The following is a 281,887-nucleotide window of genomic DNA, read 5'->3' as shown; positions in this document are numbered from 1 at the left end:
TGCATCTCGAGCCGGCCTGCACGGGTGGGTGTCCCCACGCTCTGGCACCCACAGGGGAGCAGCGTGGGGCTGGGACGGGCTTGGGGCCGAGCACATCGTCACCCGCAGCTCCATAAACCCCATCCGCCTCTGTTTACACAACAGCAAATATTTCGGTTGTTTTATGGAGGCGGATAAGAGCGGCTTGGGGGACGGCGAGGCTGGGGCCGGGCTGCGAGACGCCTGCTCAACACCTGCTCTCCCTTCGCAGCCCATAAAGGCATTTTATTTTAAACGTGACACAGATTTTATAGCGCAATAGCTCAGCAGCACCTTCGCCCAGGTACAAACAGTGCGGGGAAATCTGCTCCTCCGGGATGTCTCCCCACGTGTCGCTAATCCCGCGGGTGGGAGTTACTGCACTGACTTTACACGCTGAGAAATGATGGCCAGAAGCAATGCTGCAATTAAAACTAGTTTCAGCAGCCCACGAGGAGGAAAACCCTGTGGGTGCCAAGCCCAGGTGCGGCACCGTGCCGGGGCAGGGACACGCATGGCACTGCCCTCTGCCCACAGCAGCGAGGGCTGGCTGTCCTCTGTCCCATCCCCGACACCCTGGGGGGACCAATCCCCTCGAGCACAGCCAGGAGGAAAATCATCCTCCACGCTGTCACCGCCACGCTGGCGGGATGGTGCGATCGGTGCGGTTTATCCTGTGTCCGTCCGTTCGCAATCTTCCACTCAGTTATTTAAGGAAAAAAAAAAAAAAAAAAAAAAATTAAAAAAAAATCAGGATTTAGACCATTCTTGCAAATCCAGCCTCATTTCTCTGGTGCCCTGGGGAATCGCAGCTTAATCCCATTATGGGGCAGCTTTGGCTGGGATAATTTTACATCGCAGACTCCACGACCAGCTGTATTTTTATCTGCTCAGACTTTCCAGGACTCTCTACCCACTTTGATTTCTGCTTAATTACTAAAAATTGCTTTTTTTGAGAGTGTGAGCAAGGGTGTGGGTGCGTGTACCAGCGTGAGGAGGGCTAACCCTGTGTGTTGTTCAAAAAAACAGCCGGCAGAGGAAATCCAAGCCAAGCACGGTGGGGAAAGCAGGAGAGATCCAGTTTGATGTCTGCCTTATCGGTCCTATTTTTATTGCACTGAATGTATAAGAGCAAAATATTGACTGTGATGATAAAGAGATGAAAGTGTCAAGAAGGAATAGGCACACTAGTTACTCAGGCGATTGGAAGCCGCGTTGGTTGTATTTAACAGGCATTTGCCATTAAAAAAACGCCTGTTTTTATTTAAATAGCCTAGGGCAAATTTCTCACTAAACCAACTTTCCCACGCCAGCCCAGTGCTCTAACTCTGGTTTTTGGCAAATTTTTTCCTGAGCTGTCAAGGCAAAATATATATAAGAATGCTGGTCTCACTTAGGTTTTTTTCCAGCCCCTCGAGACATGAAAATAATTTACAGATGTGCATTACCTGTTTATATTTGTATTAAGTTTTGCTTAACGGACATAATTTTCTTAGCTTGCAGTAACAAAAAAATATTCCCAGAGTTTCACTCATTTAATTTTAACTTATTAAAACTTTTAAACATGTGTGGAGGTTTTATGTTTTTAAATCACTAATCACATGGACAGTTGCCAAGGTTTCTATTAAAGCCTTTTATGAACGCTATTTTTAAGAGTACCTAAAATCCCATTATTTTTAACCCCTGAAGACCACTCAAAGTAAAAACTTTCTTTGGATTCATGTCATATTCACCTCTTATTGCAAAAAGATTTATGCTGAATGCTGACTTTTCCCTTCCTGCTCTTTTTCTTTAACTGGTAGGAGTCTCTGGGGGAGGCGTGTGGGAGAAGGGAACTCGAGGAGGTTCCCTGGGAGGATCTTGCACCAGACCCCCCCCTGTACCAGGGGAAGGATGACACCAGATTAAAGCAGGGCATCTCGCAGCAGCACCTGGCTGGAGGAGTCATCCTCACGCCGAGATGCTCGTGCCCCCGTCCTGCCCGTGAGAAACCACAGAGGAACTTTTTACCCTCCCCACGGCAAAGCCTTCCCCGGTGCAGAGCTGCCCCACTGCCGCGGGGTCACGGCAGCCCCCCCCCACACACACTTCCCGGGGGCTGGCAATAAATAGATGTATTTGACCTTTTGTGTTCGGGGGGTGAGGCGGCACGGCTGCGCGGCCGCACGCATGGGTGTGTTTGCGTTTACCCGCAGCCTTGCCCCCGGCCGCCGCGGGCAGACCCTCCCCACCGCAGAGGGGGGCCGGGGGCCAGGGCTGGCACACGGCTCCCCACGTGCTCTTTCGGTCTCCCAGCACCCCGAGAGCAGCCGGTGCCAGGGACACCCCAGTTATCCGGCGGCACCCGATGTCTCCACCACCTGCATCCCGCCATCTGCACAGCAGCCGGCATCGCCGCCCCTCCGTCCCCCGGCGGCACGGCCACGGCGGGGACCCCGATGGCCTCGTGTACCCAGGCATGTCCACGATGGTCCGACGAGGCTTTAGAGATGGGGGGGGGGTGTTTTTTCTCTGGTTTCAGGGAGCAAGCCCCCCCCCAAACAACACAGCTAAACTGAGCGCGCGGTGCTTTCTGCACGTGGAGAACAAGCCCGGGCAAAGCTACGGCTGGTATTTCCAGGCAGGTAGAGCCGAGATGCGCCCTGCTCACTGGGGTCTGGGGGGGGGGGGGGGGGGATGAAGGGAAAAGATGGAGAAAGAGAGCAGAAGTCTCCGTCTCCAAGGAAGCCCAAGTGGTGGCAACCTCAGGCTGCCCTCGCAGCTGCCTCGCCTCCGGCCGAGGCTGAAGGTGGTGGTACAGTCGTGGTGGCCCAGGGACGCTGCTCAGCCAGGGCCACATCCTGCTGCCCAGCTGCTGCCATCCTACCCCTGTCTGCAGGGGGGATAAAACAGGGGTGCACCCACCTCCCTGCCGAGTGTAGAAAGTGAGGGTGGAAGGAGGCATTACAGCCTCGCGTCCTCTGGCATCTGTTACGAGCTCCTAGAACGCGCCATTGACCCGGCTTTGCCCCTGCTCTGCCGTGACGGAGCCGAGTGGCATCTCCCTGGGATGCTTTAAGGTTTCAGAGGGGGTTTGAGCTCCCAGTGGCACCCAAACCCCAAGCGGTACCGAACCCCGAGCAGCACCGTGCTCCACTCAGGGCCCCGACCCCCCCCCCCCCGACCCGGATCAGGGCACCGTTTGAGAGCCCGAAGCGGCAAATGCAGGAGGAGCAGGGAAGGAGGGGAGAGCGCGGGAGCGAGGTACTGCTGCAGGGCTCGCTCCTTTGATCTGAGGAGCAGACTCTGCCCTTCGGTTTGTTTAATTGTTTCACACTTGCTCTGGAAATAATTTACAACAGGAAGCAGTGGGATAACACCGGGCCTGGCATGGGACGGGATGAGCCGGGGGGGGGGGGGGGGGGGGGGGAGGTCTGGCGGAGAGGTGCCTGTGATGAGAGACACAGATGACAACGGTGTCACCTCCTTCCCATTAACCCATTGCCGACCCTCGCTCCTCTTCCTCTTTCCCAAGCTTTCAGCCACAGGCCAGCAGTCAGCCCCATTTGAGCGCTGTAAAAGAGCTCCATGGCTTTGAACAGCCACAGCTCAGAGGGGCTTGGGAGGAGATCCAGGAGCCCGGTGGGATCTAGGTGCCCCCATCCCCTCCGGCATTTAGTACCCCAAATTCTCTGTGCCCTGAGCTTTTGACTCCACAAGCCCACTGTGACCCCGACAACCTCATGAGGAAGCATCACTCCTCAGCACCCTCACACGGGCTGTTTCTGGCGGCGGTGCTCTGTGGGTACAGCAGCTGAGCATCCCCCCGCAGGCACAGCTCTTGGGTGACGCCAGTAAACACGAGTTTAAGTGCTTAAACCCATCCTCGGGCTCATTTTGGGTGGGACATCTCCACGCTCCCATCCCACAGGCTCTGGAGCAGCTTGGTGTGCCGGGCCCCACCTCGGCACAGCGAGGGCTGGGGGCTGGAACGGGGTTCTGGGGACACGGGGATGAGGGTGTGGGGACCCACAGGCAGCTCCACGCACACCGGGAAGCCTGAGCACGTCTGGGGGTTGTCGGGCTGCCTCCTGGGTTTGGCTTCCCTGCTTCTCCTAATTTATTTGTTTATTTGTTGATGCGGTGCATGGGGCTGGCCTGGGCTCTGCCTGCAAGTTCATTAGTTCACAGCGCAAAACAAACAACATCCGACCCCAGCTCCACGGGTAGCTGCCTGCGTGGAGGGTGAGGGCGGGTAGGAAATTGGTCGGCATACCTGCACCCACCTGTGGCGTGGGGCAGGCCAGAGGGTGAATCCCACCCCGTGCCCCCGAGGGCACCCTGCGCCCGGCTCTCCCGTGCCCCCCCGTGGGATGCTCAGCCCCGGTCCCCCGCTGCAACTGGCCATTTCCAGCTGCCCCATTTCTGTGCGTCTTCAGGGTTTTTGCAGCCAGGGCCCCTGCACAGACATGTTGGGGGTCAGGCGAGGGGCCTGGGTGCTCCCTGAGCAGGTGCTGGGGGGCTGCACTGGGGGGGCTGCGCAGGGGCGGCACTGAGGCTGGTTAAGGGGGCTGCAGCAAGGCTGGGAGTGGGTTGTAATGGGGCTGCACTGGAGCTATAGGGGGAACTACACTGGGAACACGGAGGGTGTGAATTGGGGGGGGGTGGAGGTTGAACTGGAGGTGTCTGGGGCTGCACTGGGAGTCCGTGGGGGCTGCTTGAGGCGGGGGCTGCACTGGAGGGTTGTGAAGACTGCATGGGAGGGCTGCACCGGGGGCGCCCGATGACTGCAGCATGGGGAGAGGGGGGGGCTTCAGTGGGGCTTCCCGTGGGGGGCTGTTTGAGGGGGGTCTGCGCTGGAGCTGCACTGGGGGGGGGGGGGGGGGGGGGCTGCGCTGCGGGGTTGTGGGGGCTGCACCGGGGGTGTCCGGTGGCTGCAGCATGGAAGAAGGGCGGGGGGGGGCTACACTGTGGCTTCCCGTGGCGGCTGCGCGGACCCCACAACCCCACTCCCGTCCCACTGCAGGGACCCTCCGTGGCGGGAAGGGGGAGCGGGGGGGGGGGGTTCCCAGCACCGGCCCCCCCGGGCTGGGTAGGGAGGAGCGTCCCGTCCCGTCCCGTCCCATCCCGTGCCGTGGCGTCCCGCCCCACGCCGTCCCGCCCCCCCCCCCCCCCCCCCCCCCCCCCCCCGCCCGGCCCGGCCCGGCCCGCCGGGGCTGAGCAGCCGCGGGAGGCGCCGGCGCTCGGAGTCGCGCTGCGTTCGGCGCTGGGGCGCGGTGTGTCTGGGGCTCCCGGCGGGGCTAACGCGGACCGGCACCGGTTCGGCCGAGCCCCCCCCCGCGGATCTATGCGGCTGTGAGCGGCGGGAGCAGAGCGGGATGGAGCGGCTCCTGGCGCCCGGGCTCCTGGTGCTCTTGCTGCCCGCCCTGACGCGAGGTGAGGGCCGCCGCGACGGGCCCCCGGACCGAGCGCCCGGCAGGGAGTTTGCCGAGAGCGGGGCCGGGCGCGGTGGGTGTCCCCGGTACCCCCCCCCCCCCCCCCCTCCTTTTTCCGTGGGGCATCGCGGGTACCGGAGCGCGGCGCCGTCCGGGGGGTGAGGAAGGGGGTGTCCGGGACGCGGGGTCCCCGTGGGAACCGGGACTCGGTGTCGCGGGGTGTCTGGGCACCGGGCTTAGCTCCTGCGGGGGAGACCAGAGCTCGGCGCCGTCGGGAGAACCGGGGCCGGAACCTGGGGGGGGGGAGCGGAGCGGGGCTCAGCACCGCGGGGGGCTCGGTGTCCTGGAGGAGGTGGCGGCGAAACGGCGCTCGGGGCCACCGGGAACCGGAGCTCGGTACCGTGGGGCGGGGGGGGGGGGGGGTTCGGGGGGTTGCCGCGGGGAACTTCGCTCGCTGCCGTCGGGGGGCCGGAGCTCGGTACCGCCGGCGGGCGGGGGGGGTCGGAGCTGGCTGCGGTGGGGGGGGGGGGGGGGCCGGGGGAACCGGAGCTCGGGACGGGCTTGGCCCGGCGGAGCTTGCGCGCGGGGCAGCCGCGCTCCTGCCTGTTGTTCCGCGAGAGCTTTTGACCGTTTTGCAAATTTTTTCTCGGTTTCCTGTTTCTTGAAAGTCAGCCGGGTCGGCCTCCCCCACACAGCCCCCCCCCCCCCCATAATCCCCGGGTCCCCGTTCCCCACCCCACCACCCCCCACCCCCCCCCCCCGCTTCCCCAGCGCCGGCCCCGGGGCGGGTCCGGGTGCTTCTCTGCAAAGCGCTTGGGCGACCGTCGGGGGCGGCCGGGGCGGGGGGGGGGGTGTGGGAAAAAAGCCCTAAAAGTGGTCGGAGGTGCGGGGCGGAGCGGGGAACAGCCCGCCCCACGGTTGAGGGGGTAGGGGCCCTGCATACCCCCGCACCCCCCCCCCCATACCCACCCACCCCCCGCGCTCCGGGGCTGAGCGAGCAGCCTCCGGAGCAGGAGCGTCCCTGGGAAGATTTGGGGAAGGGAAGGCAGGGGGGGCTGCCTTCCCTCTGCTTCTCCCGGGCTGAGAGCCATGCCTGACACCCAGCTCCTCCGAGCCAAAGTTTGCAAAAAGTTGTGCCCGGCTGGAGTGGTTCCCCAGCACCCCCACCCCATCCCCCGTGGGACGTCGTGAGGGGTTGGGGACAACGGGGTGTCCCCCCCGGGGTGCGTGGGCCTCGACAGCCATCTGGGGGCGGGGGGGGGGGGGGGGAAAAGTTTGGTTCTGGTGGTGCGAAGCTGTAGTGGCTCAATGTGAAACTGCTCCGGCTGCACACGCGTGTGGCAGAACCGGTTACCGTGAAGAGCGAGCGGGGCAGAGAAGGGGAAGAGCGAGCCGGGGTGGAAATCGGAAGCGATTCTGGTACTTTCAGCGAGTTGCTGTGGTAACTGTGCAGAATTTGGCTCTGAGGGCCAGACAATGAAACCTTTACTCATAGCAAGTTGTGACGGGCGACTCATTTCGTTCCCGAGTTAATGGTAACTAATGGGCCCTCGGGCGGATGGCTTTTCCCAAGTGGCATTTCTCACTCAAGGGCCTGATCTGGGGTTTTCTCTGTTCTCCCGCTGGAGGAGAAGGCAGAGCCTACCCTCAAGCCCACCCCCAGTTTATTTTTAGGTGAGCCTCTCGACGCTGGGGCCACGCGGTCCCTGCCCGCCTCCGTCACCCTGCGGGTGGGGGACACTGGGCGCTGCAGCCCCCATCTCACCGGGGCAGCAGGGACAGGGCACTCCGGGGGTCTGGGCAAGCCTGTCCTCAGCCTGGGTGACATTAGGGGATGCAGCCCCCCCCCCCCCCCCCCCCCCCCCCCCCCGTTGTCCCCTGGGACCCGCACTGTGCTTAACGCTTTGCTTCTCTTTGCAGGTTTACGGTGCACGCAGCTTGCCGAATCCTGCCTCAACGGGGGCAAGTGTGAAACTTTTCTCAACGGGACAGAGGTGTGCCAGTAAGTATGGAGGAGCCAGAGGATTTTCATCTCTCCCGACCAAAGTATTGACATGCATGTTGACTTTGCTTTGAAGGCTCTGGATTTAATAGGGCAAGATGCGTTTTCTTTCCTTGAGTGGCAAGAATAACCTGCTTGTGTAGGAGTCGCCGCGAGTTTGGCAGGATCGGGCTTTGTTCCTAGCTGGGTGGAAAAACATGGGCAAAGGGCCATGTTTTTCTGGTGTTAACCTATGCAGACTGCCCTGCTGATGGAGCAGGAGGTAGGGCCAGCCCGCGGCGTTTGTTGGACCGTCGGGCGGGGAGGGAGGCTGTTTGTCTGTCTGTCTTCCAGCTACACCCTCCTGGCCCCGAAGCGTTGCCTTTCAGTCCTCTGCACCCTGGCAGTTCGTGGCGTGGTGTCCAGTACATCTCCAATAAACGTGCGGAAGAGGTTCCGTGGCGTGGCTCCGGCTGCTGGGGGTCTGTGGGGCATCGGCAGGGGAGCAGGACCACCTCCTCCCACAGCCCTGACGCGCTGGTGCCAAGCTGTGGTCCAGCCCGGTGTTCCTGGCAGGACCTGGCACCCGGCGAGGAGCTTTCTCCAAGCTGATTGTGGGGGAACGGATGTGTAAAGTGTTGGGACTCTTTGAAGGACCAACCGACCCACCGCAGCGATGGCCGATTCACTCCAGGCTCCCAGGGAACAATAACCAAGAGAAATGAATAAGACTCCAGCTCCCTTTTTAAAACTATTCCATAAAAGAAATGTGAATGGGCAAGGCTCTGTTTTCCGGCCAGATTTCCCCTCTGCCTGTTGAACGTGGCCTGAGCTTAGAGAGCAGGCGGGGAGATGTTCCCACCCGCCCCAAATTTCCAAATAGGAAGTCCTCGGCGGAGGAAGCTGAAGGCATTTCCAATCCCAACCTGTTGAATGGCAGTTTCCCTTGACAATGTGTGTTGCTTTTTTGCAAATCTGCCTGGGTGCCGTTACTCTGCCCGGTAGCTGGGCACCTCCCACCCCCCTTCTCCAAGCTGAGCCCCCCAACCCTTTGGTGCAAATAAATCAGCAAATCAATCAGGCACATGAGCAATTTAATGGACAAAGGCTGGGTCCCTTTGTGAGCCACTAATGAATGCACGCCACTTTTTTTTGCACAGAAGCCCTTACCAACGCTTGACGCTCTAAATCTTGTTTTCTTTCATTCAAAGAGCGACAGCTGGGATTCGGTCGAAATTCGGCAGCTATTGTTAAGGGAGGCAGATTAATGCTGTGTGACTAATCATGTATGGCTTCCCAGAATGCCCAACCCTCCACCCCCTCCCCAACCTTACACCCCTCCTTTTCCTTGTGGTCATTCTTCCCTTTTTTTCTTAAGTCTCTGCAACTCCTGATTTACATTTCATGTGCAGATGGTGATGGAATCTAATTAGATCTGATGTGTGCGAGCTCTATTTGGAGGAGAAGCCTCCAAAGTAGGCTTGGGATGGATTTTTTTTTTTTTTTTTTTTTTAAGAGAAAAAGTTAACTTTAATGAACTTCGCTGTTGCTAGCTGTGAATAACCACCTCTCCTGGCTGCGGACGCCGGGATGGCTTTGCGAGTGTGCGCGGGTAATTTTTTCAGGAAACCAAGGTGTGTGCTCTCCGTGTGTTAAAGCACTTGTCCCGTGCAGGGTACGCTCCGCGGACGATGGGGGCAGATATTAGAGGTCCTGCCAGACTGGAGGAGGTGCAACTTCCTAAGGTATCTGATAGCAGCCCGCAAAATCCTGGTTTTTCACTTGTTTGAATATCTCTTTACGAGGAGTTTTGCTTCCAAGCTTCTTAAACAAAGCAGAGCCAAGAACACAGATACCAGACGCAGAAAAGCTTGGCACTGCCCTTTGGCGCCTGCGTGAAATGCACCATTTTGGCTGCTGGCCACATCTCCGCTCGGCCTGGCACTTAACAAAGTTTGGCCATAAAGCCCCATTGTGCTGCCCCCACAAATCCAATTAGAAAGTGGAGTGAAATAAATAGCGTACGAGGGAGACGCTACTCCAGCGGACAAGCGTCCTGGCGTTTGTGGCGGGAGAGAGCCAGTTGGGTTACGTGAAGACGACTCTGATAACACCAAAACTGAGTTATCAGCCCTGTTGCGGAAAGGGAATCGCCGGTGTGAGACGAGGAGCTTTCTCTGCCTTTATTATTTTACAGCGATAGTTTGTAAAACTCCAGGTGCCTTATCTTGCTTGTCCCTTTGCCAGGCAGTCCGGGGCATGCGGAGCTTTAATTGAATGGAGGGGACTGAGCATTTGATCGGCGGGAGGACTCGTGACAGAAGCGGCCTAATTAAGCCGCCTTTGGAGCCGCTTTCCATCTTGGCAGGGGTAGCCAGGTCTTTCAGTGCTGGAAGAGCAGCGGCAGAGTTTCGTGCGTCTTGCACGGACCCCAGCTGAAGGAGTGGGGTGTTTCTGTCCCACCCGTGGCACTTGCACCAGAGCTGGAGCTTTGAGAGGTCCGGGCTGCAGACGGTGGCTGCTGCCGTGTTCGACGTGTGGCTTCATGGCGCTGGGGAGCTGTGGCTTTCCAGAAAAGACACTCGCCTTTGACTAAGGCATTTTCCCAGACAAAATGAGAAGGTTTTCCAAAAGGTCGTTTTGACTTCTAGTGATAGCTCCTAATTAGACTGTTGGATAACTGTAGTTTTGACTGGCATCCCTGCAAATGAGTAGGGCTGATTTTAGATTGCTGTGCCATGTGACATTTATTCCCAGGACCTCCCTTGCTCCGCTAGTTAAAAGCAGATGGTATGAAAGAGGGCTGAGTTTCAAACCCCGCTCCGCCAGCCTTTCACCATTAAAGTCAGAGGAGCTGCGTCTGGGTTGCCGTACTCTTGCCCAGAGAAGCAAAAGAGACGGCAAAGGAAAAGAATAAGTTAAATTAATCACTAGACTTGCACTGAAAAGGAGGAAAAGTTGGTTTGCTAAAGTACTTCCTCTGTTTATGAATCAGCACGGTGTTGTAGTTCGGCCGGGGCAATGGCTCTTGAGCTGGTGCCTGTTGCCACCACCAGCTTCCACGGGCAGTGGGCCAGAAACATTGGGAGAAACATTCAGAGGGGGACTGCAGTGGGAAGACATAATTATTTTAGCTCAAAACTCTTTCAGGAGACAACCAGGAAAGCAGAGGAGTGATCTGAGCCCTGCAGTTTTCTGTGCCCTTCAAGTTATTCAACTGCTCAGTCATTGTTATCTCATTGTAAAGGGCGGAAGTTTCCTTCTGGTTTGGTTTTTCTCATGTGCTTTAACCCAACGTTATTTCCATGAAATAATAACAAAGAAAAAAATGCAGTCTCCGTGCTGGAGAGGAAGAGGGTGGAGTGTTGAACAATCAACAAGAGGAAGCTCTTAAAGAAGTAGACGAGCGGTGATTCAGCCATGTTGAGAACTCTTGATGGCTTTTTTGAGTCTGATCTCATTCTCGGAAAGAACAAGGTGGAAATGGGTAAGAGGGTAGATTAAAAATACAAAAGCATCACCTGTCGCAGATTCCAGTGGAAGAGAAACTTAGCTCAGAAGCCCAGCTGGTGAGGTCACTGGGACAGGATCTTTTAGCTCTTTTCTAGAATCATCTGTTTACATCTCTCCTCTCTGCAAGGCGTCTTGATGGTTATCAGTTGTCTCAGGTGGTCCCACTGACTCCTGCTAACTTACCTTGGGATTTTAGTGGTTGGGCTGAGGTTTTTTGCTTGATTTTTCTCATGGCTTGGATACTTGTGATGGCCAGAGGGTTGTACTGTGTTTGGGCAGGGGCCAGCATGGGTCACATTCAAGAGGAGATATCTCAGTACCTGCGGCACGGAGATGAGCAGGAGAGATGGGGTGATGCCTGCTGAGATGAATTTGCTCAGGGGCTCCCCAGGATGCAGAAGAGTCGAGGTGTTTGCAGTGGCCATGGTCACCTGAGATCAGAGGGGCTATTCCCCTCCAGGTACTTGCAGCTGTTAAGTATGCGATGAAGTGCACGGCGCTCCGCTCCACACAGAGCATCTACAGAAACTCACTTTGTCATATGGAGTGCGTTTTATTCCGCCAAAATCTCTTCCATCTCAACCACCTGACTTGCTGTCTTCCTGCCTGCTGGAAACCACCATAAGTCCGATTGTTCCAGCTGATACTACACGCCCTGGTCTCACCTCCAAGGCTGTTACAGTTTATTGTATGTAGCACGAGGGAGACACGTATAAGCCATTGCAAGACCAAGCTATTCCCCAATTAAGGGCTTGGATAACATAATCAGGAGGCAGTTAGCAAGTTTTAAAATAACATTGTTTGGAAATTAACCTGCTCTTTCCAGGCCTGGAGGTGTAGTGACCCTCGTTTTGCTCATGTTGGTAGGTGTCCCAAATGGTAACGGCGTGTGTACATGAGTGGAATGTGAAATTTATAGAGCATCGGTGTGTTTAACGAGGGAGTAGCCTCGGGGTGCAGTTACGGAGAGCTGGTAAGCTCTGGATCTGGATGGAGACTTCTCTGTGCTTAACGTGTCATCAAACTCCAGGTGAAAATTTTAGACCATGTATTGGGGCTGTGGAGTGGAAGAGCCTCTGGGGTACAACTTAAACCCCCACGGGAAGGCAGGCCGGCAGTGGGGGCTTGGTTGAACCCTGACTCCATCCCAGGGGCCAAAAAGGTGGTCGGGGTCCATCTGCTGTCCTGCAGGTGCCTGGCTTTGTGTCCCACCAGCTCCTGCTGCTGCCCGGGATGGGGCAGCACCACGGGGTACTTGGGCTGCTCGCTTACCATTTTGTTCTTGGGCTGACCACCTGCAGCTCTTCACTTTGGGGGCCAGCGTTAGAAGGGCCAGCAGGCCGGAGAGGTGAAGGTTTGGGGTGATTCCAGTTGCTTTCAGAATGTTTTTTTTTCATCTCATTCCATGCTTTTGGCACGCGGTGCTGAGCCCCGGCGCCTGGAAGTGGCTGCGCCAAAATCCCGCAGGTCCCTGGAGTTGCCCTGCTGCACGGTGCCCTCATGAGCCTGGATTTGCTGTGGGGAAGAAGCAAACCAGCTTCCCCAGTCCATCTGCCCGTGGAAGGGCTCCACCCTGGGCTGCCGGGCTCCTCGGGGTTGGCCTCGACCGATACTGGTGACAGCGGGTCGGTATTGCTGCCATCCAAGGACTGCTGGCCGTGGGCGTTGTGTTGGGTGCTCCCCAGCCTGGCAGAGTGGTCCTGCTTTGGTTTGGGGTAAAACTGCAGTTACTCGCATGGGCCAAAGACCTGGAACGAGCAGTAGAAATGCTACTCTGGTGTCGAGGGGGGTGTTGCAGTTTTGCTTCTTGGGTATCGGTACGTGGAGGCATCCAGGAGCAGGAGCAGAGATGTTTGAGGGTCAGGGCCCTGCTTTGGCATCGCTGGCGTCAGCAGGGTCTGATCAGGGTCACAGAGCAGGGGCTCTGAAGGGCTGAGGAAGCTCCAGTTGGCCGTAATACCACAACTCTCTTTGCACATCTGTCGCCTGTGACGTTGGGAAGTCTTTGCAGCACCCTGCTAGGTCTTAGTGACACCAGACCACGGCAGCTCCCATCTGCCTGCTCGGAGAGCCCCAGGACAGTTAGAGATGGGAACATCCCAGTCTTTACTTCGTCATCTGAGTCTTGTTGGTAGAGCAGCTCAGCGCTGCTTCCAGCTGGCTGGCTGGCCAAGGTGTGACGGTGCCCGTTCAGCCTTGCACACCCTTGTCTGGACTCTGCCTTCCTCGGTGCGCGGCAGCACCAAGACCCATCACAGAGACTTCGTTTACAGCTCTAGCGTGTGTCCAGCAGGTCAGGTCCCCTCCTTCACCTCCCCGTGTTGGCAGGTACCCAGTATGGGACTGTTGGGGTTCCCACATACATCAAGCGAGGTCTGCTTAGTGCCTCAGTTTTCCTCCGTTTGCTGTTGCTTATGTCTCGGTGTGAGATGGGGCAGCACGACCTGCCAGGGACATCGTGGCTCGTGGAGGTGAATTAGGTGACGGAGGTGCCCGTTGGTAAATGCGGTGCTTGGTGTGAGAGGTGCAGGATCAGGACAGCAACTAAAGCCCAGGTGAGAGGATGGAGACAGAGGGAAGATGTGTGGCTGAGCCATACGGGGATCTCTGCCCCAAAATGGAATAGAATATTTTCAGTTGGAAGGGATCATCTAGCCCAACTGATGGGGCAGCATCCTGCCCGCCGCCCCACGCACAGTGGGGTCCGTGCTGGGCTCGTGGGAGGTGATGTCCCACATCTGTGTCTGCAAAGGGCTGTTGGCAGCATGATGCTGGTGAGATGTGAACGGTACTTCCCTCGCACAGCAGTAATTAATGTCTGCTTTAAGCTTTCACCTGTCACGTCCTCCCCTTCCCCCACAGCAGCCCGGAGTTAATATTGGAAAAGTCAGTTAAACAGTTAATGTTTAGGCCCTGGTTATTAGGCTTTTGCACATTTCCAGCAAAAGGAGCGGAGTTGCATTTTAATGGGAAACTTTCACGCTCAGTCAAGTTGCAAAAATTTATTTGCGCAGAAGTCATTTTCTTTTAACAAGTTTTCACCCTAATTCCCTTCCCCAAAATCTGAATTTAATGGTATTTATATGGGAAATGGATTTATTAAGTTTTAATGATGCTATAACGTTGCCCTTACTTAATAGAAGGGGCACGCTGCCGGCAAGCGGCCGTGGGGGCGGTGGGCTGGGTGCCGGGAGGAGCACCTGTGGCTTTGGGCTTGATCTAAAAGCGGTTTTTAGCTGAGAGCTACCTGTGTCCACCCCGAGCAGCAGCCAAAGGAGGGTCTTCGCTTGCTCAACTGCTTTGCCCCACGTCCCCACGCTGAGAGAGGTGGCATCAGCAGGGCGATGGGGACCAGAGAACCTTGTGCTGCCCACCAGCCTCGCCGCCGGAGGGGCTGTGTGTTCCTGAGCCGTGCAGTGGTTTCTTTTAAGATGGAAATTACCCGCTGTCGATGAGCAGCCGTGGAGGAGATCACGTCCCCAGCTCTCCTGCCCCACCGGTGCATCCTTGTGTGTGTGTGTGTGGGGGCAATCAGAAAAACACCCTCCCAAAGGCATTCATGGGCGGTTAGCCCCTGGAATAGCTCCTCTCGGGGCAGGTGGAGGAATGTGGCTGTCGACAAACACCGGCAGCTCCCACCCTGGCACCCGCTGCCCGTCGGTGGCCACAGCCCCTCATGCCGGCTTCGGGGCGGGCTGGGAGAGTGACCCCATGGGGGAGCGGCCCGGGAGCAAGGCGGGGGGGGGGGGCCCTCTCCGTGGCCCCTATTAAAATGTTAGACACAGACCTCCAAGTCAAAAGGCAGGGCGACAGACGGCCCTTTCACAGGGCCTGCTGCTCCCCACAAAAGGGGGGTTTCCAGGGGAGGGGGGCAGGAATGCGGGCTGCGGCCGGAGGGCAGAGCCGCCACCATTGTCCCCGCTCCCTCGGCGAGGGCGTCATGTTGACACAGGGATTTCTGCCGGCGAAAGGCGTCGAAGGCAGAGTCTTCCCTCCCTCCCTCCCTCGCCGTTTCCTTGGTTAAACTCGGCAGCAACAGACATCCCGGGATACAGATCCCAGGAGCAGATACCCATCTTCTCAGAGGTGCTTTACGTCCCTCAGGTCGTGGTTTCCAAGGGGGGGCGAGGTTTTTGTTGCTAATAACTATTTTGGGGAGCTTCGCTTTGCTTGCAGAGAGAACCCAGCAGCTTCGTGGCTGGGAGGTTGGGGGGGGCTGGATCCATCGCTGTCTGGCTGTTGCCGTCTTTACCCGCTCTCCGTCTCACCGAAACAGCCCTAAGAGTGAATTGCTTGGGCTTTCCATAGGGTTTGTGTTGCAGGGGCACCCGTGTGCTCTGCAAAACCCCCCTCTCCCCTTGTTTATAAATATCTAGAGCTAAATATAGCTTGTTTAAACTCTTGGTGGCTGTTCAGATCCTAATCTTGAGTTTTATGTTCAGGATTGGAAGAGTAGGATGGTGGGGTCACGCGTGTCCCGGGTGGGAGTTTTCCATATTTGGCTCTCAGGCAGCGTGGTGTTTAGCCAAAACTTGGTTTGAGGAGGGAAAGGGAAAAAAAAATGAGAGAGTTCATCATTGGTTAGTGAGATGGTGACACCAGCTCTGTGTGCGTGCCCAAGCTCCTGGGAGCAAGGCAGAGTGAATTCATGCTGCGTGGGCAGCGAGTGTGTCCAGAGCAGGTGAAAATGGGCATTTGCCCCAAAAGGGCTGGGGAAGGGAGAGTGGCCTTGGGCACCAGCAGTGCTGGGCTGGCAGGTGGCCTGAGGAGGTGGAAATTCCTCATCTCCCCCAAATTCCAACTTTGCCTTCTGCTGGCTTCAAGAATAAAACTTTTTTTTTTTTTTTTTTTAAGGGGAAAATGTTTACAAACGAAAAAAACAAACCAGGGAGCAGTTGCAGCGGGTGCTTTCGAATGCCACTGCTGCTGGGCAGCACCGTGGGGGAGAAGAGCCGGGCGACTTCATGGTCCAGGGACACTGGTCACCAGCGTGGGCAACTCGCTCGAGGAGCTGGCCCGGGACACTCGCCCCTGCCCTGCGGGAGGGTGCTGGGACCATTTGCCGGGCTCAGCCCAGGTTGTGTTCCCTGGGGATCCCCTGCTGGAAGCGCATCCTTCAAAGTCTCCCCGTAAATGGGCTCCTCCAAGAGACGGAGCAGGGAGAGCAGAGCTCAGCGCGGGGCAGCCCGCTTCCACAGACAATGGGGCTGTGCAGATTTACACCAGAAGAGGATATAAAAAACATCAACTGGGGAAAAAAAAAAATATTTCATAGCAGCCATTGTTGAGGGTGGGAATGAGGCGAGTTTTGTCTTGGTATCTTCCTTCGTCATCTTTCATGTTTATTATGAATGAAGTTCCATTGAAAGGCAGCTCCTTCCCAGGTAGCCACTTTGCTTAGTAATGGGATTATATTGTTTTTCATTACAATGGAACTTTGATTCCCAAACTGTCCTGACTAATGTCTGCTTAAGAAACAAAGCCTTTTTTTTTTTTTTTTTTTTTTTTGCCTCTCCCCTGCATGCTGGTAGGAGGAACAGGGCTCTAGCACGTTTTCCCCCACTCCTGTCCATGAGTATATCCAGCTTTGGGAATTCCTTTAGTTTCTCTCCAGATGAAAGTCTGGGTCTTAAAATCTCAATTAGATGGCTTGGGCTAGGTCAAAAATGAAATGGAACAAAAAAAAACACATCAAAGACTTCGGATTGCAGTTTGCTTTTTTTAATTAAACAAGGCTGGAGATCTGCTCTTGCTTTATTAACCTGATGTCACTTGAAGTAACCTGCTGCTTTGCCAACCACCCTCCCTGTGTGAAACTCTGTTTTTTTCCCAGGCTGGTGTCCCAGAGTATTTAATAAAGCAGGGCTTGGATGGGACTTTATAAAAAAAAAGGCAGGTTTGATCTAGCACTGGTTTTGGTGCTGGGAGCTGCGTCACAGCTGACGGAGGTGTTTGTGGGGCCATGCTGCTGCCGGGGGAGTGCAGCAGGGCCGGTGGGAGCTTTGGGGTGCATCGCCTGGGTGGGGTGCCCCGTGTGGGTGAGGGGGGAGCTGGGCACCTCTGCCTTAGCTCTCCTGGGAGCTGTGGCAAAGCCTTTGGTTTCTTAACGCACGCGTGTGCCAGAAACCACAGAGGGAAGCTGCAGGTGAGGCACCTCCGTGCCCGCTGCTGGGAAGGGGCTCAAGCGGCCCCCCGGCTGCCAGGGCAGGGCAGTGTCCCGAAGTGTTCTTCATCTCCCTGCACCCATCTTCCTTCTGCCAGCCCCAGGGGTGCTGCGCCACCCCGAGCAGGGTGGCGATGCCAGGGCAGGAGCTGAGCGGGAGATGAGATTGGAGCACGGGGTGTTGAGCTCAGCTTTCCCAGCGGGACCTTTTTCCAGGCCTGGCTGCCTTCCCCGGCTCCAGAGGGTGCTCCCACGCTCGGTGGGGTGTTTCCAGGGTGGGCTGACACCCCTGGGAAGCCATCCCCTAGACAGTCGTACCTGTGGTCCCCGATGATGTTCTGTGCAGGAACACAGGAGGGGCTCGTGGGGAGGCGATGGAATGGAATAAGATGGAATGGGAAGATGGAGTAAGAAGCAGATCTCTCGGTGACACGGAGTCCTATCCCCAAGCGCTGCTCCTTTCTCTGATTGGGTTGGAGCTGGGGGAGATCAGGGTCTCCCGGGCTGGCACTGAGCAAATGTGTCTTCGGGGGAAGGGTGTAACTTCAGGAGAAAGTTGGGGTGTTGCTTCCAGGCTGTGCCAGGCACGAAGCCACTGGCACAACTGGAAAAGTGACTTTTGTGCGGGGATGCCTGATGGAAAGCAAGCATACCGCCCAGGGTCTGCAGGTGCTGGGGCTGCGCAGGGGAAGGGGTGGAAGGAGACCCTTGTGGTTCCTGTTCCTAAGCCTGAGGATGACGGTTACCCCGAGAGGTGTGGGGACGATGGGGTTGGGTCGTGTCACCGCTCTGCAGCTGGGAGCAGTGTGCGGTGGCTGTGGTCCTGCATGTAGCTAAGGGAGATTTTCCTCCTGTTTTTTTTTTTTTTTTTTTTCTCCTTCCTTCAGCTGTTGCCAGCAAACACGTGAAATCCGAGTGTCCTGCTCAACGTTTGGCCACTTGTTTTGCTCCGTGGGGTCCAGGCTGCGCTGGCACAGGCATCCACTCGGTCACGCAGCGTGTTTGCTGATGCAGAGGGCTCTGCGGGTGTGAGGGTCCCTCGGTGGGGACCCTCTGCACCACGCAAGGTCACGGTCATGGTTTCTGAACCGCCTTTGTGCTGGGGTGGCTGCTCCGGGCCACAAGAACCGCAGAGCAGAGTTCGACATCCCCCACAGCCCAGCCTGCGCCTGGGGATGGGTGTTGGGGTGTGGGGGGGTGCTCCCCTCATTCGGGGGAGACCCCGCACCCAGTGCCTGGGTTCACTGCAGCCAAGAGGCTGTGGGGACTCTTCCAGCCTCATTAGTCTTAAGTACCCCCAAAATGAGGCTTGAGTAAAGACCTGAGCCTCCCCTCCTTGGCTTTCCCACAGTGCTTGTACCTTGGGGAAAACAACCACAGCCATTTATGCTTCTAGCAGATGAGGGTGAGGAAGAGGTTATGTGATAGCAGTGCAGATAAGAAGCAGCCTGGACGTGGGGCCAGCAGACAGCATGGGGCTCCCCACCAGCCCCTCATCCCCTCCCACAGCGTGGGGCTGCTCCCTGGACTTGCCCCCTCTTATGGGATGGGGATGGGGGACAGCCCCACAGCCCCTGCGTGGCCGGTGGCCGTGCTCCAGCTTACACTTGGTTTTCATTTTCCTCGTTGGTTGATTTTGTGCATTTGAAGCCCGAGGGGGGTTTTACCTCCAGCCCTGCCACGATCCCCCAACCGCCGGGAGGACGCGCTGGGGCCGGGCAGGAGAGCGGTGGGTGGCATGAGCGCAGCCGTTCTCAGCTGCGGGGTGGTGCAGGCTGAGCTTCCAGAGCATCCCCCCCTCATGCACCCAGCACCTCTGAAACAACCCCCCGGCCCCCGGGCTGCACTTGTGCAGGGCTGACGCGTCCCAAATTTGAAGAAAGCCCCCCGTGCCACCATGCGGGAGCCGTGCCGGGGCGGGCTGGGCTGCGGGAGCGCCTGGGTGTCATCTGTGCCGGCCGTGGCAGATGGCAGCTTAGCGCAGAAAGGAAAACATTAGTCTTGGGTCAGAGGTCGCCGAAACATCTGCCTTGGGATGCTTTCAGTGTCCGCATTGCTGCGGAGGGACAAAACCTGTTGCTGGTGGGTTGGAGGAAAAGCGTCGCGTGCTGCAAGAGGGGAGGGGGCAAACAAAAGGCCGGTGGAGCCGCGCGCACGGAGCACCCGGTGCAGGGACCGTGGGCTGGTGGGGCCCGGGGTGGGCACCCCAACTCTGCCGGTGCTGCTTGTGGGGTGAGAGGGTGCTGGAAGCCACGGTGCCCGGGCAATGGAAGCCTGGGCAGCAGCGTGGCGGCTGATATTTGTGCAGCTCATTCGTGCTTTTGATTATCTGATCTGCCGAGCTTTTCTGGAGCCTTGCTGAAACAACTGCAGCGTTGGGCCGTCGTTTCTAACTTCTTGAGGATGTGCAGCAGACACAACAAATGCACGTGCCCACGCTGAGCCAGATCCAGATTTGGCCTGGGCTCGGCGCTGGGAGCGGGGTGGGAATTTGGGGCCGCTGTTCCCATTCCCAGGCCATCCCCTGGGACTCGCTGTCTGACCTTGGACAAGGCCTTCTCCGTCACCCTTCCCATCACCCATGAATCGTGCCAGAGATTTATGGGTCGGGAGCGCGGCGCATTATTAATTGCGCCTCCCCCCTCGCAGCGGTTTGTGCCCCCGGCGCGGGTGCTCGCTCGGGGCCGGCGTGGAGGGGGAAGATGCGTCGCAGCTCGTTGTCATGGGAATCCAACCCCCAGTCTCTTCTTGACCACCACCCCCCCCTCCCCAAACCAGAAAGCCACCAGGATGAACGCAGTCCCAGATGCTCGGGAGGGGTCTAAATCCGTGTGTTCACACCTGCAGGGAGCACATGCAGCATCTCCATCCGCAGGGACGGGACCCGGCTGCTGCATTGCTGTCCCCTGTCGTGCCTGGTGCTGCGGTGACAGCCCCGGTCCCTTGGTTAGGTCGTGTAGAAAATATCTGAGAAGTGAAGAACTGTGAGACCGTCCACACTGACTTGCTCCTTGTGCTGGGAGAGGGAGCATCATGCATTGGAGCAGGGCTCGGCCACCACCGAGGTCGGGATGCTGTCACCCTCCGTCACCGTCTAAAAAGGCGGGGTGGGTCACGGCTGGAGTGTTTGATGCCTCTTCAGCAAGTTAATGAATCAACGGAAACATTTCTCAGCTGTGTGCTCAGGGGAGGGAGAGACGCTGGTATTTTTAGCTGTTCCTGCCTGGGTCGGGAACGGGGTGTGTGTCACGAGTGGGGCTGGGAGCGTGGCTGTGCTGGCCTCTCCGGGGATTTCACGGAGGCTCCTCAGGACCCCGGGGAGCTCAGCCACCTCTCACCACCTCGAAGCTGGCTTCTGATGGCCCTTCTGAGCTGTTTTGATCCTGGAGCACCCGCCCTGTCCTCTGCCAACACATAAATCTATAATTAAAGCATAGCTTTAATGTCTCTTATGCTAATTTCCATAAGCTGCTTGGGGTTTGATTTGGGTAGCCCTCGCTTGGGAAATGCCAAAGGAAAAACCACAGGGTGTTCTTCACCTGGCTGAGCCCGCGGGGACGTCGCATCCTCCACGTCTGCTCATCTGGGAGCCCTGACGCCACCACCCGCCGGTGTGTTTTTTTACAGAAAATAAAGCTTAGCTCCTTGGGCTGAGCTTTAGGAAAGGTGTTTAGCCCCTGGAAAACTAGGTAGACGCATGCTGAGGTTGCAGCACAGCTCGGAGCTGAACCCGGCTCTGCCGAATCTAGCCTTTCCAGACCTGAGAGAGCTGAAAAATAACTATGTCTTGGGCTGGCCTTATTCTTCACCTGGTTTTTGATCTCTTGCTTTGCATGCAAGGCTTGTCTCCAGGCTTTCCTCTGCAGTTGGGACTCTCTAAAGCCGTTGCGGTCGTTGGGCTTTTAAATGCAGCTTCAGAGTCTCCGGCTGTGAGTGATCTCTGGGACTCGCGTGGGGAGGAAACAGCGAAATTCACCCGGCGGCTTTGGTCAGCAGCCATGCTCTTCCCTGCCTCGTCTCAGACTTGCTGTTGCAAACGTGGGCAGGAATAGCATCGTTTCGGCGCAGGAGCGTCTGCAGACGATGCAGGAGCGGTGCCGAAGCTGCCGGGTGCAAGGCTGCTCGGGGGCATGTCCCCGGCACTGCTGGGTGCGAGCAGAGGAGCGTCCGCTGTCCTTGTTCCGTGCTCTTGCTGAGCAGCAATATCACTGTCGTGATAGTGATATCCCTGCCGCCAGGGACCTTTTGTTCTGAAACCTGAAAAAAAAAAAAAAAAAGAAACTGAGATGACTTAGAAACCATGGAAGGAGTTGGAGAGGGCTCCTCGAGCTGGGAGCTGGTGGGGTGCGTGCGGTGGGTATGCGAGGGCTGTCCCCTTCCCTGCCACGGCTGTGGTTGGGATTTGGGAATCGCCAGGCACCCACCGGGGGTCTGTGCTGCACAGCCCTGCTCTGTACCATGCAAACTCTTCCATGGGTTGTAACAGTGACTGCTGGATTTTAAAGGTGCTTGGGTTGTATTGCCTTTTTTTTTTTTTTTTTTTTTTTCCTGAAGAGTTGCTTCACTAGCACTTCTCAGGAGCTGGAAATACCCTCTTTGCAGGGAGGAGAGATGCGATGCGTGAGCGTACCCCTGTCCCACCTGCTCACATGTGCCCATTGCTCAGCTCAGACCCTTCTGACCGGGGCAGACCTGTGCCAAGCCCATCCCTAGCGTCTGCCGCACCCTCCTCACTTCTTGAGCTGATTGCCTCCATAAACCAGCTCTTAAACAAACAAGTAGAAAGCCATTTCAAAAAAAAAAAAAAAAAAAAAAAAAAAATCTGCAAACTCCATGAAACTTGAGGGGTTTCCGGAAGGGAAAGCCTGGAAAGCACCCAGGCAGCCCAGCCGGGTGTGGGGCAGCCCCCAGCGCAGGCACTGCCTGTGATCCCAACCCCCCTGTGCCTTCAGGCAGGGGCTCCCCTGCCCCCAGGCAAGTTCCTCCAATCACTAATTAACCTCCTGGCTAATAACCATGCCTGGGCTTGGGGCTGGGCTCTGCTCCTGCTTCCCATCGGTGAGCTCCAACCACCCCTTCCCCGCGCCAAAATTTGAAACGGTCCGAAAACTAATTGGGTGGGAGGGCTTTCGGCTTCACACCCCTGGCCCCAGCCTCATTTAAGCCCCAGGGCTCAGGAGCCCCAATCCCAGTGACAGCTCCGCCGGCCGCCCGCTTCAGCCTGGGATGCAGAGCATCACCTCCCAGGCCCAGCTGCCCACGGTGGCACCGCCGTGAGCCAAAGCCCACGCCATGGTGGTTGCTGCACGCTCGGCAGTTCCCGCGCTGCCCCTGGGTCTCTTTGTTCACCATCAATTTTTTTTTTTTTTTTTCTTATTCCTAATTTTTTTTTTTTTTTTTTTTTTTTTTTTTTCCCTCTCCCATTGGAGAATCTCATGACGCATCCCCGCCCGCCAGCCGCCGCGAGAGCCCGGAGGATTGTTTTAAGAAAAAAAGCGTGTGTGGCGGCGGGGAGGCAGGGCCGGAGGGAAGAGCGGTGCTTTTTTAAACAGACGACTGCACACTTGAGCGGTTCGCCGGCGGCGTGCCTGTGCCGCCCGCCCGGCCCCGCACAATGGCCCCACTCAGGCAGCCGTGGCCCCAGCCCTCGCCTTCCCCAACGCGGGGCCGTGGCGCAGCCACCCAGAAGTGCCGTCGCCCCGCGGCCGTGGCACCCCGGGCTCGGAGCCGCCGGCGAGCCGGGCATCGGCCGCGGGCGCCGGCAGCTGCTCTGGCTCATTAGGATGCACACCTGCTCCCCGCCGCCCTTTGTGTGCCGAGCAGATGCCCTGATTTATTATTATACACATTTTCTTTTTCATTTGGCCTGGATAATGCCGTCTCATTAACTCAAAATGTCTCCGAATCCTGACAAATTCTCACACAATCCCCGACAATGAAATCAGAATTGGGTTAAAAAAAAAAAAAAAAAAAAAAAGTAGGGGAAGAGGAGAAGGGGAGCGGGGCCGAAACGCGGTCGTGCCGCCGGCGCGGCGAAGCGCGGCCGCGCTGGGTTGAGGCGGGCTCAGGGTGGGGGATTGCTGACTGCGCTTCGCAGGGGGAGCCCCACGTTCTTGTTTTGGGGGGGGGGAGGGGGTGTTGCAGGTGAGCGTTCCCTGGGACCCTCCCTGCTCGCCCCGGGGCGGGGGCTGCCTGCTGCGGGAGCCTTGGGGACCGTGCACGAGGTTTGGGGACACAAGGTCCCACCAGCTCGGGTGGCAACGGGTGCGAGGACGTGGTGGGTGTCCTGACCCCGACCTGCAGCCCCCCGGTGCTGTTGTCTTCCCAACCACCATCTCCAGCGGTGCTTGCCTTACCCTGAGCTTGCAGCAATGCATGCAATACCCTCCCCCAGATTTATTTCTGCTCTCAAGGTCTCTGATAGCAGCCGGCGGCCCAGCCCTGCTCTGCTGCGGTGGCACTGCCATCGCGGTGTGGGACAGCAGCCTGCCGGCATCGGCTCGCTCCTCCCATGCCCTACTTGTGACGGCCGCTCGGCGCGGCTCAGCCGGGGCAAAAAAATCCCCCTTTGGAAGCGGTGTAACGTGAGCAGAGCTGGCTGGGGACAAAACGTGTGGCATCTCATGTTGCAGACATGATACAGGAGATGCCGTGCGGGAGGGTTTGCGCTGGGGAGGTGCCGAAGGGCCTCATCCCCGAGATCTTTTGATGTCAGGTGCCCTCGGTCTCTCTGTGCATAGCTTTGCTCCATCCTCCCTTTCCTGGGGGGCAGCTCCCCTCTCTGCGGGGTCCTTTGCTGGCCCCGCGTCCTGCCCAGCCTCTCTGGGATGGTCACTGGGATTTGCCCTTGGGACGTGTCCCCATCGCCCGCCCCAGTCCCGCAGCAGGCAGTTGCTCCAGCCCTGTTGGCTAATGGTGACAGATGGTTGAGCCGGTGGCCGCGTCGGGGGGGCCTTTTCTCAGGGACACCCCCCCACACACAGGGACGCGGGGCCCCTCGTCCCCTCCTTGCGCAGGGTTTGTCTTTGGGGAAGAGCTCAGCTGGCTGCGAGGAGCAGGAACGTGTCCCGCCTGCGGCCAGCCAACGCCGAGCCCGGGTTTGATTGTGTGTGCTTGATTTCTTAGGATGGAGGGGGGATAAAATTCGCCTTGGTGGAGCAGGGACCCCGGTGCAGGCAGGGGGACAGGGCTGTCCCCGTGCTGCTTGGCCCCACGGGTCACTCTGGGGTTTCCTCTCCCATGGGGTCTGTAGGTGCCCTGGGTTGGATGCAGTTATGGGGGGTCCCCCTTCTGAATCCACCACATCCCCCCGCTTGTGCCTTGGTTTCTTTTTCAGTGGCTGGGGGAGGGGGGGCAGCCCAAAAAAAGCACATCGCGACGAGAAGCAGGACGCCAGCGCTGGAGGCTGCGGTTTTGCAAGTCGGTGCAGGCCCCTGGATGGGGGGGACGCCTTTGTTGCCGGCGCCTCTTTCATCTTCCTCTCCTCAACCCGGAGCGGCCAGGGCAGAGCCTTGCAAACGCCAAACCCGCCGGGCCGGGACGCGGTGCGGGCTGGGGGAGGCGTTCCCGTAGCCGGTCCCTGGGGCATCGGGGTACCCCCCCCCCCCACCTCTCCGAGCACCTCGGGGCTGATCTCACTGACAGTGTCTCTCCCCCCCCTTCTAGGTGTAGCGGTGCCTACGTGGGCGAGCGGTGCCAGCTCCCCAACCCCTGCCTGAGCTCCCCCTGCAAGAACGCCGGTACCTGCACCCCGGTTGTGCGCGGCGGCACCGCGGACTACACCTGCGCCTGCCGCCTGGGCTTCACCGACGAGCTCTGCCTGACGCCCCGCGACAACGTCTGCCTCAGCAACCCCTGCCGCAACGGGGGTACCTGCGACCTGCTGACGCTCAGCGAGTACAAGTGCCGCTGCCCGCCGGGGTGGTCAGGTGAGGCGGTGTCACCGCATGGCGTGGGGACGTGGTGACCCGGCTGTGGTGGGGGGAGAGGGACAGCCTGGGGCACAGGGGTTGCTCCTGAAAAACCCCCGTGGGCGGAGAAAGGCGCTGAGTCTGGTTTCGGCTTCCTCCGGTGCTGGGGGGAAAGGTTGTGGGGGGGGGGTGGTCTGTAAACCTGAGTTGGGGCTTGGGAGGGTTCCTGGCTGGGTGAGCTGCAAGCCTGGTGCACGGGTGAGGGTTTCAGGGCGTGGGGGGGGGGGGGAATTAGCTGCAACCCCCCATCGACACAGTCCCAGAGCCGGGTGTGCACCCCAGCGCAGAGATCGCCCCCCCCGCCAAGAGCCTGCGCTGCAGTTGGCGTCCTCGGCCTCATCCTCCCTCCCTGCCTTTCCCAGGGAAAACCTGCCAGCAGGCCGACCCCTGCGCCTCCAACCCCTGCGCCAACGGGGGCCAGTGCGTCCCCTTCGAAGCCCACTACATCTGCCGGTGCACCGCCGGCTTCCACGGGGCCAACTGCAAGCAGGACGTGAACGAGTGCAACGTCTTGCCGCCCGTCTGCAAGAACGGCGGGAGCTGCACCAACGAGGTGGGCACCTACCAGTGCTCCTGCAAGCCGGCGTACACGGGGCAGAACTGCGAGCACCTCTACGTGCCCTGCAACCCCTCGCCCTGCCAGAACGGGGGGACGTGCCGCCAGATCGGAGACACCACCTACGACTGCACGTGCCTGCCAGGTAGGGGCTGCCTCCCAGGGGAGGGACGGGGGTAAGGGGGACCCTCTTGCCCACACCTTTCCCCCCGCCCCTAAACAAGTAGTGCCTGATCTTCCCCCCCCCCGCCAAGTTATCTGGGAGGGATAAAAATGAGGGGCTGTGGGCTCGCTGTGCCACGTGCGTTTGGGAAGATGTTGGACAGCGATGCCCGAAGAGGAGAGGTCATCTGGGGGCTTTTCATACTTGGTGATTCACTGAAATAGCTCTTCCAAAACAACTGTTTTAGCAGGGGCCCCTGTGCGGATGCTCATATTCCAGAATAAGAGTGCCTTTTTCCGCTTTAGCTTAATCCATTTCCAGAATGGAATAATTAGCCCGGAATAGCTATTTTGGAAAGTTTCCGAGTGCAAACGGAGCTGGGGAAGGGAGACCCTCTCTGTGCTCGCTGCTGCTCCCTCCGGCAAGCGCCGGAGCAGCCCAGCTGAATTACAGCCTCTGAAATGAAGGGCTCTTGCAGGAGGGGGCCTGGCAGGGGCCGCACTGAGAGCTCAGCAGCCTGTACAGGAGCTCAGCACCCTGCAAGAGAGCTTGGCACCCTGCAAGCAGGAGGAAAGACAAGTGGCTGTGAAAGGACTCCCTGACCCTGAGGAGCCCTTTGGCTTCTGCCCTCAGGCAGCGGTCTGGGCAGCGTGGTCGGGACAAGGAGTGGAAGGGGCTGGAGAAATGAAAGAGGGGAATTTTCTGCCGGAGGGCGACCGGGGCAGCCCAGAGCCCTGGTGCAGCCCCACGCTCAGACCAGGCTGTGTTTGCTGGGGAGGGGAATGCCGTCTCTCACCCGAGGCAGCCACGCCGGCCGGCTGCGGCAGACACGGAGGGGACACGTCCACCCTCTCCCTTGGAAGGAAGCTGTGGTCAGTGCTAAGCTGCCTGAGAAGTCTCTCGTGGGATTGCTTTGATCTCCTCTGCTCGGCCGTAACCCCACAGGGGCTGGGGCAGGACGAGGGGTAGGCGGCTTCTCCTGGGCATCGCTGCGGGGAGCTCCAGCTTCCCTGTGCTGTAGCTCCAGCCCCATCGGGGTGGGGATGGGGTCTCCCAGCCAGCACAGACGTACCCGCACCCCGCTGGCAGCCCAGCCCGGTTGCTGGGGGAAGATGCGCGATCCCCGCGGGGCAGCGTGGGGGGGATCTTGTCTTGATTTCTACCACGGGCTCAGAGGTTCGATCTCCTTCCCAAAGCTTTTGGCTGCAAGAACTCAGGCGACTCATTAGCCGTCCAAAATACACGGCGTTCTGCAGGATCTGCTTCCCCTGCATGCCTGCTCACCCTGGCTGGAGCAAAGCTCCTGTCCTCGGGGCCAGCGAGGCGTTGGGGCTGACGGGATGAGCAGTACAAGGGAAGGAAGCTTTTCCTTCTGGGATGAGCCAGTGTGGCCAGGAGCTCCCGGGGGCGATGCTCTACGGGAAAAGCTCCGAGCCCTGGCCCCACGGAGCAGCATTGCCGCAGGGACGGGCAGGAGGAGCAGGGCTGGCCCTGCCCTGCCGTTCTGCTGACAAAGCACTTTCCTGAGAGCAGCCCAAGCGTCAGGCACTGCGGGGTGAGGTACGGCCCTGGGGGAGCATCCCTGCTGCGGGGGGGGGGGGTGGGGGGGTGGGGTATCGGCGCTTTCATGCCCAACTGTGGCTTCGTGGGCCGCTTCCAGGAGATTTGCATGCTGCACGAGCTGGTTTGCCTCCCGTGGGGTGGCACGGCATGGCCCCTGTTTCGGGGGGGGGGATGGAAAGGGGGGGGGGTCCCTCGGCACCTCTACCATCCAGCATGGCTTGCTGCTGCAGCATCGGCTGCGGGCAGAGGCAGGAGGGACAGGGGGGCTGTTTTTCATGATAAGAGGGTGATTGATACGCTGGTATGCAGCACAGCAGACCTGAAACAATGTCCCCTTTTCATTCCCGGAGAGGCCTGGCCATACCGGGTTTCTTCAAGTTAAACTAATCTCGGCTGTTTTATCATGCCATCTCTGTAGAATGTAACCCTGAGTTTAAAGTAATTGCAGTACTAATTAGTCATTCGGATGGTTCAAAATGAGTTAATCCTGGTATCTAGGACATTGCCAGTTATTGCTGTTCAGTCTCAGCCCAGCTGCTTAAAAATGAGGTGCAAATCAACGTTATCTGCTTTGGAGTCCTACCAGAAATCATAAATAGCTGTTTCTGCTCCTCGTGTGATGGGGGGAGAGGAAAACACGGCCCTTGGGAGCGAGCGAGGGGAAAAACCCCAGCTGGGCCAGGGTCTGGGGTCCGACAGAGGATGAGCCTGGGCCACCTCATCCCTTCCCTGTGGAGGTGGAGGTGACGTAGTGAGCTGCCTGCGTGGGGGAGCAGCCTGGTCTGGACCTGCAGAACGCCTCGGGGTGTTTGGGGGAGCTGCGGGTGCACGTCGGCACCGTGGGGAGCTGCCACGGGCTGGCATCACCGGCCTGACCCCGAGTGGGCTGGGAAAGAGGATGCCTGACAGCGACGAGGTCAGGGGCTTTGGGGGGGTCTTACAGCAAATGCAGCTCTTAACCCAAGCAGCAGCTGGAGGGGGATGGGGGTGGCTTGCCGGGCGCCCTGAGAAGGGCCTGGCTGCTTCATTTCTGCTGTGGGGAGAGGCGCGGTTTCCGTGCGTGCCGCGCTATCAGGTGGAGGCAATCGGAGAAACGCGAGCAGCCGGGCTCACCGGGCGAGAGACGGGCTGGGATTAGCCCAGCGCTGCGTGGCGGGGTGGTGGTGGGGGGTTCACCCTGCCAGGGACTTGGATCCCCCGCCGGGGGGAAGCGCTGCTGCTGCTGCGGCTCTTTACACGTGAAATTAAAAGTGGGTGATTCAGCACCGGGTGCTGCAAGCCTTTGTGGGAGCAGCCCCGGTTCATCCCGGCTCGCCGTGGAGCTGGATCCTCTGCTACTCAGGGCGAGCATCTCCAGGGCTTAGGGGCTTTGGCAGGCGAGCCCCGTGCCAGGGATGCCCTGCGTGGAGGAAGCCACCGCCGTTTACCAGGCTCTGGTGATGGTGCCCTGGCAGGGAAATGTGTGTGGCAGAACCAAGCGCTGGCAAAGCCAGGACAGGGCTGGGGATGAAAGCAGGCGGCTGGCCTCAAATCTGGGCTGGCAGCTCCTGGTGTGTGCTCAGCACCCGATAAGGGGCAACCTGCCATCGACGGAGGGGTGGCGGGGGGGGGGGGTTGAGACAGTGGCAAGGCTGGTTGCTCGGTTGGCATCACAGCAGATGTTTCCTCTGCGCAGGGTTCACGGGCCAGAACTGTGAGGAGAACATCAATGACTGTCCGGGCAACAACTGCAAGAACGGGGGCACCTGCGTGGATGGTGTCAACACCTACAACTGCCAGTGCCCGCCTGAGTGGACAGGTAACACCACTGCCAGCAGCGAGGGTGACATGGGGATGGGCTGGGAGGACGGATCCTTGCCTGGGGGGATGCCGGGGACCGGGTGGGGAGAGACATCCTGCTTCTCAGCGATGCTGACGGAGCCGCCGGGAGCCGGGCAGCACCAGCCTCATGCAGGTGCCCTGTCCCCTGGCAGGTCAGTACTGCACCGAGGACGTGGACGAGTGCCAGCTGATGCCCAACGCCTGCCAAAACGGGGGCACCTGCCACAACAACCATGGTGGCTACAACTGCGTCTGCGTCAACGGCTGGACGGGCGAGGACTGCAGCGAGAACATCGACGACTGCGCCATGGCCGCCTGCTTCCACGGGGCCACTTGCCACGACCGGGTAGCCTCCTTCTACTGCGAGTGCCCCCATGGCCGTACAGGTGAGGCCCCGTCCCATCTTGCCCCCTGCTCGCAGCGCAGGGTGACAACTCCCCCGCGTGTCCCCGGGGGCTCCTAGCTGAGGTCTTGGTGCAGGATGGCTTGTGTGCCATTCACCACCCGCCGTTTGCTGCCCAGGTTTGCTGTGCCACCTCGATGACGCCTGCATCAGCAACCCCTGCAATGAGGGCTCCAACTGCGACACCAACCCCGTCAACGGCAAAGCCATCTGCACGTGTCCTTCGGGGTACATGGGGCCGGCCTGCAACCAGGATGTAGACGAGTGCTCGCTGGGTGAGCATCGGGGCTGAGCTCACACGGGCGGCAGAGGAGCAGCCGGGGAAAGCGCCGGTGCAGCCGGGAGCGTGTCCTGTGAGCTGCAATTTGTGTGTTGCAGGAGCCAACCCTTGCGAGCACGCAGGGAAGTGCATCAACACCCAGGGGTCCTTCCAGTGCCAGTGCTTGCAGGGCTACTCGGGCCCTCGCTGTGAGATCGACGTCAACGAGTGCCTCTCTAACCCCTGCCAGAATGACGCCACCTGCCTGGACCAGATCGGGGAGTTCCAGTGCATCTGCATGCCTGGTGGGTGGGCAGCCCCACAGACCCCTGCACTGGCGCCGGGTGTGGGTGACGGAAGGGCTCCGGGTGCCCCTGAGCTTCAGCTTGGTGTTGGTTTGGGTGAGGAGCCACGGGAGGTGTGTGTGGCTGGGGACAGCACTGAAAAGAAAGAGCCTGATGAAGATTGCGCCGTCTCCCGCAGCGGTGCGGGGACGGGAGGTGAGAGCTGGGCCCCATCAGCCCTGCTCTGGGCTCCTCCTCTTGCCGACCTTGCTGGTTTGGATCAAGCCGAGGGCAGGGAGATCCCGGGTGGACAACCATGGAGCAGCTTACGCATCAGGTCCCACCACCTGTAGCACAGCTCCTGAGCTGCTTCTGTAAAGACGGCGAGACCACTTCTGCCCTGGTGTAACCTGCCCGTCCTGGGCGTTGGGCCGGCCCCGTGCCGCAGCGCTGATGGTGCTGGGTCTCTCCGCAGGTTACGAGGGGGTTTACTGCGAGATCAACACGGACGAGTGTGCCAGCAGCCCCTGCCTGCACAATGGCAACTGCCTCGATAAGATCAACGAGTTCCACTGCGAGTGCCCCACCGGTACGCGGCATCCGTCCTGCTGCCATCGCGGCGGAAGCAAAGCCAAGATGCATCCCCGTCTCGAGCCGGGAAGGAGCCGAAAACAGGCTCCTTAAAATTCAGAGCCCCCCCCTCCCCGAAACGGGGAGAGGGAGCTGAGCACCTCTCGGTGCTTGTGGTGAGGGGGTTCCCCCCGTTGCAGCGGGGGGCTGAGCCCTGTGCTGGCGATGCTGCTCTGGGTCGGGCCCATGGGAGAGGGGAAGGAGGATTAAACCCCACGGCTTTGCACTTGAAAAGGCCCCTCTTTGGGAAGGAGGGCTGGGGCCCGAGGGGGGGGGTTGGGGGGGGGCCCGCACCAGCGGCTTTGAATGTGGTGTCAAAGTCACGGGGTGGAGCGGAGAATGGGGAGACGGTTAATCTGTGAAAGGAGGTTTTGAAGTTCAGAGACTTTGCTCCTCTAGAGATGTAAATAAGATGCTCTCAATGGCGGGTCGCAGCCCCACATTCAGGGCCCCCAGCAGCCGTCCCCATGGAAACCCGGCGCCCCGGCCGGGACGCGGGGGGCCCGGCGGGATCTGCTCGGCGGCGGGGTGGGGGGGGGGGGTGTGTGTGGGGGGGAGGCTGGCGGGTTCGGCCGCTGCGTGGGGACGTGACTTCTCTCCCTCCGTTCCAGGCTTCAACGGGCACTTGTGCCAGTTCGACATCGACGAGTGTGCCAGCACCCCCTGCAAGAACGGCGCCAAGTGCGTGGATGGCCCCAACACCTACAGCTGCGAGTGCACCGAAGGTGAGGGGGCCCCGTGTCTCGGGGGGTCCCACCCCACCGGGCAGGAGCAAGCCACCTTCTGCCCCATGATGTGCCATAAAATCACGTTGCCGAATGGCTAGCAAGAGCCCACCTCCCCAAGCACCTGCCGTAGGGGTCGTCCCCCAAACCTTCCAGTGCAGGGTTGGTCCCTGCCTGGTGTGACTCCCGTGGGGCAGGACTGTCCCTCTCCCAGGCGTCGGCGGAGCGAGTCGAGCCCTCCTTGCCCACTGGCCCCCCGGAGCTGGGCGTAAGGAGCCCAGCGCTTGTTAGGTGTGGCCCTGCAGCCGTCCTGCCGTGCTCCCCGCCTCGGCGGCGGGCGGCAGCGAGAGGGAAGGCAGGAAGGAAGGAATAAAGCTGCCTCTATGGGGATGCAAGGTGCAGGGCTGCGGGGGCTCGCCGACCGAAACCCAAGGAGCGGTTGCACAAAATGATGACTTGAGCCCTGGTGGCAAACAGTGGCTCTTTTGTGGAGCAGCTCCCGCCAGAAATCTTCCAGCTGAATGGCCTCTAATTAGTGTCTTGCTAATGCCAAGCCCCGATGAAAAGCTGCTATGTGGGCTTGGCGGGGTCTAGTCAAAGCTGTACTTTGTCCTCAGCTCTCCACCCCCAAACCCGGCGGGGAGGGAGCCGGCCAGGAGAATAGGATCTGCTGGGGGTGGGGGGGGCGGTTATTATTCGGGGGTGCCTGCGGCCAGCCCCCCCCGTGCGCTCCGGGATGAGCTGCGGGTGAGCGCAGGGCCCCGCTCCTGAGCCGAGGCGGTTTAATGCAGGTCATTGTGCACCCCGGGACAAAGCCCGTGAGCCGGGGTCTGACCAACCCCACCGCCAGCCTGCCAGGGTGCTCCCCTACCTGCACCCCGCTCCTGGGGGGTCCCAGGGCTCGCAGCGGGGCGGGTGGGCAGGTCAAGGCACCCCGGTGCCCTGCCTCACGCCTGGCTGGGGTGGGAAGGAGTGTCCCCCTGCCTCCTCACCCCACGTCCCCCATCCCATCCTTGCGTCCCTCGCCGCCGGTGGCAGGTTTCTCGGGCGCTCACTGCGAGATGGACATCAACGAGTGTGACCCCGACCCGTGCCACTACGGGACCTGCAAGGACAGCATCGCCTCCTTCACCTGCCTCTGCCAGCCCGGCTACACAGGCCACCGCTGCGACATCAACATCAACGAGTGCCAGAGCCAGCCCTGCAAAAACGGGGGGACCTGCCAGGACAGGAACAACGCCTACAACTGCCTCTGCCTCAAAGGGACCACGGGTGAGCGGGAAGGACCCCCCCCACCCCCTGGGGACTCCACATGGGTCGGCTGTGCTGCGGGCACCCCAATCCCAGCCCTGTCCCCAGGCACACTGGCCCTGGGCTGCTGCCAGCCGCCACCCTGGTGCCGGGGCTGGCCCCGGGGCGTCCTTGGTGAGGACAAGTTCTCCCGGTTTGGTACCCGGCTCTCGCAGGAGCCGCACCCCAGCGGGGAGCTGGTGAGCTGTTTGTGGCAGAGGCTCTTTGTTGTGGAGCGGTGGTGGCGGTCGGTGCCAGTGGGCTTCGTTTTCCCTCACCAGTGGGGGTTGGGGACCCCCTAAGAGCACCCCTCTCTTCCCCCAGGCCCCAACTGCGAGATCAACCTGGACGACTGCGCCAGCAGCCCCTGTGACTATGGCAAGTGCATCGACAAGATCAATGGCTACGAGTGCACCTGCGAGCCGGGGTACACAGGTAAGAGCAGGGCACGGTGGCCACCGCAGCGCCCTGGGGACGTGGTCCAGATCCAGCCTTGCATCGGGGAGCTCTGGGATGTTCCCTGTGCCCGCGGTGGTGCAGGGACGCCTGCAGCTGGTGGTGCCCCACGCAGCCAGGACAAGGGTGCAGCAGGGAGGGGAGATGCTGCCATCCCACTTGCCGGAGGTTTTGCACACTCCAGCACTCCTGCTTGCTTGGGAGGGTGACCCTGGCTCAGGCTGAAATCAAAGGGGTGTCTGGTGCCGTGAATTTGACTCCGGCTGCGCCCACTCCCATGGGTATCAGGTTGCCGCCTTGTCCGACTGGTTTGTTTGATCCCTGCTGGAAATGGCAGAGGGCTTTGATGGGAGTAGCCCCCGCCTCTCCCCACTTGCACGGCTCCTTGTCCTCCTGCCCACCGAGAGCTGCAATAAAGCCTGGCTTTGTTGGCTGTGGCAGGTAGGGTTACAGGCTGAAACCGGCTCCCTTCCTTATTCCCTCCTGGACCAAACGAGCCCAGGGCACGGCCTCTTCCCAGTCATGTTTAATTAAGCCAGGCAGGCGATGCAGGGGTGTGAAGTCACCCTACCTGGAGGGCAGCCCGCTCCTATGCAGCCGGCACACGTGTGCCCGGAGATTCGAGCCTCCGGCAGCCGTTCCCGGGGTGGCTGGAGGGGGGACCCTGCCCAGTGGGTGCCCCCCGGGAGGCGGCGTGCACCCACCGTGCCGTGCGTCCCGTGGCGTAACATTTCCGCACCCACCCGCCCCGCTTTTTCCCAGGACGCATGTGCAACATCAACATCGACGAGTGCTCCAGCAACCCCTGCCACAACGGGGGCACGTGCAAGGACGGCATCAACGGCTTCACTTGCCTCTGCCCTGAGGGCTTCCACGACCCCAAGTGCCTGTCCGAAGTGAACGAGTGCAACAGCAACCCTTGCATCCACGGGAAATGCCACGACGGGCTGAACGGGTAGGCTGGAGGGTACAGGAGCTGCTGGGGGGGGGGCTGCTGGGACCAAAGGGCCACCCAGCAAAGTCGGGGTTAGCGGCACAGTGAGCAGCCACCCCTGTGCTGGTGCTCGGCCGTGCTCTGTGCTAGTGCTGGGGGATGTTTCTCTGCAGGGGCACAATTAAAAGCTGGGTGGGTTGCTGGGTAGATGATAGCTGGTGTAGCCAGGAGGGCCAGGTTGGACCAGATCCTGGGCTTTATGCCCCAATTTTTCCCCAAAGCTACAGGTGTGACTGTGACCCAGGCTGGAGTGGGACAAACTGCGACATTAACAATAACGAGTGTGAATCCAATCCCTGCATGAACGGGGGCACCTGCAAGGACATGACCAGCGGCTACATCTGCACCTGCAGGGAGGGCTTCAGTGGTAAGGGACGCTGCCTCGTGTCCCCCCGCCACGCTGGGGCCTGGGTGGGAGCTGTGGGTGGGCGTCCCTGTGATTCTAGATGGGCTGGAGGCTTCGCTGTGGGGATGGTGGAGACCCCAAGTCTGGCTGGGAGATGTGGCAGTGCAGCTAGCCTGGGGACCTCCAGCAGAATTTGGGGGTCCGTGGCTGGAGCTGAGAGTGGGAGGCTGTTCCGGGGCAATGGGTGGGTCATTGCCACTGTCACCACATCCCCACCATACCCCCAGCCCACTCCCACCAGCACACCTCCATCACAGCTGCTTTTATCTATTTTTCTGAACACAGGACCCAACTGCCAGACCAATATCAACGAGTGCGCTTCCAACCCCTGCCTGAACCAGGGCACATGCATCGACGATGTCGCTGGCTACACCTGCAACTGCCTCCTGCCTTACACAGGTGAGGGGGAGCACCCTGTGCCCCCCCCCCCCCCAGGTCCTCACTAGGGCTCTTCAGGGCTGCTGCTGCGGGTGTGAGAGCAAATCAGTCCCTTTGCCCATCAGTCCCGTTCCCTTGCGCTATCCTGCCATGGGGCTGCCCACAGCTGCGGCTCCTCCCCGTGCCGCGGCGCAGCCGGAGGAAATCTGGAGGAGCTTTGGGAAGCGGCCAACCAAAGCTTCCTCCCTCCTCCTCCTCATCCTCCTGGAAGGCACCGAGGCGGTGGCTCAGCCGCAGCCTGCACCCCGGGGCAGCAGCACGGGGCGGCCGCCCCGCTCGCACCCCACTGCCCTGGGCGGGGGTTGGCGCTGCCGGTGGCCCCATCCTCCTGCCATGGTTGCTCGCGCTGGAAAAAGCGAGCTGAGGCTGAGGGGCTGGGGGATTCTGCTGAGCCAATTCCTGTTTGCCGGCCTCCCGCTTCCGCTCGCCCAGAGCGGCAGCCGGTGCACAATTGCAGGAAGCTGTGAGCCGTTTCCTGCCCTCGGCAGTGGCCATAGAAACCCCTGGGGGGACGGGGACGGGGCAGGCGGGGAGGGGAAGGCTCTGGAAAATAGCAAAGGCCAGTTTGGGAGATACTGGCTGACAGGGAAGATAAGGGTTCCGAGGGAATGTGTCCCTTGGCTGGATGTAAACAGGAAAAGCGGCTGAGAGGGATGGGGGGGGTTCAAGGGGGAAAGGACACCCTGAGCAGCACTTCCCCACCAAAGGAAGTGTGCAGCGCTTTAATGCAGCCCAGATTGCTGTGGCTTAAAGGATTCGTGGGGGGCCTGGGGTCACAGGGGACCAGGGGTGGAGGAGGTGGCCCCATCTGGGCTGCAGTGGGGAAGCCTGGAGTCTGCCCCAGGGCTGACAGCAGCCCAGGGCAGGGGGCCGGAGTAGTGGGGTCTTGGAGGACCCGTCATTTCGGAGGGGGTGTCAGGAGGTGCTTGTGCCTGTGCAGGAGCCACCTGCGAGGACGTGCTGGCCCCCTGCGCTGGCGGCCCCTGCAAGAACGGCGGCGAGTGCCGGGAGTCAGAAGACTACGAGAGCTTCTCCTGCAGTTGCCCCTCTGGCTGGCAAGGTAGGGGCATGGCCCGTCTCGGGGTTCGGCGCACCCCGCTCTCCTCAGCTGCTTGGGGAGTGAAGGATGGAGGGGAGGGAGCGCAGCCAGGGAGCAGTGGGCAGGTGACCCTCAGGGAGCTGGGTGGATGGGACGCGGCCATCGCCCACCCCTCTTGGTGAGGGCAGTTTGCTGCGAGGGCTCCCACCCTGGTGCGAGCGGTGTCCCAAGACATCATCGTCATCATCATCGTCCCCGGGGTTTTTGCCAGCGCCTCCAGCCTACGTGGTCCCTGTCCCGCTCTGTCCCACAGGTCAGACCTGCGAGATCGACATCAATGAGTGCGTGAAGAGCCCCTGCCGTAACGGAGCCACGTGCCAGAACACCAACGGGAGCTACCGCTGCGCCTGCAGAACCGGCTTCACCGGCCGCAACTGCGACACCGACATCGACGACTGCAAGCCCAGTAAGAGCAGGGGCCGCTCTGCAGACCACGCTCGGCCCGGCCCTGGGCCATCAGCTTCATTGCCCTTCCCAGGGCTGGGATCCTCCTCCCCGTGTGATCTCCGGACGCTGCTTTGGCCTGGGCCGTGCTGCAAGCCCTGCTCGGGCTTTCGGGCCACCTCAAGCACGTCCTGGTTGAGCTGCACCGGTCCAAGAGCAGATGGGAACTGGAAGGAGGCTGGGGAAGGGGGGGGAGAGTGATGTGAGAGCAGCAAGCGAGTGTGTCCCACGTGCCCTCCTTGCTCCCAGTCTGCTGGTGGGACTGGCCTGGCCTCTGCCTGGTCCATGAGTTCCGCCCCATCCCTCTGCGTGAGCCAGGGGACATGTGGGGACAGTGCTGTGGGGCAGCCCCCGGGCAGGGTTGCTGCACCAGGGCCGGACCCATTGCGTCTTCCCATGCGTGTCCCTCCTCTCCAGATCCGTGCCACAACGGTGGCTCCTGCTCCGATGGCATCGGCACGTTCTTCTGCGAGTGCCTGGCCGGTTTCCGTGGGCCCAAGTGCGAGGAGGACATCAATGAGTGTGCCAGCAACCCCTGCAAGAACGGTGCCAACTGCACCGACTGCGTCAACAGCTACACCTGCACTTGTCCCTCCGGCTTCAGCGGCATCCACTGCGAGAACAACACGCCCGACTGCACGGAGAGGTACAGCCCAACGCAGGTCCTGCCGCGCACGGGCACGGCCTTTGTCGGGGCTGAGGTCCCTGGGCTGGTTTGTGGGGGCTTTGGCGTGGAGCACGACCAGCGGTGCCTCACTGGGGTGTGATGTCTCTGTTCCCAGCTCCTGCTTCAACGGTGGGACCTGCGTGGATGGCATCAACACCTTCACCTGCATCTGTCCTCCTGGTTTCACGGGCAGCTACTGTGAGCATGACATTAATGAGTGTGACTCCAAGCCGTGCCTGAACCGGGGCACGTGTCAGGACAGCTACGGGACGTACAAGTGCACTTGTCCCCAGGGATACACCGGGCTCAACTGCCAGGTAGAGAAACACTGTGCTGTCGGCCGCTGACCCCGTGCGTGCTGGCTGTGGGGATTTCGGGGGACACTGCAGTCCCTACTCCTGCAGAAGCCCTTCTGGGTCCTGACCCCCATCTCTCGCTCTGCTCCCCCCAGAACCTGGTGCGTTGGTGCGACTCCTCTCCTTGCAAAAACGGAGGCAAGTGCTGGCAGACCAACAACCTGTACCGCTGCGAGTGCAACAGCGGTTGGACAGGGCTGTACTGCGACGTCCCCAGTGTATCCTGCGAGGTGGCTGCTAAACAGCAAGGTCAGTCCCTGCCATGAGTACAGCCTCACAGGGCCAGGGAGGGGTCCCCAGTTGTCCCCGTGGTGGGCTCTGAGCGGGGGACATGCTCAGCTCTCTTGGTGGGGATCTTTGGCACAACCAGAGCGGTCTCAAGGATTGCTGTAACATGCACCCCCCAAGGCTGCAGTCCTGGCTGCGATCCCGGGTGGGGCGTGCGGTGGCCGGGACGTGGCCCTGCGGTGCCTGGGTGTCACCGAGGTCCCCGCATCTCACTCTGCTCTCCCCGGCAGGTATCGACGTAGTGCATCTCTGCAGAAATTCGGGGCTCTGTGTAGACACCGGCAACACTCACTTCTGCCGCTGCCAGGCCGGCTACACCGGCAGCTACTGTGAGGAGCAGGTGGACGAGTGCTCCCCCAACCCCTGCCAGAACGGGGCCACCTGCACAGACTACCTGGGAGGCTACTCCTGCGAGGTGGGTGCCATGGGGGGCAGAGATGCACAGGGAGAAAGCACCCGTTACTGCCTTCCTGCTGCCCGAGGAGCTTCGGGCTGGCTCGGTGGCCCTTTACAGAGTTGAAGGCTGGGGTGCTGGCTGTGCTCCTGCAACCATGTGGGAATTGAGTGAGCCACGCTGATAGCTCTCCTCTTCCCTCCTTGTAGTGTGTGGCTGGTTATCATGGAGTTAACTGCTCAGAGGAGATCAATGAGTGCTTGTCCCACCCATGCCAGAATGGAGGAACCTGCATCGATCTCATCAATACCTACAAATGCTCCTGCCCCAGAGGAACTCAAGGTAAATTAATTCCCCAGGCTGGGGCATTAGTGGGCTGAGTGCAGATATCCTTGGTATCTGCTCATTAGCTGCTTGGGCTAGCAGAAGCAAATGCAACGGCAGAGGTTTGTGTTTGCTTGCGAGCTTAGCCATCAAGGCCACTCAACCGTGGACGCGAGCCGCACGGTGCTGCGTGCCTCCTGCCAGAGCGGTGGCTCAGACTGCCATTGAATTGGGCAGGCTCAGCCCCTCCGCAGGGAAGGTTGACACAAGGGACCACCAGGCACCCCGATACTGTTTGATGAGCTGTGTGGGTTGTTCCCCCATTTCTCTAGGGGTGCACTGTGAGATCAATGTGGATGACTGCAGCCCTTTCTTTGATCCTGTCACCCTGGGGCCCAAGTGCTTTAACAATGGCAAGTGCACGGATCGGGTAGGTGGCTACAGCTGCATCTGCCCCCCTGGCTTTGTAGGGGAGCGCTGCGAGGGAGACGTCAACGAGTGCCTGTCCAACCCCTGCGACGCCCGCGGCACCCAGAACTGCGTGCAGCGGGTCAACGACTACAAATGCGAGTGCCGACCTGGCTATGCAGGTGAGCACCACGTGTCGTCATCATCCCCCCCCACCCCCCCGCCGCCATCCCAGTGCTCGACCCTGCAGCCCCCAGCCACCCCACGCAGTCTCTCACGCCTTCCTCCGCTCCTCACGCGCTCCTCTCCCTCGGCAGGCCGTCGCTGCGACACGGTGGTGGATGGCTGTAAAGGCAAACCCTGCAGGAACGGCGGAACGTGCGCGGTTGCCAGCAACACCGGCCGCGGCTTCATCTGCAAATGCCCCCCGGTAGGTATCTGCTCCTCTCCAGCTCTGAGCATGGGATGTTGCACAGGCCCTGCAAGTCTCAGCCCCTTGCACAGAGGGGCAGTCAAGGGGCCAGTTTAACCCCTGAGGCTTCCCCAGCTGGGATAGCCAGGGGTAAGCGTGGAGGGGAAGATGCTTTGCTGTGGGTGCTTGCTGGGGGGAGGTGTATCTGTGTATGCATACCCTTCTCACCTACAAGGAGACCGGGTTAGGGTCAGGGAGAAGGAGATGGCTTAGCCCTGCAGGTACGACGCACAGCTCTGGAGGACAGACTCTGGCCTGGTTGACCCTTATTTGCACCACGTAAAGGGGGAGCAGGCAGCTATGGAGAAGAGCTCCCTTCATTTTGAGAGGGCTGCTCTAATGGCGTTTACATTCTAGATTATTCTTGCCCATCGCTAGTTTCAGAGTATGCTCCAGAGCCATGCCCTGATTCACTGGTTTTGTGCCGAGTTTCCCGGAACACACGTGTGCTCGGCTGCTTGTTAGGTCAGTGATTCTGACTCCCTCCTTGCTGTCACCTCCCCAGGGATTCGTGGGTGCCACCTGCGAGAACGACTCCCGCACCTGTGGGAACCTGCACTGCCAGAATGGTGGCACCTGCATCTCCATCCACAAGAGCTCCAAATGCATGTGCACGCCGGCCTTCACGGGTCCCGAGTGCCAGTACCCGGCCAGCAGCCCCTGCACATCCAATCCCTGCTACAACGGGGGCACCTGCGAGTTCTTCAGCGATGCCTCCCCCTACTACCGGTGCAACTGCCCTGCCAACTTCAACGGCCTCAACTGCCACATCCTCGACTTCGATTTCCAAGGTGGGATTGGGCAGGATATCATCCCCCCCAAAATCGAGGAGAAGTGCGAGATTGGGGTTTGCGCGGGGTACGCCGGCAACAAGATCTGCGACGGGAAATGCAACAACCACGCCTGCGGCTGGGACGGGGGCGACTGCTCCCTCAATTTCAACGACCCCTGGAAGAACTGCTCCCAGTCTCTGCAGTGCTGGAAGTACTTCAACGACGGCAAGTGCGACTCTCAGTGCAATAACGCTGGCTGCCTGTACGATGGATTTGACTGCCAGAAATACGAAGGGCAGTGCAAGTAAGTGACTTGCTCGCTGACCCTCTTGTTTTAAAGCCGTGACCTCCGGGTGGATCGCCTTGGAGTATTTTCTGGTTGCATCTGCTAAAGCTCCTAAGTGCAGACCTCTTCATTCTCTACATTCTGTTCTGCTGCCTCTGGGGTGCAACTCATGCAACCCCATTTCCCTGTGGTCTTAGTTTATATGCACTTGGAGGCTCTCTGGGTTTGGCTCATTCCGGGTAGCTTCTCTGTCCTTGCCTGTATCACACCATAGAATTGAATTCTCCAACTCACAGTAGTAACACAGTGAGTTTCAGTGTAGGGAGACCCCCGGTGAAAGAGCAGCCAGAAAACATGATGATGTTAACATCCAGGCACTTACCAAACATTGTCTTTGGCAATAGCAGGAACTTAATCCCAGATTCCTCGACAAACTTTGGTCTGAGTAACTATTCTGTGTCCCCATGTCTTCTCTGAGTCACAGTAATTTGTCCCTTTTTCTGGCATCTAAATTGCAATTTAGAATTTAACAGCGGCTGTCTTTCACCTGCAGAGGTGAATGCTTCACAGTGCCACATGAGCCACTCGCCTTCTGTATAAACTGGTTTAGTGTCTATCAGGATGAAGAATATGTATAGAAAAGAGAGGTCCTTGTGGACCACCACTTATTTTCTCAGCATGTAGGTTATATGCACAGTACTCGGTCCAACTCATTTTTCTGCCTTTCTTTTTCTTCCGCCCAGCCCTCTGTATGATCAGTACTGCAAAGATCACTTCTCAGATGGCCACTGTGACCAGGGCTGCAATAATTTTGAGTGCGAATGGGATGGTCTGGACTGTGCAAACAACATGCCCGAGAAGCTTGCCGATGGCACGCTGGTGGTGGTGGTCCTGATCACACCTGAGAACCTGAAGAACAACTCGTTCAACTTCCTGCGGGAGCTGAGCCGCGTGCTGCACACCAACGTGGTCTTCAAGAAGAACCCCAAGGGAGAGTATATGATCTTTCCGTACTATGGCAATGAGGAGGAGCTGAAAAAACATTACATCAAGAGATCAACAGAGGACTGGTCAGATATGTCTAGCGCTGTCATCAACAAAGTAAAGAGCAGCCTCTACTCCAGGGCTGGCAGAAGGCAGAAGCGAGAGCTCGATCAGATGGACATCAGAGGGTAAGGGGGACCAGTGGGTTCCTTTTTTCACTGAGCAGCATTTGTTTTCTGTGTTGATAATAGTAACACACTATAAAGGGAAGGATGTAGGCCAGATAATTGTATTTAGGCATTGCTTTCTGTGTGAATAGAAACCGGATTTTGCTCTCATGTGGGAAAAGCGAGTGATCGCTCAGGAATCCCTGATACAATGCTGCGCCGACTCTCACGATTGAAGGAGTCCTGTGTATTGTTGGGTGCCGGGGCTGGGCTGGGTGGGACCTGGAAGCAGAGGTTGGCCTGACCGACTGTCTGACTTCAGGAAGTCGTTAAGTTAAGCCTCAGTTTCTCCCTGGGAAATGCTTTCTAGAGCTTTGTTGTAAAACTCAATTACTGCAAACTGTGTTTGGAGATCTTTGGTATAAACATAGAGATCTAACCTTCTCCCTCTCGGTGGGCTCAATCAAAAGCCACCGAAAGCAAAGGAGTTAGAACAGCGAAACTAATGTGAAAAGATCTGAAGGCTCCCAAACAGCATTATTCAAGATACTGTAGTGTCTGCGTAATTTTAAAACATTGTGAAGCAGAGACTCCTTTCCATTCCTGTAGATGAGTTAGAACTCACACTATGCATTGAGGCAAATCCAGTAGACCGTGAGTGTGAGCTGCAGGGCTGGGGCCCCAGGGAAGCGGGGAGATGGGTTCCCACCTTCTAATTCCCACTGGTGGGGGGTTAAGGCGGGGAGACAGGGCTCGTCTGTCTTCTCGGTGTGGTCATTGCTTGCTCCATGTTTCTCATTGACTTGTCTCACACAGATCCATCGTCTACTTGGAAATTGATAACCGCCAGTGCATCCAGTCATCCTCCCAGTGCTTCCAGAGTGCAACCGATGTGGCGGCGTTCCTGGGTGCCTTGGCCTCCCTTGGCAACCTGAACATACCCTACAAAATAGAAGCTGTTAAAAGTAAGTACGGCTGTTTGGCTGGTGAGGAGAGACAGCCAAAACTTTCCAGCCTTATCCATGTTTAGGTATCTGTCAGCTGGCTGCATTTGAGCACAGTCTGGTTTTAATAACCTTGAATCCTTTTTTTCTTTTTTTGAACTTTAAATCTGTTCTTTAAGAAATTGCAAAACCAGTTTATTATTTTTGCTTATTCCGGGTTTATTTCAAAATCATTATCACTATAAAAGTTATTAAAAAAAAAAGAAAAATAAAACCCAACCAGCTCCAATCAATCAGTGACATGCAAGGAGTTGAAGTTTGTATCTTGAAAATCCCCCCTAAATCCTTTTGTCTTAACAGCTCAATGCAAGCGCAATGATTTGAAGTTTGCTAATCCTTTTCCTTAAAGGAGAAAAAAGTGAAGCTGTCTCCTGATGCAGGCTGGCTTGTGCAGCCGAGAATTTGCCGATAGTTTGCAATTCTGATTAATAGCGTATAAAATGACCTTATTTTGGGGGGGCTGATTTAGATCAGACTTAGGTACCTCTATTAACTAATTTTCCTTCATTTCCACCCTGTCACTGGTTTGCTATGCAGCTTAATGTCTCAGCATCTCTTTGTGCCCCACTGTTTTGTAGGTGAAACAGCTGAGCCCACGAAGAACTCCCAGCTGTATCCTATGTACGTGGTGGTGGCTGTGCTGCTCTTGCTTGCTTTCATTGGAGTGGGAGTACTGGTGTCTCGTAAGCGGCGCAGGGAGCATGGGCAGCTTTGGTTCCCAGAAGGCTTCAAAGTGACAGAGTCGAGCAAGAAGAAGCGACGAGAACCACTTGGGGAGGATTCTGTTGGACTCAAGTGAGTAATTTCCTTGCTAACCCGTTAAACACAGTGCAGCAGGGCTGCTCGGGGCTCTTCTGAAAGAGCCCAGTGGAGTTTTGTTCTCTAGTGCATCATATTGGTGTAGCGGGGAGGAGAAAAATCAGGTTTTTTATTTTTGCATGGGAAAAACAGTGTTCTCATCTGGAGGCGGTTTTCAAATGCTTCGTGGTCCGTTTGCACTTGGTAAAAAATGAAAGGCAGCCTGAGCCTGAGGGGAACCTCCTGCAAATTTCCTTGTTGATTCTTCTCGTAGCTTGTGCATGTAGATGAACGCTGTCCATCACAGACTGGTTCCAGCAGAGGAGGTAATTTTTTGTGTGGTTTTATTTTTAAAGACCCCTCAAAAATGCGTCAGATGGCACGCTAATGGATGACAACCAAAATGAGTGGGGTGATGAGGAGACCTTGGACACCAAGAAGTTCAGGGTAAGCTTGCTGCCACATCCCCTTTCTGCGCTGGAAGTAGCCACGCGCTGGGTTTTGTCACGGAAGGAGCGGGGCGCTGCGGGAAGGACCCTCGGGGAGCCCCGCCGGCGCAATGCCCCGCTGCTGCCGGCCCCTTTGCAAACCTGCGCGTGACAAACGCGCCTCTGAGACCTGCAGAGCTTCTCACGCTGGAGCTCGGCCCCCCCCCCCCCTCCTCCCCAGCCCGACTCGTGCGCTCTGCCCCGCGCGCTCACTTCCCGCTGTCGTTCCGCAGTTCGAGGAGCAGGCGATGCTGCCGGACACGGACGATCAGACGGACCACAGGCAGTGGACCCAGCAGCACTTGGATGCCGCTGACCTGCGCATATCCTCCATGGCACCCACTCCCCCGCAGGGAGAAATCGATGCCGACTGCATGGATGTCAACGTCCGAGGTCCCGGTAAGGAGGACTCCTTTCACTTCTGTGCTGCTTGTCAGCTCATCCAAAACCCTCCCCTACCCCCTGCAGACGAGGAGTCCCAGACAGCCCTTACCTGTCTCCATGCCTAGTACCGAGTCCCTGCTAGCCGTTCTGCATCGCGTGGCTGCTGTTGGGCGTGATTTAGGGATAGACCCTGTCACACTTGGCTTTCCCTGAGGTCTCTTTCGTTTAATCACCGAGATGGAAATTAGACAATACAGCAGAAGCGCCCATTGAATCATCCAGCCCTTTTCTCTGCCACTCTTAGATTCCTTTCCTCCCACCAAACTGCACGTTTCACAGTCTTCTTTTCAGGTTTTTAACTATGTTAATAGTTAATATGCTTTTAAATTATTACACACACTTGGTCTTCCTCACATCTGTGAAATTGTCCTCTGAAATAATAAAAATATTTAAGGCTGCGCTGTACCGTACTCAAGTTTGCTTTGAGCAACCTTCCTTATAGATTACACCTCACATGCTAGTGTGCAAGCTAGCAGATGAAATAGGAAAAGCAGCGAGTGGTGAGATACCACTAAGGAATTTCAGATCCATATCAGAGGAAGGATATTCGTGTTTGATGTTTAGAACTAGTCAGGAACTCAGTCTTGATGCACCCACGAGAATAAACCTCTACCACAGAAAGAGCATCTTGCTGAGCCGCCTGCATTACAGCAGGGTAAAAAACCTTTTTTCACCAAGTTCCCCTGTGCTTTTCAGATGGCTTCACCCCGCTCATGATCGCCTCGTGCAGCGGAGGAGGGCTGGAGACCGGCAACAGCGAAGAGGAAGACGATGCTCCCGCTGTCATCTCGGATTTCATTTACCAAGGTGCCAGCTTACACAACCAGACTGACCGCACTGGCGAGACGGCGCTCCACCTGGCTGCCAGGTATTCCCGCTCGGACGCTGCCAAGCGCCTGCTGGAAGCCAGTGCCGATGCAAACATCCAAGATAACATGGGCAGGACACCCCTCCACGCCGCCGTCTCTGCCGATGCCCAAGGAGTCTTCCAGGTAATTGATCCTTTCGCCACCGATCCCTGGGTTTTTCAGGGGGAAGTGCTGGCGCTACGTGTTGAGTCAGTGCCACGACTGAGCTTGCCGCGGGGTCTCCGGCTTGACCTGGCGAGCTGCGGGGTGAAAGTCTTGAGAACTGAAGCGCCTGTTGTCTCAGGGCAAGACAGGGCGAAGCAGCAACCCCGTAGCTGCTCTCGGATGTGCCTCCCTGGACTGGGAGCGGGGACTGGAAGGGACCAGCCTCTGGAAAGGGGGTTGTAGGTCCTGAGACCTGGGGACTTGGGGTGTCTGCGGTCTGTCCCTCCTAACCTTTGTGTTTCCTGCGCTTTGGCCCTCGTTGTGGCAGATCCTGATTAGGAACAGGGCAACCGACCTCGATGCCCGAATGCATGACGGGACCACTCCCCTGATCTTGGCCGCTCGCTTGGCTGTGGAGGGCATGCTGGATGATCTCATCAACTGCCACGCAGACGTCAATGCCGTGGATGATCTAGGTACCGCAGGCAACTAAAACACAGGCTCCCTCAAAGGTGGAGGGAAAGGGCTGCTTGCCGTTCCTTTTACCACTCATTAATGCGTGTTGTAATTTCGTGATCTTCCCCTGTAGGCAAGTCGGCACTGCACTGGGCAGCTGCTGTGAATAATGTTGAAGCTGCAGTAGTCCTCCTGAAGAATGGTGCCAATAAGGATATGCAAAACAATAAGGTAGGGGTCTCCTGGGCTGGCAAGAAAAGAACCGTTTGGGGAATCTGTTAAAGGATAATTTTTACCTAAAATACGACACTGTCGGGCACTGAGACTCATTTGATTGTTTTGCTGTGACTGAAGCTGCTGGATTTAGCTCAAAGAAGCGTTGCGGGATTTGGTCATATGGGTGATGTTGAGGGGCTTGGTGAGCAGTGTGACACAGCGTTCGTGTAACCATCTCCTCGCATGTTCTGGGACATTTGTAGGGTTCCTGGTTTGATATCAGTATAAGGACATGGCTCAGCAGGGTGGGAAAAAGCAGCAGCAAAACATCACCAGAGGAGAGAGAGATGATTACCATCTCTGCCACCCAACTGCATGGTGGTGGGTGTGGAGCTCAGGATAGTGTTAGCCAGGAGAATCTATGAACTTAAACCTTAACCATCTTTGCTGGGTTTCCAGGAGGAGACCCCACTGTTCCTGGCAGCCAGAGAAGGGAGCTACGAAACCGCCAAGGTCCTGCTGGACCATCTGGCCAACCGCGACATCACGGACCACATGGACCGGCTCCCACGGGACATCGCCCAGGAGCGCATGCACCACGACATCGTGAGGCTGCTGGACGAGTACAACCTTGTGCGGAGCCCACCGCTGCACAACGGCCCCCTGGGAGCACCCACGCTGTCCCCACCGCTCTGCTCGCCCAACAGCTACATCGGCAACCTGAAACCTGCCGTCCAGGGCAAGAAGGCCAGGAAGCCCAGTACCAAGGGGCTGAGCTGCAACGGCAAGGATGCCAAAGACCTCAAAGCCCGGAGGAAAAAATCACAAGATGGAAAAGGATGTCTGCTTGACAACTCCAGTGTGTTGTCGCCCGTCGACTCCTTGGAGTCGCCCCATGGGTACCTGTCGGATGTCGCCTCTCCTCCGCTAATGACCTCTCCGTTTCAGCAGTCCCCTTCCATGCCTCTGAATCATCTGCCAGGCATGCCTGATGCCCACATGAGCATCAATCACCTCAACATGGCGGGGAAGCAGGATATGGCCATGGGAAACTCCAGCAGGATGCCCTTCGATTCGGTGCCCCCGCGCCTCTCCCACCTCCCCGCCTCCAGCCCCAGCACGGCGATGAGCAATGCCCCGATGAATTTCTCCGTCGGCGGAGCGGCTGCTCTGAACGGGCAGTGTGACTGGCTCACCAGGCTGCAGAACGGCATGGTGCAGAATCAGTACAACCCGATGAGAGGCAACATGCAACCAGGGGCGCATCAGCAGCCGCAGAACCTTCAGCACGGCATGATGACCTCCCTGCACAACGGCTTGCCCACCACGAGCTTGTCGCAGATGATGAGCTACCAGGCCATGCCCAACACCCGGCTGGCTTCCCAGCCTCACCTGATGCAGAGCCAGCAGCTCCAGCAGATGCAGCAGCAGCAGCTCCAGCAGCAAAACATGCAGCCGCAGCAGCCGCCGCAGCAACCCCAGCAGCAGCCGCAGCCGCAGCAGCCGCAGCAGCATCACAACCCCAGCTCCAATGCGAGCGGCCACATCGGCCAAAATTTCCTTGGTACCGAGCTGAGCCAGCCCGACATGCAGCCGGTGAGCGGCAGTACCATGGCGGTCCACACCATCCTGCCTCAAGATTCCCAGATGCTGCCCACGTCTCTGCCGTCCTCCCTCGCCCAGCCCATGACCACCACGCAGTTTCTAACTCCACCTTCCCAGCACAGTTATTCCTCCCCCTTGGACAACACCCCCAGCCACCAGCTCCAGGTGCCCGACCACCCTTTCCTAACGCCGTCTCCGGAGTCGCCGGACCAGTGGTCCAGCTCGTCTCCTCACTCCAACGTGTCCGACTGGTCCGAGGGCATCTCCAGCCCTCCCACGAGTATGCAGTCACAGATGGGACACATCCCCGAAGCCTTCAAGTAAAAGACGGTGTTTCAGAGACGCTGGCGCTCAGTGGGAGTTAGAAGCTTGAGGGAGATCTTTTTTTAAAGGACATCGGATGCTTTTATTAAAGGATCCTTTTTAAATATGTTTTTATAAAAAAAAAAAAAAGAGACAAATTAATTCCTTTTTTTTTTTTTTTTTAGTATTTATTTATGTACTTTTTATTTTACATGAAAACACTGCCTTTTTATTTATATGTTCTATTGTTAAGAACTCAATGTGGGACACCAGCTGTGTTTCAAGAAATCAAAAAACTAGGTTTTTATAAGACATTCTCTTTTGTTTGGGGGGGTTCACTGTGATTTGGGAGGAAATGTTTATGTAAAGCTATAAGCAGCGATTTGTGATTCTGAAATGCCATTAATTTATTTTTTTCTCTTTCAACTCAGAGAGGTGAGAAAGAAAAGAGGAAGGAAAAATTGACTAAAAATACTACTCCTGAGGGGGGGGAAAAAATTAAATATGGACAGATTTTTGAAATGTACTTTAAAATGTTTCCTTTGCTATTATATCGGAGAGGACATTTTATGGTACCAGTCATGAATCTTTGTTTAAATTTCAGTATTATATAGTTGTACATTTGCCTTGATAATAGAAATTTTTGTTCTCTCTTGTTTTTATATATATAAAAATATATATATTTAAATGATTTTTATGATCTAAAAAAATAAAATCAGGATTATAGACCTGTAAGAACAGGTTCTAAGCTTAAAAAAAATCCCTACAAAACATGAATACTGTCCCCCACCAAAAACGTGTATTTGCCAAACTTTTAAGAGAGCAAGCCCATAACTGTGGAGTATATACCAAACCCATAACTGTGGCGTTTATACACAAAGGAGACTTAATTTTACTTCGAATATCTTTACTGTTTTTTGTTTTCGTGTTTGCATTTGAGTAACTGTTTAAGAAATAAATGCCAATATAAACTTGTGAACCACATCCTTATTTTAAGGATGGCCTGCCTATTTTAAAGAAGGCGTGTCTATTAATGCAGACAACCTGAGTGAGATTACAAAGCATTAGAACACTGCCACCACCGAGTGCTCGCCCTTATCCAGCTCCTCTGGCAGCACAATCGCTGGGTGCTCAGTGGAAAGTGCTGCTGGTTTTGGTGGGATGCTGGACTGGCTAAACAGGAGGGCGAAGGACAGCACAGCCGAGTCTGTGCTGTGAAACGTTGACATTTTGTTCTTGTTAGTCTGGAGTGATGCATCTTTTTTTATATTGATGTACACTCTTTCTGTGTATCATGTAAAATATAGTATAAGCCTGTGGCAGATTTAATGTTTGTAAATATGTTTTTTTTTTTTTTAAAGAAAAGGTGGATTTTGTTTCAAAAATCTAAATGAGCAAGTCTTAAATATATCATAAATATATCACCTTATAGAGGTGTTGGAATATCACTCACTCGGGTGAAAAAGCAAGCAGACACCCTAAGACTAGATACGTGTATGGGACAGGCAAATAGAGCAGTTAATCAAGAAAACCTAAGAAAAGGGTTCCTTTTCCTTGATCCTTTTTATTAGAACACCAAATAAAATGGATATTTCTCAAGGCACAGCGCCTTGCTGAGCACTCATCTTAGTTAACATTTCAGACCATTGTTATTGTGTCATGCCTAATATGAGTGATAAAAACATCACGTGGTGTTGAATCTTCCTATGTTTTATAAACTAGAGTGTAGTTTAAGAAAAGATATCTTCTGTAATAAAGTTATGTACATGCAAAGTTGTAGTTTGCAAAAATGATGTATTTTTTTTGGTTAACTGATTTGCAATAAATGATGCTTCTGGGCATCTAGATTTTACTAAAACTGGAACTTAGGTTTTTTTGTTACAGCTTGGTTGAAATCTGGGCTTGATACCCGCCGTCATTCAATACCGCAGGGCTGCCCCCCGGGCACAAAGTATCGGCACTTTCCTAATGTCTTGTTCTCTGTGTTAAAGCTCAGAGCAGGGCTTTGGACAATGAAACTTTCTCCTTGACTTGTGCAAAACTCTCAGGGACTTGAGAGGTCTGGTTTGAGCAAGGCAGGAGGGGCTCTGCCCAGGTAGCCCTTTACCTGTGCTGTGGATGTTCTGATGTCCCCTCAGGCCCCTGCCTTTATTTCAGGATTTAAAAGGGAAAACATTGGAAAATTGATTTAAAGAACGTCACTCGCGCATGTTCAAAGTACTGTATTCTTTCACTTAAAAACTTTGCTTTCCGATCAGTTTTTTAGGAGCATTCTCTGGCTGATGGGACAGCCGAGGGTGAAAAATGGCCACGTGCTTTTAATTATGTAGCGCCTATGGAATCAGAGCCCTCTACAAGTGGTGTTAAGAGTACATATAGTGCTTCCTACTTCACACACAGCGCTGAGCATATGGCTGGGCTCTCAGATGCGGTGGCTTGCGCAGATAGGAACTGGGAAGCCATCCGATGGCACTGCTGAAGGGCAGCACCACCCGAGGGAAAGTTTTCACTCCTGCCACTCCGGGCACAAACACCACGCAGAAACATTTGCTTTCCTCGCTGCACTCAAGATTTTTAAGGTAATTTAATTTAAATCTTTCTCTTCCCCACAGGGACTCTGTAGTCCAAATGCAGCTGCAAAGTCCTCAAATAACTGGATATAAATAGCGGAGCCATGGACCTCCTCCCAAATCAGATAAGCCTGGTAACTCCTGGAATGCTGGTATTTTCCACTCCGCAGCCGGGGAGGGAAGGGGCATGTGTGTACATGTACCCGGTATCCAGCCCCAGACGGATTCGGGGCCACCGGACATTTGCTGTACAACCAGTCAGAAGCTGGTGCTGCAGCAGCGGCATTTTATGTGCCACCCAGCAGCAGTGAACCGCGGCACCTTCAGAGGTCAGGGAGATGCTGTGCCAGTGTGCACTCCTGCGGAAAAGGGGTATTTTATCCGAGGGCAAACCCCTCCTCCCCCTGCGAAATGTGGTTCACCACTGAGAATCTCGTTACCCCAAGGGACACCCTGGAGTTGGGCTTCCCGAGACGTGCTCTTCCCCCTGGTTGTGTCTCGCTGCATCCCATCTGGGATACACTAGATGAAGTATGTCTGCCTTCACCGCGATTCGCACATGTGCCGTCCATGAATCGCATCTGGGAACATCCAGCTGCGTTCCCACGCAGCCCGTCCTTCCAGGCTTTTCCCACACGTACACGTCCCAGCTCTGGGGTCCGTGGCTGGCTGCGAGCACCGCCAGTGAGACTGGGAGATGCTCATGCCAAGATGGGGCATTAATAAGACTCCCTCCTGTCTGGTCTAGTGTGCAACACTCCGGTCACTCCTGGTCAATGTGGGAATTTGGCCTGGAATGGATTAAAAAAAGAGGGGTTATGAGGATGTGCAAAACAACGTGACATTGCAAGAGGCAACTAAACACACGTGGCTCATTTAAGAAGTGACGTGCTGCGAAGCAAGTGATTTTTCCATGAGGATGGGACAGAAGGAGGAAAGGGAGGACTAAATACCAGGGAAAGAAGCAGAACAAAAAAGTCTGCATTGGCACCTGAATAGATACTAATAAATCAGGCATGAGGTAATTCAAGCTAGAAGTCAGAAAAGGTTTTCTATGCAGTAGAGGAGTAAGGACACGCAGTTTTGGGTTTAAGCATTTAGCCCCCAATGACTCTTAGATCTATGAGAAAGCATTTGGTGACCCACAAACTCCTGCCAGTCCCTTGTTCCTGCTTTCCTGAGTGGGTACGTGAGATGACCACGGGGTCACAGATCCCCAGCTGGGATTGAGGCAAAGTTAAGTGAGAAACAAGAGAAATGGCCCCAGTTTCAAACCTTCCATCCACACTTAAGGCTCTCCCACCAACTCTATCCAGAAGTATTTTCCTTGCCACAAGCTCATCTTTACCTCACGTTGATAAAGATACTGGGAGCTGAATTTCAAGCTCTCACGTCAACAGAAGATGGCATGGAATGAATGGGTCATGGCAAACACAGTTGTTTTAGCGTTTCAGGTAGAAAAGGCTGAGAAACACTCAAATTATATCCCATGCTAAGGGAAGGGTTCAGAAGTGTTTGTGTAAGACAAGGTGAGCACAGAGCTATTTTGATGGCAAGTATGTTGATGCTATGAGGAATCAGTGCACCTGAACTATTTGTTTACATGCTGGAGGGCTTGAGTTTTTTATTCTTCATTTTCATTATTCCTGCTCAATTAGATGGGACATTTAGAAATTGCTACTCTGTATTGCTTTTACCTCCAGGCTACTGGTGTTTGCTCAGAAAGTTGCTAGCAGCTGCTTGAACCCTGATTGCCAAATTGTTACTGCAGCTCAACTCACCCCCTTAAGAATGCACAAAAGGAGCCAAATTCATATAAGGTGTAGCCTCTCTCGAATTACACATGGGTTAATGTGGCTGGGGTGGTTTGAATAATCGCAGCAACAAATAAATAAAGCTCAGCTTGTCTGAATTAGCTAACCTGATACAGAATACAGATACTCTGAAGAGAAGATCTCCTTTAGCTATTTCCCCCTGTTTCTAAACTCGGAGGAAGATCCTTTTAATAGCTGGCTCCTGGAGCAGGGCTGTGCTCATGGTTGCCTGCAACCTGAAGGCTGAATAAAGTATCAGAACTTAATGGGAAAAGGTCAGTATCATTTGTATTATACTCCAAGTAAGCTGATGAAGCAGGAGGGAAGGACACATTCTGTCCTCATCCTGCCAGCAAGACTTTTTATTTGTCATGGGTCACTCTCAAGTCCAGAACTGACTGCATTTGTTGAGTACAGCAAATCGGTTAGAAAGCTTCAGGGTAAAAAGGGATTGTATGTCTTAATGTGACAATTCTTTATAATCACATGTTTATCAGGAGAACAGCAAAGGTGAGATCCCATTATTAATGTTTGCATTGTGTATGTATGTGTATAGGTGTATAAGAGGAGGCTTAGATATCTAGCTTAAATACATAGCTATAGATACAGATGTAAGCTGTTGATGGTATTTACAGACTACAGATGTATTTTTAAAAAGCCAATCAGGCTAATTAAAATCATGTTTCCTCAGATTACACCTGTTGGGGGAAATATCAAGGGAGGACTAGGACTTTATCTGCAATTCATGCCTGTGTAGGGAAATTGTATTTGGCAAGCTGGTTTATAAGAATGTTCCTACAAAAGAGGGAGATGAAAGGCATTTTAAAAATCACAGCGCTGCCCCTGGTTCCCACACCAGCATCAAAGTGCTGCTTCCCCTGCTTGGACTGGGCTTTGAGGATATTACCCTGCTTTAATGATCAAGCGTGCAGAAACAGCTCTTGGGCTGATAATGACCCTTGATTAAGATGTTTGTTTAGGTCGTTCGTATCTTCCCTGTCACGGCTCGTTGTTGGGTGCAGTGTGACAGCATGGGCACAGTGGCCGTTGCCTGTAAATGAGACACAACCTTATGTTATAACAGGGGACGGGGGCTCCCCCCCCCCAAAAAAAAAAAGCTTTGTGTTTGCGTGAAGCAGACCCTCACCGCAGTGCGGAGTAAAAGTGCACATAACTGTCTGATATCACGCTACAATCTCGTCTTAAAAGAAAACAAACAAACAAACCAACCCACGCAAACATATAGCTTCTCTGGAGAAATGCTTTTATTTTAGCTAATGCTTCCCAGGGATAGCTGTATGCAGCAGGGCTGAACCGAGGCATCTGCCACGCTGCAGCTTTTGGACGCTGGCACAATTAACATTCCTTCGCACGATTAAGAAGACCCTGAAGGGCAGGGACCTCGCTTTGCCTCTTCCTCCATGAAACCATTATTTCTCGTCCCCAGCTTCAGCGGCCCGGGGCAGCCCCCCGAACCGCCCTCCTCCGCCTCCCGCTCCCGTCCCGCCAGACCCGGGGCCGGGCCGGCGGTCCTCGGTCCCGCTCTGGCGGCCGCCTCCGCCACTGCACCCGCCCCGGGAAACCCCGGGGGGGGGGGGGGTGGTGTTCGGCCGGGCTGTACCCGGCGGCTGCCTGAAGGAACCGCGACCCCCTCAGCGCCACGCTCCGCCAAACCCCAACCGGTGGCGGCGAGGGCTCGGCAGCGCGGCTCCCGCCCGCGGACAGGGCCCCCGCGGCACTTCCGCGCCCCAGCGCACAGACGCGGAGGCGCAGAGACCGACCGCGCCCGCAGCCGCCCCAGCCGGGGCTCGAACCGGCGACTCGCGGGGCCGCAGCCGCACTGCGCCTGCGCCAGGCTGTGGCCCTGCAAGGGGAACGCCGTTGAGACCGCTTCCGCCCTTACTGCCTTTCTTTTCCTTTTTTTTTTTTTTTTTGTATTTTTTCCCCTTTATCCACCCTTTTTTTCTTTTTTCGCCCTTTTTTTTTCCATTTTTCACCCCTCTTTTCTCCCCTTTTCATCCCTCTTAATTCCCCTATTTTTTTATTTCTTCCCCCTTTTTTTTTCTTTTCCTTCCCCCTCCCGCCCACTTTTTTTTTTTTTCTTTTTTTATTCCCTCCCTTTTTTTTTTTTTCTTAAAAAAACCCCGACAGTTCTGCCGTCCCCCTTTTCCCTTTAAAGGAACGCGGAAGGGGCGGGGAGAGCCGGCGAGCATCACACACCAGCGGCGGCGGAGCCCCTCCCGCGCGCGCGCGCGCCTTGTGACGTCACCGCGCGACGCGGCGTGACACGTCGGCGGCGGCGGCGGCGGAACTCCGCGAGCCGGATGTTCCAAGATGGCGGCCGAGGGGGCCGGTGCTGCGGCCGTGAGGGGGGGCGGCGCCCGCTGCTGAGGGGCCGCGACTCGGCGCGGGGGAGCCGCGCAGGTACCGCGGGGCGGGACGGGGCGCTGCCACGGCGGAGGAGGGAAAGGGGCAGCGTGGGGGGGGGGGGGAGGATCCCCGGGTGGGCTCGGGATCCGCGGGTGGGCTCAGCGCGGGGCCTGCGGTGCGGGCCCTGCAGCCGGCGGCAGCCGGTGGCCCCCCCGGCGCGCTTGGGGCTGCCCGCCGGGGCTCGGCGCGGGGGGCGGCGCCCGGGGCCGCCTGTCGCAGCGCCGGGAGGCTGCGGCGGGTCGCTGACGGTCCCGGGGCTCGGCCCCCGGTGCCGGTCGGGGGACAGGTGTGCGGTGCCGCCAGGAGGGGCGAAGCGCTGCCGCGGCGGCTTTTCCGTGCGGGATTGGGGGTGGGTTTGGGTCCCTTCGAGTGCCGCGGTGGGACAGGCGCACGCACTGCAGGCGGTACGAGTAATATTTCATGGGCTGGGGGAGAGGAGAAGAGAGATCCTGCCGTCAAAAGTGTCGCCTGACGTTAGCTATCACGCATTTCCTTTCACAAGACATAATACTTCTTACAACTCAGGGTTGTTTTGTCGACTTGTCAAGTGTCAGAGGTCTGTGCTTTATTGGAGTAGCAACTGGTGCTGACTCAGTAGTACAGTTGCCTGAGAGTGTTCAGGACCTGCTGTTGTGATGGACTGGTAGTCAGTCTCCCTTAGAAAATAAATGGGAATGTTTTATGCGGCTGCTCTCTGTCAATAACATTAAACTCCATGCTTTGGATTCCCAAAGAGCTCTTTTTGCTTAATAACGCTTGTAACTATGGTGGCCATTTAGGAGAAAGCTGGTAGGAAGCTCTCAGCAGTACTGAAAATGTAGAATGTGTTCAGTCTGAGTGTGATCCACATGTGTGCAGATGTGAAGCTGTCTGTATGGAAAAAAAAATCTGAAAAGCTGGTATCCCAAAGCCTTATTTAAAGATGCGAATCTTATTTTTCATCTATTTTTGTCTTCAGGATTGCAGTGGGGTTTTTTTATTCACTTTGTTCTAATTGTTAAGAATTTGTGTATGTGAACATGTTATTTGTTATTACATGCATGTGTGTGTGCAAATGTGTATGTATATATGTATCCAGGTACACATGAGAATTAATATTAGTATTCGGTAACTTGCTTTGTGGGCATACTTATATTCTTGTTTAAGAGTAATTTATTTAGCTTATATCCCTTGGAGATAGGATTAAACTAATTCCACCCAAATTCTTTCACGAAGATAAATTTTCACAGAGGAGTTTAATCATGGCTGTAGAGCTCATCAGGTGAAATTTATTGATGGCCTTGTCTAGAGGGTAGTTTTAATCTGTTGTTTTTTTTTTTTTTTTCTCCTCTTTGGTAACATTTTCTTGGCGTGCCTGGAAATACCTTCTTCAGTTGTTATCTCTGGTGACTAATGTTTAGCAGGCTGCTCTGCATTATGTATTAATAAAGCCGCTGAAAGTTAAGAATTTCCAAACTAGATAAAGCAGAGATGGATTTCTCTTAACTTAGTTATTTGTCATTTATAAATTTCTTAAAATCAGCATTTCTGTTAATACTGTATTGGGGGCAGGGAGGATCCGTATCACAGAGTTGTTATCTTCTGTTTAAATTACTTGACATGGGCACGTTCATTGTATTTGGACTTAATTCTTCAAATCTTACATGCTGTGGGCAGTCTGTTAATATTAACTTCACTTCTGTAAGAAATCTGATATCCTCGTATTGAACTTCTCTAATGCAACATTAGAGATCTTGGTACAGGAATGGCAAGCCAGCACTTTAAAGTAGAACTCCACACTTATTTTAATTAGCTAATTACTGTTACTGTTTGTTAGAAAAATGTGGTAAAGTATTAGGTTTTTTTTTTTCTTTGTGTACATCTGATAAGCCACTGTAAGGAATGAAGTCCACACTAGAAATTTGGAAGTGGGTAGTTAGGTTGTAAAAACAGTTGGCTTTTGTGCTCAACTGTATTTCAGAAACAACTTCTCTAATAACAACAGAACTATTAGGTAGATACCAGTATGTTGTTTAGTTAAGTTAGTGCTTTCCAAGTGGTAACTGTCTTGGCAGAAATTTTAATTAGCTTTTTTTTTTCTTCCCGCTTTGCAGCATCTTGCACAAAAACACTAGTTTATTTGGAGGGGAGGGAGGAGTTTTTGCAGTTAGGTTAATACAGTAAAGAACTTGATGAAAAATAAATGGGGATGTCCAGAACAGCCTGGGGTTTCTTAAGCCTGTGGAAACCGAGGTGGGTGTTTAGGCAGGGTTTCCTGGTAACATGTTTGGCAGTAAGCACGACCAGCTGGAAAACCTTCACCTCTGTATCGTAATAGGAGAAAAGATTGCAAAGCACTAAAACTTCTTTGTAAGTATTCCTTGATAGGAATTCAACAGGCAGCTGTGTTTTAAAAAGAATGTTGAAGACAAATGCGAGTAATACGTGAAACTTTCTGTTGAAGTCAGTTTCTGGTGGTCTTTCCCATTTTAACATAACACAAATTTTAACAAATTTACAAAGACTTAAGATATGGTTGTGAAATATATGGATACAGAGGGAGAAATTGAGGGACACTGTTGGCTGAGGCCTTCTGAATGAGGGACCTGGATTACACATAGGACTGTTGGATTCTGCAGTGATGGGTAGAAGAGATTTTTCCCTAGGGTAAGTTGTACTGATGTCTGATAAAGTCTGTATAGATCATGCTGTGGTACCAGTCAGTATGCTTTTTACTGGATTTTTTTAGTTATAAATCTTTATGAAATATATGTAGTTATGTAGTGCTCACTCGGTATGTATTTTTTGTTAATCAGAAACCAGAAGTATTTTGCATTTGAACTTTGTTATAGCTATTAAAATTTTGGCTTGATTACAAACATCTGACTTTTCTGGCTTCCCATTTTATTACTCTTACAGACAAGATGCTGAATCTTAAAAAAAAACAAACAAACAAACAAAAAAAACAACACTAAAACCAACTGACAATTGCACAGCTTTTTTCTGTCTTCTATAAACAGAAGTACATCTGATACGAAACAATTTCCATGGGTACTTCACTCTACATGATATAAACCACATTTGTTGTGTACTATTAGAAAACAAGACTATCATGTGTTGCTAAAGCTTCACTGAACTGAACTGGACAAGTACTGAACAACTCCTCTAGTTTTGTCAAGTTCCCTCCTCCCCAGATTGTTAAGGGGTGATAAAACTGAAAAATACGTGTTCCTGATTAATATACTAATCTTACAGTGTACCAAATTCCTTACTGATACTGTTTGGAGTTCTTGCTGACAGAGTTGGAATGCTTCTCTGCCTGTCCTTTCCGTCCTGAAATATAGCTGTAACTCTGATACTGTGCCAGAGTCCCACTAGTGTTAAAGCAAGTACATGGATTAGTTAATAGGTGGGGGGAGTTCATTGTCTTTTAAATTCTTAAATACTGTTTTACTACTATACAACATTCATCTAGAAGAGAGAATATTTATGACAAAAACCCAGTTGCCTTTCTCAAAATAAGTAACCTTGTTACTGTCCTACACACTGTTTTCTTTATTAAAACAAAAATAGATTGTGTTCTGTTGAGGGGAATAACAATTGATGAAATCTTCCTTGAGATGCATGCTTTTCATCTTACCTGTGAAAAGATCTATTCACACAGAACAACAGAGCTGAAGATTGTCTCTGACAGAATTAGTTAGATAATAATTTCTTAAACTCTTTATAATTAAATTGAGCTTGCCAGCTTGCAGGTTCTGTTGTAGGATGACTGCTGCTGTGTCTTGTCTATGATGCATACTTCTGCTTAAAACAAATTTTGGGAAATATAATAGTATAATACCATTGGTGCTTTAACAGTCTGAGATTTTAACATTTATACAGGACTGAATTGTATTTAATTACTCTTACTTGGAGCTATTTGTTAATACAGTTGTTAAATAATGTGCATTGTTACCACACAGCATTAAACTTCATTAACATTGGACTTGGATTTAGAAATACAGTGTTGTGTGTAAATTTCTTACGCATCCTGGAGAAGAGAGGTATTTTCTACTTCGAGTTCTTGGAGTAATTTTGTTTCTAAAATAAAAATTGCCTAAGTGTTGCATGTACTGTGAGCTAGGAAACTGACTTGTCATCTGTTTTACCTCAACAGGGCAGAAGAAGGAATCTATCTACGGCAACCACTACCAGTTTGTCATCTAGCATCTGACCCTGCTAGAAGGCCATCATGCAGCAGCCTCCACAGACTGTTCCAGCAGGAGCCGCAGCTCCACCTCCTGCAGGCATTGCTCGGAACATGTACTGGAGAAACAGCTCGCTCAGTAAACGAGCAAATGCAACAGCTGCCCCGGTGCAGCCTGTGACAGACCCTTTTGCATTTGGCAGACAAACTCCACAGGGTTCCCCTTTTGATAATCCATCCAAGGGCAATGCGTTGGTTATGCAAAGTTCTTCCCCAGCAGTGTTTCCACAGCCAGCTGTTGTGCATCCTTCACAGTCACGTGCAGGGGACAATCCTCATGGACCGCATACGTCTTTATCAGCTCCTGTGTCTCAACCAGGAATAAATACCAGTACGTTTTCTAATGTTCCGATTTCTTCACCGTCCCCAGGATATGGTATAAATAGTACTGCAGAAGTGCATCCAAATGCAGATCTTGGACTCCGTGGGCCTGCAGTACCATTGCATTATAATACAGGAGCAGCAGTTGAAAATTCTTTCAGTGTGCACCCTGGAATGGTGTCTGCGTCAAACAAACCTGGAAGCAGACAGGATGTTAGCAGAGATCCAAATGATGTTCCGTCAGGGCCCAGTCCAACAGCACTCTTCCCTCCCCCACCTCAGCAGCCTATGTCTCAGTGGAGGCCTGTTCAGGGTAACCTGCAGTCTCTGGTTCGAAATTTTGTGCCCTATCCTGAGCTGTCTTCTCAGATTGACGTTCATAACGTTTCTCAGTCTTCTGTTGGCGCTTCTCATCCTTCTCCACAGACAAATTTACAGCAGGGTTCTGTACACCAAGGTATTCCACAAAATAGCATGCAACCGCCTTTATCCATTGGTTGTGAAAAGAATGGGAAAAATGGCTCTGCAAATAGCAATCATCACATGAACAGCATCCAGCCTGGAAATGCATTTAGGCAGAACGCAGAAATGACTAATGCTTGGTTAAGTCAACCGTACCAGGAACAGTTCTACCCACAGCCACCATCGCAGGACCCCAGTTTTATCATTCCCACAGCTCAGGAAAATAACCCCAAAACCCAGTCTCCAGATATGTCTGAAACATCAAATAGACTTATTCCCACAGATCGAGATCCGGGAACTCTCTCCATGTTTTTCAAAGGAGATGAAGCAGAAAATGAAGAAATACTTTCATCTGAAAAAAATTACATAGGTGAGAAAACGGAGTTTGATGCTTGTCAGCCAAATTCGACGTCCTTATGTCACCAGCCAGTGCATCCTCAGCGGGTTGCAACTAATGTTCTCTCTCAGGCGCAGATTGGTACAGGTTCAGCCAATGAGATGGTACAAAAAGGAATGGATGTCCAGTACTTTCCAAAAATTGTAAGTCGTCAGGACGCACAGGCCGCTAAGCACTCTATGTTTGTTTGTGATGACAAGGCACGTATAGGTGATACATCTGGGAATGGTGGGTCACAGTATGAAAATGTTGAGAACCTGGAGTGCATTCAGAATCAAGAAGTGCTGCCAAGTGAACCACAAAATATCAGCGCTTCATCCCCGGCTGCTGGTCCTGATCTGTACAGATACGGTTCGTTTCCAGGTCAGATGCTTCCAAAGAATGCAGTTGTGAGCCATGCTGAAGGAGGACCAAATTTGGAGGCACCTGACTCATTACCTCATCCTGTCCGACCAGATAGTGTATCTTCAAACTATAGCAACATTAGCCATAGGAGCGCCTCTAGCTCAGCAAGACCTCAAGAGCAAGTCGGTACGTTTATTCAGCAAGAAAGCGGGAAGCCTGATGAAGAATCTTCTGCTAGCTTCTTTAAACAGATTGACTCCTCTCCTTTGGGAGGTGATTCAAGTGAGTTAAACCTGGGCAAGAACTACCATGGTAATCTATCCCAGCCTCCAACTCCAAGTCCTCCTAAGCCTACAGGAGTATTTCAGACAAGTGCAAATAGTTCCTTTGAACCTGTGAGGTCCCATGGAGTTGGTATAAAACCCGCGGAGATTGACCAAGCAAAGATGGTGGTTGAATTAAGAGAGAACCACTCAAACCAAAAGAATATCAAGAAGAATACAGCTGTGCCAGCTGCGTCCCCTGGCAATCTTGAACAGCCACCAGATAATCTGGAAACTATTTTCATGCCTCAGGTACACCCACAGCCTCTTGCAGTCACTGGCGAAGCTGGAAATATGTTGCACTCTGGACCTGTTATGGAGAACATACAATCAGTATCTGAGAGAAGGTCCTCGACAAGAGCTCAGGGAGCAGTTAAGAAGTGTGATAGCCCAGCAACAACTTTGTGGGCTCATAATGAGTTACCTAATTTTGGGGGAAATGTTCTTCTAGCTCCTGCTGCTCCTGCAGTGTACGTCCCTGCCAAACAAACCGTAGAAGTCATTCAGCCACCAGAAGAAGGCCTGTCTCATCAGCAGCCGAGTAAACCAGGGACTATTGCTGTGCCACTTTCCCAAGATGGAAATATATCTTCTGAAAATCTTGAGAATCCTCCCAAAATGGGAGAAGAGGAGGCACTTCAGTCTCAGGCAAGTTCTGGTTATGCAAGTTTGTTGTCTTCTCCACCTACGGAGTCTTTGCAAAATCAACCTATCCTGATTGCTCAGCCTAATCAAAGCTATAACTTGGCTCAGCCAATTAATTTTTCTATTTCTTTATCTAATCAGCTAAGCAGCAATGAAAACAATCAGCCAATGAAGGACTCTGGGGTTGGGGACAAGCCTGCAGTGGGTCCCCAAACTTCACACGCTGGTGGGATCATTTCTGGGGAAAATGTGCCATTACCTGTGATGCAAGTTGGATCTCTGTTAGTTAATGCACTTCCAAATACTAATCTGTTAAAACATAATTTATTACAAAGCCCTGTTAATTCCTCTGATACTGCTTCTAATCAGCCTGCAAACTTGCTTATGAAAACTCCACTTAATTTGGCTCCAGAAGGGCAAAAGAATGTTAATATGGAAGGTTTTGTTCCTGAATTTGCTAGCAAGCCAGGGTCTAACTCATCCGTTTCTCCTGGGACGATTCTCCCTAGTGGAAGTGCACTAGTCCTCCCTGTTAATTCTGTAGTACAGGCTAATAATTCTGCAAATCATTCAAATAGCAAAGAAGAAGCTGCTGGAGTGCTCGACTTCACAGTATCACGGATGTTGGAGAAAAGCAGTGCAAGTAATTCTGTACAGGTGCATAATCAGTCACTTTCTGGTGATCCAGTATATCCTCAACAGTCAGCTGGTAGTGCTGGTCAGGTGGGTCCTGAGATGCATGACAAACAACATTTCTATCAACAGGTGACAAAAGATGTACAGCATCAGGCTGTATCAGACAGAGCTATACAGGGAGCATTGCCACCTCAACCACAAATGCAGGCAGCTCAGATGCAGCAACCACCATCTTCTGGGCAGTCCTCAGTTCCTTCAAACTACCAGTTTGCCACAGGGACCAAAGCCATGCAGGCGTCACAGCAGCATGAGAACCAGGTGCTGAGTAACCATCCTCAGCCTGTGGGTCCCCAAGAGGCGAGTCCACCGCAGCTGACAAGGTATGATCAGATGAGTCCTGATAAGCAACCAACATCTGGACAGCCATCGGGTGCTCCAGCTTCTGCAGCCCCTTCTACCAGCACCAGTCAGTCAGTCATACCAAATGTGCAACAAGACCTGCAGCGTCCACCCCTGCCTCAGACTCCTCAGGATGCCTTTGGTCCACCCCAGAACCCTTACTACTACTACAGACATCCTTACGATGCTTACCAGTCTCCATATCCACCACCTTATCCTCCTGCAGACCCCAGAACAGCGGCTCATCTTTATTACATGGTAAATTTTTATTTTTCCCTTCCTCCCCCCTCAGTATATATTAGTAATTTTCATCTTTGAATTACGAGTTGTGTCATGATCAACATTCAGTATAGCATTCATGTTAAGTATTTAATTGTACGGAAAATCCAGATAGCAGTAACAAAACTTAAATTACAAAGATTATAAAAACTTAAAGTAGTTGCTAATAACAATTCCATTTGGCACAGATGTCAGCCGATAGCAATTTATTTGGTTCTTTGGAAAAAATTGGCAGTTTTAACTGTCTTTGCTGCCCAGGTGTTCAGATTTGGTTCCCATCCTCTGCCTGAATCATTGACAGTTTAGCAGAGTGGTCAACATAGTGGTTGAACTGCCTTTAGTCCAGGCATAATATTTTTTTCTGAAGTTTAGGAAATTAATAGACTTGAACATAACTTGCCTCAACAGATACTGAAAACTGTACTGTAGTCTGTTGGTCTGCATTTCTTCAGATATCACAGTTGTGGTGTGTATGGTGATTTGTTTGTTTTTAAAGGTTTATTCTTGGAGGTGGGAAGCCTTTTACCTTACATGTCAATCTCTTCTAGGAGGATAGCTATGGACAGTACGACCCACGGTACAGACACTATGATAGCACCAGCACTGCTTATATGGAGCCTGGGAATTATCGGTATTCTGAACCTGAACGTCCTAGTTCCAGAGCTAGTCACTGCTCTGACAGGCCTTCTTCTAGGTATGCAGTTCCTAAATTGAGTAAAGATCTGGTATACCCTGAAGCAGTGAGTGTAATGATGCCTGTTGAAGTTTTATAGCATAAGCCACAGTGAGGAAGTTCAAAAACTCATTGTGTGCTGCCATAGGAACGGATGGTATCAAATGCCACATCTGAAAAGGATACAATTCCACAGTCTTTTCTGTTGCTAAAGGCATATTACTCCTTCCATTCAGTTCTCTGGGTGGTTGCTGGCTTTTCTGCCATGCACTGCGGTGGACTCGGTGTTGAGGTTAGCGGTTTTTCACGTGTGCTATGAAAGAGCAGTGTAGGCCTTGGGTCTGTTAATCTCTACTAGTTTAGTTTCTGGCTGGCACCTCAGCAGTGGCCCCTAGTTCTGTTAATAAGTGGCAGTTTTAAACATTGGTCTGGGATTTGCCTTGCAAGCATAGATGTAGTCTACTGATATGCGGTGTTTCAGGTGTTCAGGAAAGATGGTGAATCAAGTGAAAATATCCTGGTGCTGTGTCAGGCTAATTTGTCTGATGATTATTTCAACTGTATGGATAAGCCTTCTCAAAACTCCCAAACTGTGGTCCATGTAACAAAGGTGGTATGTGGGCATGTTTCACCTGCTGACTTCACTACAGGTTTTGATGCAGTTAACATATGAATTAGGAAAACTTAAAAGCCTTGGTCTGTCTGATTATATGAAACAAAGTATTTGAGAGAGAGAAGCAATGTGTTCAGATGCTACTTGCAAATGTTAAAGAAAAGGCAGAAATTAAATCTAGTATTTCTCAAGCAAGAGGCAGCAAATTACCTTCCAGGGATTACTGCTTTCTGATGATTATTGCACAAGCGGTTTATATGACCTTCAAATTAATGACAGAATATTACTGTTGTATTAACTGGTGGGTGGGTTTGCAGGTTTCCGAGAGAGAACCCCAGTTATCTGTCTGGAAATTATGAAACCATTGTAGTATTTGTCTGTTGTTGGTGGTAGTTCACTCATGGGGCAGTCTTCAAATTAAAACCATAACATTTTGCCTACCACCTCCAGAGGATTACAGGAGGCGTATCTTGGCCTTGAGTACAAAAAAAAAAATGGCTGTAGCAACATATGATGGATTCACTTAGGATGATGATAAAAGCTAAGTGCCCTGTAAGATCTTGTACTGAGATGATAACCTCTAGTAGCGCTTCCTGGTGTGTACTCTTCTTACATACTATTTTTATAAGAGGTTGAAATTCCTACAGGTGTCATTGGGCAGATCAAAGCTCATTACTAGTAGCTCTGTCAGTGTCGATGTGTGATGTGACAGTGCAGTCGGATGTGGACTGTGGTATGGTACTGCAGGGCAGCAGAGCCTACGAGTGGCAAAGTCAGTGAGATAGCATGTCTGAAACTTGTCCTTAATGTACCAGTATTAGTGATGTAGCTTTGTAATCTTTCTTTGGGGAGGGGAGTGGAGTAACATCTTTCTGAAGGAGAATGAGAAGATTGGTTGGGTGGATAAACCTGATCTGATAAGATCAAAACTCCTCCTCTGCAGAGGTAGGTGCTATGTTAGCAAACTTCCCACAGTTCCGAGGAGGAGCATCACTTGACTTGCCTGGCCACTTTGGAGTTTGCACTATCAGTTGTGTGATCAGTTGTAGAGGAGCATGAAAGTTCCCAGCATTCCACATGGGCATCAAATATCTTTACCTCCTATGAGTGTGTGTATACATAATGTGTGATCGTGAATGTCTACGCATGTGTAGATACAAGGATACGTGTATATACATACTCATATATGTACATGTATGTACATATATGTAGACACACTACATTTTTCAACTAACATTCATCTTCTGGCTTTTTTCAGAAATTGTGGGATGATGTCCTAAAAATGGCATATAATAAAGGCTCATGGTTTTTCATGTAATGGCCACATCTTTAATTTTCCATCAAAAGTGTTCTAATTATCTTTTGTATATACACTGAGTTACTTTGATGTGTTGGTGTTGGACAGATTCTTGTGCTTGTTCTATTCATTTGGACAATCAGTATTCTAACATGGGCTCTGTAAATGAGTATTTTTTTCTATTCAGTTCTCTGTATTCGCTCAAATGAAAAACAAGCCTTTCGTACACGCTACTGGCCATCCAAGCCTTCCGAGAAGGGTAATAACCTAGAAGATGCCTGGAGTTAGTTGTGTAGTGATGTGTTGTGTTACAATTGAATCTCAGTGCTATCTCATTTATTCACTCAAGTATTAAGTGTACAGATGTGCTAACATTCAAAACATTACTGCATCTACTGAAAGGCTGAAATTGAGAAACAAACTGAGTGCAGAATTAAAAGAAAGCATTGGGATTGTGGTAGTGCTATCCTTACGATGTTAGTGTTCTGTGTGCTTGACAGCCACAGATAGGCATCAGCTCCGAGTCAAACAAGGTGATTCAGCATCAAGTTCTTTGGCCTGGTACCCAAAGAAGGGTGTAGTATGTTTTGTTTTGGTTCTTTTCTGACTGTATTTTAATGGTGGTGACAGATGCCACAATAGCAGACCCGGAGGCTGAAACCCTCTGTTCAGAATTATCTATGAGAGTGCTAGTTCATGTCCTGACCCATTTTCGTAACCTCTTCTCCAAACTGTAGTCCTCTTTTCATCACCATAAGATGTATAACAAAACATTGTTAAAGCTGAGGGAGCAATTATTTCATTACATGTTAAGTAACTGAATTCTCTATTGAGATGGTTCGAAGGGTGCTAATTATAGCAGTAGTTCTTGTGAATAATTGTCTGTAAGTGATTAAAGTTATCACCACATCAGTTTATAAAAATCACCAAATTATTGTATAGTAAGGGCTGTCAACTTTTTATGTCACACAACAATTTAGTGGTATATTGGTTTGTAAAGTCTTAATTTTACAATTCCTTGATTTCCTGTAAATGAATTATTTTAAATATGAAACTGGAGAGATTGAAGGAGGAGTAAGTTTTTATACATCTGTGCTTTCTTTCAGACAAGGGTACAGTGAAGATTATTATGCAAAAAGTGGATGGAGTGATTATTATCCAGGCTATTACCCAAACTCATATGATTATGGAGGTAAGGTGTCAAAATGAACTCTAAATTTTTCTATAGAAAATTGCAGGCTTAAGTTTATGAGGAAGAGGAACTTTAAGATCAGAGAATTACAATATTTTTTCCATATTGATAAAACTAATATCCTTTCTACAACCAGCAAAAATAAAGTTATACTTACTGAAGGTTGATCTTTGGGCCTAGTTCAGTTATTAATGCCATGCCATCCTTCGTGTATGTTTTTTATTCAGTAGAAGTGTTGAACAGAAAATAAGCTAAGTTTTTTCTTCACTACCAGCCTTCAATTTGCCTTTCCATTGGGAAAGCACACCATTGTGTCTGCAGAGTAGTTTTCTTCAGTGTGTTGCAAGCCTGTCATTCACTGAGGTGTATCCTTGGTGTGTAACCTGCAGGCAAACTTCTAAAGTAAATATTAGGTGGGTGTAAACAAAAATTGTCTCATGACTAGAATTTTGTTTTGTCCCTAATTACGTGAATGCTCACGGAGAGATACTGGCGTTGGTAATCTGAAGATGATTGTTTGTATAGTGCCTGGGAGGGTTTTAAGCAACATCTGTCCACATCCTGAGACATTTAGCGTGACACTCTGAAGACTGATCATAAAGATTCTGTTAATATTTGTTGAGTTACTATCATGTTATGATTGAGTTTTAAAGATGTTAGAAAAGATCTGTCTGATGGTAAACACTGTCCCCTGAACAGTATGTAGCTAACTAGAGTAACCATGTTTCTCTGACAGGTGTGAAATGGATTTTTTAATTTTGGTTTGGTTTGGTTTTTTTTTTTTGAGTGCGTTCTTTTTTTTCAACTAAAAATTAGTGGATGTATTTATGTAGCTTTAAGTACATTATTGTGGTTTTGCTGTGTGCTTCAGGACCAAATCAGTATATAATTAAAGGACTAGAAAAAGGTTATAGACAACGGCTTCCAGTACCTAAACCATTTATTTTCATTTTCCAAAGATCCAAGTCGCTGGGATCGTTACTCATCAGCATATGACCCCAGATACAGAGATCCTAGAGGTTATGATCAGAGGTATTGGTATGACGCTGAACACAACCCTTACCAGAAGAGAGAAGCGTATCCATATGGCAACAGGTTTGTCCATTCGATCCATGTTCTCTCAATGCTCTTTCCAGATCTAGGGCAGCATGGGGCCTAGGTGCTGATGGTGATCAGAGATCTAGTGTGTGTCTCTGAGCAAAGGCAGAGAATCTGGTATTATTTTCTTCACGGCTGAGTCCCTCATAGTCAAATGTGTCACCAGAAAATTAAGTTATGACAGTAATTGTTAAGGCAAAGTCTGAGGCTTTGCTTGTGTACTAACAGGAATACAATTTTATTTGCTGAAGTTCTGCCCCAAAGCCTTAAAAATTTATGAACTGTTGTGATACTTGTATCAGGCATCAGAATTTCCGGGTATCATGCAACTTTGTAAGTAAAATCCTCTTGGTATTTTCTAGGAGTGCAGATGCATCCTGTAACAGACTATTTAAAATGCAATATTACACATTTCATAGATCCATGCTGCTAGTCCTTTCTGTAGCTTTAACATAGGTCACAGAAAAAAACAGATGAACTGTGACATCACTCTTAAAAGGATTTAAGACAGTAGGACTTGTTTTCAGATTGGGTGATGAACATTTTGTGGGTTTTCCTAGAACAGACTTTGGTATGATGTTGGTCTCAATCTTGAATATTCCGGATGAACTTCTTTAAAAAAGTTCAGTTTGTTTACTGAAATAAAAACCTCAATCTAGGAAATAATCTAAAAGCTCTTATGAAGTTAGGTGCAGTTTTCTTCTTGCCAGGTATGCAGTGAAGTCACTTCTCTCAGGAATATGGGTGGCTGTGTTCATTTTTGCTTTGTATGTTTCTTTGTTCTTCAGACAGGACCGATATGAAGATAACTGGAGATACGATCCTCGTTTTACTGGAAGTTTTGATGATGAGTCTGAACCCCATAGAGATCCTTATGGTGATGAATTTGACAGACGCAGTGTCCACAGCGAGCATTCTGGTCACAGTCTCCGTAGCTCCCGCAGTGTTCACAGTCACCAGAGTAGTTTCAGCTCTCGCTCTCAACAAGTGAGTTTCAAATAGTCACATCAAGTATTCTTTCAGCCGAGTTGGGTCTTTCTCTGTTAGGTGTGGGTGAAACATTAGAAATATGGAAATGTATTGCTAGGTTTAACTTGGGGAATATGTATTTGAAGACTTTTATTCTGTAAGTTAAGGCTGTTTTGTAATACAGTTTTGAACTTAATATTTATCACAGTTGTCAAGAGAACTTTAACCAAAATCAGCACTCAGCTGTGCAAGTTGCCACACACACAGAAATGGAAAATTACCTCTACTGAATCCATTTGCTGTTTGTGAGAACTCTGCCCTTACTGTGCTTGGCTGTAGTTGATAATGTGTCTGGCTTTCAGTGTTATGTCATTTTTCTCATTACAAGCATGAATGCTATTACTGAATATTATGGAATTACTAACTCCATATTTGTATGATGCTATTTTGACTTTAAAAGCAAACCCCAAATCTAACTGATTACTCATCTACTTATGCCCTAAGTACAAATACCTGAAAAACACACAATATTTGGGTAATTTTTGAGGTACAGTCTTTGCTAGTGGAATGTGCCATTTTAGCTATAGTGATGATTCATCATGTTTCTTGGAAGTTTAGGTGGTTTTCTAGTCTGAACTTCAATTTATTTAGTAATATTGGAAGTAGTATTGGAGATCATTTAGGCATTAATCTTTAGGCACCTGAAGTCACTTAGGCATTCATCAGGTTTATTCGGTTGAGATTTTTCTGTCAAAGTGTTGCAGCAGAGGTGGACATTGATTCTCATCCATAGTTGCTGATACAGCAACACTTGAACCTGTAACTCATTTTATAAAGTTATTAGTCACACAAGCACATAGATACTCTGTCGTGAGAGAACTGAACATACTTGAATATGAACAGATCAAGTGGTAGTAAAAACCCTGAGAGAGAACACTAGGATATATTAATTATATTCTATATCCTGTTGCTGCAGCTGTCTTGCAGGGTAGTTTCCTCAAATACAGTGGTGTAGTAAGCCTGGTTTATGAACAGTATAAAAAATTGAAGCTGGGGGAGAATGCTTACTGTCCTGAGTCATGCTTGCAGTATTGCTTGCTTTGTGTAACTTCACCCTCTCTGCTAACAATTACTAATATGATCTATTTAGAGCCAGCTGTATAGGAGTAATCATGATCTAACGGCTAATACGTATGAAACTACTGCGCAGGCAGTGTCGCTCCACACAGATTATCCATATGGCGGATATGCTGCTAACTTTGATGGACAACAGCCCTTTGCAGATTATGGCTACCCAACTGAAACTGGATGGTCAGCTGTAGAACAAGGTATTGACACCATGGGGGAAGGAGGAGGGAAGGGACTGTGCTTGTGAGGTTGTCTACCAGTAGTAGTTTGCACTTCTGTTAGTATTTGTAGTGTATGAGATGTATCTCATGTATCTTTCATGTTTTCATTGAGCCCATTAACAGGAAAACAAATACTGTTTTACAGTGTATGTGCACATGAATAAGTTTTTGTTTCAGTGTAAAGATAAATTGCTTGCTGAATCCTAGGTACATCACAGAACAATAGTAGCTAGAGAGTGTTTGCTATTAAATACTGCATACTTCCATTTGTAAATTTGCAAAAATTTTTCCAGAGTATGTTGAAGTATATCCTTAGCTCTTTGAAGATGCATCATATATTTGTACAGAGATCACAGAAATGTGTCTGATACAGTCAAAGCCCCTGCATTGAAAAAATAAGTGGATTTTGGAGTTCTATAGTCTAGTTTTGTTCTTGTTGTTGCAAATCTTCAGAAGATCTTTGGTACTATAATGGTACTGATTAATTGTTGCTTATAAAGTTCAGATGAATTGATTAGCAGGGTTTTTTCCGCTTAATACTGCAGGATTACTGAATTGGATAAATACATCAGCAAGTTTACTTAGTTACAAGACATGTTACTTGTTCTTATTTTGTCTTTTCTTCCTATTTCAGCACCTTTAAGGCCCTCAACGCCTGAGAAATTTTCAGTGCCTCATATCTGTGCTAGGTTTGGTCCTGGGGGCTTCTTAATAAAAGTGCTGCCAAACCTGCCTTCAGAAGGACAGCCAGCTCTGGTTGAAATACACAGTATGGAGGTAAAGTTTAAAAGAAAAAAAGGAGGTGGTGGAATACAGGTCTTTCTTTTGAAAGGGGAGTAGGGAACTTGGATCTGTTACTTCCTGACTTTTTTTTATATGTCAACACATGTATCTATCTGTTTGGGCTGTAATCACAAATAAACCAGTAACTTTAAAATTCTTTTCCTCTGAGAGGTGATGTAGTCATAAGATGATAATCCAGCTACTTATAATTTTGTTCAGGTAAAATCCTTACATCCTAGAGGGTCTGGACTTGCATTGGTTTGTTTCTAATGTATTGCTGTTCATAGATACAACATTGTCCTTGTACATTCTCTGCAGTGCTAAGGACTGCTTGTTAGCTAGATGGACTGGGGATTAAATATCATGAGCATATTTTCATTCTTCTTGTGCCTTTACAAAGAAGTGCAATACTCAAGTCATGTGAAATATATGGAGGATCGGGCTTACATGATGAGGGTAGAATTCACTGGTGAAATACCAATAGAAGGGAGTGAAATTGTACACAAGTACTAGAACAGCATCAGGAAGATTAGTGGACTTGGCAGTGTTAGGTTTACAGTTGGACTCAATGATCTTAAAGCTCTTTTCCAACCTAAATGCTTCTGTGATTCTATTCTGTGATTAAGGAGGTGAGGAAGATTGTTACATTTTGCTACAAAATGACTTCTATGTAAAGTAGATTTCATCATTTATTATCCTTGTGCAGGTTGTAAGTCGCCATATATATTTTGTTTAAGAGCAATAGGCTTGATTACACTATAGGTTATGTTCAGGTCTGGATTTCTTATTGTTAAAAAGCAAAATTCGTAGTTTTAAGAATTTCTTATGGTTTATGCTTGTGTTTTAGACTATGTTACAACATTCTCCAGAGCAAGAAGAGATGAGAGCATTTCCTGGTCCTCTTGCTAAGTATGTTCTTACAGATTTCAGAAGTAACTTTCATGCATTCACAATTAATTTCTTCATCAAACCTTTAATTGTCTGCAAATTACAGGATTTAAACTGACTTAAAATATTTGTGGCATTTCACCTGCTTAAATAATACATGAGCTTTAAATTTGTTCCTCATACTAGGCACAATAAGGGTCTGAATGTTTATGTTTGTCCCATTAAAAACTTTTTTCTTTTTTTTTTTTTCAGGGATGACACCCATAAAGTGGATGTTATTAATTTTGCACAAAATAAAGCTACGCAGTGCTTTAAGAATGAAAATTTAATTGACAAAGAATCTGCAAGTCTGCTTTGGGACTTTATTGTACTATTGTGCAGGCAAAATGGGGTATGTGCCACGGCTGGAATTTTTACCTATCCTAAAATATTTTATACACAAAATGGTATTTATGTAGAAGACAGTAATATGTGTTATCTTGGAATAGTTCATAGATTGTTGGAACAGGTAAAATGGTCACTTGTCCTGAGGTGCTGATTTTCACACATTGTTGTTGAAGTGACAAATAAAATGAAGTCAATGTTGAAATAATGGATTTTTAAATTATTTTTTGTTCTCTACCTGTACAGACTGTTGTGGGAACAGACCTGGCTGAACTTTTGCTCCGAGATCATAAAACAGTGTGGCTTCCTGGGAAGTCCCCTAATGAGGCAAATTTGATTGATTTCAATAATGAGGCTTTGGAACAAGTGGAAGAGGAATCTGGTGAAGCCCAGCTCTCATTTCTCACTGATAGTCTTATAACAACCATTGACAGTCTTGAGAAGGAGACAGAGAGATTCAGAGAGTTGCTGCTTTATGGCCGCAAGAAGGTGATTTGCTTATCCTGATGTTCCAAATACTGCATTTATTTTGTTTACTTATTTTTCATACATCTTAAAGTTCTAGGCATCAGTTAAAATAATTTTTGCAGCTTGCAGTGCATGTACTATTTCATGGCACTGGACTACACTGATACGGGAAAATGTTATGCCCTACAATTCATGTGTTAGCATTTGATCTAAACAAGCATTCTTTTAATTCAGTCAGTGCTACTGTAAAACAATTGTATTTTATCTGAGTAGCATGTGAAGTTATTCCCAGGAAACTAATTTTTTTATTAATTAGGATGCTTTGGAGTCTGCCATGAAGCATGGTTTATGGGGTCATGCTCTGCTACTTGCCAGCAAAATGGACAGCAGAACACATGCAAGAGTTATGACCAGGTACTGGTTTGCTTGTTGAGTAGTGCAATATGACTACCTATTCTGCTAATGAGGTAGAGACTTGGTGCTCAGAAAGCTTAATGTCACAATCATGAGTTATCCTTAATAGCTTATGCATGAACTCTGCTTTAATTTTACCTGTCTATTCAGTTGTCATCTGTCACTTTTTATTCTGGGGCCTTCTGGCCAAAACTTAAACCTGAAGAGTTATTCTCTGACCCTTGTTCCATTTTGACGGTATTTGCACCGTGTCATCTATGAGCTCGCTTGATAGATGCTGTTAGGCTTTGAAAAAACTGCAAAAACCCAGCTGTCAACTTTGTTAAAGCCAAGTAACTGTCGTACCCTTCATTGTCCTTGCCTGAAAGAGGCAGATGTGTTGATGCATGCTTTGTCTGTAGACAGAAAAGCTATCAGCTTCCTGAACTTGTGAAATCATGTACTAAGTCTAGTCAGCTGGCATGGGGAGAATCCTGAGTTTTTTTCTAGCTTGGACTAACCTATGTTAGAGTTGCAGATCCAGTTACCTAGTAATGTTTTGCTTTTGAACGTTAGCCACTGGGCAATTGCTTATTCAGTGTAGTATTTTCCAACAGCATTTTCTTCTCTTAAACTAAGCTAGATTAACTGCCACTGAGTGTTCAAGTACATTTTAACTGCTTATCCCATGTTTGTGTTTTGTTTTTCTGTATGATGTCTCTGTAGATTTGCCAACAGTCTCCCAATTAATGACCCTCTGCAGACTGTTTACCAGCTCATGTCTGGAAGGATGCCAGCTGCATCCACGGTAAGATTCAAGTGTGAGCTGCAGTTGAGACTGAAGAGGTACTGCAGTGAGTAGAGTAGTTCACAGCACTAATGTCTCCATATGCTTTTCCTGGAATTGTCAGATAAATTGTTTTAGTCCTTTTTAGGTTGAAACACCCTTGCAGAACTTCTGTCACTGATTTGACTAAATAATTCTTCTCATTTTAGTGCTGTGGAGATGAGAAATGGGGAGACTGGAGGCCTCATCTAGCAATGGTGTTATCCAACTTGACCAATAATGTGGACTTGGAATCTAGGACTATTGCTACCATGGGAGACACTCTTGGTAACTCTTGGGGAATGAACAGGGTGATGACTGAAGAAAAAGCTTTCTCAAAGCTTTAATTCCTTTCTTATTTTTTTGAAAACAAGCAATTGCTTGTGTAAAATGTAAAGTGGAACAGTTCTGTATGGGTGTGTCTCTATTGTAAAGGTCTTTGAATGCAAAGTCAAAACAATATGGGACACTGAATTACAATGTGCCACCGAGAGGAAACATCCTGAGTTCTGTTATTTATTTCCCTATAGCTTCAAAAGGCCTGCTGGATGCTGCTCATTTTTGTTACCTTATGGCCCAAGTTGGTTTTGGAGTTTACACAAGGAAGACAACAAAGCTTGTCCTAATTGGATCAAATCATAGGTTTGGATTTGCCTTTTTTTTTTCTTTTTTTCTTGTTTTTAAAACACAACTTTTTAGATGCAAAAACGAAAGCATAATGGCTTGAGAGACTGAGTTGCACTGCTCCCCTTATCACTAGCCACAGCTGGTTTTGAGATAACTATTTGATGCCCTGCCTTTTTTTGAGGAGTAGAAGTTTATTGGTATTGTATGTCTAATGGAGCTATGTTTCTGATTTTCTTTATTTATTGTCAGCATATATAATCTCAGTGTTAAATAATATTTTTTCTTCTCCCATTCTCGAATAGCTTGCCCTTTTTTAAGTTTGCCACCAATGAAGCCATTCAAAGAACAGAAGCCTATGAATATGCACAGTCACTAGGAACTCAGCCTGGCTGCTTGCCCAATTTCCAGGTGAAGAGCTGTTTGTTTTGGGGTTTTTTTTGGAAGATTTTATGCAAGGTCTTAATCTCTCATGTGCTGTATTCAGCACAGCAAATATTTTATCTATTGTAACATGAAATATTCCTAAATACTGTAGTGCAAGGTAGCCTTTTTTTTTTTCAGTTGTCACTTAAATCTCCTTTTTGCATTTTTATCTGTACTTTCTGAACTTCTGAATTTTAAATTTTGTTGTTCTCGTAACTATATTACAAGGGAAAAGCCCAGCAGAATGTGTTGGCACTAGCTGTAGACAAATAGAGAACTTCCATTGGATAAATTGGGTGGAAGAGGAGAATTGAATGCTTTTTCCCCTTTTTTTTTTTTTTTTTTTTTTTCTGCCTCGTGTAGATGTGATGATGGGATATCTGAGCTTTCAACTGAAATGACAGACTGCCTTTCATTTGATACTTCTAAGAATGTTCTGATCACTTGATTTATTTCACCTGCTTGCATTCCATAGGTTTTCAAATTCATCTATGCTTGCCGGCTAGCTGAAATGGGACTTGCTGCTCAGGCTTTCCATTATTGTGAAGTGATTTCCAGAACTGTCCTTAAAGATCCACGTTACTATTCACCTGTACTTATTGGCCAGCTAATCCAGGTAACATAAGGAAGAATTAAGAATTTGTGGCTTCATATTGTAGGTGGTAAGCTGTGGCTAAAGTTGCCTTTTGTTGGCTGTTTAACTTAAATTTACAATGATTCATTTCTCTAGATGTCATCGCAGCTACGCCTGTTTGACCCACAGATAAAAGAAAAACCAGAACAGGAATCTTTTATTGAACCTTCCTGGTTAGTAAGGCTTCGACATGTGGATGGACAGATCAAGGTACAGAATGTACTTTTCAACACGAAAAATATTCTCTTTGAAGGATTAGTATAAATCTAGTTTTTTTAAAACGTTTTGTTTATACTGCTAATTACAGAAACATATGAAGTGACCTTATGATATATTCATGTCATGAAGTACAGATGTTATGATTTAAACCAAGCGGATTTACCACACTTCAGTGCCCTAAGATTCAATACAGAACAGTCAGTGGTGTACATTATATGAGACAGGCTTTTCTTAGTACTTTAATGCAAGGAGAATTGCAAGGCTCATTAGGTTGCAGTAATTCCTGCTGTAAGCAGAGAACCTGCTTGCTAGGAAATAAAATTGTGTCTGAAATAGTGTAGCTAAATTGTAACAGTGGAAATAACTACCATTTATTTAGAGATCTGTTAGAAATTTAAACTTTGACCTAATTAATTAAGCTTCGATTTAAAAAAACAAAAGCCAAACACCCCCTGAATCTCCCCCAAACAAACAAAAACTTTAAATGTTTTGATTGAACTTGGCCTGAAAATGGCTGTCAACTCATTTTTTGACTAAAAACTAAAAAAACCTGTGTGCTATTTTTCCTCTTAAGATTTCCTTTGCTATATGTTCCCTTGGTTATGAATTTAATGTCTGGTACAGTTAATAAGATCTTGCTTTCTTGTGCAGGAGGGTGCAATAGCTTATAACACAGACAGATCCACCCCACCAACGTATGAATGTAGTACACCAAGCTCTGAATTAGACCATGCTAGTCAATGTGATGGAGCAGGAGTTGGCCGTGACATGGGTCCAGGTGCTGAAAATGCATTGTTAGCATCCTTATTACCCAATATGGCTCAACAGATGCAAAGTGTGCAGCTGATGCCTTCAGGTTAGTGTTTCATATCCTTCTTGATGACAGAGAGAAAATAAACATTTCATGTTTCTGGTACAAGAAGCCACTTAAGAGGGTGGTAGAAACAGTGAGATTTCACTTCTGCATTGTATCGTTTTATTCATAGGGTAAAAGGTTCACACAGCAGAATTTCTGTTTAGTTATAACTAAGCTTTTTTTTTCTGTGCTGCAGTACCTCAGGCTGTCCTTGATGGGTCAGCTGCTGTCATTCCTCCTGGTGACAAGGAAGCTGCCCGAAGTGTCCCTTTCTATTCAGTGGCTTCTCAGCCTATTGGTCCAGGACCTGGATTTGCACCTCCAGGATTTTCAAATCCGTATGGAACTGAACCATCACCACTGTATTTGGGGTCAGCACTACCACCAGGAGGGCCACCACAAGAAATTGAACCACGGCCAGAAGAGCAGACAAACCTGGAAGCAGGTCTGGAATCTTAGTCAACAGCTTTCCTTCCTTATAAGGAGAAATAAGTATTTTGGATAATAATGCAGATTATCCCAGTATTTAGAAAATAGTACGTCAAGCCTTGGGTAATGCAATGTAAAAATGCCAGATAATGATACAGAAACATCTGTGGAAAGTTATAGTATTCATCCTGCTTATTTGGCTTAGTTTAGAAGAGAGGTCAGATTCAGCAGATTATGATTTATACCTTCACAGGTAATCACTGAGTGCACTAGGATTGGCTGTTCCATTTGCAAAGTCTGTGATTGGAACCTCAGGAATTTCTGCTGCTGGACATCAGTTTTTAGGACCCTGATAAGTTTGAATTCGGTGACAGCAGAACCTGATACGTGTGAAGGCAGACATACACAAGTTTGGCAGAGCTGCGTTAGAAATGTGAAGAACCTTAAACTGCCCCGTAGTGATGGTTGCATCCCTCAGCCTGTTCTGACCTGTGTTTTGGAACAAACATAATACCCTTGCAGGAGAGGGAAAATAATAAAAATGACAGCAACCTACAGTTCACATTCTTTAAAAGACATGGTCCTTTCTAGCACAAAATTCATAACTAGTGAAAACTTTTGCCTGAAAAGTGTTGCTGTGGAGTTTGGGGACTTCTTGGTTTTATTGTTGTGTGTCCCTCCGCTAACATAATCTAATTTGTTTTTTAAGGAATGCAGAGAATTGCCCCGGAGTCTCCTTCACAAAACTCTTTCCCTGAACAGAGGGAGGAGGATTTCTATGGCAGAATGGCAAGCATGGTATCTTTATTTCATACATCTCTTGAGCAAGTGTCAGCTGCATCGCAGGTCTTTGCAAACACAAGAGTGTATTGGGGCTCTGTCTTGCTCTTCAGCAAGACTTGAAGCTTAGTTTTTCTTTCCCACTGTCCTTCCCCTTCAGTAAAATAAATAACAAAAAACTAGTAGAAAAATTTTAGCCATAATTTTCTTCTCTAAAAATACTTTTTTTTTAATAAAAAAAGGGTGGTGGAGGGGGGAGAGTTATCAGGCTATTTTCTGAAGAGTTTAGTTTGTCTTTCTCTGCACTGCCTTCCTCTCCAACTTGCCAGAATGATTCTTCATAGCCAGAAGAACTTGTAGCATATATCAGTGAGGCAAGCAGGCCCTAAAGAACAGTTCTGTGACTGAATTTTAAAAGCACAGCATTAACTACCAGCTAGTCATGACTGGAAATGGAGAAGTTGTTTATCAAAATCCCAACCCCCTTTTAAAAATACATAGTATTTTCACTGTTTAAATATCACTGAAGTTGGTATCTCCTTTGAAGTTAGTCTCCTGAAGTGACAATTGCTTGAAAGAATTAATATAAATATTTTTAATAGGGATACATTTGGCAACTGATAAAGGATGAGGAGACTTTAATTAGAAATTAACCATAGTTATAGAAGAAACAGTGATTTTTTTTTTTTTTTTTTAATGCTTGAGTTGCTTTACAAATGTTAGAAGAAAAACCTAATGTTAAAGTGGAAAAAAAAATGCAGCAACCATTCCCTAGAGCAGCATATTTATATCTTTCCCCTTGTGGGCTGGTTAGCCTGCATATCAGTGCCCTAATTTAACTCTTTTTAATGGACCAGTTATAGTACAATTATTTGGCCAGCCTTCAGCTTTTTTTCTGTACGTCCTATATGTCAGAGGAGATAGAAGTACCCAAATAACCAGCTTGAATATCTTTTAATTGTGTGGGTATTCTTGATAAAAAGTGAATGTTGTGCCAGATATTTAGCTGCTTGCTTATTATGCATGTCCTGGCTTTATATCTAACCAGGCACCAGGACGAAGATCCAGATCTGCATCTCAGTCTTCAGCACATATGGTATGCCATGAGCAGGCTGTTTCTTTCACTAAATTTTCATTCTTTATGTTTATTTTTTATGTGCTTTTGTATCTCTTTCTATTACTAAATTTTCAAAGAAGGAATTTGTTTGGCAAGATGAAATGTAATACCAGTGACAACTTTATACCTCCCTGTATGTAACACAGGGCTATGGGCGAAGATCCCGAACAACTTCAGAGTCCTCTGCTCATTCTGTGGGACGAGAGAGATCCAACTCTGCAGCAAAACAGCCCTCTCCTCCTCCCTCTGTTCCTGCAGGGAAAGAGACTAAAAAAGAAATAAAAAATGAGCCAGCACCTAGAAAGGTAAGCTTTCCAAGAAAGGTAGCTATAGCTGGTGATTTATTAGTATATGTGGTAACTTCTGGTCCAGGGTACTGAATTGAGATGTCCTGACTAAACTGTTTCTATTTAATCTGCCTGTAAAGACAGTGTTGAAAGAATTAACTGAATAGGTGAATCTATTTTTAGACTGGTGCAAATTGGTTTCGCTGGCTGATGGGAAAAGGAAAGAATGAAGCTCACCTTCCAGATGACAAGAACAAATCAGTAAGGCCCCTAAAGCACAAAAACCCTTACACATTTTAATTTGTTCAAAATGTTTTCCTGGATGACAGATGAACATTGTTTTGTCAAGTAAACAAATGTGTGTAAAACTTACAAGCTTATGCTTATTCCAAGACTGTTTTTTTAAATAAAATTGTTACAATTTTTTTTTTTGGCTTAACAGCTTTGAACTCCTAATATTTGTGATTTTCTTGTAGATTGTTTGGGATGAGCAGAAACAACGCTGGGTTAATCTGGATGAACCAGAAGAGGAGGTAAAAATCTGAGTACTCATTATTTCTCAAAGTGGAAAACTGTACCAGCACACAAATTTCTTTAATTGCCATTGGTTATTAAGATCTGCCTTTTACTGAATTTGGATTAAAATGTGCAACATCTTGAAACTAACGAACAGGTTACATGTTTTTATAGTCTTTGTCCTTATGGAACCATTTGTATCTTTAGTTTCTGGTGTGAATCCAGTAATTGCGATTTGAATTTACAAGGGAATTTGCTTTAAAATTAGTCCAGTGTATCTTTTCATGGAAATTGGCATCACCTAGACAATTGCTTGTTAATTGATTTGCTGCAAAGAGAGTATGGGGAAAATAGGTAGGAAAAGTCTGTCGTTTTGAAAAAATGTAATGCATTGTATAGCAAAGAAAATTACACATCCTGTCCATCCTTGTCTTTCAAGGATCTGTCTCAAAACACAAACAAATTAGAAGAACCCTGTTGTAAATGTTTCCTTTTAGAGTTGGGTGTAGATGGGTTGTAGAAATGCCTTGATATTACATGGCAGATGAGGAATATTGGTCTGCACTACAAGATGTATGTGTGTATGCCCAATTTTACATGTTCTGGAATAGGTAAGGAGAAAGAGTAGTCAGACGAATATTTGGTTTAAAAATCTCAGTCAGTGATGTGGTTGGATTATTATTGGGTTTTTGTTCTCCCTGCAGAGTAAGCCTCCACCGCCACCTCCAACAGGATTTCCTAAAGTCCCTCAGACTGCTCCCCCTGGGCCTGGAAGCCCACCTAGTGCCCCTGTCAACATGTTCTCCAGGAGAGCAGGTAACAGACATCATTGATGCCTGAAGTATGGAAAACTTTATATTTTTCTCTTGCATAAAATGTGAAGGCAGAAGTCCTGGCTTTTCTAGAGTTTGGGAACAGTTGGCAACTTGGTGATATCATGGAGCTGTGGCTGTTGCTGGCTTTGCTTGTGCCTAGCTTCTGCACTGTGCTGTCACGACTGTATTGTGACTTGGGTATCATTGTTTGTATCCCTGGAGCATTATTTTCTGATTGTGAAAGATGCCTTAACCAGCAGACTGTTCAAAATATATGGGGATGACTAACACAAGGCTTATTTCTGTTGTTTCTGGGTTTTTCTGTTTTAGCTGGAAGCAGAGCCCGTTATGTTGATGTCCTGAATCCGGGTGGAACCAAGTCAAGTGGTGCTCTTCCTGCACCATCAGACCTATTTGCCCCCTTGGCACCAATGCCAATTCCTGCAAATGTATTTGTTCCAAACTCAGGTGTGTCATGAGTGGATAAAACTGTAAGGAGATTGTATGGTTATTTATGGTTGCCTTAAGTCACTTTTGATAGTGCGTATTATGAATATGTAGCCTTTAACGAATATTTAAGAATGTTCAAATCTCATTAACTCCAGTTTTTGGTTTAGAAGTAGAATCAATCTGGGAACTAAACAACTGGGTTAGTAAAGCCCAGTGCTGCATGCTGCAAACAAAGGGGTTTTCTTTTTTTCCTTTTTTCCTCCTGCCCTGTTGCAGAGTGGCTAGGCAATCCAAGCATCAAAATTTGAACCGTGTAGTATTCCTGTGTTGATGAGTATCTTGTGCTCACTTCTGACACATGTTCCTAGTTCCAGAATTGTTACTTGGAAAAAGAAAGGGCAAAGTCTTACTGCATGCTTGCTTACCATCTTTTTTTTTTCTGCTTTCACTACACACTGTGTTCTGTATAAACTGTATCCATCTCCTGCCTGCAGACTTGTAACAAGACTGGGGCATCTAGAGAAATTAACACTGCACTCTCTTAATTACCTTTTTTCCTGGGAGAAGATTGGTATTGTAGAAATTCAGTCACTGGTATGGTGTGTCTGGCTGAATCCTATTTCCGTTGTAGTTCCAGGAGAACCCCAGCCAATGGAAGGGAGTGGTGCAGCAGAGCACACACCAGCTGCAAATCAAACCAACACAGATCCTGCTGCAGCTGCTGAACCAGAGGTGGGTTAGAAAGAATGTCTTGTGTATATATAATTCAAACTTCTGATTAAAAAACCCTCATGATTCTGAATAGTAGTTTCATAGCCACAGTACGTACAAAGCATGTTGCTGCAGTGATTACATGTATGTAACATTTTAGTTAACGAACTGGATAAAGGAAGTGGAAGTGGGAAGCCCATGAAAAGTTGCATTTCCTAATTTGTCAAGGCTGCAGGTTCTGTGTGTGCAGTATGTGTTAGGGAAGGGACCAAGAACACAGGAAGAGCCAAACAGTTCATGTTTCACCTGGCTTGATGTAACCTTGTTTTGCTTCAGTGGGATAAATATAGCAAAAATGTGAAACAGCATCATAGTAAAAAAGATAAACAAAAGTGCATTGTTTTCCTTTAGTATTTAAACCCTGCAATCCTTCCTCCTGGATCTGGACTTTCTGTTTCTAACCCTGATGGCTCCCAATCAGGCGAGGTAAGGCTTGGTTCAAAGTAGTTAGCTAATGACTTTTGCAGCATATTTTAACCATTAATTTGTAGTGGACTTAACATGGGCCATCTAAAACAACAAGTAACTGATTCAGTTGCTGATGAGTAGCCAAGATGGAATCATATGACTGCCTCAGATTGTACAGAAAAGACCTCTAAGCCCATATGAGTTCAGCTTCTGTGTCCTACATTCTGTGGTGTGATCTCCTTTTTCTATATAAGTAAACTTTTACAAGCCTTTTTCAGAGTAAAATGTCAATATCAGTTTGAGGATCTCTTCTTGCCTCCATGCATGCGTATAATTTCACTAATATTAAGTGCAAGACACAACAAGGAAAACAGATTGCTATGTGCTAGGCAGAGTAACATTATCTTTGTTCCTACTAAATGTTTTCTATATCTACATAATTTTGTGCTTTAAGAGGTCCTTTTGATTTAAACTAACTTCTGGCTTTACATTTTTTTTTTTAACTTGAAGTTGGTTTAACCTTTGGCAGTGAGACTTTTAAAATTAAATAAAACAACTGAAAGCTTGGGGCAGTGACATGCATGACGACTTTTTTTATTTGTGTTTTTTTGTATTTGTGTGTTCTTGCTGTTTTGTAGCTTTCGCGCTCTAGTTCAATGAGTTCATTATCACGTGAAGTAAGCCAGCATTTTAATCAGGTACATGTGGCTGGCCATTCTCATTTATGTTAACTTATTTACTTTTCCCCTCTTTATTTTGCATTTGCTCAGATATTTACTAATGCTGCTTTTAGTCATTTTCCTCCCTTCCCATTTCACAGAAATAACATTAGAAGTAACTAATGATGTAGTGTTCCTTTTAACACTCAAACAGGGTCTTCAGATCTTTTTGTATTTAAGAGAATGCATGTAATCCAGGCATGCTTTTTGTTTATGTTCATGTTCCTAAGAGATCCACTTAGTAATTTTGATCATCTCTTTCCTGAGATACCAAAGTAGTCAGTTGATTTTAAACAAAAAAAAAACAAAACAAAACAAGCAAACAAACAAAACCTAAAAAAACCTCACATAAGTAAAACCTTCCCGTTCTGCTGCTGCCAGTCTCAAATCAGTAATAATACCATTACCCGTTTCATGTGCAAAAGCCCCTGTAGGAATTAAAGGAATGCTTCATCTCTGCTGAAAGTTCCAGTACTGTGGGGTCACCATAAAGGGGTGACACAAATTCTTTCTGATATTTCTTAGTAAAGCAAAACTTGACATAGAATGTTTATTTTGGGGCAAGTCCTAAGGTCTACTAACAAAAGCTGAAGGTACTAATTCAGTAAAGTCACACCGGTGTCTTGTCTTGGTTTTGCATGCTTTGGATTTTCAGAGCTATTTACAGTTTATGCATGTGACATTGTTTTGCCAATTCCTACATTAAGCAAGTAATATTAAAGATATGGATGCAAACGGTACCAGCACTTTTTGCAGTTGTTACAATATGCTGCGCTCTCCATATTGTTGGCATTATTACTGTGAATATTCGCTCTTTATGACTAAGCAAACCACATTTGAGAGGCAGTGAAGCTCTGCAGTTCCGTAACTTCAGTATTATCTACTTTCTAGGCTGCTACTGTACCACCTTCAGGGGGACCTTCAGCAGGAACAGTACCGTTCTACAATCCTTCTCAATTTGCACAAGTGAGTAAAGGTGGCATCTTTACTTTGAAAACCATAGAACAGGACCATGATTTTGTGTTTTGATAGCTTAATCTGGGCTGTTGCATGTAGAGTGTTAAATGTGCACATAAACCAGTCTAGCACCTGTTTAACAGGTTTGTGTTCAAAATTTGATTGCCAACTTTGTATTTTGTCTCCAGCATGACAATTCTACAGAACATTTTTTTTTTTTTTATTCCTGTTCTCCTTTTTCAGTCTCCTGCAGCCACTGGAAGCTCAAGACTGGGAAGAATTGGACAGAGGAAATATCCCACATTGAAGTAGAATAAAGTGGCTTTGTATTTGGAATTCTCACTCATGTTCTGAGTATACAAAGAATGATTCAATCTTATGGCACATGGTATCAGTACTAGCTGGAGTTGACATGACGGACATGTAATGATGGGTGATTTTTTTCATGGGTCTCCCTACTTGCACCTCATCTACACAAATCATTACCAAACATGAAATATATGTAACTTTTCCTTTTTAAAAAAACTGGCTAGGAATAGCTTTGCTGTGATAAAGAATAGACACAAGGGAGGAAATAGTTGCTGTCTGTTACAAAAACTATTTGTAAATTGCATAGGCAATTTATTCCTTAAGTTTATTTTAAACCTACTAGTGTGACCTTTGAAGACATAGTTTCAGGGATTCCTTAATTTCTGAAGGATGCTCCCCTCCCAGCAGGGGAAAAACATGTCCACATTGTAACATAACACTCTGTGGCCTTAAGAGGACCATGCACAATTGTCATGCTTATCAAACAGGACTTGGTTTGTCAGTGTATGAAATCGGAGATGTTCATCTGGGAAATGCCTCATGCTGGTTTGGTTTCTGAAGTGGGGAAGTGGGGAGGGGGCCACAGCTCATCCAAATAAATTGACCTATATTGAATGAAAACTGTGACTGTAATCTAATACTAATTTGATCGGGATCTTACCTAGTATGTATGTAGTTTGTGGTTTAGACTACTTGTAAAGCAAATTGTATAGTCTGAAAGGAGCTCTCTGTATAATAGCCAATGCTGTACTATTTGATGAGTGAGTGTTCTTTTAAGTGCAATACGGTTACTTGCTTTCTCTCAAACTGCTGGCACCGTTCAATTAAGGTGGTAACAGCTTGAACGTTGGCTTTTTTCTTGTTGAGTGCCAGAATCAGCGTAGTACTCTGTTCTTGAATTTCCATTACTAAAATAACCAAGGTCTTAAATAGCTAACAGCTGAATTTCAAACATACTAAAAGTTAGAGGTTAGACCTCTACCGATGGACTTCAAAATCTTGAGGTTTAATATAGGGAATCTTGAAAACCTTGATATGCAACGTTCATATTCACTGAAGAATCTGAATTATCTGCAAAGAGAGAAATAAACTTTAAATATTTATTAAATCTTTAGGCCACATTTTATTTAGAACTTGCCACCAAACTATTTGATTTTACTTGAATTTCTGCCCATGAGTAGAAAAAATGTGAATGTGAAATTGCCAGTGTTGGTCCCCAATTTGTTTTCTTTTCCTGAATAATGCCACCTTTCTGAGATATTGATAGCCTTATGTATGTCCTAAAAGGTTGGTATGTAGCTGAAGCAAAATGCTGTTTGGGGGGATTAGAACTTTGTATAATGGTCCATACTCAATTCCAGACGTGGTCAGCAGCAGTCAGTGTGGTTTACTTTTGTATAATTGAAACCTAGTCAGACACTTGGCTTTCCTCTAGTTCAGCCAGGCTGCTGATGATTTTCTCCTTTCAGTAGAGACTGCCAAACAACTTAATTCAAGAAGGCTTCCTCTGAGCTGGGAGCAGCTATCTTTCCTAAGTGTAAGATTTGACACTGTAAATTCTTAAATAAAATATTTTGCGCTCTGGAGCACTTTCACATTTTACTTCTTCTTGTGGTTATTGCTTTAACAAGCTGGGTGAAGGAACCTCTCTTGTACTTTTGGAAGTAATCTGTTTCAAGAAAAGGAACTGCTCTATGCTGGAACCAGCTTCAGCCTCAGGGTTGTGTGTGAGTGTCTTCACTGAAATGTTCAAAATTGACGCTGTCGGCTTAATGTAAGCAAATTTTTTTTTTCTTTTTTCTGAAGCGTAAAAGGCTTTGCTTTTAAACCGCTTCTATAAATGCCGCCTTTATCGGGAACGGATCGCGACAGCCGCGGTGTTTTTAAGGTTGATTTATGTATTTATTTATCGCCGTCCCCTCAGGGCCTGGGGAGCGGGGCGGGCTGGCGGTGCGCTCCTCCCGCCGCCAGGGGGCGCTGCCGCCGCCCGCGGGGCGGGCCCGGTGTCGCCGCCGTTGCTCCGGCCGGGCCGCGGGCGCGCAGCGGGGCTGGGGCGGCTGCCACCGCCGCCCGCTCGGCCCTCCCGCCGGGCCGGGGCCGCTGCCCGCCCCGCTCTCGGGCTTCTGTGGGGAAAAGTGGCCTTCACCGCGCCCGGGTGGAGCCGGCGGGGCCGCGCGTCCCGCCCGTACCGGCGGATCGAGGTGTACGGGCGAGGCCGGCGGAGCGGCGGCGGGCCCGGCAGGTCGGTGAGCGCGTCCGGGCCGCGGCCGCGGGGGGCAGGCCCGTGGGTGGTCGTGTCTCCGGTGCCCGCGGCCGTGGGGAGTCTTACCCGGCCTCTGCCCGCCTGGGGTTGGCAGCGGTCGTCGTGGGGAAGCGGGTGGGGTAGAAGGTGAGGCGAGAGGAGCTGGCAAAGCGCTCCCGCCTCTCCGGTCGGGAGAAAGTGGGCGGCTTCCCCCCCCCTCAGGTCCAGAAATAGCGTTCTGGGGTGCCTTTACAGGATTTTGCATTCCCAGTGCAGAATACAAAGCCTACCGCTGCAGGTGGGCAGTTTGGTTTGCAGTAATTGCAGACTAACGAGGTGCTTCCCCCCCACCCCAAGTAGGAGCTTGCCCTGCACCCCGATCACGTATCCCTAAAACTAATCCTCAGATACTTTCTCAGTCCCAGCAGCGGTGGCTGAGGGTTGGCGCAAAGCAAGAAAAGGTGGCAGTGATGTCCCTGCTCTGTGATCACCATAGAAGCTGAGGTCACTGGAAATTTCCTGGCCTCTGGCACGGCGTGCTGTGGGCAGCCTGGAGGCTGGTCGTACTGGTGACTCACTCACTGCATAGCAAGGAGAGCAAGCTGTGATTTATGTCCAGTTTTAATTTCCTTTCATGCTAACAGTATACACAACCTTGTCTTAAAGAAGTCTGTACGCAGCCATGATGCTTACAGCAGCGAGGAAATCAGTTCACTGCTCTGCTCTTGAAAATAAAATAGCATTGGTCTTCTGACAAGGTCATGTTAAGTTTGAATTGTTCTAGAGGAAGGTCCTGTGAGGAGCTTGCTTTCTGATTAAGGAGCAGAGTTCACAGCTCAATAACTTTTCATTTTTACATGTTTCTCTTGGGGAAATCCAGGTATCCCACCTCTTGAAAATTTGCAGACAATGCATCTGCCTACACATACACCTGCCCTTCATTCTCAACTAAAGACTGAGCCGTTTTCAATTTCCATGTCTTTCTGGCTTTGTTAAAGCTGTGTGAACCTACAGGGTAAGCGAGGGAAGGAAATTATGCTGTGAGGAACTTTTCCTATGGAGCAGTGTCCATAGCTGGTACCTGGGGGAGAATGACTACTCCAAATGGATTTCCACAGCACTCAGGGGCCTGTGTTACTCAGAGCACGGAGGGTGGAGCAGTCCAGGACCTACACGCTAAAAAAGCTGGGAAAGCAGCAAAGGCAGCAGCTGGTACCAACGGGGTGCTTACCTTTGAAGATTCTCCAAGTGTGGGCGCTTCTTTAAATGAAACCTTAAGGCTTTTACCAGATGAACTCAAAACTAATATGAAAATTAAATCGGTCACTCCAAGGCCTCCTCGGAAACCCCGGTTAGAGCGCGCTGCATCTCTGGATGAGAAAAGCTGGAGGAGGTGGCGGCGGTTTAGAACAAGTCAGGAAAGTCTGACTGATCCCAATGAGACAAGTTCCTCAAACGGTTCTCTTCAGGAAGCATCCCTCAGCCCTCCCATCAGGGGTAGGGCAAGCCCCTGCCATCAGTGCTGCCAGGAGATTTCCTTGCGCAGTTCACCAGATGCCTCGGAAGCCAGTCCCGTGGGGAAGAGCAGAGGAGGCGCCTCCGACCTGGGGAAACGAGCCTCCGAGATCTCCAGTGCCTTTGGTGGCCTTCTGCGGGGGAAGGCGTTTGCAGGCGGCAAACCCCGTCTGTCCCAAATAATGCCGGCTCGACCTCTGCCACCCATGGAGCTCAATGTGGCCTCTCACACCCTGAGGACAGCTAATAGGATCGACTCAGATTGTATGGATTATCGACATTATTCTCAGCACAAGTTTGGGAGGGTAAGCAGCAGCTTGAGCGATACCAGGCTACATGGCAACGGGATGGTCTATGATAATTGCTCCACAGACTCCATGAAATCTACGTTCAGCCTGCTCACTCCCATTCGCTCCAAGGATGTTCGAAACAGGTATGTCCCCCAGCTTCTCCTGGCCAAGTTTGGGGTGTGTTAGCGGGGAGCCAGCTGCCCTGCAGAATCCTCCTGGGCAGGGGCAGGAAACTGGAGACCAATTGGTAAAGCACAAAAGTTGTTCTGTGTTGTTTAACCAGCTGTGGAGACTGGAAACAGTTTGAAGATTATGAGATTAATACAAATACTCTCTGCTTGCTCCTCTCAGCTGGGTATTGTTTTTTATAAATATAAGTTTGATTTGCTCTCAGCTTGCAATTTTAAGCAATCTGTTTGAAAATTAAGAAACAGTAGCTGTGCGTGCTAACAGTTGGGAAAAACTATTTTTTTTTTTTTTTTAATCTAAACATACGTTGGGCTTGAGCTGAAATGTTAAATGACAGGAAAAAAAAACCACAAATATTTTCACTTGAAACTATCATGCAGTACATACAGTACTGTCACAGTCCTGTAAGGTGCTGAGGGTCCTCTGCAGATGTTGAGCTTGTTTGGCTTCTGGCAGGATCAAATCATGTACCGTGGACCACTTCAGTGTCCCACAGGAGCTCCAGCTTTTCCAGGAATCTCTTGAGGAAGAGCATGCTTCCACTCAGATCTCAGCACTTTCTCCTAGCATGGCCCTGACCTCTTGCTCTGGTTGCTCATTTGTCTTCATTCTCAGTTAAGTTTAGATTATTCACTGGAGGGAGCTGAGGTGGGTGTATTAATCTGCTTGCTGGTTTATCAAATCCTCTTCTTGTGTTGGCTGCAGACCCTCTGTTTGTAAAGACCCACCAGCACACAGCACAAACACTGCAACGAGTATTGATACTAGTGCAGGTCAGGAAACATGTTAAAAGGTAAAGGATACCACGTACTCAGCTAAAGGTTGTATGTTATAGGCACACAACAGTCTGCAAGATGTTGATAGATAAATCTGATCATTTATCCAAAGAGTGGGTCAGGGTACGGGAGCAAGTAATTCTGAGAGAAGTGCATAAGGTTACTAACTGGTTAAAAAGCCCCAAAGATAGATTACTACTTGTTTGCCATGAGGGTTTTATTTCACTTCCCTCTGCAAAGCTGTTGAAGTTGGGTGAGCAGCTGGGTAGACCAGTGGGTTGCACAGCATTCCCTGACATCATGCTGTCATCATTATTTATAGAGCTTAAACAAGATAAAAAATGCTTATTCAGCTCGCAGTCCTTTTGCCAATACCCCTTGCTTTTGTAATGAGCATGTTCTTTGGAGAGGCAGGTGGTATGGGGCAGATCCATCCTTTTCAAATGTGATAATCATTTAGACCTCAGCCTCTGTAAATTGTTTACTTGAAAGATGATTTGATGAGCTGAATTGAAGGAAGAATGTGAGTTTGAATCCTTGATTAGGAGCAACTTGGTGCCAGAACACTAGGAATGGTGGAGCTATTTTCATGTTTTAGGTACACTGAGCTGCTTCAAGATACTCATATATCAAACCAATCTCTTAATTCTGTGTCTGTGATAAATACTAGAGGGATTGAAGACTTTGGATGGCTTCAGTCATCACAGAACTTGTGCAGCATCAGTTTCACCATTACTCGTGTTCTGGCTTTGAAAAGGCCAGCTTATGACAATAGTGTTGTTTTCTTGCATGTGATCCATGAACTCTCTATAAGGGTTGGAACTTTATAAGGAACTTTAGTCAAGCAGAACAATATATAAATACTGAATGCCATTTTCTTGAGCTAAAGGTATGTTCTTGATGAACTCAAGATTCAAGTGTTACAAATCATTATTCCAACTGTCATGCCATTGCCTTAGATGCTCTTTAATGGGTCTTCCATTCACAGAAGCTATTTGGAAGGCAGCCTTCTGGCAAGTGGTGCCTTACTGGGAGCAGAAGAACTTAGCAGATATTTCCCAGATCGGAATATTGGAATCTTTGTGGCCACCTGGAACATGCAGGGTCAGAAGGTATGTGCACATAAGTCTCTTGGCAGTGGTAGAGTTACCCCATTTTTACTGCAAGGACTGGTGCAATGTTTTTTTTTCTGTTCATGACTATGTTCCCCATCAACCTGAGTTTCATCATCTTTATCAGATTACAGGACCCTCTCATGCATGTTCATCTTAGTGAGAGGCATTGTAACAGGGTTCCCCAGACACTAGGTATGAGAACAGTGAGCTTGCTAGGGCCACTCTGGCTTTTTGTGGCAGCTCCTTTACGCTCCATTGCAATTACGGTCAGATGAAGATGGCTGATAATTTAGTGGTTATGATGAGAACATCTCTGATAGAGAACACAGCCTCCTGCCCACATCTTTACGTACCCTAGCGATTCGAGACTGATTCTACCAGCTGACTGAGAATCTGTGCTTGGAAGAACACAAGCAAGCCCTGGGCCTATGAGCTTGGTAAAAAGTAAGCATCACAGGAAATTAGAAACATCACATTACTGGCCCACATGGCTGAACTGTGGAATCTTGGTTACTGCTGGAGCGACAGCAGTTGAAGTCTGCCTTTGGGAAGGAGCATTTTAGTATTATCGCGTAACCTATTTTTTGAAGCCTGAATTGTTTGCATATGCTGTGGAACTTGTATCCTGGACTTTTCTTGTACTTTTCTAGTAAATCTTTGCATAATGAATATTGCTATCTTATATTTTTTCCCTTTTCTCTCTTTTTTTTTTTTTTTTTTTTTTAAAAAATAATAGGAACTTCCAGTGAATCTGGATGACTTCTTATTACCAACAGATCCTGACTATGCCCAGGACATGTATGTCATTGGGGTTCAAGAAGGCTGTCCAGACAGGTAGCAAAAACAATGTAATGAACCATCCTCTTTTATTGTCAACTAATTATTTTGGGTTTAATTAGTCTGAAAATAGTCTCCATCATATTCTTAGTGTTTTCAGTAAACAACCTTTTAATAAGACTCTGAATTCTATTGCATGAGCACTAGAGGAAGTGGGTCTTAGGAGAAAATATCAGAAAAATCTGTAAATACAAAAGTTGGTCCTGTTGTGAGGGCAGGTAATAGCAAAACTCCTGTCTGATTTCTGTGGGCATCTTACCATAGATGCGAGCTGGCTGTGAGCTAGCTCACGGGCTGGCTGTTAGCCTTAGCAGCCACATGCTCGTTAGTAGTACACTGCTGCAAATTTCTAGTCTGTCTGAGATTGACCCACCCTAGAAGAGCAGGTTGGAGCCTCGTGTCAGACTCTGCTTTCTTAGGCTGTCTTCCCAGTGGGCCTCTCTTTTCCTCAGATTTGCAAGCTGCTCAGTGCAGTGACAGTTAATAATCTCTCACCCCGCTGCATGGCATGTATGGAGCTACGTCAGACTGAACAGCCTTTGCTGCAGCATTTCTGTGGCAGTGGAGGGTTTGCTTATGCTTACTTGGCGCTCTTTATCAGAAGGATTGCTGTTTTTACAATGCTGATTTCCTTTCCTGGTTATTGTCTCTTGTACTGTCCTTGTGAGTCAACTGTTGTTCTTTCCTGCAGAAGAGAGTGGGAGATCCGCCTGCAAGAGACGCTGGGCCCTCACTATGTCATGCTCTACTCTGCTGCACATGGGGTGCTGTACATGTCAGTCTTCATTCGGAGGGACCTGATCTGGTTCTGCTCAGGTGTGTGATCCAGTAAGAGCTGGAAAGTGGGGAGGTGAAAGGTCTGTTGCCATCAGGTGTCTTGGCTTTTTCTCCAGGGCCATCCCTCGCTTAACTTTCCTGCTTGCTGTCTTCAGAGGCTTTTCGGTAAAAGCAGCTTCTTTTTCTCCTTCCAGAAGTGGAGTACGCCACGGTGACAACTCGAATCGTATCTCAGATCAAAACCAAGGGAGCTCTGGGAATCTGCTTCACATTTTTTGGGACCTCATTTCTCTTCATCACCTCTCACTTCACATGTGAGACATTTACAGTCTTGTTAGCAGTGTCCTTACAGAGGGAGGAGGGTAGTTGCTTTACAAAGGTAAAAAAGGTGCACGGGGATAGAGGAACAGGACAGACTGAAGTCACAGCTCAGGATTGCTGAGCTGAGAACAATAAGGGAGGAGGATTTTTTGGTAGCAAACTTACAGGAGCCCTGTGTTTAGAAAAACAGAAATGAACTCTGCACAACTGTATCCCTTTTCCCATACTTTCTGTCAGTGTTTTTCAGTCTGTATGCTCCCTGGGTCAGTGTGTTACATTTTACATGTGGAAAATATCTGATGTTCTTTGGAAGCTCCCATTATAACCAAAAATGGTAATTGAATGAACATGATGCATCGTTGGCAGTAATGGGTTTTCTGTCTTTCAGCTGGGGACAGTAAGGTGAATGAGAGGAAACTGGACTACAATAAAACCATTCAAGCCCTTACGCTTCCCAAGAACGTTCCGGACACAAACCCGTATCGATCCAGTTCTAGTAAGTGTGAAACCATGCTTGTGTGGGAGCCCAAATGAACAGCATTTGTGCATTGTCCTTCAGTCTACACTAAGGAAGAGAGAATGAGAGAGCTAATTTGAGATGGTATAAAAAGACACTACAGCTCTTTTTGTCTGAAGATGGTTATTATTCACATGATTTTTTTTTTTTAGGTGGGGCATAATTTTGGGGGGAATTTGAGAGAAAAATTTGAAATGGAGGGGGAGAGAGAAAATTCTAAAAGAATTTTTGTGTGATGTATTTTTTTCTCAGAACAGCAATAAGATAATTTCAGTGTAATTTTTATCAATATTATGGATGTGTTTCACTTTGCAAGTGTTTTCTAGAACAAGTAGAAATTACTTTATTTCAAAACTTAGATAAGGAACAGTTTCAATTTGCATATACACAGATCAGCGTGTTGTTTGCCAAATTCTGTTACTGTTTCTTAATACTGTGCTGTTAACATGACGTCTAGATGTATAGCTAAGCCCTTTTTCTAGAAAGATGAATTTACTCTTTATCTGCCATGTAGCATTAGGTTTTTGTGTTCATACTGTTTTTAGGTCCTATAGATAATTTGGTCTCCTTTCAACTTTTTCTATGATTTTAAAAAATTCTGTTCTATTTTCTACTGTCTTTTTATTACCACATTCTGTGATGGTCACAGGCAGAAAACATGCTCAAGTATTATATCTCCTGGTAGTAAAAAGAAAGAATTTATGCCTGTTCCTTGAACATATCTAGCAGCACTATCAGTAAGCTGTGCATCATACAGCTCTCACTTGGAAAGAGTTAAGTGAGTTTCATTTTAATGAGCATGTAACTATATCATATACTTTAATTTTTCCTCTAAAGTCAAGAGGAGATTCAGAGAAAAAAAGTTTGGGATTTTTTTGTTTGCTTTCAGAGCTTTTCAGGATGTTTACTTTTATACTGACACTTCTGGCTTGAATTTGCAGGTGACGTCACAACCCGGTTTGATGAAGTATTCTGGTTTGGTGACTTCAACTTCCGACTAAATAAGGATCGCGAGACAGTGGATTCCATCTTGAACCAGAACCCAGAAACAGATGTGTCCAAGCTACTGGCATATGACCAGCTTACTAGTGAAATGAGTAGAGGTGAGGGACAGCTGCTTTTCTCCCTAGTCTCCAGGAACAAAAATAACACACACAAAAATAACTACAGCCAAATCCTTATTTCCTAGAGATCTTTCCTGATTTCTCTTGTCAAGTTCCCTAAGAAAGGAAGTCAGCAGTTGTCAAATACATTGCCGGTCTGTACAAGGGACTTTTTGCTGTAGCATTTTTCTAGATATAGTGTGATCTCCGAAGCCATTTACTGCTCTGTTTCATCTGACTCCTCTATAAACTGGACATCATTCTGTCGCAGTGTCTAGGGCATTTAGATTTGAATACCTGGCATTTGCAAAGCATCGTGAGCTTTCAGTAGAAGGGGAAGTGCATGCAACAAGTGTTCTTTGTTTAAATAGCCACTGGCTATGTTTTATCCTCACTATGTAAGAACTTGAGCTTGCTCCCTTTCTGGAACCCAAGCCCAGGTTTTTCTAGTCATGTATGTACATGGCTGTTGTTTCTAGCCAGCATTAGTTAAGCAGTGTTGAATAAATGCAGAAAGTATGTTGAGGTCTTAGGAAGGAGAAATTGGTTGTTCACGCTGTTCTCCCCTTCCCTTACAGGGTCTATTTTCAAAGGATTCCAAGAAGCTGACATTCATTTCCGTCCTTCTTACAAGTTTGACATAGGAAAGGACAGCTATGACACCACTTCCAAACAGAGAACTCCTTCCTACACGGTAAGGGATGATTTTGGAGCAGCATGCTTGGAAGGGCTGCTTAGCCTCTCATCTGCCTCCAAAGGGGATTCTCACCTGTGAGAAAAATCTGCTTTCCACAGCTGGTCTGCATGAGATACAGTCGTGCTGAGATTTGTTGCTGAAAGGCAACAGGGCATGTGGAACTGGTTTGGAAGAAAGGATTGTTGGATCTGTGAGCACAGGGAGAGTTTGGCCCAGGCTGCTGATCTTACTTTCCCTGCCTTATGTCCTGTTCCTGTGCATTCTGAGCTGGGCACAGAATCACTGTTGGGATCAGACACACATTCTTCATGAATGTATCCCTGGCCAAGACACTTTATTCCATGGAGCATGACAGATGAGTGGATGTGTCTCTTGTGAACCAGTGCTTCTTTCCAGGGTGGCTGTGCAAAAGGAGTTACCATCAGTCTCCCCTCTCTCTCTGCCTCCCAGGATCGAGTTGTATACCGCAGTCGGTACAGAGATGACATCCAGGCTGTCAAGTACTCATCTTGTCCTGTGATCAAAACCTCAGACCATCGGCCTGTATTTGCCTTGTTTCGTGTGAAAGTGAGGCCTGGCAGAGACAAGTTAGTACCTCCTTGTGCCACTCTATGATTGCACATGGCTCCGGTGATCCTGAGGATATGCTCCTGTTCAGAGTTTGTCCTTTTGGGAGAGTTCCTGAAATAGAGTTTGTCCCACGTAGCACCCTGAAGCCTGTTTGGTTTTTAAACTATATATGTTCTCAGTGGTCAGAGCAGTAGGAGCGCTTAAACCTTGCACTGACATCTGAAATCCCTGCTGCCACGTCCCTTAATCCTCCTGAGGGAGATAAATGGAGTCCATTGCAATTGACCGTAAATCTCTATTTCATCTGAGATGCAGTGATCTGTTTTTGTTATCAGCACAATTTTGTCCAAAAGAGGACAGTTTTCCTCTTCTGTCCCTCTTTCCCTCTTTGGGATCGATGCAGTTTTCTCTCCCCAGTGGTGGCTGCATTTCAACATAGTTGTATGTCAGTGGAGTATTTTGAGATCCTTCAAGTTTCTTAATGTCCCACTGTGGGTTGCCATGCTAAAACTTGTTAGAAAACTTGGCTGTGTGACTGAAATTTAGTCTCTTTTCTGTGAGTAGCATGGTCAGGGATTTCAAGACCCGGATATCTAGAAAAGGGTGATTTCTCAGAGCACTTGATCAGCAGTACAATTAGAATTGTGATTTTTTTTTTTTTTTCATTTATGGGTATTAAATACCCATTTAATACAAGTATTGCAGAGGCTGTGAAGCTGGCCTGCTAGGGTTTCCTTCCAGCCTCTCTGGAACAGACCAAGGTAAGAACTGTTGTGCATGAACCATACCAGCAAGTACACCAGATTAACGGTAAGCTAGTTTAGATTTTCAAATGAGTGTTTTTTGGTTTAGGGTCATAAAGTATATCCTCTCTGTATGCCCCTTCTGAAGGCAGGCATGTTCATGCTTAAATTGAAAGTACATTTGCCTTTTACAACCAATAGTGTCTTCATTTAAATGTATTGTGAAAAACCTTAACTTTTTGCTGTGGAAGAACAACTTTGTTTTACCCATTTTCTCCCACAGCAGTATCTTAATGCCTTAAGAAAGTGAAAATTAGGTTTCTGACCTTTGTTGTATGAACTATTTGGGAAATGGGCAGACAAGAAGAATGTATTTGTACCCTGATCTAATTGCTTGTGTTTATATTGTAGCATTCCACTTGCTGCAGGGCAGTTTGACAGAGAACTCTATTTAATCGGAATAAAGAGGCGGATTACAAGGGAACTTCAGAAACGGCAAGAGCAAAAGGACCAAAAATCCAGCAGCATATGTAGCGTTTCCTGAGCTGAGAACTCTGCAGTGCTCATGTTAGAGGTGCCCAGAAAGAGGATTTCACGCCACGGCAAACTCGGCAGGGAATTGTCTGCTTAAGCACCTCTGGCAGTTGCTGTGGCTTGTGAACAATGTCTTAAACCTCATCCTGGACTCATTTGCATGAGCTAATCCATGTAGCTCAAGTGCTTTTGCTGAAGAACATGGAGTCAGTTATTTAGGACATCCTTCCCAACAGATGTGATTGATTTATTTTTAACCACACAGTCTGTGGAAGCAAGAGGGTGCAGTCTCTTGGTTCCAAGGTGACTCCACACAGGGGGCACAGCTTCTGGAATTGGCATGACAGGGGGCAGGGGACCTAAGAAAATCCTGCAGACAGGTGACAATTTTCGTTTGTCTGATTTTATCTGGTTAGCTTACATATGTTGTGGAGTTGTTTTGTTTTGTTTTTTTTTTTCCTTAGTTGTAGCCAAGTGTACAGTATTCTGTAAAATGTGTAACAGGGACCAGTTAGGGGACTTGGGCAGTTTTGTGTAAGGATGGTGGTCCTGGGTTGGGCTTCTCTGGTCCTCTACAGCACAATCTGTGTGAATGTACTCCTGTACATTTGAAGTGTAGAAACATTGCCTTTCAATAATTACTCTTCCGGCCTTCTGTTACTAGGGGGTAAATACCAATCTCTCTCACCATGTATTTGGCTGTTGAGACTGCTTGAAACAATCCCATCCTTAACTCACTTGCCCTGCCCAGGGGTGATAAAACACTACCTGCCTTCAGCAGCAGGATACCTGAGTTGAAAATAATGGTCTAAGTACAGCTACTGTGTAATGTTTCACCAAAGTGGTTATGATGTCGTCAGTATACTAAGGAAGTATGCAGAGAAACTGCAGCAAGGCACATCAGTGCAGTTCCATTACCTCTGATTACAGTTAATTTTTTTTTTTTTTTCAATTCAGTGAACTGTGAATAACTTGCTCTTTTTGAATAGTGTTTGTCGTAAGGCTAAACATACTATGTGGACCAGTAAGGCACTGGTAAAATGTTAAGTACAGCTAATACTTAAAAACTCTTCATGGGCACAGATTGGCTGGATCATTAATCACCTTAATACATAAAACACCGTGCAAACAACTTGGAGGAAGTGCTGCTAACTATGCAACCTGTCCAAGACAGAGCTTCTGTTCTGCGGTACAAACGTTTATGGCACTGACCTGTCTGTAGCCATCAGGTTATTTGGATTTCCTTTCTTTTTAAAGGAATAAAAATAAATTAATGCAATACCTGAAATAAGAACCGGCTCTTATTGCAGCTTTGTCAGCACTAGAGTTCTTTGACTGTGATACGCACACTAAGTGTTCGGGTGACCTGAGCCACTTGTCTTCAGCTGGAAAAGCAGGACAGATTTCTTTGAAATCATTTGCATTGAACAAAGAAAGCACATTTCACCTGCCAGTTCAAGAAACCCAGCCAGGAGCTGATGAATTTCAGAACTCTTACTACTTGCTCCAGTGATTTAGAGGTCTCTTTATTTTCTTACAAACATACACAACAACTGAACAGGATTTCCATACTGTGGGTTCCACAAGAAGCAATGCAAATGTTTTCTTGTAGATGTATGAGGAAAGGTATGGGGATAAAGCAGGTAATAGCTGCCTCAGTGTTCTGCTCCCAGTTTGATTGCTCCTTACAGTGCACATTGAGCCAGTGAAGTGCTGCGATGCAGCTGTCTACATTTTTAAGCCCATGTTAGGGGATTATGTAAATTGCATGTTTTATTTATTTCCTTTTAGGTCTCCATTGCTTCAGTATAGCAAATGCATGGCACTTAGCTTCATGTCAGCCCCAATCTTGAGCTTTCTGAACATCATTTTGCTGATCTTGACTCCTAGCTGAGCTCCATCTCTGCTTCAGACTGACAATTATGTCTTCTTTTTGCAAGGCCTTAAGTTCATCCACGTGACAATCCGAAGAAAGCAGGGTGCAGCAGCAACTCCTTTAATAAGTGCCTGTGTGGATGTAACTCTGGAGTAAAACTTTTATTCTTTAGCATAGTTCACTTGCAAGTGAGAAACCTAAAGAATAGGATTGCTTTAATTCTGCAATGTGTCTATCATTATGCATAGTATCTCTGTAGATGGCTGTCCCAGAAATTGTTAGTTATGCCACAGGTCTACTTTCCTCTGACCACTAGCAAAATTATGAAGTTACTTCCAGACATGTGACTTCTAGTAGTACTAGAGATGGTAAATTACACTGAGGAAATGGATCAGTGATGCTTGAAACAAAACCTGGACTGCAGGAAACTTGTTGCCTAACTTCACATGGATAGTAGCTGGTATTTTCCTAATTCAGTTTAACCAAGTCTTTGTTCACCTTGGTAACAGCTGTAAGTATTCTTTGAATTCAGCTATGTAAGCCCAGCTCTTTAACACACCACCACATTCCCAGAGAAGGGCACACTCCAGGGCCTCCAATGTGAGTGTCTATTGCTGATGGGATTAAGTAGTAACACGCAGCAGTGACTGACGACTTTGCAGATAGATGCTTTCAGTTGCAGTGATGAATATTTTGGCTTGCTGTGTTCTCCCCGGTGCCAAGAGAAGGCTGTACACACCCATCTTCACTTGTAACCTACTCAGAGGGTCAGAGTACTCATCCAGAGCCAGGGAGGACCTTTAAGCCCAACATAACGAGCTCTTCACAGTCCCGTGTTCTGAAGCAGCTTTGTTCAGCTGTAGCATAGCTCCATGTTCTCACACAGTATGCCTGGAAAGATGGGGGGGAAGGGCTTGCAGCAATAATATAATCTCAAAAACAAATTTTAAAAGGAGCAAGTCTGTCAGACGTGCAGGATGCACTGCTTTATCGGAAGAGCCGGTACACCCGAGGGAGTCGCCCATCCTTACTGGAAAGCGCTGCCTGGATGTGTTCATAAGTGGGCAAATCTGTTAAGTCACCCAGTGCAGCCACAGCTGGTTTTTTATGGAGCATCTTAGCAACCACTCTCTTGATATCAGTAGATTTTACCTGGCCTTCAGGGAAAAAAGAAAAAAAAAAGTCAGAATTGTGACAACTACATTCTAAATCGCACAAAGCAGATTTATTATGATGAGTCAGACCCCATGCTCAGAAAACCAATCCCTAACTCTAGTCCTTCCCTACCATGCTTCTGTTTTTTCCTTCCTTCTAACAAAAATAAGCATTGTACTAGCTTGCAAGCAATCACAAAGATCAGTCTGAAGTATCTATCTGTGGTGTTTATGCCCCGGGCTTTTTAAGGCAATTCATCTGTGTTACAAGTTGCGCCGCCCCATCTGTAGCTACAGTTCAGTCAAGGGAAGGAAAAGCATTGTGTACTCACTGATCAGGGCACAGAGCTCATGTGGTAGCTTCCTTGTGTTTGTTGCCAACACTTGCCTTCCCACATCCTCAAAGATAACTGGCCGAGACTCAAGGTTCATCATGAGCATGGACTTCAGCTGTGTCTTTGCTCGCTCAAGTTCTACCTGTAAGTGAGCAGCAAATACAAACAGATGTTCGAAAATGTCTGGCCACTTCTCTCTAATACAAGGTATCACATAAGAGCTCTGCAAACAACTTCCTCTTTGTGAAGGTGTTGCTAAAGTTATGATATTTGTTTACAGAAATATGTAACATACTTATCTACAAAAAAAAAAAATCATTCTAGCAAGGCCAGTGCAATGCATTATTTCAGCTCAAAGACCGTCTGCAAGTCAGGCTGCTGACCTCTCCTACTGCTCCTGCCATTAGAATGAATTCTCTTGTGATGATTTCCACCATCTCTCGAACCTAGGAAAACCAGGTAATTAAATGAAGATTAGAACAATGCTTATTCTGTTAACATTACTATCTAGTAGTACTTTTTAAGGACACCTGTCTTTGAATACAGGACTATATACCTGTTTTGGATCTGCACTGGCATGTATACACAGGAGACCGGTATCCTCGTAACTGTGGTGGTAAGAGGTTGCATTATACATCCAGTGGTGCCTGTGAGTGTACAAAGAGTATTCAGAAATTTAAAAAACAGAATTTTAATGTAAAAATTAAGCAAACATGGACAGTGAGTCTTCTCCTCATGCGTTTTCAGGACTCTCAGCAGTGCCAGTAAGAAATGCCAATCCCTGCCTCTAACAATTTCTGCACGTGCCATCTACTTCCTTCTCTCCCCCTGCATCCTTGAGACCAAACCCAGAACAATACAGACCAGTATTACTGGTACCTATTGCCAATTCTGTTAATATCCCCTGATTAAATGATGGATGGATTGCGCTAGTGGAGGAAGACAGAATTCCTGATCACTTCTACCCTTTACTTTCACCCTCCCACAGTGCCCACTGACAAAATCAGTCCTGCATGTTTCAAGCAGAATAAGCTGATGCAAAACCTGGGGGTGTTTGCTTTCAGAAGATGAAGTCTTCCATGTGAACCTGCTAGAGAAGACTGTGTCTGCTGTCCCTTAAACAGAAAGGCAAACCAACCTGTTGAGCACATTGAGATACAGTCGGGTGAACATGCCCTTGCCAGGCCCTCCAGCTGAAAAAGAGCCACCACCTCCCATCATCATGTTTAATACTGCAAAGGGAATGAAATCTTCTTCCTGAATTGCAACAAGAAATTCAGTCAGCTAATAGCAGAGCTCTCAAGGGTCTGGGACGAGTAAAGAGGGAGAAGAAGAAAGAAACATGGCATGAGAAGAGCGTAAAGGTCAGTGCCTTCATCAAACTGTCAGTGAAAAAGCTGCTCGTCTGTACTTGCAGGATCAGCAGCAAGAGTGCAAATGTTTACATATGAGGCACAGTATTCTGGGATCTTTCAAGTACAGGGCACCCAAAATAAAGGATTCTAGGTTGATACTTACCAAAAATGAGCAGCTTTCTAACCCAATCATGATGTGGGTAAGCTCTGGGATGGGAGTAGGGCCCAGACTCACATCTGACATATCTTTTTCAACCTGTGGGAAGGGCAGACAAATTATTAGGACCCATTTTCATCTCTGTTGTATCCAGCTTGATACAGCCCCAATAATTAACCTGTCTCCCAGATAATGGCTGTGATGGCCAGTTTTGGCTCATATCCATGAACCGTATGCAATTTTAGAAAAGCAAAGCCTATAGAGAAATCAGCTCAAATCCAAATCTCCACCTCCAACAGACAGGAAGAGGCACAATGCCACCCACCTCCACCTTCCTTTTACCTTGACAATGCCTCCTGTGTACTGAGCCACAGATCTGTCCACATTCCTGGTCTGCCCGCTGCCCCACACCGGCTCCACTCCAAGCAGATGTTTCTTCGCACACTCCACTAACTGCTCGTGCTCGATTCCCACCCCAGCAAGCACCATCCTGTCTGGCGTGTAGTAGTTGCGCAGGTATGAATGCAAGACTTCTCGATCAATTTTGTCAGTATTTTCCACCGGGCAGAACCTGTTCAGTCCAACCGTATTGTCTCTGTAGGCTGCCTAAAAGGAAACAGATGCATTAAAGTAACCAATATTCCTTCACCCCCCTCTACCTAAACGTCCTCTTTCTGTTTTAGAATTCTGCCTACCTGTTTGACATGTAAGAGAGGAAAGGCTGAGCACTACTTACTAAAGTCAGTGTAACTCAACAACATATTGTCACCCATAGGTAAGTTATAGGTGGTTTTAGTTCAGGTTAAAATCTTTCACGTGTGTTGAATGTAGGATTTCAAAGTGCAAAATTGTCCCTCTCACCACTGAAATCTAATTGAGTAGCAGAAAAATCTGTTTTCAGAATATTCTAAAATAAATCCTGAAGTTGAGGAAACACTGAATGAGGAGAATGAAGCATGTCTCATACAGGGGACTGCATGCAAAATAGACTTTTCAGTGTTTTACCGCATGGATCATTTCCGTGAGGAGAGGCTCTGGATCAGGTCTCATGTTCAAGTCTTCAAGCTCAAATCGTATAGCCGTTCGAGTCATCTCAATTTCTTCATCTGTAATAAGAAAATGCAAGAGATAACAATCACCATTCAAAATACCTAATTGCTATATGATATCTTCTTGATGAGCACAGTGTAATGAAGAATTCTGAAATCTAACAGCAAGTCATGTGTCAGGAGTCTTTTTTTGAGACAGAGACTTATGTTTCCAAACCTGATAACCTGGGCTGTAGCGCTACATCAGCCAGCAAGTTGACCACTGTGTCCAGGCCTTTGGCGTCAACAGAAACAGCATACATTATGGTGTCCCTGCAACACAAGCAGACGGGTTCTGCACCGGGAAGTCACACCTACATTCAGCAAACATGCATGAGGAAATCACAGATAAAGCTGCTTGCCCGTTACTCATTAAATGCTTTCAAAAAGAAACAGAATTTACTTTTATAAACCTTTCAGGTTCATTTTTGTAGCTTCTTAGCAGTCACCACAAATGGATTTCTGCTGCTTGGAAGCAAAAAGTGGCTTTTTCTGCCACACACTGGAAAAAGCGACTCTAACTACTGCTGGTGTTACCGCCACTTGGGTAACAGAGCACAGAGAAAGAGCAACACACCTCGATGCCTGGCAGTCACAGATGCCTCCATGCTTTTCCAAGGTGAGGAGAATTTCATCTTTACTGGCAAACTGAGCTGTGGACTAAGAAAAAAAAGATACCAGTGTTGTTAATTAGTAAAGCAACAACTGTTTATAGTCCTTCAGCATAGCCCCGAACAAGCGTCATCTTCTACATTCTTTAAGCCAAATGGGTTTGCTAAATATTCACTTACCTTGGAGGCGAAAGCACAGCAGACTTTCAAAGTAAAATTACAGTCAGCATAATTAACGAGGAATACCATCACCACCTACTTAACGAGCTCAGCCGGCCCTGCCCTCGGTCGCTCGCTGCTGCCCGGGTTTAACGTTTCGCACCACGCTGCGTACGGTACTCACAGAGAAGGCCAGCTTTTCCAAGAAGTGAGAGATGCCACTGAGGTATTTCGCTTCATGTCTTGATCCCGAATTTATAAGAACTAGCGTTAAGGAGAGAAGAAGTCAGCGTGACTTTACACCGCCCCCCACTCGGTCCTTACCCACAGGCCCGGCTCCCGGGGGAGGCGAAGCCGTACTCACGGCCCACGGTGCAGAACTGCCCGAATTTGTTCTGGGAGGCGACGCGCAGCCCGGATTCCAGCACCGTCACCCGCGTCTCGAATCGCTCCCGGCCCTCGGCCGCCGCGAAGACCGCCTTGGGCACGCCGGGCAGCGGGCAGTTCAGCGACACGCTGGGGTAGGCGGCACCGCCGCTGTAGCTGCGGCCGGCCGCCAGCCCACACCTACGGGACAACAGGAGGCGCCGATCAGCGAGGCCGGGAACCCCATTTTCCCCCTTTTCCTCCCCTTCCCCAAATAACGGAGGGAGCGCTCACCGCCGGGCCGGGCCCCAAGCGCCCCGCCGCAGCCACGCCATGGCGGCCGCCATCTTGCCGTCACCCGGTAGCCTCGCCGGCGCGGGGGCGGGCAGCACTGCGCAGCCGCGGTGGCCCCGAGGGATCGGTGGGCGGGGCACCACCTGCCCGAGGAGGTCGCCATTGGGTGAGGTGAGGGTGGCTGCTCACTAATTGGTCCGTTCTGAGGGGAGGCGGGGCCCGCGCTGAGGCGAAGCCCCGCCTCCGGTTGCCGCCGGGAGTGGGGCGGACATGGCGGCGGGGGGGTTGCCGGCGCCGAGTCCGGCGGAGCCCAACCCCTTCTCGTTCCGCGAGTTCGTCCGCAGCAAGGCCCGGAGCGGCGAGGAGGCGGGCGGCAGCCGCCAGGTAGGGCCTGGACGGAGGCGCGGCTCAACGCTGAGGCGCCGGTCTCGGGCCCACCTCAGCCCCGCTCTCCCTTCCACAGGCGGCCCGGCCCGGCCCGAGCCTCGGCCCCGTTTTGTTCCCGGATCCGGTGCCTCCCGGAGAGGCGGAGGACGATGAGGAATGGAGCGGCAGCTACCAGCCCTCGGCGGTGGAGGAGGCCCATCTCGCCGCCGCGGGCCCCGCCTCGCCCTCCGCCGGCTCCTGCGAGGGCCCGAGCGTGGCCGCCTTCGGAGCCCCCCCGGGGCCGGGCTTTCACTCCCTGCGGCAGCCCAGCTACGAGGAGGTAAGCACCTCGGCCGACCTCCCGGCACCTTGCTCAGGGCGAACACAATCGCTGCCCGCAGGCTCCGTCTTCTGTCAAGTGAGCTTTGAGCTCCTGTAGCAGCTTTTTACAGAAACTCGGTGTCCAAGCGTGCGGTCAGCAAGGACTGCGCTGAACGCGGCTTGTCAGAGCAGCTAGGGTGAGAGAAGTAGGTCTGAAAAACTGCTCTGCAGCAGGAGTCAGGTCTAGTACCTTGTCTGTCCCACTGGTTTTGGCATGGCCCAGGTGACTTCCTCATGCTCTTGCCCCCTGAGGTCATATTAATTTAGAATTAACAGCATTTTATTAGTCACATACGTGCTGTTTCTTCAGTGCCACATTTCTGTGCCCTGCAGGGTTAGTGAAGTTAAGTGGTTTTGAGAGGGGGAAACTAGGTGCAAAGCTAAGCCTGAATGTAATAGAAAGTGCAAGACTTTCCAGCACTAGAGTTAAAGCTGAATGTTTCTTCAGACACTGGTCTTGGAGTGTTAGTACTGTTGTGAAACCACACCCTCATCTCTAATGAGACTTTTTATTTTTTAGCTAAAAGAAGAGAATGCCAGTTTGCGAAGCAAGATCAATAAGCTTCAGATTTTCTCTGAAACTCAAGCAGACAAGTGCGTAAGCCACAATATTGGGGAAAGTAACCACATAATCAAGGAGTTGTCTTAGAAGAGGTACTCACTGGAAACGCTCAACGTCTTTAAAGAAGAAAAATGTAGTTGAAATCTATGCTATTTATTGAAAAGCTTTAACAAACCTGGTTTTGTTATTGAAAAAGTCTTGGAGAGTAAGTAGCAAGCTGACATCGGATGAGTGTGTTTGTGTGGCTTACACTTCATGCAGTTTAGGTGGTTAGTGACAATGAGGGTAGGACTCGACAGGATGCATTTCATAAAACTTCAGGTTAACAAATAATCTTAATCTGTCTCCTTTGAAGCAAGAAAAGCATTTTGTTTTTTGCTGGTGAGTTACTTCATATTGGGAGACTTGAATTTTCTGAGGTTAAACAACCCGGTGACCCATCTCGGATGGCAATTTCTTAAGTTCCCATGTGAACCCTCTGCACTCAGTGTACCAGTTGCAGTGAGGCAGCTGGTACTTCCACGGTGATGGGGTAACGATTTGTTTCAAAATTACCCTTATCTGGACTGATTGTGAACGGCCCTGTTTTCTCTACAGCCTTTCTGCATTCAGCTGTATTATTCCCATTAATGCTAATGGGTGTTGAACAAAAAATCCCCTGAGCCACAGCCTAGAAGTGTAGTTCTGTGGGAAGACTTAATTTTTCTTATAACATGAAAGAATGAGTTTCTTTGTCCTTCCCTAGAATGTTCTTCCTAAAGTATTTAATGTTACAAGTGCTTACTGCACATTGTCTCTTGTTTTTTTTAAGGATGAGGAAGCTTGAAAAAAAGCTTGAGGAAAACAAAATTAAAGAAGAAAAGGAAACGCAGGATTTGGAAGCAATGGTGCAGCACGTGGAACAAAATCTCCAGCTGATGACTGTAAGTGTTAGCATTTGCCATAGTGCCAGAAGCTTGTGTGGAAGCAGTGCAGTTCCGTTCCTTTTCCTTCCTCCCCCAGCAGAGAGAGGGGAGCTGCAGTGATTCCTTCACCCATGTGAGCACTAAACAGCTCAGACATGGGTTCAGAGTCTTCCCTTTATAACAGGACTGCGTCCCAGTCTAGAACTTCTTTCATTACCTAGAATAAAGAGGTCTTTGCATTAATACCATATCTGGATTCATCAACAACTTCAGCTGCTTTTTTGGAGCCTTCCAAAAACACCTCCTATATGAACAAAGAGCTGTTTTTCCTGCTTGCTTATTTATACTGAGTACCTTTTCCTCTTGTCCAAGGGAAAAAAAAAAAAAAAGTAATATCCAGACATGGCAGGTGGCACTTGAAGATATCAGAAAGGAAAAATGGGGAGGAGATGGCTGATCAGACATGCCGGGGGGCACTATCCCCATCTTGTAAAACATTCAGAACATGAGGTGATACAGCACAAACCATATGACTTCAAGTTATTTGATAGAATTATGCATGTCTGTGTAGCTCAAATTGTCTGCTGTGTCCTAAGCCCTGCTATGGTATAAATAATCTTTATTCTATTTCAGAAACGGGCTGTCAAAGCAGAAAACAGTGCTACGAAACTGAAACAGGAAAATGCGTTACTTCAGGTACGACGCGTTATTCTTAAGGCTTTCCTGAATGTATTGGGGCTGAAATCAAGACATCTTGAAATTGAGCCTATAAAAAGGACATTGAAAATTTGTAACTATGCCTCACTTCTCCTGGTGAATGCTATAGAAGATGCTCTAGACTAGAACATTCCAGCTCTATGCAGACTGTTAACTTCATCTTTGCAATGTGTGGTACTTCACTTACGATTTTGCTGAAGTTTCGTGTGATGTTCAAGTGCTGTTTGATGTTTGGCACCTGTGAATGGCGTAACGCAACAGGGCAAACGGGTGTTTAGCTGTAGGAAGATGCCTGACAGAGAAAGAAAAGAACCTTGAGAGGGATTGCAGATAGCTCAGCAGAGCCCCCGCAGCGTGAGGTGATCGCGTCAGTGTCAGGTCACAGCTTCCATCCCCGCCACCTGAGTTGGAACACGCCACTCCAACACTGGGTTGGTTCTGTGAAACAAGCAGGCTCGAGGGCTGCTGGCTGTTGTGAAAATGCTGTGTACGTTTTCAGTTTTAATAAAGGCTTCTAAAGTGTAGTTTTCTGTCAGTCTGCTCTCCAGAGCTGTGAGGATATTCTCTCCAGGCAATCTGGATACGGAGTTTATTAATTAGTTGTTGTGCATCATAAATTGCTGTATGGATGTATTAATGAGTTACTTTAATTGTATCTGCTGGAGTTTTGTGGTTATTTTCATAGAAAGCTTTTGTTTGTTTCCTCCCTAGGTTCAGCTGAAGAATTACAAGATGGAGAATGAAGCCTTGAGGTCGGGCCAGTCGGCAAGTCTGTCCGTGGTAAAGCAAAACGCTGACCTTGCCTTACAGAACCTGCTCACGGTCATAACAAACTCCCGGTCTTCAATCAAGTGAGTTATTTTAAGACAACTCTCCTAACGCTGTCCCTGAGGCTTGTCTAAATACTAATGTCACAACTAAAGGTCCCCAGTGTTTTTTTTAGCATTGAAACTCAGGTTCTTGTATGCTGTACACCAGATCAGTTAGTCCATGTTGTTATGTACCTGCAATATATCTTCCTCCAAGTCTAGGTATTAAAAATAACTAGACTGTGTAAGTCTTATTTTTTTACTTAATGTAAAACCATTATAAAGTCTTAGATTTCACTTCTTGAAGTATAAGGGTCTTAAAGAAGTCTTCAGTGCAGATAAACTGTTGCTTGAAAAATCACACTGCATGGGTAAACACCCCCAAAATGCTGCCAGGCTATTCCACCCTCTCCCCCTCAGTCTAACACCATCTCTCTCCCGTGTTCCAGGCAGCTGCTCTCCGGAGCAGAATCCCTGCAGCTCGTCGCCGATCTCCTTAAATCAATAGACAGAATTTCTGAAACGTCAGAAGATGGACAGTAAAACAACAAAACGGACTCAAACGGAGAACTTTGCTTTCGTGCTGAAATCGTTACTTAAAAGTTAATTTCTGGTACCGAGCCTCGTCGGCGCTGCTGTGGAGCCGCCTTTCCCGCCTCCACCGGATCGCTAAAACCCAAACGGACAAGAGTACGTCCCGTTCCCCGCCAGGCTGGGCACTGGGACCCACCCCTCTTCCCTTTCTCGGCCCCTCAGGGCGCCCCTGGCCGCGGAGGGGAAGGGGCTGGGCCCCTCGGTGCGGCGATTCGCAGTCCCGGCGCTCGGTACCGGGGTTTTTGGGGGGCGGCGAAATGCCGCGAGGATCCCGGGGCGGGGACCACGTGAGCCAGCCCCGCATTGTTGCCGCGTTCTATTGGCTGCGCAGCGTCACGTGTGTGTGGGGGGGGATGGGGCGCGCTCAGGTGATCGAGGCGCTCAGCAGCGATTGGGTGGGAGGGCGAGGGGGCGGGGCCGGCCCCGGGAGCCCACCGTGCCGCCATGTCCCGCTGGCCGGGCCCGGCCGGGGCCCGCCGCCCCCCCGGCGCGGAGGCCGCGCTGGCCCCCGCGGCTCTCGACCTGAACGCGGAACGGGAGAAGATTCGGCGAGAGATCGAAGAGCTGGAACGGAGCCTGGAGCCCGGTGGGGCCGACATCGGGGTGGCCGTGTCCGACTCCAGCCTCAGCTCCGGTATGGGTACGGCGGGGCGCGGGATCGCCCCTCTCCTGCCTCCCGCGGTGCTTCTGCTCTGGCTCGTCAGACGCGCGACTGGCCGCATTCGCGTCGTTTTTATATTAACCCCACTATTTCTGCTGGGAGCTGCGCCCAGGCGGTGCTGGGAACGAATTTTGGAGGACTCGTGGCGCGGCGTGTCCTCAGGGCTTTCCTTAGCAAGCGTCCTTGCAGGAGAAGCCTCTTGGCACCGGTGTTTTGCATGTTTTCATGATGAACCCCGCGGCGAGCTCACGGGGAAGGTAGAGAGGGCTATCGGGCCTCCTGAGGGATGAGCTGACTCATGAAACGAAACAGCCCACCAAATATTGTCAATAGCTAAATCTCTGTGCCGCCTGAATGGGCAACACAAACTTTGCTGTGTGAGCCACTCCATTTCGCAGCCTGCCTGTGCCTCCAAAAATTTATTTTTCAAAGCAGATAGAGGGTTGTACTAGTTCAGGTATCCATACCTATGGTGGCTGTCACAGTCACTTTATCCATCTATATTTTGATCGTGCAAGTCTGAATGATGTATGTCAGAAGTCTGTAGCCACAGCGAATGCAAAACCAAATACTGCTGGAGAGCGTGGAAGGGCTGTTCGGTGCTTACAAAGTGTATGGGTTCTGTTGGGTTGGAATGTTCACTTGGCTTCATGTTGTGGAGCCTGTAATTTGCTGTGATGTGTAGGACCAAGGTGCAGCTTATTTGTTACTATAGGTATCAGGAGCTGTTTTTTTTTTTTTCCTACCCTAGAACAAAAAAGAACATGTGGAGTATAACTAAATACTGTTTTTATTTGACAATATTGTCAGTATCCAAAAACTCTAAAGGTCATATCTGAGATGCTATGTGGTGCTTTATTCTGTGCGTTTTAATGAAAAGTCTTTGGTTTTGAGCCTTTTTTATCTCACTGCAATCAGTATTCTTGTATTTTTGTTGTCTAGCAGATGATGGTGAAGATGATGACTCAGATTCTCATGCTGAAATGGTAACCATTTTCTCTTTAAGAGTGTCTTTCCATCTGTCTATTGAAGGGAGCGGGAGGAAGGGAAATTTCACTTTACTCTGGGGAGGTCTAGACATCTGGCTTGGCTTTGAAGCTCAGGAAGGATTAATACTAGATCTGGAGTTTTAGTTATTCCTACCTGGGACTTTGTTATTCACATGTAATAGAGACACTTCATGTGAAAAGAAATGACAGGGATCAGAGGCCTCCCTGTTGTGGTGCTTGCTGATCTCTGTCACTGGAACACACCAGCTCTGGGGAGGCTGCAGAGCAAATTGCCCATGAGAAAGAAATCATCAGCTTGTGGTCAAGAACTCTTACTTCCTTGCACCTGCAGAATGCTGAGTTTGTACATGAAGGACAAATTGCTTCTAAGCCTTCTTACAAATCTATTTACTTCTGGTGTTGTTTTAAACATACCTTCTCAGACTTCATATAAAAACATTTAGCAGAGAAGTGTCTTTAACACCTGTACAGCACAGGAAAGGAGAAGCTAGCTTGTGAAGACATATCTGCTGGTGCAGATTGGACCCAGGTGCAGAGCACTTTGAAACAGTCAGAGCCTTGCTTTGTGTCTGAAACATGTGGTACTAAGTCATGTAAGGGAAGAGTTACTTCAGCAGAAGCACCAATGAGATGGAAGTTTGAAGGGGTGGTTCTGAAGTACACATTTAGCAGGTAGGAGAGCTCCAGTGTAAAGTACTGCTGTTTGCAGTTTACTTAGAGTTTTGCAGTTGATGTCACAAGGCCAGATGCTGGCAGGGTTTGCAGTCAGACTTTGGTTCACACAGCAGCAGGCTGCACTAGTGAGCGGGGCAAAGGGGAGCTAGGCAGGGCTGGTAGCTCTGCCTGGGAGCGTTCAAAACAACTGCTAGGGAGAGACAAACAGTTAGGTGCCTCCAGATATTTTCAAAATTAGTTTTGTAAGATAATAGAAGTATTGAGTTACAAAAATAATTGTTACATATCTGCTTTTAAAGCAAGCATTTTTCTCTTTCCCCACCCTCCTCTCTAAAATGCCTTATTTGCTTTAAGGAAATGGAAAGAGAAGATAACAGTAGTGATGATGATATTGAAAGTAGTCTGCCACAGGATCCAGAAACATGTCTGCAGATGAACCATGTGTACCAGGAAGTTATCCAGGAAAAGATTGAGGAAGTCAAGCTTCTCATTGCACAAAACAAAGAACAGCAGGTGAGCAAAACAGGAGTAAAATCTTAATTCCTGCTCTTTTCTGGGTTGCTGTTTGCCATCTTCCCCTGTCCATCAAGCCCAGTAAAACTTTCCAGGACATTCCTAATCCATCACAGGTAGCAGTGAAAGCAGCTGCAGCAGTTGTAGTCCCTTATTCATATGCTGATGCAGTGCTCAGTTTGCTTGGCCAGGAATCAGGTTAATTTTCTTTGTGGCAGTTCAAACCAATGTCACTTAAGGGGCCTTTCAGATGGCTTGTTTGACTGATGTTGTCATGCTTTCTTATCACCAGAAATGCTACCACTAGGGTATTTTATATTTTAGCTTGTTATAGCAAGCTGGTATTTTTTTTTTTTTAAACTATCTGCAGTGTACTGTACAAACTTAGGAAATTGCAAATCCTGTCTTTAACATGTACACTGATTTACAGTCTGGTGCTACAAATTTGAACCTTGCCTGGGGTGTTTATTGTGGCTCAGCCACTGCTCTCTGAAATTAGGAAATTAAAGGACACTGATACTGTTTAATTAACTCTTGTATTGCAGAATGAAATCATGTGTGAGCTTGGTGGTCCAAAGGTAGCAAAGGCAGCAGATGGTAGAAATCTACCAGCAAATATATTTTTGGGTCATTTTATGAAGCCATACTTTAAGGATAAAACAACAGGAATTGTAAGTAAATATAACTAGGTTACATACTGAAATGTCTTTCAGTGATAGATTTAAATTGTATCTGTGTCAAAACTGTTACCTTTCAGCTGTGTAACTGTGAATGTGACTCCTCAGCTTGAAGCCTTTTCTTTTGTCACTCATTGCTTTCTTACCCTCTTTGGGAAATGTTTGTTCAACCCATGTCTGGCTGTGACATCTAAAAGTGAGTTCTGAGAAGTGGCATTCCAGCCGTGGGGCACTTGAACATTCTTGGTTTTAACTTAACTTTGATTGTTTGTCTTCATCTCCACAATCCAATTCCGTGCTGTTTTTTACAGTACTCATTGAAATCTGATTGTCTTTCAGGCTGAGTTTTCTGAGGCAAATATCACTGTTTTTTTCATGTGTTTTTAAAGGATCGCTAGCAAAAGTAGCTCTTGACTTTGTCGTGACGAAGATGTTAACTGTCACCATACATACATTAATATAATATTCAAGCAATGATTGGTAATTTTTCTGTTAAATCCAACCCAGGTTGTTAGTGTATCTTAAGAAGGTACAAACATGCATAATATGTGTCCCCACGTTCCAAATGCTTCTTCAACCATCAGCTAACGTGAGCAGGCCTGGCTCTGAGCTGAGAATGTGCTGTGTAACCACAAACTTACTTGCTTTGGAAGTACCTATTTCTGTTTTCCATATGTCTTCTGATGTATCTGTGAGCTAATACTAATAAAGGTAGTTTATCAGTTTGAATGTGACAGTTTTCACAGGTTTGAGTGAGCAGTCTTTTTTGTGTAGCAGTTCGTGGTAGAGTTCAAAGAAGAAAGGGAAAATTTTCTGCGCATCTAATCCTTCTAATCTTCATTAGGGCCCCCCTTCCAATGAAGATGCCAAGGAAAAGGCAGCTCAGGGCATAAAATCCTTTGAACAGCTTCTTTCAACAAAATGTAAGTAACTCTGTGTGCTGTTCAGTGTTCTTATAAGAGTTATAACAGTGTATATATTCATATCGTTAGTTCCCCCCAACCACCATTTGCAGTTAAATATGAACACTTCTGGTATTTCATACTTGACTCCACCAAAAAATAGTTAAAAATAAATGGGATCTAAATTGATTCACTGAGTGATTAATGACTTGCTTCTTTCATTTGCGTTTGTTCTGATGCATCATACTACTCCTGTGAGCACTCCAAAACCAAATGAGATTGTGCAAGGGCTGTGCTCAGGTGAGAGAAAGGGACGCTTACAGCTCTGGGTAGTTACAAACACCCGGATGATCTTTATTGAGACGTCTTCAGAACTAAAACTGAGCAAGAAGCTGTGACTTGCCCAAATCAGACATGACATTAGTCATTTTGGGGGAGAACAGAATCAATTTACTTAGCCTCTGGTAGCCGCTTTGCCCAATAAAATTGTGTAGCTAATGAAGATGAACTGTTATTGAAGACCTGGGGGATACTTTAACAGTGGTATTGAAAGCAGTGGATTTCTGTCTTTCTTGGGAGTGGTTTTGCACTAATGTCTGAATGCTTGATTACCTTGTTTTGTCTAGGGAAAAGCAGAGAGAAGACGTTATTGCAGAAATCAGTAGTAAGTGACCGCTTGCAGCGCCTGCTTCAGCCTAAGTTACTGAAGTAAGTACTGTCCAAAAAATCTTCTTTCTCCTGATGAGAACATTATATATGAAGGAAGGAGAGGATATATGTGTAGATTCCATCTCCCTTCAGCAAGTTTTTGCGTTAACTGTTTGCGATTCAGTAAGGTTACAAAACACAGTAGAGATACTTTGAGTGTCACCATTGGGCCTGGGAGAGCCACTCTGTCAGTGACACTAGTGGTCCTCAAAGTCCCCTGTCCTGTGGGCACCAGTGCAGAGGGTGATACTTGTAGGTAGCAGCATCTTTTGTTCTTTTTTGACATCTATATCTGTGTGTGCACGTGGTACCAAAGGGTCTTGTACTGCAATGTTCTGACCATAAGCAAGAGGTTACAGCATTTGGGTTGTAAATGCTGGATGATTGTTTTGTGGGTATCTCACAGGTGGAAAGGTCTGTTTTGTATAGTAGTATTTTATTGCCACCACTATGGCCATCTGTTTCTTCCCATTGACCCAGTGGTATAACTTAAACTAGTCTACTGGTCTTGAAGCTGAAACTGTAATATGTAGAGTCATAATTGTGTGTCCAGGGAGAGATTTCTGTACCTGGAGCTGGTACAGTCTTTGTTTGTTGCTGTTGCAGCAACCATTGGTTCTCTCTCTAAATACCAAAATGATTAATCTGAGACCTGTTCTGGGTCAGTGATTTGCATTGAAGGGGCAAAAATAGGACGACGAGTGTGCCATGTGGGAAGACCTGGAAGAACAACAGTTTTGTGTAGTGTGGAAATAAACTTGAAGAATGATACTGATGGGGATTGATGATGCCATTGACCTCATTCCCAAATAGTCATATTAAGTAATGATAATAATGTCTTTGAACAGGATGAGTTACTGGAATCAGAAACTGGAAAAAGTCAAGACTGAAGTGGAGAAACAGATTTTGGAAAAGCAAATCCAAGAAGTGGAGCAAGAAATAGAGGCAATTAAGTGAGAAGTCTTCTGTTTACATTCTTGGTGAAAATGAGTCTGTTCTTGGAACCTAACTCTTAAAATTCCCTCTTTCCTGGAGTACTCCTAGATGTGACATTTGGAGAAAGCTTTATTTGTGTTGGCTTGCAAAAGTTAAATGCTATTCAGACTCTTATCTCCACAGTTCTTTAAGAATTGTGGCTTGGGTCTTGATGTACAAATGTAGTATCTATACTTAATATAGAAGTGCTGTTTTAAATAGTTCTTGATTTAGCAACAAGGAAGCAGAGAGCTCAGTAGTTCTGAGCTTTTGCTCATTAACACTTCTGGAGCAATGTATTTTGATACTGCATTAATCATTTCTCTTGCTAAACCAACATCATCTTGTAGGGGACTGTTTTTCAAGAAGAAACATTATTTTGGGCAGAGTTACTACGTTAAAGATCCTGATGATTTGAGATAGTGTTCAGTTCTTGTGGAAATCAATAACAGGTGGGAGGAGTAAGACAAAGCAAGATGTGGAAGGCAAAGTGATGGTTTAATTAACCACTTAATGCAGTTTGTTCTTTCTCTTTGTACCTTCTGCTTTAGCCAACTCCCAGAGAGCGAGCTGTTAGGAAACAGATTCGATGAGCATGACTGGGAGAAAATTTCAAACATCCACGTAAGTTGGGAGATCAGCTGTTTTATTACTTCTGATATCTGTGTCCTTTCTCTTGAGAATTACCTGACCTAGTGTAGTTTGCATCTGCTGTTCCCATCATGCATTTCTTGAAATTGACTGTTACGTGATCTCAACTTGTTAAATTTGGTTATTTAATTCTGGAAAATGTAGCAATAAGACATATCTGGAATGCAAAATATATTCTTTGTATCGGTGTTCCTGTCTGTCCAGATGTTTCAGTCCCAGCTACCAGACAAAACAGATTTTTGTTGTTTCTTGTAGTTTGATGGGCAACGTAGTTCAGACGAACTGAGGAAGTTTTGGCAAAATTGGGAGCACCCAAGCATCAACAAAAAGGAATGGACTGAGGAGGAAATAGAGAGGCTAAAGAACATAGCTGCTAAACACAGTTATCTGGACTGGCAGACTATAGCCCAGGAGTTGGGGGTAAGGCCTTCTGAGCTGAGAAACAAGAGGTGACAAGTCAGTTAATTCTGACTTAACTGTGTCTCATGCCAGTTTTCAGAAAATGATGTTAATGTTAATTCATTGTTAATTAATGCCTTTCTGAGAAGTGTTCAAGAACAGTACCAGAAAAGTTTGGTACTTTAGCCTTGCCTTCTTGCTTTTTATCCTCATAAACATCCAGTTATCTGAGTAGCTCTGTTTTCATTGTATTAAGACAAACAGGACACCTTTCCAGTGCTTGCAGAAGTATCAAGTCTATAACAAAGATTTGAAAAGGAAAGAATGGACCAAAGGTGAAGATCAGATGCTTTTAGCGCTTGTTGAAGAGATGAGAGTAGGAAGTCATATCCCATACAAGAAAAGTAAGTGACCTACAAGTGAAAGTGTCTTCCATTCACCCGCAGTGGTCGTTTTCCTTCATTCCCCCAGGCTTGTCTGTTAATGTTTTGACATACTAGAGCACCCAGCCTGCTCTCATTCAAGGAATTTATGAAGTTTTATTTCCTATGAATGTTTCCATTTTCAGGATAGTCACAGTTCTGTGTTTTCACCTTACTGTTCTAGCCTGTGATCTAGGCAGGGCACAACAGTGCTGTGGCTCTTCTGAAACTACAGATGTACTGATTTCTAAACACTCTCCTCAGCTGGTGCAATGAATGAAAGAGGACAGCTGAGTTTGCCCTCTCTTTTTCCTTTGTGGGAGCAGCGGTATGTGCCTTTCCTGTACCTGCCTGGAATTTTTTTTTATATCATCAAGAACTTAGTATTTCATGGAACCTTTTTCCATCTTTGAAATCTGGTTGAAACTGGCAGAGAGTTATTAACAAATACTGATGGTTGTGAGAGCTTTGTTTTTTGTAGCAAAATCATCAGAGTGGTTCCCAAGAAAGTCTGTATTCATTCATGGCCAGCTGTTTTGGCAGTTTTCAGTACTGTGCCCAGAAGCCTTTTCTAGAGTCAGTACTGCTGCTTCTATTTTTCAGAAGTGTGGGAGGCAGTATGACTAATGAGGAGTAGAGTTCAGACTAGTAACCAAATACCTGGGGTGCTAAATCCAAGCTTGTGAATACAACACCTGGTGTCTTGAACCTGTCAGATATGTGCTGGGTCTCAAATCTTTCCTAGTTTTCTCTTGTTGCAAGATGGATTGTTGGGTCATCATGTTTCTAGTACAGATAGTGCCGTTATCAATAACAACATTTTGTGTATGCCATGCTCTTTCAATTCTTCTTTTGTACCATTGTTTCAGTACTTATGCTGAGTTTAAAATGCTGCTTATGGCAATCCACTGCTTAAAAATATCACAGTTAGTGTGAGTAAAGGAAGAAACACTGTTTGCAACAGACTTAAAAATACACCTTTGCATTTCTAGTTGCCTATTACATGGAAGGAAGAGATTCTGCTCAGCTGATTTACCGATGGACAAAGAGTGTGGACCCCAGTTTGAAGAAAGGACCTTGGATGCCAGAGGAAGATGCTGTAAGCTCCATTCTCTGATGCCTAGAATTGCAGGGTGCAAGGAGGGGGAAGGTTAGACTATTGGGACATTGCATGCCTGTATACATCTGGACTTTAACAGTGGCACAAAGGAATGTAAAATGGACCAAGATGTGTAGTTTACAGGTCAAAGGGCTTAGAAGCTGCTAAACACTTTTGTTCAGAGATTTACAGCACACTGGAAACAAATACAACTGCTTCTGTCTCAGGCCTATTAGAATTATTACTGATGAGAATTTCAACTCTTGCCTTGTCTGATTAACACAGATGCTGTTGGCTGCAGTGAAGAAGTACGGAGAACGTGACTGGTATAAAATTCGGACAGAAGTGCCAGGGAGGAGCGATGCTCAGTGTAGAGATCGGTAAGTCCACTAGATATAGCAACTGTGCTTTCAAGTTTATTACATGGGGCCACGGTGCAACTTGTTTGACAGATACGTTTCAGTTGCTTAAGCCAGTGTGATCTTAAAGGATTGTTTTGGAAAAAGTGGTTATGGTCTAAATATAGTCACTAATGTCTCCACATAACCCCACATTTGTAGTTACGGAAGTCAGACAATTCAAATGGAGTTGAACAGAGAGAACAGTGCATTGTTGCCTGTGGCATGCTACTCCCTCAGTATAGTTGCCTGTGGGTTAGCAGAAGTTGGGAAAGATGTTGTTCAGAATAAAGCAAAGGGGCCAGTTAAGTTGAATGAGTGCACATAGAGAGGGAGGGTTGACATCTGGGTATTGTCTGTGCATCTGTGAAAATGATCTAGTCAGTGACTTCCTGTAACTGAACACCAATAATGAGGTGCTGAGCAATTTTCAGCCTTGGACTCCTCTTCAGGAGACTCGGAGTACACTGTTCTAATTTCAGTGACCTGTTTTACAGCTGCTTGTTGTAACCTTAATCATGTGGCCTGATGTTTTTCAGAACAAAGAGATTGTAACTGTGCTGTATTAAGGGAGTAGGGATGGGACCCTTTTCAAAAAAATGAAGTTTTGATAAGGAATGCTGGTTTTGTACATCCTCAGAGTATGTGGTGATGATTGGAAGTGGACAAGCGGGATTGAATGTTCCTTACTTTAATGTTTTCATTTTGAAGGTACTTAAAAGCATTGCACTGTGATGTAAAGAAAGGCAAGTGGAGTTTAAAGGAAGAGGAGCAGCTAATTGAACTGGTTCAAAAGCATGGCTTGGGTAAGTGTTTCTATGGCTTAATCTTTAGAAGCTTAGAGAAGTGAGTATTATTAAGGAATTTATCATTATATTTTCTCCTCATTTATTTTAAGCCCTGCAGCTGATACTAGCAGGCTCTGCTTCATACTGATGACTGCAACCTCCCTTATATTGTATAGTCTGTTCCTGGAAATTCAGTTATCGAGGGATTGTGTAGTAAAGAGTTTCTATAGCTGTGTTAGCAAGGTGTCGGAACTGTGACAATTCAGAGCAGTGAGTTCCCCTCTAAACAGCCTGTGAAACAGTTCTGTTATTTTCTCTAAAAAAACTTCCCTTAACAAATAAAAGCTTTTCAGCATTCAGTTTAAGCTTTCTTCTAAGTGCTGTCTTACTGCTACAGGGGCGTGTGTAGTTCTGCTAGGGGTTTCATCACTGGTTCACTTGTAGTTTCTAACCTGAGCTGAGTATATAGTAATGCAAAGTCTGATTGAAGAACAGTAATGAGTATTAAGATTTTGAGATCCATTCATACAGTAATTCTCTCTTATACAAGGAAATATATGTGTATAATGTTCTGCACTGAAAAGGCCTGTCGCTCAGTTTGTTGTGTGAACAGGTGTGCTCTACTCTGCATCTTTTTTAGGTCACTGGAGTAAAATAGCTTCTGAATTGCCACATCGGACCGGCTCGCAATGTCTGAGCAAGTGGAAACTCATGATTGGGTCTAAGGTATTGTGCAAAATCTGGCTACATCACAGTTCTATTGCTTTAATTAAACAACACGGTTCTATTGCTTTAAGATTCTCTAAACTAAAAGTGAAATCAATACAAAAATTGATATTGATTTCACACAGTCAGTATTTTGTCATGGATGTTCATGGTCTAATTTCTGATGTATTAAAGCAGCCTTTGTTCTGAACGTCTGAAGTTAATTTGCTATATATTTATATATTATCCAGAATTTTCTTTATTACCTTGAAGTGCCTATAAGTATGGGATATATCTAGGTTTTAATGTATGTACCTCATGAGTTGCCAGTTTTGGTAGGAAGCACTCCAGAAATTCTGGCTGCTTAAGACCATGTTAAAGATAGCCTTGTTTCCATTGGCAAAGCACCTGCCCTGGGGAAGGGTTCATGGGAACCTGAATGTGTTGAGGTGGGGTAACTACTTAGTTTGTACTTCCGTGTGTGCCAGTTCTTAACACGCGTTTGTCCCCATCTGTAGCTTTTCCTTTTCATACAAGAATCTAAACCAATAAAAATTTGACTCCAAAGGCAATTGTCAATTGTACTGGATTTAGTTAATCTTAGCAGAAGCAAAGCAGAACTATCCACTTGGAAGCCACACCTTACTGGTAGGATACTGCCCCATGAAACTTTTTAACTTACTGATTTGAGAGATTTGCAAGTCGAGGGTGAACACTGGCTAAAACTTGTCTGTGTTTTTTTTTTGATTGAGAAGAAAAGGGCTAGGCCAACAAAACGCCAACACGTGCAAGAGAGTTCCAGCTCTTCGGAGAGTAGCAGTGAGGACATAGAACTGGACTTAGCAGACAGTTCAGAGGAGGAAACTACAAGCAGGGAGGAGTGTGCATTTCCCAGCATTGACTTGTGGATACCAACACGGACAAATACACAGGAGTCAAACAATGGAATATACCAAACTCCATCCCTTTTCTCTCCTGTGAGTGCTGATGCAAAGACCAGTAGCAGTGAAGTTCCAAGTGCAACGTGTGATGGCAGCAAGGACAGAGCTGCCGATAAATCATCAGAGTTGAACACCCTCCTGAGAGGCATTGCACGTCCACATTCAACAGACATCATTGTGAAGAACCCAGTCGAAGTAATGAACAAGGTGAATCCTGGGATTCTCAGTCGGTTCTTGATGGGATTGGAGCTTAGGTCAGAAGCGACTGGGAAGCACAGTTGCTGCAGTAAAAGAGAGTGTGTGAGGAGTAGATGGCAGAATGTTTTTCACACCTCTGTTGGCTGCTTCCTCGCTGTGCCATCTGGGGGTGCTGTCAGAAACTGAGCCGTGGGATTAAATGGAAATTTCTAGCAGTCTCCCCATGCATTACCTGGGAAAGTAGCTGTGTTCTTTCCTACACATAGTGTCAAAGAAATAAAACTGTTTAGATCTTCATAAAGCAGAATTGCCCAGTGAATTGTGGTGGTGTCTCCCTAGCCTGGTGACTAGGGCGTATTGGCTTAGAGTTTGGAAGAACTAAGTTACTTACACACCTGTATCTGATTCTGAGCTGTTTTTTCACCCCAGATGAGGTACTGGAACAGTACCTAGCACATTTTTGCAGAAAGGTACTCCTTAGCAAAATGTTAAATGTCTGAATTGCTATTTTAGCTCACGTAAAGAAAATTGGTCTGACTTCTGTGTTAAGAATTGCACGTGTGCCCCAGACTGTGGGGGCAGTTGCACCGGTGATACGTTTGCTGGTTACAGAAGTGATGCGTTCTGGAGGTCGTGGTATGCAGGGGTTGTAAGTGCTTATCTGGTATAATTAGTCTTTAAATTTTGATTACAGGTACAGCATTACTTTACTAGTAGAAGTTTAGGGAAGTCAGTGGCTTTTCCAGACCTCTTCCTGTACCTTCCCTTGTATTGCTAAGCCAAAAAAATGGAAAGAGAATCATCCAATAAATTCTGACCCTGAGTGTGAGTTTTAGCAGATACTTCACGTAAAGGCTATTACAAAATAGACGTTTGGTATTGTGATAATGCACAAGGACTCAAAGATAAGGTACATGTCTGCCCTTTAGGGCTGATTTAATTTAATGAGATACTTTCAACAGTGGGAATGTTGAAAACTTTCGTACCTTCTCTGTATAGTCAGTGCAAGTAATACTCTGTGAGATACTTTCCCCTTTATCTTTTCTTGTATGCTTTCGTATTAAGGCTTCCAGGTGTGGAAAGCAAGTGCTGCGAGTTACCCTGGAGAATGTGAGAAGAGTATTAAGACATAATACATGCTTTCAGAGGAAACTTGTAAGTACCTCTTCTGTCTCATCTGCTCTTGTGATGTGAGCACTGCCAGGCTGTATTTAGCAGGAAGTGGTTTTTTTGGTAGAATTATGTATCTTCTTGCACTGTAGTCCCAAGAGGAAAAGCTCATAATTCTTTTTTCATAATTGCCCTGTGAACAGTTTCTCCTGGGACTAATTATGGTAGAACCTTCCCAATTGGACCTCTAATTATGCATTTGTTCATGCACAGCAATCAAAGATACTAAAACCTTCTGCCACCGTTTTAACAAAAATATCTGGAGTTAGTACATCTGTTGGCCAGAAGCTTCAGGGGCTGCAGACCATCACAGAGAAATCTTACCGTCAAGAGAGAGAGCGTTTCAGAAGAATGAACCTTGACAGGAAGCTTCTAATGGCAGTAACGCCTTGGGTGGGCAACGTGCTACTGCCTTGCACCTTGCAAACTGGGAAGATGGCTTTTCGTCAGACTAAAGGTAGTGGTGACCCCCTCAGGGATAGTACTCCCCTACTTTCTGTCCCTGCTTTCTGGAATCTTGTAAGTGAATGCTCAGCTCATTTTGATGTTGGACTTTTTTCTAGCTGATTTTATTCAAGAGAAGATTAAGTCGGTCAGCCTTGTGAGCACTCCCCTGTTCACACTTTTCATTCAGGTAGGTTTTACTGTCTTAATAGCATTACCTGCTTTCAAACAGTGGTAATCTTTATTTCTGTATTTCTTTTTTAAATAAATGGTTTAACTTTTATTTCTTAAAAAAATAATCTAATTACTGTATTAATCTGGCCTCATGGCTTGAATATGATGTTTTTACATAAATCCTGCATCCAAAATCTAATACTGTCAGGACTTTTTCTGTAAGTGTTAAAAATGTCCCCAGGTTCTTGCATGTGAAGTCTCTCCCATCCATCTTGTGTTGTCACTGGCCTTACCAGAACATTTTTGTTCTCAACCAAATTTTAATGAAATTCTCATCTTGCAGCTCTTTCAGATTGATACCAATGGCTGTATGAAGATTATTCGTGAAAGAAAGCTAAGGCAGTTAGAGCTTCTCAAGGCTAATGCAAGAAGGCCTCAGCAGGTATTGTGTGCATGGTCCATTTCTAAGCTTTTCCCACTGAAGTCTTGACAAAAGTAGAAATACTTTTTTTTTTTAATTGTGTGGCCAGTGGTGCTGTTTGTGCGTGTGTGTTACCAGTTTGGTTCAGAAGCGTAATAAAATGCTGGCTGTGTGGCCACTTGTGTAGTATGTTGGCAGATGTGGGTTTGATTCACATCTGTGCTGTCTTAATTATCTTTAGATATCTCAGAAGTATAATTTAATATAATTTTTTTGGCAGGCTTCCCAAAATATGGAGACTTCTTCAGGTACCTATCAGAACATATATTTTTGTGATGTGCAAGAACTTTCACTTAATTCATCACCGTTACATTAATGACCAATTTAACTGAAGGAGAACTTTTGGAACAAAGCTGCATTGTCATGCTCATTTTTACTAGCTCTTGGATCTTTCAGTTATTGGCTAAATAAGTTACCCTTTGGTAAGGATTGGAAAAAATACCGAAGGGCTGGGGGACCAGTGGCACTGGGCCACCACTTCTGTACACTATTGCTGTTACGCTTTTCTCCAGCAAGGTGCTGGCTGTAGGCTGTAGTGAACATGCTGGCACTGACCAAACCCCAGGTTTTTTGTTGTCATCCTGGTGGGTGCAAAGTGCCTGTGTAGTGCTGACCAGTACAGTTCCTCGTGTGCGGTGTTAAGGTGCATTCCTAGCCCATCTGTGATTTCTGGGAAAAATTACATCATTACTGAGCAAGTGGTAAGCTTGCTGCATCAGTTATCTGAAGGATGTTAGGGTGGGCCTTGATTAAGTCAAGACTACAGCGTTGTAGGGACTTGCACAAACAGGGATTTTGCTGCTTCCTGTGGAGGGTATTTGATGCTTAATAGCTAAGGAATGGCTTTTGAAAATACTGCTCAGTCTTTTTAACTTTTAAAAAAAAATCTTATTTCTCCTCATCTATAGGCAATTCATCACAATCTTGTACTCAGAGGAACTCCCAAAGGGGCATACCAAGGAATGCTGTGAGGAAACCTGTTGCTTTAAAAGCAAGGGAGACTTCCACTGCTATCCTTAAGAGCAGTGCTTCTGCCACGCAGGGAGCTCTTCCAGGCCAGGTGCAGAGGCAGAAGCCTAAAACTGTCTCAGAATTACTGAGAGAGAAGCGGCTAAGAGAAGCCCGGGATAAGAAAGCTCTGCAGAGGACAGTATTTGTTGCCCCACAGATGCTGGTTTCAGGGCCTCTGATAATTCAGCACCCACCACAGCAGATCATTCCTCCTGCACAATCAGGGAGCAAACCTGCAGCAGTTGGTTGTACAAATAGCCAAGTACAGTGTGCACCAGCTCCGTTGCCAGCACTTACATCTGTTCCAGGTTCAACTTCTGCCACTATTGTGCTTGAAAACCATTCCTCATCAGTGCCAGAAACCGGGGAAAACCCTGGTTCCTCACAAAGGACAGAACTACAATCCAATAAGGAGCTAAAAGAGCAAGCTTTGGAAAGTAGCCCTGAAGGAGGGGTGTTTTCAGGCTTGAATCCAGCCACAGCAAAGTCCCCAAATCAGGGAGGGTGCAATGGCCAGGTCCTAGCTGGTAGCTCATCTTCAGCAGTGTTGCAAAACCAAGCTTTTGTGCCACATCAGATTACAGTGGTGCCTGTTGGCCTTGAGTCTGGCACCAACAAATTGTCTCTTTCCACACCAGTTACCTGTGAGCTGAAAAGTAACGGGCCACAACAGAGGCCGGTCAATCTGTTGCCTGCTCTTGTAACTCCACAAGCTGGTTCGCATTTGATTCCCAACAGCATACTGCCTTTCACCTGGGTCGTAACGCCACAGGCTTTGCTCCCCACTGCTGTACAAACTGTGGTGGGTGTTCCCCAAGGCCTTCCAGCTGCTGCTGTGAGAAGTCAATGTCAGACAACAGTGACTTCCCCTGGCAATGTCTCTAGCTTAGGAGTGCCGCCTGTAGCATCTGGAGCAAATGCTCCTCACCCCAGCGGTGCAGAGACAAAAGCACCAAGTGCCCTGTTAGCAGGAGGACCACCTTCAGGAAAGACAGCTAACCATTCCACAATTCTTCTACCTGTGACCTCAGCGAGTCCTGGATGTGCCACATCCAGTGTTTCTTCTGCAACGCCTGTGTGTTCAAATGGCTCCTCCAAGGCTTCTGATGCCTCTGCTGCTCAGACTGCTCTTCCACCTGATGCACCAACCTTGTGTGCTGTGCTCCTGCCCCAAACACAGCTACCTGCAAGCACTCAAGGGTCTGGTTCCCAAGGTGTGTCAAGCATTGCTAGCTTGGGAAAGAGCCATGACTCCATTACAACAAATGGATCATCTTCCAAACCAGGCGTTGTCACGAAAGGGATTATGCTCCAGCCAGGAAATCCAGTTCCCCATAACAATGTCCAAAAGAACTCTGATTGCTTTGCAGCACGGTCACTGAAAAATAGACCTATTGCCTCTAAACCTCCGACTACACAGCCTGCTGATAATCCACCCCAGCCAACCACTTCCAGTGCAGAAAAGAATCTACTTGACTTTAGCCTGATTTCCCTTGAAGATGAGGGGCTAGTGAAGGAGTGGCTGAATGGGAAACAAGGCGTCCAGGTACCATCACTGCAAACCAGGTTGCCTTATTTGCCACCTTTTCTGTGCAACTTAAAAACCCTCTCGAAGCTACTTCTGCAGAAAGCAGCTCTAGAAGAACAAGCAGCATGTCTTCTGCCTTCTGACACCAGTCAGGATGAGGGCACTGGGGTTGATTTGCATGCTATTGGAGAACTGGTGCAGCAGAAACTCGGTGATAACCCTGCTTACCTCCTACTGAAAGCCAGATTCCTAGCAGCCTTCACACTCCCAGCTGTACTAGCAACTCTGCCTCCTCCAAAAGTGACAACAACTCTGTCAGCCAGCAGGAAGCAATATGAAGAGAGTGACGAAGAGGAGTGGCAGAGTGAGAAGGAAGCATCTGAGGAAGAGAGTTGTGGGAATGAATTAACAGGTGTACGGTTAGATTGGACAGTTGGTGATGAGCCTGGAGATGATGATGCTGCTTTACTAAATCAGGTAAAACAGGTGCCAGGGACTAAAAGCAGGAAATTACTGCCAGTTAAATATTGCACTGGAATCCAGGGTGAAAATCCAGGGTGAAAACCCCACTGTTCTTAAGAGTAGCAGAAACTTGTTCCTTTTGAAGTTTTGCAGCTGATAAAAGGAAGAGCGCTCTAGCTCAGCTGGGAGCCCTTAGTCCTCATAAGGGTAAGAGTCTGGGTTTTATGTAGCACGTTAAAATTGACATGATAGTTCCCAGAAGCGAGTATGAAAGCTCCCTTCCTCTTACAGTTTATAATGTGCTGCACTTACTTGTATTTTTGAAATCAGGCCCTTGTTTTTCATTGTATGTGTCCTTTAATTCCCAGTAATATCAGGGGAATTATGTACCTTTGTTCCTATTACCATTTGAGGTCTTCTTCCCGAATTGTATTTTATGACTAGATATTACTAGAGTATATGGATTAATGTAAGCTATAATGTCAACCTAAAATCAGCCTCTGATTTTTAAGCTAAATCCATTACTACCCAGCACTGTGTGTTGCACAATATGCCAGGAAGTTGTGTAGCTCGTACTTGCGTTTCAGTCTGTTGTGGCACCAAAATAGAGAAAACACTAATGAAGTTGAATAAACGATGTAAATGGCTGTTTCTACAGAAAGACGGCAAAGCTGCCTAAATATCAGAACTTTCCCATAGTAAAAGCCAGCAGTTATCTTTCTGTTCTGGCTCTGACTTTTGGGTCTGGGCCAAGTTCAGTGTAGTTTGAACTGTGAGCAGCTGGTCCAAAAGTCACCAGCAGTTCTTCACTGCCTGATAGCCTGACTGCCAACCTCTGTCCTGTGTCATCTTCCACTAGGCTCCCTCCCACTCCTTTTCTTAATGCTATAGCCAGATTGTTTTCCTGGTGCTTTTCACTGAAAAGTTTGTGGTTGGGGTATATTATGAGAAATCAAAAGTTTGTGTTGACCCCTGTTGTCTGGGGCACTGTCTGGCTCCAGTAGTGAAAACTAAAGCATCGCTTGTGGCAGGCATGCGGCCTCTCTAACAAACGGTTGTGCCCAGACAGAAACTGCAGCAGGAATTGCTCTAGTTTGGTAGCAGAAGCAGGAAGAAATGCCAGTGTTGGCTGCAGGTTTTGCTCTGAAAACTTTGGGATGTTTTGTGCTCGCTGTGACATTGGTAATAGAATGTTGTTGTTCCATGCTTAATTTTAAAGGCAAATGGAAAATTGTTTTGGAAATCTTGCTGAGCTCCCTAAAATAAAAAGATGACTGAAGGGGCGTTCTTTTGCAATTACAGCAGCTCTTGTGGTGTTGATAGGCTTTTCTGCTTACATTGCAGGGCACGGGAGCTGAAGACAATGCCGCACAGTCTGTCTTGGACTCCTGCACTGATGTGGCTGATGCCAGTGCTCCTCAAATCAGGAGAAGTGCCCGCTTCAGAAAAAGGAGGAGGATGTGAGAAGGAAACGTGTTAGTAGCCACTCAGTGAATCTTGTATTTCTTGCCTGAGAAGAGAACCTGAAATGTATTTGTCTGTGGTACAGCTTAGACAATGAATCATGACCCTAGGAAAGGACTGAAATTATCTTGACTCTTGTTCCCTTAGGACAGTGTTCTACAATCATCCATTAATCATAGACTAAGGCTAATACTGTGACTTTCAGGAGGAAGGAAAAGTTGATGTCTGCATGAAAATTATATATAAAAGTCATGAAGTTCAAACATTTGTCAGCCTTTTAGTACATGCTACTGCCTACTAGTATTATACCTGGTTAGTTGTTAGCACTTTACAGGCTTTGCTGCTAAAATGAGACTAATAGAGAATCATAATTGGTGGAACAGGAAAGCCGGGGCAGCTGCTGCTGAAGAGAGGGTTTGTGTGTGAGTGCTAAACACTTGCAGCAGAAGCTGAAGTAAATCCTTGCTGCAGGTTCCAGCGGTCTGGTGGTAAGATGTCCTTGCTCGGGGTTGTCAGGCAACCCTCTAGATCATCACAGGCAGGTTGCCCCAGCTCTCTGTGTAGTTTGCCCTCTGTAGCCTGACTCATGAGTCTTGAAGTGAAGAATAGTATTAAAAGCTGATGGGAAGCTGGAGCTTAAGACCAGTGGGTACTTCATTGGAGTTTGTTTTTAACACTTCATCTTTGAACAACTTTGTGGGTTTTTTCTTTCCGCCTAAATGGCTTCATACCTCTACCCGTATAACAGGACAGCTTCTATAAAGTACAAGTGCGTGGTGTCTGAGTATCTTTTGTGGCTTTTGGTGAAATAGACTGAATGAACTTGAACAGTGTTTGATTTGCATGGTTGTCAGATGAGACTTTGGGTTTTTTCTTTAAAATTGGTTTTAGAAACTCCAAAAGGGCAGCTTCCCTATCAAAATGCTGTGACTAATAGGAGTTGTTTGTGCTTTGTTACAGGAGTCGCTTGAATGAGGTCTGCCTTTCTACATGGCAGTAGGAGATACTTTTTGCACTATTCACTTTTAACACTTCTAGCAACCTGACTAGATGGACCTGGGGAAGAGAGGAAGATGACTGGACTGGTTTTCCTGTTGCCTAACAAAGCTTGCATCTTTAGACAATTCACAAAAAATGAAACTAAATGTCTGGAGGGAAGTCTTTTGGGCATAGACCAATTCTGTTCTCTTTCAAACTAGCACCTGCCATAGATACCAGGGGGAAGATTGTTGGAGATCTGGGGAAACCAGCAATGATGGTTATTTATTTCCTTTTTGTGTTAGCCCCCTATTTATGTGAATGTTTATCCATGTTCAGATTATGTTGTTCACTGAGTGGGTTTTTTTAGTGCTGTGACAGTGGTTTTGCTTGATAGCTGACTGAGTACTGCTGAATAAGCAGCAGATTAATTTTGTATCAGAATGAGTCTTGAGTATTTGTTGAAATACAGATGTTTTATTTTTCTCACTTAAAAATTACTGATGTATTCTGTGTGGTTTTTTTTCTGGTAAATAGTGTTTTTAATAATGTGTGTATGAGTGTGATCGCTAATGAGAAAAATGAAGTTTGCAAGCTGCATGAAAACCAGGGAGAATGTGGAAAATGAATATGCATGTGGCTAAAACTGCAGGATTGAGCTAGGCTTGGATTCTTTCTTGATTCTTCCACAGCCTGCCCCATACAGACATTAGCAAATCACTTAACCAAAAACTTGTTTCTTATTCATAAAACAGCTTTTTTTTTTTTTTTTCCTTACAGAGAGGTGCGAGGTTAGCTGAGTCAAAGCTGATAAAATCTAGTGGAAAAGTGTTGCAGAAAGCTTCATTCCACTACACTGGCTAAGCTTCCCAAGAGTGTAGTGGTGAGTTTAGAGCACTGAGAGTTGCAAGTCTTCTGTGAAGGCCCTTTAGGCAGAGCTGGGGTCAGGGGGACAGCAGGCACCAGTGTTGCTGTAACTGGGTGTCAAGACATTATGAAGCAAAAGAAATGATTTTTCAAATGGCTTTCCTCTTGCGGTGTACTCTATTTTCCATAAGTGAGCACAGATGACATTTTTCCAAGAAATTCAGATGTGGCAGAAGCTCTGCTATGCAATTCTGTGTGCTATTCACCACAGGGCTGTTACCGTGAGGCACTGGTAGTAAATGCAATCCGTGCTCTAAATGATTGTTGTCCTTTGCAAACGCCACTTGATGTTTTGAAATGCCTTGTAATCTTACTGCTGGTAGAAGAACTTTGTATAACTATAAGAAGAAGCTGTCTTGTTCTTTTTCAGGATTAAACTGATCTGCTACTATAGAACAAAAACTCCTGAGGCTAGATTGGTCAATTAGCAGACATTCTGATTACCTTCAGAAAGGGCATAGCTAGTAGAGGTACTGTATTCTTTTTTAGCGTAAAGCTAATTTAATGCTTAACAAGAAGCATGGGCTTAAAGAATCTCTGAGCATCTCTGCCCCACTCCTAATGATAACATGGAGAAACTCTCCAGAAACTTAGAAAGCAGAACAAAGAGTAGAGTGGGAAGCTAATGGGAAAATGTGTCATGCTGCCATGGTATCAGAGTGTGTATGTTCTTGAGACTTTTTTAAAACAGACTTAGTGAGTTCTTGTTGCAGCTACAGTTCTAGGACTGTGGGAAGGAGGGGAGGCAGTCAGAGGTATGATGTTGATGCTTCACATAATCACAATGCTGCTTGCTATGCTGCTCCTTTAATTACTGTTAGAGCCACAGCCTGTAATTTGGGAATCGTGGGTTATGTTCCTTGCTTTGCCAAGACTTGACTCCCTTTCCCTCAAAATACTGAGTTGTCATAATTATGCTTGAAGCTTAAGGACATCCAAAATTAGAGGCATCATTATAGAAATCATCCTTTTCAGCTGAACTCTCAACCAAGAGAGAGTTCTTGCTGCCACCTGCTTTCCTGTGTAAGGATGCTATGTTAACAGCTGAAAGGCCATTTGAAGAGCCTCTTCTAATTCTGTGGCTTGTTTTGTCCCCTGAAATCAGCTGAACAGACCTGTGCCTGTGTCCTTCACTCTTTTTAGTCTTTCTGAACCACTACACAAATAAACTTTCTGGACCCTAGATGGTAATTCAGTAGTACAGATTGAAAAACAAAGCCAGAACTAATCTAAAATCGCTGCATATGTAATGCTGCTCACTTCCAATGCAACTAGTGTTTTTCTCCTCTTACCCATCACCCATTCTGGCTTCCCTTTTTTTTTTTTTTTTTTTTTTTTTTTTTTTTTTTTTTCCCCCTTCCCTTTCCTGTCTCAGAGTATAGCTGAGTAGTTTCCCCTTTTCTCAAACCAGTTTTGCTCCTGGAATGATCTTTGCTCTAGCCAGAATATAAAGGGAGGCTGCATCCGTGAGAAGCTTTCTCAAGGACAGGACACAGACGAGTGTTGCTAGACCAGGAGAGGAAACAAGGAGGCTTTTGACTGCACAGGCTCAGGTTAGTTCATGTAATGCAGAATGGTTTATATTAACAGGGAAGATTTTTTTATTTTACAGCTCTGAAGTAAGGGTGTGGTGTTTATCAACAGGGGAATGCACTTGTAATCTGGGGCTGGTTTGATGTCAGGCAGAGCAGAGTATTTTCTTCATGATAACTAATGACTAGTTCTATGTCAGTCCAGCTCATTAAAGTTAACTGACAATGTAATGTGTAACAATTATGTGCTAAAGACTTTTGAAGTCCTTCTCTGTGCTGGAGCAGAAAAACAATGAAGTCTGGAGATGACCTTGGAGAGAAATGCAGTAAGATGTGTGTGAAATCCCAGCCTCTTTATAGCTGCTGATGGTCAGAACATCCTGTCCCCAAACAAGATGACTGAGAACTTGGATACTAAGGTTTCTGGCAGCCTTCCTGAGCCACTGGAAATGACAATGGCTCCTCCAGTCAACTCACTACATGTGATAGAAGCATAGTAATTAATGACTGGGATTTCAGAAGGTCCTTATTATTATGGAACAGTCTGACCACAAAGGGGCAAAGAAATAAAAATAATACCAATTTCTCATTCAAAAGGCAAAGAAGCGTCGGTATAGAAGTGTTTGGTTTCCTGCATCTGTTTACCTGCACACTTCCAGGCTGAGCAGAATTAGTTTTTCTGACCCTGTGGCTAATAGCAAGCTCTTGTCAGGATGCAGGTAACTAGTAACCTCAGCGTACAGCTGAGCACTGCCACAAGCTCCCACCAAACACACACACAGAAGCACGCTTCATCAGTGGGAATGTTTCTGGGGCCTCTCGGTCTGTGTTAGTCACACAGGTGGTTGGCTGTCAGCATAAATTGCTGAAGCTGCGCAGGTGGAATCCGTGAGGTGCATGAGAGGCAAGTGACCTCATGATTTGTACCTCTGTCTTTACAGTGAAAATTGTATACAGCTGTGTGTTCCCCTTCTTTACACATGGATAAAGTACAGCATGCAGAAAAACAGCTTTGGTGTGACTACAGCTGAATGCAGTTAAGGCTATCGCCATGGAGGGTTTTCACAGAGCCTTTTGAGAGTGTCAGATGTAGCGATTGTGTGGTCAGATGTATTGCAGGGATCTTTCGAATGCTGAGAGATGGAGAAGGAAGTGTGAACTCTTCGTAAAGCAGAGGCAATCAGGAGAGTTTTAAAGTTGTTTTTGCTTCTTTGGAGGTTGCTTAGTGGCAAATTGGAAAGTTGTAGTTTGCCATCAGCTTATCCTGTGTTGTGTTCCACTCTTTTTTTATATTGTTTGCGGGGATTAAAGATTTAATTCTAAGCATAGCTGAGCATCTTCTTCCCTGGAAGTGCTCAAAGCCAGGTTGGATGAAGCTTTGAGCAACCTGATCTAGCGAAAGGTGTCCCTGACCATGCAGGGAGGTTGAAACTAGATGGTCTTTAGGGTCCCTTCCAGCACAAACCATTCTATGATCTGGAGAATACATGGTGAAGTCACTGAGATCTAACAGCACTTGCTTGGGATACACTGTTGGGCATCTAGAGTTAGCTGGATTTTCCTCTAAGGGCTCTCAATGACTTGCCTGTTGTCAGTGCTTTTGCTAAGTAGTTTCAATGTCCTCTTGAAGTGAGATCTGGGAGATGTTCAGCTGGTTGGAGGGAGATGATCAAGCTTTGGTGACTTCTGTTTTCTCAGAATTTCACGCTAGCTCTCCTTCATGTACGTGTCAGCAGTGTTGGCATTAGCCCCGCAGCTGCTGGTATCTTCAGTCTGGTACCACACTGTTCTTTCAGGTACGACTGTAGTGTGTCACAGTGTTCTGCAGGTGATTTGTAAGTGCTGAGTTAAAGGCTACATGGGAGATGTGTTCCTGTATCTAAAAGACATTTCTCTGTTCTCAGTCTGTTAACATACTTGGTTTCAACACAGTCCCCTGCCACTACTGTAGGAGGCTTAAAGTCTGCTTGTTTTCTGTTTGTTTTTTCAAGACAGGACAGCACTGCTCGCTAATACTTCTCACTCACCAACATGTTGGAAGAAGATAATGATGAGACATGTTGGAATAACTTGGAGAACTTCCGGGTGAAGCTGATCTCTGTGATAGATCCTTCCCGTATAACACCCTATCTTCGCCAGTGCAGGGTGATCAGCCATGATGATGAGGAACAAGTTCTTAATGACCCCAGCCTGGTCGTGCGCAAACGGAAGGCAGGTGGGTGACGTGCAGCCTTCAGCTCTGTAGATGCTCCTGGGCTCTTGGGAGCAGATGTGAGCAGAGTGCTATCGGACTGGGCCTCAAGGAACGCATCGCCTCTAGGTTACTGTCTGCTTGTGTTTGGACACAAACGTAGGCACTACTCTGCAGCCCTTTCCCCAGCACATCATTGTGGGGAGAGGAGGAATGGAGATGGCTCTATCAGTGCATTCCCAGCTGTGTAAAGGTAATGGGAGCACAGAGGGTGTGTGGCCTTTTGGTGTTGTGGATCTCTACATTTGCATAAGGGAAGGAGTTGCTTGGGTTTGATCCACGAGGCTATTCTTGTGTAAATTTTGCAGGGGGAGATTTCCAACATGAATTCAACATGTATTGTTCCTTGTTCCTACCTTCAGGGGTTTGAGGGAATGTGGGTAGCACATTAAGTAAACTCTTTGTGACTGTTCAATACAGTCCTGGTCAAGTTCCAACCAGAGAGTGACAGAATTCATTATGCTATTAATACATCTTTTGGATTGGATTAACTCCTACTGATAAATTACTGAGGGTCATTGAAAAAATTTCATTTTACATTTTCTAGATTGGGAAACTGCAGAACATAAAACAGAAGCCCACTGGCCTTGATTTGGTACAGAGTATTTCTAGACAAAGTAGGGAACTGAGCTCAGAGTCTTCTTAGTCCAGGCTCTCTTGGGCATGTCCCTGCTACCTCTCTAGTTATGTGCAGTGTTCTTACATTAGCGGTCCTTTTTTCCCATATTTGCCTCTGGAATTTGGAAGTGGAGCCTTGAGCTGCAGAAACTGTTGTGGTGCTTTGTTTTAACTTACCTTTTCTGTAATTATCAGCAGGATAACATAAATTGCTCTTCTGAAATCTGCTTTTTGCACCCATTGTAGTAGGAGCTAGGTACAAGGGTTAAGTTTTAACTGTTCCTTTATAGTTAAAATACTTTTGTATAGTTACTGGGGAATTGGCTTAGTATTGGCTGGGGGATTTGATCCCAGGGACTTCAATCTGTATGTGGAGAAAGTGGAGCAATTTTTTGTTATGTTAGAAATAGGTAAAGAGATAAATAAATGAATAGAATATCCTGTTGCCATTTCAGGTGTTCTTCTGGACATTCTTCAGCGAACAGGACACAAGGGCTTTGAGGCATTTCTGGAGAGTCTTGAGCTTTATTATCCACAGCTGTATAAGAAAATCACTGGCAAGGAGCCCAGCAGGGTTTTCTCTATGATTATAGGTAATGTTTGTGTTCTGAAAAAAACAGCTTATTGTTTGGTGTTGCTGTGCAAATTAAAGGGGGATTCACCTCTTCTTTGGCCTCTCCCCAGCTTGGGTGCACAGTCAGGAGTGTTCCCTGGCTTGCTCCCTGTGTGCTTTGGAAGGGTTCTGGCAAGAATGGCCCTCCTGTCCAGCGTCACAGGCTGGACCTGGGAGGGTGGCAGAGGAAGCGGAAGGATCAGTTCTTCTCTGTTGCCTGTTCTGTCAGTGACACTGGTGTAGAAAGGCACAGAGCAGAGGGGAAACAGCGGGGATAATTTGATCACACGTCTTCAGGGTTTGTACACTTGTGCGTGGCATGTGATGATCCCGAGCTGCAGTGATGAGTGGGTGGGAAGCTGTGCTGTATGTGTGTCCGGGGAGCAGACAGGACAGCGGTAGCTGACGCCTGCCCACCCAACAGACACTGCTGGGGAATCCGGCCTGAGCCAGCTCCTGATGAACGAGATCATGAAGCTGCAGAGCACTGTGCAGGAGGAGCGGCGGAAGGCCCAGGAGCTCACCGTGTGGCTGCACACCAAAGAGGACACGATCAGAGAGATGTGGGTGAGGGACAGCCTGCTCCGCAAGCACCAAGAGCGGGTGCAGAAGATGAAGGAGGAGAGGGACAGCCTGAGCAAGGAGCTGCGGAAGTGCAAGGACGAGAACTACAACCTGGCAATGAGCTATGCCAAACAGAGCGAGGAGAAGAGTGCTGCCCTCATGAAGAACCGGGACCTGATCCTAGAGGTCAGTCACCCTTTTCTAAAGCTCCCCCCTTCTTACCTGATCCCTGGAAGGCTGTGCTGTGCACCAGACTTGTCTTTGCCCTGGATGGTCTGGAGCAGTCCAGCGTGAGGTTCTGTGCATCTTCTCTAGCAGGTGATATGTCTTGCTGGTCCCTAGCTCAGCCCAGTAGGCTCATGTATTACAAGTTATGCTGTGAAGAATTAACAGTCCTTCCCCTCATTCAAGACTAAGCCCTCTCACAAGAGCAACATGTTGTATCCATTTAGCATACAGGCAGGACTCTGGTCTCCAGAGCACCAAGCATCCTGAGAAAAACAAAGCTGGGGAGAAACTTGTCCCATGTTTGTCTGGGGAATGGAGTGAGAACTACTTTTGCAGGCCAGAGTTATTGATGAGCTCTGAACCTTCTTGTAGATAGATCACTTGAAGCACAGCCTCATGAAGGCTGAGGATGACTGCAAACTGGAGCGTAAGCACACGATGAAACTGAAGCACGCCATAGAGCAGCGTCCAAGCCATGAGGTGATGTGGGAGATCCAGCAAGAAAAGGAGTTGCTCTTGGCCAAGAATCAGGAGCTGGAGAACACTCTCCAGGTTGGTGGGGGCGGTTGGATATGGACTCCTGAGAAGTGATTATATGTAGCAGCCAGGGCAGCAATGGGGCTGCACTGAAGTTGCGTGGGTCAGCTGTGGCCTTGTTCTCCCAAGTCAAATAGAGCACATACGACTGTGGGAAGAGAGTTAATACGTATCTCACTTTTTATTTTTGTCCAGCAGGTTGCCAGGGAACAGAATTTGGAGAAGAGCCTCTCCAGTGAGACTCTGGAGAATGACTGTAGCCAGATACTAGAAGAACGCCAGGAGCTGATGAACACCATTTACAGCCTTCGCAAGGAGCTGCGGCAAGCCGAAGTGCTCCAAGACAAAGTATGTGATGAATTGCAAATTCCTGCTGAGGGGTAGTGGGTAAGACAGGCAGATGAAGCAGCTGCAGTGTCTTGCCTTCGGAGCAGAGGAGTTGCTCAGCAGCAATCCTTTGCTGCTCCTACTCTTGGAGTTAGTTTGTTGAAAAAAAGCACACTAATATTTTAGCATTCTGCATCTGTGGCATGAACTGTTACCTGTTAATGCCTGTGTTAATTAACAGTCCCTGCCTCAGCCTGGAGGGTAATGAGAGCTTTTACCATGATTGACAGCTCAGGTACTCAGAAATTCATCAATGTTAGCAGTCCTCCTAGTCGTGTTGACCAACCTTCTGGTTGGCCTTGCTCCAACTGGAGAGACTGGCTGAACTTTGACATTTCATGGAGGCCTGGCCACAGCTATCTCTGGCTATAAGCAAGAGCAAAGAGACTGGTGAGAGTCTAGCTCAGGCTCTGCCCACAAGCAGGGTGCTTTTCACCTTGTCTCAACAGTATGCAGAGGAAAAAGAGATGCTTGAACTACAGTGCACGTCTCTGAGGAAGGACTCGCAGATGTATAAAAAACGGATTGAAGCTGTCTTGCAGCAGATGGAAGAAGTGGCTTCAGAAAGAGACCAGGTGATAAAACATTCCTCCTGGAGCTGCTTGAAGTGGTCAGATGCTGTAACCCTGAAGGTACTGTTGTGTTACATGCCATGACGTGTTGTCTCTTACACCAGGCGCTTCTGACCCGCGAACAGTTCTATATGCAGTACTCCAAGAACCTGGTTGAGAGGGACGCTTACCGCAAGCAGATTCGGGAACTGCAGGAGCGATGTGACGAAATGCAACTGCAGCTCTTCCAAAAGGAGAGTCAGTTACTGGCTACCGAAGCCAAGCTGAAAAGGTTTCAACTGGAGCTACCCACACCGGTATGCCTCCAGGGTTGTCATCTGTGAGATGGGTTGGGAAGCTGAGTATGGGGCCAGAGCGTGGCTGTTCTGAGGCCTTTGCACCTGACCACTTCAAATTCAGTAGGCAGTGGCCAGTTGCATGGGTAACCATTTCCATGCAAATGCTAAGTTTAGACAAATGAAAGACGTGATGGTTCCTATTACCTCATCCTAGTTCCAAGAGTAGATAAGCTAGACTCATGCAAGCTGAAGCCTTCTGTATTTGTGCCTGAAAAGTGTCCAAAGACGATGAGGGGATCCGCAACCACCAAAGAGTGAACTCTATTTAGAGACCGTGTATGAGCCATTTGGATGAAATTGGGAGCAGGATATAAGGGTGCTAAGGTTTCTGGAATTAAATTAGATATACAGGGGCTTTTAATTAGTGTGGCATCTTGTGTAATTTCTCTAAGTGGTCAGACAGGAGTGTAGGAGGGAGAAAGTCCACACTTCCCTGTTTTCTGCAGCTTTCGGTCTCCTGTATATTCCCTTACTACCACTTTCTTGCTTATAAGGAATGATTAATTTATGCTGATTTTATTTCAGACCTCTGACCTGGACGATACCTCTTCCAGAGATTCCCAGGAAGTGAGTAGCGTGCCTTGTTTACCTTTTACTTTCTTCTGAGATGGCTTCAAATTCCTCACTTGTGCTCAGTTCTCTAAGTAACAGCGGTTTTCAATCCATGGCTTAGGCTCATTTCAGTGATATAAAAAAGTAAAGAGGCAGCAAACCAGACCAGTGATGGAATCTCTCTGTGTCCTGAGATTTCTAAGTGTAAGACACAGTTATGGCATTAGTCAGCAAAATTTGCTGAGTCTAAGCAAATCAGGGGAATTGAATTATTTTGAGTTGCTTCTAATTGTCTCTTTTGTGGGAGAACAGGCAAAAATAAGTCTTACCTCAGGGACATCTATAGTAAAGAGTTTTCACTTAGTTCATAACTTCAGTGTGGAAGTGATTGTCACATTGTTTGGAGGCTAAAAGTCTAAATGAGGCCAAAGGAACACGATCTATTCATGGAGGTTAAATCCATGAGTAGATCTGTAACTTCTGGCTCAGTCTTCTGTTTTGCTGACAGCAAGGTGTACTAAGGGAAGGTCATTTCTATGCATGTCCTCTTTCTTTTATTCTTCCATTTGTTCCTAGCTACTCTGTGAAACAGAATAAGGGGCACTTCTCATGTTCTTACTTTGGTTTTGTCCCATAGCTTACTCTTCACGGTCATCTAGATGAAGATAGACAACCAACTACAAGTAAGGCTTTTCTTGGGAAAACGCAGAGTAGAATTTGTGAGAGGATGGTCCAGCGTTTCAAAGGGACAGGCAAAGACATTCCTGGGTTTTATTTTTAGTGAAGAACAGGTAGTCTGACTGGTGATTCAGTTTGTGAGAGGCTTCTCAGTGGGGTGTGCTTGCACTCAGAGCAAAGGCCTTGAGGTGACGCAGAATAGGTACTCATAAATCAAGGCATCCGCCATACTACCATCTTCCTCACCTATAAAAAGCAGAACATGTCAAATTCTGAGAATAGCAAATGCTTGTAAAGCTTTTTTGAGAGAAAAAGCTCCGTGGGCTGTCTTTTTACTACATAGCCTCTGAAAGGGTCTTTCATATAGCTGAATGACCTGGGAAAAGTGGTATCGTTAGACCATCCTAGGACCTTGAGTGGGTTTTTTGAGGCAATCTGTCTACTAAATTTGTCCAGCAAAAACCACCTGGTACATGGTGCCCTTGAGAAATATTTCCTGGGTGCCTCTCCACCCCCACCCCCTCTTCTTGCATTTGTGGCAGAGCTGAGAACAGACCAAACAATCCTTCCACTTCAGCTGGACCACGTGGCTTTCTCCAGGGATTTTTCCCTCCCCTCTTCCCTTTTATTTTGCAAGCTATTTTCACAAAAGCGGAACCATGTAGTTAACGCTGCCACTGGTTCTGTTTCTGTGCCATCCTCAGTGGAAATGATTCAGCAGAGTGGAAAGAAATTAAGAGGCTCCTCTAAGAACTTGAAATTCTCTTTCAAAACATGTTGAGATAGGAAGAAAACTAGCATAGTAGAAGAAATTTTCTATTCTGATCTCCTGAAAGATCTAAATGATCTTTTCATTCATTGAGATGGGAAATTTTTCACAAAAGCTAAACAACACTGATACAAAAAGCCTTTCATTATTCTATCTCACCCTATCACGATTCCTGATCACCAACTACATAAGGAGTTTCACAAGAATATGGTCTGAAGTGCGTTGATATGCACAACTTGTTGGGGAACAGGGACAAATTATGGTTAAAATAATAATTAACATGATTTCTCGTGGTGACCTCTAACATGATTTTTTTTTTCTTTTTTAATTATGCTAAGCAGAGGTGCCACTTTGCAGAGGTTTGTTTTGCTCCTGCATAAGCAGAAACTAGAAAGCTGTTGTCTCTTTCTGAGCCTGATGGGGAACTCCATCATCCTAAGCAAGATTCATGGTTCAAGTAAAATGAGAAGTGACTCGTGCATTGATCACAGGACTGAATCCTGAACATTTTGAGGCTTGGTTTCAGTTCTGCTGTAGATCCTGTGTAGTGCTGGGCAGCTGTTACGTTACAGCTCTTGCTGTTTGAACTGGCAGAGGGAGAAGTTACTTTGAAATGGCAACTATGACTAAAGCTGGGATTTTTTCTTTTCTTAGAAGATTGCCCTGAAGGACAAAACCAGAAATATAGCGCTCGAGAGAACAGTCTGCCACCAAAGTCACCCAGTGTAAGAGAATCTTTGTGGGCTCTTTACAGAGGGGTTTGTGATCTTTAATGTTCTTGTTATTAATGGATTTACCAAGTTTGAGAAGCATGTAAGGAGCTACTGCTTTTCCAAAATCTGAGCACTTTGTGCAAAATTCACCCTCCAAAAAGGGTGAGCTCTGAACAGCAGAACACTTATGGTGGTTATTTCTCCATCTGTGCCTAGGAACTTCTAATTATTTTCTGGCATTCATGTCTGGGTGTGGATGCTTTCCAGTTTAATTGTCTACAGTATTACTGTTGGTACAGGAAACAGAATCCCAAATTTACAAATGGGAGAGAATAAAGATGGTAAAACTATGTGAAACAGATGTATTACCATCATGCACACACAATAGTGGAGAGCCCAGAAATGAACACCCTTTTACTTCATTCTGCAGGCCCAAGCAGATGCAGGAAGCCAGCTGTACACAGTGGACTGCTTTCCTGGACGTGGGTTTTGGCAGTGAACACTGTTCTTGGAACCTATGCCTTCAGATGACCCATTTTTTTTTCTCCTTCAATTTAAATATAAAATGATTCATTGCACCAATAAGTCAGGAGAAATGACCAGGCTTCCTTGAGTGGTCTGCAGCCTTTTACCCTGCAGAGGCCAGAGGCAGTACATCAGCCTCAAAACCAGCTACCTTTTTAGAGCAGGTTTGCACTACTTGGTGATAACATTGATCTTCAGGGGAATCCAGTTACTATTTGTGTGGATTTTTTTTTTTTTTTTTTTTTCAGTTCAAGGAGTGTAGCTTAGCCAATGAAGAACTAGCAGAAAAGGAGCGGAGGAGGATGAAGGACTGCTTTGAGCGTTACCGAAGGTCTGGACTTTAGTAAGCAGGACTAATTCAGACTTACCCATGTGACTTAACTGATTAGTAGCTTCCATGTATTTCTTCTTTCCTGTCCCTCCCCTGTCCCCAGGCTTCATTCATGGAGGGCATAAATTCATTACAGATCTTATCTTCAAAGGCTCATGCTTCTAGTTTTAGTACCAGCAGTAGCCAGGATAGCAGTGATAGCATTTGCTCTGGGTGATGAAGGTGGCTCAACAGCAAGGAGCGGAGGGTGCTCCAAAGTGCTAGTTTAATAAATTTGATAGATTTCTCCTCTGTGAATGAAATTGGACCTTCACCATCCATCTGACATGCTGCTGACACTCAAAACCAAGCTCCCATGGCTGTGAATGGGAGCAGATTTCCACCCCCTGTCCTCTTTGAATACTCGTTTGAAGGCCTGTTCTCTACATGCCTGGTTGCCTTCACTCGTTGCTGCCTTTATGGAGCATGAGACCAATGAAAACCTTGTAAAACAAGGACCTTAGTTCTAGCATTAGATAGGAGTGCTTCTAATGGCACTGTAAACTATTCTTCTGACTCTTGACAATGCTATTTTTATTAAAGAAAGGACTTTGGGTGGGGTTTCTTGGCTTCTTCAACTGAACATCAGCAATATAGCACACTTCAAGAAATTTAAGAATGTCTTTATCACTTCAGATGAATTCTCTTTACCCTATACACAGCTTTATGGTGGGTGTGTGTGAGCAAACCATCGTGTTCAGTTAAACACTAAGTCCATTGATACATACTGAACCTCCCTGCTGAACTCAAATGCCACTTGTTTACAGAATCCCTCTTCCAAAAATGAAATGCCTAGTTTCATTTTCAGGAAAAGAGCAATGCGAAGGGTACCCAAGGACCGACACCACGAGGCAGACTGGGAGAACACCACGGGCAGCGACAACACCGACACCGAAGGCTGCTGAGAGGGGCAGCCAGCCTGCTCTGGGGGCTGCCCTGCCCTCTGTATTTCTCTGGCAATGGACTGCTTTGGTTTTAAAACCATCTAAACACACATTTATGGAAAGTTAACGTTTGTAATGGGACAGTATTTTTTAGCTGTGGCATGCCCTCGTCCGTTTCCCTCTTAGGGAAAGCAGTGATGCGAGAGGTGTGCAGCGCACAAATAAAATAAACAAGATTAAACAGTTGCAGGCCCACAGCCCTGAGGCTGGGTGTGTGACCTCTCCCCACAGGCCCCGTGGGAGCTGCCCGCTCGTTGAAGGCAGGTCCCTGGTGTGAAGCCCCTGCTGAGGGAGGAAGCCCTGCTCCTGCACGGCGCTGTTGAGCCTTCGGCCTGGGTCCCGGGAGGCGGCCGCCGGTCCCACCGACCCACGGGCCGGGGCTCCTGCTGCGGCTTCCCGGGCTCCCGCGCTGGGGCGGAAGGGGCCGTGGCCGCCGCCTGCCCGCACCCAAGATGGCCGCTGCCCCGCCCAAGATGGCGGCCGCCGCCTCAACGCCCGCCCCTCCGCGCGCCTGCGCCGCCGCCATGCAGCGCGCGGCGCGGGCTCTGGTCGCGGCCTTCCTCCGCGCCGCTCCGCCGCCGCGGCCCCGCCGTCCCCCGCCCGCCCCGCTGCTCCGCCGCCCGGCCTGCAGCTCCGCCGCCCCGGGGCGGCCGCGGGCCACCCACTACCGCCTGGTGTACACCTGCAAGGTGAGCGGGGCGGCGCCGGGCGCTGCGGGCTGAGGTAAACTTCTCCCAGAGAAAAGGGGTAAGGGGGGGCGGGACGCGGCCCGTGGGGCACGTTAGTACCGTTAGTACGAAGCCACGCGGCATCGCCACACGATCGAGTCGCCTTGCAGTCGTTAGAGACGAGGGAGAGGGAAAGAAGCCTTTTCATCGGGTAAGCAAAATGTTTTTCGCTCAAAAGGTTCAGAAACTGCAGTTACCGCGCTCATAAAATGCATTTTGTTCGCTTTGTAGGTCTGCCGGACCCGATCAGCAAAAACAATTTCCAAGTTAGCCTACCACAACGGGGTGGTGATAGTGAAGTGTCCCGGCTGCGGGAATCACCATGTCATGGCTGATAACCTGGGCTGGTTTTCAGATCTGGAAGGAAAGAGGTAGCTGCACCCACTGTGCGCTTGTTCGGGCAGGGGAAGGGACAGCGCGGTTATAACTGGGTCGTCCTTAGCTGATATATTATTTCTTTGATATTTTATTTTATTTATTAAAAGAATCACATAATCTTTCATTATTTTAAAATGTGATTCAGAAAAAAACGAAGTTTTTGCAGGGTATAATTCTGTTTCATCCACTTTCTTAAAGAACTGAGTTCTAAAAAAAAAAAAAACAAAAAACAAAAAACAAACTGAGTTTTATGTCCTGTGATGTGACTGTTGCTACCTAGGATCCAAATAAACAGTGTAAAGCTACAGCAGAAGCTGTGTGGTGTACAGGCACCTTTGCTGGTGCCAGGAGGTGAATTATTGCATGTGGGGTTCTGTTCTGCCTCAGGCTTTATCAAATCACTGCTGGCTTTCCCTGGTAAGCATTTTAAATGTGTGGACTCATCTGCTGAATTTCAGTGATTTCTAACTCTGGGGGATACCTTTAAAATTTCTGTTTAGCCATAGTCGCTAAATTACTAATTATAAGGGATGAAAATAGTCCCAGAAGGTTTAGGTTGTTTTACCTGCTTCCCAAGCTCCTGGTGGAGAAATGCCATGGTGACGCTCACGTGTGCGATTCATTGCATCGTGTTAATCCTGAGAGCAGCGCGTGGGGGAGCAAGCCTGCGCTTGGCTCTCAGGGCCGGCCTTTGCTCTGGTGTCACTGTTGGTTTTCAAATCGCTGTTAAGGAATATCGAGGAGATCCTGGCAGCCAAAGGGGAGAAGGTGAGACGTGTGGCTGGTGAGGAAGCTGTGGAACTGCTTCTGGAAAGCTCGGCAGGTACCGGGTCTCAAGGTCAGCCCACAGAGGGAGAAAGCGGGGAAGCCCTCCCAGAGACTGGTGACAAGGGACAGACCTGACAAACGGGATCTGTGTCGTTCTGCTGATGGCAAAAGAGACTCTTAACCTTTATTCCCCGATTTCAGTGGGAAATGTCTGTGCTTAAAATAAACTCGGGCACTGGTCTTTCTCTGTTGTGTGTCTTTGTCCTGTGTAGTTTTGCCTTTGATCAGGCTAATGTTTTTAGAGATGGACTGCAGATATTTTTCCTGGTACTTGTTTTTCTGACTTTAAGATAAGTTTCAGTGCTTCCACAGTGTCAGGAGCCCTGCTTTGTTCTCCGCTGAGAAGGGAGCAATTCTTTGTCTGTGTGCTTTGGCCTAGGGAGGCACAGCTGCAGCTGGAGGCTTTAGTGATGTCTCCTGGCCTGGCCCAGGTGTTGTCTGGCAGCAGCTTGTTGTGGAGCAGCTGTGCTGATGAGGCAATTGATACCACCTGAGGAGATGGGCCCCGACCCTGACGTGAGTTTGCAAAGCCAAAAGGACCCTGCAGGAGGGTCAGATCGCTGGCTCTTAATGCCGTCACGCTCTGCTTTTTTTCCTTCCCTTGCCATCTTCCAGAGTTCCGCTTCTGTGCCCCTTGCAGCAGGGCTGTAAGTCGTCTGGTTTTGTGGGTTACGGCATGAGCTGCCCTGTGGGAGCGTCGGCCCCGCGCTCAGGAATCCCACGCACGCGGGACGAGTCGGCGAGCAGCTCCCGGCGTTGGGGTTATGCAACTTCCTCGTTGGTGAGGGGGAGGATGGGCGTGAAGGCAAAATTAGTATTGGTGAAGCACGTTGGAGATAAGTAGAGCACCTAGAAAGTTGTCTTAGAGTTACTTGACAGATGGTGAGGTGCTTATTAACACTACTGCTGCATGTTAAGATCAGTTAGAAGAAAAAATAATAATTTAATAAATGAAGAATGTAGGTGTTTATCAGCATATAATGCTCGGGTAGAGATGAATCAGGCAGTGAGGTGATGATATTGCACTGTCAGGGCTTACTTCCTCTGACTGCGTGAAAGCTTAACTTCTCTCGAGGTCCATTGGCATGAAGTACAGTGAAGTATCTGCTTTCTTATGGTTCTAAACTTGCAGTCAAAGAATAATTCAGGCTGGAAGGGGCCTCTGGAGGTTTCTAGTCCAAGCCCATTGTTCAAAGGAGGTCCAATTAGTTAAGGATGCTCAGGGTCTTGTGTTAAATATCTCTGAGGATGGAGATCCCACAACTTCTTTGGACCTTTGTTCTGGTGTTTGACCAATCCCATAGTGAAAAAAAAAAACAAACAAAATCAACACCTGACTGAAATTTCCTGTGTTTCAGCTTGCATCCATTACATTTTTTCCAAACACTGTGCACTTTCTGAGGAGAGCCTGTGTCTATTCTCTATGCCCTTTCATTAGCGACCTGTAGAAAGCATTAAAATCCCTCTTAGTCTCTGTGTTTCGGGGCCAAACAAACCCAGTTTGTTCAGCCAGCCCTGTGCAGGTGCTTGTGTCCTTAATCAGCAGAGTATTCAGTGAGAGGATTGCATGTATTGATGAGTTCATTCATCTGAAGTGTTCACAGTAATTTTTTGCATGTTGCATTGTAAGTGTGGATCAGAGCAACAGGAAAGTCGTCATGTTTTCCTGTTGGTACATGAGTTCAGAGTGATGAAATAGAGTTAAGGTCAGGAACTTCATCTGTCAGCCGGCTTGTGCATGTGCAGATCCTGGTGAAATACAGCGCGCTCTGAGACAGCTCGATGCTGAAGTGATCCATGTAGTAAGAAACAGGAGTCTTGCGTCTTGGAACGCCGCTGCGTGCTCACCCTGTTGTGAGTTGCTGGCATGTATTAGCACTCTGCTGGAAGAGTGCTGATTTTAGTGCCTTTTACCTGAAAATCAGCATTCTGTTTCCATCACACTAATGCCTTTGATGGGGTGGCCCAGAGCAGCTGTTGCAGGATTCCCGTTGCCTCGGAAGCAGTTCATTTACAAGCTGACTTTTTTTATTGTTTTCCTTACTTTTCTGACCTGCTGCTGTGCCCCAGCTACAGAAGGGTGGTGCTAGTTTTTGCTGCGTTACAGTAAAAACTGCAGCAAAGCCTGTCCATATTGGCTGTTCCTAGATTTTAGTGTGTCCTCTGGCACCAGGTGCTCTGGAGGCAGGACAGTGAGCCTGGCTGGGCAGCACCCAGATCTGAGGATGGAGGGTGGTGTATTTTTGCTGCTGCTCCAAAGGTTCAGGCCAACATCACGGACAGAACAGGAGGCAGCAGATTACAGGGAGCACCAGTTTCCTGCGCTGTTGCTTCTCATGACAAAACATCCTGGGGCTTTCAGCTGGAAGGAGGAGGGTTGCAGTTGTGTGAGGGAATTTGCGTACAGTACAGAAGGATTTACTGCTAATAGCTTGCAGGTAAAAAAGGAATTTTGTGCTCCCTTTTGAAGTGGGTTTTTCTGAAAACTGTTGTGTCACAGGGAAGTGTGTATGTTCTTGAAAGAGGACAGAGGTGAGCGCGCTTTCTCTAGGAGCAGCCCTTGCTTTGGCCAAAGACAAGGGAGCGGGGAGAAGTGCAGCAGACTTTCTCCTGAACCAGAGGTGTGTCAGGATGGGAAAAAGGTGACATGAAGGCCCGGTGCTGCGGAGCAGGGGAGAGCGACTGCAGGTGCAGCCGAGCCGGGTGAGTCTGTGGCACAGAGAGGTGGCGATTTTGCAGGAGGGGGCAATGTGGCACTCACAGGACAGGCAGCAGACACGAAGCCGTTTGCACGGGCCTTGAAGTGTTTCACTGTGGCTGTTAAGGGATGAATCGTGTTCCTGAATCCCATCCTGTTAGAGCTTGTCTGCAAAATGACAAATACTTTGTCTCTTGTTTTCTGCCTCTTTTAACAAATCCTCCTTCTGTAGTGCAGCCAGATGCCAGAGTTAATCCGGCCGGTGTGGGACTCTGGTGGGTCGTGTCTGTTAGCTGCAGGGGTTACCGGTGTTTGGTAAAGGTGGGTGAGACAGGGCCCAGTGGGGCTGGGAGGCGGACGATGATGGGATTTGCTGAGGGAAGGCCTTGGCATGGGCCCAGACAAGAGGGAAGCTGGGGTGCAGAGGCTCATTTGCTGGGGCTGCTTGACATAACCCGCTGCTGCTTTTTGCTGTCAGTGTGCATGAACACGCTGCCTGCGCTGCGCAGGACTCACCTCCTGCTGCCTTACACAGAGATGGCTGTTCTAAACCCTGCCACGCCTGGGTGTGCTCTGCTGGGCTCGGCTGTACCGAGGAGCCACTCGGGAGCTTCTCCGGGGGATTTGCCTGCCTCACCGAAGTGGCAGCCGAGCAGGTATGGTTCTTTTCCTGTAGCATCAGCACAGGCAGCGAGGAGGGGCACTGGGGGCTGTGAAATGAATCGCTGCTTATTTGTGCTGCTTGCACAGGGTCTAACGTAGGCGGGTTCTGGCCGGGTCCTACTGCAGCATAGGCAGAGAGGCACAGTGAGGCTGTGAGCCCTCCACTCCAAACCCTGCGTGCGTGTGTCCATGCTGTGGCCCTGCCTTACTGCAAAACCATGCAGGAGTTAGCTCAGCCCGTGGCTATGTCCTGGCCTAGCAGAGTCCCAGGAGATCGCTGTGGAAAGCGGCCAAAAGCTGTCCCAACTCTTGACTGAAATTTGCAGTGCCTGGGTGCTCTGGGCCAGCGTATCCCCTCCTGCAGGCTGAGAGCCTTTCCAGCCCAATGAAGATCAATGACGGCTGGAGCAGTGACAGCACGAGCCTCTGGGGAGGGCTGAGGTAAGTGCAGAGACTCAGCCCTGGCGTGACTTGGCAGATGAGCAACACAAACCCCCCACAGGCCTGACATCAGCCCTGTCTTCCAGGTGCCTCTCAGGGCATGTGTTCAGCCGAATAGTGGAGACTGGTAGCTCGTGTTTCTGCTGTTTTTTTTTTAGCATTCCTCTTCACCTCCAGACCTGCATCCCGGGACAGCGCCCTGCTCTGCAGTAACTTGCCTGTTACAGCTGCAGCAGGAAGCACTTCCCACTCCAAAGCCGCACAGCTGTGCCGGTCCTGGCAATCCCGAGTCTCCCCGGGGGATGTCAGCACCAGCGAGCTCTTCCCTGCGTGGGGCCGAGCTCTGCGCGGCGTGGGAGAGGCGGGCTGGCGCTGGCTGCTGCTGCAGGGTACAGCAGAGCAGCAACCATCGCAGGCCCTGAGCCTGCTGCTCCCAAGGGCTCTGGAAGAGATATTTACTGGAGAGCATGTGCAGCCCTTCCCTGGCTGCTGTGGACAGAGACGGCGGGTGAGACCCCATCACACACAGGGATTTCACCTCTTCCTGGGAATCTAAACCTTCGTGTACCTTGGGGCATGGTGCTGTCCCTAACTCCCACAGAGACTTCTAGCACCCAGCTTCTTGTGCCCAGGCACCAAGAGGCATGAGAACACCCGAGGAGAAGGAGCTGGTGGCTCTTCATTAATCTTTGCTCAAGATGGGCAGCAGCCAGCACAAGTTAGTCAGGCGTGGGAAGACCAGCTGTGACTTGGCTTTATCCTCACAGGGCTCAGGATTCAAAACCTGCTGCTCTCAGGCCCACTTTCTAGCGAAGTCTAATGGCCTGCTCGAGCCTGCTGTGCTGGAATGAGCTAGTGCTGCTGCCTGCTGCGTTGTGAGTATCTTCCCCCAGGGCTGATGCCAGGGCTTTGCGCAGCACTCGCTGCCCTTTTCCTCTGGCAGCTGCCACGGGGGAAACAAGACCCGGGTTTTGGGCCAGGCGCCGCGAAGGCACCGAGACAGGGCTGAGCCGGAACCCCCGGGCAGGGCCTGAAAGGCAAGGTCTTTTCTCAGCCAGTGCAGGGCTGTTTGTCTGTCCTGTCGTCCTGGAAACTTCTGGGCTCAGGCTGTTGCTCCGGGCAGGGAATGCTCAGGGCTTTGTGTCTCCTGCTACAGCCCCGCAGTCAGAGCGATGCTCTGCATTTAAGGCAGGCAGAACTGGGGACAGTGGCCGCTGCCTGAGATCTGCGTGCTCTTAATTTAAGGGGAGGTGGAGGGGGGTGTGCACACCCCCTTTCATAACACACGTGGTGATGTCTGCCACACGAGACCCCTGCCCAGCCCCATTCCCAGGGGCGGCAGCAGCTCTGCTGTTGGCAAAGCAGGTAGGCTGGCCAAAAAATAATGGAAATTGTTGTCACTGAAGCTTAGACACAAATATTTATTAAGCACAACTCCCCCTTCCCCTTGAGCTGTATTCATTTCTAATATATTAATTCATTTGGCAGATTATTTTTTTTTTTTAGAAAAAAAAGTACCTGTGGGTTGGAAATTCCCCACTAAAATGACATTAGCAAATGCACATGTAAAAAATAAATAAGCTCATACATTCAAGTATATGGCAAATAATTAACACCTCTGAAAGCTTAACGGTCAGATTCCAGTTCACCACCTGGCCGAGAGCTGCACAGGTCCGAGCCTGCAGCTGGTCAAGTCATCTTCATCTTCAATGTTTTCCTCCTCTTTAGAACTGCGAGCTGGGTCAGTCCGGCGGTGGCTGGGCAGGTCCTGTCCCTTTTCCAGAGCTCGGACCAGCCCCAGGCAGGAGGCTGAGCCTCGGGCAGCAGGTGAAACGCAGCCACCCCTCCACGGGTCAGTGCAGGCAGGTTAAATGCCCGATGAGCAGCATCACTGGTCTAAAAATCTTACTGCTGGTTGGAAATGTTTCCATCAAATGCATTTCAAATAGAAAGTGCTGATTTGTTCTCTAAAGGAACACATCTGCTTTGGCAGACTCATTACTGGAGTTTCTAAAGTCCAAGATAGCCTATCTGGTCAAGCAAAGAAAAAATACTCCACCTCCTGAAGTTAGATTCCTGCTCCCCTTCCTCTGCGCTTGCTTTTCCAACTGTTCCAAGAGAGGAAGGAATGAAAGTAAATGTAGACTTGGCTTGTGAGGGGGTGGAACGGACTTCCCAGCCGGCACCCCAGTCTGGAGCTCTCATGAGGCTCCGTGTATTGGAGACAGACAGGGCAAAACCCAAGCGCCTGGCCGAGAGCAGCTCTGCCGGAGCCTGCAGGGACAGGAGCAGCTCAGCTCTGGGCAGGGAAGGGCTGTTACCCCCGACGGGGGGGGGATGTGGGGGGGTCCTGCCTGCCCCCACACACCGATAAGCCGGGGCCACCAGACTCTGCTGGCTCCCAGAGCGGGTCCTTGCCGAATGCTGGCTCCTGCCTCGGGCACGCTCACCTGCGCCCAGGGCAACCCTGCACGAGGCTTTGGCTCAGCAGCACTAGAAGCGACGCGCTGCCCGCCTTCGCCTGGTGCTGAACAAGGGGCAGAGGTTTCCTTCCCCCTGCCCAGGCCCCGGCCCCTCTTCTCAGGCTTTGTCCCAGGCAGGAGCTGGGCTTTGCTGCACGGCTTTTCTCTAGAGGTAACCAAATTCCTCTACTGCTCAGGATGAGCAAGGCTTTGCTCCTGCTCAGGAGGCCCCGGTGCAGCTCTGCACCATGGCTGGGGGAGCAGAGGGGGTGACACAGGGCTCACTGCAGAGTCCTCAGCAAACCCAACATGAACTTTTAAGGTGTGTGGGACCACGACTGCAGCAGAGGTGGGGGTGAGGTTTAAAAGGGCTGGTGTGGCCTCTGACTTGGGCTCGTTTCCTCCTGTAGAAAGAACAAAGCTGAGCGAGATGTTCCAAGGGGAGGATCCAGAACAATTTGTGTCACCTCGTGATGCAGGCAAGACAGGAGCACTTCAAAATGGAAAAGGTGCTTTTCCCTTCCCCCATTAAAAGTGTTGTGGAAATAAAAGACATCAAGGCTGGAGTTAACTACCCACGCTCTGGGCTCCTCCTTTGGCCGACAGCAAAAGTTCCTGGATTTTTAGGTGAGAAGCGAAAGGGGCTGCCAAAGTCTTCATCCCTTGTGCTGTGCCTGGTGTTACAGTGGCCGTGTGTCCTAAAAAACACCTTGTTTAAAAACTGTCCCCCACTTCGTGGGCCTCCCTGTAACAGCCTCTGCAGAGCAGGCGGGTGCAGCACAACGGAGGCGCAGCTCCCCGTGTCCCGGGGCCAGCTCTTGGGACAGCTTTGGGAAACCCCCTACGCTTTTTTTTTTTTTTTTTTTTTTTTTTTACAAAACAAAATTAAACCAAAACCAACCCCCCATCAAACCAAACCCCAGTTCTTAGCTGGAACCAGGCCTCTGCTGCTCCTCTGCTGCCTCCTCCTGGGCCGAGGCCAAATCTACCCGCTGCTCGTCCATGCGTTTGGCCTGGACGCGCTGGATGAGGCTGAAGAAATCTTCATCCGGCATGGTGGGGCCGCGGGGGATGGAGTCTGGGGGTGCACAGCGCTGGTCATCTATCCTGGAGGACTGCACAGGGAGGAGAAGAGGCGGCCTTAGGCCTGAGCACTGCCCAGACAACCCTGTCTATGGGAGCGAAGGGCTGGAACCGGGGCCCAAGAGGGGCCCGGGGCAAGTGCTCCCCGCCTGGGGTGCAGGGAGTGGGGCCAGCGGGGCTGCACCCCACTGCGGGCTCCAGCCCCGGCCGTGGGCACTGCGCGGAAGGGGGGTTCTCCAGCCTCCCTCGCTGGCAGAGCAGAGACAAAGGGTCCCAGGTAGAAAGGAGGACCCGGAGGCCAAGCCCAGGAGCTACCTGGGCGCCCGGGGCTGTGGGTGGGTGGGGGTTGCGTTTGCCTGTGTGGGAGAAACCAGTGTGTGTCCCCACAGCCAGCCCCGTCCCGCGCTGGTACCTGACACTTCATGAGCATGTTGAAGAACTCGTCCCCGGGCTCCTGGGCATCCCCCTCCACGCGCAGGTGCCCCAGGTTGTTGTGCGTTATCCGGAGGCCAGGCAGGTTGCCCACGTTGGCACGCTGGTCGTCCAGCCGTCTGCTCTGGGAGCTGGCGATGAGATCAAAGAACTCCTCCGTCTGCGGAGACGCCATGAGGGAGGACTGCGCTGCGAGCGGGGAGAGGAGCACACACCAGGGTCACGGCTCTGCCTGCTCATGCCTGCGCTGCGGCGCCGCGTTCCGCAGAAAGCCCAAAGCCTCCTCATCACCAAAATCACCATTCAGCCCCCCGGGCTGCAGCCCAGCGCTGGTCTGCGTGACCGTCAGCATCTCCTTCCACCCTGCGCCGGGGAGCAGGAGCGATGCCGGCGTCGGCAACACAAGCGAGCAAAGTCAGACCGGCAAAGCGACAAGCGGAACAGGGGGCAAAACCTACTGCCCCGATTCGCAACCGCTCGCTCCCTTTTCCAAAGGCCGGGGCTGTGGCGCAGCCCGTGGTACCCGCCTCCCTGCACGGCCCTGGGCTGCCTCCCCAGTGCTGCCCTGCACGCAGGGTGCGAGGAGCCTGCCCCGCACACAGCTCCCTTCAGTGGGACCCTCTGCCCTGCCCTGCCCTGCCCGGGGGAAGCAGAGGAGCTCCGCTTCAGCAGACCTGCAGCTTCCGTGCCCAACCGGAGCGCAGCTCCCCCCAGGGCTGCGTGCGCTGCCTCCAGCACGCTCCCTGGACAGCAAACAAAAGAACACATCCGATTTATGGGGCTGGGCTGTGAAAACACTACGGTACACTCCGGAGCGTGCCTCCCGCAAGGAGCCTGCCGTGCACGCACAAACCCAGCAGGCAGCAGAGTGTTTGCCTCGACAGGGTGAAGAGCAGGACCTCCTGTAAACATCTCCCGCTGCTGCACCTCCCACGAGGGGCTCCCTGCTATTTACTGTGCTTTGGCCAGCTGCGGGAGGACCCCAAAGATGCCACCTCAGCCCGGAAGATCCAGTGCCCCAACATTAACCGCTGTCTGTGAGCGATCACCCTTGTTTCCAGCGCAACTACAGGCAGCTTCCACCGCTGATTCCACTCTGGTTTCCACCTCGAGCCGAGAGGCATCGAGGCACAGATGCCGGCAATTGCCGGCGAGCTCAGGGCTCCCGAGCGCTTGTGCAGCTCGGTGACGGGCAGCAGTGCCTCGCCCTGCAATACAGGTGGGTAGTGGGCAAAGCCCAGGCTGGCTAAACCACTCACCTGGCAAAATGTCCTTCCCAGGCTGGGCATCACGGGGGGCGTGAGGAAAACACCCGTGGGATCTGGTTCTTAGCACACAGAGCGGAGCCAGCCTGGGCTCTGCCTGCCCAAGGTGGGGGCTGGCAGGAGCTGGTGTCAGGGGGTTCCTAGTCCAGAACCTATACGTATAACCTATACTCTGTAAGCCCTTGGGGGGAATATCCCATCCCGACACCCACCACCTGGTGCTTTCCAGCCGTGGAGTGGAGCACTGGAGGAGACGTCGGCCCCGCACGCAGCGTCCCCCGCGGAGCTGAGCGACAACGGGACAAAGGGAGGATTTTCCAACACAGCACATGAGCAACGGCAGAACCTCGGCAAAGCGAGCGAGTCAGCCCCCAGCCCTGGCAGCGCTCGATGGAAAGAGCCGTTTGGCTCCTGGCAGCTGCTGGGCAGCGAAAGGCTCCCAAACAACAGACACTGCGCTCAGGATGGGGGACAAGCAAAATAAAACTGTGCGAAACCCGGCCCGACTGGGGGTTGCTGTCCCAGTGAGCACAAAGTGCTTGAGCAGAGAGTGCCCCGAGCCTCCCGACATGACGTGCTCTTTTTAGAGCCCCAGCTTGTGGAGTTGCAGAAACACGTAAAAATCTCAGTGCTGACGCAAAGATGAGTTTCTTTCCCTGCAGCTCACAGAGAAACCTTGAAAATAACCTGTCCGAAAGGCTCAGAGGCCAAATGAGAGCTGAACAGAACAAGCGCCTACTTGTACATTCTTTATAAAGCTTCGTATTTTAAACTCAGTCTCCTAAATTACACATCTGTTAAAGCCAAACACCCTTCTGTATCAGAAATGTGTGTCTTGAAAAAGTGATGCTCATTTCCACCCTATTTTTAGAAGGTAAAAGCCTGCTCACCTCGCAGCCAACCTGCCTTCCTGCCACAGCCTGACCCTCCCTGCACTGCCCTGCTCTCGCTGCCGCCTCGGTCCCTGCTCCTGGCCCCTACTCTGAGCACTCGTGTGCCGCAGCTCTCGCCGCACTCGGGGGGATGTCGGGGTCTCCTCCTCTCCTGGTTGTACTTCACATTCATTTGGAAACGAATAAACAAATCCATCGGTTCAAATGAAGTGTTTTGAGCCCTTCGTGATGGTGCTTAAGAGTACATGTGTGACCTGCACATTGTAGTGCTTCTCTCCAGCTTGGTTTAAACAAAGGACCTCGGCACCATATCATAAAAAAAGACACGAAACCGAAGCACAAACACAGACCTAACCTGTCTTTCCTGTCCCATCTATTTGTCAGACAGCTTCCTCAATTCATCCCTGTTCTTCCTTCGGGTGAGCTAGCTGTCTGCCTGCTGGAGCTCCTTACTGTTTATCCATCCTTCTGGCTCCTCTGTTCTTACACAGAACCTATCACCACAGCATCCAAGAACTGTACAAAATCCAGTTGTTTTTCCTCCATGGCAACACTATGAGAAAAACTGGCAATACTTGAGCCTGCCTGTGAAAGCCTGCCCCAGCCCTCTGCCCCAGCTCTCCAGGCTCTTTCAAGGCTCCCTCGGTAATGACCATCAACATCTTCCTCCTGGAGATGCTGGCAGAGGCAGAAGTCCTCGTGCCAACCTCACTGTTCAGAAGGCCAGACCTTCAAAAGAGCCGTACTGAAAAAATCCAAGTATATTTTGCATTTTTCTTGCTGGTTTACTCTCCAAGCCTTAATTTGTATTCTCCAGCCTTTCCCTCCGCAACCATTAACATAAGAATGTTTCTTTCTTCCTTAAATAATGATGGAGATTGCCAAAGGACTGCTAAGTTGAGAGAGCTGAGGCTTAGGGAAAACATTGCAAGATTCACAGTAAAACCACGACAGCTGGCCACACCACGGGAGCAGCATCACCCCCACGGTGATAGCGACTTATAAACGCGTCGGTGCTTACATATCCGCTCTTCCAGGGCAGGGACCGGTGTGGCAGCCGCCTCTGCAGCCTCCGATGGGCATTCTTCCAACGGGCAGCGCTGATCATCCATCCGGTTGCTCTGGAACTTGCTCAACAGGTCAAAGAAGCATTCCTCATCCGAAGGGGTCCGGTTGATTTTCTGGAAAGGCAATAAAATACAGAAGAGAGTCAGAACACCTGAAACGACTCCCCGTGTCCAACCGTTCTGTCCGACGTAGCCTCAGCAACGCGTCGTGCCCTCTCCTGCTCTTTCAGAGCCCGGCTCCTGGCTGTGCCTGCAGTTTGCTGAGCCCCGCAGCCTGCAACCTGCTGGGAATCACAGCTACGTGGTCCCTCTGTCCTCCCGGCTCTGACTAACCTCTCCCTTTTTCTCTTGCCACCCTTCAGCATGGACAATCTAACCCCATCGTCCTAGAGGAGGCCACGGGCAGAGCATCGCGAGGTCCCCTCGCCCGCAGGGATCCCTGAGTGGGAGTGGGGCGAAGAGCTGCTCTGGGACTTGTGCTCCGTGAGACTGGGCGTCCGTGGAGAGCTGCGGCCCCTCCAACAGGCCGCTCGTGCTGTGACTGACCCCGGAGGCTCTGGGCACTTCTGCAACCCGAATCGAAGCTGGGCTCCTACCAGTGAGCAGACGAGCCTCGCACAGAGCAGCCTTTGTTGCTGCAGAGAGTCTCGAACGCTCAGAACAAACGGGAGGCTGAAAGGGAAAGAGGGGGAGGAAAGGGGACAGCATTCGCCCCAGCGCTGTGCCGTGGGGAAGAGCCTCTGGGCTGGCCAAGCGGGGTGGGCTCAGAGAGGGACCACGGTCAGGAGCACAAGGGACGAGAGGGAACCACACGGACGCCCTGGCAGACGTGGTGTTCTGTGCCCAGCTGAGGCTCAGCTCCAGCTGAGGCATGCCAGCACTCAGCCATCCTTTCTAACCCGCTAAATCTAACCTTTGCAGGCCACTGCCCTTGCACCCCCAGTGCTTCCTTTCGGTGCTCCCGTATCCTCAGCACACCACTTGTTGTAACAGTCACTGAGCTGCAAATGCCACAAAATTATAAGTTTTTCAGGAAAACAGTTCTTGCACAAGATCCCCAAATAAGCACCTTGCACTAGACAGTGATATATTTAAGTCATGCTGCAGAAGGGTTCACATCCGAGAAAGCCTTTCGACAGCGCTGTGTTGTGTCCAGTTCCAGCACAGAGAGGGGCTGCGTGCCCTGTGCTGGGAGGACAAACCCAGAGTCCTGCTCTGGAGCGGCTGGTGCAGTAGGAACAGCAGATCTTTCCAAGGAGCCACTCAAAATGGGATATAAAGTTAGACAGCAATAAGAGGGGCATCTGCCAGGTTCAGGAAGGGTCCCCTGCGTGCTGCGCTGGTCCCACCAGCTGCTGGAAAAAAATACCCCCAACAGAAACCAACCCAAAACTCCTACAACTGGGTCTGCCTGTGCTAAGCTATCTTCCAGCACAGGGTTGGGGAAGGCCAGTCTGGGCAGGGGCACCGGGTCCCTCCCGGAGCAGTGCACCGAGCCAGAGAGATGGAGGGAGCACAGGGAGAGCCGGCTGAGAGCGCCGGAGCTTTCAGCGGAGAAAGGGATCTCCTGGGCTGGTCGGGAAGCGAAGCCCCTCTCCCAGCTCTGCTGGCGGCCACCCAGGGTGGCCCGAGAGCCCTGCTTCTACACACGCAGTGCCATTCCCAGCAGAGAGCTCTTCGCTGGGGCAGGGGCACGCAAAGACCTTCAAGGGAGGTCTGCAACGGGGAGAGACTTGTGCTGACAGGGTTAAAGCCGCGAGTTGGATTTGGTAAATGAAGGAAGACAATTTTCCTGTATGCTAAGCGAAGCAGATGAGATGCACTCAGCTTCTATTTAGGGCAGCGTCAAAATTAGCAGCGGGCCAGAGAGGAACATTAGCAATGTGGGAGCTGATCAGGGAGGGGAAAAACCCTTCTCACCTCTTTCCACGTGCCGATCCGCTAATGAAACCAGCGGCTCAGATGGACCCTCTGAACCATCAAGAGTTGCACCTTGGAAATCAAAGCTTGCTTGGGCTTGAACCAAGGAGGAACTACATCTATCACAGCCCTGCTATGCTGGCTTGCGTGACCCAAATTTCAGGCTAGAGGAGGAAGCCTGCTCATTCACACCAAGCCTCCCTCTCGCCTCCCCGCAGCCACACAGAGTAAATCAGAGCAGTCGCGGGTCCACAGGAGAAGTTTCGCCTTGCAGGGAGCAGCCGGGCAGCACGTTGATCAGAGCCCCCAGCTCGGAGCTTCCCCCCTGCAGAGACCAGATTCCTCTGGGGTGCGTCCTGCCAGGGACCCTGCAATTTCACCTGTCAGGATCTCTGCTCAAAACGTGCCCGGGAGAGGAAAGGATGCTCTGAATTAGTTGTCAGAGCAGCCGGTGCATGCGAAGTGTGGGACGGGGCTGGCTGCGTGCCTGGTACCTCCCGGTACGGTGGCACCCAGAGGGGCAGGGGGCTGGTGCCCACGGACCAGCATCAGGGTTTGCATGTGCGGCGCCAGCCCGGGACGCGGGGTGCTGCAGGGCCCATGGCAGCACCCGCTGACACCAGGCTCCCTCCAACGCTGCCCCAGGCCTGCTCCTCTCTAATTAAAATGCCCAAATATGACAAGACACGGAGTGCTTGGCTCCCGCCACTCAGTCTGCTGCTAGCCCCGAGGAAGGAGCAGCGAGGGCAGATGGATGCGCAATCACACCCTGGGGCCCACCATCTGCTGCTGAGCTGTGCTCGCCCAGGGCTTGGAACATCCAGGACGGTCAGGAGGCTTCCCGAGAGCCAGGGCATCCCCAAATGGGGCTGAGCAACAGTCCTGTGATAGCACAGACACACAACCGCCAGTCACCACGGGCCCAGGATTCAGATCCTTAACTGATTCCTGGGCAGCAGCTTTGGCTTCCAGACCTGAGACCACTTCTCACCCCACGGCCGGTGTCCCTGCCTGGCCTCATCCCCCATCCTCTGCCTCTAGCATCAGAACTGCCCAGATTCTGCCAACTTTTATTTTCCTCTGGTCAGCCAGCCTCCACTGTAGGCAAAGAGGCAAATCAACCCCATTTGCACTGGGCAGAGGGACCTGGGGCTTTTGCTGGCACCTGGGGGCTGCTGGCACTGCAGAGACCCCCCCTGGGGCAGCTTTGGCTGCAAACATGCTCACCCTCGGCAAGGGCACGGAGACACACACACCTCTCCCCACACAGGGACAAGGACAAGCATGGAGCCTCTGCTCCTGCTCCCAGACCTCGGGCAGGACAGGGACTGTCACAATCCCAGGCAGGCGGAGGTCCCGTACGTTGGGGTCAGAGCTCTGTTCCCATTTCCCATGAGCGGTATTTCCACCTGGACACTGCCGGCTCATCGGAGAGCTGAGCAACCTGGCTAAGGACAGCCTGGGAGCAGGCCTCCCTCACTGGAAGGAATCCAGGCTTTTGCATATATTTATTTGCTGGTGGATGAGCAGGCTGTTTAACCTGCCAGGTTGGATCCAGGATGTGTAAAACACAGCTGAGGTGTTGGAAAGGCAGCAAAGAGCAGCTGTGGGGAGCGGCAGGGAGCTTGCTGCTGCTCCCCCCCTCTCCCTGCAGTGATGCTGCCCCAGGGACCCCTCTGCTCAGCCGGGACAGGCGGCTCTTCAGGAGGGGTTGGGGGAGCCTGGTGCTGGGGCTGCCCTAACCCCTGCCTCTCCCAGGCTTGAGCTTGGTGCCCTGCAGAGTACAAATGTGATAAACTCTCCCTCATGCTAAATAAAACCTTTCACAGTCTCTGGCCGAGAAGGTCGTGGGCTGCCTGGCTCTGCCCCCTCCGGCACAGGAGTGCAGGGCACAGACCAGCATCTCCTGCGGAAACCCCTCAGCCTGGCTGCTCTGGATGTACAGGTGAGGTCAAGGCTGAAGCGATCCCAGGCAAAGCAAAACAAAGTTAGAGCAGACTCCTGTGCCTAAACCCCCTCGGCCATTTTCCCTCTGATTCAGGAAAGCCATTAAACAAATGTAGAAGCCCTAATTGCAAGAACTAAACCACTTCCCAGCTCCCAACAGCTCCCAAAGCCGCAGCTCACAAATGTCCCGCAGGGTTTCCATCTTGGATGCCGCTGCCCATCAGGGTCTTTGCAGAGAAGAGCCTTTCCCTAACATGCTTCTGCTCCCAAGCTCCCTCCCAGGATTAGGAGAGGACATTTTAATTATTTCCATGCTAGTTTCCCATGGCGTTCCCATGCCTGAGGGCCCTGTGGAGCAGGGCATGGCGCTCCCTGGCAGGCAGACGAGAGGGGTCCTCGTGCCTGGCCCCACACACACGTCAGTCCAGGAGCAGCAAGTCCTGGGTGGGAGCAGGGCAATGCCACTGGCATTGCAGCGTGGGCTTTCTGCTCCACAACGCTGCTCCAGGCAGCACCCTGTCCCCAGCCTTGCTCTGGCACCCGAGCAGCTGGCCCTGGCTCTGCTCCCCCACCGCACACCGGCACCTCCGGTTAGAAATACCCTCAACAGAACGACGGCGGCTTCTCCCACCGCTCCCTGCTGCCCCCAGCCCGGGCAGAGCCGGAGGGCTCCCCGAGATGCAGCAGCAGCCAGGGTGGGGTGCAGCTCTCCCCTCATTCGCTGCCGAGCCCCACCAAAAGCCCATCTGGTCATGGCCATGAGACAACACGCTCCTGAGTTGCTGTGGGCCAGGGCTCCAGAGGCCCCCCCAAGGACCACGGCAGATGATTTCTGTGATGGCAGAGCCACAGCACGTCCCCCGGCGATTCCTGCCACTGCTAGGAGCCAAATGTACCCGCTGTACCATGCATGGGTTGAATGTCCCCTTTGAAGGGAGCTTCACCCACCAAACCAAACCGCAGATGCTCTTATGAGCTACCCAAAGGACCAAACCTTGTTCCTCTGTCAGATCAGCCTCTCCTCTCGCAGCTGACGTCCCCACAGGGCACCTTCGGTTCCTCCCTTCTCCTCCAGGCTCAACTTTTTGCAGACCTGCCCCGATGCGGCACAGAGCCACCAAACTCTAGAACTGCTCACCCCAGCTTTGCCCAGCCCTGCGAGGGGGACAGCACTGCTCTACCTGTGGGCAGGACCTGCTGCCCAGCAGCGGATGGACCCCAGTGGGTCTGGCACAGAGGATCCAGTTCAGGAGCTGCTGCTCGAAGGCACCTGGCTCTGGTGTGTGGGCCAGGTCGGAGACGAGGTGAGGATGAAGATGAGGTGAGGATGGCAGCAGGTTCAGGGATAACACAGCAGTTTTTGCCGTTACTCCCTCAAAGAGCACTGCCTTGGCATTTAAAAGCATCCACCACAATTCCTCCTCCTCACCTTTCAGGGAGGAGACAACCTCGATACGAAGTGACTTGACCAAGTCCCACAGTGACGCAGTGGCAGAGCTGGGACAGGACCCAGCGATCGGGCCCCCAGGGGCCAAGTTCTCAACTGTTGATGGTTCTTGGAAAAATTGTGCCCCTTGTTCTAGCAGGTGCTTATCTGCCCGCGGCCTGGCAGATATTCATTCCAACACATCTATGCCCGCGTGCCATGCCTTATCTGCCTCTCCCTCTATAAACCAGATACATTACAACTGCTTACCTCCTCTTTTTTCAAGGCAGCCAACCTCAAAATCACCAGGCAGGAGCAGGGCTGGGGTGCTGCTGGTGACTGGCAGTGCTGGGAGCACTTTATCCTGCTGCCTGCCAGTCTCCTGCACGCAGCTTTTCTTTATCCCCACATCACTCCAACACCTCATCCCAGAGGAACCCGCTGTGGGGGCCAGCACTCCAAACCCCCTCACCTTGCAGGTACATCAGGCATTGAACTAACTTCCCCACCTCATCGCTTCATCTGGTGAAAGGCACCAGAGGAGGGGTTTGCAGAGAGCCTCCTGGAAGGCAAGGGGGCACTGGAGGAGAGGAACGGAAGAAAAACCCTGGCCAAAAGCTGCAGCCTCTTTTACCAGGAGGTGAAAAGTCTGGAGCATCATCTCAGGGCTCAGGGCTCTCCCAGTCCCCAGCCACCAACACCTCGGCCGGAGTCCCCACTCCTTGATGAGACTGTCATCTTCAGAGTCAGAAAAGCTGTTCAACTTGTCCACTCTTTGCTGAGGACAGCACTTCCCTTTCGATGCCAATCCTCAAGCACTGCTGCCTCACTCCCTCCGACAGGCAGGGCTGGCTGGCAGACACCCCGTCCTCCCCCCGTAACCACGACCAGGCACAGAGAACCACCAACCGCACTCGCCACGCTCCGCTGCGAGACAGCAGCAGACGCCCGAGCAGCCTGTGCATTGCTTGCATCTATTTCCCAAAGAGTTGCAAAAATATTAATAATAAAAAGTTCAAACTGAACCTACCTGCAAACTTTAAAACAAACAAGCACGCACAGGCAATACTGAAGCCCCGGCCTGAGTAAATCTCTTTTCTGTATCTACCTCCTTCTCTTACCCCCGATCCAGCCTCCCATTTCAGAGGACATAAGGGAAACACACACAAAAACCGAGTTTTACTTACTGACCTCAGCAGCCAGCTCTTCCCCAGGCTCCAGATTTACATGTCCACAGGCAAGAACAACCCTCACCTCGCTGGGCAGAGGCTGGCGACGCGGGGCTGCCGCTTCAATGCTCCCCAGCTACCTCTAGCAGGCAGAGCGAGCTCCCCCCAGCCCCGCTCCGGCTGCCGGAGCAGATTTATGCGGAGCGCGCAGCCATGTGCAGAACGTCGCCAGCCCCGATGACCCGCTGGGTGCGAGATGCAGCTTAAAGCGACAGCCCGGCTCGCCACGCTCCTCCCGGAGTCACTCCCGTGCCCTTGCACGAGGGGGTGGACTCCAGCAAAGCGCTCATCTCTCCCTCACCTCGCTGCCACGATCCCGGTGTTATTAGATGATGCTCTTAAACACACAGTGGAGCTATGTGAATATTTAGCTTTCCTTCCACCTCCTCACCTCCTACCCACCACACACACTTTACCTTAAAAATAGATTGGGATCAATTTTCCTAAACTACATCTGCAAACACACTCAGCTCTACAGGCACACGCACCACGACAGTAAATGCACTGTGCACATACAGACACAATATGATCACTCAGATTTAAAGCACCAAAATACTGAAGGACCATTTTTAGCTCCCGATAGTCCTCCGGCTCCTCATATTATTAGATACATGATTTTTTTTGTCTTATTGCAAGATCCAAGGATGCTCAGGCATAAGCATCTCTTAATTTAAACGTACCACTCTTTAACAGAGGGAAATTTCTAATTGCGACGTTTTAACCATGGAAAGATGGAAATGCTACACAACAGCCAAAGAGCTGTTCTTACCTCTCATTTGTGAAACGCAAATGTGAAATGTGAATTTATGACAGTGAAATGGGTAAGTGGAAAGAAAAGCAGCTTGTCACAGGCCACCTGGCATGGCAGTGGTAAATGGGGACAGAACCCCATTGGCACTCTCAGCTCTGTCCACACTGACCTCTTACACTTCACTCTCATTTTTCATTGCAAAAGTAGGAAGGATCTTTATCCTGGGCAAATGCAGTTTTTGGGGAGTGCCCATGCCTTTTCATACCAGCAAATTTATTTCCAGGAGTCACACGGTAATTAGAAACATGGAAACTGTGTGGACTCCTGGCTCGGTACCTGGCCCCTGCCCGCGGCCAGGCTGCGCCCAGGGCACGGCGGGCCTCAGCCCCCAGCCCCCTCCTACCCCCAAGGGGGGTCGAGAAGCCTCACTGGCCTTCGTAACGATCCTGGACCCCAGGGCAAGGTGTCACAGAGGCATAAAGCATCTCCAGAAGGGAAGCAGCAGGGCTGGGGCAGCCACGGTCGATCTGGCAGACGGGGAGGGGGTCGGGTTGTGCTCTCAGGCAAACACAAGCTCTGAAGCAACAAGTGACAAAAACATCCTGTGCTGACAAGCCACGGGCAGAACTGCCACAGTGGGGATGCTGCAGACATGCAAGATGGATCCTCCCGAAGCACCAGTGATGCTGGCCAGGATCTGTCCGGTGGGGCAGCCCCATCTGTTGTGTGCCAGGCAAAGAGGCAACTCTCCATCACGCAGCAGTGCGCAGAATCCCAGTGTCAGGACAGAGATGGCAAAAGGCAATAACTCTGCACCTATTTTGTTCTGGTGTGACACACTATGGAAGGCAAGAGACAGTTGGGGAATTGGCCCCAAACTAAGCTGCTGCCTGGGGAGCTCACATACTAAACTTCAATTTAGTTTGTGATTTAATTTTTAAAAATGCTACAGCAACTGAGAAGGGGCAAGGCACGCTCGGTGAGGGGACACAGGTGCTGCCGCAGCTCCAGTGAGCTGAATGTCTGTGCCCCTTGCCTGAAGAGCTGAGTTGAGACAGCTACGAGAGGGGGCATCTGAAGCTGGTATTGTGGGTGAAATGAAGAAGACGGGTATAACACCAGAGCAGAGCCCACACCCAAGAGGTCGGTGCTTGGAACAGGGAGAAGAAATTACTTTTTGCATCTGGGTTTCGGGTGCAGCAAAGGAGAGCGTGTGAGACATCCCTGATCCGCAGAGGGACCACCTGCAACTTCAGACTCCAGCTCTCGCCAGGGAGCTGCGGGTGTGTGCCTGAGCGTGCCCTCGGCACACGCATGCCCTGCAGCGTGTTTTGCAAACAGCACAGCCACAGCCCCTGGTGCAGACCATACACACACTGCTCTAACACAGGACGTGCGCACCGCGCTTCCCTTGTAGGATGAAATTATCACCCTTACTTGGACTGTTTTCAAAGGTTTTTTTTTCCTTTAAACAACTTGCCCACTCATCCCTATAAACGCCAGTGCTAAAAGCTGGTTCTGTTGTTAAGATTTCAAATAACTTGGGTTTTATTGTTTCAAACAAAATCAAAATAACTCACCCACGCTCCCTCCTTCCCTGTCACAGTAAATACTGACCTGCTGGGAGCATGCCCTACTGCCATACACAGCTTAAATCCATGCTTTTGGATCAATAGCAGGTGACACTACCATTTTTTACTTTATTTTGAGACAGCGTGGCATGCCTGCATGGGTGTCTGGCTGAAGTGTTACTGACACCTCTGTTACTTGCAGTGCCAATTCAACTGCCTGAAAGATAGTGCCACTGTGCTCAGATTTGGCCACTTCGTGTAATAACCTTATTAATTCTGGATTTACACTTTTTCCCCAGCTACACTGTCATCTACCCTGAAGTCACAGGTCAGGTAGCCAGCCCTCACTGCTGAGACCAGTGCATCCATGGCATGGAAATTACTTCTGGTTTCAATTTAGGAGGCAATACATTAGTCAGTGTATTCAAACAGTCCTCAAAGAGCTACAGCAATACTCTGTAGTTAACGTAGCAACTTTTCCACATAGGTTTTGACAGCATTCACCACGCCAGGCCGGGTTTCCCTGTCACCATCTAACAGAAATACACAAGCCTAGATTTAGCACCTAAAGCTTAAATTACTAACCAAGTTGACAAGTTAAAAGAATTATCATTCCATGTCAGTCTCTCCAGTCAACGGAAGAAGATGGGAAACTCCAGAGGCCAATTTGGGCCGTCAAAAACCTGGAACATCCCTTAAATACCAAAACTGGGAGTGAACCTGAACTGCTTGCTCGAAACGATCCAGGTTATTGGCAGACGCCAGCAGCAGTAAGTTCTTGGAGCGTTACCGATGCTCACCCTCACACAGCTGCGGTACCTGTCCGTGCACACTGTAACACACCCAAGCAGCAAAACACGATGCTTTAGCTGAAACTAGTTGCAGTGACTTACTTTGCAGTTGGAGGGGGGTGGAACTAGGACCACGCTCAGCTGTTGAGTCTCAGCTGAGCAGCAGTAATTTGCTAAACTGAAATAACTCCATTGCTTTAAAGGATATAACCCATATTCTTGATTAATTAGCACAGAAGCCAAGGTTAACGTATAGTGCTCAACTCCCAGTCACCTACTCTATCCACTAGACTGCACCAGCACCTCCCCGCTTCCAGCCCTACCAAGGAGTAGGAGGTGATGGAGGAGACAGGTGCCTGTGAGCCCGCTGCCAGTGAAGGACACGCTCCTCTTCATCGATGGAAACGATCCAACGCTCCCCCAGCAGCAGATATGCCCTCCTCCCCACAATACACTGCACTCAGTGCATCTGAAATTGGAACCTACTGACAATTTGCTTTGAAAACGCTTTGCAGAAAAGCCTACTTGTCTCTGGATTGCCAAAATTGTGCCGCTTTCTTGAAACACACTTTTATTTAGACACCTACTTGCTCTTAGCACAGCGCTGTTTTAAAAAGCAGCTGAACAGATGCAGCACCTTTACCAGGGGTGGCAACGACCGGGTGAAGTTAGTTGGTGGATCTGCACACACCCATCTACATTAGCACACATAACGCACATCTAACCTTCGTATAAACATTCTTCACTGCAGCAAACGCCCAATTCTTAATTATTATTTACTCATATTCCAGTAATGCCTGAAGGCTGCGTTCAAGATCAAGGCCTTGTTATGCAAGGCACCCCACAGAACACGAAATCCTGGCCCTGTTGGGGGCAGGGAGGATCCTGGGGCCGGTACCCATGGGTTTACCTTCTCAGTGATGGTCAGACACAGCCCTTCTCGGAAGAGCTTAAACAGGTAAGACAAAAATCACATGAAACCCAGGAACAGCTTCTCCTTATCAGCAAAAAGCAGCTCTTGCTCTGGTACATGCTATTTAAAAGGGCAAGATGAAACTACACCCCGTTTGGGGAAGGCAAAGACAAGGAGGCTGATTTGCTCCACATGACAATGCCCAGAGAATACCAGGATGCAAATGGCTTTAGATACAGGCAAAAAAACCTCCAAGGTTTTTTCTGCACATCCCAGAGGAGTCAGACCTCCTGCACCCAAGCATATTCAGCGGTCTCCTCTGCTGGCTCTCAAGAGAGGGGTGCACCGATCTGCAGAAGCTACTTCACCCTCTCCTGTAGTGTAATGAGCATTGCAGGGAGCTTCAACTCTTGCTATGGCACAGACACCACGATCCAAGATGGGAAAGCTGGACCCATGGGATCATTCAAGGCCCTTCTCTAATTGCACATTTCCCCAAGAAGCTTCCCCAGCAGTCCCCGCACATGAAGCATTTAACTGGGTTCAGCTCTCTGCCAGGTTCAGGCTGCAGTCTTCTGGGGCCACATGGGGAACAGGAAAGAGCCGGGGGCTCTGAAAAACCATTATTTAGGCTTTTTTAGATTAATTGGTGTTAATTGCCTTGGGAGGCTCAAAAATAGCACTGCTAATGGGAAACGTGGACGCAGGCTGAAGGTGATGTGTGAGCAGAGGCTCGTGACTGCCACATTCACCCCGGACGCAGGTCGTGCCCTGCCCAGCGGGCAGCCAGCAGCGACTGCCAAAAGCAGGGAGACCTTTTCCTGTCCAGCTGGGATTTGCCTGCCTGCACCTCTAAACCCTGACACCCCCCAACAACTGCATCCACACTCATACCAGGGAAGAGGGAGCCTTTTTATCATGAGTGGTCCACGAACCATCACTTGGAACCTTCCTCATTTCAGGCTCCTTTGATTTATGGATTCACATCCTTCTCCTTACTCCCACAACTGTGGAGGACCATCGGTTTCCTGCACATAGTCCAAGCACGGACACAAAGACAGCCCAGAGAGACCCCAAAACCTCTGCTCACCCCGAGCCTATCCTAAATCCAGCAGAGAGGACTGGCATTGGATGGGACAGTGTCTATCCATAAGCAATGGGGTGGAGAACAACAGTCAGAGGAGGTGACTGTCCCTCACCCGGGTCATTGGGTTCTCTTGCCTGACCATAAAGGAATGCTGGGGACAGACGTGCCGGTGATGGACGAAGGCAGCGGGGTGGCCTCTGGGCAGGATGCTCAAGTGACCACACAGGACAAGCTGCTCACAGGCTGTGATCTGGGCCTCCCCAAAGCTGGGCAATAACAGACAAAAGTCAAACTTGCCCCAAGGTTGTGCTGTGTTTGTGTCTTCTGGGAGAGCCTCCAGCACTGTAGCCCTGTCCAGCAGCTGGTAACAGCTGCTATCAAAGATAAGGTACAGACAAAATAGGTCTAATTATACAGGCTCCTGCATTGCTACAGGTCTGTCCTTACATGAAGCCCAAACCCCATATTATTAGGGTGCATTTCCCTGTTTCTAAATATAGTTCCTATAAAGAGAAACACAAGGTACTGGTACAGAAAAAATTATCTATGTAGACCCACTGAGCAATGGAAAAGCACACAGCACGGCTCCCGCAAGCACAGCTCCCTTCCCAGCCTCAGTCCATCAGGTGCTCCCTTACTTGCCAGATCCCACCAGTCACGGCTGGGAGCTCAGCCCCCGGCGCTGGCATGGGTACAGGTCACTGCTGGCACCCCGCTGAAACACCGGCACAGCCACGCTGCCTCTCACACTCGCATTTGCCTGAGCAAAAGACTGTCATGCAAGAAAAATAAAACAAAATCCCCAGTCACCAGAGGCCCCTGTGTCATCTGGTGTCATCACAGCTCCAGTGATTTAAGCAAGTTATGCTGATTTACATCCAAAGAGAACCTGGACTTTGATTTTTTTTTTTTTTTTTTTAAGCTCCTCTGGCATGTGCAGTTTATTAAATGTGAGAGGCCGGAACTGTGAATGTACAAAGTGCCCCAGGCACAGCAGAGACCCTAGAAATGAATGAAGAGTTCCAGACTTTGAGAGAAGTCAAACATTTGGAGTTTTATTGTTCTGGGTCTGGCTTCAATTCATTCCTCTTTTTAATATTGTTCTCTTTAAAGTGACAGTTTCTAGGAAATGGTGAGTGTAACATCTCTTTTACTGTCTCATACCACTTGACGCCTGACAATTTGCCGGGAGAAAAGGCTACACAAGGAGGAAAGCAGACCACAATTATGGCTTCAAAGTGCCAATAACTGAAAACTCAGTTACAATGAGTCAAGGGAAGAAGAATGTATTTTGGTAGCTTGGTTAGTCAGCTCCAGCCTAGACCACCGGACTAGCCGGTCTGCAGACTTTCTGTCGTAACCTCCAACAAAGGGCTGCTGGGGGACCTTGGACAACCAGTTCAGTTTTTACCTCCTTCCTAGAGCAGGTTCCTCTGGTAAGAGGCTCTTTATTATAGTTTTCTAGCTCCAAAACTGGCCTCCACACTCAGCCAGTTATGGATGGAATATGTGGTCTCAGATGTGCTTTCATACATTCCCCTGATCCTCAGCCCAAGGGATCCGAGAAGCATCCAGACCCTGGGGGTCCTTGGTGTAACTTCTACAAATCTGAGGGCTTGGGCAGCCAATGGACACATGGGGTAGCCAGCACCTTCTTTTTTCTGTGAGTGGTTAAAGCACAAGCATGGGCTTGTGTGAAATCCTGCCTCCTATCTCCTTTTCACTGCAGAGCTTTGATTCACAACCTGACCTCAGTCTGGGAGGAGAAAAACAAGGGACAGGCCTAGTGGGAAAAAGCAGAAAGAGGGTGTCCAAGCAACAAGAATATTTCAAAGACAGGAAGTTAAGGAATTCAGCTTTATCTCTGTGACCTTAAGTACTGAAGTAACTCATCAAGGACAAGGCCTAGGGCTGACACACAGGCAGAGAGGCAGCAATGCCTCTGCCTGGCTTCTGTTCAGAGCAAAATGTGGGCAGGACACTGCAAGGGCAGCTCCAGGACCAGCCCTGAGCAAGCAGTCCTCAACCCATTGCCACCCCAGATAAAGGCTACTGATCACACTGTGGCCTGCACAGATACCATCTGCCCTGCCAACATCAGTCCTGCCCTGCCGAGCGCGTGGGAGTTATCTGCCTCTCAAGTGGTGACAGGTTCTCTTTTCTACTTAGCTTTTGTCCTCTGTCTCATCTGCAGGACAAAGAGGAGAGAATAGTTAACACTTGTCTTGTGCTGCACAGCGCATCTTGTCAGGGTCAATTCTCCTGCTTTAGCACCCAAAAGGGTCAAATGTTGACAAGTGACCCAGAGATCACAGTCTGGCCTTTTTCCGGGTTAAATTAATAAACGTCAGAACCATTCACTGCACCTTCAGGGGCTTCATAGCAGAGCAGTCATTTTTCCAAAATAATACCAGCATCAACTGCGAGGCTCCTCGGTGCTGAAAAGCCCATTGCTCTGAGCAGAGACACCCCTGGGACCCGGCTGCAAAGGGTGGTTAAAGCAGCCAGTGCCTGTATCCTTCTCATAAGCAAAAGTTGTGGGTAGAAGAGATAATGACTGCTTCTCAAATGAAGGCAGGCAGCTGTCTATATTGTGCCCAAGGCGTCTCAGGCAGAGCCTCTGGACTGACATTTTGGACTCTGCAGGGCTGATTTTAAGGAAGCCTCCCCTCTGGCCACCCAGATAAGCCAGACAGAGGATGCAGAGGAAAAGCCTTGGACTGGCACAACATGGATCGTTGTGCAGGGAACCGTGCACAGCTCCTTGAAGGCAGCTGGTCTCTCACAAAACCAAAGCTCAAGTCAGAGTTGTCTGAAATGCAGGTGCCATCCCCAGCGAGAGGCTCCTGCCTCACCTCTCCCTGCCAGGGACGCTGCTCCCTCCCAACCACACCTCCCCAGGACCAGCTTTTCTTCCGTGGGATACGGAGGAGCCTGGCAGGTAATTCTGGCTTTTACTCCAACTGTGTATGCTAGCCTGCGTCCTAAACCTGCCCCTCTGCATGAGAAAAAATAACTTAATGAAGGATCATAAAACCATAAGCCTCATGTAACCGCTTGTGCAGCCCCGGCCCCGCACACCGGAGCTGTGTGGTTCAGTCCCCAAGGCACGACACTCGCCTGCAGCAGAGCCTGCAAGGCCCAGCTCTGCCGTGCCTCCCTCTCACTCACATGCTCTCATTGGATAATTACAGAGAAAACCAAGGCAAATCCCAATTTTAGTGCCATTATAAAACAGAGTGGGGGAATTCATTACCTGGCAGCTGTTAATATTTAAGGAAGAAACTGATAATTTACCTCTGAGTCAATAAATGCAGCAGAGGCAGCGCAAGCCAAAAAATGCTATTGCTTTCCCCCCCCATCTCTGTGCAGTTACTTTGCAGAGATTTTTTTACCTACCCGTTTAGCTCTCTGCTGCCCATACTAGCACCAAAGTCCGAGAGAGGAACAGCGTGTGTCAGGCCCCTGCATGGTAAAACTCAGAGTCTTGTCTCTGTCTCTGCTGCACCTCTAGATTTGGGAGAGTGTTTTTTAAATCTCTCCTGGCTCATGCAGCATCTGTGCAACCAGCCCCCCTGAGTCAGAGAAGAGGAGCTAAAGAAAAGAAGGGCCCTAAAGCTTAAAAAAAAGAATCATATGGACACACAGAAAGGAAGGTCAGACAATGTAAGATGACCCTGGGGAGCCAAACAGATCACTGCTGCTTCTCCAAACAGCCCAACTCCCTGGAAGAGCCTCCCAATACCTGTCAGACTTGAGCCCTCCAGAAAGTTTTCCAGCATATCCTCCTGCCTCCAACTAGGAAATATCTCACTCAGCACAGTCTGTCTCCCAGCTCTGTATCTGGCCCAAGCACTACAGAAGGGTCCCACAAACTGAACAGGAAGATAAAGCATTACAAGAACAAGACACGGCTCAGTGTTTACCTGCTCACTTCCAACAGGACTGACACCAGCACAGCAGCCTCCAGGTGTCATAGGAACAGTCTTAAATTTAGCAGCAGCTGCCTTCCCTCTCCCTGACTCCGGCTTCTCTCTTCCTCTCCATCCCCCTTGCTCTCAGGTTCTCAGAGCACGTTTACACCAGAAAGTCTGACCAATGATAATGGCATAATTATACCCATGCAGTTAAACAAAACATAAAGGCTGTGGGGTAAAGGAGGGTGTGAATTCGCACTGCCCTTGCATTGCGGTAGTTTACACATCAATGAGACAAAGAGGCTTCCCCATCTTAAAAGAGAAAGAAGATGCAGACACCCACCACGGAGCAGCAAAGGCTGCCTGGTGCAAACCCCCATGTTCAAGCTCCTGAGGGACTGCAGGAAAGTATCAGTTTAATCTTCTCTCAAACAATACAAGACAACCAGGGAAAAGATGCTTTGGGGCTAGAGCACAAGTTCTGGGAGGAAGCCCCCGAGGCTGTGTTTATCCTGCACCCCAGCGTCCATCCGGCCAATTCTGCAGTCCACAGCGAAGTCACTGGGGATGGATGGGGGCACCCGACATCCTACGCCACCTGGACAACTCCTGATTCAGCAGGGCCAGACAGGACCTCCCTGCCTGGCTCTGCCACGGATGCCACGCTGCCCTCCAGCGCTGCTCCTGGCCCAGTGACACCAGGCAGAGGGTCGACCACGAGCATCTGCTCTGTGCATCGCTCCTGCAACCTGACTGTCCCCTAGGAAATCATGAGAAAGGAAGCCAGCAAAAGGTCTCTGGTAACCGGCCTTTGGGGCGGCGGGGTATGATCTACAAAATTTTCCCTTCTTTTATGGTTGCTTCTCACTGTAATCATAAAAAAAGGTCTTATAAAAACATTTGTCCTAGGGAATGTTTAACAACGCAGCATGCTTGCAAATTGTTCAATGTCTAAATACATCAGCAACCCATCTCTGCAAATCGTCACTGCAATCAAACACGGCTTCTCTTTCTCTTGGCTATAAATGGTCTTTGCTGAGGACAGGGTGGAGGACAGGTTTGAAGAGCAAGGAAGTGCTCCCTCGAGCTGATGCACTCCCCTGGGAAGAGAGGAGTCCAGATGAACAAGACCCTTTCCAGAGCATGGATCCCCAAGGAGGGGAGAGGACTGGGTTTGATCCTTACCTCTCTCCATGATTTTTGCTCCAGCTGTTAGACCTTGACCCAATAAAGTCTTTTAGCCCTTGAACTCTGGCACATGCACAGTCCCACTGACCTCAGAGACTAGCTCAGACCTTAAACACAAGGACCAGAATTGGGGCAGGTCCCCAGCCCCTGCCCAGGCAGTCTTTTCAGGAATACACAGCCCCTTTCCTCCATGGACCCTCTCCTTTTTCCACAGTGGTTGCTCTCTCAGACAGGGGGTTGGGGGATACACAACCTCTGATATTTCTGAAGTGTTAGAAAAATCCCATCCTTCTCGTAACCCTCTAAAATACAGCTGTTACTAAGTCAATCAAGAGCCGGAGCATTATAACCTTCTCCACAGCAGAACAGAGGGGTTAAATTTATGAGCTAGCCTTTGATGTCTACAAGCTTCATGTGGTACAAAACCTTCTGCTTTGATGTTACTTTTAAAGGAGAGGAAACTCAGAAGGTGTGCACTGCATGAGTCCCAGGGAGCACCTGGATCTGGCTGCCCGCGACTGCAGGCACAGGGACCGAGCTCTAATGAGACCACTTTGGCTCAGGGCTCTGCTTCAACAGAGAGAAAATGTGACCAAATGTGTCTCACTTTCACCAGCTTCTCCCAGACTAAACCCACCTCTGCTCTGCCTGTGGAGAACAGGCACTCACAGCCCTGAGTATTCCCACGGGAGCTCCAGATGTGACCTCAAAGGTGAAGAGGACCTTGTCCTTGTCCTTGTCCGTTCCCCAGACCCAGGCAGTGCCGGTCCCTCTCGTCCTGGCAACCACCAGCCACAGCTGGGCAATTTCCCCACTTCATGGAGCCACAGGAGAGTAAGAAAGCCCCATCAGCAACACAACCCCCCCGCATGAGCTCTCTGTTGTGTGCAACACCAGCATCTTGCACAGCAGTGGCAGGAAGGTCTAAGCCGCACAGAGGGATCTGCTGCAGGCCCTGGCACGCTCTCCTACCTTATGCAGCACCTGGGCCATGGCTTCTCCTATCCATCCCAGTATCCCCACGGCTTTGCCAACAGGCTGAGCCCTTCTCCCAGGGCCTGACAGAGCTGCCAGCACCGACAGGATCCTCTCCATCCCCAAGCTCACTTCGCCTCCCTTCACTTTTTCCTGCCTCCCCTCCCCGCTCCCGCCTCCTCCCATGGGGAGTTTCCCAGCAGCTCAGTAATTAGCATCATCATCACCAATGCTAATAACACCACCACAGTTCCTGCCATCCAAAGCTCAAACAACTTTACAGCCATCATCACGCCTCTGTAACCTCCCCAGGGTAGGCAGGGAAGCGGCATTACCCCATCACACAGATGAAGAAGAGGGAGGTAAACAAGAGGCAGTCGGTGGCAGAGATGGGCAGCAAACCTGGGAGCTCTGACTCAGGCACCGAGCCCGCAGAACCTCCCTGTCCCAGGGACCTGCCCGCTGCAGTAAGGCCCTTTCGGAAGGAGGTCAGCGGCTGTGTTAGGAGCAGGACTTATCCAGAGATGACATCGCTCAGTTTGGGGTCTGGGAGTCTTGGGATGAGTTTTTTTCCTGGGCATCTCTGCACACATCCCTTCAGTTCCCAAACGACCATAGGAGAGCAGCACACAGGACTGCGTGCAGTCTGAGTTCAGGCCTTCTGATGGGACGGCAGGTATTGTGGCATCCCATAAAAGCACCTTAAATCAACCATTAGAGCTCACCTCTAATTAAGGACTTGCTGGATTAAAGACGATTTTTGTTTTGAGCATTCACTAAATGTGGAATCTGGGGGGGATTCTTGCCTGAACAGCCTGACCAGGGAAGGATTCTCTTCCATCTTGGGTGGGGTTTGCTACATGTGATTTAAAAAGTCTCTCATGGATGGGAATTACAGCTTTTCAAAAAAACCCACCCACACTCCCACACAGCAGACTGACGTGGCCCTGGTAGCCCTCTGACAGATGGGGACAAACACAGAACACAAGGCAATAGGTTACTTTGCTTTTGGCAAGTACCTGCAAGATGACATTGACTTTAAATGTTCTGTGGTCTGGCCTATGCTCCAAAGTCAGGCTGGCATAATTGTCACCTGGGAACACCAACACAAAACAAAATTCACCTGAAGTGACCCAGCCTCATCCACCAGAACATACTGCAGAGACCTTCTCCTGGCAAGAGAGCCCTTTCTGGAGGATATTTAATGTGTGGCAGGGCAGAGTCTGAAGACAACCAGCTGGTGTAAGCCACGTGCCAGCGAGGCTCTGCTGCCCACAACGGGGCTGATGGACCATTTATTCCTGTGCCTGGACAAACGGCACACACGCAGCACCACCAGGCACTGAAGGGACCAGGGCAGAATTTCAAATGCCTCCCAAGCCTCTCCAGCTCTGGCTGCTGGGGACCTCCTGGATTTCTGAGGCTGTTTCAGAAAACTTTAGGAAAGGGGATATAAATACACCTGCCTTCACTTTGTGGGTGCAAGGGCAGAGGCAAAATCTAGTTGGGATTCCCAGCCTTCTTGGTAAGGAAGGATGGTAGGATGCCCTGCCAAGAGAAATACTGGGAGGCTTTAGTGTCCCACCTGCATTTTGCCAAACAAACTCCCCTCTGCCATTTAGAGCATCTGCCTACAAAGACCACAACCCCAATCATGCAGTGTAACTCCGTGTATCTACTGCCCTGAAGAAAACCCCAACGAAACACTTGTCACTGTCATTTTTATGGGATATGGTCTATGGTCCATTAGACACCAAATAAGGGGCACTCTTTAAAGACAGGCGGGCACCCTTCTCCTCCAGCCACGAGCACCATTGAATGCATTGACCTATTCTCTCTCTTGAGATAAAACCGGACACGTTTAGTGTCTGCAAGGAGGAAGATAGCATTTTTCATTCACACACTGCTGCTCTGTATATCTTATTGAATTCATTCTATGCTGTTTTTACTACCATGTGCACCAGGCATGCCTGAGAACTGAACTAAAAATGGACTCTCGGGGCTCAGCTCACAGATCCGAAGCAAGCAGGGAGCTAACACATGCATACTGCAAAGTCAGGGCACACAGGGAGGAGCCCTTGCGAGAACAGCTGGTAAAAGAATCAGGCTGCAGCAGTCAGGAAGAGCCTGAGCCACCCCTCTGCAAGAGCAGCCCCTGGGCTTTGCATCCCTGTTGCGCAGTCCCCCATCCCCTGAAGGTGGGGAGGAGCAGCGTGTCCCTCTCCTGCTCACACACTTCCATCAGAGTCGGGAACAGGACAAACCCCAGGCGTATGAAAGGCATCTCCTGTGACTGGAGCGTGTATGTCTACATTTACTCTTTCATGGACATTCACCAAAACCCTACGTGTACTGTCACGAGGTCACTGGTGGTTGGCAATGTCCCTTGGGGCTTTTCTTAGACACCACTTGTGTATTCACAACTACACTCCTGAGGAATGCTTTTTGCCTTGCTCTTGATGGCTTTTGTTTGGTTTCTGGCTGAACGTCTGAGTTAAAAATACAAGGCTATTTCTGGCAGAAGTAGGGGTTTTTTTCTGCCTTTCTATTGCCTTGGATGCCCCTGTGCTGCTGTCTCCTTTCTGGCTCAGATGAGCTTTGTTTTCCTTCTCAGTGATCATGTTTGCACCGGTGAGCAGTAGGAAATGCTTTTCCTATTAGAACATTTCCACAAGCACTGTTGGGAATGAAGAATGAGCTCAGAGAAGTCTAAAAAAAAAAAGAAAACCACCAGTTGGTGTAAAGATCCTGTCTCCAGTGGTCAGAGAACTGAAAATCAGGAACGTCTGTGGTCAAAAAGGGATGCGTATATGCGCACACGCACACAGGTACAACAGGATATGCTCTCCTCGTGACCCACAGCCCAGGAACAAACAACTCGCTGCTAGAAACACTTCCAAGCATCCCCACTCTACAAACAGGCTTCATCCCAAGCTCTGCACCTCAGACCTTTTCTTACCCAGCATGAAAATATTTTATTTTGCTTTTCTTAAATGCCAAGAAAAAATAGGCCTATCTTTCCTGGCTTGGATTTATTCCATCTAGAATCACTGCATGATCATAGGACTGTGCTAGTGTGTTACAGCCTCAATATAAAGCAAGAGCCCAAATACTTTCAGACACCCGTGCAATCATTAAATCTTTGCTGTTACGCTCCATCTCCTGGCAACAAAAAGCTGAGGACTTGGGGCTTCTCACTTGAGATCAGTGAGTTCAAATACCTCCAAGCCCCCTCCCACGATCCAGAAACATGCCATCGTTTGTGGGTGTGATCTGTCTCCAAGACCAAGAACAAACCCAACACAGCTGCAGGCAGCCTCCCCGGTACATTGTATTTGTCACATGTCACAACAAACATGAACATAACTGGAACATAACAGCCTAACAAACAGCTCAATTGTTCAGGCTAAAGACATCAAAAAAGCATGTGGAGAGCTTTCCAGGACATGGATCCCCACCACCTTCAAGGGAGCCAAGCACAGACTGAGTCAGAGCTCTTCAACACCCAACACAGGACTTGCTGCATGCCAGTAACCCATAAATCACTGACATCAGGGCCAGCTTCTGATCTTTTGGAAGCATGCTACCCCTAACTTGCCTCCAAAGAGAAGCTCCCAGACAATGGTTTTCTACCATCTCTGTCTAATGATTGATGAATTCAGAGACCACTGCACGTTGCCACTCTGGAGACCATCAATGTGATCAGGAGAAGAGACGGAACAGGACCTAAGGTCCCGTATTTGGCAAAGGCAACCAGCATTTTTGGTTGACCATCAAAAACATGAAAAGGCCTCTGTATCTTGAAAGCAACAAGCCCACTCCTCATCAACACTGGGAGGCTGATCAAAGTCAGGCTCCACAAAGCAAGGGGTCCAAATTGCTGCGTTTTTCTGGAATTCAAGGCCTCACATCCTGACAGTCCCAAACTCAGGAAAGTTCAGGTCTAGAATCACATCCCTCAAGATAAGGTTACAAATATCACCACTAAATACCAAGGTCTCATAAACCAGTTCATGATGGAGGCTGGTACCACTGTTCTGTTAAATGAACAGTGATGCTGAGGTTCAAAAAGGCAAAATTATTTGCGTATAGTTGCCCAAATAGTCAACAGCAGAGCTAGATGTAGGCTTTGTTTTCTACTGCCACCCCCATACCAGGTTAGAAATGAGGTAAGAACAAATATGCTCTAAGAAATTCCCAGATCAGTACTGGAGGAAAAAATCATCTTCCTACCGACTGTGACACCTGGACTCGGACTTCACTGGTATCCAGTGGCGATGTACTCGACCCCTGGGACTTTCTCTCTGAACTGGATTGGTGCTCCCGGTATTTCTTTGACCTTGCAGGTAGTGACAAGAACTCTTTTCCCGAGATCTTCATGTCTCCCACGTGATGGCTGTCCCCATTCTGGTCCTTGGGAAAGCAAGAAACAGACATTGCGCAAACTGCCTGTCTCAGTTTTACATGGAGATCTGCTGGCAAGCATCTACAGAACAGGAGACGCACAGAAGCAAGAAGTTAATGTGGAGTTTAGCTGGTGTGAGTTGCCGCTTGTCATATGCAGGGTTGAATGAGGACACTTTGTCTGTCTCTGCAGCATGTGATTTTAATGAGTGGAGAGGAAGCATCACCCAAACAACACACAGCAGTCAACTTCTCCACAGGGAGAAATAGCATCCCCTTAAAAACCCTAAGAGCACAGGTAGAAGCCTGCCTGGTTTATTTACAGACATAGGAAATGATGGATGAAAGGTCCAGAAGCAGTCACTGCTGCTAGAGATTTCTGGCAACTGCACTCATAGAAACCTCTTCCAAACAGAGTGGCAAGTTCATTTTGTCCAAGATGCCAAACTCTTGGCACAAGTCCCTCCACTTGCTGTATCTTCACTTCTTCCCCGAGCCCAGCTGTGCAGCAGCCCACACCAAACCACGGATAACCCAACCACGCCCCAGGGAACACGGCTCTGCTAGGTGCTCCACAACATTTCCCACCTCTAGGATTTGACTCCCAGCACAGACGGAGCATCACCTGCCTCAGTGTCTCCCACTGTCTTCAGCAAGAAGGGCCTTACCCAGTGGTTTCCTAAAAGGCAGATTAACATGAATGGTTGGAGTCCCATTCACCTCTTTTGCTCATGCTACCAGAAGCACGTGGGGACTGCAGGGTAACATGACTAACTACAGCAGATGGTTACAGGCAGTCCCCTGTTCTCTCACTGCTGTCCTCCTTTGGTCTCTTAAATGCTTGTGCTCAGTGCTCACATGGGCGTATAAAATATAGGATTATCACCCCTGTGTAACACATGGGGAAATGGAGGTGACAATCTCCTGAATTTTAGTTTTTGTCCCTTCTCACTGCAGTTCCTCACCTTGTTTTTCCAGGTCCTGCCCCACACCTGGCTCCTCCATTCTCACCCTCCTTCCTGTGAGACACACAGAACTCTATCCATTCTCTGTCAAAAGACTCGAGTTAATAGACCTGCCTATATTATCAGAAAAGCCCCATTACAGTTGTCACACAGATGAGGTCCTCGTACAGAAGCACCAGCAGGAGTATTCAGCGTTTAGCTTCAAAGATACTTATTAAAGGCACCAGGAACTTTACATGTAACCGGTGGGAACTGAGTGCTAAACCTGTTCGATGCTTTGTGCTTCAGTGTTTCCAGGCTGCAAACCACTTCTTTATCATACATAAAGCACTGAGGGGACTCCCCGGGGTGTCCTCACTGCAGCAACTACATGGAGGTGAAAGAAGCTCGAGCACAGCTCAGGAGGTGACCCAAGGGCCCACGAGATTGGGATTTAAAAGCACATAGACTGAAAAGCCAAGGATACTGAGCAAGATCTGAAGTCACAGCACACCAACAGCACAGTGGGATGCCGTAGACAAAATTACTTTTCCAAATGATTGTTGCAATACAAAGCGGACTAGTGAGAATAAGTAAGGAGAGATTCATTTCCCTAGATGCTATTGATGGGACCAACTGCAGCCAGGACGGTGACCACATTTTGAAAAGCAGCCACAAGGGCGGATTTCAGAACTGGAAAGAAACTGCCTTACAATGCCTTACTGCCTTAGTTAAGAGGCCTCAAACTGTTTAGTTCATGACAAAAAGAATAGATGACTCAATTACGGCACGTAAGCACCTTCAGGGTAAAAAACAGCATGTGATAAAGAGATTTTTAGTCTGGTAGAGAGAGGAATAAACAAGAACCAATGGCTGGGAGCTAAAACCAGGGAAGCTCAAAACAAGGAGTAAGGCACAGGTTGGAAAGAGCAGGGTGATCAGGGAAGCAGTGTTCCCACTATCTGCTGGGGCATTCAGAGCTGACACAGGCGCATCCTGGCAGTACACTCTGCCCAGACACACTGGACAAAAGCTCCCGGCCTGTGTGGTAACAGGAGTCCCTGCTGCCTTTGAAGGCTATCTCTGGCAGAGATGATGGGCAGAGAGGGTGAGATGATAACAAGAGGGTGCTGAAAAAAATCACACTTTACTCCATTGATTTATTCTTTAAAATCTTATTACCCTCACCACAGCAAGCTTGAAGCAAACAACACTTTCCTATGACTGTAATCACCTCTCCCAAGGAGTCGCAGCAGGAGAGGGGAAGGGGAAATACATCCAAAATGCTCTTGCAAGAAGAGGTGAACTCACACACACCCCACAGGACCACTGCAGGGGGAATGGGCAGCTCCTGCCTAACTCCACAGTTACAGACTACTCACAGCTCCTGTTTACTCCATCCTCCCTGTGAAATCCCTGAAATCCCATAACCCTGCCTGGACTAGTGAATGAAGTTCAGCTTTTACAGCAAAGAGCAGGAAATGAACAGCATTAACAGCAAATCACACATCAGCAAAACTCTCCCTGCCAGCATCCTCTGGGCCATGTCGCTCCGATGAGGATACACAATCGAATGTCTCCCTGACACTGGGCATTGCTGGCCCTGCTATCAACACCCCAGAGATGGAGTCACAATGGTTAAAGCAGGTAGGAGCCAAAACCGCCAGTGGGCAGCTGCGAGAATTAATAAAAATACAGAAGTGTGTTCGGCATTTAAATCCCAAAGAGAGTTAATTCAGGGAGGAGCTCTTGTCTGGTCCTCCCAGTGCTTACTGGAATGTTTAGACACCCAAGCGGTTTTGCAAGCCTGAGGTTGTTTCCCATTGACCATATGCACCTACCTGCAACTCGGGCAAGCTTTTTCTCTCCCTGACACTTCAGTACAAGGGAAAATGCTCCCTAGGACACTTGGGAGAGCTGTGCCTAGAAAGCACTGGATGAACAGAAATTATTTGTGGCAAAGATAGTCCAAAAACGCAGAATCCGGCTGCCTGCCTGGCCACCTCCTCTCAGAACAGGCATGACTGAGCCCCACGGCAGCACCAGTGCCTGCTGCTGGGCAAACCCAGCAATCCTGCGCAGGATTTTCTGAGAAACTTAAATGATCCCTGTAGGTGGAAAGGCTCAGTGCCTCCCAGCTGAATGTAGAAGCAGCCTTTGCCCTAGGGAGACTGTGAAAATGCTGATCTACTTGGATCTGACAATTCCAGCAGCGAACCAGAGCAGAGGCAATCCTTCAGAGCCCCTTGGAACAAAACCCTCTGCCTCCCGCAACGCACCATCTCCTGCTTCTGACTTCTCCTTCCCTACTTGTGCCGAATGCAGCGCTCCACTGGGCTAATAAGGCACTGAGATTTGCCACCAGCCACTAAAGGGGCTAAAATGCTAATGATTATCCTCTCAATAAAGGGCTGTTTTTTCAAAAAAGCATAGAAGTGGCTTTTTCAGCTTTCAGTTGTTAAGTGCCTTTTTAGTTAGACCAGCTGTTCCTCTCCTCCAAGCCCTCTAGAAACCCTCTCTGGTTAATCCCATTGACTCCAATGATATCTGCTAATTGCATACTTCCCTGCAAATGAAGCCAGTCAACAAGCCATTACAGATTCCTACTGATACTTAATCTTTGAGGCCAGACATCTTTGCTTACCTTTTCAGAAGGGAACTTCAGGAGGTCTAAGCTGTCCATGCTGTTCCTTTGGAGTCTCTTTGGCCTGGCTCCTGCAAAACAACACACTCGCACATCAGGAGGGTGTCACTCACCAACAGCACTAATGTCACACAGATAAAATTCAAACCACAGCAGACTCTCTGCTCCTGTTAACTACAAAGTCAAAAGGACGGGATGTTGCAGCTGTGCTGTCCTTGAGATTCAAACGTGGGTTTTTTCTCTATTGTTTGGGGTCCTTTTCAAAACACTATCACAGCACAGCCAGCAACAGCAAGGGCTGTGTGAAGCTTTTGCTATCAAACCAGTAACCGGGTCAAATTATGACCCTGATCTCAACTGAGGTCTCTGGAATTCAGGAGTTACAAACGCCACTCTAAGCCACAAAAGTCATGGGACTAGCACTGAGAAAAATCATAACAAAAATATAGTTTAATATATTTGTGGATTTGTTGCTTTATCTTCATGTTTTTAACTTAAAGAATGTATCTGGGATACAGCTTTGAGCTCTTCTCTACAGTCACAAGGGATAGAAAACTAAGTCAAAGAGCAAATATTTCCTAACTATTGTAAGCCCATCCTTAAGAGGAGTGAAAACTTGCCCTGAACCTGACAGAGAAATCAAAATTTGGCACCATACATGATATTTATTTGAGATTTCACAAAATTCATTTCAATGTAGTATTCCAGCAATAACAGTGGGTGAAACACAGTTCAGCTCTGACTTCTGCTTTCCAAACTCTTTTTACCTCAATGTCTCCCTACAACCTGCTTCCAGCTGTTACTGCCTTGCTCACTAACAGCCAGGATTTACAAAACGGCCCTGGAATGCCTTCACCACATCTAGGAAAGCTTCTGCCTTTTCACCCTCCTGATCCCCTTCCCTGATCTTTCCTAAAGGTTCAGTTTAGCTGAGCATCACATAACATCCCACACCAGCAACACCAAACAGGGCAGAAATGAAAACCTTGGATTCCAGGTCTCATGACAACTTCCAAGCTTCGGGGGAAGTCCTGGGGGAGGGTGAATGAAGGCATGTGAATTGAAACCCATCCCCATGCTGAGCCCTGAGAACGGAAACCGCTGAGCTTTGTGTGGTTCCTGCAACAGCAAACTCACCAAACCTAAAGATTCACTGGTTTCCCACCACCACCTAAGAGCACCATTGCTTATGTCACAGCAGCCCCCAACGACCCTGTTCGAACCCAGGGTGCCACTGAGCTGCTCTCTGGACAAACTTAATGAGAGAGATAGCACAAAATTCATAAGCCAATTCAAGACTGACTGTAAGCAGAACACGGTAATTAAATGGTAAAAGCCATCAGGTAGCAGGGACTCCTGCACTGATACACATCCAGCTCAGCCAGGGCTCCAGATGTGACCATAGTTGTATCTAAACTGCATCAATTCCAAAGACACAGCTGCCTTGAAAAGTTCAACCTCACCCAGCTTCATGAGGTACAAGACAAGCTCAGATCAGCTGGGTCATGGACATATATCACATCTTAGTTACAAATGATCTAAAGTTAATTTCACTGCCCCTCACCAGCTTGAAGTGATGTACTTCTTGCAGCCATAAAGAGTCAAATCAGGAAAAGGTTTCTGCATGTTTCTGTCTCTCTATTCCAAAAAGCACATTAGCACCAGCTTCATTTCAAGGTGACTTCATTGCTAGGATTTTGTTCAGAAGGGACTGTCACCAGGGTTGGTGAATAGGTGTGGAACAGATATTGATGTGAATACACAGAGAGCAAGGAAAACACGTAATGATAAGCAGTCATCATTTCTACCAAACTCTACCCCCTTCTGCACTGCAAAGCCAGCTGCTCACTTGGCAGCAGCTCAGTAACAACAGGATTTGATCCCAGAAGGTCAGTGATTGCTGCTGACTCTGGCGAGGGTTCAGACACAGGGCTGCTGTCCCTTTGGAGCAGGCAGGAAAAAAGGACTTTGCTGCCCTCAACAAAGCAGGCAGCATTCTTGATTTTACCATTTTTATTTCAGTTTTTGCTTATGCTTACTAAGAATATATTATCTAAGGTAACGTGTTTGCTAACATATCTTAAGCACCTCCTGCGAACAGGCTGGGAAAGGCTGATGCTGTTGGATCCCAATGAAATGATATGGTTATTTGGTAGCTGAACACATTCATTATCACAGGCTGGATGTGCACTCAGCCATGAAGACAGCTGAAAGGATTAAGACTGAGCCCTCTCCCACCCTAAAATGGAAAGTGCTACACCATTCTGGGTGGGTAGGCACCACCCACCTCCCTGCCAGAGAGACCTGCCCACTCCATACAGGATTCCCCTTCCTCGTGCTAAATGCCGCCCAAGCTTACACCCTTCCCAGGGTGTCAGTGGTACCAGTATTCAGCTGGGACGACACACAGCTCTTAAACAGAGCTGAGGTCCTGTATGAACTCAGCAGGAGACACAAGACACCCCACACCCAGCTCCCATCGCTTCACCACATTCCCACCACCTGCAGCCGTGGGCATGGGGGCAGAGGAGGTGGCTGTGCAGCGGCAGGGCGGCTGCTGCGGGCCCCAGGTCTCCTCTCCCTCTGCCAAGTGAGCAAAGGGCTTTTGGCTGCTGCCACGTCGGTCAGGCAGGAGCTCAGCGAGGGGAAGGCAGCAGCGGGTTGTGCCCAGTGGCTCCTGGTTATACACAACGACATCCCAGACAGTGCTCTGGCTGCTCACAGCTTCCCTCAGAATAAGCTACAGCCTTATGCGTGGAGCAGCGAGGTGAGTCTGGAATGAAAGCCACCTACAAACATTTAATCAGATGGCACATTGGGGTTTCAAAGCAATGCCCAAGAGGCGAGGCCAGCATCTGGAAGTGATCCTGCGTCACAGCAGCTTTTAACGGCCACTTCCAGGAAAGTGAGAAAGGAGCAAAGTGTGTCTGATTAGATAAACACACATAATTTCCAACAGTCTAAAGAGTTGTTAATTATACACCTCCGTCCTCAGGTGTTTTTGTACATTTGCAATAGCATTAGACCACTGGCCAGAAACCATTAATCTCTGATGTGAGAAAACCTGCCTTCCCCTTTGTTAATTTAATATATGTAGTCAGCTGAGACTGCCCCAGCAATTAGGACACGTAGAACAATTTGTCTTTTTCAGTTGTTTTGATGCTGGTGTTCCTCTGTGACCGTGTGGATTTCACAGTCGGTTGAGCTAAGAGAGGAAGATGTTAGGAGTTACGACAACTTCAGAGCCATCCAGCTCAGCTATTTTCTTCCCGAAGAAAACACAACCAGGGCCAGGGCCAAACACCGGCCTCACAAAAGCTCACGGATCTGCCATCCCCACTCACTACAAGCTGTTCCACAAGCGAAGTGAGCAGCACCATTAAAACAAGCAGCTAGAAGAATTAGGAGGCTACCTATCAGTCAGGGCTATCGGAAACTGGATCGACACGGGCAGCAATTCCCACCGCACGTGTGGGAGCTTCTCCTCTTTACTCCACAGCAGATGGGCTCGGGAGCCTGCACTCACTACTCATCTTCCAGGAGAACAGAGAGATTTCCATACTCACAAGCACCCTGCGACAGAAGGAGTTCCATTAACTTTCCACCTCCAAGCAGGACATTCCCTCCGATGGCTCCAGATATAACTTTCAGCTTCCTGAAGTCATTTTTCCCAGAAATAGCCGCAGTACCTAACACTCAGCAAAATTTTAACTCTGCCTCTTTCTCCCCAGTGCTGATCAACAGTGGCGGCAGCAGCCGTGGATGCAAAAGACTGTCCAACTGAAAATCTGGGTCTGTTCCTCTGGAAGGCTTTTTCCTCTCCCTCCAGTATTTATTGGCATGTTTACCAAGCCCAGTGCAGAGCAACGGAAAACCTCAGGGGCATTTCTAAATGCTCTCTCTGTCTTTAAGGTTTACTGAGGTCTCTAATAGAGCAAGTTGGAACCTTCTTGTGAACATCAGCTGAGCAATGCTACTGACTGGCTGTATTCATGCCTTGTTTTCCTGGAGCTCCTCGGATGTTGTTCTTTTCACTGCTCAGGCTCAGGGTTGTTGTTTCTTTTTTAAATATTTTTTTTCAAAATCTCTTCCCTCCCTGCCCATGATCTCAACAGATTCAATTCCTGAGGCAAGTTTAACGGTTTTCACATTCTTGTTTTTTAAAACTCAATGAAGCAGTCCCCTTCCTCCCTGGAAGGGAGCAACGGACTCCAGGGAAGGGGAAGTTCACTGCAACAGAGCAGAGGGTGATGTTTGTGTCCTTGTTTCCGCCAGCTCACTCACATCCCCCCATCACACAAATACTCCCTATTCTTCCGTGTTTGGGACACTAGCCCAATATATCCATGTCGGATACCCACCTAGATACATCTTTTTTCTCTGTCTCCCATTCCCACCCTGCAGAGATGGGGATGGCCCCTCTGCACGTCCCTGTGCTACCTGAATACAAGAACCTTCATTTACAACTTCCTCTTCACAGCCAGAAGTTTGGTAGTGCATACTCCCTCCTTTCCTCATGATTTTTAGGCTGATCGGTGTAGAGCTATGCCGAGCCCTGCATGTCTGGTGGAGAGGCTAAACCAAAGGGCTGACATGGTGCAAGCAGCAAGCACAGCCCCTGTTCTTGTCCTATCCCCTTAATATCTGTCACCAGCTCCATACTGCCTGGAAGGGCAGGATCAGTATGGTCTCCAGAGGGAAGGACTCTGTTCCTGTGCCATAAGCAGGCCCTCCATCAGGCAAGTCCTTGGTTTTCAGGGTGCAATCAGCGGAGAGATGCTCATGCAGCAAAAATTCTCTAGCAGTACCTTGTTACAAAGTGAGGTGTAGCCACAGAAAACACAAGGAAGTGTTTTAGCATAGGGTGATGCCAGGATCATCCCATGTAAGTTTGCAGTAGGGCAAAGCTGGGTAGACAGTGTGGGCAGAGTTTTGTTCCTCTGTGGACTGTCTCCATATCCAGCTGGCACTCCTGAGATTTCAGAGTTGACAAGATCGAGTAGAACGTGTGTAGCAGCGACGCAGGGAGCCCTGCCAGGAGCTCTCATCAAGTTGACACGTGCTTTGATAACTCCTAGGCTCTCCCCCATCTCCGGCAGCTTGGAGAGCTGCCTACCCCATCCCTGTTTGAGATGAAGCAAACCTCCCCACCCTCCCCCCCAACGCAGATCAAGCGATCAAGCGACAGTTCTATTTGCAGGCCAGGAACACGCTGTATCCCTCTGGGGTAGCTGTACCACAGGAAGCAGGATTAAACCTGACAGTGGACTCCACAGAAGACCGACAGGAAAAGGTTGTACGGCCAACATCATCTCCCCTCTGCCTCCAGCACTCCCAGCTGAGCAGCACGGACAGCTTGGCAGCAGCAGCGGTTACCCCATGGAACACAAGCTTTGCACCCCAAAGAACAGAACAAACCTTGGCATAAACACTTTCTGTATTTTTATGAAAATGTCATTTCTACCTGTACCTGTATTAACTGCAACACTGACTTGCCTTTTGGGAGAGTTCTTCCAGCCCAGGACAGTGCCTCCCCACATTTGTACAGACCCCAGCTGTTCAGAACCTTGATTTTGGCAGAGAACTCTAAATATTGTTCAATATTATTAAATTAGACCAGGGAGCCAGTTATTTGGGGTGGAAGACTGGTCTGTAAACCCTACCAAGCTCAGAAGTGACAGTGGAGATATGGTCCAAGAATCTGAATGCTTACAGAGCATCTCAAATCATACGTTACTGACATCTAATCAGGAAAGCTCTGTCGTTAGTGCTCCATTATTACAGCACGCTCTTCAAAGAGGCGGGGGGGAGGAGAAAAAGAAAAAAAAGCAATCACAGCAGCAAGAAACAAAAAGGAAAAAAAAAGAAAAAGCAGCCTCCAGTAGGACAAGCATCTCATTTAAGGCTTTAATTAGTCTTCAAACACATAATGGGTTCTGGCACTATAAATCCACTTGACCTCTATTATTGCCAGCATTTGCATGATAAATGCTGGCATTTGTTTTCCCAGTTGTTACTGGGATAGAACAATACTTTTCTCTAAATAGAGAAAGCAAATAATATCAGTTATTTATGATGACTGCGCCATAAAAAGCTGGCACTAAGCTGCTGTGTGTTGATCCATGGGAAGGACCATCTGCTTACCCCCCAGTCCTCTAGAGAGGAAAGGACCAGGGGAATCCTGACAGCTCTGGCCCCTTCTATGTCTGAAGATACAGCTAGATGGGCAAAACAACCTTTTTCTCCCTATCAGTTATTTGAGGGCTTTTCTGGTTGCACAGTCTAGACAAAAGTCAAGAGCAGGTATGGCTTACAGCAGGAAGGACCGTAACATGAAAATAATAAAGTCAACCCATAGGTAAGGGCTAGGGAAAGCTATAGGGAGCTTGTTTTCAATATGGTGTCACATCAGACTTCCTCAGGAATGCTTTGCTCCCATGTAAGACCCTCCATCCTCACTTCTCCAGTGTCAGAACTGGGAGCCAGGAGGACTGGAATGAAACCTCTTCTGCTGGGAAGATTGGGCTCCAGCATGTTTGCTATAACATGCTGTATTCATTGGCACACAGCTGAGCAAATATCAACCTTCCAGACAGATCCTCAGCACTACAAAAACCTTCTCCAGAATAACAATTTTGCAGGTTTTTTCTCTGTGGCAAAACTGCTCCTATTTAAAAAGTATATACAATATGCAGTAACAAAGAGAAGTTACTTTTGAATCAAGATGCTCGTCTGCTTGATTTGGCAGAAGATGCTTTGCATATGTGTCACCCGAGTTTCGCATCCTCCAGAATCCAGTCTGACAGCTGAACAACTAGCTGAAAATAACAGCAGTATTGCACATCTACACGGCACCAGGAGCCCCTTGACATTTGGCTGACTGCATGCAGGGTGAGCAGCTAGCACAGAGGCTTCTCAGATGGGGAGAGGGAATAAGGAGACACTCTGGCCCACTTGCCAGAAGAGCCTTCACATTCACGTGGAAGAAGTAAGACTTGGAGCAAAAGCCCTCCTTGGAGATAGAGATGGTGTAAGGGAGTTACTTTTCCCCAATGAGGGCAAAACCAATGTAGCTGAGGAGAGCTGCAATGTTTGAGTAGCAAGGTGATCTTACAACTTGTAGCTTTACAAACTATTACTAACTGACACGATGGGCACATCTTTGATTCCAGTTTTCCCCACGTGTGCAATGGGCATTAGCTGTTCTCTAACTGAGTAAGGCTGGAATAAGGCTTATTTGCAAATAAAGTGTTGGCAACTCAGGCCAAAGAATGAAGCATTTTGATATGTATTTGCAGGATCTAGAAAATGCGGAGCACCTTGCCATGTGACATCTAACAGATAGTCAAACACAAGCCTTGGAGCTTGTGGGAAGCTTGGAGTCATGTTAAAGGAGGCCTCCTATAACCATAACCTCCCCCAGGCAATGGTCTGCTGAACAGACTAACAGTTGTGGGGACAGGAGGACTTTCTGGGAGATAAAGTGAACTGGGTGGAACAGGCTGGGAGGAGGCATGTAACCTCAGGGCTAATTTAAGAACAGCCATGAAAGGCTTGGCAGGAACACCTGACTGTCTTCTAAGAGCAGATTTTGTCTCCCAGTATATAGCAGAGCCTCGTGACCTCCCATCTTCCCTTATCAGCTTGTGTTGAACAAGCAGAGATCAAAAAGAAACTCAGTTTGAGCTAGAAAGTGACACAGTGATTAACACAGGCAACATCTCCAGCAGCTATACAAACGCAATTACAGCAGCTGTGTCCTAAACACTGACTCAGGGCGGGCAAGGGAAGGAGCAACACACATGTCAGAGCCTTGCAGTGATCAAACACTCACAGTAAAACCCTCTAAAAAGAGGGACAACATAGAGGAGCCCTCCTTCTGGATGCTGTTGTGAATGTCACCAGCTTGCGGCAGCCGGGCTACTGGGACACAGCTGGCCACACTGGACTTCGAATGAGCTCTGTCTCTACATGAACCAGGTCTCTTTGCTAAGCAAAGGTCTGTTGTCCAAGCACCTGTCCCTGCCAGGGCAGGGGCCAGCCTTGCTGCTGAGTGAAGCAGTACGGTTCCTGAGGTCAGTCAAGAGATAACAGTGACTTATGCTGAGGGTCTGGCTTTGCCTTGCTCAGTGAAGTGCCAAAGCAGACCATGGTCATCCATCCAAAAACCTTTAAAAGATTAAAAAGTAATTCTAGCTGTGTGAGAAAGACAACTCTCTTCTCGGCCCCTTTCTTGCTCTGGGCTGCAAGAAAAAACAGTAAGCAGAGGCATCTTGCTCCTAATAGCAATACCATACTGTCAGACAGAATCATCATAACCATAGGCATTTCCTACACGTTGGTTACCAAAGGAAACTGTCTGTGGAAAGTGCATTCAGGAACCAGACAGCACACAACAGAGCTGGGATGGCTGCAGGAGCCTGGAACAGCCAAAGGGAACTTCCCAGATCAGAAGTTTATGTAAGGAACCGGCAATTTCCAAAAAGTTCTCCCCACAACAAGAGATCCCTTGATTTGATGGATGGCTTTGCCAAAATCCACATTGTACCTTCTCTGCCACAGGCTTCAAGAACTGGCCTCTTCCTCATGCTCCTTTCCAGCACTTGCAGTCTCCCCTGGCATCAAGATAAAACAAGCACCTGAGTTTCATTAGCACAACATCTGCTCCTCCAGTCCTGGAGCATTTCCTCTGCTGCGAGCTGAGAAGTCTTGCGGTACTTTACATTGACACTGGAAAGGAGGCTTGCATACAGAGCAAGATGAGAGAAGAACATTAAATACTTCTTGACGCTTTGAGGAGAATATTTTAAAACTTCATAAAGCCAGTATTGGGGCAGTCTGAACTGAGTGTTAAATTACTCGTTTTAAATCTAAATGACTCAGAAGTTCATCCCCCCAATCAGTGCTACTGGAATGATTTAATAGCTGTAACCACAGAGGTTACTCAGATTTAGAAAAAAACTCATTATAAAGATAATGAGGAAGCATCCCTTAGAAGTCCTAAATCTTCACCCAAGAAGCCCCCCATGTCCTTCCTGCTTTGCTCCCTTAAGCATCACAGCGAGGACCACCAGAGACTCGGGTCTTTTTGGACACCTTCCTGCAGGTGCCTTACTGGAGGGCACGTGGGAACATTTGTGCTAGCACTCCTCTGAGCTCAGAAGCTAAGGGTCCACTGAGCATCTGTTAGAGCACAATAAAGCAACCAGACCACCTTGCATTCTGCCTTCCACTTGGCCAAAAGCAACTCTGCTTCAGTTAACAACCTCATCCATCAAAACCCTGCAGAAGCAGGTACAATTAACCAGCATGGCCTCAGGCTTTCATTTTCAGAATGAAAAAAGGCTGAGCTGCAGCCCATCAGCTCTTGGGAAAAATCAAATACAGGTGAGGATACTTAATATTAAGCAATTTCAATTACTATGCTTGCTCAGTCTGACCAGTAAGAACAGTGCACATTCCATGCCATAGCCACTAGCAATGTGATCTCGGCACTCATCTGTCGAGTGGAAGGCAAACGCTACCTAGATGCTGAAATCACAGCCGCAGCGAGCAGGGCTGTCCCACTGTCAGAGACACTGGTCTCAGAAGGCCAAATCTCTCTGCTGTCACCCAGCACAGTCCTTCACAGGAAGATTGAGCAAACCAGAGAGAACTAACATCCCTGTCCCTGAGCAGCATCCTAGCCCCAGGCACAGGCTGGTATGATTTAGCAGCACTGCCGTCTCCCTGCTCTGCATCAAGAGAGGGCTGGTCAATCCAGCATATTTCAACAGCCCTAAACACTTCTTAGATACTTCAAAGGTATTTAAAGCAAGCAAACAAACAAAAACAAACAGGCTGGGAAACATAAAAGCAGATTTCTTCTCTCCCTGTCTAATTGATCCAAGGGTTCAAAGATTCCTGTGAAGAAGGCAAGCTCAAAACTGCACCGAGGATGCAAAGACCCACATTCAAAGCCACACAGCTGACCACTGCTCAGGAAGGAGTGGGATTTCATGCCCTCCCAGGCTCAGCTGCCCGCTTCATCACCTGAGAATAACCACCTGAAGCATGGCTGCCTCTCATGCAGGGACAAGTGGTGCCCAGCACAGAGGTTCCTGAACACCCAACAAGCAGAGTAGCCTAGTGCCTACCCTTTCTCAGCAGATGATGTGCAGAAACTGGGGAAAGTCAGGCTCATGGCCAAGCCCTTTCCTTCCCTCAGAGCTTGCTGAGCGCAGCTGGGCAGCAGTGTCTGCATACAGCAAACAGCACAGAAGCCAAGCCAGGAACCAGCTTACAATGCTCTGAAAGCATCTACAACGCCTTGTGGAACACCTACATCCCTCCCCACCTACACCCAGCTGTCAGATGAGGTGTTGCTCAGTGTCTCCTAACACTACCACTGCCATCAGCTGCTGACACACTGCCCAGAGCAAAAGAAAAACAGCCCAGAGTCAGTTTTCACTTTGGAGAAGCCCTGAGGCTGGCCTGGGCTTCTCCCTGCCTTTTGTCCAGCACCTCCACCCCTTCTCTGCGTTCCCCTCCCAGCTGGCAGGCTGGAGAGAGCTGGCAAGGAGGAATTGAAAAGGGGCACGTTGCAAGGCAGCACTGTTCAATGTACACCAGAGACCCGAGTTACCCACCCAGGGACAGCCCAGGCTGGCACTGCCACCAGGCTCGGGCTAGGAAGGGCTCGGCTCAGCGCTCCCGAGTCACTGCTACAGCAGGGCACTAGGCACAGCGAGTGCTTGCCGAGCAGCTGCTGAAGCCTCACCCCAAACCGACTGATCTGGAAAAGGGCAGGCAGAGCTCCCACCGCACGCCCAGCAGCGGTGTCGAGGGCAGAGCTGGCTGTTTGCACCCAGGGACATCTCCCAGCTCCAGGCAGCACTGCTTCTTGTTCACGGTTGCCTTCACCCCTACAAAATAACTCCCTTACAGCCACAGCAAGTTCCCTTACTTCTCTCCAGAGGCAAAAGCCTACCAATACTCAATTCTTAACTTGTGGTGTGTGAAGGGGGCAAGACCATTTTTCAGGGCCACATTTGCAGTTGATTAGAGAAACAGACAGAACCTTTGTTTATTCACTTCATGTTTTAACTACTCCCTAGCTTCTTTCAGCTTGTTGCTTTAAGCTCTCTGTGTTTGCATTTCTTGACAAGGTCATTGCTTTCACAAGGCTTTTGCAGCACTGCCCCACTTCCTTGGCCTCCAGCTTTGTCTTCTGACGTCCAATTGCTCTCAGAATATTAATTAAAATTGCAGTAAGCTCAGCAAGGGGAGGCAAAACAGCAGAGGAAAACATCAGACACTTCTTCCACCCCCACGCCCCAAGCAGAGGGCAATGCCCAAGACTTCGAAGCAAAGGTAACCTGTGAAGGACATCAGAGTCTGATGATCTGGCTCAGAGTTTCTCAGCCAACGGTACAGATTTTCCCAGAACTCAAGTTTGCTATGAAACTTTATTCTACCTGCCTGATGAAATTAAGATGTTTTATAACATGTCTGCCTTATCAGATGATTTTAGCATCCTTATGAATATGCAGCCATTTTATAACCTTAAGCAGGGAAAATTAAAAACTTTCCTCACCACAAGATTTGTTGACATCAAAAGGCACGGCTGGTTCAGAAGTCAACTTGAATCTCAACTCTCTCACCTGCTTCCTATTACAGAAACAGATGTTCCTCTTGCTGTAAATTGCTGCTATTAATAATATAAATAATTACACTTTTCTAATCATTTAATAGGTGCACAGGAGGGTACCAAAATTCCTGACAGCCTTCTTCTCAAGAGCTTAGAGACACCTTGGTGGCCTCTCATCCTCCACTGAAGTTCACAATAAGAGAGCTGAAGCCAGAATAAAAGCTAAGGAGAAATCAAGGGAGCCAGGCTCCTCTCCACAGGCTGTCCTGCAGATCCATCCTCTCTCCAAATCTCTATGCAACAAGGACAGCATCCTTCCCACCTGAGATGCATGTGTAAAAGCACGCATGTGGCTAAGCACTGGCAACACACTCCCTTCCTCTGGCAAGATGCTGCTGCACAGCCCCAGCCCATGAAACACAACGGCAGCTGATTTTTACCTCCCCAACAGGTTCTGATGACATGGCAAGAGGCAGCATCCTCATGTCCCGCTGACTGGGAAGGCCTACTCTGCAAGGAAACCTGCCCTAGACCCTGGGATCCCTCCTTCTCCCACACTGCAAGTCCCAGTCATTTGGGGTTCTTCCAGAGAACACTTTGTCCTTCTGTTGACAACAGCCCCAGCCCTGGGAACATGAGCAATGGCACCACAGTTTAACAAGGTCACTGCAACCTCCAGCGAACACTGCCTCTGACTAGAGCTGCTCAGCCCCTCTTCCCACCCTCCAGCAATCACACACACACACACCAGCTCTGGCTCCATCTGATGAGAGAAAAACCACTCCTGGCTCCAAATGTTAACACAGCACAGGCACATCTGGTTCACTGGAGGGCAGTGAACAGCCCACGGGCCACATGCTGGCTCTGCCCTGTCCTGCCTCACCTTCAGAGTTAAGTCCAGTGACTGATGAGGATTACCACGTGCAAAAATCCCAACGTTCCAGTGCTGCATGCCCTGCAAGGCTCGTGCTGGGAGGGGAGATGCAGCTGGTGGGGCTGTGTCACCACCCGTGTGGCGGACACGGCCACACACCAGGGTCACCTCTCCCTAGGAAGGGCTCTGTTTGGACCAAGACCCTCCCTGACTCCCAAGGTACACTGTCCTTCCTGCAGCAGGACACCAGACCAGTCCATGACAGGTTGCATTCAAGCCCAAATTCAGTGGGGAATGTGTTATGAGAGCAGAGACCCCCCTTACTCTATTTTTTCAACCATTTCCAGCTAACAAAAGTCTGTGTACTCCTCATTATGCAATATGGTCAGAGCTGCAGAGCCCCTCTCACAGATAAATCCAGGCTGACCCCTTCCACTGTTGCTCTTCACACAGTATGCTCACACATCCAGTCAAATGTGCCGCAGCACGCAGCGCATTCATCCCTGTGCGGTCCTTGGCACTGCCCTGCACCCCTCCATTCCCAGCCCGAGGCACCTGGCACCCCATCAACTCATTTCCTCCACATTTCACTCTGTCCCAGGAGCAGCAACAACATCAAGGTTAATTTCCTGTTCCCCTCTCAGAGCAAAATAATTCGCCAAAAGGAAGCCCCTAACGAGGTGCCAGGAACGAACAGAAGGCCCTAGCTAATCGGTTTCCCAGCAGTTATAAATATGGACTTGACCTGCAAAAGGAGGCTGGAGCAGCCATCGTGGCCCACACCGCCTCTGAGGGAACAACTCGGCTCCCGGGCAGCTCCTGATGGGGCACGGCAAGGCACGCTGCCTCCCTCTCCCACAGCTCAACTCTGCAGGAAAAGCTTTAGCACTGACGTAGCAGGCTACGCCTTCAAGATCAATACAGAGAGCAAACATGCACAGCCAGCCTTTCTCCCGCCCAGAGCACCGTGCCTCAACCCGAGCATCATCTTTTCTACGTCAGTTCTACCACCAGGAAAGAGAACATACCGCCTGAGAAAAACGTGTCTGCACTAACAAGGTCACATTTAATCAGTTGGCACCTCCTGGGATGCAGTTTCGTCTGTGTGAATTAATAAGTCTGTCCACAGCGACAGAGCAACCAGCTGGAAGTGCCCCATGCCAGGCACCCACAAATGTCTGCAGTGGGCAGTTCCAGGACAGGCAGACGGTCCCCACGCCGGGGACACACGTCAGGCTGGCAGCGCGCTGTGGTGGACTCGGCTGTGCTCTCCTGCTCCCTGGGGAGCAAAGGCAGAACGACCCCGGGCCCAGAGTGGTGGGTAAAGTCATTTTGTCTGACATAACCACGTCTTGCCACATCTTTGTTTCCAAGCTGGGCACCACTGCAGGTGTTCCAGGGGTGAGACGGCAACCAGCATGCTGATGCTCACAACCTGCCTTCAGCCCATGCTGTAGGCTTGCTCCTTGGGTGCTAATCTGAACACGAGCAGCCAAAAATCCCTGCCAGTCACCTGAAAGCTTGCTTTATCAGCCAAATCAGTTAAAAGAGCCAGGCAAAGCTTTAAAAGAGACAAAAGCTGATTTGCTGCTTGGTACGTGGAATTTCATTCCCAGTGCAGATTAATTCCATTAACTCGTTCTGTGGCCTTTTTGGGGCAGATCCTTCCCTGTCCTTGCAGCTTACGGAAAGCACAAAGCAAACATACCACAGTCTCCTTTCTGAGGCAGCTGAGAGCCTCGCCTGGCTCTGGCATTTGTATTTCCTCCCATGTTGCCCACCTGCAAACACCTTCCCTCCCCATGCACCATACCAAGTCATTTGCGGGGTCCTTTAGTGCCAGCAAAAGCTCACAAACTCACCTTGTGCTTCATAGCCAGAATAGTGATGAGCTGTACCCATGTCCTCATCCCCGGGGCTCAAGCCAAGGGCCGACTTGAGCTGGGCCATGTTCATCTGTGCCGTCAGCTCACCGTTCCGGTCCCCGATCTACAGGGTGAAAACCAACAGGGCAGTTGGTTAAAAGGCAACATGCCCTAAGCAAGCAGCCTCTAGCAAAGGGTTTGCCAGTCCCTTATCAAAGTAAACATGCAGCCAGCCAAAAGAGAACTTGGAGACACCCTGAGAGACCATATAGCCCAGATTTCAACACCAACTCTCCAAAACTATTCCTCAGTGGTAATTTGGGAGAAGGTCCATGCACGCTATGCTGCGCGCTGGCTGCATCTCAAAAGGCAATTCCATGGAGTTCAGTACAATGAACTGAGTGGACACAGCTCACCCACTGCTAAAGAACTGTCCCAGCGGTAAACATGCATGTCTGGTCCGTCCTGTAGCCACATATGGCTTGGCAGAGAGCCCTGAAACTCTCACCCCCCTTCCTCAAGTATCTCCATAGTTACTGAGCACCAGACAGCCACACTACTACCAGCCACGTGGGCAGTGTCACACTCAGGGCTTGGATGCTCCAAAAGCCCTCTTCTCCTGGCTCAGATCTATACAGCTTCGAGTTGTTCCTAGTGATCTGCCCACACAAGATTCCAAAATCTTCTAGACTCCAAATTTTTCCAAAATTCCCATCTCTCACTGGCCTGAGGCCAAGGAAGCTGATGTTCTGTGTTCAGGAAGAGATCTGTCCAATGGCTCCCGCTACTTAAAATGGGACATGCTGCTGGGCCCTCCTCAAAGTTTAGCCAAACAAGAAAATTACTGTGCTGCACATCACTAGCGAACACAGAGAGGTCACTCAGAAACAGCCTCTAATCTTCAGAGGAAGACCTTGGCTGTTCCCTTGGAGAGGCCCGACTCCCTGCTAAACGCCTTGCAACAGCTCTTTTGTGGTCCTTCGAGATAGACTGCGGTGTGAGCCATCCGAGAACAAAATCATAAATCCACACATTATTTATGACAAAGCCCCAAGCACTAGTAAAGGGAGGCAGATCAAACAGCTTATCATCAGGCACAAATCCCCTGCCAATTACAAGAGATTTGCTGTTGACATCATCTCCAGAGAAATTACTATGTCCTGGTTAGGTCTCACAGTCCTTGCTGTTCTGTTAAATGCTTCCCTTATTTCCACTCATTCCAGATCATCTCCAAGGCCCTATTAACATCAGAGGAACACACTGGCAGGACAATGATCCTAGGCAGGACCTACCACACACACACCAGAGCAGAGCCCTGTTTTTCTGCCCTCAGCTCAGACATCTCGGTTTCTCAGGAGCCCCCTGCCATATGCAGAGGTGGAAGAGATACTCCAGAGCTGTGTCTGGGAGCTGGGGCAGCTTCTAAGGTTTTTTAGGTACACATCCTTTATCCTCGCTGTTTCAGAGGAAATTTTTCAGTAACTTCCAAACATCCTGTAGCAGCTTCTAATGTGGTTACCCTCAGCAGATTTCATTTGGATTCAAATGTCACCATCAAATTTTTGTTGGGGTTGAATGGGGAAAGGGTGATGAGAAGTGAGTTACAAACATCAGCGTGCAGAGGTTTAACTTCACGAGGTTTCTCCTGGGCAAAGTGCTGGTGCTTGCCACAACAGCACAAGCAGCAAACTTAGTTCCCAAGGCTAAAATAAAACATCAGCTTTATAACAGATCACTAGCTGCTAAAAGCTAATACAAGCTCTCCTCACAGATGGACAGTCTCTACACTGCTCCATAATTAATGATGTGGGGGAGTTTATTAGCCACCTGCCATGAGTAACCTGCTCCTGACATGCCCTGTAATCACAGCCATCACCCCAGAATGGGAACACTGTGAACCCCTACCCCATTGGGTTTCCTCTCCACCCCCAGCAGTCACCAGGACCAGTACTGCTCCTGTTCTCCCATCACCCCTCATCCGCACTGCACATTGCCAAGCTGCTATCCGGCTCTGAGTAATCAGCCCCGTGCTGCAAAAGTCCTAGCAAACTAAAGCTGGGAAAGTTAATTTTTCCCAAAATGTACAGGGCCAAAGAACAGTATTTCTTCTGCACATCTGATAAGTATAATTAAACACGTAATTAGGCTGGTATGTCAGCCGTACCCTCAAGATTTAGCCAACCTAATAGACAGGCAGAAGAGCGCACAAAGCACTTACATACAGTGATTTCAATTAGTGCTTCATCAGGGCAATTTCTTCATCTGGGGAAGACTAAAGAGGCCACAGCCAATTTCCTCATAACACACTGGAAAGAACAAACAATGGAATTCTTGCTTTCTGCTTTCTGTACTTCTGAGCCCCCTAAAAATGCTGTATATGGTTCTTGCACTAGGAAAGCTGCAGCTATCTAGGCAAGCACATCTGTGAAAACCAGAGTAGCTACACACATGAAACCACAAACGGCATGGCAGCAGTACAGGGCTAGCTGCAGGCTGTGCTTGGCCACCATCAGCAACTAATTGCATCAGGACAGTGCTAGAGTTTACCACCTCACAGCTGGGACCCCCTGCCAGCTCCACTGAGGGAAAATAACTTGTCAAACATACATTCTGTTGCAATGCAAAATACAGCAGGTTTAGAGCACTCAGCCGCTGGCTAGAAGCTGGCCTTGTTTTCTCCAGGTACTTGCCAGCAAATTGGGTCAGACCAGAGCTAGAATCACAGGGTCCACCTCAGTCAGGATCTCACAGCCTTGTGCTCAGGAAAGGGGAGGGTCTCACTAACAGACTGGACACCAAGAGGTATCTGAGTTCCTTCACACCAGCTGGTACACACCACCTTGGCCAGCAGACTGGACAGCTAGTCCCCAGGTCTTTTCTCACCCAGGAATATCAGTTAAAAGCAATGTACAGCAAATGTATTAGCTGTAATTAAGGGGAAGGCTGGAAGTCTCCCACCAAAAGAATATTTTCCAGCCAAGCTCTGCAGTTCCTAAAGACACCACTGAAACAGCACATAGACAAGGGCTTTCCAGAGCAGTCATACCAAGAGAAGAACTACATTACTATAATTTATTGGCATAAAGTCTTCCTCTCAACAGGGAGGACTGATTCCCTCTGATCTGAACCAGCTTCTCTTACCTCTTGGGAGATTTCAAGATGTTTCCTTGCAAAGTGCAAAGCTTGTTCATGGCTCCCCAGGGAGACATAGGCATTTCCGAGACTCCAGCAGGCTCTTCCTTCTCCCACCCTGCAAAACAGGAAACTGTCAACCACAGAAATGCTGGGCAAAGCACAGCAGCCCTTTCAGGGCCTCCTCAACAGCACCAACAGCCAGATCTCCTAGCTGTGCTTTTGCCTACAAGAAGGTTCTATAAAGGAAAATGAAATGCACTGTACATCTTAAACTCCTCTTATGCTGAGGTCAGTAAGATCAGGGGATGAGCAATAGCCTCAGAAGCGGACCTGCACCCAAAGTGGCAAAAAAGCTAAAATTGTGCAGCAAGGACCCAGAATGGTTTGGCTTCATTTGTGAGCACCAGGCTGAGAGCAGAAGCCAGAGCTCCTGTCCAGCTTCTAACTCACAGAGCAAGTATTCCTCTCCAGAGATGCACAACACATCAAGAGGGCACATGTAACATTCAGCCCTTTTGTTCAAGAACAGCCCAGAGCTAAACTAGCAAGAACATGACAAGGAGAGAACACTGCAAGCACACAACGTTCTCCTGTAAATACCAGCACTGCATCACCCAGGAAGCATGCACAAACTGAAATGGCTTTCAAGAGCCAAGCAAGTATTGATCCATCTCCACAAGGCTTCTACTAGGGCACTGCTGCTTGTTTTCAGAAGCCAGGAGAAGCAGGGGGATGTGAAACTTGTCCTGGGGAAGCCCTCAACCTCACCCCCAGCCCAAGCCAGACCCTGGGTGTCTGTCTCTAGAGCAGGTTTCAGCATCTGTTTGCACAAGCAGGCAGAGACCTACTGCTCATCAGAGCCTGCTCAGCATTGCAAACGAACAGATGTGGGGGGTGATGGGATAAAAAAAGCACATGGGGGCGCAGGGGGAGGTTCGGCATGACTGCAACTCCCTTTTCAGAGGTTTGGGCGGGTTGATCAGCATTTAAACATTTTTCTTGTCACCCTGTTCAATACCTTCTGCTCATAGGGTGTGTTCCCAGAAATGCAGGAGCCCACAGGCCTGCACCCCCACAGCATGATTCACCCTTGGGTGGGATTATACCTTCTCTGAGCAGACACTGCCCGGGTAGTGGCACAGATCTCCCATTCTGATGTCTCTGCTCCATCTAGTGGAGGACACCCAGCTTCCCAAGAGCCGGCAGCAGGGACACAGAACAAGGTGGCTGCAAAGTCACTTCAGCTGCAAGAAGGCTCCAGGATCACAGAGAGTATCCAGGAGAAAGGAACCCACTTCCCCAAAAATATATATATTAAAAAAAAAAAAAAAATTAGGCTAAGCCTCCTACAGAAGGAGGAATGAGGCTAAGAAGCAAAATACATCATCTCCACATGCTCTATGTAACATCATTTGTTTCTGCCTGGATGTTTCCAGCCTCATCTCTGAGCAACAGGACAAAGTGGGATGTACTTATGCCCTAACCACACAGTTTCTAAGGAATATACAATTTTGGTGAACTTAAGGGAGCTTTAGAGGGGCCTTTCTGGGATAAAACAGCGGTAGCCAGATGGCAAAGCGCTGAATACAATGCATTTTCTTGAAGTACCTCTTACTAGAAATCTCACTCAGCCCACGCAGACATAGCATTAAGGGCACAATCTCCAGGTTTGAATGACATAATAGAGACATCAATCACGTTACATCTTTGACAGATGACTGGATTACGGCCTGGGTTCTGAGAGATTTCTAAAGATTTTCAAGAATACATGTCACTCCTTTTTAACCCCAGCAGCAGAGAACAATAAGTTAAGGGGGAAGGGTAGCACTCTGAACCCACCCGAGCAGAGACATCATCTCCTCAGGCAGTGCTTTACCTGTCTCCTAGCTCCTGTGCTATCACCAAGTGTTTTAGATGGTACTCGATTGCTCTTTCATAGTCTTGAAGCAGTGTGTACGTGTTCCCAAGACTGTAGCAAGCCTGGGCTTCTACTGCTTGGTCTTTGAGTTGTCTGGAGAGCTGGAGCGTTTTCCTGCATGGAAGAGGTGAGAATGAAGAGACCTGGTCACTGCAGGGCACCTCTGCAAGGTGACAGGAAAGCCACCACTTTGGCATGCGCTGCATTGAAGTTGATGCCTGTAACACACTGCAGGCTGTCAGGTGGCTGTATTACTCGCCACTACTGCTGAGCACCACGCATGCAATTGGCCTCCAGGTCCCATCACATCCCCCTGGGCCTATGAATTCACTGCAATAGGTCAAGATTTCCAAGGAACATGTGCCCCGAGTCTGCCTTAGCCCCTGGCACTTACTTGTAATACTCAGCAGAGATGTCAAACCTCCCGAGGAAGATGTGTGCATTGCCCAGGTTACTGTACGCTCTCCGCTCAGCTGCCTTGTCCCCAAACTCCTTCGCAATAGCAAGGCGCTGCAGCAGACACAGATTAGTGAGTACAAGCTGGCCATTGCCACGTTTCTGTTACACAACAACTCTTCTAGGAGATTAACTTCTTGGTTTGCAAAGGTCCCACCCAGCAAGATAGTAGTGTGCATGCCTATTGGGACCAAATGCAGCAGGAAATCTCTCCCTCTTTTTCAATTCAGCATCAGGAAGGACCTTTGGAAAAGTGGGAGTAATGTCGCATCCTCCTCTGACTCCTACTCCAGCCTGGGAAGTACATATCTCTTTAGCTGAAGTGCAGAAGGAGTTATGCACATACTTCAACAGTTGAATAAACAGGAGAATGGAGAGCTGTAGGTCAGGCTGTGAAGGGATGTGGCTGATCAGCAGACTAACGTGCAGGAACAAGGCTGTCACAGCACTGTGATGCAGCACAGAACCAACATGCACGTGTGTGCACTCCATCTCTCCGTCTGTGCTGCTCCCCGGACCTCTGCCCCTGCCCACACCTCAGTCCTGCCTCTTCTCTTGTGTCCCCCTGCTCCCCATGCTTCCCTACCTCACAGCACCTGCTCCTAGTTCCAAACACTGCACAGAATCTTCCAGCCCCTTCTGCCAAAGCAGTGCCGGTTGCTGCTCCCCAGCATTTGAAAATCAGAGGAGCTGTGACAGACCTGACTTTCCAAGGTGCTGAGCAGCTTCCACTACAAGGAGACTAATACGTACTCTGAAATAGAAGCTGAATTGCACTTGAATTGGGGCAGGGACTCTATTACCTCAGCCTTCTGTAAAGCTTTACAGAAAGTTATTATGTTCTACAAGCAACATTTACTCCCGATCAACAGCTCTTTCATCAAATTAATTAAATTCATGGCTTGCATTTATTAAAATCTAGACTGATACAAATTAAGAGCAGAAAAGCCTTGCTAAACCCAGCTGCAATTTGCCTTGAGGTATCTCCTTTGGTTTCCAAGCCAACAGCACCCTTCTCCTCAGGCTGATTAAGTGCTGATGGGGACTGGAGTAGGATGTTGCTCAGCATGAGTTGGTACAACAGGGCCAGACCCAGAGATACATACACGAGGGAGAAAAACAGCTGGAGGAAAACATTTCCCTGTACTTCCTTGGCTGCAGCAAGAAGAAAGGCTGTTCCCCAACAGCCAGTCTCAGCCCTTGACCCCTGGAAGAAGACGCAGAGGTTTCCTACCTCCTTGTGGAAGGCTATAGCTTCACTGAAGTTGCCAAGCAAGTATTGGGTGTTGCCGAGGTTGCCATAAGCACGGCCCTGTGCAGCTCTGTCCCCCAGCTCCTTCACCAGGGACAGGTTCCTCCTGCAAGAAATCAGAGCAGTGTCTCTGGTGAGATATAGCCAACACTGCAGGAAACATAGCAAAGAAACTTGCATGGTAAAGAAAGGAGAGCCAACCCTGGAGAAGGCATTTCCCCTCCCCAGCCGCCTGTCCGGTGCACAGTCACCCCGTGGCAGGTGAAAGGCTGGTGATCTGTGCTAGCTGCAGCTCTGGGAGCTCTGCAGATCCAGTGCTGTAAGTCCCTGCTGCTCTCTTCACCTCAGGAGAACTGCAGCAGTGTACAGGAACTGCACAAGCACTCACACACTGACAGTCTGATAGGATCCCACATTAAAGAAGAAATGGCCACCTCACTGTACAGGGGAGAACCAGGAGCACAGGAGAAAGGAGACCTACAGCAAGACAGGGACAAACCTAGGGAGAGGGGCAAGATCCATCGTCCCATGCCAGCACTCTGCTCATGGAGCTTCCCAGCATTTCTTTACCTTGTTTTTCCCCCTTTACACATAACAGCACACACAGAGAAGCATAGAGCTCCCAGCTGGCACAGATTTACCCACTGGCTATGCTACATGCACCATTCTTCAGAAAAAGGATGCTGAGCTACATATAGGCACTATCACATCCTCAGATATGAAGAGATTTGATATAAGATCTTATCACTCTCTTAATTTAGAAAGGACACTTAAACCCCCTTGCATTATTGAAGCAGAACTCTGAAGGAGAAAAACATTAGCCTAAAAGTCTGGTGACAATCTTCTTGTGTGGGTCATCAGAGTGATCTCTGAAACTATTTAGGAAAGGGAGGGATGTTACAAGCAAGATAAGCTACAGATCCATGAGAAGGACAACAGGGACTTCAAGTGAAAGCATCTTCCCTTGGGTGAAGGAGTCTCTTCATGGCCTCAGCAATGCAGACACACAAGGATCCATTCTCATCAAGGCCAGCAGAGAGCAGCAGGGGCTACAGGAGCTAACAGTTTAGCTTCCAAATATAGGTCCGAGAAGGAGCAGACTATTAAATTTAAATGCATGATCATACTTCGAACTACAGTGAGTTTTACCAAGGCAATGTCAGGATGAATTTTAGTTCTACTTTAATAAAAGCTTGCAGTCCCTCTCTCACCTTCCTTGAGATTAATTTGCCACTGCAACTTGGCATCTCAGGGGAATATTCCTAATTCATTACAATATGCAAAATCTTATTCAGTGACCTGATTTTCAACAATGCTGAGCCCACAGTCTCATTCTTTAAAAAAAAACATCTTCCAGAGCTCCCACATCCTCAGTGGCCCAGGAAACAAATCCCCGCTATGAGAAATGCTTTCAATGACTGGGTAAAAATTGTCATCTTGCACCTCATGCAGTTATTATTAGCCTAATGGTTATCAAGAGCTCAGCTAACCTGCAGACCCTGAAAGCTGTCAGCAGAACAGAAACACCACAAATGCAGATTATGATCCGAGCAGGATAAGCTGAACAAAGGTGTACCTGTGTGCATTTTAGCAATCACTGATGCCTGACTAGCTCTGTTCCCCACAGGAGAAAGGCTTGTCCAAGCTTGAATACTTACTCATAATATTCTGAAGCTTTCTGTAGCGTCTCCTTGACTTCTTGAGGCAGGTAGCCTGGGTCTTGGGCCATGTTCCAAGATAAGTGCTTTCCTTTTGCGTGGTAAACATTTCCTATATTATAGAGTGCTCTGGCTTCACCTACCTAAAAGGAGGAAGAACAGGGAGCAGCAAGGTATTACACTTCACATCTCAATATGGACCCTTCCATTGCTGGGCAGAGATGGTCAAAGCCAGGAGGCCCACATTTTCCTTTCCCATCTTCACTGTCATGGAAGCTGCTACTGTCAGCAGCATGAGACCTGCGAGGGCAGCCAAAAGGGAGAGCTTTACACTCCACCTCCTTCTAAAGCCCACCTTCACCATAACACATTTACTGACTTGCAGAAGGATTCTTTTTAAAGCTAAGAAATATTTCCCGTTGGATGCCATGAACTAAATACCTTGTCTCCCTGCTCCTGAGAAATATCCAAGTGTCTCTGGCAACAAACGACAGCTTCATCAAACTGCCCAAGTATTTTCAATGTATTCCCGAGGTTGCCGCTTGCCTTGGCTTCTCCAATGCGGTCCCCGATGGTTCTACAAGATGACCAGAGGAAGGAAGAGAGGTGTTAAAGTGCTCACAGACTTTTATTCACCAATTATTAGAGGCAGAATTCAAGCTGTAGCAAGTGCTGCCATGGCATGTATACCACATCCAGCAGCTCCCAGCACACATGCCTGGCTGGAGTGCTTCATATAGGCATTCTCAATTTTGAAGACAGATCCTTATTCCCTGTTTAGCTGTCTCAGGTGAACTGCTCCAATGACTTCAGGTGTACTTATGACAAGTACCTAGGGATGAGAGAACTGGACACTGCCCTGCTCTTGCTCCAAGCACCCTCCCCACATCCATATCCCTTTCTCCAACTCCCTGCTCTGAAGGTGGCTGGCCCATTCTTGTTACTTCCCGAGTTCTCCATGAGACAGTCACCCCATGCTTCAGGGCTACTTTTGGATGCCTATTTCTGGGGCAGATTCCCTCAGGCTGCTGGGTTCAGACCCCACAGAGCTTGCCTTCACTCAAGCACTGCTGACATGCGTACCTGGCCAGGGTAAGGTCGTGTTTGTGGTACTCCAAGGCCTTGGAGTACTCTTTTAGGTAGAAATAGGCATTGCCCAGCTGGCTGTAGATGGCACTGAGAGTCTTCAGGTCCTCTGTCCCCACCTGCACTGCTGCTTCGAAGAAGGCTGCCCCAGCTTTGAAGTCCCCAGCCTTGCACAAGCGCTCTCCTTCCAGGGCCAGTTCGAGGCAGGATGCCTCCATTCTGCCAAAAGCAAGACCATCATTTCTAGAGGAGTTAGACTGCAGTGTACCCATGCTGCTACACAATGGTTAAAAAGTTTACTTCATTGTATACCTTCAGTTACTCACTGCACCAGAGGGGAAAAAAAAAAAAAAAAAAACAACAAAAAACTACAAAACAAACAAAAAAAAAACCTGGAGGGAGCCACCCTCCAGGCAGCAACTGCCTCAACATTCAGCCCAAGCATCAAGGTACCAACCCCAGATCAAACACTGTTTAGGTGATAACAACTCAGGGACACACAGCTAACACACCTCAGTGGTGTGGACACCAGCTTTCAGTGGACATGGTGGGTGCTCAGCACCTCTGAGCATCCAATCTCCTAGGCATGAGACACAGGAGCATCCAGATTTCCTGACTGCATCCACAAGTGGACAAAGGCAGCCCCTGGGGTCACAGTAGGGATCTGGACAAGGAACTTGGAGTTCCTGGCTCTCAAAATGCACACTCATATCACAGGAGTAACATGGCACCTCTTTTTCTTCCAGGTGGTGCACAGTGCAGAAGCCACGTACCCAGGCTATTCATGCCTCCACCACTTTCCCCTGGGTAATAGAGACAGTAGCCAAATTGTAACACATTTTTATTGGATACCAGAGAAAACCCTGGACTGTGCAGAATTCCTTGGCTGAGCAGCTTCCAGTGCTTGGTGTCTGCTTTTCATTAACTCTCCTGCTGTCACTTTTTCCACAGGCACTCTGCACATTAGCCTCCAGGCTGACTTTCCTCCCTTGCATTTCTCAACACCTTTGGCAATGGTGCATGCCGTGCTGTCACTTTGAGAGCCAGCAGAGAGAAGCAAGACCAGCGATACAGCTTCAAAAAAAAGGAAATGTGCTCCCTTGAGCCCTCCACCAAGTTCTCTCTGAGTTACAGCTCTCCCTGCTAGGCCACGCATATCCAAAATTCTCAGAAGGGACAGTGCATGCATTTGAAAGCTTACATTCGGAAATGTCTTGCCTGCTGCAAAGTCAGCCCCTTCATGACTTGGACAGACACAGCATGGTCCTGCTCTTCTATTCAGATGCTTCTCTTTGCTCTTTTTGTCTTTTTCATTTCTGCTTAATGTATTTTTAAAAGTCAAAACTAGGTCAAAGGTGGATGTCTGCTCAGAAAAAACATAGCTCAGCTGTCCAGAGTTAGAAAAGCAAGGTTCAGACAAAAAGATAGTAAGTGTCCAAAGGTGGCTTCTGTTCTGTTCTCAGGCAAAGAGCACTCACAGGAAGTTTAACTGCGGTACTCAGACCAAGAGAGCAACTTGCTCATCATCGCTGTGATAGCAGCAGCCCAGCTGACATCTCCCATAGTGGTTTTCTGCTGAGCCCTAAAAGGTGCTTCCCCCAAACCCATCCTTACAACGAGCCAGGGCCCAGTCCCCACAGGCCAAGGCTGAGGTGTGTTGGCCAAGCCAGGGCACTCTGTGCTGCTCTGGCTTCTCTCCCTGGGGGCACAACCTGCCACCCTGCACCCACAGGCCCCCGGGCAGTATCCTCCTGCTCCAGTATCTTCTGCCCATGTCTGTACCCAGCACTTGCCTCCTCCTGCTGCAAAGGGGCATGGGGAGATGCATTTACAAAATCCCAGTCCCGATACACTTTTCCTACAAACAGGCAGAATGGCGTATTTTCAGCTGCCAGGAAACAAAGCCAGTTCCTCTATGAGTAGTGGATAAACTGTCTAAAATCCAACTCTATTTGCCTGGCAATCTTCCTGCTGAGCTGGCTCTGTATGGCTCCAAACACCCAACACTTGGCAGCCAAATTGTATCCTCCAAAGAAGGACAACCCACAAGGACTGTCCAAAAAAAAAAAAAAAAAAAAAAAGGGGCAAAAGAGGTGGTTTCAGACTCTCCCTCCAAACACACTTGTGACCTCTCCTGTCTCACTGCTCATTTGCCCCCAAAACCACTGAGTAGCAAGAGGGAGAATGGGATTGTGAAGCAGCTCATTCTCATTTGAGCTCCCACCTCAAACTCCCCCACAAATATCTGATTTCAAGCTCACTGCAGAGCCTACATTTAAATGGCTATTTTACTTGTGCAGGAAGGCTGCTTGCAGTGCCAGTGCAGTATCAGTCCCTGCCCTCAACTTCTGGTTTACTGGGGAAATAAAAATATTAAGCCTGCTAATATTACAAATGTTTAATTTCTCTCTACTGATCCACTTGCTAGATCACATAAAAATTTGTAAGAATGAGCTTCTGATACCGCATGTAGAATTAGAGGGACCCATTTTGGGATCATACCAAACCTCCATCAGCTCCAAGGCACATTTACATTTTAGATCACTAGAAGCAGTTATCTGATGTCATCATCAGGTGTTGATGGGATTCTACCGATAGAAAAAAACGATTTCAAATAGCTGAAAGACTGCTTGAGATGGAAGAAAGACAAGGAACACCTTATACTCAAATCAGCAAGATTAAGTTCAGGCAGCTTAACAGAGATGAATCTTGAGAGGACTTGAAATGCAGGAATGAGCCACTATCACAGGGACTAATGTTGAGTTCCAGTCAGAAAAGAACAGAGCAAGAATCAAATTTCAGCATAAATTCATTTCAAATTTCAACACAAACAAAACTCTTCCCAATATCCAGGTTCTCTTTAAGAGACTGAGTTCAGCTGTAAACAGTCTAAAAGCTGAGCTAGAGACCACTTTCCCTAATTCATCACATTGCAGTCTAGTACAGATCAAATTTGTTGTGCTATTTGAATAGCTGGAAGTGAGGGTTCCCATCCACTCAACACAGAACAGCCTACAGCAACAAAACCCAGCTCCAAGGACAGCATCTCACTCAGGCCATATTTGCCAGTGGAAACCACCAGAATTGAAATTTGTGCCTCAGGGCCTGATACACTCACACACACACACTTGCACACTCTCTGGGTGCTCTCCTGGTGTTCCCACAGTAACTACTCAGTCACAAAGCAGTGACATGACCCTCCAGTACACACAACATTTTATTAAAACGTTTGTTCTTGAACAGGCTGGTTTGCAGAGTATCTGACTTATCTAATTAACATCACTACTCAGTTTGGGACCTAAGCAAACAAGGAGAAGGGAGAGGAGGCTTTTTCTCTGCATTGCACTCTGCCAAGCCTTTGCTGCCATGTAAAGGGACAACAGTCAAGGACAGCAATTATTAATAGAAACATAACCCACTTCTAAAACCCATCTGCCCTTCCCACATCCTTGGGGCCCCACCGCCAGAGCTAGTTCTGGGAACTTTGCATACAGTTCAGTTACTGCAGGCTTGAAAGCACTCAGACACACAATGCCGAGGGCAGAAGAACCAACTAAAGGTCAATGAACAAACTCAAGCACACTAAAACACTCCACATATAACAGCTTCTAAAGGCCATAGCTCAACTGTCCATAAGAAAAGACTTGAAGTGTAATTTAGGCAGAAGACGGGAATGTGCTGTTCAAATGAGCCAACCTGAACCACCTTGGCAGACTGGCAAAGGGAAGGGAAAACAGTCAGTAAGAACAGACTCAAGTTACAGCCCCAGTTCCTCCCGCAGCACATGCCTGAGCCCTCCCCTACCTCTTCTTCTGCAGGTTGCGCATTTTCTGAACATACACCCAGAGCTCCAAACCCACTGGCAGAAGGAAGCAGCGGGGCTGAGGTCTACTTGGAACAATTTTGCAGACAGGTCTCTCTGTTAAGTTCACAGGCAGGGCCCAGGGTTTTGAAGACGCTGATGGCATCTTCACGTCCATCCAACAAGCACTGCTCTCCAGTTTTTCACTCCATCTGCATGGGCAACATTACCATTAAGTTGCTGGAATCCTGAATTGTGTTTACATGGGACAATTCTTTTTCTCTCCGTACGTTGCCCTTGAAAGGAAAGGGGAAAGGAGCATTGTTTTTGTTTCCAGAGACCTAGAGTAAGTAACCTTGTCTTTCCTCTAACAAATACAATGTCCTTTGTCCGCTGTTGGTTTCAGGTAGCAGATAGGAAAGCTCACAGCTGAAATCCCACAACAAGAGAGCATCTTGATTCACTCACATATTTTCAGCACTGTCCAAAGAAAAATGGCCCTAGAAGAGTCCACAAGATGGTCAAAAGCAAGCAGCTCCCTCCTTTCTGAATTAGCCCAAAGCACTTTCCCTCTGTGATCACATCAGCTATTCCTGTTGACAACTCTTTGCTCCAAGAGCAGAAGGACTTCTGCTGCTACAAACCTCTCCTTGTCAGGTAAGGAGCTCAGGGTTCCTCCAAAGGCAGGTCACCCTTGGACAGAAGCACTCATTAGTTTGATGGGTTCCAAAAAGGCCTCATCCATCTGCCACCCAGGAAGCTTTGCAAGTTCCAGAAATGATATGAGCAGTTCTCAGACTGAAGAAAAGCAGAAGGTGGATCCCACAGGTCACATCTCTGCCCATTTAGATGGGCTCCAAACCATCCCGACCTGAGAAAGCAAAGCCTTCTACCCCCTCAGCCCCCAGGTATTAAGTTTCTCCTCTGCTGACACACAGGCACAGCCTGGGCCTGTACCACCTCAGCAAGCACCTACTATTCATATCTTAATACCAGAAAAGAAGATTCAGTCCTTCCTGAGCCAGCAAATTACTGCTGACAAGCTGAAGATGCTGGGCTTGGCCATATGGTGTGGTTCAGAAGAGAGACACTGCAGAACATGAGCTGCTTTTCCACAGCTAAGACGCTGGGGCTTGTTAATGCAATTCTCCCACCACGCTCAACCTTTTAGCTAACAGCACAGTATGTCCCTGACTGTGGGTTTGAACAAAGATATGGGGAGCGGGGGAAGCTCACTTCAAGTGGCCCCTAAGCCTCACCCTAAATCAGTGCAAACCACTTATACAGATTTGCACATTCCTCCAGATAGGCAGGATTTCAAAGTATTCACAGAAGTGACATCCCAGACGCCAGGCCCACCGCAAGCAGCCAGGAAGGTCTGACAACCTTCCCAGATCAAGTCCTAGACCAAAACAAGACTATATCACGCATAGCAAAATGTTTTCTTCTGAATGCATGGAGATGACAGACTATGTCAAGTCTGGCCAGATAAGAACAAAGTTTTGAAGACACAAGTTGTAATCTAGAAATCAGAACAGTGCCGACGTGTACAGCAATGAGTCCCAGCATCAGTTCCCAACTGGAGCACTAAGAAAGTCCTGCAGCTCCTCCAAACCTTGGGTTACATACACATCTGTAAAACAGCAATTAGGGTGGCTCCAAGAGCACTTTGAGATCCTTTTGCAAAAGGTACATCAGAAAGGGCAATATATGTTTAAGAAACATCAAAAAGAACAATCTTTTTAAAAGCAGTAAGAGGCCAGATACAAACCCAATGTTTGGCCACAAATGAGTTAGGCAATCTGCACAGCATTCTGCCAGAGGAATGAGTGAGTGGCATAATGCTGGCAGATCACTCGGCCCCCATCAATGCGACAGCTGTGAATTTCAAACCCGGGACTGGATGTTGCTTCTGACACTCACACAAGGCAGAAAAGGGTGACCTTGCACCCTGTGGTGACAGGTATGAGGGAGTCTCTTTCCAATACAACACAGGGCAGGGCCACCCTCCCTCCTTTTTTAGAAGAGAACAGATCTGAAGGCAGAAAGAGCTGAGAACAGGAAGAACAGATATTGCCTTTAACAACAAGATTTCCCAGGGTCATTCATCACTGTTGAATAGCAGCTAATGACGATCGGTATCACAGATTGCCTTTTGCCTGCCTTGCCTTAAGGACAAAAATGTTCCTTTATAAAAGGTATACAGGCCAAACACAAGGACTCTTATACTTCAAACATTTTCAAGCAACACAGTAACATGGAGAAGGCAGCGAGGGTCCCAGGAGCGCTGGGGATGCAGAGAACACTGCCAAATGAGAAACAAAGCAAACGGCACAGGTGTTATCAGTGCCATTAACTGTGATCACCATGACTGCTGTCAAAACAACACTATAATTAGGACTTAGGTGATGATATAGGTCCCCAGAGGGAGAACACTAATCATACCGTGTTCAGAAGCTTGGAGCTAGTCAGACCTCCCAACACCCTGCTCTCCCCCAAATCTTTGCACCTCGCTTGCCAAATATTCCAAGAAAATAACCCTGCATGGACATCGCACTTGTCCTCCCCCTGCTAGGCTGCAAGACAACAGTACACTCTGCCTTTAGCCAAGAGCTATTCTGCAGGATCACGGGCTATGCACTGACACAAAGCTCAGGGCTGCCACAGCTTGCAGCCCAGGAGATACGGCCACAGAAGCCAGAGTAGGACACAGCAACATCCCACCTCTCGGGTCTACACCTCAGCCCCGCGTCCGCTCCAGGCAGGCAGAAAAAGAGGAGACCATACAGTGTCCAGCAATTAAAGTTGTCTTACTCCAACCCCACCTTTCACACATTCAGGACTGCCTTGTTTGGACTGTCTTGCTCACAGCACTTACCCTGCTGACCACAAACCCATCAAGCTATGCAGAAAATAATCACGTCACAAGACAGAGCTAGGAGGCAGCTGTCCACTGCCTTAAACTATTGTAAATCTCCCAGGGAAAGAGAATCTCTTCCTGCCTAAAAGGTGAAACTGCTTTAAAAAAAAAAAAAAAGAAAAAAAAAGAAAAGGAAATATATTTATAGGTATTTGATTCATATTAGTGGGGGCGATTGCAAAACTCATTCCCAATCAGAGCTGCTGTAGTTCTAAAGTCAGGAATAAAAAACAAGCTTTTAGACAGGAGATAAGGCAGAAAAAAAATCCACCAGAAACACTAACTATAGGAAAAAAAAAAAAAATTCAAATCTATTGATATGAATTAATGAAGCAACAGATTTTAGCATCTTACTTGCAATCTGATTGAATTTTATACAAAAATAAATGTAATTTCAGAGCACTGATGACGGGCAATTAAACATCTTTTCCAATCAAAAAGGGATCAAGTTTATCAGGTGCTCAGTGTAAATGTATAGTCTCTGGCTTAACTAACTAAATATACATTTAAATAATTAACTGTCAGCACATCCTTAAAGAAAGTAATCAAGATAGGAATTATTCCCCTTTAGTAAATTCCTTTCCCAGCCTTCGCACAGCTCCTGTACGTGAGAAGCAGCTGATGACTCTGAGGTCCCAGACAGCACAGCCAGGTAGGAGCTGCTCGAGGGCCCAGGGGACAGTTCCCCTGCACTGCTTGGGGACACGGCGAAGGGAGCTCATATCCCACAGGAACCAGCTCACACTTCTGTGCCAAAGCCCACGCTGCGCTTGACAAAGGGTCTGTTTTCATGGGCTTCCCTAGATGAGGAAAGCTATCTCAGATCCCCCTGATGCACAGCCCAAGTTTACTCACATTGAATTTATACCTGTTTAGCCTTGGGCCAGCCCTGCAAGCTGGACCAGACTGCTCTTCTCTGCCTGGGGCACTTACACAACACATTTCAGGCAGTTTCCCTCTGGCTACTCTGTCCCAGGCAGGGTCCTCGCTCCTCATCAAGCCAGAGGCTGGGGGCTCCCTTCATCAAATCACCAGCACACACACAGCTGCCTCTCACTTGCTCCCCAATGATGAGCTCCCATCTCCGAGAAGAAAATCTTATTACTAGCTCCTAAGTACACGTGCTTACAACTTCATACCATTAAATATCATCACATTGCCATGACACCAGACCTATCAGTCATTCAGTTCCTCCTATTCAATACTCATCCTCCCCTGCACTGCTCATACTTCACTATCATCAACACAGCCATTAGCAACCTGCTGTTTTACAGGGAGGGCACTGACAAAAATACTCAATTAGCTCACCCCCAAGACCAGTTCTTGCGCAAGGTGGCCAGCAATGCCTCTGCACCCTGCTGACAGCAATCCTGGCAGCACAGCCCCTCACTTCCCACCCACGTCACAACTCAAGCACTAATCCCTTCCTGACAAGCAGTTTCCCCACAAGGCACCATATCAAACACAGGCTGGCTGGGAAGGGTGACAAACAAATCCAGATATACATGAAATTAGCCTGACTCTGACTACTTTTGGTAGTTTGAAACCAGCACACCAGAGCTGATTTCCCTCCAGTCAGTGGAGGTCAGAACCTCAGGGCCACTTTGACCTACATGTCACCTTATTAGTGAGGGGAAGAAAACAAAACCTCTTGTTTTGTTTGGAGAGGAAAGGCCAAAAATGAAACAATGAATGATGCACTCAGTCATTCCCAGTTTCTCAATTAGTTCTAAGTGCCTGGGCCAGTTTCCTTCACATCTCCTGTAACACATGAGGTGCTTCAGAGGCAGCTCTGTGCCACCAGCACATCTGGAGGGGAGAAAGCTTCCACTCCACACACGTTCACTGGTAGTATTGAAGTGAGTCCTTTCAGTAACCCACAAACTGAAAATAATAAAATAATATACACACACACACACACACTTACTGCTGCTTGAGAAGTGTTTGTTCAAGCTGGAGCTCCAGGGAGTACCAAGATGAAGTGGTTTCCACTGCAGTCTTTCGATAAGGGCATGAAACAGAATATCCAGAGGGGGAGAACTACAGGGAGTTCTGGAAGTCGCTGAGTCTGTGCGCTGGCTCCAGATTTCCTCTTCCACTAACTGATGGCAGCATCAGTGCTCAACAGTAGTCATTTCAGTTAATTGCTATCTACCATTAGCTGCAGAGTACTTACAAGAGATTCAATTCCACTGCATATTTGCTAATAAATACCAAATGACAGTGAGGAAGACAGCTGTATTTAGTTGCATTTACCCTCTTATTAGCAGAGCTGAATAAGACCCCATTTCAATTCATAATGGCTCCAACAAGCTGCGTCATTGTCAGAAATTCAAATTCAAACTCCCTATTGCCTGCTTGAAAGCAAAAGTCATCCAGCACTCTGCTGCTTAGACAACTCCCCTGTGGCTGCACACAATTCTCCCACTTGACCAAGGGCCATGCAGAACAACCACCTCTGTCTCTCTGATCTATGGGGATGGTTAGAACTGAAGGCAGGTAGGAGTTATTTGCTGTTTTAGTAGCATTTTTGAAGCAACTTATGATACTGAACTGATATGTGTAGAAATTTTTCAACCTAAGGACAACAAAATATTTTGAGAAGGTGCAAGGGTGGCTATTACCCCGTTTTGCAAAAAGAAAGCCAAGATACAGCAAGACATAACTTGCCCACAGTGAGTCAGCTGCAGAGGATGGACAGGAATGCAGGAGCCCTGGCTCCCAGTGCCTATGCCAGGTGCTCTCTTGCAAGCACAAGCGAACCACTCAAACCAGAGCTGCTCTGCTGGGGATGAGGTGCAGCGTTCTCCACCCAGGCAAGGATGCTCACCCAGCTCATGTCACCAGCTCAACATGATGCCAAACAATTACTGAAGATCTAACCTTGGCCAAAGAAATGCCTCCAACTCCAGGACCTTAAGATACTCATGACCTCTAGAAACCTGCTCTGCACCTGAAAGGATTGGGTTCTCAATAAATGATACACTGGTAATAATTCTCTTGAATCCATGTACCAAATCCTTCCCACAATTACAGCTTAACCCATAGCAAGAACAGAGAACACAATGTAATTTTTCTGTGTCATCTGAGGAGTGAAACCTCTAAAAGGTAATGAGCACAAATTCAAGCTTTTGTGCTCTAAAATTACTCAAATATCAAAGGATCGTGATGGGATGCAATTGCCTTGCAGCATTTGAGAAAGCTCAGATGGGATTAAGGTACAAATGTGAATTTCGTCTCATCCTGGTTAACAGTTTCACTTGATGCCCAGTTTCAAAGCACTTAAATTATAAGATGCAAATACTTATAGGGTCTAAGGAAATTATGATTAAGAAGATACCAATTTGAAAATTCATTCATTAAAACATGTTCTGACTCCCAAATTAAAAAAAAAAAAAAAAATTAAAAATCCACTGAACACATGAACTGATCAAGATGCTTCTGAAGGGGGACTGTGCAGGAGAACTCACTTTCAAGAAGAGTGATAATGAAACCTTCCGAAGAGCCTGGAGTATAATCTCTTTGCATGGCTCATCAGCAGGGTATAAACCCAATCACCACTACCAGCAGCCATCTGAGCTAAAGGAAAATAAGTGTAGAGGCCAGCAGCACTAGCTTGCCAAATGCTAGTGGACTAATGATGCTCACATCTGAGGATGTTCCTTCCTTCCCAGGCGGCACAAAGGAGGATGTTCAATCTGTGCTGTCAGTAGTTTGTCTCACCCCCATAGCTGCAGACCACAAAGGTAACAGCTCTAACATCTGAAATCTGCCATGCAGAGCACCAAGCAAACCAGCACCTGCAACAGGATGGATTTTTAGGCATTCATATTTTGTCTCTGAGGATGCTTGAAACTAACTCGGAACAATGAGGGAAACTTCCTGAGTTTTCCAAGAGCATTTTGCTTTCATATTCAATGATAGTGCCTTCAGTGAAATTAATCCATCACACTGCACTGAAACAACACTCTTGGGATGATTTCACCAGAAGTGAAGTGCCATTTCCTTCAGTCACTTCCAGAAACCAGAGGGCAAGAGAGGACATGCAGTCTGAATGGCTTTTCATTATATCATTACTTTGGCAATTAGGTCAACACATCCTCTCATTAAAATATATGCTATGATTTAAATCAACATACTGCTCCTGCTACAAAATACATTGGGTTACAATTGCAACAGACATTAGAAAAATAAATAGTAGGCTTATCAACAGCTATACAGTGAAAACAGCTGACTTATTTATTAATTAATCATTTTATTTACACAATTCAACTTCTATTACCCACCAACATACATTCATGACAAACTTGTTACTGCAAACGGTTGGATTCTGGTTTGGGGGAATTATCTTTCCAAATTCAGAAGCACTCTAAATGAGATGAGAGATGTCCAGACTCAGACACCTCCTCTCTACAACTGCCCAGACCCCAGCCCAGCTGCAAACCCAGAATGAAAGGGGAGTGCCTGGCTCCTCCTGTCCCCCTCCTCACAGTTGAGGACAAGTCCTCACAGACCACAGTGGAGCTACAACACAGCGGTGCCCGCTCGGGTTAGATGAAGTGAGCGTGCAGCCCAGGACTCAAGCTATGAGAGCACTTTGACTGCAAGGCATCGCAGCCTCCCCCTAATTCCTACCCCAGGATCCTGCCACCCCCCCCAGCTGCCGGCAAGGTCAAGCTCAGCTCCACAAATGCCACCCAGCACAATTGTTCCAGTTGTACTGTGTAATTGCACAGGCTAAGGGGCCTTATGAGATTTCCTTTCCTGCACATCTAGACTGTTTTTCTGAAGCCAAGTGAAAGCAAGTCTTGTCTTCCCAAAAAGACAGAGGCCACAGGCCCAAGTCTTTTCTCAGTTCAAACTGCCTGGAAACCCCTCCAACTGCAGCCCCCGCTTCTCCTTCCTCTCTCAACCTGCCAATTGCTCCTGCCTTGGAGCATGGACTTGCAGTAGGAAAACAACTGCATATTGAAAAGATGCTGCCAAGTCTCACAACACTAAGCATGATATTATGCTTAACCCCAGCCAGACAAAGGAAGCCTCCTCTGCCTGTCCCCACCTGTCCCAGGCCCTTGCCCATGTCCCCTCCACGTGCACAGCCTCATCCCAAACCTCCCCTGCATCTGCTCAGCACCAGCAGTCGGAGAAGCTGCACACACTCCCTTGCACACTGCCTCTTCCCTATCCACATGCCCACGCAAACCACTGATCCACGCTCAGAGCACAGCAGACGGACTGTTGTCAGGATGCAGGGTAAAAGGCAATGATGACAAAGTTCACACCACAGTTTTTCCACTGACTCCCCAGCAACCAAACAGCCAATTTTGTTCTGTTCCCTTCCTGCCTCATCTGCTTCCCCTCAGCCCCAGGCCAAGTATTTAAAAGCAAGAGAGGCCTTTGGGATCTATCTGAAAACACACGCCCCAGGATCTCACGCTCCTGGGCCATCCAATCTTTGAGCCACGAAGATGCTGAGCAATTGCAGCTCACCAAGAGACTGCTCAGGATGCTCTGCACCAACACTCACACTTCAAAGGGATTTGGATGTGATCTTAGCGACAGAAACAGCATGAACCTGGCCCTTCCTTACTTTCCACAGAACTCATTGAAAAGCAATTAGCAGGAACAAGTGATCAAGTCCAGCAAATCCAAACAAGCAGTGACTCCTGTTTCAAGCTTCCACTCGGTAAAGCCAGAGCACACCAGTGAAAGACCATCATAGTTCCTCCCTCGGTGATTACAGTCCTCTGTGCTCCAACCACAGAAAGCCACAACAGAAAACAGCCAGGGTGGTTCTCCGAGGTTACAAAGAGCAGGTGGGCAGAGCTTGCGTCCAGGCTGGAAGCAATGCCAGACACTAGGACAGATTTTCATTGGCAAAGCTGTAGCAGAGCAGACTGCACCAATTCTACATTGTTGTTCTGCAGCTGTCTCATGTTCCAAGGGCTGTTAAAAGCATTGTAATGTTCTCCCTGAAAATTTCAGGGGTGCTAAAAATCGGAAATCAGCCCAGACACACTTGTATATTTAAAAGGCTGCCTTAGCAAACGGTGTGAGAGCTCAGGTGCAGGATGCTCCTGTTCTCCCTGGCTGTTGCACAGCCACAGGGCACTCCTCTGGATTTTGTAAAGATAATATTCCACATCTGTCTGAAAAAATAGGAAACAGAGGGTCCCCAAGAGCTCAGATATCAGCCATGGGTCCTCTGCAGCCCTTGCCACCATCTCTAGATACAGTCTCTGCAGCTCCTCTGTGCAAACCCAGACTCAGCAGAACAGCAGCAAAAGTGCTGTTGGGTTCTTCATGGCACTATGGAAAAAAAAAAATCTGGGTGTGCCATCAGATTAATCCACAAACCTATAAATCAAAGTGTGGCAGGATGCCCAGGCAGCCAGGCCATTGCCTCACAGCAACGCCGCTCGCATGCAAGGTGAGAATTATGCGCTGCTTTGCTAAGCCGAGAACAGACCCACTGTCTAGCACTGTGCGGCACAGTCTGTGGTGGGTGTCTGCTGCCTCTGTGGGGAACCCTGGAGCTCCAGCATCCTGCAAGCTGGTTTCACTTCTTCCAGAGGATTGCGTGGCTTAGTCCTCCACCACATTTTCCCAAATTTTTAGCACTTCTGTCCTAGTATAGCTTCACGGATAACATCTACCCTGGAAACGCTTGGCACCGCTGCATGGCACGTCTCTACAAATCAAGTGCTGAGGCAAGTCTCCTCCCCGACACAGAACCACATCAGGTTTTGCTCCGACACCGTGGTATTAGTGCGACTCAATCATGTGTGCAAATAGCAGGCAAGCATATATCGTTTTATGAGTTTGCCACAGATATCAAAGAATGGTACATCTTTGCATCTGGGAAACGGACTCTGGTCCTGGTTCTTCCATAGGAGGAATTTGTATAAACATTTTGTTTCTTGGAAAGGCAAGAATGCTAATACTCTCCCTAATAATTTTCTCACTGCTATCACAAAATCATGAGTTAGACCATATAATGATTTGCTTTAAGCAAATTGCAAAAGTTATTATGAAAAAAAATAACAAAATTATGTTCTTTTATAGGTTTTTTGGAATTGAGCCTTTGGTAAGGGGAATAAAAGGATGAAGCATCAGATTTTTAAGCTCTTCAATGCCAAAAAGCCTCCTCTGTTTTCCTCACAAAGTAGGGTAAAAGCCTGGAGCACATCCAACTCCCACAAAATAGCCTAAGAATCCCTCCAAACCTCGGCACTTCTCTCTCTCATCTGATACGACAGATACTGTTATGCCACATCAGACACTCTCCCATCCCCAAGGCACCAGGTGAAGCTTCCAGTCCGGTTGAGAGCAGGAACAGATCCTCAGCTTACTGGGATGTCCTGTCTTCGCTGTACACAGCAGCAACCAGCCACTATATTGGGCTAGAGGCAGAACCCAATAACCTTTGGAAAGGGGACACCCTTTCCAAATCAAGCAGCAAGCTTCCTAAGGCCAAGTCCTCCATGGCTTTAACTTCTGATTCCTTTTTTTTTTTTTTTCCCCTGCCCCCCATGCTCCATATTTCTTTCTCACCCTCACCTTCCCTCCTGCTGCACAGTCCCCCTTGGCATAGCAAATATTTGTTACCATGCACGTAGAGATGGTGAAGCCAAAAGTTTGTTGTATCATGTATTACCTGCCTGACGGAAATGCACAGTTAAGGAGACAGAACAAGCAGGAATGGAGAGTGGAAATCTCTCCATAGACCTATTTTAGGTTTAGGTTAGCTCCTCATTGCAACCTCAGAGGTATTGCAATGGCTTTATATGAACACAGGCTGCTCTGTAGCACTGAAATAATTCACTGCTCCCCTCCTCCCTTACACTGGTGAAAGAAGGGAGGATATAGCATCAGAACTACACACATGCCCAAATCAAGGGAGTTCATTTATCCTGACTACTAAATAATGCATGTCGTCAGAAAAAAAAAAAAAAAAAAAAAATCTCTGTTCCTGCATAGAGACATCATCATCTAGCAGTGAAAGACAGACATGGCACGACAGCAGGCTGCATGGAGAAACGCACTTCAGGAGCGCAGGCAGCAGCGACAGGGAGGATGAGACAGGTGACAAGACAGCTCCTTACCTTGACCTGTAAGGGTGGTGAGCTGTGGAAGCTGCTGACATGCAGGAATGACACTGCTTCCACACAGATTTCGTGTGCTGGAGAAGCCTGCCTGTTAATCCAGGGCGTTATGGAGTGGCTGCATTTGTGCTGTGCAAACAGCCTCTATGAGCCTTTCAGGAGCAGTTACATCCTCCAACACACATGGCTTTAATCGGGAATTCTTTTTTTTTTTAATTTTAATTCCAGTCACATGTTTTGAGCTGTTACTTTTCTCTCCTCTGTGTGTGTATATAGATATATTTTTACGTCTCCTCTGTGTGCCATGTTAGCCTCAGGCAACCAGCTCTGAGAGAGCCGTCAGCCTTGACAAATGACTCAGTTCTCATTTAGAGTCAGGTCTGTAAAGCCTCTCCTTCATTCCCTTCCTAAGTCTGCTGTTAGCACAGCCACCTCAGCTCTGGGCAGGTGAACTCTGCCTTCTGCACATGGGCCCAGAGCTTCACCGAGCACAGCTGGAGTCTGACCCTGCTTCAGCAAACCTGAAAGGACTCCCTGAAATCCCACTGGCCAGACCCTCACGCAGGGTCCTCAAGAATGAGATATTTCCACCACAAGAGAATGTCGTTTTATTCAGCAGGGCAGGGAGCCAAGGGCAGGGCACACAAGTTTTTTCTTCTCACTTCTCATCCTTGTGTCACTGCATCTTCGGGTTTAAAACAGGGGCAGGGTGAGTTCTGGATGCTGGTGCCAGGACTGGTCCAGTCAGAGAGCACAGACCACGTAACAGAGGATGCCTGCTCGCTGGTGAGCTGACATGCTCATCAGCCACGCGGCAGGACAGAGCCACAGCATGTGGCCCTGGTGCTCCTTCCTCCGGACATATGACCCGGCAGAACACCTCTGCTGGAAGCCAGTGTCTCGGGTGCCCGTGCAGCTTTCACAGGCTTTCTTTTTCCGCTGCTGATTTCTCACACAACTCTGCAAAATGCTCACTCAATGGCATGACTGATGACAACTTTCTGCCAAAAACACTGATGCCAAAGAATGGCTTTATTGAAGAAAATATAGGTTTTGCAAAGTTTTCATTTTCTTCCAGAACAGCAGAGGAAAAAGTGGGTATTTTCACATTGTTAACTCCTTCAACACCTGAACATGTTGTCAAAGCTCCCTCCAGAACACCGTCTCCTTGCAGAGCCTGTGGTATCTGCTGGCACACTTTTGTTGTTTGCAGTCCCAGCAGTGCACGTGAAAGGGATGAACGCAGATAACGTGACAGCCTGCCTTTCTCCAGGGCCTTTACCAAGGAAAGCACCAAACCACAGACTTCAATCAACCAACTATCTCATGCTTGCTGGTTCCTGGATTACAGCCCTGATGGAAGCAATTGATACAAGAGTTGGCCATGGGCTGCAGCCTTAAAATTCTGGGCACGTCACAGTGAACTTGTATGTTTTAATATTTAGACCAGTGCAGGAGCTCAGACACTCAGCTGAACTCAGAGGCCAAGAAATGCCTCAAGGCAAACATGGAGTCTCAGGATTACAGGACGTTCATCTGCATTTATATGTATGTAAGTCTCTGTTCACTCACCAAGAGACATTGGCCCATGGGTTTCCCAAGCAAGCCAGTCCTCATTGAAATCTGAAGGGCTTATTTGTCAGAAAGGAAAGAGAAATGCACATTGCTTATGATGCTAGATATTTTAATTTGTTTAGTTGCTGATGGTTTATATTCCTGATTTCATGCTTCCGAAAGCTTGGCCAGTAAACAAGTCAAATCAGATCATCTCTGTGTTTTGCAGCAAGATACAGTTCCCAATGCCATTTTCTCAATTCAAATCTCCACAGACAGTTGCTAAAAAAGGGGCTGTTTTCAGATGCAGTATCAGCTGTGATATGATAACTTTATAAGAGCACAGCTGGAGAACAGTAATGACAGGACCCTCCCCAAAGCACTGTCATTCACTGCCCATCCCAAAAGCTTCCTGCCCAACTGTAAGAATTGAGATGCCTGTTTTTCTCTCCATCTTTCACCACACCCCAAAGACAACCACCCCTCAAGCCAGGGCACCCAGGAACTCCACTCAGTTCTTGTGTGATTGAACGTGTAAGCAATTTTCCAACAGGAAACATTTTTCTCTGTGTCCCTCAAAGCCTCAGAGGAAGATAACTATGTAGAGACACAAGTGCCTGAGTACTCTAACAACTCAGGGCCATTCTCCTCCTTTCTTCAAGCCAATACCTGGATTTGGGCTCCTCATGGTGACCAGACCCCACGGCCACCCAGGCTGCTCCTTTTCCTCTCCCAGGGCCTGTGGTTTTCAGTATTCCCACCACATTTACGAGGCACACCTTGTAAATGGGCAAAGTCTGGTATTTAATTCACCAGCTGGTAACTTCCTTCTGAACATTTTGCTCCCTCTCATATTATGCAGAACAGAAGAACCATTGTAATATCATGCAATGCAAGTGCTGCACTGCCCTGTACAGTTCAGCAAAAGACAAAACCAAGGTCTCCAATTCACAATTGACCTCACTGTAAGGAAGTGCTGAAGGGAAGGAGTGGGAGTCAGGACATTCAGCTCCCAGCTTTGCCACCGATATTCTCTTTCACCTTGAAGCCTATACAATTTCTCACCCTTGAAAACAGCAACAATATTTCCCAGAAATGCTGCAATAAAATACTGATGTTTACCAAGCACTCTGAAACTCTGGAACGGATATAACCTTTCCAGGATCCACTCAGTCTGGCACAGCAGCACGAGACACTAGACAGTATCATAATACAAACCAGGAATAACAGTAATTAACAAGTAGCCCCAGAGAGACGAATATTAATGGGTACTTTCCAGCTCTCCTCAGGCATGAATGGATTCTCCGCAGATGGAGTGCACAAAGAACAACCTCAACTCTGCAGTGTGGATCACAGGAGAAACTTGCCCCACAGCTAACGTGTACTCAAGCAGCTCCAAGCCAGAGCTGAGGAAATTGTGGCAATTTACACCAAAGTGCCCAAGGGAGGTACCACCAGCCAAGCCCCTGCATGGTATATGGAGCGAATGTTCAGAAAAGGCACCACAGAGCAAATATAGGCCCTGTGGCCTGCAAAATCTTAGGGGAATCAAGAAAGTCATGGAAACACATGACTCAAAGTCATTTGATACAGCAAACCCCTCCGTTCTACCTGTAAATATGCACAGGGATCTTTTAATTAAGACATGGAAAAACTCCACCACATACACATGGACCACTTGCCTGTCCCAGCAGCACGCTGGAGCTTCTCCTGGGGAACTCTACACAGTTATTCATTATTTGCGTTGCCACAAAACTTGCAAGCCTCGTGGCAAAGCTGGTTTCACTGTGCTGAGTCTGATGCAATCCCATAGCAGAAGTCATCTCTCCAAAAGGCTAGACAGGGCAGGCGAGCACAAGTGAGGCTGCAAATCAAATAACTTGCCCCAGGTCTCATCGTGGATCATCAGCCAGACTTGTGTCCACAGCAAGCTCTGCACAGTGTCCAGGAAAGGGGCTCAGAGGGGCAATTCTTTGCTTTTGCATGAGCCATCTCTGTCTGCTCCTGGCAGCCAGAGCGCGGGAGGGAAGCGGAGCTGGATCCCCAGGGCAGGAAAGGAGCTCTGTCGCACAGCACGTGTTCAAAGCGGCTTCCGAGGAATATCACACAGCCCTTATTTTCTGCAGCTCAGAAAGCAAACTGCATGCATCAACTGATGGCACTAAGTTTTATCCATACGTTTTTAAAAGCAGCTTCCAAGACAAAATATCTGCTCTCAGATGGAGCCAGGGCACAACAGGAAATTGCTTCTGAGTTATATTATACTAATAACATAGGTGTTTTCCCCATTTTAAATCCATTTTCTTTACCTTTCTCCTGAAGCATCTGGAGGAAAGATGCATTAATCCCAAACTCCCAGAGAAAAGCCTGACTGCTCCAGAGAGTGTAAATGCAAAGGGTAACAGAAAAGCATGAGGGGAGACAAGAGAATCCAATATCCTTCATTCAAAATTCCTTCAGGTTTCGCAGCTGCACAGAGCTACTGACTCACAGCAGCAGATGAAGCTTCTTTGGATACATCATTTCTAATCTCAGAGTCAGAAAGGAAAGGCCTGTTGGGCAAAATCCTCTTGTCAAAAGAAAACTGGGAATAGCAAAAGATTTTTAAGATGTTTATTTCTACCCTGAAGGTAGCAATCAGATAGTAGTGCTGCCTTCCAAGTAATTCATTCAGGGTTTGTGTTGCTGCTCCAATGTCTTGGGCCTTGCAGAGAAGTCTTTTTATTGCTTTCACTGAAATAAGGAAGAGCAATCAGATATTAATGAGATACTTCAGCACATGCTTGCTTCCCCCTTTCCCAGGCTTCCATGGGCCAGGGATCAGTCAGGCACTTGCAAGATCCGGCCATTACGCTGGTTTGGGATTTGGCTACCCGCTTGGAGGGCTCTCAGCCCAGTGCCTCAGATTCACTTCTAAAAAGAGCCTGTATTTGCTCCACTCCTGGTGGAAGAGCAGAGGCCACAGCTATTGCCCCTACCAGCCCTGTCATTTTATCCCAGGAGAAGTTAGTTAAGTCAGTTAAGTACAGGGTTATGCTGCAAATTGCTCATTTAATATCGCTCTTGAAACTGCACTGTAATGATAAATTTTTACTTCCTTCCCTAGGTAGTTGCATAACACTGCTGGACACTGTTTAGAGAGCTGCTACGCTCCAAGCTGGAGGCAACTGGTGCCCCTTTCCCCTTCTCTTCACCAAGGACTGGCAGGACTGTTACCTTTCTGGTTGTGGGGTTTGGTTTAGTATTTTTCCACACTATCAGCTTACAACACTAAACAACAGATAGATGTGACTCAGAATGCAAGTAGTCTTCCAGCAAGATTATTCCTAGTTTCTTCAACTTTCAGTGGGGAAAAAAATAATGTCCCATTTAAGCCAGTTAAAACATCAGATCTGTCAAATAACATTTAATTAAAAGTATCTTTAAGGAGGGAGCAGCTCAGTTGATGGAAGGCTTTCCCGCTGACAATATAAATAGCCCAGGCTCAGAATTCAACAGCCCCACTTTGTGGTCAGGCTACACAGCCTGCATGCCTAGATGCAGGAGGAATTTTTTTCATGGCTTTGGTTGGCATGTGCTTTTATAACAGGGAAGTGGCTTTGAATTCTGGAAGCTGGGCTGGCTGATCAAAGCAATACACAGAGCAGAACTGGAAGAGGAGAAAAGTAGGTACACTTGAGCAGCAGCTTGGAGATAAAATTGCTCTTAAAGCAGAACAGCATCAAGAGTTAAATAAGTTGCTGGTGGCTTCTTGCAGCATAAGACCTCAGAGTTCAAACCTGTTCAAGTAAGGCTGAACGCAAGCCTGGATATCAACTGAAATGCAAAAATACGAGACAGCATAAAAGCAACCACAACAGCACAAGAAATACAGCTTATATTCTCTGGTGATGGAAGGCCTGATCTGTTGGAGCGGAAGCAAGACAGCACAGAGTAGAAGCAGGGCTGGAACACGAGAGTATGGGGAGGTGAGGCTTGAGACATACAAGTATCAGCTCTAGGGAGATCACAAACTGCACAAGATTATGGTGCAGTAACAAAGTTGTGTCCTGGAGCCACATTAAAACATCGTGGATGCAGGGAGCCATAAGACAAGCTAGTAAGTCACCAGTTGTGCAGGGGACTCAGGGCACAAGCCAGGGTCATCCCACCATGATTTTGCTCATCCTCAAGTCACACACCAAGGCAAGGCTTTCCCCTGTGGTTTATGTAATGTCTCAGGAATAAATCTATTGTCTGGGACACTCATCGCTGAACAGGAGGGGGAGAATGCCAACTGAGCTATGCAGCCCATTCCCATCTCCTTCACCCAGGTATTTCTAGGCCCCCGTCACCTCCCAAGTCTCTGCTATCATCACCAGAGAGATCTTGGTTCATCTGCATTCGGCTGAAGAGAGGAATAGCCACAAAGGAATTTTAAAATCACCCTTCTATAACAGAACAATTTTTTAGCCTTCATAAAGAGTTTTCATCCTTTGGTATAATAGGCCCTGCTCCCCTAACTTACTTTGAAAATAAAAGGCAGATTCCTAATTAGTTACATCCACCAGGAAAACAGAAATTAATTACACACAAGATTTTCATGTAGCATAAGCAAGTCATGCTGCAGACACCAGCCAAAGATCTGACAAGACCTGGGTGCAGAAGGAGCCAGAATGTGACCCACCACCCAAGGAAGCAACTAAATTGCAGCACCTGGTCACCGTGGTCCAGTGGTAAGAGCTCCTTGTTACCATCACAAACCCCAAGGACTTTCTCTGTCCTTAAGACTGCTCCAGCCAGGCACCCACCAACCTCCTGGCTATGGGAACCCTTTCCAGACGGTGTCCTTTCTCCCTTGTTAACCATGAACTCTTTCAGATCCTTTCCCAGGAGGGATGCATCCAATGACTAATGTAACAGCTAGCAAAAGGCACCTCGGGAGCTAGTCACAGAGCACCGGGTAGCACAGCTCACTTGTGCTTCAGATGTCATCCCAGCCAGGAAGGGTCAAAGGCTGCCTCACTTCCAGACCCAGCTCTCTACTCAGGCCCTGGGGTGACCAAATAGAGCGTTAATGTTCAAGGGTTGCCCTCAGGCCACACACGAGTCACAAGCTTATTTGACTTCAGTTGACACAGTAGCAAACAACGTATAACCCACAAACATGTGGCCAATGAACAAAGTTCTCTTTCTAGTCAGCTTGGCACAAATGCCTCATACAATGTGAAGTATTTTGGGATAAAGAATCCAGAGAGACAGCTCTCACCCCAGGAGCACGAGGCACAACAAGCAGGAGGTCTGGCATAACTTGAGTCAATGAATTGCAAGTCAGCACAAGATAAAAAGCAGTGTATCACCTCAACTTGATTTAGATGTGCACATTCAAGTCAAATTAATGCCCTGAAGATGGCAATTGTTTGTATTGCAGCAGCACCTAGAGGTCAGAAGTAAGATGAAGATCATGCTGTGCTAGGCACTGTACAGGTACAAGGTACAGGCCCTACCCCTTTAACATCAGAAACCCAAGGCAGAAGGGAACAAGAGCTTCTCTCCCTGCATCCCACAAGGTGAAAACACAAAAGAGTCAAAAAGGATGGACAAGGTCCTGGGGAAACCTGCAACAAAGCCAGACACCGATTCCCAGTCCAAGGTCTGACCAGCAAGGGCCCCTCTCCCCGCTGCGGTGAAAACTGAACATTCTGCTTGGCTCCGCTTTGGGATGACCACATTACTTGCAAATGCTGAAACTACGAGTTGTTCAAAATGTCCCAAAACAGATGTCAACAAAACCAATGCTGCATACTAAGCTATCATATAATTTTTTTTGCTCAGGCCACCTATTATGCAGCACAGCTATTTTAGAAATGTTTGTCCCGTTTTTCACATCCTTCTGCCTAATGGAGACTGACTGCATAGGCCTACAAAAGTAAAATTGTAGTCTTTTAGAAACCTCTAAAACAGCATTCTTAAATGTAATAAGCAACTTCAAGTTTGATCTATGGAATAGAGAGACAAAAAAAGGTCATTCCCAGCTTTCTGGCAGTGCAGAATACCACTGTGTTGTGATGCCAACTAGCCCCCGCTTTGCAAACCTCCCCATCCAGGACCAACCACCTTCAGTCACAGCACTCAACGCTATCGTTTTCATCAGGAAAATCCTTGCCTGGAGACAAGAAGAGGACAGCTGTGGCAATTTGGAACATCAGGATGGGAAAACAGGAAATTTGCCTGGAAGTCAAAGACAAAGCCAGCGGGTAAAATAGTCTGCAAGCTCAAACAGGTTAAAATCACATAAACTTATTTTCTACGTAGGTCCTGCTTACATAATGTGTCATCTGCACCAACTCCAAGTACTTCTATAAGGCAAAGACGTACAAGTAGTCAATTCCCATCCATCCATCAAGAGCTATCCTCAGCACCAGCACCCCAGCCAGCCCTGCGAGCTCCCCGCTCGGATGCACACACAGCCAGACCGCCAGCGGAGCAGCCCCAGGTGTGCTCCCTTCTCCTGAACACTGCCACCACCCCTCAGCTCCTTCCAGGGTCTGCAATAGCTGCTACCGCAGTAGTTCAGAGATATCTCTAACAAGTTTGAAGGGACTCCCCTTCACCCAAGCCCCTTCCCTGTCCCACAGAACAAGCTATTCATACTCTTCCTCTGCCATCCTCCTGTGAGCCAACAATTCTCTAACCCTCATGCTCAGAGGATCTGTAGAAAGGCACAAAGCTCTTTGTCACCAGACTGCTGCTCAAGTCCAGCCCAAGTTAATACAGAGCCCGTAGCTGTCAGCAGAAGGCTTATTCACTTGATTTGTCAGTAAAATTCTTAATGAACATCAGAACTAGCACTGCTGAGGTGGTGCTAATTTTCACCTCTGAGGAAGATAAATATTTACTGTCTTTCGAAGAAGTGGTATTTAACTGTATCTCAAAATAAAGCAATATGTAACTTTTTATTCTCTTTTCCTTTTGAATGAACAAAAGGCAACACTGCTTTTAGCATTTTAAAGAGTCCAGACTTGGTTTTGAAAGTTTACAAGTACTAGCAGCTGGAAAATAATCAGACTATTTCACAGTGTTATGATCCCTTGGATACATGCAAAACGAACACGAACCATTCCAGAGGGAGGTCCACTCCAACTGTGGACTTTCTTCCCCATTTGCTTTGCAAACATTGGTTTATTCTGCCTTAACTCAGGTGCTGAGTTGCACTCTCACTGCCTTCCACATCAGAAGGCCAACAATTCTTCCATCTCAGTTTTCCCATCAGATCAGGCAAAAGTTGCCTTCTCTAGGAAGAGCTGTAGTGCTCAGAGCGCGCTCTAATTGCCCAATGTGCATTCAGGTCAGGTACCCACCGCAGTGACACTAATGAGCGAGATGGAGACTGTTTATGACACAATCAAGAGAAGTTAGTAAACATTACAAAAGCCAACAGTTCAATTGAAAATATGTAACACTGCAAGAGAACACAGAGCAAGGGAAGGGAAAGGGAGGCCCAGGGGGGAGGAGCAAGACATACTTTTATCTGAGTTTCCATGTCAGATTTATACATTTCTAGTCTGATTGCAGCATTATCTAACATTCTTTCTGTGTGTGATCAATAATGTCTCCATGATGTCAATGCAGTACAGTGATGGTTTCCCCAGAACGTGCCCATGCCTCACACCTGGACTCAGAAATCTCCAACATGGCCTTTTAAAAGCAAATGGCCAAACCCAGTGGAGCTCTCTGGACACCAGTAGACTTTTCCTCAGCATGAGCTTGACACACACGTGCTCAGGAACCACAGGCCAAGGGAATAATTTTGTGGGCTTGGTGCTTCCTTCGCGCTCAAGGTCAGCCAGCCAGCGCAAAAAAGTGAGACTGTACCTGCAGCAGCGGAGAAGAGAAGGACACCTGCTGCAAGCAGGTATTTCACAGCGCTCTCAGCCTGTATTCTGTCCTGCAAAGTCCTCAGAAGTTACATGCGGCTGAAGTGGATGCAGTTAAATTAGTACCTGATCAAAACCCTGTGGAAGGTAAAGCACTAGCTCAGGCTCATGTAATACTTGCTCAACTCAAGTTTGCAGAGCACTGTCACAGAGCTCGATGTTTCCAGCAAGCCCCACCAGAGATCCCATGTTCAATACCAGGAGCTGGCCGCCGTGGCCAACCCTGTAGAAAGTCACAACTGCTCAACTGCTTCCAAAGTCCTGTATTTCCAACAAGTCTCCCTCAAGACTAACAGTTCTGATGTGGCAACAGCAATGAAATAAATGGCATCAGAAAGGTTAGCAAGAGCAGACATAGAGCTGCACAGGACCTGTTTTGCAAAAACACGTACAGTATATTATTGCTGTAGCAGAGATACTCCCGGCTTTGGTCTCTGTAAATAGAAAAGTTTGGCCCAGTCAGCACACAGATTGTCTGCTGTGAGCACAACAACAGAACAGATGCCTTTGTTTAGGATGGGCTGAATTTAGGGAAATACCAAGGGATGTAGTAAAATTAACAAACATTTTCATTTCTTTGTGGCACTCTTCCTTCCACCCCATCCCTCTTCCTAAAAGGAATATAGCTCTTCCAGCCCCCCACATATGGGGTCTGGCACTCCCTGCCTGCACAGGCACCTTCTGCAGTTCTTAGACCTGAGTTACCACTCCCAGCCAAAAAAAAAAAAAAAAAACCCCACACTGAGAAAGGTTTTGATACCAGCCGTTACAGCTTTACCACCCGAACAGTCCCCTGAGGTTCCACCTATCACCCCAAATATGCCTATGAATGGAGTTTAGAGTCATTTACTTCAGGCTAGAAGTTTCTACACTTTGATACAAGTGAAGTTAAGGAAGAAACTCTAAGCTACAACTCCAGTTAGCAGTGCAGTAAAGACAGAGAGGCTCCATCAACATGCACTTTCGAGGCCTGCAGAGCAAGCCTGAAGAGCACTGCAGGGAATTTCAACACCACATGCCCTGTCAGAGCCACCCAGACTAAGCCTCAGGAGAGGTGCTTCCCTATTTCTCTCATATTCGCTCTTGACTAAACAGCTGGTAGCAGAGTTTACTGTGCTGGACAGGCACATATCAGCGGTATGCAGCCCCTCACTAGGATTTCCTTCACAAAAATGACTGGTCTATTCCCCAAAAAGTTTTCAAGAAAAACAAAAGAGAACAAAAGAAAAAGATGCAGCCTGATTAAAAGTCAGTGTGGGTCTGCAGCTCTAGCTCCACCAGAGTAGGCAGACCAATAGTTTTAGCTCTGCATTCTCTTTTCATTTTCTCAGGAGTTGCTGTAAAACACAAGAGAACCAAGAAGCACCTGCTATCCTAAGGAACCAATACTCATTAAACTAGATAACCCACTAGCTGCTAATTATTGCAAAGCATGCAAAGAGAATTGATGAACTACTGCTATACTGCATATACTTCAAGCATTTTATTTTTTTCCCCTTTAGTCCAGATACTGCATTACCTCCACACTTCTAACTGTTAGAAGAAAAATAAAACACAACGAGGATGAACATCATAAACAATTCTCTAAGCATCGCCATAAGGCCTCAAATTGACTCCAGTTTAGACTTTTTTTTCATCTAAATTAAAAGAATGGGTGAGATATGGTATTTTCATGAATGCCAGACAGCCTGAAGCTATTTTTTTCCAGCCTGGTGTGAATTTCTGTAGCGCCCAATTTTAACGCTGAGACTTAAAGTCTCTGCAGTGAGATCAAGAGCCTCCCATGCAAACGCCCAGCACAGACCAGGTTTCAGCATCAGCCTCCTTCACTGAAGGAGCCGATCACTTCGGGTTAGTGCCAAGGAAAACCACAGTTTCCCTCTCAGCAACCTCAGCACCCACCATCCCATACACGAAGCAAGAGCTGCCCCATGGAGGAAACACCACGTCCTTGCCCTCCGTCTTCTCTCACTCTACTCTTGCTGGGTCCCCAGGCGGAGCAACAGCTCCTCACTTCCCAGGGATGGGCGCTCCCGCTCCTCCCCTCCCCAGAAAACCCGCGGCCGCCCTCCCGGCTGGGGGCCCGCGGGGGCTCGGCGGGGCGCGCAGCTCCGGGGCCAGCCGGGAGGGTGCGGGGCTCCCCCCACCCCGCCCCGGCCCCGCTCACCTCGAGTAGAGCCGGCGGGCGGCGGAGCCCGGGCTGTCCCCGCCGGGCACACACGCCATGGGCGCCGGCCCCGCCGAGCCGCCCGCTGCGGCGGAGGCAGGCGCGGCTGCAGCCCGGTACCGGGCAGCGGAGTATGGCAGCGGCGGGAAGTGATGCACCGAGCAAAGAAACTCGCGGGCAGGCCCCTCCTCCGGCTGATGTCAGCCCCGCGGCGGGCAGCGGCCCTTCCTCCTCCTCCTCCTCCTCCTCCGCCCGGCCCGCCGTGCTCGGCGCTGCCGCCCGCCCCGCGGCCGGGAGCGGGGCCGAGCCCCCGGGCAGGGCACCCCGCTGCCCCCAACCCCGACCCTGGGCGGGGGAGCATCGCGGCAGCCCGGGCAGGAGGGCGGGCTGCAGGTCGTGTTGTCCCCTGGGTCTCACATCAGCCCCTTCAGAGCTACCACAGCCGGGAAAGGCAGAGCCACAGCAGTCCCATACACACACAGCAAGGTGCGAACACCACACCTGCACGTTAACGCAAAAGGACGGTGGCATAGCGTTGATAATTTCTGACCCACACCATGTGCAACCACTTAATTCCTTGACAAGAAGTCTCTAGTTTTGCTTAGCCTAAGTCCTTTTGTCCTCCAAAGTAAATGCCCACACCTGGAGGCAGCTGGGATGAGCAGCAGTGAGCAGGACCTGGCACAGCTGCGTCCCCTTTACATGGGTCAGGGGGGCTATGCCACAGAGGCCCACGCCCTCCTAATGAGTCTGCACAAGCAGACTTAGCCACAAAGCAAAGCCTGGCTACTACCTCTGGTAGCAAGGAATTCGCCAAGAAAAGGGATGTTTCCCTCCAGCCTGCAGCAGCTTGTTTTCTGTGTTAACAGTGTCCTGTTGAACTCTGGGGCCTTTCCTATCTATTATCACCCAAGTGTCTTGAGGTGGATGCAGGTCATCTTCAAATGCTGCACCCAGCTCCCTCTGCTTTCCAAACTTGAGATGCTCCTGTAAGGGTTAGTGAGCTGGTCACTCAGAAAAGGCCTGTCTGTAAATTAGTGCCTCTTACACAGCAACACCAAATTAAACATCATTATTGTCACAGATACCCCAAAGAAGTGCAGGTGTAAGTGGTGGCTTTCAGCAGATTCTAGCAGTTTGGTCTGCAGACACAAGAGCCCTGTGGTCAAAAGGAATCCAGAGCCATGCCCTACTTACTGGCCCGTTTCACCCTGGGGACCTGCACAAAAGCCCATCTCAAGAGCAAGCAAAGATCCAGCTCAGGAAAAAACATCATCAATAACACCCCACTAGCAAACCACAAAAGCCTCTTTCCCAAGAGCTAATTGATTGGGCATTTAAATTCACAACAGAAACCCATAAACAGACTTGTATCCATGTCTTAGCTTCGGAATAGTCTCAATTCTGTAGATAAACCACAGCAAAGAAAGCTGAAACCATCCTGCCGAGAGCTGCCTCCTCACCCAGGGAGGTGCAACAGTGTCCTGGGTAGGTGCCATACCCCCCCCCAAAAACCAAACCACTCTGCACCCCCGAGCAACCAGTAACAGAAGCCCCACTGGCGAGACTGTGGGCGAAGCTATGGGACAGACAGTGACACTGTGCCTCACACCAGCCAGTTTTTACCCAGGTTTGTGGTTTCACTGACAGCAGCAAACATCCTGGCACAAGAAGCTGTTCACAAGCACATGGAAACAAGGAACTGATCAGCCCCAAGAGATTGTGGTATTTCCAGGGTGTGTGTTTGTCCATGTCCCCCCCTTCCCCAACCCCTCTTCAAGTCAAGAATACTAGTGCAAAAGACGAAAATCAGCTGCTGTTGCCTCTGGCTACAGCCCTTCCTCAACCGCAGGAGACAGAGGGTGCTTTGCTGCTCTAGGCCCCCAGATGCTGGGTTAGCATTTAATGAATGTGGGTAATTGCCTTTTAGAGAAACAATGCTGGAAAGGGGAGCAAAAGAAAGGAGGGTGGAGGCCAGCTTCCAGTTTGGGCTCCGGCCAGATATATGGTATTCCACAGAGCTCTGGGCAAACGGGTCACCCACATGTTAATAACACAGGAATCGCTGGGTCAAATTCCACGGCCTGGGTTATGCAGGAGGTCAGACTAAGATGAGCATAATGGTCCCCTTTGGCCTTAAAATTCATGAATTTGCAATGGATAATTTCTCATCTGACAAACTCAGCTTCTATTTTTTTTTTCTTGTAGAAGTGACAAACAGGTCACAATAGATTTAAATTCATTAGATGAAATAATTCAATTACTTTGCTGTGGGTTGGGTTTGGTTAACCCTACATATTCATGCCAAGAAGCTCCCTGCGAGTACTTGGACCTAAGCCATAACTCAGATCCATTGCTCAGCCGCAATGAAACAGGCAAATTACAAGAGTACAGAGAGAAAGAAACCCCAATACTTTAAAAACATCACTAATTCATCTGGTGAATTGTGTCCACAGTGTCATGTGTTGGGAAGCACACAGAGCAATTAGAAAGACTCCAGATGAATGTGACAAATCTGACCTATGAGAAAAAGGTAAAAGAAATTGATGTGTTCAGATAAAATCAAGAGGAAGTAGAGTAGTAATTCTTATACATGAAAAGGGCTGCTGCAAAGAGCAACAAAAAAGAAGGGATCATGAAAAAAAGAGGGTAGGATACAAAATAGCCAGACTAGAATCCATCAAAGGCAATGCAGGGCTCTTTCTAGTTAGTCAGACATTATCTACCTCTGCACCTCCAACAGCTTTTTGTTTCTTCAGTCTTAAAGCACATCATCTTGGTCCTCCTAGTTAGTGAATGTCTCTACATCTTCACTTAAACACAGGCAGAATCACAATGCTAAGCAATAGTATTGCAGGATCCTTAAAACTTCTGGAGTAGTTCTTAAATATTCCTTTAAAAATTAATACCCAAAGCCTTCACAACACAATATGAAAGAGCTCTAACTACTGTCACTTTTCCACCACATGGAAGAGACAGCCATGAAAGCGACAAGGCACAGAAAGCTGAAGGGAAGACAGTGGTCTAGAACCATAATGCAGTAGTCAACCAGCAAATTTTGCCAATTATTTAAGGATTGCTAGGATGTAGGAACATTCCTCCACAGCTGTGATATCTTTGTCACCCAGATACACTAAGGAGTCAGGCACTTCCTCCAAAACACAAAGATCTCTCTTAATTAGCATGAAAGCTTTCCTGAAGCTTGTGAAATGGGTTGCTGGTGGCCTCTGCTGGGGTTTATGTGCAAAAAGAGCCCTGCAATTCAGATTCCTGAAGCTGTCAGACCCCAGCTGAGATCGCTACTGAACTGGCACTGTAATTATCAACTCTCACTGGCAACAGCTGTAATTAAACACTATCACCTTACACTGACTTTTTTTTTTTTTTTTTTTTTTTCAAACTGGTAGGTTCTAAAAGCACTTTGCTATTGTCCAGCATACTGGGAAAAGTTTACCATTTTCTGAATACCTTTAAAGATAGCCTGCAAGGAAAAGCAGGCTATACTTTCTGTTTCTGTGGATGTAGAACTGAGTATTTTTTCTTGTGTTCTTTCTGGTGTGAAAGCAGGCACAGGTGATCCTTGTCTACGGGCAGGTGCATCCAATTTCTGCCTCTGACAGTCATTTAACTCCTAACTCTCAGTAGGGTTTTGAAGATATGAGGTTCCTGAAAATATTAAGATGAAGAGACCTGTTACTGTCCCAGCCAAAAGAAGAGACAATGATGTTAGGAGGCAAGTAGCAAAGCAGGGCTTGTTTTAGAGGTTTGTACTCAACTAAGAGTCCAATGGCTAGAGACAAATCCACAGGAAAGCAGGCTTTCAGCAGCAGCACTTGCAAAAAGATTGTGAAATTATTAGCAAGGCTGAAAGTTGGCTACCAGTTGGAAAACTCAGGAAACTTTGTCTTGGCTTATATTAGATGGGTTTACAGCTGTGAATTTAGATGGAGATAAACATATCTTTGAGGAAGTTTGCACCTGTTGTGGTTTGGACCTGGTTGGCAGCCAACCACAATGCAGCAGCTCTCTCTCCCATCCCCTCTGGCAATGAGAAGGGACAGAGAGCCAGGCTTGGGGTCCGAGATAGGACTGGGATGGGGAAAAAATCCCCTTTATGGTCACGAGCAAAAGGCAGACTCGTTAGGGGAATTAAAAAAAGAACATACATTTATTACAGACACTAACAACACATAACAGAGTAGGACAGTGAGAAGCATTGCCACATCTTGAGAACACCTTCCCCCCACCCCTCCCTTCTTCTCAGGCTCAGTTCTGCTCCCAATATCTCTACCTCCTCCCCCAGTGGCACAGGGGCAGGGAATGGGGGGTGCAGTCAGCGCTGCCACTTCCCTTATCTTCGGTGAGGGGAGTGTCCGGAACTTGTTCCTCCTGCTCCATCATGGTCCCCCTCTCACAGGAGACAGTCCTCCACAAACTTTCTCCGACATGAATTCCTCCCATGGGCCGCAGCGTTCCCCACACTGCTCCGTCATGGGTCACTAACTTCCTCCGACTGGATTCCCTCCCACGGCTGCAGCCCTTCCCGAGCTGCTCCGGCGTGGGACTCCCCCGCATGCTGCAATCCTCCCAGCACTGAATTACAGCAGTGGGGTTACCTTTTCCCATGAGACCCTGGCCTTCTTCGGGCACAGAACCTTGATCATGCAAGCAGGAGCCACAGGCCATAAATCAATGTCTGCTCCACCGTAGATCTCCATGGGTGGCGGGGGGGGCCGCCCTGCCGTCTCACCACGGGATACAGGGGGGTCTCTGCTCTGGCACACCTCCCCCCTCCTTTCTTCCTCCGTTCCTCCACTGACTTTGGTGTTCACGCAGCTGCAGCAACTCCTCCTCAGCAGTTCCACTGCTCCTCACCACGTCCCTTCTTAAATACGTTATCGCAGAGGCTCAGCTGATTGGCTCAATTTTCCAAACAGAAGTGGAGCTGACGTGGAGCTGGGAGAGCTTCGAGAAGCTTCTCACAGGGGGCCGCCCCGATAGCCCCCTCCCCTGCCACCAAAAAACTCCACCACTCACTCAACCCAGAACAGCACCTTTTTAATATCAAATTACCTCAGTGGATGTAACTTTGTGTGTAGGCTTCTAAATGCTAGCTTGAGTTTCAGGAAGTATAGAAAGGGGGAATAGATGCAAATTTATAATTAGAAGAATTCCTTTAAAACCAACAATAGAATTTTGCAGTGAGTAGAGTTGAAAAAGCCAGCAAGCAACAATGGCTGCCAAAAGCAGTTCTATGGTAAAGGTGAAAACTGAAGAGACAAAAACCTGTAGAAACAGGATAAATCAGGCTGGTGCACGTGCTCTTTCTTTCCAGACAACCTCTAATATACTTGTGTTGTGTTGTTGCTTATATTTTAACTTTTATTATAGATTAAAAAATCCATAGATATCAAAAGACCTTGACATAACGAACAAGCAAATTTTCTTGTTCCAAACACAGATTTCTATCTCTATCGCCTCTGCTCTTCTCAGTCATGGAGCAAGGCTGTGCTCCTAGGCAGGTCATTTAACCTTTCAAACTATGTTTAGAACAGTAAACAGCTGAGCCAGTAAAGCTTCCTCCTTTTCTCCTAGCCCATCCCTGCAGTTCATGAGCACTGGTCCAACACAAGTGTTCTTGTGGCCACACTGAACTGAAGCAGAGATCCAAGAGTAACTCAGCACACGCATACACAGTGGGTATTTTTCAGCTAGATCCATTTCTTCCCCAGTTTGTTGGGCAAATGTCTGCAGAGATGCCAGCACCAGACGAAGAACACAGGACTAAAAGGGAGGGGACGATGGGCAGCATAGCCTTGGCCAGGACTGCTTTCTTGTGAAACATCACTGCTGGTGCAGCCATATGCTAGTTTGTAAGGTGGAGATAATAAAATAACTTCTATCCATCCCTCCTGGGGAAGGATAAGAATGAATGCCTGAAGATCTTAAATGTATTACTACTGAGCTGCAAGCAAAGCAGTTTGAATAAGCCTGAAACCAGTGTGAAGATGGGTAAGAGAGGAGTTAGCCTTGTTAAAGAAAAAGGAAGTAACAGAAATGCCCTTGGAGGGTGCGAAGGCTGGTGTGCAAATTGTGGGGCCACACACAGCCTGTCTGAACTAGAAACATTTGCTTTGGCTTTGGGATTTCATAAAACATAATTACATGAGTTGCAACATCAGTCTCCTCGGAACAGCCCAAAGCTGTGCAGGGTCTCCTGAGGGAACAGGGATGGGTTTCAGCAAGAGCACTTAGCCATCCCTGTTATTTAAAACAACATATTAAGAAGAAGGTTCAATATCTTTCTTTGGGGAACAGAACCCTGCATGCATCTGGAATATTTAACAGGTCTAAGTAAAACTGCTGTGCTGCACAGCATTTTTTTTCAGGACCTCAAAAAGAATTACAGTTTCCAAGGGCTTTAGCAATCCTTCTTTCCACTGAATCTGGTCCTAAGGCAACAAAACTCCTCTGTTCAGAAGGTGAGACTCAGTGAGGAACCATTATTTCCTCTCCAAAGTAGAAACACAAAAGGTTATTACAATCTCCAGATAACCTATAATAGAGACTAATAGCCAGGAATATTATTCATATCTGAAATAAGGACGATCATCTGAGAGTGAGGAGTTGCTTTGCTGACTGTGGTTGTCTCTTTTAAAACCTCTTGGAGCACAGAGACCTGGGAAAAGCTCTGAGTAACAAGCTTCTCTGAATAATTTAGCTGTGTGCATGCATGCCTGAAACAGCCACAACTGCTGAGCAAAGAGACCCTCTCTGGGGCTCAGGTCCACACCCAGGGCTGTATGGCCCAGGCTAGCCAGTGGTGCGGTGGGTAAGCTAAATGCTGGGCAGTACAGCTGGATGCAAACCCCTTCCCAGAACCTGAGTAGTAACACGGCAGATGCGCTTTTAATTTTCTTTCCCCACTCCTGGGTAAGCCCCTTGTGCCCACCCCTCTCTTCTGGTACAGCATGAAAACACACATCAAGACCTTAACAGTTTTCACAAGTTACATTCCTTTAGTTTTGGGTGCATGCAGCAGCTGAGGATTTGGCCTTTCCAGCTTTGTGCATATTTATACATCCTGTGCCTCTGATGTCCCTGAATTTCCTTTTCATTAATACTTCTCTTGGCCTTGGAAGAGGCAAACAAAGAGGCAGAACTCATCCGCTTCCTTTAGCTTTCAAGCTAAACTGAAAATGCTTCATTAAATGAATAGCAAGAGACCCTTAAAATTCCCTTGCCCTCAACCTTGTAGCTTATTTGATGCAATGAAGCCCTATGGCCTGTCATTGGCCTGCTTAGTACATGGGGATTTTTTAGGCAAGGACAGAGAGAACTAACTTAACTTCTTTGTGCTGATGTCATGTATGCCCTGTATGCAAAAAGCCAGCACCTCCTCTTCAGCCAAAATCTTACTCTTTACCTCAGAGAATAGCTGTTTGTACAGGGTGCCTGGGAAGGCTTTTGAACTCAGCACGTTTCAAGCACAGGCAACTGATGCATGTTGTAACCACATTCTCCTTCATGCCAACCTCCTCCTCTGCCCTGGCACTGCTCTCTCTGGGTGCAGCTTGCTGAGGGGACACTGGCCCAGCTTGCCCTGGCACTGCAGCCCTGGTGCCTCTCTGACCCCAGTGCAGGGTGCTCAGAGTCTCTGCAGACACACTCATTTTCCTCCTTTCCTGGAATCAGAACTGGCTGCTGGTAGGATCTGCGTTTCAGCTGGGCTTCACCATAGCCATGAATTCTCTGAGACCCAGTCTGACTAATGGGCCTAGAGGGAAAGCTGGAGCTGACTGATGATATTCAATAACCAGCTGGTGGGGATGTGAACAGCCTTGGCATTATTAATTGCCTCTCACACGTGCCCCCAGGCATCTTGGTGATGTTTGCAGCAAGCTGGACATGCTCAAGCAACACATGGATTTCTGCTTCCTTTTCATCTCTTGTTAAATTGCCATTGCTTCTCAATGCCTGGGGGCATGTGCTCCCGCTGTTCCTGCAGGAGAGTTTAACAAACTGCAAGATGCTGACTTCGAGAGATCTTCTTAGGATTTTAACCAAAACCCCAAGAGAGTGATGATTCATCAGAAATATGCTGACTTTTTTATCAGCTTGGAAGACTTGAACGGCAGTAACAAGGAGCTTTTCTTGGAGGCACTTTATCAAAGCTGTATTGCTCAAGTAAATACCCCAGAGCTCCTAGCCATGATCAGCTCATATTTACAATGATGGCGATGGGTTTGTTTAACCAACTTCAATTTCCAATAGTCAACAGACAAAAATCCAATTTCTCCTGCTGGAAGTCTGGGAAAACCTCATGTTAGCATTAACTGAAATACAAAGCAATCTTTTGTTATACTTGAAAGCCCAGGGGAAAAATACACATTTTCACCTTTGAAGGGGGCTTTATGTCCTTTTTAAATTGTAACTGTTGGTAATGACGTTAATTACAAGCAAAACGTGTTTGGGTTTGTTTTTAAAACAGATTGCCAATATTTACACTTTAATTGTATTGTTTAGTCAAGCTTCTGCAAGCGCTTTCCAAACACTCAACGTGTAACTGAGAGGGTTTACTTCTATTTAACTAACCAACATCTCAGAGAATCAGAGACAGAACAAGCAGAAGGAGCTGGTGAAGCAACTCTGTCACTAACCTCACCGCAAGGTCGCAGAGGCTCCTGCAGTAGCACCAGACTGCATCGGCCCTCGCAGTCCCCAGACCAGCTCTTTGTGACAGGAAACACATTCTGGTTATAACCAAAGCTGCAAACTAACCACACAGGCTCAGGTCTAAACCCATCGATTTCTTAATCAGAAATGAAAGCCAATGCAAAAATATTACCATTTACATCTCAACTCTGCTAAGTGTTTATGGCAGGACATGCATTTTTTTTTTCTACATTTCTTTCACTTGAAGATAAGTCTGTTCTTATAATTCTAATAGAATATCAGGATGATAGTATGGAAACATTAAGCAGCATTTTCTAAAAGTAGTAATTCTCATTTTAAGACTGATAACTGGCAGACAGCACACTGCACCATCAATGCTGATTTCTGAGCAAATAACAGAGCACAGTAAAAGTTTCAAAGGCCTAAAAAGGGACTAACAGTGAAATGAAATATCTTAGAAAAGTAACTGGGATGACCCAAGTAACTTTAGCCTCATGAGTCCAATAGTGATACCATGCTAATATGGGACACAATCAAAAGAGCCATGGAATGTCAATCCATTGCTCCAGAAAACTGCTCATCAAACAAGTAATCTTTTTTTAAGAAGATTACAAATTTGATTAATAAAGGTAATTCTGCTGACATAATAGACTTAGACTTCTGCAAAGCAGTTGACTTAATCTTGCATGACATTCTCTTAAAAATAGTACTCAATAAAATCAATGTGGCTTATATTAGGTGGATGGAAATTTGGTAAAGTGCATCTAAAAGTAATTATCTGATGGAGAAATTTCTCGTGTGTCCGAAAGGATTTACTCTTGGTACAGTGCTATCCAACATTTTTATCTATGATCTAGAGAATAAGTATAAAGATATCACCAGTAAAATTTGTGTTAAAAAGTGAAATTTAGGAGAACTGTAACAATTAATTGGTTTGTTTGGGACACTTTGGGGCATGCATTCCGGCACAGCCAGACATCACTGCATTTACAGGTCTGATAACAAGAACAAGATGAAAATGCACATGCTGAAATGAAGGGGCTGTGCAAAGGCTAACAGGGTAATGGGAGCTAACAAACCAAGTGTAAAACCACAAAGCAGTGCTGTAGCAAAGACCATAAATATCAGCTACAGGAGTGATGCAAAATTAGCAGGTCAATTGATTTAACTTGCTTAAGTGAATTTTAAGGTATGACAATCTTAGGTGGCAGTTAACTTTATAGACAAGGAAATTTCTGGGAGTAGAAAGCTTTTTAGTCTAGTAGAAAGTGGCACATCCAGAACTTGCAGCTAGGCAAATTCAGACTGGACATAATATGTGATGTTTAAATGTAGGTAATTCAACAGTGGAGCAACTAACTTCTTAGGAATGGAGTGCTCCCTGCATTAGCTGATATCTGGAAGAATGGTGTTTAAATATGCTGCAGTTCAAACACAAGTTCTGGGTCTGATGCAGCATTTGCTGAGTGAGAGTGTTTGCTCTGAGTTATGTCGGAACTCTAATTAGACAATCTGCTCTGTTGTCTGTAAAACCACTCTTCTTGTTTTACCTATTGATCAGTTTTATCTACTGATATTTGATATTTTTCCTGGGCTGGCAAATCTCAGCATTATGGTTGACATGACAATCGTGTTTTTAGTGTAACATGTACTGCAGTATCGATCACAGCATGTGATTAACAGCCTGTATTGCCTAAGGGACGAAATGAATATTAACATTTGCTCAAGTTGTCTATTGAGATCAAATATTTGTGTCCTTTGTTGATCGCAGCCTGGAGGCTGCGTTGTCCTCTTGGAAAAGGACAGAGTCCCAATTCTGAGTGAAGCGTTTGGGAGTGGCAAAGCACAATGTTAGTCTACATTTACAATCCCATCCCCTCATTTTTCCTTGGAAAAGCAAAGGGAGTGAAGGTAGTGGCTTCGCTCCTCGGAACAGTGTGTCTGCCTCCTGGCTGCTGCTTTTGACTTTCACTGGAGAGCTGCTAAATGACGTTGTCATAGAAACATAAAAGGGGCATCTGGGATCCCTTCCAGTCGGCTATGCACAGGACAGCACATTTCACTCTCATGTATCTAGGTCCCTACAAACTTAATACCTTCCTACCAGACAGCACAATTAACCAAGTCCATGTTTTCCTACCGAATTCTTGCATTGTGGTGGCATTCCTTGCTCTGAATGGCTCAGCCTCTAAATAACCATCATTTCCAGGTGTCCAGGATTTGTTCCTTCTCTCAGTGAAGTAACACGCCCACCAACTTTGGTGCAAGCAAACAGAAATTCCTCAGAGTCAGCTTCTCTACTTACATAAACTGGGATAGCTCTATTTACTGGCACAAGGCTGCACCACTTTACACCAGCAGAGAATTTAGCCTCCAAACAAAAGCTATGTTTATTTTCCATTGGAGATGGGTATGCAGCTATTATCTATTTTCCTTTGCACTTAGCTACATATAGATTAACTCTGTCATTAATAAGGCAATATTTTTGCTGGTTTACATTATTATCCAAAGAGACAGGAAAAACAAAAGCCTAGACAAACAAATTCCAGTCACAGTCATAAATGGTCTTGGGTTAAATGACTGTGCTGTCTAGCATCCCGGGGGATAGCAGCAATGAAACTCTGGCAAATCTGAGGGCAACCTGACTTGACAGAGCGTAACAAGGCAAAAGACAGTCTGTTGTGTTAGCTTACCCTGCTGCCTCTCCATTGACAATATTTTGGATTGGCATTTAGTAGTAAAGCAAATATAATCAAGGGGAAATCAGCTGAATCTATGAGCAGAAGGTCAATGGCTCCAGGGACTGTTCTTAGTTAAGTGGGAGCTATAAAGCTCTTCTGCTGTTATAACCTCTTGTAGTTGCCTGTACTGGTGTCCCAACCGGGACTGAGCTGACCAGCTCTGATGCAAGGCAGATATTGTGCATCAGAGATGAGCTGTCACAGTGCATCTGTACACACCACAATGTATGAGCCTACCCAAGAATTTCTCCCTAGGTAATTAGATAAGCTTCTCACTGTGTCATTTGCAAATGATGCAGGTCTGAGATTAACGGCCTGCAAATCGCTGTGTGGAGATAAAGAACTGCAAGGTGGCAGGAGGGATTTTGAAAGCCACTGAAGGTCTGAGGAAAGCACTATGGAGAGGAAAACCTGCAAAAGGGAAGTGGAAGCTCTGGCTGGCAGTGTCCTCTGTGTGGGCAGGTCTTGATGGCAAAGAAACAAGCAGCAGCAGAGGAAGGACAGGAGGACCCAATTCCCAGATTTTGATTGGACTATGTGGATTCTGAACATAAAACTCATCTTGAAGGAAAAGACTGAATTTCTGACATTCCTGGTAGCTGATGCTTTGTTGGAAGGTTGAAGTAGAACAAAGTAACATTTAGAGAAAAAGTGTAAAACATGCTTACAGAGTGCACAGAGCTTCGAGTCTTTGCTGCTGAGGACTCTGCATTCTCCAGCTCAAAAAGAATTTTCCTTCTTATATTTAACATCACAAATATACCCAGGTGTGAACTGAACTGCATATTTAAATCCAGCCACATGGTAAATCAAGAGATCTTGAGCTCCATTACTAGACATGACAACAAAGGAAGTTACTTAAGTGCAAGCAGTTCTGTAGGAGCTAATGATTACACCGGCCCCGTGGAGGTTCCATGTAAGTTAGATTTAACCATTTTGCTTAGCTGGGAGCAGGATCAGACAGGTGTGTCATGTCTGATCCAGGAGATTATGTGGCACTGTCACTCAGGTCTTAGTAATGTATGATGATGAAGGCAGCACTGCAAAAATAATGTTGTTGCTGTCTCATACCACTCCATATATCACTGAGCTTGCATATCAATAGATGGGAGAATCTGAAAACAGTAAATCATTCCCCACTTGTCTGATCCCTTGTTACAGAAGTATTGTTTGTGGCTTATAGCACTTTTTGTCTCACTTATAGGTATAACAAGCTGTTTTGGGGGCCTTTACCAGATGGACTCTTCCCCAGCTCCAAACCAAAAGCACAAACCAGGCAGCAGTCCTGAACTGTGGGGTCTTATCACCTGCAGGGTTGTGCAAACAGGGAACAGATTCTGTTTCTCCTCTCTGAGTTTGCTGGTCACAGGTATGGTGTATCCTTGTGCCTACTGCTCTGTTTTGGTGCACAGGGAGTGTATGCCTGCTGATTGCATGCCTGGCCCAGACGCCACCAGAAGCCACAGGAATCTCTGCATCAGCTTCTGTGGGTTTTAGGTCAGGCTATAAGACACCTCATAACTTTGTACTCCACTAATTCTCCCCACCCACCTACCCTTCTTTTTCATTTTACAGTGCATGGAGACAATGTGCAAGGAAATGTGCCATTTTACCTGTAGATTTTTGATTTAAATTGCCTAGTTCCAGCCTGGTGCTATAAATCCTCTCATGCAGCTGGAGAGCCCCGTTTACTATAGCAGGTTTCCATGGCAATCCTGCACTCTCCCACATTCAGCTGCACAGTGCAGTCAGTGTCCCCGTCCCCCTCCCCTTCACTTCAGATTCCATTCACATAGCCTCCTATTGATAGGAAAAAAAACACAAATGGGCCACGGATAGCTATTGCCTATCTTAACACATTTCCCCTCAATAACTGGATGATATATATGTATTTTAGCACATAAAGAGAACAGTTGCCCTCTTCCAGACATCATTTGGCATGCAGCATAACATCCAGATAATCTGAAGGTCTACTTCTTTGCTGACACACATTACTCTTGTTATTTCAGGACATCAGTAGGAAAATACAAGCTTAACATTTCCTTGTGTTTCTAACTGTAATCACTGCCAAGAAAATATATCTCTCTATTGCAGCAAATCCCTCCCTTGGCTTGGGGCAGCCTCATAGTACCCTCCCATCTGCATTTGAGCAGTTCTCTGTACAGCACTCAGTACAACTCAGTAACTGAGTGTATGGCACGGACCATGGGAAAAGTATCTGCTTATTCCTAACAACATGGGAAACAGCATGAGCTGCTAGGATTGTATAAAAAAAGAAATAAGATCAGTGCTACCAGAAGAAATTCTGCATCCAGAATCAGGCTTCCCTCGGTATCTCTGAGTGTTTTACATGAATACTGCTATTTTACAACATTACCTCTGGAGGAAGAAATTTGTGTCTTATCTCAGGAACTGTGACAAGGCATCGTTAATGGGGCAGCCCATTTATCTCAGTCTCATTTTGCTGCTGATTTGAGAGATTGTAAGTACCCTCAAGAATGACTTCAATATGTAGTAGTCAACCCTATGCTCTTTCCAGGTTCAAATCAAATCCCTATTTATTAAGTGCTGTTATCTTTGTTCCTTTTAATTTCAGCTCATGTTTTGTCACAGATTTCAGTGGGTGCAGGATTGGGCCCCTGGCTGTCAGACTTCAAAGCAGCACACTTTTTTTTTTTAATCAACTGCCTCTTCCTACCATATGCTTACTATAAAATTAATGTCACATTCAGCTTGCAATGGAAGTCTAGATTTGTGCTCTGATTGTTTGTTAACTGAGAACTGCTGTGAAAAGTGGTTTACAATATAAAATGCTTAGTCAGGCACTGTAAAAAAAAGAACAACAAGCAAGTACCATTTCCTTTCCTTTCAGCTGGGCATATTTTCCAGAAGTGAGGGAACTCACAACACACACAGAACTAGGTACACAGAGCAAACAAGCAAGAGAAAGAAAGGATTGTGTCTGCCAAAGCTACGAATTATTGCTTATAAAATCCTTGGATTATATCTGGGGGGGTGCAAAAGTATAGCTTAATTATATGCAGCTGTTTCAAAACACAGAGACTTAGGAGGGATTTCTGGTTTTGGTTCACATACATATGCACTTCCTGAATTTTGCTAGGCCTTGTGGGTTACTGGTTTAAATATTTCCTAAACAGTGACAGTGCACAACAGTGGAAACTGAAGCCCCTGGGAGGTGAGCCTGCAGCCTGAACAGTATCAAACAAAATTCCAGGCTCCAAACAGCCTTGTGCAGGGTTGAGCAATTACCAAGCCCACCTGCCTTTGCCTTGCAAAAACATCAGAAAACCACGCTGAAGCTCAGAGTGCCACAGCATGGCAGAGCTGGGCACTTCTTGTCTCACCTTTGTGTGTGCAAGTGTAATGGTAGCAGAAACTGCTGGTTGGGAAAAAGCGGAGACTGGTGCCTGGACAGTACGCTCTCTGTGGGATAATCCCATGTGATGGGTTAGCAGCATCTCTATTGGCAGATTCTTATCTGCTAGAAACTTTGTACAATATCCTTTCCTGACAAAACCTAAAATGACTTTTGTAAAACTTCCACTGAGTATGAGATAGCCTGTAGTCTAATTTGCTAAAACATGTAGGTGGTAGTCTGAATACCTCAGTAGGGGAAATTCAGTGTTTGAGGGCTGATGCATCACAAATGCCATATAAGTGAAAACATGAGGCCTAATTCTGTCTTAGTTCCATGTGCCAGGAGCTGTGGAGTCAGCAGACCAGAACCGTAAATGACTGGCTCATTTCGCTCATACACATCTAAAACACAAATCCAAATGGATTTGCTCCTGTCTCGGCTCACACTTGGCTCCCTGACTTGGGAGTTTCACACACTGCAGAAGTGGGATTTGGCCCAATGATAGGTTTCACTTCATCTCTCAGCAGATTTGTGGTCTAACACTCCAAGATGTGCAGCATAACACGCTGGCAATCTGTCACTCTCCTGGCTCTTGTCAGCTCCAACAGCTTGCTGAGAAAAAACACTGCCAAAATAGATGCCAGTCCGACCTGAGGGACTTGGGAAGCATCGCCTGCGTGCAGCCCAAAGCTCTGCCTGTCACAGCACATGCATTCCTGCTCCACTTGGCTCCTCCAACAACTCAGCAGGCTGGGACCAGCCCTGGGCTTTCCTGGTTACTGTCACAGCTTCCCATCTTACCCAATCTTTACTGAAAGTTGCCCTCCCACTGCTGAGGATTCACATTACTGCTCTCTCCTCTCTCTTTGGTGGACCAGTTCACTCGGCACGGTGTCTGCCTGTGAACCCCACAACTGCAATTAAGGCTCTTATCACTTGTGCACCCCAAATAGCTGTGCCTTCCCTCTTGGATAAACTCTGCATTCCTAGCACTGAAACCTCTAATCAGGCCAAAACAGTGGCTTGGAATGGCTTGAAACGGGAATTTCATGACTCCAGTCTGCAGCTCAGGAATTCCTTCTTTGGTTAGACTTGAAAAGCTGAAATGCTGGGGATATCTGAGCACAGACTGCAGTGACATTTATTAGATTAGCAGTCTGAGTCTATTTCTTCAAGAGAACTTCTCTAGAGACCACAGGGATCCGTGTACATGAAAGGATGTGGTGTCAGTGTCTTACCTCAACATCAGAGTACTCTCCAGTAATAATGAACGCTTACAATACTGACATTGCTGCTTAAAGCAAATCTGTAGAATTATAAAGTATGAACAAATAATTAAGGACATAAATCAGAAAAAAGAGCCAGATTCAATATAAACCAAAATGCTGATAAAACAGTACATCAGCCTCCTCTGTTCTGGGGTGAGGTGCAACTTAGAAGAGGATACAGAGCCTCTTCTTGGGGTACTTACTGAAATTCAACCCATGACAGCAGTAAGTGATGACTACTGCTGTAGAGTAATAACAGATGTTTTATCCCTATCTGTTTGTCTTTCTCATATTCACATGGCTTCCATCAATGCCTGAGCCAACAGCAAGTTTAGTCTTGGGACCTTCAGAACTTCAGCATATATGTGAGAATAGTTGCAGGAAGAAAATTTACAATTCAGAGGTGGAAAAATTTCACAGTAAAACAATGTCTAAGGACCATCCAGCCAAGAAAAAGAAGCAGCATTGAATTATCAGCCTAGACTTGGCCATTATGTGTTGACTGTAGTAGTTTTGGTTGTAACCACAGATCCAGGAATTAGCTGTGAGTAACTCTGGCACAAAGAGCTACAGAAACCAAGTCTCCCAAAACAGTGGATGCCCAGCATGCAAACAGAAGGCAAGTTCACTAACTGAGATATGCCTTAAGGGATGCTTAGCCATCTGCAGCCATAATTTCAGGAGGGTTTGAAAAATGTACTGGAAGGCCTCAGTCCAGGATGTCACTGCCCATTGAAGCCCATCAGAAAGATGCTCTGTGAAAAGTATGAAAACAAAGAGGAGAGTGAATCACTGCTATAGCAAGAGTTTTTCTGCTGCTACCCATTCCAGGTTGTCTTTGACCAAGGTGGCAACTGCGGTTGTCCTGGGTTGTCCTGGTAGAAACTGGGGACTGAAGCCTCCCAGCACTGGGTGCTTCATCTCCTGTCTGTGAGCTGAGTTTGCCCTCTGCTGTTTGCTGAATAAACTGTTCACTCTGGTTAATCCAGAATGGGAGGGTGAGAACACCAACACCCGAAGAACCAGAATGGTTAACCCCAGATTTCAAAAACTTAAACTTAAAAATTGTGACACTTTAAAAAAGTGACACCCACAAAGGGGGAAAGTCCTTGTCTGACTTTAGCATACACTTAATTTTCTTTATAATCACAAAGACCAGAAACCCTTTTTTTCATTTCCTGCTAAATAATAGCCAATATTCAGAATTAAGTCCGCTGCTCTCCTGAGACCAGCAATTCATGTGTGGCAGAGAGTGCAGCTGAGAGCAGGATCAACCCACAGGTTGGATGAGCCCACAGAAGGAGGTGTGGAGAGATGTCCTGGGATGGCAAGGGGTGCTCTGCAATAAGGAAAGGTGCCCTGTGATGAGGTCTGGTTTCTATCCCTGCTCTGGCACCATATTCTCTCTCCATCCCGGAACTGCAGAGCTGCTTCCACCTGGGCCTCAGGTTGGTCACCCTGCCCCTCTGCTGCCCTGCCCTCTCCTCTGCAGCCATCCAGCCCCGGGAGCGGTCATCGCCAGGATGCCAGACGCCCTGGAAAGGACACAAGGGCTTGTCAAGAAACTGCTGGCCTCTTGCCACGTGTTTGCAGGCTGAGATCAGCCTTCAGGCTCCTCTTGTTGCTGTTTGTTTTCTCCTCTGTTCCTAACAGCCTCTCCTTGTGCTGTCGCTACTGTTGCCCTGCACAGAGGGGCTCAAACAAAGGTGTGGTGACGGTTGATGGCTGGATGGGCTGGTGGGACTCCTCTGGACGTCCTCCTGCACCTCCCAGAACCTATGGGCAAGGCAGGGACTGCCCTGATGCTTGTCTCAGAGGAACTTCTGCATTTCCAGCTGGTGCCAGGGAGCGGGTGCCTGTAGATGGCTCAGCCCAGGGAAGAAGCAGCAAATGGCATGTTCAGTGCTGAGATCTTTCTCACACCTCCCTTTGGAAGTAGCTTCTGGGATTAGCCGCTGTAGAAAGACTGCAGCCCTCCCATCATCTCTAAAGCACTTTTCTAGGTGCTTTTGGAGAGCTCCCAAGTGGAGACTTTGTTCCATGCATGAGTGAGGATTCAAAAGGTAAGTGTTAACCAGGCAGTAACAGGGGGACATGGGAGGGAGCTGACTTTCTTGACTCTGATCATATAGTCATTGCCTCAAGTGAGAGCACTAGACACCTGAGATCCCAAGGCAGCTCTTCAGGGTGTATTGACCCAGAGCAGGACATTTACCAGCTGTGTCATATCCCTGTCTCTCCCTCAGACTCCCTCACAAAGCTGAGAAAATTAATGATAACTGGTAACATTTGCAAACGCCACATAAATGTAAATGATGAGGGTCTTTATGGGCAGTCAGCAATTATAGATGAGAAAAAAAATGTAGGCATAAAAATCACATAGGCTGTTGTCAAAAGGGAGCAATGACTAGTCCTTTTGCATGGTTATTTCAGACATGAATATCAAGTAAGCAGAGCTCTAGCACAGCTGGAAGATGGATAACAGTTTTGCATCTGGAGAATCAGATCCTCTATCTGGTAAGTGGGTAATGAGCTTCCATTTTCCTCTGTATGGTCACAACAGAGACTTGAATAACTTTATTTTAAACCAAGGATTTATCACTTATTGAAAGACTTTAGTACTGAGTTTAATCTGGATTGCATGAATTCAGATACAATGGCAAATATTTTGAAGTTTGGAGAGTGATGGACAGCTTTGTAACTGTGCTTGTAGCTCTTACAACAGCACCAAAACTCCCCATTTCATGCTGCTTTCTAACAGAAAATTGATCTATGAATCTTCTTCAGCCTGAAGTCATCAGGACTCAATTACTGTTGAATGTATGCAATAAATTCACCCTAGGAGCTTCTCTCTATTTGATGTGTTGTTTTGTTTCTTCTGTAAAAAGACATGAGCCAATCTTATTCTCACAAGTAATTCTGTATGTTTTCTTTGTAAGTAACTACTACCAGATAGGACTGAAATTGGGAAATTCATCTCAGTCTTTCTTAAATACATACAAAACTACCAGCTAATATCAGTGATGATTTTGCTGAATAAGCACTAACATAGCTCAGAGAGGATTAGCTCTGGTAGAGCACACATTGAAAAAAAAGCCGCATATAAAAGTACTCCAGACACAATTCTTCAGGAGCATTTCTGTGTTTCAGCAACCAGTTCTATAATCCATTCTGGTTTGGGCACAAGAGAAAACTGTCTGTAGTGAAGACACATGAAAAGATGCTAAAACATGTCTTTCATCTCTTGCTTCCACAGATGTGGCCTTGGCTTGGAAGAGTCTTCAGAAAGCCAAAGCAGTGGTACGTGTGGTTCAGGGAACACTTCCTGTCACATATCTTTATCACTTTCTGTCAGCTACCTGTGCATCACCTCCACAGAGTTTCTTTCATGGAAATAATTCAATTGAAAACAATGTAGACATGCCATTTTGTTTGTTCTTTTGCAATGAACATATAACTTCTTTAATCATTTGCTAAATGGCAAAAAGAGGATAAGAATGAAAGCAAGAAATCTTACCAAATTATACAACACTCTTCAGAATTAATGACATGAACAGATAAAGGTTTGCTTTGCTTGTCGTTGAAGCCCTGAGCAGAGTAACAGCTGACACTCACTGAGCTGGGACATCCTCTGAATTCTCCCTGTCTTAATGTCCTCTTAGTAGGAAACATAATAATGTTTATATCAGGCAAAGCAGCTGCAGTCATAACAGTGAAATTGCTTGGATGAATGCATAATATTATCCAAACCCATGCAGTGTTGCTTGCACAGTCAAGGCCTGACACTGGTATCACACTGTTGAAGTTGCTATTGGCTGGGCATACTTGCAGCTTATGCTGTTTTTAGAAACATAAGACCAGCTCTGGTAAAAATCTGGAGCACACATATATGCAAAGTTAAATAATGGAAAGAGGTGATTTCATCTCTTATCTTCCCAGTCAACCGTATTCTTTTCAACTGTAGGAAATACCACATGGAACGTGCTCAGACATGCCAGTATTTACAGAGTAACTAGGAGCTGCAAAATTAATCAGAGAAGCAGTGTGTGCCAGCAAAAGGCTGCCATGTAAAAAAAAAAAAACAACACAACAACCAAAAACCAAAAAACAAAACCAAAACATATGTCTCCCTTCAAAAGAAAAATCTGCCTTTTCACAGCTACAAAGGATTGAAAACAAATTTTGTCATCAAACATGGAGTTGTGCCAAATCACAGGCAGCCAGAAGAAAGCTTTGGCATGAAAAAAGCTTTGGTGAGTTCTGAGTTAGTGGGAAAATGCTGAGATGGGGGGGACTGCTTTGGTGCTGGAGGGAAAGGAATGGGACAAGAGACAGTGAAAGGCCCTTTTTACTGAGGAAAGTGTATCTTTTCATCAGTTTTCTACCAATGTTCCCAGAAAAGTATCACAATGCACAAGGAGTCACACCTTGCTGGAGAGAGCTCAAGCAAAAGATGCAGCATTAATACCCAGCAGCTACAGCAAAGTGAAAGCTATTTGTGCTTGTCCTCTGAAGTTTTTTCCTAGAGACAATTGAAGTGATAAAAATACAGCGTTTTGTTTGTTTACTTTCACAGGAAATACATAATGTGTTTAAAATCATCTCTAAAAGACAAAGTGCGATAAGAAAAAAGCAGGAAATTTAACTAAATTCCAGAAGAGTCTTAAAAACTAATGACAAGAACAGACTTCACTTTTTATTATTTTTGCATCTGCTGGGTATTTGTTTTCGAGATGGCTTATTGGCTGGGAACAGTTTAAGCTGCCCACCTTTAATATTTATGGTTGTTATTTCCTCCCCAAGCAGTAGGGCTTTGTAGCATGCTCATGGGGATGTCTCACTGCTTGAACCCCGGTCTTGGTAACAAGGATAGCAGGAGAGGTGTGTTCAGCTGATCTGTTAGAAGCTTTGACGGAGCTTGTGGTTTTGTATCTGAATCTTTTTACTTGCTCCCAAGCCATTTGAACAAGGGAGGAAAGATGAGATGAATGTTTGTCACTGGGTTCAAATGACAGGGGCACAACGTGACCTGGTAGAGCACACTTTAACACCATACACTATGGTACTCAAGTAGCTGGGACACAGAGTACTAAAGGTAGCATAAGTTTCTGTGCAAGCTAGTAACCAAATATTCAGTCTGCCCTGAAGACGTGGGTGGCATGGAAACAGTGTACACAGAGAGTTTTACATCAAAGAACAAACTCTAACTTTTCCATCCTAGAACTGCAATGCTGGCAGGGTCTTTACCAAGTATGAATGAAATTGTACCCAGGTGTCCAAAGGGACAGATTTGGTTGGGGAATAGTCCTTAGCTGAAAGGAACTATTTTAATTTAATGGTTAAGGAATATTTTTGACATTTTGACATTGATATAATTTTACCACGCTGTAGATGGCAAGAGGAACAGAGATGAAACAACTTTGAATGAGAAAAAGAGCAATGAGATTCCCCCAACCTGCAGGTAAATAATAACCTTAATGTATATCACTTGATGGATGAAGAGGCAAAGGCATACATGAAGGAATTTAAAATTCTGGGATGCAGGACTTCACAAAAAGTTTAGCACTTTACTGTTTATTAGAAAAAAAAGAAAAAGTCACCAAATAATTTCACCCTCAGAAATGCTGACCAGGAAGCCAGTGGAACAGCCAGTGCCCTGACATCAATTCTCTGTGTTAGTCTGTCTGTGCAGGCTTGTAATAACTTATCAGGCCATGGTTCACTTTTCAACTTCCCAATATTATCTTTGTTTGCCAAACTGCTGGTAACTGGCAAAATGATGATCCATGGGGATACTGAGATCACCATCGGAACATGTTGTAGAAACTCAGCTGTTATTCATATTAGCAGTCTACTGAACAGTTTAGTAATACACCCTGCCTATTCAGTCTTGTTTATTTTTTCTTAAGAAAGGGAAGCTGTGCGGCATTCTCCCCTGCTTGGTCACAGACCTGTTTCCTCGAGAGCCCTGCCGTGAGCTCTGGCCCATCCAGAATGACCCCCCTGTCCCTCAGGAGAGACTCACGCTCAGCACCTTGCAGCCCTGCCAGGAGGGAGGCTGTGGATGGCAAAGGCACGCCTGGGACACGACCTCCTGCAAAGAGCCTGTACAGATCAAGAAGGGACAATTTCAGGGAGCAGGCAGATTCAAGAGGTCACACAGTACAAAAGGAAAAATCTCCCTGCTCTCTGCATCACCCACCTCACTCCCCTGCAGGGAGAGGCCCATTCTCAGCTGTCCCATGTGGCAGCCGGAGCAACACTCCCATGCCCGTGGCTCTCCTGCTTCCAACATACCACTGTTCATCAGCCAGCAAGCCCAGTGATTGGAAGCTGGAAGAGTTGTGGAAAAAATCACCCCAAAATAAGTTAGAGCAACTCAAGAAGAGAATCCAGGAGCAGAAGCCAAAGCAGCAAGCAGCATCTCAGGAGAAAAAGTACCTGATTTCTGCTTATGCTAAAGAGCCACTGCAAAAAAGACCCCTGAAGAGAAAAGTGTGCAAAGTGGCATCTGCTCCTCCGGCTCCAGTTTACAGAGGTCAGTAGTAGTCTGGCATATATGAAGAAAGGATGAAACTGTGCCTTACCTAGCAGTGCTTTGCAATGGTTGAATAACTAACCACACAGCTTCCACTCCACATTTTGGTATATGTTGGGCAGCAACCATGTTCATGTGATAAATTCATTTACTTCTGCAGCCCTTGGGGGAGCTATAAACCTCCATGTGCTATATGTGTCAACCTGCTTAGTGAGTTCACTTCTCCACTCGATTTACTCCCCAGCATGCACAAATGCATATATTTCTTTCCACGTAATAGTAAAGAATTTGCTGCAAATATATTGTTTTCTCCCCTCTCTTCCCACGTTGTACCTTTTGCCAGATGTGAAGCATGAAATGGGAAACAGCAGCACAGTAGTGTGGAGAGGCATCACAGATATTTAAAGCAGGAATTGTGTAGTTCAGAGGGATTACAGGGGATTTAGCAGTTCATTCAGTGGAACTAGTGTGGATCTGAAAGCAAATATTATTAGACTTCCTTATCCTGCTTTGCTGCTAAATTTGGGCCTGAAGTGCCATTCATCTACAGCTGTCACTTTAGTTTAGTGTGATTTAAGATCTCAGGTTGCTGTGAATAATGCACAGGCTCGAGAGCAAGGACTGCCTACAGCTAGCCCGGTTAGCTTGCCCGCTTGGCAGTCCTTTCAGCCAATGGGGGATTACTGCGGGCATATTAGATGAGAGAAGACGAGCCAAAAAGCTGTATATAATAAATCTTATTGCTGTAATAGCATTAGTGTTAATTCATTGGGCACTACGATCCCTGTCACACACCACCAGGTTCCACGGGCATTTCCCTTAGATTTGCTCCTTTTACGGCGATGTATGGAAGTATTTTCTGGTGCTCACCTTGGGTCTGTGGGAGCACATGTCTGTGCTGCCGTCTTCCCCTTTCAGCTGAATCAGGCAGCACTTTTGGTCATCACTGTGCACGATTACCCTTCCTAATACCCAGAAGCCAAAGCCACAATCCTTGCTGAGCCTCTTTTGAACATTCTCAGGGGGAAGGCTAGTTTAGTTTGTTTTTAACCCAGATCATTTTACATAATTGAGTTAGGGAACTACCAGGTAAACAATTCAACTTGCGGAAAAGAGGCAGCCTCTGAGGCTGAAGATTAACAGCTCCAGGTGCTCAGTTCAGATGCAGTTTGTTCAGTTTGTCCAACTGTACTCTACAACTGAAAAAAAAGTGTGTCACAGCTGCTTTGGTAGGTATTACATCTGTCAGATACCTGCAGTCTGGCCTAGGGAGCCTGCTTCTGCTTTTCACACATACAGAAGCTCAGTGCTATCACATACCAGCATTTGTACAGCTCCTTGGAGCCTAACAGGTTTCAAATGTCTGTTTGTCTAGGTTTTAGTGCTGTGAACCTGAGGCCTGCTCTCTCCTTGACTGATGAAGAGCACGGAATAACAGGCAGAGAAGAATTTACCATCCCTGGACAAGGGAGGGATTATAAAAAAGCCCCCAAGATCCCAGGTTAGCAATGCTGTATCACAACAGTTTGTTACAGGCAACTTGCCCGAGCATGCAGAGTTTGTGTACCCTGCAAAGAAAGGTTAGTCTGGATCTCCAGAGAGACATCAAGGGAAGAGGTGTCCCACTGCACCACCCAGTTACATCAGGGCCGTTTGCACGGTACAGAGTTGTACGGGTAGATGGGGTCACAGACATAACCTCAGGGATCCAGGCCAATGCTTGCTCTGCTGGGACATCTCCAGTACCACAAAAAAAAAGGGTCCTGCTTGTTCAGTGACCAGAGCCATTAAAGAGACTCCTGCTTTTGCGCTCCAAGTGAATGTGACTGAGTATGGTTTGTTGGTGACAACAGTCATGTCCAAAGTTTGATTTTAGCTGCACACTAATTCTTTTCTGTGTTTTCTTTTCCTCCTGGTTAAAGATCAAAGAGAGAGAAGCTCGGCACAGAGAGTTCAAACGCAAAGCCAGAGGCAGCCTTACCCCAAGTCCTCTGTTCTGGAAAGAGCAGTGACAGCTAAAGGTAAGGATGAAAATCATGGAGAAACTACATGGGCTGATGGACAAACTACTGGAGGCCAGTGACATCTGGGCACTCACCTGCCAAAATCTTTAGCTGGTTATTAAAATAATAACAAATCCAAGGATCCCCAGTCAAGGACAAGAGCCTAGTTATACCAAGCAGATAACAAAGAAAAACACTCAGGGTACAGACAAAAATCAGCATTTGTTCAAGGAGGAGGAAGATGGCCACAGGCAGCACAAGGACACAAGGTTTTATTTCTGGGTTAGTTGCTGGTGAATCGTGCTGAGGGCCCAAGATGGGGTGTCAGACTGGCCACTTGATACCAGTTTCTGTCACTGGATTTTGGGGTAAAGTTTGGCAAGTCACTTCCACGTGTCCCTGCCCCCCGGTGATCTATGTTCAAAGGATTTGCCACATGCTTCATTCCTGTGCCCACAGGCATTACCCACGAACCAGCCTTCGTTATCTTTGACAGCTTGTCACACCATTGCCTGCACCAGCTGAATTCCAGATCTGGAAGGATTAAAAATCATCAGAAATGAAAAATAAGTCAGACATCCTAGGTGCGAAAAGCTGTCTGCCACCTATTCAGTTCTGTGTTCCCTAATGAATTAAGAGTGCCACCAAAAGGCAGGGATTTCCTGACCTACAAAATAGGGACTGAATCAAAGTGGTGAAAATTCAGATGAGCTATCCACAGCCTTACTACAAAGTCAAGAGCAGGAACAGGAGTCCCAATCACTAGTTCTGTTACCACTATGTCTAAGTGCAGGTTTGAATTACTGGAGTAATTTTTACCCATTTAATGCTATTACTTTGCATAGGAAATAGTTGCATTCAGACTTTGTGGGGAACAAGGCAAATAGTGGAAGTGCTATGGGTGCTGCTCACTCAGAGCAGTTGTATTTTACACTAGCTGAGGTACTAGGTATGTCACTTGTGTGAAACAGAAAGAAAAAAATCCAAGCTATCTAATACTGTGCAGATGAAATGATGAGCATAGTGGCATCGTTTGCTCTCCTACCTAAGTACTATTTAAAATGCATGAAATATATAATAATTTCCTTCTTCCTTCTTTTTTTTTTTTTTTGTTTTAATGGATTGTTTGAAAAATGGCTTGATCTTCCTCTGAGAGTGGGTCATAATAAGACCATGCCACATGAAGCATTCATCATTGTAACTGCCAGTGTCATGGTGTCTTTATTGGCTATTAGTTTCTGTCAGTGAAAGAGCCAAGGCAGGGCTACAAAGAGATGAATGAGGGGCAGGGGTCAGAGCCAGAGTACTCAGGAATTTGATGAATTATAAATTTGCTGTAGTTAACAAAAAATTAAGTCACAACAGCTATAAAATATTCATCTGTTCATAGGCAGAAAAAAACAGGAGGATATTTAAATCAAAAATTTTTCTTCTAGCAACTGTTTTCATCAGAAATGCAGGCTGCTCTTGAACTTTAGTATAATAGTTTCTGTAGTTAATAAACACTGTGTAGATAAAAAAGATTTAATTGAAATCAGACAACATGGTGAAGCAAAGATTGCTAAATCTACATATTAATTTGTCAGCTGCATTCAGAGAAACTAAGACAGCATACAAAATAAATGCATCCTGCATTTTTCGTACTGCTAAACTAGAAAACAAAGTAATACAGCCAGGTGTTTCATTAAAGACACTGCTGGATCTCAGCCCTCCTGAGCCCAACAGATTCTGGCAATTCCATCCGTGGTTCCTGCTGTCAGACACCAAACCGCACAGATCTAGTGAATAACTCCTCTGAAGGCTTCCCAAGTAAGTCCACATGATTATAGGAAGTGACTTCAGCCCCACAGAGAGTGAAGCTCTTCCTTATCTCAAAACCATCATTCCACTTGTGACATGACCTAAACTGCACTATTAAGATGAACCTCCAGAGCATCTCTGAGTCTGCTGCAAATTCAGCTCCTGCAAGCGGCTGTGACTCCATCAGAGGCCATGGTCAGAGCTGTTAGCTGAGGAGATGCTGCTTTGCAGCTGTTGTTCACAAAGCAGAGGGGAATCTTAGGAGAATCCCATTAAGCAGTCAGTCTCTCAAAGCGCTTCGTGTCCAACAGATGATTCTCAGAGGGGTTGCACACAATCAGCTCGGCACATAGACAAGTTTAGGGAAGAGAAGCTAGAAAAGCCTGACTCAGTCAGTTGACTGAGTACTGAACCACATCTTTGAACTGAGGCTCATATTGACTTAAGAGTAAAACCTTTTATTTAAAAAACACTTTGAATGTTTTCATTGGGGGAGAATTTAGCAGGGAGGGTTTCCGTGCAAAACCCAAGTAAGTACCTGTTTAGTCGCCTTCTGCTGGAGAAGTGTTTTCAATAAATACATAATTATGCCAGTGTAAGTACTGGCATGCTGTGAATGCAATCTGAAATTATGAAGTAAAACAGTGATAAATGTTGTCTATTATGTGACACCACCTCTTAAGCAAGAATAATTTGTTTGTGCTGCATACTGCATCATTTATTTTTGCATTATACATTGTCCTTCATCCTGTATCATTCATTGATTCTTCCACACTGCATCCTGCTGATTTTCACCAGTTTAAAAATGAATTAATTTAGTCTAGTGACTTTGAAGTAATCACAAGGAAAATAATATTTTTGTTATCCTCCTCCCCCCAGTTCTCAAATCCGCCGGTACTCAGTAAGTACCAGCTGTCTGCAGCTGCCATCATAGAAGGATGCTCTCAGATGCTCTCAGGTCGGTGTCCTGACCTCCTCTTGGTGTTCTTGAGGACTCTGGGAGTCAGCGGTTTCTGAGTAAAACTTGTAAGAACTGTGCGAACATGCTACAAGTGTTAAATTATATAAATACTAATGGTAAAGCCTTAGGAATTCACTGAACCTTCATGTATTGCCCTCATCCAATTAATGAACCAGCTCTCTGTCAGTCAGTGAATACACCCTACCAGAGAGACAGCCTCCAAAGTTTGAGTGCTTTAAAAACTTTTTGTTAACAAAGTAGCATCAACTCTTTTTTTTAAACTTGATCTGATTGAAACTTTTTAGATGTCCCCACACCTTGAGGGTGATTCCTGGAAATCAACATTAAAAAGATTTCTAATGGTATTACAATTTTCTTTCAAATAAAACGTCAGGGTTTAATAATTAAATACAAATCCTCTGTTTCTGGTGTGAAGCTATCTGGCACTTCTGCATGGAGGGAAGGTCAGAAGTTAGCTAGAAAGTTGCTTGGTCCACCCCCTACTTTTCCAAGTCTGAGGAGCACAGCTGAAGACCAGACCACAGCAGATACCTTTGGTACAGTTGCCTCTCTACAATACCAGTTGTTTTGGTACCCAAACAAAAAAGTGGTTTATTAAAACTAGTTGAAACAAAAGATTTCAAGGCCCTTCAGAGCACCTATTTTTAATGACTCTGACAATAACTCACTCATCAGGTTAACAACCACCCAGAACACTTCCTAAAGCTGTTGTTCGTGGTCTGCTAGCACACTGAATGCATTGTGGGTTTGAAGAGATAATGCAAATACACCGTGTCCTTGTCTGAATCATGACACAGGTTATACGATACAGCAGAGATACAGCATCAACCCCATGTCCTGCACATACTAGCATACTTTGCTTTTTAGCTGGGTTGGTTTGCCAGATGGTAGATCTTCCCTGTGTCTTCCAATAGCTGAGTCTGGCCACTGAGTTCTCATTGTGCTACACTGACAAGCATAAGAGGTTTACGAGATATCAGATTTCACTGCCAATGTATATTAAATTTTATTTATACTGAAGGACCACAAACTACACATCATTTGTACAATTGGCCACTGCAACTTCAAATTTCACCCTTACAGATTTATCTTCTCCCTAGAACACTGCAGATTTTACAACAGACATACAAGCATGGACTACACATGCAAAGAGTCCTCCGACTATAGTAAGAAGCATGTTTTGAGATGCACATGATAGATACGGGAGTTGATATATATCTGAAGTAATAACACCACTGTTTTTTCCAAATGCTTTCCACAGAACCTGGAAGAGGATTTGTAGCAATGCCAGCCATGGAAAATATCTCCAGAGAGAAGGGAAATGAAGCTGTGGGGAAAAGCCCTGAATTCAAAAGCTGCATAGGTCTACCCAGCGAGCCTACTGAAAGGGGCAGCAACGCACCAACCAAAGATACAAAGCAAATACTCAGGAACCTGCACTTGCAAAGCCAATATCATGATGAACACAGAGATACCAGGTTCCCAAAAGATACTGCAAAAGAAAAGGTACAAGTTCTGCAGCGATACCTAGGGATCCATTTTCCTTCACCTGGACCTCGGGGCATAACTCCCTCTGCCTTCAGTGGGGAAAAGATACAATCTTCATTAATGAAAGCTGGAGCCAAGCCCAGCATCTCAGAAAACTGCAGCAGAGGAAAAAGCGTATCTCCTCAGAGACAGAAAGGCTCAAGCAGCCCTGCACAGAAAGGGTCTGAAAAAGAAAACCTTAAGTACCTTTCAAAGAGGAGGGCAAACATTAAAAAACCTCACCCCTACACCCCTGAAATTGTTCAGGAATTTATGTATCGAAAGAATGAAGAAAGAAAGAAAAAAAGCCTAGAAGAGAAAAAATCTTTGGTGCAGGCCATGAAGATGAGAAATAAGAGATTGCAAGAAGTATACAGGAAACAGAAAGAAGCTATTGGGAAGAAAACATGTTCTGACCAGATGCACAAGCTCATCAGGGAAACCACTTCTGCAAAAGCAAGCCCTCAGTGCAAGCTTGAGCAAGTAAGTCATAAAGGAGTGGCAGATTGAAAACCCTCCAGTCTTTATCAATACAGCACCACGTAGGAGATGAAACACTTCATACAAATGCTCTAAAGTGTCACAGAGGAAAAGTTTTATCTGGAAAAATAGAGCAATTAAGTTCTAATTATGGTAAGAACTGCTGGGTTCATTAGTAAGGCTGGAACCCTTGACTAGAAATCTCCACTGCTTGAGGTAAAAGAACAGGTTTGTTGTTCAGTGCATACAGTTTTCTAGTTACATGAACCAATTATTAAATGGAACAAAAACCAAATATTACCCTCATGTTGCCTAGCTATTTATTGCTTATACTAATGGTCACTTCTGTTTCAGGAGCAATGCGGTGGTGGAATCCTGGAAAGGAGTTCCATGGCCTGGGAGGATAAAACATCCTGTAGTCTATTAAGTAAAGATCACAGAGGCAGGTACTCAGACATAAAAAGCATCCTAGAAAATATCTTTCTCAGCATACATTGAAGACTTTTCATAGTATTCTGTTGTGAACTATAAAAAATTGAGCAATGGACTAATGTACTGACACGTCTCACCTTAAAATCAGTCTCACTGAACCCTAGTCCAGAGCAGTTACAGAACCTGGGAGCATCTGGGAGTGCTTTTGAGCATGGAAGGACACCGATGCTCTGCCTCTCGAGCTTGAATCAAACTTTTCAGCCTACTTTTATGCTTTGTATTTTTAAATAATAATTATTTCTTGCCAGCCCCAGTCTGATTCTTCTCCGCATCTGTCAGCAGTTCATGCTCCATCCTGAATCTATCATTCAACAAATGTCAAATAGATATAGATATAGACAGGGAAATATTTCTTTTTCTTTTGTGAAGCACTTTAACTGAGGATACTGGTCTGTGCAGAAAGCTACTGTTACTTTGACTGTATAATATAACATTTCTCCTTTTTGTTTAAACAGAAATCAACTTCTAGAAACAGTTCAAACACCTAAAAAAAGAGAGGCGATAGCTTCTCGAGCACCACTGGAATCCAGATGCTGGTTTGTCAGTCCTCTGAAATGTGAAGACTTGAGGGACTGCTCTCCCCAAGCTCCGTATATGCCTCCTCTGAGCTTTTCCCTTCCTCAGAAAGATTCAAAGCCTTACTCCAAGGACTTGACTTCTGGACTTTCTCCATACAGAAGTAAACAGGATCAAGTGAAAGCCATACATAGTCTATCAAAGGAACTTGCAGAAAAGATTGAGATAGCAACTAAGCAACTGAATGAAGCAAGCTGGGTTAAAGACTCTGCAGACAGAACATTGACAGAGACAACTTTGGACTTTTACAATGAGTCCTCTTCTGTCACAGAACCTGAGATATCCAAGGATGAGCAAGACAGGACAATGACTATAGAAATGCTGCTGGGTGCCCCAGATCGTGATATGTTACGTGTGTCATCAGATGGGGAATTTCATGGACTGGACAGGAATAGCCTTGTGGGTAGCACTGAGGGAGCAACAGCCCTGGACAGACAGAAGGAAATATTCACTCCTTTGCCTGGCAGGAGTTCTGTGAGTGAAGAATTACTATGGATCACTCATAGCACAGGACAGAAACATCTCAACACCAACAAAGACCTGAGCAACACATTACAAGGTACATCATATTGACACGATGCAACAGTGAGACTCGGATGCCACAGCCCAAGTCTTTCAAAGCTACAAAGCAGTATAAGCCTCATTTCCCCTTGGCTATTGGAAGTGTTGTGTCTTGGAAAATCCCTGAGCAGTGAGTCTTCTAGGCTGTATCCGTACTGCTCAGAGAGAGCAGCTGCTAGAGTTTTGAATGTTTGCAGGCATGTTCTCTGCACAGATCACAAATCTAATGCCAAGAAGAGCCACAGGTGCCCTCCGTAAGCAGCACAGGCAGCCTAGGCAGCAAGTATGAGTGCCACTCCATATGTTGTTCAGTATGTCTAGATCAGTAGGGCAGAATCATGAAATTCCAGCAAATCTCCTCAAATCAGAAGGTTGCCAGAATGTTAGTAGTGACTGACTTGTTTTATTTGTCTGTTTGGTTAGCATGGAAAAGTCTGTCAGTTCCCCTGTGAAAGGAGAGATGGGACTGAAGTAGGGGCTATCACATTAGGAAGTAATGATCTAACTTGGGAAATGATCTAGAGATCATTAGACCCAAAAAAAAAGGCTCTGGGGAGACCTTATAGTGGTCTTTTGGTACTTAAAGGGGGCTACAGGAAAGGTGGGGAGGGACTCTTTATCAGGGAGTGTAGGAATAGGATGAGGGGTAACAGTTTTAAACTGAAAGAGGGAAGATTTAGATGAGATATAGGGAAGAAATTATTCCCTGTGCGGGGGGTGAGGCGCTGGCCCAGGGTGCCCAGAGCAGCTGCGGCTGCCCCCTCCCTGGAAGGGTTCAAGGCCAGGTTGGACGGGGCTGGGAGCCCCCTGGGCTGGGGGAAGGGGGCCCTGCCCGGGGCAGGGGGGGGCACTGGGGGGGCTTTAAGGTCCCTTCCAACACAAACCATTCTATAATTCTATGATCTAATTACTTTCTTCTACTCTCACTGCACCTGTAAAACTACATCTCTTATCTGTGGGTTTGCCACTGATTTTAGACACATCACCTCCGGATGCCTAGGCTTTCCCAAAGGAAGAAAGGAATTATAAGCTTAACACCATGTACTTAGAAATCTGTGGATAAGAAGACCTATATGGAAGTTAAGTGCTCACACAAGTAGGCAGAGAATAGATGCCAAAGCTTGGACCATTTCATTTCTACAAAGAGCATATTTATTAAATACCCTCATTTGTCTTTTTAAAAGGTTTTCCTGTGAATAAAGGCTCTGAGGTGGACATAAGCCTATTGCATGAAAAGCCAATAACCAGCCCAGCCTCTCCATCTCACAGATTCCTCGCTGGAAGGTAAACAAATTTGGATATATTATTCTCTGCTAAATGCGCCACACACACACACACGTAGTTAAAATAAATAGCACCAATTCAGCATGGAGGCAGACTGCTCTTTACTCCTTACCCAGCAAATTGCCAAGTAGGCAGATTTTGACACAAGATATACTGAAAGAGGGAACCACCTATTTGTAGAGAGCTGGAAGATCAATAGGAAAGGTTCAGCTGGGGTGTTTTGGAGAGATGGATCTCCCTACAGGAGTTTTGTCCTAGATGCAACCACCCAGCAGCGTGAGGAGACTGGGAGCCAAGGGGGAGATTTCTCTCCATAGAGCTAAGCCTTTCCCTGCCTGTCCGAGGGAGCTCTGACTTTCCACCCCTCTCAGGAGCAGGGGAAGCCCCCAGGAGAAGGGGGGTCCCCACCAGCTGTGCCCACTGCTGCTTGCAGGACCCCAGGAGCCTGGAGGGGCCCAGTGTCCTGCCAGGTCAGATCTCTGGATCTGAGAAGTGACACATAGCTCGTCACTCCCTCCTCACCTTGGCAAAAGAAACCACTTGGTATTTTACCATGTGGCATTGGCAGAAAAAAAAAATATTATCTTTATGAGTACCTAGTTAAATCTCCACTGATCTCCTTTTTGCAGAGGATTGAAGGGTAATTTAATCCACTGAATACTATAAATTCATTTTTAGTGATTGTTTTCACTCGTTTTGCTCCAAAAGTGGGTGAAAAATTCTGATTGCTGCAGCTCTACAGTTTGTATGTCTGTGGAGCAACACCTACTCACAAACATTGAGTTTCCTTGAACAGGACACATGTCAGAGCATGGTGATTATTATGGGAAATAGGTTTTGAAGCAGGAAGTGTTGAAAGAAGAATTACATTAACACAGGTTGTTTTCAGTCAGCCTACATTAATTAAATGTTTAATGTAGATGGCAGTTGAAAGATAACCCTTCACTTTTAGCCTGTATCTTAGAGAGCAAAAACATATTCATGTAACTGCCCCAGGTGGGTCATCTCTGGTGACAGGGAAGACCGTGAAGGGACCTGTTAGTTCAGACACAACTGCTAACTGCAGATCAGACTGTGACCCTGTCCAGCCACGGAGAAGGACAAATCCAGAGTCCCCACGTCTCTGCAGAGAGGACTTCCCTTAGAGAATAAATTCCCTGAGCCCTAGAAGATTAAATATGACCTGGACAGGCATTACCAAGGAAAGGACATACGTGCAGCAAACTGGCCACCGCGTCCCCAGTTTCCCGTTCAGAGCGAAGGATGAGGAGCTGGGGCTGCGGGATCCCTGCCCAGGCGAGGATGGCATGGCTCTCCTTAAAGGTGGTTCATTAGTGCCCGGGTCCAAGCTGGCTGTGCCAGCCTACTTGCAGTTAAACTGCAGAAATCTCTAGTGGGAAGAAGAGCAGTTTTTTAAACTGAAACCAAGATATAAGGCACAGCATTCTTTTTAAGAAGATTGTTTACAGCTTCACAGTGTAAAGTAAACACGGAGAAAATGAAAATTGGAGAGATAAATCCAGATGGCTCAGCTTACCAAAGTTATGACCAGTAATTACTGGAATTACTGAGAGTTAAACCCCTGTTCTTTGTGCACAACTACCACATTCACAAAGGTTGGTCTGATTTCTGCTCTGAGAGCTCAGTTACAAGGATTATGGAGCTGTTCTGTTGCAGAAGATGGCAAATGTATAAAACATTAGCACTCAGCACTCAGAGTGTGCAGTGAAGAGAGCCAGAGCTGCGTATGCACCACACCTTAGAGAGCGCAGCCCACCCGTCTGAAGAAAACGGTGGGGTCCATTACTCTTGTCTTGATGTGTGCGTGTTTATATGCAACTCTAATTCATAGTAATGGAAGGTAGGTGCAGAATCCTCATGGGCCCTGAAGGGAATAGCCCCTCAGCTGTAATGGACAAGCATCAGACAAAGCAGAAATAAGACAGATTGCACTGATCTCCTGAACAATGCAATTACTGAAAAAGCAAAGCTCCCGTGTGTTTGAGCAGCAGAGTCAAACAAAGTCCTTGGAGCATCACAGGAAAAAAACACCAATAAAGCCTCTCAAATAATAAATCACAACTCTGTTGCATGTGCTGTTTCAAAAGATGAGGAGAGTTACTTGCAGATAAAATATCACTGTATTTAGAGATTAAAAGTGGAAAGTGTTGCTATTTTGTGAATGACTCTAGACTCATCTTGTAGGTTGAGGGCTCCCTCTGATGAGCAATAGTGACAGTAAGGGGACAATATAAAGGAAAGACCACCCCACGTTTAATGCTTTCTTAGCTACTGGTAAAGTAGATAATACAGGGGTCAGAGTAACAGCCTGCCTTTGAATTGTCCTCAGCTTTCATTTGCATATGACCTAGATTCTAATTTTGCACCTAGTCCTGAAGCCTGCACACTCACTCACGGGAAGCAAAAGTGGGTGAGAGTTCTTCTGTTCACACCAGTGGGCAGCACACACCAGCAAGGACAGCGTGAGGATCCCATGCTCGAGCTATTTCTGAAGTTGCTCCAGTATCAACCAATTCACAAGCCTGCTGAGGGCATGCATCTACGATCTGATGAGACAGAAAGCTCCACGGTAAAGGAGCACCAGTGTGTTAAGGAGATGACCGAGGAACACACTTTCCAAGGTCATAATTTTCTCCTGCTCCAGACACATTTGCACTGTGAGTGCATGAACTTCATACGGGGGAGTGTTAGAAGGGAGTGAAGGAAGACTGTCTCTTGGCTAGTGTACAAAACTTTACAGGACTGTTCTAACAGGCGGGGATAGTGCTGTGTTCTTAGCCCTTCGTAAACCCATGCCTGTATAGCTCATCACCAATGTAGCTAGAACTAGGTTAGAAAATGTGATAGCAAAAGCAACTGAATTGTGTCTATGCTCTGAATTCCACCGTTGCTACCAGTAATAATGAGTTATGAGTCTACAGCTGGCTACAATAGATATTCTGCTCAAGAGTTCATCTAAACAAAATCACCTGTTAAAAACTGAGTGTTTGCCAGCCTCATTCACAAATACAAACCAGCCAGTGTTACAAAATCAGCGCTCTTGAACATGATTTTACCCGCAGCCAGTTTCGACAGCACAGTTTTATGTTTACATGTCTAATTATAGCTGCAAAAACAGTGACTCATGTTCATGCAAGAAATCCCGCAGGTGCCTCTTTCCATAAGAAATGTTCCCATTTCATGCACGGCTGCTCTGCAGTCCACAGGGGCAGCTGATGGAGATTTGTTGCTAATGCAAATGACTCACTAATGGGAATTCTCCAAGCCGCCAGAAATGTGTATGCAATTTCATCCTTATTTTGGTTCAGTTACCTATATAAGTGGCTTTCTGTTACATTCTCAAGAGTCAAAAAGATAGTAACACTTTTGCTGGGAGTTCAGTTTTGAAAGTGCAGTGGGCAGCCTCACAGGCTAGGGCAGAGCAAGTGGCCCAGGCAGAGGCCTGATGTCCCGAAAGAGTGTTAGCTGTTAGATCACAGCTCTACCTCCTGCCGTGGACCCAATAATGCTTTCTCTTTAGCCGGTGCAAATCCGAAGAGCCTCATCTGGGAACTGTGATGGTTTATGCCTGCTGCAGAGCTGGCTGTGTCTGGAGGAGAGGGGTTGCTGGCCACCCCTGTGTAATCCCAGTATTTACTGTAGAATCTGCATTGTTTTCCACTGATGTTGGCAGTAGCTTTCCCAGGAAACAGGCAGGGTTGGATTTGGACCTTGCCATCAGTCGCTCCAAAGAGAAGCAGGCACTTCTCAAGAGCCAAAGGAAACAGTGGCATTGACTAAAAAACTATCACAACACAAATGCAGAAACAATACTCAGTGCATTTGCCCAACAAATATTAGAATTGCTTTTTAAGAAATCCACCTTTGCTCCCACTTTTTGAAGACTTCATCTAAGACATGGTAGTGAAAGCTCTTCTAATCGTTTTAGCAGTTTCTGGGTCATGGAAAACAAAGGAAAGCTTATTAACAAGAAAAATGAAATAAGATTTCCCTAAGCTGATTGCTGGGAAAAAAAAAATACACACTCATTTTTCTATATAAAAAAGAAAACATCTGTCACCATTTCAATGTGTCTCAGTTTCTCCACGTGTTTCAGCTGAAGCTTGATCAATAAATGTCCATTTTCACACCTTCCTTCCTAATCTTTTTAGTTAAGCTCAGATAGTTACAGATCAAAACAAAGTAAAACCAGTTCTTTGTAAGGACTGCGGGACTTGGTGCTGATATAACTTTGAAATATTAAAGTATATATATCAATAGCAAATCTTAGTTGGGCCACAGCCATGCTCAGCACAAGTCCCAGAAACACTGGAACAGAGATCAGTACTCTGTGTTTCTAAAAAGATTTCACATAACATTGCCAAGGTTCAGAGCTAGATTGTGCAACTAAGTCTTAACAATGGCACAGACTGTACAATGCAGCCCTCATAAATTAAGCTTCAAAACTGCAAGGTTGTTGTTCCTATTTGCCACCAGTTTGAAAATTATCCAGCTCTTTCACAGCAGTAATTAGAGTAGGTAAAGACAAGTGTTGTTAACTTTTCTGACAACATCAAGGTACAAGAAAGAGGATTTTGTACATTGGCAGGTATGACTTTTCAGTGAGTCTTTTGTTTCCATTTAACAAAATTTAACAAACGATAGCTTTGTTAAAATGAAGTAACCATTTCTTAGTTTAAAAGATTGATTATACACATGTACTATCTCAAAAACTCTCTGAGTAATTGTTATTACCTTGTCACAGCCTGCAGAGAGAACTCACAGCTCAGAGGAATCACTACCGGTGTGAGACTATTTTGAAAGTTCAGGATCAAGAGGAAATTGCCAACCAGTCTCCCAGAGAGAGCCTGGGGACAGCCAACAGCCTCAGATTACAGCCTTCTGCCACTCTGAGCACTGGAGCTGAGATTCACAGCAGCTTTGAGCAGGACTTTGGTAAGGTGGCATTTCCCAAAGTGTCGGAGCGCGGTGGTTACTCATGCCCTCCCAAGGCACTTCTAATGCTATTGCAAAAGAAAGAACAGTCCTTCATTGCATCAGAATTCTTGTTAACCATGCTGACTAGGACTGAAAAATTTCTAGGGTGAGGGGGAATTTCAAATTGCTGGTTCACATTCCAGACTTCAAAGGTGAATAGTGAATATAGGAAAAAAATGTCCTCCTCAAACTTTGTGTCCAATTTAACAGATATACCCCACTAAAAAATGCAGTAGAAACACTTTGCCTTACCCATGAAGTGCTGTTTAGCAGAGCGTCACCTCACAGGTTGCTCCTGTGCTGAGTTACACAGCGACTGCTACAGATGGCCTCTGACAGAACAAACCCCATTCAGACCAGAGACATTTTCAGCACCTTGCAGCTTCATCTGAAGGTCTCAAGGAGCCTTGCAATTAATTCTTCATAATTACCGCATCAGATAAGGGTTGACACTTACAGGAGTTGACAAAGGATGCAGGCTGAATGGAGAGACCCACTCCAGGACCCCGAAGGGCTGGCCAAGGCAAGGGTGGGGTGCAGGGCACTGCCACTTCTGCTCAGAGCAAATGTTTGCATAGAAACAAGGGAAAGTTTGTGGCCGAAGGGGTTAAATGGCAAACAGCAGCATGCAGTCTGCTCCCTGGATGAGATCTCTGCTTGCTTCCACCAAACTGTAGCAGATGGTGCATTGTTTTAAGGGCTTTTCCAAGACAAAAGAACAAGATCAGATAACCTTTCCTCAAAGAGGGTACTTACAAAAAGGTTTTGCTCTTATTAAGGATTCTTCATTGTTTTCCCCCCAAAAATTTATATGTCATATTGGATTTTGAGGTGGTGGAGAAGCCAGCGTTGTTTACTATGCTTCTCCCCACCCCCTAGGGACTAGGAGGGCATCTTACATGGTTGGACAGTAAGTCTGTTGTCTGAAGTGTTTACCATAAGCAAAAGACATAGTTTTTATTTAATATTAACAACTAAGGGCTTGAATTCTGGAAGCTATATGGAAAAAAGACCCTGACATCCACTATTCACCACATGAACAATGGGAACTGCTGCCTCATGTCTATGCCAGCAGAAACCTCCACCTTCTCTGAGCATTTGCAGGGGCTCACATTGTTTGAGTAAGCTCAAGCCCAAGGTTTGACTGTAAGCCAGCAGTTCCACTACGAGCCATGTTGCTGCAGATGAGGCACAGAACTGTCATTCTGAAGACAATGTGCTTTTGAAATATGGGTCACAAGTGGATCTGTTCACCATTTAGCAGGAAAAGGGCATTCAGACGCAAGGCTGTATTGTCTGCTATAACGCATCACCCCAGCAGTTGAGTCTGTTTTCTTTCACATAACACAGAAGTCACTGTGCACATGCAGCATAATGTTGTACAATTATACAACTGCTGCAAATACAACTATTTACCTTTAAAAGATACATGCATCACCTAACCTCTAATTGCTATGCCAAAGACATGAAAAAATTTCTCTAGTAAACATACTTTGGAAAAGACCAAATCTTGTTTTCAAACATAATAAAGCACAGTATAAGAAGCAGATATTCACGAAATATTTGTAACTATTTACAGCCTGGAGTAAGACAGTGAACCTGTCCTGAACTGTTGAATTTTCCTTTTAAACACAGCCAATATAAAACCTAGAATTGCAAATGCTATAAGCACATGCTGTGATGACCACAAATCATCTCCACAGGCATGACTGGAAAGTATTTCACACAGTTCTTATATGCATCTCTAATCAGTTTAGGCACAAAACTTGGTATAACCAAGTGAGCTGATGAGGAAGTGGTTTGCACATTCTGCTTTTCTCAGAGACAACTCTACATAAAATCTTTCCATCACTCCTGCCAGACCACCAGGTCTCAGTTATACTTTCCTTGCTACTGCAGCACATCCTCTGAATACAGCCCACAGTACACAGGTTTCTGCATTGCTATTAAATAAGGGAACTAGGTGATTTAAAAAAATATTTTGCCTGTTCCCCTTTCTACGGCCTTGTGATTGGACTATGAGCCAGACTGAACTAAATGAGCCAAACACTCATTTCATTGGGTCAGACTTTTGTTTCCTTTATTGTATTTGAGAGATAACAAGGCTTAAGCTGAAATTAGTTGTTAAAAAAATATTTTCTCTCTATTGAAGCTTAAGTGTGGCTATTGGTTTAAAGTAATTTGCATTAGGAAAGCAAATGGAATGCTGTCTATTATTCTTAAAATGCATAATTTTAACCTGGATTACAAAGAAAATGTATTTATATGTAACATCTTTCCCCTTAATTGCTGATTGACATATTTTCTCATATCACTAGAGGGAGCTGCCTTCTTGCTTCTAGCAGAGGGAGAGATTATTAAATCAGTGGAATCAGCAAAGTGTAAGAGCATGGTTTCAGCTAATTGTCCTCTGATTGATAGCTTTGAGATAAGACAGCTCTTCATGTTTCGCTTCAAAATCCTACAGTGTCTTTTGTATTTTACAAAGCTTCCGTCTGGTGAAGCTTCAGTGAGCTCCATTGTCACCCTTCAAACTTCTCTAAAGCAGTCTGCAATGATAGCAGCGATGAAGCATAGCGTGCTTCTTGATTCTGACAGGCAACATGTGAATTGCTCTTGAGAATTCCTCTCTCTTCCTTTGATACCGGTTTTCTCCCTCTAAACTAGTTTCTTTCCATACCCAAAGAGACTTTATTTGCACTGTTTATTAGCTGGCTGATAAATCATCCTAAAGTCTGCGTGTGCACAAGAATTCAGGATTTTGTCACTCTCCATGCTACTACCCCACAAGGTGATGTTACTTTTAAAATGCTACTGCAAAGCATGTGGACATACATGTGTATTTCTTGCTCTGTGTGCTTTAGTGTTGCTTTGCCAGAGGTTGGGGCTTTGGTATTCATACTGCAGGTGTACTGGGTTGAGGGAATTTAGTATAATTGATGAGCAATAGAAGAAACATCCCATGGAAATTCAGGGTTCTGGTTAGGTCCAGATTCAGGCCAAGCTCTCTCTTGCCAGCCTGCAGCAAGAGCTGCTCTGCTGCTCTGTATGTGATGTGCCACACGTGGAAGGGGTGGGAAGCAGGGTGAGGTATTGCCATGTGCTGCAACATCTGTCTGGAAGCTGAATTCTAGCCAACCCTCTGCACTAGAGGATTTAGATATAAACACAAAATATGCAGAGGACAGGAGCAGCACAGCCCACATTAATCTCCTTGTTCAGCAAGCAGTTAATGACAAGTGGGATATCAGATGTATTTATAGAGGAGAGAAGAAATTGTTTCAGCAGGCGTAGAAATACAGATTCTCCAAGGTACTCAGGAATGCAGATCAGCCCATTGATTTTCCTGAGTAAACAAGTACAGCCTTCAAGTTTGGCGTCTCTTGCTTAGGGATTGCTCTTGGCTCACAGGTCTTGCTGAAGTAGGGCCAAACAGCCATCCTGTTTGCCTGTGCTGCATATCTCAGCTGTGATCAGGAGCTAGCAAACCTCTTTTCTGTATCTCTATTTACCTGTTATCAGTACAGCTCTGGTCCTTGACACTAACAAAGTACTGAAATGCCTGGGTGGTATTTCACCCATCCCTTCCTTTCCCTGAAGAGCATCCTAAAATAATAAAGCAGTTAAGCTAGCACAGTAATTTTGGAGAGGGGAAGGATTGCCTTGACTTGGGTATCAAGTGGGCCAACTCATTCTGGATCTGTTGCTCCATTCCACAGCAGCATTTCAGGACTCTCTACACCCCATCTTCATATACCTCCAGGCAATAATGTAGTCAAAGTTGTGCTCACATCCAAAGTTGCAAGTATGTATTTTTGTAATAACTGGTTTAGACTGATTGCTGATGTGGGCAGAAAGAGAAAAAGCTCTCCTTGAGTAAAGCAGCAGTAAGTGCTTCTGCCTAGCTTCAAGTGATTAGAAAAATGAGACTTTTAGCCCAGCTTTTTTAATTACATGTCACAGAGATTCTACAGGGCTTTACCGAGATTCTGCAGGTGCAGCAGAAAGTGATTTAATAAATAGCATTTTTTTAAAAAGACTGAGTGTATGTACATTGAAGCTATCTGGGTATGCAGTAAAATGCCATTCATCATAACGTAAGAGGACATGAAGTTTAGCCAGATGGTATTTTCTTTAACACAGGATGTTGTAACACAAAAAATGCATCTGGAAATAGCCACAATTAGGAAAATTATGTTCAAAAGGAGTGAAAACAGATCAGAACAAACTTTTTTTCACTTTGAGATCAATATCATTGGTCAGGCTTTGAGGAGAACAACAATAACATTCAGTTTGAGGCACAATTCGAAAATACTTGCCAAACTATATCCTACTAGATTACCATACTTCAGAATGTCCCAGATATTAGTATTAAAAGCTACTCAGACAACTTAGCATCAGTAAATTTAGCTTGTAAATTTTTAAAATAAAACTACCATATTTGTTAGTATTGAAGTCATTCTCATCTAGCTTTTGAAAGTAATGAGCTCTCTCTATACCCACTGACAAACTGTTCACTTATCTCTTTTTTCTGTTACATTGCTTAAAACCAGTAAAAACACTTCTGTGTAGAAACAACAGCTCTTTCACCCACAGGATTTTCCTAAAATATACCATTTCACAAAATCATCTCTGGTAACTGTAAGCATTAAAGAGTCTGGATCAGTCCTCAAAATTAGAAAGATTAGGGTAAAACCAAAAATCTTTTAAAAAGGGTGAACTCTTTACTGGGCATGTGATTTCTAGGTAATTCAGTGTGATTTTGCCTTTTCAAACAACCCTCCAGAACCAGAAGATACACATTACTAAAATAAAAGATGAGATTTTCATCGAGTCCCTTGATTCTGAGAAGTAGAGGTTTAAGAAAAGCCTCCTATAGTAACACTGTAAGAAGTAAATGAAATTTGCAGTCAAACTGTTTATAAAAACACAGCAGCATTCTAATAGAAAATCTGCATCAGGCTTGAAGCATTAACATTTTATTTCACTCACATCCACGTAAACACAAAAAGCATCCTGGCAAGCAAAGAAGCCCGTATCTCTGCTCTTTCCATATCAAAGATCCTTCAGTATTTAAAGTAAAAACAAACCTTGCATGTCATGGGCTTATCCTGAGGCATGGGGTAATTTGGATTCAGACAATCTGGATAGGGATACAGATTTTATCTCAAGTTTCCAGGTCAAACCTATTTCTATTTATGACCCACACTTCAATTCATTTATGATTCTGGTTGCTGTGACAGTGGCACAGCACAGAGTAAATACACAACCTGTTTGCATAAGCTTAGCAATTCATCTGAGAAACTCAAAGCAGCCAAAAACATATCACTGGTAAACATTACATCACTTACACTGTAAAAGACAGGAGAGTTACAATAAGAAAGTAGAAGTGAAATAGGTGCACCTGGAACAAGAGCTGCTTTCCCCACTTAAAAATTAGAGCTTTATTTCATGGGTTTGTCTCCTCCTGTGACAAAAGAGAGAAATTAAGCCTGTATCCTTGTACAGGGCAAAGCTGCAAGATGGAGGGGTCACACACAATGCTGCTAGAGTCCCCAAAGAGGTAACCAAGCTGGGAAGCTTTTCTTCTTTTGTAACCAGTGGGTCTGATCTGGTTGGTGCAGCAAAGGAGCAGTGGGAACAAGAGTGACCATAACCCACACTCTGGACTTCAGCTTTAGAATGGGAATTGTTCCACAGTCCTTCTCCTTCTTGGCATAGTCCCTCTTGAGTCCTGCCTCTTCCCTTCTCCCCTGTACTTGCAGGACTTTATGTTAACAGATTTCTTGACAGGATGTAGGTAGTGACATTTTCCTTCTTCAGATATGGAAGAAGTAGTAAATTTATGAAGAGGAGTTATTCCAGGAATAAAGTCAGATGTCAGATTTGGGAGGCTTCCAAAAACAGTCCCAGGGAAGGTTCAAAAGGAAAATGCAGGTAGGAACAATGTACACATACCTTCTTCCCCTTTTGGTGAGCCCTTGTTTAAGTCTATGTGCTAGGACTCAGGCATGTTTTGAGAAGTACAGTCAGGCCTGAAATGCAGCAAAGAATTCAGAGAAGCAACTGCTCTGATACTCCATTGAAAATACCATAATACTGTTAGATTATTTACAAGGTGTACTGGCCTTGACCCAGCAAGTCAGCCCTTAGCTGACACTTAGCAAATGCTTAAGTCCCAGAGGACTTTGACAGTGTAGAAACACATTTTCAGAGTAGCAACTGGAATCTGCTTCCACTGCCTCCCTCCAGTTAACTCTGATACCTTCTTCAGCTGGCACCTATTAAATGGATCACTTTTTTTTTTTTTTTTTAATTAAGAAATCCTGTCTGTTACCATCTATTTCCTAAACTCCTGCAGGTGAGGGAGACCCTAGCTGCACAGAACTGGATGAGAAACACAGGATCCATCTGGACAATTTGAGGCAAACCTCCCTACGACTGGCTCACAAGCTGAAGGTACAGTAAGCAAAGAGCAATTCAAGTTCTGCTATCCCAGGTCAAAAGGTGCTAGCTATTTCTGGATTCAGGTGTATTTAGGTTATAATCAGTTGGCATCAGCTGACCGCATCAGGTTTATAAACCCCATGTAGCTGTAAAGGTGAGGTACCAGCCCTAATTTGCTATTTGGAGATCTTAGTCTACCACTTGTGGGTAAGAATGCATTACTCTGCTGCAACCAAAGCAGGGGTTTGTACTGTTTTCCAAAGGCAGCAGGATGTGACAGGAGCTGGCTGCACAATACCTGTGCTGCCTTTACTTGGAGTTTGCTGCCCTTTGACCCCAGTTCTGAGGAATCATGTGACTTGGTTAACAATATCATTTATAGTGTATAATTTCCTAATACAGGTCCATCAGCTTCAGCAGAAACGGCAGCTTACACTGCTGAGGGAGAAAGCAAAGTTAGAGGTTTTAGAAAGCCAGAGGGTTTTGAGTGATCTGCTTCAGCACAATTCAGAGGTAAGTTATTTCACATCCTGTGTTACTGGTTCTGGATTCAGCATAGTGTTCCTTTGATCCCCACTGTTTTGGTTTGGTTTGTTTTTTTTTTTTTTCCTTTAGAGTCCCTTAATCAAAAGGGGAGTTTTTTGACCCATAAAAACTGTAGATCAGGGTAACCTTTTGGAAGTGCCCAGGTCTCTCTGGTAATGCAGCTCCTTAGGCTGTCATTTGGACTGTTGATCTGAAATTGCTTAGGTACTGCAGGTTTTGGTCCCTATGGCTGGTTTTGCTGTAAAATCAAGAGAAGGGTTTTCAAGTCCCTGAGATACTTACTCAGATATGAGAGCCTAGTGAGATGCTAGTCTTGACCCCCAAAAAAAACCCAAAATTTTAGCATGCTGTTTGTGGTTTACCTTATAGCTTCAGATTCTGAAGTCAGCTAGGAACTGATGGATTCAGTGTCTATTTGTTAGAGTAAGAATTTAGCTCCACATGCCCAAACACAAGTGCAGACCTCACCTGCAATTCCAAGCTCTAGTTACATCATTTAGAGTATTTGATTTGGAGGATACTTTAGCTCAATTAATATGTTCAGTATGTTTGAACAGCTCGGACAGAAGCGATCTCTGTATGGTTTTTGGTTTGTTTTTTTTTTTAAAAGTGCTTAGAATGAACACAGGACCCTGACTCCAATGAAAACAGCTCTAATACACAACAGTTTGTGAGCTGTTGTACTACCTTACTTCCATATGCCCACACAGTTATTTCACTGTGAGTAGTATCCAGCTCTTTAGTTAATCCAAAGATCTAGGAATTATTGGCATATGAAAAGCATTATCTACAATGAAGGGCTTTCCCAAGAGGAATGGGGGAAGAAGACTTAAAAGTTCTTCCTTTCAAATGGGTCATTCAGGTCTACTGAAAATTTCTGTGTTTGCAGGAGTGCGGTAGCTCCAGCAGCAGTTATTCTTCTGTGCCAACACTGGACCATGTGGAGCAAACACGGAGAGGATACCAATTGGAAGGTGACAATGCAGTTGGCAGGTACAGAAGGCAGTATGCAATGAGGCACTCTGGTTTAGCCTGTGGTTTGGCTATATGAATGACTTGGGGCACTAGTGCATTTGCACTGTGTTTCTAAAATGGATGTTCATTTCAAGTCATTTAAGAACAGCTTACGTGTCTGTCGCATGATCTTTATGACTACAGCCTAAGCATTTTATTAATTCAGGTCTTTTTGGTGAAGTATCCATCTTTGTGGTACAGTCTTTCTACTCCAATTCATACAAAAACCATAGTATAAACACCTGTCCAGTATTGTGGGAGATTTCACACTTTTAAAACAGTACAAGCCCCTCTGAAACTTATGTGAAAAGATAATTTTCCTCATTTTGCTTTACCATCATATACCTTGGCATGAATGAGAATATTGTATGTGCACACTTTTATGTTCATTTAAAGTGGCATACATTAAAGACTTAAGAACTGTTTCTAGAGTCTTATGGATACAATTATCAGAAAGGCACCTTTGCACAGGTAAAACTTTCAATATTGCATAAAAATGAGCACTGTGCTAGTTTGAAAAAGATTCAGCCTCCATAGAGGACTTAGCTATAAAAGCTAGGAATATAAATAGTATCTCTGACTGCAATAAGAAAATATTTCCTTTCTTTCTTACCTTCAGTAATCAAGAGATGCATTCACTGAAACAATCTGTATTGAAGACAGAAAGAGCTCACAGTCCAGTGGATTCCAAAATAGTGGGAGAAATTAATCCCTTCCTCCCAGAGGATCTCTATTGCCCAGTGCTTAAAGAAGGTAAATGCTAAAATAAAGGATTTGGTGGTACTGGGCAAACAACATGACTTGCTAGCACGTCATGAGAAACAGCACACCATCCAGGGTCTGGAACACATAGTTAGCAAATTAGTGAAATTTGTGATTGATTTTAAAAATTTTGACCTAAATAATTATATTAATTATGCATATTTAAACCATAGCAATCTCCCTTTGTACTCATGACCCTTCTACAGAAAATAATCTAGGGAGTTGAGAGATATTTACCCTATTTACAGACCCATTTTTTTTCTTTTTACCTGTTTATAATGATTTCACCTCAGTGAGGTTGGTGTTCTTAAACTGCTCCTGTAAGTGAACAGCTGTGGGGTGATTTTCCTCAGGATCCCACTGATGGCAACGCGTAGGCCCAGCTGCCAAGTCTTTGGAGAGGTGCCCTGAATTCAGGAACAGATGCTGACTCATGTACTGCGAGAATTGTTTTGGGGGTCTTTTTTTCCTTCTGTTTCAGAGAAACATTTCACTTACAGTGACTTTAAATCTTCTCCTTAGGATCCCTGCCAGGAGAGCATGTGGAGCTGCTGCCTAACCATCAAAACTTGGATTTGTTGTCACCTCAGGTGAATCTGCCCCACAGGGAGACCTGTGAAGGGGGTGACTCTGGAGAGAGCAGCGAACAGGGGAATTCCGACAGCCAGGTAACACCAACTCTTGTATTAGTATGGAGGGTGTTGGTTGGTTGGTGGGGATTTTTTGGATTTTAGTCCCCATGTCAAACTTGTCACCTGCACAGCACTTCTCTGATAATCATGACATTCTGCTCTGTCCCCAGTGGAGCCAAGTTGGCCGGCACTATGGAGGCTCCAACAGCTTCTGCCATTTCAGCTTGGCCATGGTCGAGCAGTGTCTGAGGGGAGAAGAGCTGCGAGCTCGACACCAGGCTGCCCTCCTCAAGCTCCGCAAAAAAGCTCTCCGGGAGAAAGCCAAGGCTGAGCTGGCCTGGCTGAGCCACCAGAAACGGTGAGGGAGAGAGACGTGAGCAGGACACCACAGGCCTGCCCTGACGGGGACAGGTCCTTCAGCAGGAGGTGGAGGTGCCGCTGACTGCTTAAAGGAAGAAAAACTGTCCTGGCTCAGGGGAAGAGAGCAAATATAAAATCCTTCTCTTACAAATTAAGTGCAGGTAGAGCAGAAGGAGAGGAGTCTCCCTGGTTTTATTCCCTCCAGAGCACAGTTGGGCTCCTTACTGCAGCCTCCTCCAGGTGTGGTGTGAGCCCCAGCTCAGCACTGACTGGGCTGAGGGGGTGTTGGCAATGGTGTGAGGGGTCCCTCAGGGCTGACCGGGCTGCGGTGCCGTTGGGGGTGCTGTGAGGGGTCCCTCGGGGCTGACTGGGCTGCGGTGCCGTTGGGGGTGCTGTGAGGGGTCCCTCAGGGCTGACCGGGCTGCGGTGCCGTTGGGGGTGCTGTGAGGGGTCCCTCGGGGCTGAATGGGCTGGGGTGCTGTGAGGGGTCCCTCGGGGCTGACCGGGCTGTGGTGCCGTTGGGGGTGCTGTGAGGGGTCCCTCAGGGCTGACTGGGCTGCGGTGCCGTTGGGGGTGCTGTGAGGGGTCCCTCAGGGCTGAATGGGCTGTGGTGCCATTGGGGGTGCTGTGAGGGGTCCCTCAGGGCTGAACGGGCTGCGGTGCTGTTGGGGGTGCTGTGAGGGGTCCCTCAGGGCTGACTGGGCTGGGGACAGTTTGAGCCCCCCTGGTTCATGGTGTCCCCAACCAGTCGGTGGCTGTGTACTGAGTGCTCAGGGAAGTCCAGCTGCCTTGGGAGAGGTCCAGGCGATACAGCCCCAGAGTGGTGAGATGCCCTCCAAGTCTAGCAGAACTTTCTGCAGAATCTTCCACAGCTACTGCTGCTTTACAGCTGCTTTGAGAGGAGCTTTGCTCCTATCCCTGTCATTGTTTTCTGAAGAGCATTAAACTCACAGCACTTCATTATCTGATTGTGATCCCCATGCTTCTCTGGTCCCCAGCTGCCTGGAAAACCTGCAAGATAGTAAGGGAGCCTCTGCCATGGCTGCAAAGCAGCACAAAATCCTAACGGAGCTGAAACAGGAGCAGGTAATACAGCAGCTAGAGGAGCTGTATTTATCTTTTAAGCAGCAGGAGGGTGTGACGCAGGGAGGCGTCTGGAGCTGCTGGAGCAAGTGGGGTTTATTTTTAAAAAAATGTCACTGGTGTCATTTCACATGTGTTAAGCTGCTTTGCTTCCTACATTCAGTGAGGTGGGTTTTGTGCCAAAGTCAGCAGTCTGTAAATCTTAAAGAAAACGTTAAAACAGCTTTCTTCTTTTCTGCTACTCCACTGTTATTGCAGATTTTTATATTTGTGCCATAACAAACAGGTCATAATGTAAGTTTCCACTGATTTATGCTGATTTATGCTTCTGATGTTGAAATATATTCAATTAATCTGATAGCTAATTTTACAGTCTTAGTTCTAATGCTACTGAGAGGAATGCTGGGCTCATAATTACACTTCATAGTCAGAAAATTTCTGTCCTACTCCTTATGTAGTACAAATTGCTTCTTCAAGGAATTCCTGTGCAAACCACAAGCATTCTGTAGTTTTGAATGACCTGAAGATAATTAATTTTCAAAGGTCTCAGTTCTCAGATACCCCATCTCTCAGGCAGTGAAATATCCCCTTACCTGTCATTAGTTTTCACAGGTAACCCCTAGTCAGCATTAGTAAAAAATAAAACTGCAGAATCATTTTACAAAAAAGGGAACAAAACCTGCAGTTTGAATTTTTGGGATGTTTTGTGAGAAGTATTGCCTTATGTTAAGAAATACTATACACGTTTTTAAGTAGGTGTCTCTTTTTATCTTAGCTTTCTTATGCTCTTTTCTTTTTCTGCTTTTCATAGGCAGAAATCCAGCACCTGCAAAACATCTACAGGGCAGCCCATCGAGAAAGAAAGCTCTTATTAAAGCAGCAAAGAGAAATCTTAATGATACAGCATTCAACAGCACAACTCCAGGAAAAGATGCATAACTTGGCTCAGAAGCAAGAGCTTAAGTCACAGTCACTAGATATTTTGGTGGGTTCTTTGAATGGATAGTAACTTAAGTCAGAGATGACACTACAGCTAAGGAACCTGTGTGAAACCTTATGCATAACTTTTTCCTTTTAGCTTACAAGGAGCCCAGAAACTGAAGAAGCAATAAAGCCGAAAACAACGAGACTTATTTCTAGCCCAAAGTTATACTCCTCCTCAGCAGAGTCTACAGCCCACTCAGAAAGGCCTGATCTGTCAGTGAATAAAGAGACTTGTGTCCAGCTAGAGAGTAAACAAAGGAAGAAATATGAGGGGTAAGTAAAACCCTTTCCACAGCAATAGCTGAAGATAACCAATCCATTGGAAAAGATGGAAGCAGTTATGTCCTAGATAATTGTGTGAGCTTTAAATGCTCCCAGGAGGGAGTTTTACAATGATAAGTTTTGAAAACTTCTGTGTTCAAGCAGTTGATGCATCAAGATCACTGCTTATCATTCTGACCAATACTGCCTCATTGTTTGTGTCCTCCATATGTCCAACCTACCATCTGGTGTCCAAAACGGTAAGCTCCTCAGGGCAGGGACCAGCTTATTGTAAGGTACGTGAACAGCACCCAGTAAATTAAGGTGCCTGGATCCATACCTGGAGACCCTTTCCATACCATTTACTAAATTCTGCAGGTAGAATACATTCATCACTACATCAATAAGAAACAGTGTATTTATTTCAGGTTTTTCCATTCTTTTAAAAGAAGTACCCACCTGTGTAGGGGGAAAAAGTGTTCTAAGTGAAATCTTGAATTTTACCAGAAAGTTGTCTGAGTCTGTATTTACACCAACTGTACTGTTTATTGGAGACTCTTCTGATTTAAAAAAAAAAAACAAAACAAAACAAAACAAAAAAAAAAACACAAGAACTCCTGGTAGTTACAAGGAGTTATATCATGATCCCAGTACTTCTGTATGTCATAAATATTAACTCCTTTAGTAGAACAAGCTAAATCTGAGCCTTAATTCTGAAATTTAGAGAGTCTGTATCTGTATATTTCTGTGTCTGTATACTTATATATGTAACTATCTAGTGCTGTGGTTTAGAAGTTGGACAAGTCTGTTCCATGCTAAAAAAAGACATGTTGGTCTGCCATCATAAGCTTATTGCACGTGGAAAGGGCTGCACTGGATAATAAACTATTTAATTCTGTGTGCAAAAGGTAGAGTAATATTTGTTCCTCAGGCAGCTGTGATTGCATTAGAACAGCCCCCTGCTCTTGCATTCAGTCACAATCTTCTGTGCTTTAAGAAAACCAATCCTTGCAGGCTTTATATATTAATTTTAAACTCTGCATTTTTGTGCAAGCGGGTACACATATTTCACTATGATTATCTCGACTATAGAATGTTAGGCAGTGTTATCTAAGTCTGTGGGACTGGGACCTGTCACTGCAATGTTGTGAACAAACGTAGCTTTGACACCAAGTCTAGGCAAGCTAATTTACATAGCATTAATAACCAGGATATTTTTTAATGATGTCACACAACTGCTAATGATAGTTCACACTGTCATGGTGGCTTTTAATGACAAACTCAAAACACTTTGCAATAATATATGAATTAAACTTCAAAATACCCATATGGAATTAGTAGACGTGTATTGATTTAATTGGTGAAATTCACTCCTTTGTCATCCTCTGGCTTTAAGCCTATGTATCACTTAACCCCTCAGAGCAGGTTTGTGTTTCACTTAGGATTTAAACACAGAAGGCTTTTGTCCTACACGGAGCTTAATTTTATGCTTAAACTGAAGTGTAGAAGTGTCATGTAAAATGCCCCCAGTCAGAGTAATTCAGGAGCTCAGTCAGACTGTTCAGAGAGAGTGCTGCATCCCCAGCATCCCCATTTGCTTCCTGCTGAGCTGGAGGAGCTGAGCTGTGCAGATGAGGACCCAGTAGTAGCCACACTGCTCAGAACAGCAAAGCAAGCTCAGATGAATAAAAATGTAGTTTGTTTCAGAAAAAAGAGGAGAGAAAAAAAAAAAAAAAAAAAAAAGGGGCAGTTAAGACAAATATATATCTATATGAATATAAAATACTCTTTCATTCAGTGTTACCCAGACCTTTAGTAGACTGGTGAGTCAGGTCTGTGCATTTACTTAAGTCCTCACAGGGAAAGGCTTTCAGAATAAATCCCTGCATGGAACTGATCTATAATTCATGGTGTTATTGATTACAAGTCACAGAAATCTTTAAAAGGTTTCTTGGCTGTGCTTTCACTTCTTATTACTGACAAGCCTGCTCATAGGAGAACAGTGAATATTGGCGTCAGTCTAGAGCAGACAGGGCCTGGTTTGCAGTCAGGGAACTTGCAATGCACCCAAATGCTGGCTGCTGCATGATTGTGTATAGATCTCTTTCCTATATGAGTGTGGCGTGGCAATTATGCTATCTATCCACCAGTGCAGGTATGTTCATATTTTATACTGATCAGAAGGATAGTTAATAAGCAAGGCTGCAAGGGGATGGAAAGGGTTGGGAAATACTTTTAAAAATGAAGGCAAACTGAAATAATAAATAGATTACCAACATGCAGAAAAAGCTGCTGGTTTGGGCTTTACTAAATGGATGCTAAATGCTAGAAATGAGGAATACAGAAACTTATAATAAATGGATAAGTTTTTGGCTAAGAATTGGGAACATATCTTCTGAATTGGGATACTTATTTTGAAGTCCTTAAATATTAGTGGTATTGAACACTATATAGGCCTACTTTTTTCACATTTTTTAAAAAAATTAATAGACATTTAGCTTTAGACAGTGTCATACTGTTAATTTTAATCTAAAAGTCAAACATATTTGACTTTTTAAACTGTTATTGTAGTAAAAAAAAAAAAGTAATCTAAACAACCCAACAAAAACAAAAACCCCACATATAGATCACTTTTTTTCTGGACAGGATAACTTACTCAGCTGTGTATTCTAGAACTTGTACCACTAATGGAAAGGCCTGTGAATATGAATTCTGTTGCCTTTTGCTTTTGCGGTGAGGAGACTGTTTAGAAAGTTAGTCACCCTGACAGTACCCATCAGTATCCGATGTCCCAAATATCCATAAAGTTGCAATGCTATATTTAAAGTTGAAAATCTAATGAGATCTGCTGGAATCTGATAGAGTATCA

The 281,887-nt window shown here is 47.7% G+C and overlaps 9 protein-coding genes and 1 long non-coding RNA gene across 32 annotated transcripts; 7 read left to right on the top strand and 3 right to left on the bottom strand.

Moving 5' to 3' along the window:
* Positions 1–5,224: 5,224 nt before the first annotated feature.
* On the top strand, positions 5,225–49,894 carry NOTCH1 (notch receptor 1). Of its 3 annotated transcripts, none has more exons than XM_042786798.1 (34): positions 5,225–5,433; positions 7,353–7,434; positions 24,755–25,017; positions 25,422–25,760; positions 29,017–29,139; positions 29,315–29,548; positions 29,685–29,840; positions 29,944–30,129; positions 30,584–30,697; positions 31,350–31,463; positions 32,502–32,735; positions 33,078–33,188; positions 33,972–34,164; positions 34,425–34,570; positions 34,895–35,008; positions 35,988–36,107; positions 36,400–36,552; positions 37,008–37,236; positions 37,373–37,574; positions 37,709–37,862; positions 38,132–38,316; positions 38,505–38,637; positions 38,952–39,209; positions 39,345–39,457; positions 40,005–40,576; positions 41,302–41,730; positions 42,526–42,674; positions 43,292–43,508; positions 43,868–43,958; positions 44,233–44,398; positions 45,140–45,435; positions 45,785–45,932; positions 46,046–46,143; positions 46,588–49,894. In XM_042786798.1, the coding sequence occupies exons 1-34, from the start codon at positions 5,376–5,378 to the stop codon at positions 48,055–48,057; spliced, it is 7,650 nt and encodes a 2,549-aa protein (XP_042642732.1). In that variant the 5' UTR covers positions 5,225–5,375; the 3' UTR covers positions 48,058–49,894. The 3 variants fall into 3 exon arrangements, with proteins under 3 accessions (XP_042642732.1, XP_042642733.1, XP_042642731.1); XM_042786799.1 differs by having other exon boundaries at positions 5,225–5,505; positions 39,090–39,209; XM_042786797.1 differs by having other exon boundaries at positions 5,225–5,505.
* Positions 49,895–54,716: 4,822 nt separating this feature from the next.
* Positions 54,717–85,730, top strand: SEC16A (SEC16 homolog A, endoplasmic reticulum export factor). Of its 5 annotated transcripts, XM_042786933.1 has the most exons (33): positions 54,717–54,844; positions 58,989–61,574; positions 62,337–62,864; positions 63,434–63,579; positions 66,575–66,660; positions 67,620–67,755; positions 68,547–68,745; positions 69,878–70,055; positions 70,711–70,853; positions 71,707–71,768; positions 72,000–72,138; positions 72,378–72,620; positions 72,916–73,013; positions 73,719–73,800; positions 73,989–74,106; positions 74,349–74,460; positions 74,748–74,853; positions 75,344–75,484; positions 75,599–75,712; positions 76,373–76,577; positions 76,774–77,022; positions 77,716–77,804; positions 78,835–78,882; positions 79,050–79,208; positions 79,374–79,451; positions 79,667–79,723; positions 80,411–80,522; positions 80,852–80,989; positions 81,603–81,703; positions 82,094–82,168; positions 82,789–82,848; positions 83,761–83,835; positions 84,070–85,730. In XM_042786933.1, exons 2-33 carry the CDS (start codon positions 59,064–59,066, stop codon positions 84,136–84,138), a joined length of 6,657 nt encoding a protein of 2,218 aa, XP_042642867.1. In that variant the 5' UTR covers positions 54,717–54,844; positions 58,989–59,063; the 3' UTR covers positions 84,139–85,730. The 5 variants fall into 5 exon arrangements, with proteins under 5 accessions (XP_042642867.1, XP_042642865.1, XP_042642862.1 ...); XM_042786931.1 differs by having other exon boundaries at positions 58,989–62,864; positions 69,938–70,055; XM_042786928.1 differs by having other exon boundaries at positions 58,989–62,864.
* Positions 79,066–87,722, bottom strand: LOC116963330. Its single transcript, XR_004408094.2, has 3 exons — positions 87,609–87,722; positions 81,521–81,656; positions 79,066–79,170 (listed from the first exon to the last, which is right to left on the bottom strand). It is a non-coding gene; the product is annotated as an uncharacterized LOC116963330 (long non-coding RNA).
* On the top strand, positions 86,144–97,652 carry INPP5E (inositol polyphosphate-5-phosphatase E). Of its 3 annotated transcripts, none has more exons than XR_006164787.1 (11): positions 86,144–86,377; positions 87,258–88,325; positions 90,136–90,259; positions 90,999–91,096; positions 91,791–91,915; positions 92,071–92,190; positions 92,586–92,693; positions 93,656–93,817; positions 94,396–94,511; positions 94,965–95,845; positions 96,239–96,287. XR_006164787.1 is itself a non-coding variant. In XM_042786934.1 (11 exons), exons 2-11 carry the CDS (start codon positions 87,469–87,471, stop codon positions 96,369–96,371), a joined length of 1,980 nt encoding a protein of 659 aa, XP_042642868.1. In that variant the 5' UTR covers positions 86,144–86,377; positions 87,258–87,468; the 3' UTR covers positions 96,372–97,652. The 3 variants fall into 3 exon arrangements, 2 of the variants coding, with proteins under 2 accessions (XP_042642868.1, XP_042642869.1); XM_042786934.1 differs by having other exon boundaries at positions 94,965–95,101; positions 96,239–97,652; XM_042786935.1 differs by lacking the exon at positions 94,965–95,845 and having other exon boundaries at positions 96,239–96,384.
* Positions 97,653–97,866: 214 nt separating this feature from the next.
* PMPCA (peptidase, mitochondrial processing subunit alpha) lies at positions 97,867–103,842 on the bottom strand. Its single transcript, XM_032999608.2, has 13 exons — positions 103,757–103,842; positions 103,461–103,663; positions 103,281–103,360; positions 102,904–102,986; positions 102,505–102,599; positions 102,244–102,344; positions 101,581–101,844; positions 101,245–101,337; positions 100,865–100,983; positions 100,283–100,373; positions 100,110–100,172; positions 99,724–99,868; positions 97,867–99,394 (listed from the first exon to the last, which is right to left on the bottom strand). Exons 1-13 carry the CDS (start codon positions 103,807–103,809, stop codon positions 99,225–99,227), a joined length of 1,560 nt encoding a protein of 519 aa, XP_032855499.1. The 5' UTR covers positions 103,810–103,842; the 3' UTR covers positions 97,867–99,224.
* A 157-nt stretch (positions 103,843–103,999) lies between these two features.
* ENTR1 (endosome associated trafficking regulator 1) lies at positions 104,000–108,112 on the top strand. Its single transcript, XM_042786752.1, has 7 exons — positions 104,000–104,140; positions 104,220–104,462; positions 105,024–105,097; positions 105,877–105,988; positions 106,604–106,666; positions 107,399–107,538; positions 107,946–108,112. The coding sequence occupies exons 1-7, from the start codon at positions 104,027–104,029 to the stop codon at positions 108,037–108,039; spliced, it is 840 nt and encodes a 279-aa protein (XP_042642686.1). The 5' UTR covers positions 104,000–104,026; the 3' UTR covers positions 108,040–108,112.
* An 88-nt stretch (positions 108,113–108,200) lies between these two features.
* On the top strand, positions 108,201–128,021 carry SNAPC4 (small nuclear RNA activating complex polypeptide 4). Of its 2 annotated transcripts, none has more exons than XM_032999613.2 (23): positions 108,201–108,724; positions 109,697–109,737; positions 110,791–110,949; positions 111,495–111,620; positions 112,471–112,549; positions 113,155–113,236; positions 114,085–114,189; positions 114,763–114,835; positions 115,118–115,282; positions 115,518–115,665; positions 116,676–116,782; positions 117,068–117,162; positions 117,892–117,986; positions 118,609–118,694; positions 119,429–119,821; positions 120,878–120,967; positions 121,196–121,439; positions 121,546–121,616; positions 121,944–122,042; positions 122,302–122,329; positions 122,990–125,097; positions 126,427–126,557; positions 127,507–128,021. In XM_032999613.2, the coding sequence occupies exons 1-22, from the start codon at positions 108,535–108,537 to the stop codon at positions 126,544–126,546; spliced, it is 4,704 nt and encodes a 1,567-aa protein (XP_032855504.2). In that variant the 5' UTR covers positions 108,201–108,534; the 3' UTR covers positions 126,547–126,557; positions 127,507–128,021. The 2 variants fall into 2 exon arrangements, with proteins under 2 accessions (XP_032855504.2, XP_042642678.1); XM_042786744.1 differs by having other exon boundaries at positions 109,694–109,737.
* Positions 128,022–129,817: 1,796 nt separating this feature from the next.
* On the top strand, positions 129,818–140,828 carry CARD9 (caspase recruitment domain family member 9). 6 transcript variants are annotated; one of them, XM_042786747.1, is made up of 13 exons: positions 129,819–130,004; positions 131,979–132,198; positions 133,308–133,445; positions 133,890–134,215; positions 134,630–134,809; positions 134,990–135,142; positions 135,631–135,756; positions 135,858–136,049; positions 136,617–136,658; positions 137,281–137,326; positions 138,745–138,815; positions 139,577–139,671; positions 140,495–140,828. In XM_042786747.1, the coding sequence occupies exons 2-13, from the start codon at positions 132,015–132,017 to the stop codon at positions 140,601–140,603; spliced, it is 1,662 nt and encodes a 553-aa protein (XP_042642681.1). In that variant the 5' UTR covers positions 129,819–130,004; positions 131,979–132,014; the 3' UTR covers positions 140,604–140,828. The 6 variants fall into 6 exon arrangements, with proteins under 6 accessions (XP_042642685.1, XP_042642681.1, XP_042642680.1 ...); XM_042786746.1 differs by having other exon boundaries at positions 131,975–132,198; XM_042786750.1 differs by having other exon boundaries at positions 131,975–132,198; positions 140,507–140,602.
* A 78-nt stretch (positions 140,829–140,906) lies between these two features.
* Positions 140,907–149,710, top strand: DNLZ (DNL-type zinc finger). 4 transcript variants are annotated; one of them, XM_042786753.1, is made up of 5 exons: positions 140,907–141,331; positions 141,602–141,741; positions 145,810–145,930; positions 147,146–147,253; positions 149,251–149,710. In XM_042786753.1, exons 1-4 carry the CDS (start codon positions 141,095–141,097, stop codon positions 147,227–147,229), a joined length of 582 nt encoding a protein of 193 aa, XP_042642687.1. In that variant the 5' UTR covers positions 140,907–141,094; the 3' UTR covers positions 147,230–147,253; positions 149,251–149,710. The 4 variants fall into 4 exon arrangements, with proteins under 4 accessions (XP_042642687.1, XP_042642689.1, XP_042642690.1 ...); XM_042786755.1 differs by lacking the exon at positions 147,146–147,253; XM_042786756.1 differs by lacking the exons at positions 145,810–145,930; positions 147,146–147,253.
* GPSM1 (G protein signaling modulator 1) lies at positions 147,776–229,771 on the bottom strand. 6 transcript variants are annotated; one of them, XM_042786745.1, is made up of 14 exons: positions 229,625–229,771; positions 203,158–203,379; positions 202,516–202,651; positions 202,075–202,217; positions 200,399–200,522; positions 199,103–199,218; positions 198,667–198,822; positions 196,797–196,905; positions 193,653–193,779; positions 179,288–179,358; positions 175,529–175,708; positions 153,535–153,694; positions 150,336–150,544; positions 147,776–149,955 (listed from the first exon to the last, which is right to left on the bottom strand). In XM_042786745.1, exons 1-14 carry the CDS (start codon positions 229,681–229,683, stop codon positions 149,767–149,769), a joined length of 2,001 nt encoding a protein of 666 aa, XP_042642679.1. In that variant the 5' UTR covers positions 229,684–229,771; the 3' UTR covers positions 147,776–149,766. The 6 variants fall into 6 exon arrangements, with proteins under 6 accessions (XP_042642679.1, XP_032855449.1, XP_032855454.1 ...); XM_032999558.2 differs by lacking the exon at positions 229,625–229,771 and adding an exon at positions 206,965–207,888; XM_032999563.2 differs by lacking the exons at positions 175,529–175,708; positions 229,625–229,771 and adding an exon at positions 206,965–207,889.
* Positions 229,772–281,887: the final 52,116 nt, after the last annotated feature.

Source organism: Tyto alba, unplaced genomic scaffold, assembly GCF_018691265.1.
Source record: "Tyto alba isolate M040663 unplaced genomic scaffold, T.alba_DEE_v4.0 Super-Scaffold_11, whole genome shotgun sequence".
Lineage (NCBI taxonomy): Eukaryota > Metazoa > Chordata > Aves > Strigiformes > Tytonidae > Tyto > Tyto alba.
This window is presented reverse-complemented; position numbering and strand designations above follow the sequence as displayed.

Coding starts and splice junctions, on each gene's coding strand:
- NOTCH1 (XM_042786797.1), top strand. CDS start 5,376: ATGGAGCGGCTCCTGGCGCCCGGGCTCCTGGTGCTCTTGCTGCCCGCC. Junction 30,698..31,349: donor CCACTGCGAGTGCCCCACCG/GTACGCGGCATC, acceptor CCTCCGTTCCAG/GCTTCAACGGGCACTTGTGC. Junction 34,165..34,424: donor TGCCACGACGGGCTGAACGG/GTAGGCTGGAGG, acceptor TTTTCCCCAAAG/CTACAGGTGTGACTGTGACC.
- SNAPC4 (XM_042786744.1), top strand. CDS start 108,535: ATGTCCCGCTGGCCGGGCCCGGCCGGGGCCCGCCGCCCCCCCGGCGCG. Junction 109,738..110,790: donor CAGATTCTCATGCTGAAATG/GTAACCATTTTC, acceptor ATTTGCTTTAAG/GAAATGGAAAGAGAAGATAA. Junction 112,550..113,154: donor ACAGCTTCTTTCAACAAAAT/GTAAGTAACTCT, acceptor TGTTTTGTCTAG/GGAAAAGCAGAGAGAAGACG.
- DNLZ (XM_042786753.1), top strand. CDS start 141,095: ATGGCCGCTGCCCCGCCCAAGATGGCGGCCGCCGCCTCAACGCCCGCC. Junction 141,742..145,809: donor TCAGATCTGGAAGGAAAGAG/GTAGCTGCACCC, acceptor TGCCTTACACAG/AGATGGCTGTTCTAAACCCT. Junction 145,931..147,145: donor CCGAAGTGGCAGCCGAGCAG/GTATGGTTCTTT, acceptor TTATCCTCACAG/GGCTCAGGATTCAAAACCTG.
- GPSM1 (XM_032999558.2), bottom strand. CDS start 207,140: ATGGACGTGAAGATGCCATCAGCGTCTTCAAAACCCTGGGCCCTGCCT. Junction 199,219..200,398: donor CTATAGCCTTCCACAAGGAG/GTAGGAAACCTC, acceptor TGTCTGCTGCAG/CGCCTTGCTATTGCGAAGGA. Junction 193,780..196,796: donor ATCTTGAAATCTCCCAAGAG/GTAAGAGAAGCT, acceptor TTCACCCTGTAG/ATCGGGGACCGGAACGGTGA.
- SEC16A (XM_042786928.1), top strand. CDS start 59,064: ATGCAGCAGCCTCCACAGACTGTTCCAGCAGGAGCCGCAGCTCCACCT. Junction 74,107..74,348: donor TACCATGGGAGACACTCTTG/GTAACTCTTGGG, acceptor ATTTCCCTATAG/CTTCAAAAGGCCTGCTGGAT. Junction 80,990..81,602: donor TGTATTTGTTCCAAACTCAG/GTGTGTCATGAG, acceptor TTTCCGTTGTAG/TTCCAGGAGAACCCCAGCCA.
- CARD9 (XM_042786747.1), top strand. CDS start 132,015: ATGTTGGAAGAAGATAATGATGAGACATGTTGGAATAACTTGGAGAAC. Junction 134,216..134,629: donor ACCGGGACCTGATCCTAGAG/GTCAGTCACCCT, acceptor ACCTTCTTGTAG/ATAGATCACTTGAAGCACAG. Junction 135,143..135,630: donor CCGAAGTGCTCCAAGACAAA/GTATGTGATGAA, acceptor TTGTCTCAACAG/TATGCAGAGGAAAAAGAGAT.
- INPP5E (XM_042786934.1), top strand. CDS start 87,469: ATGACTACTCCAAATGGATTTCCACAGCACTCAGGGGCCTGTGTTACT. Junction 91,097..91,790: donor CAAGAAGGCTGTCCAGACAG/GTAGCAAAAACA, acceptor TCTTTCCTGCAG/AAGAGAGTGGGAGATCCGCC. Junction 92,191..92,585: donor CATCACCTCTCACTTCACAT/GTGAGACATTTA, acceptor TCTGTCTTTCAG/CTGGGGACAGTAAGGTGAAT.
- PMPCA (XM_032999608.2), bottom strand. CDS start 103,809: ATGGCGGCCGCCATGGCGTGGCTGCGGCGGGGCGCTTGGGGCCCGGCC. Junction 100,984..101,244: donor TAGAAAGCTGCTCATTTTTG/GTAAGTATCAAC, acceptor GTTGCAATTCAG/GAAGAAGATTTCATTCCCTT. Junction 99,395..99,723: donor TGAGCTCTGTGCCCTGATCA/GTGAGTACACAA, acceptor TTTTCCCTGAAG/GCCAGGTAAAATCTACTGAT.
- ENTR1 (XM_042786752.1), top strand. CDS start 104,027: ATGGCGGCGGGGGGGTTGCCGGCGCCGAGTCCGGCGGAGCCCAACCCC. Junction 105,098..105,876: donor TCTGAAACTCAAGCAGACAA/GTGCGTAAGCCA, acceptor GTTTTTTTTAAG/GATGAGGAAGCTTGAAAAAA. Junction 106,667..107,398: donor AGGAAAATGCGTTACTTCAG/GTACGACGCGTT, acceptor TTTCCTCCCTAG/GTTCAGCTGAAGAATTACAA.